The sequence below is a fragment of the Topomyia yanbarensis genome, chromosome 2 (genome assembly GCF_030247195.1).
Source record: "Topomyia yanbarensis strain Yona2022 chromosome 2, ASM3024719v1, whole genome shotgun sequence".
NCBI classification, from domain to species: Eukaryota; Metazoa; Arthropoda; class Insecta; order Diptera; family Culicidae; genus Topomyia; species Topomyia yanbarensis.
In genome coordinates this window covers 461,412,856-461,701,213 of record NC_080671.1, presented here as the reverse complement: position 1 = coordinate 461,701,213, position 288,358 = coordinate 461,412,856, and the positions used below count along the sequence as shown (strand labels likewise).

The following is a 288,358-nucleotide window of genomic DNA, read 5'->3' as shown; positions in this document are numbered from 1 at the left end:
TATTCACAATAAATGGGGTTGTTTTCAAATAATAAGAATAAATAATGAACGTCTTTTATTTCCAAACAGAAAAAATATTGAAAACTGTTGTAAACTTTATTGCTTGTTTTCTCAGTTTCATTGAAATCATAGGATCGTCATTCATAGGATCTGTTATAATCCCATGTCGCAACGTAAGAATTATAGTCTCCTCAATGCCGGAGTGAGTTCATCAGCCACTTTTTGGTGTTTCTGGAAGCACTGGAAACACTTCGTTTGATCACAAATTTCTAAGAACAGAAGCTGTTTGATTCGGGTTTTTGTCACCGCTTTTTTGTGCTCTTATATTTGGCGGAGAAACATTTAAGCATTTATAAGGAATCTCATCTGCCTAGAGGTTTTAGGAGCACCACAGATGTCCTCACAAGACAATCGTCAGAGGTGCATTCTTCCTGACCAAGAAAGCATAATTATTTTTGGTGATGAATAGAATAGGTCCTCCTTAATCTATCTATCTATCTATCTATCGTCTATATATATATATATATATATATATATATATATATATATATATATATATATATATATATATATATATATATATATATATATATATATATATATATATATATATATATATATATATATATATATATATATATATATATATATATATATATATATATATATATATATATATATATATATATATATATATATATATATATATATATATATATATATATATATATATATATATATATATATATAAAAGTCAATGTTTGTATGTATATAATTTATAGACTCCCAAACGGCTAAACCGATTGCCGTAAAAATTTGTACGTAGTAGGCATTTCTTATGGAGCGTGTTTGTGAGCCTTTGGTTGGAGATTATCCGCCCGCCAGATGACGCTTTGGAACAAATTGTGTTTTCCTTCCATTTCATTGAAAGTCGCAGCAACGTGCGATGGGTATTAGCTTTTTTTTTTTTTTTCAAAAAAGAGCTTTTAGAGTGCCTTTTAAGAGAACGCTTTAAATTCTCCGGGCGTTTTTCGGCGTTCCCAATACAAGAGTCAGCCTAATGATCATCTGCGCACTTGCCACACCGGGTCTCATTGCTGCAATGGCCAAATTACTTATATTGAGTATAGTTCATGGCGCACGGCACATATAACCGAGCAGACGTATCTTTTCGAACAACTCGTGTTTAAACAAACATTTCCGCCTGCTAGGAATTTAAGGGAACAAACAATTTTCGCCCATCCCATTCGCAAGACAAACTCGAATCGGTGACCGCAACCTCGATCTCAACTTTGTTGTCGAGCATGTAGACGCGGTAGTCCTTCATGAAATACTTGTCGCCAGCAATATGATTTGCTTTCTTCAGGCAGAATATCACCATTCTAAACTAACCTGGGCGAATTTAAGAGATAACTGTTACAGGTGAACTTCTCTGCGACAGTTCTTTCGAAGAGATTAGAATACTAGAAACTGACAAACAGAAATTACAGGAGATATAAGAAATTGAAAAACAAAATGCACTGTAATCACTAACCCACCAACCAGGTCATAGCTCCTAAAAATTGTCTCCTCAGTATACTGGTCTTGATATACAGTCATCCGAATAGATGCCCCGTTCTATGCCTCCTAGTGTCTACTAATTTCACGAATATACAGCTCATCATTTGCGTCAGGAATTTACATGAAATGAACAACAGTCAAACACGAACGAGGTTCGGTCGAATCTTGTAGAAATCGTGTTTTTCGGTATGTTTCAAGGGTTTCCAACCATTGGAAACACCTAGTGTCAATAGATTTCACAAAGTCTCTCACAAAATGCTCCGTGCGTCGCCGTCAAACACCGCAATGATGATATTGCAGAAAAATCTGCAGTTAATTTATATTTTAAATTTCAAAAAATTGCAATGTTTTGTCGGTGATGGCATTGCTCCAAGTAGGCTGGGAAATTTCGGTTACCGCGTGATTTTCAGATTTTTTGACACTGTTTGAATTTTATGAAAATCATACAAAAATCAATTAAAAAACTAACTTAATACACCTAGCAGTGAGATGAGACATTTCTTACACATGCCACTGTTGGATGATTCATTAGTTTGCAGAACTCGTTCATTAGTTTGCAGTTTCTAGCCCTACACGAATAAAACCTCGAATAAACTGAAAAATATAGAATATCAACAAAACAAACAAAATAAAAAATAAAGCAAAAAATAAAAAAACAAAATGTTTTCAAATTCATTAAATGAGTACAATGAATAATGTAAATCACATTAATAAAATACATATATCAAATTAGATTAGCTCATTAAATGAAAAATTAGGCAAAATTTAAAAATAGTTATAAAATTAATCGAACAAATTAAATTGACTTAAACTAACAAAATCATAGAAATAAATAAGCGGAATGACAGATTACGAAACGAATAAAACTAAAGAAATGAACAAAATGAATCAAATTAATCAATTGAATCAAATGAATCAAATGAATTAAATGAATCAAATGAGCCGAATGAATCAAATGAATCAAATAAACCAATTGAAACAAATGAATCAAACAAATCAAATGGACAGAATGAATTTAATGAATCCTGTGAATACAATGAATCAAATGAATGAAATGATCGAAATGGATAAAATGAATAAAATGACTGAAATGAATGAAAAGGATAAAACTAATAGAAACTGAATTGAATAAAATGAATGAGTAGAACAAACGAATCGAATAAACAAAACGATTAGAATTGATAAAATGAATAAAAAGAAAAAGAAAATGAATTGATTGAAATAAAAAATTAAGCGAAGTTAAAAAGTTATAAATTAATAGAAAAAAAAATATTGTGTCAAATAAATAATTTGGACGAAATGAATAAATCTGAAAAATTATAAAAATGAAGGAACTGAAAACATTAATAAATTGGGAAAAACCGAATAGAATGCATAGAAGTAAAACAATGAATAAAATAAGATAAATAAATGATAAGAATAAAATGTACGAAAAAATAAGCTGATCAGAGTGAACTCGAAGAATAAAACGAATAAAAGAGATTAACTGAACCCAAATGAATAAAAAGAATACTGAATGAAATAATTAATCAAAATTCAAAGATCACAATTCTAAGATTATGAATTGTTTTTGAAAATCCCATCATCTAAAAAATGGCTAATTAGTAGGCAATGAACTTTCTAAAGTTTTCATTCTTTTTTGATTTCACCTTTTCGATTTCGTTGTTCGTGTTTCTACTTTATTGATGGACCTTAATTAGTTATAAGGAACCTAGAACGTTCAATTTGTTTTTGGAATTCAATATTGGTTAGTAAAGTAAGACAATGTCACATGTGCTTTCAAATCCTTTAAGCAGAGAGCGACAGACGGAGAATGCGATTTGTGAATGGGAAAGGTTGACATTTCAGAGTTTTCATTTGCATTGACGTAAATAGTGTGAAGCTATGCTATGTCGATAGCACAAAAGCCATTCAGTTGATTATAATGCAGTCTCTTTCCAGTCATCCTTATAGCTTGTATATTATTTCGTTCGGAATTTTCGTTCAGGAAATATGGTTAAATGAGTTCTAAACAAACCAATACTACGAAAAATAAATGGTTCTAGTTTTCAGGATAAGTATTTAATTTGTTGGAAACGCGAGCGGCCAACGAAAGTGTCACTTGACATAATACTGCTTTTGATGGATAGACATACTTGACATTACAAATCTTAATTTTCTGCGAATAAATATGTTTCTAGTTACATTGGTCATGGAAAGGGTACCTTCGGGTTCATTTGTTGCTACACAGTAAGGGATCATCCATAAATGACGTAGCATTTTTTGAGTGATTTTTAACACCGCCCTCGCCCATCGTAGCATTTCGTCAAAAAAACCCTAAATACAACCCTGGTACCTTGACGGTAAACCTCCCGTAAAAATTTAAAAAAAATAAAAAGAACGATGTTAGTTAGATGAAACGGGTAAAGCTACGTAGCATGGCATGACCCCCTACCCCCCTGTCGTCACACATCATCACAAAATACAAAACTCCCCCATATAATGCTACGTCATTTATGGATGATCCCTAATGTGTATGACAAAAATGTAGTCAGATCAAACGTTTCCGTACACAGTCCATCCCACGCTTTTCTACTACTTGTGACTGCTATTGAAACATCAATTAAATTGTACTTAGTATAGAGCAAACATAGGGGCTATAGCCAGTTTAAAGCCGACTGAGCGGCAGCGAAGTCGGACAGTGCACCAGAAAGCGATGTGGCGTAGCCACATTAGTCAACCGTACACTAACCAATGTGGCTATGCGACATCGCTTTTAGGTGTACTATCCGACGTCACTGAGGTTCTGTTGCCAACGCCACAAATGCTCTTCAGGTGCAAACTTATGCATATTGGACGCAGTTGTCAGCTCGAGCGGTGAAATCTTGTGATAAACCGGACAAAATAATAAGAAATCTTTTGGAAACACCATCGATCGAGGTAAATATATATTAAGATGTTCCGTTAACGAATTGAATCAATTAAATTAGTAATTATATCTTGCATGGCGGAAGTCCATTTGGCACAACACCGTTAGTAAATAGTAGATCATAAATGTTATGGCGAAGCTAGTGTGATGCGGCTTTGCCACAATTACCGAGGTCGAGGAACCGAAGCGGAGGTCCCTACTCGGCAAACCTGTGATCCATTGGTATGCTTGGTTTACTGATATACTGATATATAGGGGTTGATTCCTTCTTTAAATATGAGCAGTTCTTTGAGTTTGTATACCAAGTAGCCCTCGCAATCAAACCGGTGATCCACTCGTTTGCCCGGTTTACTCACACTTAGGGATTGATTCCTTCTTTTAAACATGAGCAGCTCTTTTCCCACAATTAGGGGTTGATTGCTTCTTTCAAACATGACAAATCCTTGGATCTGCATGCAAAATAAGTTTGCAAAGAAACTGTTGATCCACTCGTCTGCCCGGTATACTCAAACATAAGGCTTGATTCCTTCTTTCAAAACAAGAGCAATTTCTTGAATCTATATACCAAATAGCTCTCTACGTAATATTGGATTTCGAGACAGGATGATTCTTCCACCTAATTCACGGATGATTCTTCCATCTAAACCAAAGTTTTTTCAGAAAAATAAAGCAAATTGGTCGTCAGACAAAATATTCGGAAGATCACCGAATACAACTAATTTACAAAAAAGTTGTTGCCTTGGCTTTTTTGCCTTATCAAGGTGTTCCAATGGCACTCGAAGAATTGAGGAAAAGTTGTCCAAAGGCTCTCGACGATTTTTTGGATTACATTAGTAAAAATTGTATTTTTGGTAGGAAGGAAACTAATCAAAAAGTTTCTCTCCGATAACCCTTTTTTGCCCCCCGCTTCGTGGTCAGTTTTCGAAAATGTATCGACAAAGATTCCTAGAACCACCAATAATGTGGAAGACTAGCACAATAAATGGAACGGTTTGTTAAGCCGTGGAAATTCTATGGTGTGTTGAAGCAGTTGCAGCTTGAAGAGAAAAACCCTAGTACGTATGTTTTACGTACACTACAAGCGGTACCAACAGCTAAAAAGTCACGAAAGGACGTAAAACTGGAAACCCTAGTTAAATCATACAAACCAGGTGATTGGATTAAATTTAACTATTTGACTGGTATAGCTTTAGTGTTAATTTATTCATAGCATCAAATGTAATAAAATTTGTATTGCATCTTAATAAATTAAATTTTTTCGATTGACATTTCGATGTTGTTCGGGTATATGGAATTCGGGCGAATGGCATTCGGGTGTTCGTGGCATTCGGGTGAATGACATTCGGGTTCATGTGACATTCGGGCAAATGTCATTCGGGTAAATGGCTTTCGGGCGAATGTCATTCGGGCGAACGTGACAGAATCCATTTTTAGATAGTGAAAATTGGTAAGCGTGGAATAAAAATACAAAATGATTAATATCTTCGTCGCTCGTGAACGGATTTTGACAATCTATACTTTGTTAGAAAGGTATTTTCATAAGCTTTCTACTTCTATCTAGTTTGCGTCATGTGGTTGCCTTACTCAATACTTAGTCACTTAAAACGCGTCTTGTTTTGACAAAATCACCCATATTTCAGAAAGTAAACAACATATCGAAAAACAAAAATAATACTGTCAAATGGTCACGTTAGGCCTTTCATTTGAAATTAGTTTCATTAAGATCGATTCAGCCATTGCTGAGATAATTACATGACATTTTGTACATACATACATACACACATACAGACATTGTCTCAATTTGTCGAGCTGAGTCGATTAGTATATGAAACTCTACCCTCTGGGCCTAGGAAAAAGTTTTCAAAGTTTGAGCGAATCATATACATTTCTTTTGTAAGAAATGTAAAAAAAAAAGAATTGGTTAAACTTCTCAGCGTTATATGCTAATTCTGCTCAATTTTCCATTGATGTATTTTGTCCTCTCTGTGTAAAGAATTAATAGGACTGAAGGCCGAAAGGGGCGCCATTCTCAACGGTTTTAAACCGAAACTGCCTTATCAAGTCAGCACACGTTCTTATGGTATTATCTATAAATAAGAGATCTTTTACCACAGAGAACAGACATATAAGCTAGAAAAAACCTCTGTAAACATTTAAATGAAAATACATTGAAAATCACCATCGCATACAGGTTCGCATGCATGAATCTCCTTTGTATCCAAGTTTGCACACAACGCCCGTATAGCCCGTTTGCTTACCGATCGTAGCGCCGGCTAGTGGCAAGTTGCTACTTGCTAGTGACATTTCAAGACGACAGTTTTATTTCTTACACACATTGAAAACTTGACTTGTATGTCAGTTCTCATTGCTTTGACTGATCATTCAGTTTATATCGGTGAAATGTTACACAACTTCTGTTGTATTCACTTCTGTATATAAAATTGTTGATTTTTCAGTTTAGAAGCCTTTATTTAAGGATATTGTAATATGCATTATTTGCCGGTTGAATTTCTTTACAGGCAGCAACTTCCAACAACTTCATTTTACCTGCGCAGACCCGCATCGTACTGCTGGCCGATTCGACCCCCGCCTACTACACCAGACTTACGAGATCGCTGATTTTTTTTGCTTTATAAGCTAAAAGGATTTTTGATTCATTGATACCGGTGTAGTGGAGTGCATTGGAACTGCACCATTTTTGCACTTTCTAGCAGAAGTGCAGAAAACTGGGTACGTTCCATTGACACTTCTGCTAGAAAGTGCAAAACCAGTGCACTCACTATACATCAATCGAAAATCCCATCAGTGAGGATAAATCCGGTACACACTAAATTATTGGTCGAAGGTCGGACTGAAAAAGGAAGCCAAAGATAACACCAAGGGTGCCAGAAGACAATACTACGGCCCTTATAACCGGTAATATCGGTCTGTTCATCCACCAGTTCTTGAAAAATAGAAACTTTCTTCTGATAATATTGTTGCCATTAAATATCTAAACATGCGTTGCCAAAACATTCTATATGATTCGTCCCTAGAGGAAACTGCTTTAAAATTGCTCCTTCTGCCTTACTGGAGGAACGCAAAGTACCGGAGACAATCAGATTTTTTTTTCGATAGAAAATTCAACCGAACGAGCTCCGTCAACTACACGACATTATGACGAAAGTACGACGAGAAACCGGACAGTTTCCCTGCTCTTCTTTTCTTATCAAATGTTGACTGTTCTAATTATCACACCCTCTGCCTGAACCTAAGACTTCTTCTATTTGCAGCAACCGCTCTGTCGTATATGTGTTAAACGTGTGTACCCATATTCATCGCTTTAGTTATATGTACCTATGATTTAATTACGAAATCGTAAGGTAAACATGATGACATGCTGCTTGTTCAAACGCAGAGATGCAAATTTTTTCGATGCACATGAAGCTGTCTCGGGTAAAGTGCGAACCGAATATCGAGTACTTTGAATAATTAATTGTACGAAGTTGCCCCTCGTGCTAGAACGAGGTGGCGCGACACGTAATTTGCTGTTCAATCCATTAAAGCGTTGCCATGCAGCCAGATTCGTTGATTGGATACAGGCAGTACAGTAGGCCATAAATTCATATGAAACCAAGAAAAAAAAAGGTCAACCTACCTGCGCCAACTGCTGTGCACTTGATTGTGTTGCTACTACGCCTGTGCGAATGCGTGCTACTCGATCCGGTCTTGATTTTCTCAGGACCCTTGCTGACTTTGGCGGTCGTTCGAAGTGCTCTACTTATGGATAAGTCACCTCACTTATATATATTTAGCATCCTGTTAGAGCATGACCAACCACGATTGACCGTCCTAGATTATTTGTACTAAAAATGCGTTAGACTGTGGATATTTATTCAGGATAAAAATCGAACCCGCCACGCCTGGATCTGAAGGCAATTATGCGTCACTTGAAAACCCGAACTGAAACCATTTTGCATAATTAAGGAATGTTGCCGCAACTGGTTCGCTGGTAGGTATCAATTTTCCGAATTGCATTGTAATTATATCGTTACAGAATTCAATCGATTTTTTGTACCTGTAATTGTTTATACATTGATTTTCATCCGATGGTCATTACGTTGATGTAATGGGATTAAGAGGTAATTTTCACTATCTGTCCTTTAAGATATGTTGTTGTCTTTTAACGTTAACTAAAACGCATCAAAGTTGGCGGTTTCGCAACAAATTTTGACGCTGCCGACAGCTGCCATGGAAACAAACATGTTGGAAACTTTTACGGTTATTCATTGATCTCTCCAGTTTCTAGGCGTATTCGTGAAAATACGATCACATCTGAATACATGGGAGCTCATCGATGCTGGTAGTCCATTGTTTGTTATTACAATCGTCACCTCGCAAGTAGGGCTGCTGACACATGAAATAAAGAAGCTTGCCTATATGCGTCCCCTTACTCGCCGGGTCTGGTCAGGCCAGATACCCTGACCAATCTCGCACCCGGCCCGGCGCTCATCTCATATCCGCACGGAATTTTTATTACACATCATAGAGGAACAACTCGTTTTCGCAGAATCTGTTCGTCTCTTTCTCTCTACGTCCGACTGCTTGTTTATTTAATCAAATTCAACGATTCGGTGTCAAACTGATCGTCGTCCGTTGATTCGGCAGATTTCATTCATTTTCTTGTCGGTATATGCGGCCTTTTTTGTACTCTACGTAAGTAGCTAATAATGATCGAATGCCGTGTCCGCAGCTTGCTTCGTCACCGGGGAGATGTTCCCATTGTGATAGCAGTTGACAATTTCCTTGGGATGCTGGTCTAGTGAGGTGTGCTTCCACGAGGTGGTACGGGGTTTGGAACCGAGGGAACCGGTAGCTCAGCATGACACGTCTCGGCTTTACGTATGAAGTTTCTTCTAATTCTACGACGACCGGTGGAGGAGATTTACCGCGTCCGAAAGTTGCATTTCGTTGTCACAGTGGAATTACGTAACCCCATCGGGGACAAACGGTTTAATGTTACATGTTTTTTTGCCAACGGCCCTAATTAGATTCGTCTTATTTACGTGTTCTGACATTGATACAGTCAAGTTTACCAAGTATTGAAAATGAGAGAAAAATAAATAGGTGCTGATATTGCATTCGATATTGCACCGGGTAAGAAAAGGTGAAGAGTGACTCATTGCGAGCGGTTTGTAACAGCATCTGATTAGGAGAGGGCGGCTAAGGAAAATTGTGATGCCTGGAAAGTGACGTACCGAATTATCAAACATTAAACCCAAAAAATGATTTTTCTGCAAAAAACACGAAACAATATTTCATTCCTCGATTGTTGCAAAAGTGTGACAAGGTTATCCATTCCAAAATATAATGCAAAACTTTTTTTAAGTGTGACAAAATATGTGCAGCATTGATTGGGTGCGATTAATTGATCGAAGGTTATTAACTGATTAACTGAAAAGTTCTTTGGAGAATTTATTCTTCAAAGATATAGGTGAAGGAGCGTAGCCGAACCGATGCAGATACTTCCTGAAGCAACCGTGATTTGATGTACTGCGTCAGGTGCAAGTATATCTCTTCATGCCTTCTGTTTGCCCACAAAGATACATTCGGAATCAGCTGGTAGGTCCATGTTCCGTTCTTTGCGTTATCCCAACTTATTGCCACTTGGCTATCGAGTTAACTCTTACCATCCTCCTAACACCATCCGTACTTATGTGGTATCATCTGCCAGAGCTACCTCCCACGATATGGATTAGTATGCGCGCGCGACTCGCATGGTCTTGAAAAAGACCAATCCGTTATGTAAGATTTTTTGGTGGTATCCAACGGGAAAAACTGATTGAAATGGCGAGTGGAACGAAAGCAATTATGTGAAAAAAAATCCCCCAGAAGCAGAATTCGAACCCGCAACCTTCGAGACTCCGGCCCAATGCCATATCAAAGTTTTAGAAATATTGGGCAGTCTGGCCACGTTTCAGGACTATCGTGATGGCAAATAACGAGAAAATGTCTAGATCTGTTAACCCAAATATTATTTTTGCAGAAGACACACTAGGAAAGGATAAATTCGAAATAATCTCGTAAAAATTAATAAGAAAAAAAACCTGACAAAAGCTACTGTTCACGCATTGCACAACACAAACCACGTACTGTTCGATTCCCCAGAGATTGAGCCAGGAACTCGTCTCGCGACTCATTTCCCCGAGTATTCATCACTACTCTAGGTGGCGCATCTTCAACCGGAAGTAAGCAGAGCTTCGGGATGGCGCGTTGAACGATGGCGAAGGTCGACTTCCCGGTGACGACACGGACAAGGCTGCCAGGGTCGGGATGAACGCTGAGCAGTCATCCCAGGGGCCATTTCATCGGCGGTGTTTTCTCATCTTTGAGGGCAACGATGGAACCAACCAACCTGAATTCAAGAACTTCGCGGCAATCTGGATCAGGTACCGTATTCAGCGGACGACCAATCAGGAAATGTCCTGGGGTCAGGGCAAAGTTCATCGAAAGGATTGTCCGGCAACAGCGTGATTGGGCGAGAGTTCAGCATTGACTCGACCTGAACCAATGCGATTTGCAGTTCTGATTCGGTAAGGTGCGCATTTCCGAGGATTTTGCGAAGCGTAGTCTTTCACATTTTCCCAGACATTCCCAGATCCCACCGAATATGGGAGAGTGAGGTGGGATGAAGTGTAACTGTATTCCGTCGTCTGCGCATTTTCCTTGCACCTTGGTGAACTTGGGCTTGGAAAAGCTTCTACAGTACTGCTAGTTCTCGATGTGCACCTACGAAGTTCGCCTAATCTTCGCAAGCTCGCCATGAATTTACCGGTGGTCCGATCTGACACGAGGTTCAAATGCACGGCTTTGATAGCCATGCATAAGTAAACGGTGATGTAAGCCTTGAAGAATGGTGATCGCTTATTTCGGAGTGACGTTCTCACATACATTGGACTAGCCAAATCAATGCCAACATTCTGGAACGGGTACGCCTGGTTGATCCGAACAGATTGCACCTGCTGCAACGGTTTGGGTTTGGCACGTGCGCAAACCATGCAGCCGTGTATAATGTTGCGAACTAAGTTCCGTCCGCCGAGAAGCCAGAATCTTTGGCGCAGCGAGGACAGTAGTAGGCTGGGACCGGTATGGAGCGTCTTGTAGTATTCTCTCGTGGCGATCATCTCGGTGAGACGATATTTGGGGAGAACGATCGGGTGTCTCGTCGACAGATATTCCAGCATTGTGAAGCCGGCCGCCGGCACGAATAATGCCGTGTACGAGTGTCGGGTTTTAGATACCTTAGTTTGGATTTATGGTGGACTTTTCCTACGGGTTTTCCCGGAAAAGTGCTGCTTTTGTATGCGACGGACAAGGTTGAGCAGAGTGCGATCAATGTCAAGAGCCGTCCACGGGCCGACAATAATTGGTTGGTGATTTTGGCGGTGGAGGCAGGTATCGGCGAAACGTTGAAGAAGTGTGCCGATATACAGTAGATGACAAAGATTGGAATACCGATCAACGACGGTTCTTCACTCATGAGCGGGAGGGCAATAGTCTGTCGGACCTCCGGTTGGTCTAATTTTGGATTCGCTACGACGACGTGCTTCGCTAGCTAAGGAGGGAATATTGGTTTCAGCACTGCGGTCTGTTCCACCACAGTGCACTGGCGAGGATTTCCATTCCTCGAGAAATGACGTCGGCTGAATTGTCTTCGGATGAGACATGATTTCAAATATTTCTGCAAATCGGTTGGCTACAAACGTTTTCCATGGCGATGAAGTTGAGGATATCCATTTCAAGACGATGGAAGAATCGGATCTCGATACTGTCCTTAACTCGTCTCAGAAGTCGACACTGGCGTATAGTTCGAAATGTTTCTCGCAGTATCGTCCCGACGAAGACCGTCAGAATCAGTTGACCAATTCATCGATTGTGCAGGGATTACTAAACAGGCAATTACTTGGATCGCTGTGATCGGAGATTTCCAACAAACACTCTCCGGAGACGGAGACCCACCCGAATTCTATATTCTGCAGAAGCGGTAACTCTTTTCCAAGTGATATCCGGCCGTATCGAAGAACTTGAAAGAAATAGGTGGCGCCCAGAATCATGTAGATGTCTCCAGTAAGTTGGATCTGCAAGCTTCACATGCAGGGCCGCAGAGAGAAAATACGGGCCAGGGGGTCGAACGTACGGGCCCCCACAACTCTGTATTGCCTAAGTACAAAAAAAATCAATGTTTTAAATCCATTGGAGTTCACAGATATTATGTGCAGTACACTGAAATTTTATGTTTATGTACCATTTTTTGCTCTAGTTGTGCCAATGAAGGAAAAAAACGTAGAGTTTTTTATACTTTGGGAGTTTTTAATACCTCTTCGACAGTATTGGTGACTTTGAAAAGCGCCATTTTTGTTAATAGTATTTATAAAAGTAATGAAATGGCAAGATTAAAAATGTAGTCTGTACAAAAATTAAAAATATCTAAACGGCGATCAACGGAAAAAGATAAAAAAGCAATAGGAAAACTAAATATTAAAAGAATGTACAAAAGATCTAAAAACAACAAAATCAACCAAATAAATAAATTAGTGGCGATTGTAAAAAAATGTTTAATCGAGAAAAACCAAAACAAAACCTATAAAAAATTGATAAAGGAAAACTGTAAACTAGAAAAACATATTGCGAAGATTAAAAAGTCAAACATTATTGAACAAATAGTGAAAATAATGAAAAATTGATAGGAAGGTAGGAAATTTTTTTAGAATCAATGAAAGTGAAAAAAAACTACTAAAAAGAATACAAACATTAATATAAAAGATGGATAAAACTGAAAAAATCGATAAATCAAGACTAATAAAATTTATTTAACATTAAAACAAGACATATTTAAAGCAATAGTAAAAATAAATAAATTATTAAGAATGCATAAAACTAGAGGAGTATATATAAAAGACAAGAATAAAATAACCATAGAGAAATTTAAAAAAATGGACGAACCAGAAAATTTTGAAAAATTGAAATGATGAAAAGACGAAAAAGTAAAGAAAATTGGAAGTATTGAACAAAAACGAAGCAACCAAACAAAATGGGAATCAAAAAATAGTAGAAAAAAGCCAACATGGTATACTATAGAAACACAAAAATGAAGAAATCAACCCGAAAACAATGAATAAAATGGATATTATTTAAATAATTTAAAAATCACTAGAAAGGAAATTTGAAATAAATTCAAACAATGAACTAAATGTAAAATTAAGAAATAGTGCGCATAGTATCAAGAAAAGATAAATCAAATGTTTTATTAGGAAAATAAAAAAAATCAACGTTAACGTATAGGAAAATGGTCAACAGAAAATGTACTTTCAAAATAGGTTAAATGGAAAACATGAAAAAATAACAATAACAAATTAAATCTTAAGAAAAAGGTATAAAAAATAAATAAAATTATATGAGTCGATCGTGATTTTTCCTCCAAAGAAAATTTTAAAATTGTGCAAAGTGTGGTAAAAATATTATATTGAGTTAGATTGTGTCCTGTTTGGCTCCGGATCGGAGAGATGAAGTTTGTAGTCCCTGTGTGTTTCAAATTTGCCAACGGTTGTGAGTCATGGATCTATATTGGAGGGAATTCCGTTCAGAAGGTTTGACCGAGTCAAGTATCCATCACAGGTTTCGGTGAGAAGGTGGGTAAGATTTAGTTTATCGTTCATGATTTACATCAAGAAGATAATCGGAGACAAAGTAAGTTCAAAAATCCATTCCAAATATATTAAAAAATGTGTAAGAAAGTGTAGACAGTTTGGTTATATCTCGCTGCGTATAGTCATTAGGGTGGGACAAAATGATCGTTTTTTCAGCACAGCACTTTTTTGGTTCCTTTTGGGGTCCCAAACATCTGTGCAAAATTTGTGGTCGATTGGTGTTGACCCGGCGTAGCGCATTGCGTTTGAAATTTGTATGGAGATTAGTATGGGAAAACCTACATTGTTGCATTCTTTATTATACAGACTACAATTCTTCCTTTAGTATGCAAACAAATAGATAGAAGTGTAGTCCAGGATATGCTGAACAACTTTGCCGAAGGATGTATGGTGTTAGAATGTCTCTAAGCCATGTTATAGCTGTTCAAAGTTCGATACATCGAATTAAATGCCAAAAATCATTTTTATTGCCAACACTGCCGGTGTACCAATGGTATTTCATATAGCATTCCGAAATAACATTATATATTTTAGTTTTACCACATTGGTATGTTTGAATGAATTATTCAAAAGCCTTAGATCAATTTCATGAGCGTAGGTTGTTGAGCAATAGGGCGTAGTGAGGGATGAGGGGGGATGGGGGGACTTTAATATGTAGAAATTCGAACTGAAATGTTGTCGAGTTGGAATGTTCAGATGAATTATTTCAAAGCAATTACACAATGTCCTACGCATATTAGTAACGATGAAATAAAACATACTGTATCCCTTTGCCTTGACTTTTATCAATAGAAGTTACGTTACTGACTGAACCAACTGATGTCGAGTTGATATGTCAGAGGATTGCATTGATTATATTTCAGTTTAATAGGCACTATGATTTGATGGGATGCTCATTTCGATGCTGTTCGATCACCTGAAGCAAAAATTGTTGTAGGGATGGTGGATTTCATGTTGATATCCAGAAATTAGCTTCACGCCTCGTGATCGAACAGCATAGAAATGAGCATGCTATCAAATCATAATGCGTATTAAACCGAAATGTAATCCTCTGACATATCAACTCGACATCAGTTGATTCAGTCTGTAACGTAACTTCTATTGATAAAAGTCAAGGGGATACAGTATGTTTTATTTCATCGTTACTATTATGCGTAGGACATTGTGTAATTGTTTTGAAATAATTCATCTGAACATTCCAACATTTCAGTTCGAATTTCTACATATTAAAATCCCTCCCCCATCCCCCCTCACTACGCCCTATTGCTCAACTACCTACGCTCATGAAATTGATCTAAGGCTTTTGAATAATTCATTCAAACATACCAATGTGGTAGAACTAAAATATATAATGTTATTTTGTAATGCTATATGAAATACCATTGGTACACCGGCAGTGTTGGCAATAAAAATGATTTTTGGCATTTAATTCGATGTATCGAACTTTGAACAGCTATAACTTGGCATAGAGACATTCTAACACCATACATCCTTCGGCAAAGTTGTTCAGCATATCCTGGACTATACTTCTATCTATTTGTTGGCACACTACAGGAAAAATTGTAGTCTGTAGAATTAGAAATGCAAAAATGTAGGTTTTCCCATACTAATCTCCATACAAATTTCAAACGCAATGCGCTACGCCGAGTCAACACCAATCGACCCCAAATTTTGCACAGTTGTTTGGGACCCCAAAAGGAACCAAAAAAGTGCTGTGCTCGGTTGATGTGGCTATGATTACGTTTTTCCATATAACAATGCCCCACCCTAATAGTCATCTATACACTTTACACACATGGACAATTGCTTTATAAACTGAACCGTTTTTTGTTTATGTGTTTAGACGAAAATTTCGGAAGAAACCTGATTTTTTAACGGGGGTTTAGTTTCTTTATTCAGAAACCACAGCGGTGTGCGCTTTTACAGTAGGGCTTCTGGAGTAGGGGAATTATGGGTAAAACCGACACCCCGCAACTTTCCCTAGAAATCAAGTTTTTAATCATTTCATGATGACACTTTACTATTTGGACGATTTTGCTGAGTATTTGAAGACAAATTGGATTTACGTTAGTACACTGAATGTCATAAAACTAAACAAAACATATGACAGCAGCGTTCTTACTCGTCTGCATGTTAAATTTTGTTGGTAGATGTTAAGGTTTTAACCGAACAAAAGATTTTCAAATCACCAGTTTTTTCAGTACCTATTATTATCGGCCTTTACTGTTTGACGATTTTGAGAAATTCAATATTTTTTATTGCTTTAAAAAAACGGTGTTTTGAGAAATTCAATATTTTTTATTGCTTTTTAAAAAAAAATTGCTGTTTTGTAAAATTTGTAGGCGAATGTCTACAATTTTCCAGGATCCCTGCATACCGGTCATGATTTCAGCGCTCCTCTGAGGCTGACGCCATTGGCGGGGCCAACCTGGCCAACCGCACGCTACGGCTCTGTATATGACCCAGTGAAATTGAAAGCCGCTTTATTAATAAGAAAATTGTGTGGATAACATCATGCATTTTGATGACGTTTCTCATAGTGTAGAGCATCAGGATGGAGATCTTGGAATGCAAAAGGAATGTTTTTTTCTTGTTTTATTAATGATATAAAAATACTAATTTAATAGCACAATTCTTGACAAATATCTGATTGAGGCTCAAAGGCCGGATGTCGGAATTCACTTTCAGGAAAAGTTCTGAAGGAACCGTTATTACCCAAGCACGATGCATAGCAGTCAACGAAAGAGCAAACTTTTCTCTTTTGTATGATGTCAACGATTGTATTGGACGATTAGCGGTTTGTCCGGAATTGTCCTCCAGGGTGAATTTTGACAGTTGAGCCCTAATCATAAACCTAATCATATGTTTGTCGAGAATTTTAGGATGAAAGTGTAATGAGCGAGCAAAGGCGCTTTATCCTAGGCATATTAGCCAGGGCAAGGTGTAAATACCTCTGTCCCATCCCAAAGGACCAAAGGAGTGACACTAACCTTCTTAGCAAAGTCACTCCCAACGATTTATCATATTCCCTTCAAACGGAAACGGTTGGTACGGTTGTCCTCGTTTCTTCCTCCTTTGAGATTCGAAATGATTCGTTAATCAAATTATTCATTAATTGAATAATTTAATTACCGTGTAATTTTGAAACATCTTTAAACCCAACTCTGCACAGTAGGCCTGGCCGTTTTAATATTTGCGACACATGAAAATATGCTTCAAGTATTAATATTGACAAGAAAAACATTATAGAATAACTGTAGTGTTTTCCAGGATGCTTTTCAATACAGGCTGTGTAAAGGTTAGAATAGAATAGAATAGAATAAAAAATAAATAAAATTATATTAAATGAACAATGGGAAAAAATAAAACTACGATAAATGGAAATCTAAAACCTAGAAAATGAGGAAGAAAATAGGAGAAAGGTAAAAAAATAAACAATAAGACAAATTGGAATGAATTTGAATAAGTAAAATTTGCTTTTGGAAATGCTAAGAAAAATATGAAAAAAAGGAAATAGAAAAAGGCTATGACAAGAATAAATGTAGTAAATAGACAAATTCTAAAAATTAGATGGAATGACAAAAGAAACAAATAAAAAAGCAGGGTATTAAAATATTAAACAATAAGAAAAAAAAAAAAGCCGAATTTTCTCGAAAAATTGCGAAAAAAAGCAAAAAAAATAAAAATAAAAGTATTCAAATAGATAAAAAAGACAGAATCTTACAATTGTAGAAATACAAGCACAATCCACAACTTGAAAAAATAGATCAATAAAATTTTAACAAAATAAAAAAATCCATGTAGGAATAAAAAATGAGAAACATGGATCAAATTTCAAATAAGGGTTTTGGTTGGATTTTACGCTATGCTGGATTCGAAAACATTCATAATCCTATAAAACATGAATTATTCTTTTATTTGTGTTGGTGTGTTAGCATACCTTAAAATATTTTACAAGAATGTTGTAACAGATTTCTAGAAAATAGTTCAAAAATAAAAATAAAATCGTTACGTTCAGGAAGCGACGTTCAAAATCTCACGCTCACTCCTCCAAAACGAAAAAAAAAAATTGTATGCAGATTTAACTTAGTTAGCTAATCTTGCTAACTAGTTGATTTAGTTTGGTAGCAGAGTTAAAGTTTCTCTTCGAAATCAATCAAACACAATTTAGTAATTTAGTTGAACGTATGCTTCTTAGAATCATTGGCAGCTGTAGGATTGTGAACTGAGAGATCTTATTTTCATGCTCCATGACATATAAAATTCAAAACAACACTATTAACACTACACGCGTCACGAAAGGGTCTTGTTGTGTACGCAATTTGCTGTTATAATGAAAATGTTGATAAAAGGCCGTATGTGAAAGAATTGTTAAACGTATTTTTTTCCCACCCCTGGCGTCTTTGCTAGGGGGAATTGGTAGTCGAAAATCGCCGAAAAAAGCTACGTCATTTGAGTGTGACTCCTTTACAAAAATGTTTTTATATATCATCTCGTATCTGAATATGATTTTTTTATAATTTTGTATCAATGAACGGCAAACCAAATATATAAAATTTTAAATTTAAATTTTTGGATTAATTTCGAATTCTTTTGGTATATCAAGAGTTTTTGATGATTCATTTGACCAATTGAGCTCTCAAATAGAGATAGGGCTACCGCCTCTAGTGGTACTTTGACCAGCAGAATTTTACTAAGCAGGGGATAGACTTCAAGAGACACATGGGTATTCGTTGAAATCAATTTAATTTCGAACTAAAGTGATCTCGACTCGACAGCATTTTGGGACGCTTCCATTGCTTTTTATTGCATAAAACGCTTTAAAACAAATAAATATGCACTGTTTTATTTCCTTGGTAGCTCGTAGCACTAGGAGAAAAAATATCTTATTTTCTTCACATTCACCGCAGAGAGTAATGTTTTGGTAAAGCACACCACCTTTCTGTGCCGTTCACATTTAGTTGTATGTTTTTGCATTTGTTATCAGTTTTGTTGGTTTAGTTGGATGTTGTAACTGACGTTCATTTTGTCGGATATTCACAAAGAATCCAAAAGCACCAACCACTCTCGCTGTGAAGGATAACCCGAGCGAGCTTTGCTCTGCTCCTCAGTAAACAAACACGGGGTGTGAAATCACACTTCAGTTTCTTTCGAGAATCTTTGTGAGAAACATTGAAGCGAAGGTTCAATGGGGTAAAGTAAACCCAAATGGCACTTTTAAAATAATATTTGCCAACGCCAAGAGGGGCCCTCCTTAACAATTAGGGCCTGCAACCCGAGGATGAGGTGCTGAGCGATTCCTGGTAAAAAGGGCAACGCAAAATTGCAAAATAATCCAATGGATTCTTCCGGGCGCATTCAGATTTACCTGAACGAAGACACGGAATTCGCCCCCAAAACCGGTGTGGCAACCCCAAGCAGGGTTTTTTTTCTTTCAATAATTACTTTCGATACTAATCCAGCGCTTTCGAAGATTGGAAATTCAATAAATCAAAAAAGTCTATTCAAATTGGCGAAATTTGAAGACAACCTCATGACTTCTACTCAAACCATTTAATTGTTTAACCCTTACAAATCTGATCATATTTTTGTTTCGATAACAGATATTTTAACCTTAAAGTCATTCGCTTCTTCATTCAGGTTAGGAATTTTCCTATAACAAATCTCTATTCCTGTGTGCGGGGTTGGGATTCGAACCCAGGTGAGCTGCGTACATGACATTCAATGTACAAATTCCGCTATGCCCGCTCGAGTCTGATCTTGGTTCGATGCGAGAATTAGGTTGGTATAAACATAGTTGATATCAAATATGCAGTAGTTTAGAATTTTCGCTATTCTAGTTACCTCATACACAAGAATACACAACCATCGATGCCTGCTCGGTGTTGGATAAGCCCTTCGTCAGTAGTATAATTCGCAGAAAAGTATTCATTAATTTCGTTTGAAGAATATTCACAACTTTCTGAGGACGTTTCCCGGCTTGAGACACCAAGTTTTTTGATACTTCTCCAAAGTTGACCGCTTGATACATTTATGTTAATTTTGTTTTTGTTGTAATTGATTTTTGCATTTTTAATAAGAGAATTCAGTTCTTGCAAAGGTTTTTCTGTCTTACCAGATCGAACCGTTGGCTGATTGATTGAGTTTCCTGAAGTCCGGAAAGCTGTCCAGGTAGTGACTCTCACCGCACTTGTCGCACGGCTTCGGCTTGCTGACGCTGGAAGAGGAAATTTTCCATCGTCACGTATCGTCGCTGTTGTGCTATCTTATGACAAGCGCCATTTAGCACATTTCGAGAAAAACGATTTTTAAAGTTTGAGATTGAATATCTTGAAACTAAATGGTATAAACAATCCAAACAAGACAATTGATGCTTCTATCTATTCTGCATTAATCTCTCAAATATTACGAAGATCGGTTGACTATGTTGCGAGTTTTTACTATGAATGTAAACAAAAGTAGGCGTGTATTGATGACAAAATTTGTATGACGTGTCATAATCGTGCATGGAAAATTTTCCATAGAAAAAAATCATCACTTTTTAACTTTTATTCATATCTTTGGGTTCATATGGTCTATAAACATTCGGTGAAATGCATTTTAAAGGAAATGAGTAAGGGAATCTAGAAAAAATTGTTATTCCTGTTTACAGTGTTGCCAAATATCTTTTATTTCCAGTTCAAAACTAAAACTGTGTTTTTCTAACAACTCGTATAATTTTTTTTCGAAAATGTTTATGCCATATAAAACCGTCTAAAACTTCAATATAACTTGAGCCAAACCCTAGATATAGTGATTTGAAGCAAAAAAACTCATCATGTTTCTCATCATGTTTCTAGCTATATCTAAGTAACCAAGTAGAATTTATAAATTCTGAAAACGTCACTTTGTGGAGATTTTTCAAACAAGTAGTGTGGCATATCATCGCTCTACTGGTTCACCCCAGCTCTTCACTACGGAGTTCTGCTACTTGAAGCGATCGATCAACACAAGCAGATCATCAGCTGACTCCTTGCGCATCGCTGGAGTGTCGAAAAATGTCCGAATGTGACACTGGATTAGGTGCCGGTAGTTCTAAAAACAATGCGCGCTGTCTCTCCTTGAACGAGGCCTCACCTTAACTGTACCAAAAACCTTACTTCGTATGGCGGATATGCTAGCAATTTTACACGTGCGTCGATTATTATTATTTTAACTACTGCAAAGAAAAGCAAGCATGATTATTACGGATAAAAGAATAATACGAAAATAATTTACTAATTAAGGGACCACTTCATAGAAAAAAACAGTAAAAATATTCTAGGAACACTGTTGGCTACTGTGGTGGTTTATGACAAGACACGCTGTGCGAAAGATTGAGCTCTGCCTTTGATAAAGCCTTGTTTTCGGGGTGGGCGTAGCGTATTGGTAAATCGATTGCCTTGTACGCAGCGCACCTGGGTTCGAGTCCCGACCCCGCACATAGGGTTAGAAATTTGTCATAAGAGATTTTTCTAACCCGAAGAGGCGAATGACCCTAAGGTTAAAACCTCTATAATCGAAATAAAAAAAAAGCCTTGTTTCGTAAAAAAAATCATTATTTCCAATTTAGTTCGTAAAAAAGTTACGTAAATCTAATATTACCTAAAAGAAGAGTTAGTAAACTGATGTTTCAGTGTCATTTAGAGTAATAGTCGACATATTTATTCGCATTCAAACATAACAAGATGGGTATTTTCGGATGAGGTTGGTGAGTAGATGATGGAAATGACATTTTTAAATCCAAGATAGCGACTTCCAATCGGAAATAATTCTCTATGACGTTGACAATATAGGTATTACCATTAAGACCATCTCGGCAAAACCTGAACTAAAACTAAACCAATCCGTTCTTCATTATAATCAGGCTATACTTGTGAGGGGAAATATCCCTATACTACAGCAGCTTTAACCCTAGAATGTTGCACTGGGGTACAAATGTACCCCAAGCCTTATTTGAAGCCGTGTTAAGCTTAAGACGAGAATTCGTCATTTACCGACCTGGGACCTTAACCATAATTTAATTTAGAGTTCCTAGTAAGAGTAGGAAAAGGTGGCATGGTCAGTTTGCTTATAGCTTTCGTGGAAGCAGGTGTCAAGGTTGGCGTAGGGTACATTTGTACCCCATTGTACGGTTCTGTTAGTGGAAATGTGACTCCAGTCCAGCCTTGGGGTCCACGCGCTGATATCAGTTCCAGGCTTTGCTCATATCCTACATCATTCTTTCAAACTTAGCCCTTCGCCAGAGAGTTCGCTTGACAATATGGCAGTACGAAACGAAGCAGCTTCTTCGTAAGATGCTACTATGAACGAGTTTTCCATGAAGATGTCCCAGCTTGTATGTTTAGGAGTACGATAGGTCACGACAATTAAGGTTACATCAAGCAGATCGAAAATATTTATTTATAATCAAATTGAGATGATTACTTTAGAACTCCCAATTGATTAGCTCAAGCGAAACTCATTCGGAGCAAAGCGTTATGTCTAACACCTCAACTCTACCAGACCCCGCAAAAGTTGGTCGGTTCCCTACTCTCGGAACATGTAGATTTATATGTACTCCACAAGATCGAAATCTGATGGGTATTTGCATCTTTGCTCATTATGAGCGGAAGCCAATTCCGACAACAGTATGATACAACGCACTTGAACCATCAGAGATGTCTCGTTATGCGGCAAATATGCCGGTCGATAAATATACTTCCTATCTACGTTTCCAGGGGCGGATCCAGAAAAAAAATTGTGATGGGGTGCAGAATTTCGATTTTGAAATGTTCATTGTACAATGCAATGATAATTATTACCAACCGTCCTTATTTTAAAGGACTTGCCCTTAATTTTGAAGAGTTTGGGAAGCGTTCTTGATTTTACCTCAAACGCTCTTAATTTTAGTCTCAAACCCAAACCTCAAACTTATTTCATTTTTTTTTCAGATGAAGTTAATTCCGAGAGAATGAAACTTTGTGTTGCATCTGCTACCCACAATAAACGGTTCGCAACATATTCCATTCGAAACACTGAGAGCGCTTGTGTTGCTTTTTCGCTCCATAGCAGCATGATTGCAGTTGTCCGTCAATCGCAGATCTCTCGTTCGTTAGCCAGAGCCATCAATATGGGGGATGTGGCACCTAAGAACTTCAATCAAATACGTGAAGTTATAAATAGAAGTGCCGCCTGTCCGTTTGAATCATTCGTCGCTCACCTGCCAAACGAACAACATCATGGCTATAGCGTCCGGACGGTACAATAAGTGGTTAAACACCGTTAACCATGTTCGAATTCGCACTCGTTTATTTGTTGTATGCAAAGCTTATCACGCGCGCGATTTGAAACAAGCGAGTACGGGTGGGTTTGGATTGAGCTCAGCGACGTGTGTGCTGCTTGTTAGTTAGCGTTGGGAAAAAATAATTTATTTTTATGCTATGAAATTCTCATGTCAAAATGCTTTCGGCGAGTTTGTAGGTACCTAGGGTGAAGAATCTATTGGCACACACGTGTCATATTTTGGATACACGTGATGCGTTTTTATCACTAAGGCATCTGATAACATGCTGTAAGTATTTCTAAAGCACGGGCGGACTCTACTGGGTTTGTGCTTACATAAAAGCGGGGGTTGGTTGCAGATTTTGGTGGGTGAGGAGATTGAGTTATGTTAGAGCAGTGACCAAGAATGGTTTTTGTTTTAATCACAGGTTTGCAAGTATTAGTTTTTATACAGTTCAAATTCCTTAGGGCATATTCATATGGGAGTTTCAAAGTGGAATTGCAACAGAAACGATCACATCCGCAGTAGACCGTTTTGATTTATTATTTCAAGTAGTTTTGTTTCGAACTTTGAAACTGATATGTACTGCCTCGTTTTGTTGCTTTATTTGAAACACGTTTAGATCCGTTTTGAATAAATAGTATTGTGCATGTTTCCTATAAAAGAAAGGTATAAAAACCCTCAAACTTCGAAGAATTTTGCCGAGGGCTGGAGGGCCGAGTCTTGTGTACCAATCAACTTAGCTCAACAAATTGAGTAAATACCTTTTTGGGAAAAGGAATCTTCAACAGACACCGCTACCTGCTGGCTCGTGGTAGGGTCGGATTGGTTTGTAGTAGTTAAGCCTACCGATTAATCCTTAAGCTCTTGTATCTCGCGATCCTCATCCATCCGGGGTAACTGTTAGGTACTACATCAGTAGGGATTGTGCTCATGCTGCTAATGATTCACATCACTTTACAACCACCTTCGTGGGGTTTCTTACCCTTCTTGGCGCTACTCGTACTCGTTTCTGCTTGCTGGTGCTGATAGTTCCTCGGCTGCGGTATTTCTCCCGATACCGTTGACCATTTTCGCGAGCCCTTTAGGTGTCAGCCACTTCAACAGAGAGATTATCGGCGGTGAAATTTTCCCATACTGCGATATCCTCATTTTCTCCGACTTAGTGTTATTCCTGCTTAGCATCCACGGACAGACTTTTTTTTTAACTAGTCTACTCTCAAGTGTTGCTAATATCGAAACTAGTCGAAACGTGAACCGATCCAGAGAAGCAGACCCACTTGACTCACTTCCTTTTCCAGCAATCCGCACAAGGTTTCTTCCTGGGTTTCTTCAACGACTTGTTTTTAATTATAATTTTAATATTACTATGAAAGTAGGTACATTCCTACATTGTCCGGGAGAAAATGTTCATTGTTTCAAATCGTGCGCATCTTCTAGAATACTGAAAGCGATGCTATTTCTTTGAAACAAAAATCATCCCAAACGACTTACTTAGAGTTTCCAATGACAATTTATGAAACAAGTTAAAAGGGAAAAAATTGTATTCTACTGCATTGCGGTTATGTCTCTGACATTACCCACTCATCTTTTTGTTCTCGTTTTTCATCTAGCAAAACAAAATCAATCCCCTGTGAAACTCGTGTATTTTCCAAACAAATCAAATCACTGTCAGAGCTTTCCAAATATTACCACTTGTATAGACCACTGCTAAAGAATTAATAAAGTATCCGAATATTAAGTGCTACATGCTTTAACATTTTTTGTGTCTTTTAGCGGTCGATTCTGGTATGGAATGATTTTGAGTTCAGAACGAATTAAAGTAGAAGTGATTTTGAAATTTCTCAACAAATTAAAAAAAAATTCGGGGGGGGGGGCGGGTCCGGACCCCCAGGACACTCCCCCTGGATCCGCCACTGTACGTTTCCCACAGTCGGAATAACTGTAACAACATGTGGATGATGATGGATTCGATTTTAAATGAAATTTTTGAGAATGCATACAATTCATCTTAACGAATAATAAGTAAATATATAAATGATATTTTCTATTCTACTCTATTCTATTCTAACCCTTACACAGCCAGTATTGAAAAGCATCCTGGAAAACACTGCAGTTATTCTTTCGTGTTTTTCTTGTCAAGATTAATATTTGAAGCATATTATAATATGACACAAATATTAAAACGGCCAGGCCTACTGTGCAGAGTTGGGTTTGAAGATGTTTCAATATTATACGGCAATTGAATTATTCATTTAATGAACAATTCAACCAACGAATGGTTTTGAAACTTGAATGAGGAAGAAACGAGGACAACCGTACCAACCGTTTCAGTTTATAGTGGGTTAGGATGAAACGTTGGGAGTAACTTGGCTAAGAAGGTTAATGTCACTCCTTTGGTCCTTTGGGATGGGACAGAGGTATTTACTCCTTGCCCTGGCTAAGTAAATAAATAAATGATATTTCACAATAAACAAAACCATTGCTTACCTCTTCTTGGAATTACCAATCCCGTTTATTACCACATTTTCAGAGACCAAAACAAACTATGAATAACGCAGCTAGTAAACAGGAATAACAACTATGCAAAAGGGCTGCCCAATCGCGAAGGATTTCCGAGTCGGACGACTTTATTGGATACATTTGCAGCACTTTTTTTGATACACGATAAGATCGACTGACCGGCAATCGCCTGCTGGTGATCTCATTTCGTCAGACGCATAGCACCATGCTTGAGACAACGTAGAGTGTTATTATTAAATATAGGTTTATTCTACCAAAAAGGTCACCGGATCGTAAAAGGGAAACCAAAGTCAATCGCAATAATCACGGAGGTACATCTTGTTTCTTTTGTAACCTGACCAACATCGTTCAGGGCAGGTTTAATTTTTATTTAGTATAGCAACACAACGGCAACGATATTACATCAGCCGCAGGTCCGATATAAAACTGGCACAAAAAAGGCGATCGACGATATCGGAGCTTGATGGAGCTGATACTGACGAAAAATATAAATGAAACTTGATCGTGCGTACATATAATGTTTGTATACAAATATAGGTCAGCAAAACATTAATGAATGGAAGGATGGATGGATGTGGAATAAAGGCACACTTGGATTCGAGTCGCGCAACCGGTTGACCGATGCGAGGAGATTTCTTCATGATCAGTGCTCACTTTGATCCTTGTACGTACAGCGTAAAACCTTGGTCAAAGGGCCACCCGTTGTTGTTTCCAGTCTGCAGCATTGTTTGCCCTGCCTGACATGTCATTTCGTGCATGAATTGACTTTATTATTTTTTTTTCCTTTGCGTCGTATCTTGACTGAGGGATTGCGTGTGGATCCCAGGAGGGGGTGGTACATTAAAATAGCCGGCCAGAAGGGTGGATCCGGTTCAGACCGGTTGGTTATCTTACAAGTAGCTTGTTAATAGTTTAACCAGGGTGAGTTTCATGCTGACATCCCAGCAGTCGTCGTAAATGCGACGACGGTACTGTAGGATACGGACATTCTGGAAGTCAAATTTTTAGACTCAAAACAGAAAAAAATGTCATAAATGTACCGGACTGAATATACTGAACATTAAAAACATTGCAAAAGTTTGGATTGAAGGTCATAGCGAATCATTTGTCAAAACAATGTATTTCAGGATGGCGTCCTGATTAAATACAGCCAACTTGTAACGCTTCACGTTATTCTATTGAGGCTGGAAAATTAAGTTTTCGAGAAGCACGTGCATGTTCAATGATTGCGCTTAGCTATACATCAATGTAGCAGCATTGAATTAACCCTGCCTTCCCTTACTTCTACTCCAAAGTGCTGATTTATAGTGTATTGAAAATGTCCACATTTAAAGTTCATGGTTCAACTCCAACGATTCAGATGATAATAGTGTGAGACAGTTTGTTGTCCAGAGCTATCCTTGCTCAGCTGGAACTTAATTAACAGCAAATCGGTGCTAGTTAAATTCGGCTTGTCATAACATCGGTGCGTTGGCGGAGTGACCTAAATAGCCAGTTTAAAGTGTTATCAAGGATACCATAAACAGCAATAACTTAGCTACGTACCTTACACACTACACTTTAGTGGTTTTATTTACGATAAATTTATGAAGAGATAAAATCGAATTTAATAAGGTTTGCGAAACGCGAGCTCATAACTTAGCTGTCTATGATTTTTTTCTTTAGTTTTTTGTTCATTCGTATTTTTTCACGGTTACACTGCAATAAGCGTTCAATATTTGCATCGCTTTCGCATATTTGATATAAAAATATACGACCCAAACCTCCAACTTTCGTGCAGCCTACTGTGATCGGTTATGATTTTTGTGACAGACAAACCGAAATAAGGTTGTGTGGCTTGTGCGCATGGCTGGTACCTAGTAAACGTTACCGCCTATATAAATCCTTCGATTAATGGCTGCTGCCATTTACATTACGAAATGAGTTGATGCCTTTCAAACATTATCGTTGATTGAACTTGAACAAACATCTGACAATCGGTTGTGACACAAATTGAAGTAGTACGCATGCTTGGAGTTGTGTTTTTTGTTAATGGAAAAATGGTACCATTCCGCAAAAGAAAGCATTAAATTTCGTTACCGGGTGATTTCAATGATGGACAATATTAAAACCTAAATGCTCTAGAAAAGGGTGTTTTGTTTTCAAGGCATGTCATTTTATCACAATTCATATTATACGACATACTATAGTGTGAGCGTTTTCGAAAATCGAAACTACTATTTAAGAAATGCTTTGAATATGGTCTGACGAAAGAAAATGATAAATTTTCAGCTATAATAATACACAAAGTCTAATTTAAGATTAGCATCCTTTTAGTGATAAGATTGGCCAGTAGGGTAGACGTGCCCTTATTCATCTCATTAGTCAGTATGTCACATTATTTAATTGATAACTCGACTTATAGTGACTGGATTGCGCTTAAATAGGTATCATCATCTTTGCCACGTACCTAAGAAGAAGTACAGTTAAAAAATTTGCCTGTAAAATGTAAAATGCTCCCGTTTGAGCGAAGCGAAAAGTCGAGTACAACGTACCCTTATTCATCCTACCATTTAAGCTAATGCGTTGAATAGAGATAGCAGATACTGCTCTAACTAACGTGTTCAAATGGGTGAGATGAATAAAGGAGCTAAGATGAATTAGGGAGCAGTAACCCTAGATGTTTTTTTTGATAAAGAATAAAAGTGAAACCTTGTAGTCAGCATCCTGCCGTAGACTACCGAAATCAACCGCTCGGTTGCCATGAAAGATGACGGCCCTCTTGAGATGATTGATGAATTGATTCCGCTCCGATCTAAACGAAACGACCGGTCATGTAAAGGGTGTCTCGAATTTCACATGAGAAGTACTTTTGAAAGAAACAGGTTTATTTTTTAAAGGGAGTCATTTAAAAGTAGTCATTCGTGAAAACAGCATCCACTTGTTGTTCCATAATCCATGCACGTCATCACACCTGATTTACAGTATACTTTGGGATTCCCCTCTTTATATTAAACTGATCTATTTTCAATGAAACCCCCATTGCGTTAATTTTGAGACACCCTTTACTACGCAAGACACCGTATTTCGTTTAATCTTGTTACCTCTACCTAACGGTCGTATTTTGTGTGTTTCTATTTACAATTCCATCCATCAAAACAAACCGTTGTCATCATATTGGACAAATTAGATTGCATTTTTATTGTACAGCAGCGTAGTCATAGCAGGCGAGGTGCAACAAAATATGCTTGATAGGTGTTTGAATGTGGTTCGCACGTGTGGCGGGATATGATGCAACAGGTGTAGATGAATACAGCTAGTGTGTAATCTGCATTGGCGAGCGCAGCTTTCTCTATTATGGGACAAACAAACTATGTCATTGTAAAGTTTTCTTCTTTATTTCGTTTATTTTACACGATTCGTGGCGTTAGCTTCACTGAGCTGTGGCTCTTTTCTATTTTTGCAATACATAAAAATAAAAATAGGTTTACGCTTGTTGGATCTTATGCAAGCGATTTACAATTTATTATTGCGGGATCGCCTACTGCCGTTTGAGAGTCAGTTAGTTCGCTCCCTATCGAGCTGTCGTACTCGGTTCTAGGTCAATTGACCGAATTCCAATTTAGCAGAATATAAGAATGTTTTCATTACAATGTGTACAAAAATATCTAGCAGTCATTTGACCGCACAGTATTTTGTTCGAATATTTCCCCATATGTACAATTGTACATATTGTTGAAATTGATTCATCTGAGATTGGAATTCATTTCAGATGGCACCAGTTCATTTGCACTATGTAAATTATTTGCATGATATAAAATATTTCTAAATTCTTCACGAATTCATAAGTACCCAACGCATTGTAACATCTTTCTTTTGAGTTGAGAATTCCAGTATACCAAATAACTCTCAAAGCTATGTCTATTTTTGTACCAAACACGGTAAATTTGAAGAAGTTTGCCATCTCGTAATCCAAAAATGATTCACCGATGAAGAATATCTGCTAATGACTATTAGGACTAATACTATGTTAACATTAGAGAATTAAAACACGTTATAGGAAAACCTGGGGCTATTCGGACCTACCTAAACAAATCGCCGTAGTTAGATGTGAAAGAATTTTTCGGTAAAAGGTCCTAATTGTTAGTTGGAAGCCTCAGCCGCATTTTGGTTCCGTAAAAGTTTCGAGCAACGATTTACAAAAATCTACGTTTTTCCATCCTTTTAAAATGTAGGGATAATTCGAACCCCCCATTTGGTTAGTCATAGTTGTCGAATGGCGCATTATATATTTTCTATGCTGTGACGTATACAATCGTGTGTGTAGTCGCAAGCCGCTGAACGGTGGTTGATGGAATAGAGGGTCCGAACAGCCACTTACGCTCATTTTGTAAAAAAGTGGTGAGCGCCTTGAAAATATTTTTGTTTTCACCCAAACAAAAATCATTTCAAAAAGGAGCCTCTTTTTTGTTTTAATCATGGTTTTACCACAGATAACAGACGTTTAGGCTAGAACCAAATTTCTTCAAATTGATAAACGTTGGAAATCCGTGTTTCACTATAGCCGTCTACGCAACTGTTTGCTACACTTGTTTGACAGCTGCACTCTAACTGCATTGTGTTGATCACTGCGCCATCTACAAACGTTTGCCAAACGTGTTTCAGACGTCTGATTTATTCGGAATTTCAGTAGCGAGTATTTACACACGATTCAAATCGAGCCTAAACGTCTGTTATCTGTGGTTTTACCATCATAATGATTTTTAGTTTGAGGATGGCAAAAGAATGAAACACCTTGTAGCTCCTTTATAAAAAACAAAGAGGGTTAAAATACGTTTTAACTCGTAGTGTGAACGTAGTATAACATAAATAAGGGTCATTCCACGCGAAGTGATCAAGGCACGTGTAATAGACCTTCATGGATGTGAACCAAATTTGGAGAAATTGTTCATCTAGCGCCAATATATAAAAATCCAAATTTTTGTGTCAATCGAATCACCCCTCGGACCATGGGAGCACTCCCCGTTTTAACAAATTGCCAATACCATTGATTGAGATTTGATCTTTCGATCATATCTCCGGTTCTATTTACTCTAGAATCAAACCGCAAGATGGTTTTTGAATAAAATTGTTCAATGAGTCTAGAGTTTTTCCCTTTAAAATATTATGAATTGATAGAAAAATCAACTTTTATTATTTAACTGAAAAAATCGCATAGTTGGCAGCCCTGCCACCAAAAATTAATATTTTTCTAGGCTCATCGAACATTTTTTTCCAAAACCATCTAGCGGTTTGATTCTAGAGTAAATAGAACTGGAGATATGATCGAAAGAAAATCAAGGGTTTTGGCAATTTGTCGAAACGGGGGATGCTCGGTGGTTCGATTGACACAAAAATTTGGATTTTCATATATTGGCCGATTTCAAGTTTGCATCTTTTTTGATCACTTCACCATCACCCATAAACATTTCTTTAAAACATTACACCCGAAATATTTACAGTGAAGACCTGATTTTATCAACACCCGATTTTATCAGCTTAATATGAAATTTGATAGTTGGTAGTTTGATGGGCTTTAGCAGGCGAACCAAGTTGAATACTAGTAAATCGTTTCTTGAGCATATTTTTCTTATCTTAGAAATCCGAAATATGCAAAATAATTAATTTATTTTTAAATTTTGCACTGTCAGAGCCCCTTAAGGGAAATTTAAGCTAAATAATCAGGAAATGTGATGAGGCTATATCTAGGAACTAAAGACGAATATTTTAAGAGCTTCGGTTTCTTAAAAAGAAAGAAAAATATATGTCCCGATTTTATCAATGTCCCCGTTTTATCAGCTTAAAATTCACCAAGGGGCTGATAGAAACGGGTCTTCACTGTATTCGTCTGTCAATATGTCTTTCTTTCTTTCTTTTTCTTTTCTTTATTTCTCTCGATCTGTCTCCCTTTCTCTCTCAAAACTGAAATCAGATCATGGAGTGATTTACACAAGATTAGGAAAATATTGCACAACTTTATTGTACGTTAAAGAAATGTATAGAAAGAACAGCTCATGTTAAACGAAAAAAATCACACAGAATGTTTAATCTTTTCACCATAAATATTACAAATACAAGAATAAATGAACTGGTACTAATTTGTTCGTATTTGTGTATATTTCTATTCTGAATATTCAGCCAATTGGAATGGGTATTTGTCTAAGTAGCACTTTCGACCAAATATAATGCGGGTTAGTGACTCATTCGTTTAGATGGCATTCGTCCTAATGGCAAATAGTGTTCTGGCAAATAGCCTTCGGCCAACAAGATGCAAAAATTAAAAAAAAATAAGCTACTGCCTGTCCGTCGGGTTTTGTCGGCGCAGGTTGCTGCTGCGTGTTGACATCCTTTTTCTTGGCGGTGATGTATTAGTTGCGTTATCCTCTGCAACTTGAGGGTCAGTCCGCCTGCCTTCTCTCTTGTGGTCGTTCACGTCCATGTCGTCATCAGTACTGCTTTCATGCTGTTCATTGTCTGGAGTTCTAGTTTGTTTCTTGTTCTCACGGGTCGCTGTTGTAAACTCGTCCTCATCGACATTTGTTTCTTTATTGTAACGGGTTGTGGTGTAACATACGACGACTGTGTATCGGTCTTGTTTGTAACAGATGGAATTTACTGAGCAGCCTCTGCGCAAGGTTTTCTGTGGTGTAGTGGCTGATCATAGAATTGGCACGTAGGAATCTGTTCTGTAAAATAAAGAATAAAAAAACCTGTTTTAATCCACCTAGAGGTGCAATTGTGCCTTTCTCATTTCTCCAAACTATGATTTAATAGCTGGTTCATACAATATAACATTATGGAAATGTCTTTCATTCTTATTACACTTGGTAAGTATATATAAGAGCACCTTTTTGCATTCATCGCGGTATCGGTTTGAATCGGAGTTTTCTATGTGATCGCACTCCACAACCCGTTGCTGGAAGTCGGATGGAGATGGAATTTAATATCAGTTTCCGACAACGCAACACCTTTCATTTGAGACTAAGTTGATCAAATCGTTCTAGACATTTTCGAGAAACCAATATAACAGTTATTCTGAATTTGGATACTTCCGGATCCGTCGATGGTGGCCAGTGTGGCCAAAAAGACTTTGAATGACTGTTGGTGACCTAGATCTACAAATTCAACAGTTGTGTTTACATTTTGGAAAAAAATCACCTTTTTGCATTCATCGCAGAATTCGTTGGAATCGGGATTTGCTGCGTGATCGTACGTATCACCCTGTAATTCAGGAACCAGAACTCGGATCCACACAAAATTCATCAGCAGCTGATGGACCTTTCATTTAAAATCAAGTTTGTCAAAATCGGTTCAGAAAATTCCGAGAAACCGATGTGGACAAATCAACAAATTTTGTTTTGTTACCATACTCTTAAACTCGTAATCCGGAAGAAGATGTCGGTTGAAAATGAAATTCAATAACAACCTATGGGAATATTATACCTTTCTTTTGAATTTTAGTTTGTAAAAATCGGTTCAGCCATCTCCGAGAAACCGATGTGGACATTTTGTTAACAAATCCGCACATACACACACATACATACATACATACATACATACATACATACACACATACATACACACAGATATTTTGCGATCTCGGCGAACTGAGTCGAATGTTATATGAGACTCGGCCCTCCGGGCCTCGGTTAGAAAGTCGGTTTTTGGAGCAATTGCATAACCTTTCAATATGAGAAAGGCAAAAGAATAATATTTAATTAGCTTAATCAGCATGAGTTCAATATTATCTTCATGTGATTATATTTTGAAATGTTGGTGGAATCGGTTTGAAAGTGGAGCGAATGGGGGGTTAGTAGAGTGGGAGTGGAGGATGCGTCAGAAATCCTTCATCTTATTTCGGTATACGGGGTGGATGAAGGAAATGCGGGCGTGAGGGAGATCCAAGGGGAGGGGAGTGATGAAGGAGGGAGGTGTAAGGGCAAGGCGGGGGGGGGGGGTTGGAAGGGCGGTGACGCAATACTGAACTGCATATTTTGCCTTCCATTTGAGACTTGGTTTGAGAAAATCGGTTCAGTCATCACCGAAGAACCGATGTGACTTAATTGTGGAATATGCCCGGAATTCCGGACTTCCGGAATCGTCGATAGTGGACAATATATTCAAAGAATGTTTGATTGGCAATCAGTGATCTAGATCTGCGATTAGAAGTAATTTGGTGACCATTTCAATTGTTTTTAGCCTCTGAGGTATTACGATTGTACCGATTTATATGGGAAATTCCAGTGTATCCTTACTAATACCCCTGTAACTCCGGAAGCAAGAGTCAGAACCGAATGAAATTCAGCAGCAGTCAACGGTATTACTGTATCTTTCATTTGAAATCAAATTTGTAAAAACCGGTAAAGAATTCGTTGGGGAATGGGTGTGATATTAGCTTAGGAACATGGCGGGTTCCCCGGGGGCGTCATGAACCGTCATAGGTGGCCAATGTGGTCAAAGCTGCTTTGATTGATCATTAGTGATCCAGACCCGCAAACTAGAGTAATGTTACATCAATTTTAATATGTTTTACATCATTTTAACATCATGGTGGTATCAGTTTATATGGGAATTTGCTGTGTGACCGCACTCTTCAACCCGTAACTCCGGAACCGGAAGTCGGATCAACTAAAAATTCAATAGCAGCTTATGGGAGCGTTAGACCTTTCAGATGAAACTAAGTTTGTGAAAATCGGTTCAGCCATCTCTGAGAAAATTGTGTGAGTTTAAATGACACACACACATACACACACACATACACACACATACATACACACACAGACATTTGCCGATCTCGACGAACTGAATCGAATGGTGTATGACACTCGGCCCTCCGGGCCTCGGTTAAAAAGTCGATTTTTACAGTGATTGCATAGCCTTTCTTTATATGAGAAAGGCAAAAAGAAAAGTTTTCCTTTTCATTCCACCAGGTATTTATTAAATTGAACATATACGTATTTTGTCGACGTCTTGCCGACTTCTTCAGTGTTTGTACAGTTCAGTTTAACTTAGTCCAGTTAAACTGAACTATACACACACTGAAGAAGTCGGCAAGACGTCGACGAAATACGTATATGTTCAATTTAATAAATACCTGGTGGAATGAAAACGGAAAACTTTTCTCCTTCTCATTTATTTTTTTGGGCTTCGAATGCCAATATCTGAACCACAAATGATTGCCAAATTTGTGACGTTTTTCAGGCCATAATGATAACTGCGAAAGCAACAACTAGTACCCGAGAATCAGCTGTTAGCAACGTTGGCGAGGAAATTAATGACAATGTCGATGAGCCACTCGTAAGTGAAAGAAACGAGAAAGAACATCTGATCGCGCGTACATCAAGGCAGTTTTAACGATGATGATGTAGACGTGAAAGACCCCCAAGATGCAATAGGTGAGTAGACATGTGTTTTCTTGTTGCGAAAGAAGGAATGTTTTGTGCATCCAACGAACAATCAATAAGATTTATTTTTTCTTTTTCTTTTAATTTTCACAGATTGCAAATATGTTGAGTTCGCGTTGAACAGCGATCGGATTCGCCACCCACCCATTTCTATTCGATTTAATGCAATAGAAATGAATTCCTATTTTGGCCTAAGTTGATAGTCTCGCCCAAAACCGGATATAAATAAAAGATATTATCCGGCAGATTTAATCGATTGTTGCCAACAAAAACCTTGTTTTCAGCTCACACATTTTAAAAAAAAAAAAGCGCTTCGAAGTAACATTCGTTCCTAACGCACACACACGAAAACTGAAACTGTGAGACTGAACAGAGCTACATGACAGCCATGAAAATGATATATGCGCTTTTTATAATATTACCATAGCTGAGAAACAGTTGGTGGTCCGAATTTCCCCATTTCCCCCTACTTGGTTTTTCAAAAATTTGTTCGTAATGATTTAGTTAGAACTCTAAACCTGGGACGGGACATGCAAAGACGGTCTTCTTTTTCCCATCCGATATTGATGCTATTTTGCAGGGAAAAATCCGCTTGCAAAATAATTTCAAGCAAATGTCGATGATAGTGCTGTGTCGATGCGTCATAGATTTCTACCGATGAGGTACAGATTTGTGCCGAAAATAATAGAGCTCAAATATGACATGAATTACGTTATCGTTTGTCTGAGCTGTGTAAAACAACATTAACCATAACTGTTGAGCAAAATAATAAAATTGCACGTGTTGTTGTTGCACTTTGCATATTTGTTTCTGTACATGTACATGCATCTAAGCAACATACAGGGTGTTTGGTTCATGGTTAAGAACCTCTCGAGGGATGATTGATTGTCATATTTGGAGAAAAAAATCGTTCTACACATACCATGAAATCTCAACCGTTACTAAGTTATTGATCTTTTTGTGTTAAAAACTTAGTTGTCTTAAAATAGCTCTAACTCAAAAAATATACTTTGTATTTCAAATCTTTTAGATCCATTGGATATTCCATGAGAAACCGGCCGACCGCAAAATATTCGAACGAAACTTTGCACGTGTGTTCGCTATATGAATCTCCATGATATTCTCTGGCAATTGGAATATTTTGATACAAGAGTAATTTTTCAAAAGGGCTTAAACGTTTCTACGTGTATGAATTTCAAAATTTTTTTGTTCGAATACTGTATTTTATACAGAAAAACTATCTGAGAACAAGTTACAGGGAATGAATACTTCTGTCGGAAAAAAATATACACTGAAAAAAATGTTGTGTCATTTTTCAAAAAAAACAAAAATTTTTGATAAAAATTTAAATTGCGAAAAAACCCATTTTTTTAAATTTTTTATATTTTGTTACCAAAAACCTAAAGAGAAAAAAAACATTTTGATTGTGATTGCATGATGGAGAAAAAATCGGTAAAAAAGTTTTTCTAACAATAACTTCGTACATGTTTTTAAATTTCATACTAATTGACATACAAAATTGTAATTTTATTACAGAATATAATTCTAAGCACCATTTAAAATCAAAATGCATTTAACAAAAATCTTCCAAAATTCATACTCGTAGAAACGTTTACGCCCTTTTGAAAAGTTGCTCTTGAGTCAAAATAATCGTATTACCTGTGGAAAATATTTAGTCTTGCATGACGGTGAAACGTGTAAAGTTTCATTGGAATCTAAGATGGTCGGTCACGATTTTAAAGATTTTCGGACGGATCTTCGTGGAATTCCTCACTGTGAGAAAATTTTCCACTAAAAAATGTCCTCAAATGTTTCAGCTAATGAGGTTAAGTAATCTTTTCACAGTAATTTATTTAAAATTTAACAATTTTGATCGATTTTTCGTGCACTTCGCGAAAATCCTAATAATTAACATTACTATTTTAATAATTTAAATTGTTAGTCTTGAAAAGTTGTTCTTATACATGATATACTTATCTTGTCTTGTTTTCATGTGTTTGGGTTATTGAACTTGTATATTTTGATCTCATATTCACTAATACTAGCTCTTATTGAAAAAGTATGGCACTTATTGTACCTTTTCTTATTTTTATTCGAAAGCCAGGGAAATTTTGCAGAGAAAAATGTATTAATACCTTTCAGTTAAGTGAATTTAGTATTCTTTTAGAAGCTAATTAGTTTAAAAATAGTGTTATTATTATCATTTTCGTTATTTCTTAAAATAGTAAATAATAAACTTCGCCATTTTCATCATGGAATTAATGCATCTCAGCAAGTTCTACAATTCTTCCTTTGACTCCATTCAATTATATCTTTTAGTTTCGAAGCAAAATCATGTTTATCTTCTCGTTTCATATGCAAAAACAACGATTTCGAACCCACTGCATTTGTGATAAGGCCATGCTGTGTTAACTATTGAATTGCAGCGAAATGAAAAGCGATAGGGATAAAGTGTCAAATAACAAGTTGTAGATAATATTAAGGGGCACCAAATGAACAAAAGTGACGATAAGTTTAGTTAAATAATAATTAGAATAATTACAAAACTCACCAAAAACGCAAATTTTGAGTTATTTTACTAGTAAAAAGTCATGTAGTACACTTAACTAAACGATATCTGTACATACATCGAAAGGTAATTTCCTCAGCTTTCCAATGAAGCCCTGATAATAGCGATATAAAGCACATTTTTAGATTAGAGTCATTTAAGAACTTGCAAGTGAATTACAAGAAAAGTTTAGAAGTCAAATTACAAGGAAACGAGAAGAGATAGGAATATTATTTTGAAGAACAAATTATGAATCGTCCTAAAACCTAACTTTTGGATAATAGATATTGCTATAATCATAATTCATTATTCTGAGAAAATTAACAAAAACCTCATCAAAATCACTAACTTTTAACTACTTTACAACTAAAAGGTAATTAAAACTAATTATCTGAAAGATATGAGAACATTATTCAATAGAAAATTTTCTCACCTTTCCAATGGCACTGAAAGATTTAAAATACGAGATACACTGTTGGAGTTAGAGGTGTTTTAAGATAAACAAGTTTTTTTACACAAAAAGTTCAATAACTCTGTAACGGTTGAGATTTGATGGTATGTGTAGAACGATTTTTTTTCTCCAAATATGACAGTAAATCACCCCTCGAGAGATTCTTACTCATGAACCAAACACCCTGTATAAAATATATTTTCTTAAAACACCTTGTTTATAGCCAGGATATTACGATACTACCCAGACACTGTCCATTACAAGAAAATGAAAATCGTCAAGAAAGGTCCAATTCGCAATGACAGGCCATTGCCGGTCGCGGTGACAGTTACTATATTTCACTTTGCACGTTCCGTCTCATTAAATTAAACCATTGCCATCATTTGGATTTCTCTGCTCACAAGCACAGTGCGTTGAGAAAATTCGTGAACCAAAAATACTCATTTTCATCTGGAAGATATATTTTTTTTAAATTTAGGCCAAATGGGGCATTCAGCCAAATGGAGCATTCGACCAACTGGGGCATTCGGCCAAATGGGGCATTCGGCCAAATGGGGCATTCGGCCAAATGGGGCATTCGGCCAAATGGGGCATTCGGCCAAATGGGGCATTCGGCCAAATGGGGCATTCGGCCAAATGGGGCATTCGGCCAAATGGGGCATTCGGCCAAATGGGAGATTCGGCCAAATGGAGAATTCGGCCAAATTGAGAATTCGGCCAAATGGAGAAATCAATCTAATGGGACATTCGACCAAATGGAGCATTCGACAAAATGAGGTATTCGACCAAATGACATTCGGTCAGATGGCATTTGGCCAAATGGCCGGACACCGTCTGTTGTGTGGTGACTCTATTTCCGCAAGGCTGTTCGCAAATCTGTTTTTTTCAAAGTTGCTTTCTTTATTGTTATGTGTAACAAAAACAAAATTTCTGTTTAGAAGAGCCTTCCAATCTGTGCTTTGTGAACAGTGTGGTTTGCATCATTTTTTAGTTTTAAATTGTACAACTGAAGGGTGAATATTAAAAGTCGCATAACCGCAAATTTTTCAACATTCCTTTTTTTTTTTTTTCTAAAATTGCATTATGATGAGTGGAAGTCTATTGGAAATTCAAAGCCGTATAATAACCAATGCAAATAAAAAAATAAAACGAATTTAATACATACATTTTATTTACAATCACAACCAATAACAATAATAGATGAAAAGTAAAAATTTATTGAAGCATCTTGGTTATAGAATTTCCAAAAATGAACTGGAACCTTCGCGAAGCTTATCTCTCTGACTTTCACTTCATGGCGCTAATGGTTGTTATACGACTTTGAACTACCAGGCCCCCCGACTTATACGTGTTCAAATTGCAGGTACTTTCCTTAATTTAAGTCGAAACTGTTTCAAACTTTAATAAGTTCATAAGTGTCATATGTTTTTTTTAACATAAGAAATAAAAAAATGTGAGCATTTTTCTGTCCTGTCCTTCGAAATGGCAGTTATTCGACTTTGAATATCTATCTTGCAACTGTTCGTAAACTAGTCAGTCCACCATATCAAGTTGAAATAATTTCATACCCGTAAGCTAAACTACTTGTGAGCGATGAAATTATATAAGCATGAAAACAACTTCAGAACTCACACCAACATTCATTAATTTAAGAACGATCGAAGACAACTGAAATGTTCCCCTTTTACTGAGATAAGGTTCGCCGCCAAACGCCGCGTGATTCCTAGTGAAAGATTAAGCATTTCCACGCGCTAATTTGTAAAGAGCTCGGTTTTCCAATCAATTAGTATCGGTGCAAAGAAGCATATACCGTACGAACGTTCTAAACGAACTCAAAAAAAAGTTGCAACCTATTATTATCACCATCATAAGCATCAGCACGCGAATATCAAATTTTAACTGCAAACAACCAGAAAATTCTCTAAATAATATTAGACCTTGAAAACGCTGTTATTTACATTTTAGCATCATAGTTCACACAGCTCACGTGTTGCTATGACGCTATCGATGACGTCAAAAAGAACTACGTCCTTTGTCGACCAAAATACCCTTTGAATGCATCTTTAGCGACCCACACACAGCCTCCTTGTAATGCACAAATAAAAGCCAATCGCATGTTGCGACCCCGCGATCAGCAGGCAAACTGCAGCCAAGCAGTTTGAAAGAAATACACACCGACTGATGACGGTGACGATGATAATGGGTTTCGGATTGACAAAACAAAAAAAAACACTCACCGGTTCTCGGAAGCATTGGCCTAAATTTTAGCAGGTTGCTGCAAATTTTATAGCCCTGTAAAAAACCAAAACGTTGCATGAATTAGTAAACAACCGAATCGGTCGACTCGAAAAGGGATGAATCGTTGCTCATGTTCGGCACATTTCGGAGCGAGATGGATATCACTTGGCATGCATCGCACGAGAGCATTAAAATCCCGTTTTGCGTTAACAGTCGTGCAAAAAACACTGCGTCTATACACCTTGCAGCACGGTTAGTTCGCATTACCTCCGGCAGTTTGGTAAAGACCGCCGGACAACCCCACAGCCCCCACACACAAACTGACTTTGAAGCGAAAACAAGTTTTGATCGCCCGTTCTTGGGAATTACCCTTGGTGTTGCTTATACACTGAACCACCCCGTCGATCGATCGTCTCGGCTTCATGACGTGACGAACAAGAGTGTACCCCGAAAAGCGAGAGTGAGATCGATCGACGCAGTGATAGAGAACTGCGAGAGAGCTGCTTCAAACCTGTCGCTATTTGGACAAGGCAAAGCCCAGAGAACTTGATGGTGACGCATCCATTGGTCTCCCGACAGGGATTCGATGGAAATGGAAAACTTCTAATTCGGAACCGGCGAAGCATTCCAAATTTGTGTCACCTTGTCTAAAACATGCTTGTCTGCGCGAACACCAACAATTAAATGGTTGAATAATCGCATTAAAATCAGCAGAAAACTCATGATCGTGATCGTTTTTTTTTTTCATTTGCTCCGCACGAACCTTTTCTTCACAGGCGAACGTTCAAACCTGAACCTGACAACATGCGTACCTACTGATGTGGTTCCACACCTCATTTTCCGACAAGTTCGATCAAAAGCAAGCAAAGTCAATCTATTTCATTCAACTAATCCTCTAATGGACGCTAGCTAGGGTACGAAGGGCATAGCCTACTGCGCCTACTATTTCGTGATAAACACATTGAATTATCTTACCCCAATGTACTCTCGCTAAGAGTGAATGGTAGTAAATTGCCCCTCATTGATTGGAGGTGACCTTTTCAAGTTCAAGTTTGGTGGGCTGAGACAGAAACCGCTTGTTGTCATAGAAACAGTACTAGTAGACGGGGTATAAATTCGAATTCACGCCGCAAATATCAATATTTTTTTATTATTGAGCAAATATCGTCCGATGAGCCAAACGGGACGTACAAAACAAGTCTATTGTCACATTCATTTATGGGGTTTTCGATTGATTGACACCGGTGTAGTGGAGTGCACTGGTTTGTATGCATGGCATATCGACAGATCTTGTAGACTATGACCACCATAGAGACCCTTTTCAGTGTTTTTCGTGCAACATTTTATCTCGTGAAACTCTCCGCACTTACCGTCCTGCACTTTAATGCCACAGTAGCCGGCAGTTTGACCGAACTGTTTGCATTTCAGGCAGTTCATGACTTTTGGTACAAAAAGGTGTTGTTAGTGTGAGTTTGCCAATTCCGTCCTTCAGCAAGTCATCTTGAATCAATATCGATTGTGTGACCACACCGTCAATTTTTACATCACGTGAAGGGATGCAAACGGGGTACTCTAGCGTAAACAGCTTATCTCAAGCAAGCGCATTTGTTTGCCTCTTGCTAGGCCAGTAGTGGCTCCGTGTATACTATAATTAGTGCGTCGAAATGGTAATCGTAGCATAAGTACTCCTTGTTCGAGGTGCGACATTTATGTTAATTGGTTCCAAGATGACTGGGCAATCCAGATGACCTCGCAAAGTATCAGCAACGAACAAAGCCCTTGCTGTATTCCTTCGAACAAGCGGGGGTTTCAAATGAATCAGCAGGCACCGGCTTTCGTAACTGGGCAGACGGACGGGATCTCTCCACGGCAACCTACGCAACGCAAAACGTAAAAAGTTTCGTAGCACGGACTCAATTCACTCAACACCGCTGTTATAGTTTGGGCTCCAAACTTTAGAGCAGTACTCCAGGATTGAACGCGATAAAGAGCAGTACAGCGATTTGAGACAATTACAATTCCGTAGAATTTTTGGCTATCCTGAAGATGCATCCCAGCATTCGAGATGCTTTGCTAACTCTATAGGAGACTTGCTTTTTAAACGTAAGTTGCGAATCTGGTATCACTCGTAGATCTTTCGCTTCAAATTGTCATTGAAGTAATCTACAATCTTCAGTAGAGCGGATGGGAAAAAACTTCTAGTGAACGTCTGCGAAGGACAAGCGTGTAGTCTTAAGAACTAGATGGACATCGTTGAAGTAAAGCAGAAACATCAGCGGTCCCAAGTGATTTCCCTGGGGTAGAAGTAAATTTGGGTGCCTGACAATCTCCAATGATAACCACTATTTCTCGATCTATAAGGTAGGATCGAAACTACTGCAACAAACTACCGTTAATTCCAAATCTCTCCATTCTAGCGATTGTTATATCATGCTTCACTTTGTCAACAGATAGGGCAACGGCAGATAGGTCCATGTAAATTACATCAGTTTGAGCGCGACGTTCCATGCTCTCTGTTACGTAAGATGTTAGACATAGCAGGTTAGTCACATTCGAGCGCCCAGGCGTGAAGCCATGTTGATCGTTACTTAAGTACTAGAACACTAAATGAAATAATTCCAAGGTTATTATCCTTATTAAAGTTTTCTAAAGTACTGAATGGAAGACGTAGGGGCCCGAATTGAAAGACGATTTTAGCCTAGAACAAGCTCTGGTAATCATTGCTCAGTGGCTGAAAACAGCGTTTTGAGGTACTTAATTGATTGGAGTCAAAGCGATTTCACATATTTTACAATGTTTGCGTGTGTAAAAAGCGTCATCTTTTGGCAATATTATTTTTGAAAAGAGTTGATCACAGTAGGCTATAGAAAATTCAACTTTTGAACCGAAAGAGATAGCGCTTGGCAGTCTTCGGCAAAGTTGTAGAGGAAAGTATTTTTATAAATTTTGCAGAAAACATATTGTCTCTGTCACTCACAGTAATTGAGTTTGAGATGTTTTCTATGATGAACTCCTTCAATTCTTATTTTTGCTTATAACTTTTTTGTTTATGATTTTTCGCGTTAACAATGTTCGAAGGTATTTTTTATCATTACAAAACACATAACATTCTCGAAGAGACTAAAAGAGCTGTAAATGCTGTGTAAAGACTTATGGACGACTGGAGTGGAAGAGGGGCCCCGAAGAAAATCGAGGAATAGACAAGTGTTAAGGTAAGAGATAGACAGTAAGAAAGTGCGAGAGAACGAAAAAAAAGTATCGACAAGAAGGGAAATAAAAAGTAAAACAGCTCAGGTGTTTTCTTGATCGCGATTAGCCACGAGCGTATGCCGACCCTGAGGCGTCGAGAAAGGGGGTCTCATATTGGCTGGGTAGTAGCGATAAGCAGGTTACATAGTTTACACCTGAGGATCTGAACTTTTGGAACCAACGACGAACCTTCCAGACAAATAATTCTTGATCCAGATACTGGAAACATGAAATCTTTAAAATTCAAATGATATAGAAATGAACCATAGATCTCGCATACGTATTTGATGAGAAGATTTTGAACTTTATCGCTATTTCGATGCAACTGGCGATAGAGCGTGAGCATGACGACCACATCTTAGTTGCTAAACCGTGATTGAACAGAGCAAACCCAATTGTACATAAAATCAGCGAATGAAGCCTGGGAGTAGGTAACCATCGTCAATGTGCACATTTCGAGTGTTCTACACTATGAAATGCCAATAAAAACGCCGGTTGCGTCCTTACAGTCTCTGGGGATGGAAAGAAATGTTAGTGTAACAAACGTTGCTATGGAGACCTCTGCATCCCCACGCTTGTCACGGGATGGATTTTTTGTTAGTGGGATGGGGGGAAGAGTCAACCAAATTTGGATTCACTTTGATGAGTGATGCATTGCAAATAATTCATATTCATATTATACTCGTAGTATCACCAAGAGCACCAGTATTTTTGAAACTCAAAATTCTATTGAAAATTTGACTTCTTTTGCAAGATTTATGTTATACTGGTTAAGGCATTAAAATTGCCGGTTGCATTATTTATAATACGGATGTAAGGAATCAAAATATCGCCCAATATGCAAAAATAATGTTACAGTACTAACCATCATTTACCATTCCTCACACGCCACTCCATCTCTAACTCTTCGTGTTCGTGGTAACTGTCCCGACTCACATCTATCCTGCTATTTTTCTACGCATTTCTAAGTTTTGACATATGAATTATTTGTTAATGTCCCAGCTAATTTGATGTTTGCGATGTAATTGTGTAGGTTTCAGAAGACGAAACTATTTTGGTCTGCTCTTTCGCTTTAAATAATTTTTGTATTTTAGTATAATGCAGAGCCTGTCACGGAAACAAATTTAGTATTACATGCTACTTGGCAAAGAATATATTGGCAGTCCTGAGAAAAATTGCAAAATATTTGTATTGTAAGAAAGCTACAACTATTTAATATTTAAACCCTGCTTTCCGCTGGAGATGGTGGGATAGTCTTGCGAAACGTTGCACTATGGGAAGGCACGTGATCAAAAATCGAAAACTACATCAACTCTAATTTAATTCTATTCTATACTGAGCGTTTATGTACTAGACTGGTTTAATTTTTGACTTTTAGCTCCACCAGGCTCTACTGATTCCTTTTATGGCCCTTAGTAATTGTGCAAATTTTGGTATCGATAGGTTGCGTCTACGGACCCTCCAAAAATTTCAAAGTTTATATGGAAATTAGTATGGAAAATCAGTTAAAACTGAAAATAAATTCATAAAAAATCACATCATCAATCAATTCATGAGAACACTATATATTTCTAAAGGTTCTACTGAATACATTCGTGGAGCATTGTAAGTTTGTGAAAATTCGCTGAGGAAAGTTATTAACTTAAGGAGCAGCATGACTTCAAAACAAGTGGATTTTAATATTAATCATAGCAACCCTGTTTGAATAGCTGTATCTGCAATACGGGAGCGGTGGCTGGTAAGCCTAGTTCACATTTTTTATAACGATGGAGCTATTCAAACAGGGTTGCTATGATTAATAATAAAATCCACTTCTTTGAAAAAATAAGCACCAATGATTGTTTTGGAGTACACTCTGGCCCAAACAGTTACTTTCTGGTCATGCAGTGGTGTTTGATGTATAACGTGTGGGTTCTGTACTCCAAATTCTACAATTTTGTTTATTTATTGTTCTGCCGGAAAGGGTGAAGTGAGCTTATTTCGCCATTAAAATTTTGTCCCAAAACACACGTACAGTTTTCAGTACCGAACGATCGTTTTCAATGTTAAGCGCTACGATTTCAGCGCGTTCTTTTGGTGTAAATCGACTCATAGCTAAAATGGCACTAAATGAAGTTTCAGAATTGTGTTTATCTGTCAAAATCGGCTGGAAAATAACGGAGTTGTTTAATGTTGAAATTGGATACATCCAGATGGCTCACCCTGTATTGTTAACCATTCTAAACCTTTGTTTGTTGTTTTTCTTAGAAAAAAGTAGTATTTCTCCCTTCCCTAGGCTGACGGGTTTGACGGTATTGCAAACATTATCAAGCATATTTGTACATCAGTTTTGAAGACTATCTGACAGAAAACTGATTTAAGACGGTTATTGCATTTCGCTCGATTTTGGTGCATCGAGATGTTCGGAAGAATTACTGCAAAATACCTGTTCTACAACTTTGTCGAAGACACCTAGTTCCTATCTCTCTCCGATGAAAAGTTAGTGTTGGCGCCATCTATGCGATAACATGTGGCACTAAAATTTTCCAACCAAAATATAACTCGTATCATGTACTATAATTCTTCTGAACATACTATTCAGCTAAATCTAACCATTATCTCACAAAAAGGTATAGCTGATGGGAATAGAGAACCGATACACAATCATGCACTGCTAGTCCCCATGCAAAACTGACTCAGACATCACTTCGTTAAAAGTTTAATAACTTCTTTTAACAAAGCCGGATTGACTAGCAGTCTACGACAAAGTTGTAGACAATTAAATTATCTTTCTTATTTTCACTTACAGTGATAATACGATGAATACAGTGCCGCCTAACGGAGAAAATGAGCACTAGTGGGTTTTCTCCATGTAAATTGTCGAAAAATCCCATACAAACTTCAGGCACGTTGGTCCGGTAGCTAGACTGGTCCGATTTGCTTCAAATTTGGTACAAGTACTCCTGGTGGGACCAAGAATCGACTCAGGGGTGGGCCGATAGGCGTCATTTTTTTTCTTGTCACTCTAGTTTAATTGGATTGACTTTTACTGTTGGCTGTGTTTGCAGTAGAGATGGACGAATGAATCACAAATCGATCGAAAGAATCGACTCTTCAATAAGAATGAATGAACAGCGATTCTTCTTTAAAGAACTGCGATTTACTGGCGAAGTAACTAATTACTATGAGCCCTATGAGATCCAATAAGAACCGAATGAGTCGATTTGACAGGTTTGACATGATTATGATCTTTAGAGCGAATGAAACAAAAGGAATGATAAACATCGAACACTGTTTGTCTGCACGAAATAAAATATTAACAAAACAGTTGTTATATCCAAAACATAATGGTAAAATGTGTACTTCAATCAACCGAAGGTGAAGCAAAGTCCTCTCATGGTTTTCAAATTGGCGCAGCCACTGCCGGATGGAGCATTTGAAAAAAAAAATGGCAACATCGCATCTAAATGGGAAGTCTCGCCACGTGCAGTTAAATTTCGATCAAAAGAGTCGATTCATTTTAGTGAGTGAATCAGATACGGTTCACTCTCCAAAATGAATCGGTTTGGCCATCTCTAGCTTGCAGACTATGTTCAACAGCTTAATGACAGTGTTTGTGAGCATTGCTTGCAGTGGGAGTCATTGTGTGTCGATTTATTGGTCAGCTTCTCGTCAACGTGCGCAGGCGCATTAAAAATATATCAGTTCAACTCTATTAGTTGTGTTATGTTGTAACAATTGTAGTTTTTAGTACTATTGTATAATTGTTATGTGCTAGTCGTATGTATATCTGTGTATGTGTTCGTCTGAGTATTGGTGACAGATGAGTCAGGAAATGGATGCAGAACTGGCGTAAATGATAGAATAGTTGGTACCCAATATACAATTAAGCTGGATAATGGCATGTCCAGTTCTTGTTCAGCTTGTTCGATCATAATAAAGGCTGTACTGTATCGATTTTGTTGGCTATTTTCGGCAAATTTGAGACTAAGAGAAACGAAAGCAAAAAAATTGAAAGACGGATAGGTATTCTAGAGCGAATCAGTTATAAACTTAGAACGGAAAACTAGAGCTAGGCAGGCTCATATGGGCATGATCGAAAGGAAATGTGAAGAATTCTTTGCCTTCTGCAGAGTAGGAGTTGGGTGTTTCACCCAAGTCTACCGCATGGTCTATGGTAGAACATAACTCATCATCATGTTTTACCGCCGGCGTCTCTTTAGTCTCTTTATTGTACTTCTAGTGGTTTGCTTTTCCACTACTCATGTGTACCAAAAATAGTATCGATCAATTTCGCTTCTACTTAATTTCCTTTTTTATTTATTCGGCATGTTATTTTTTCATGTATTGCTATGTCTTAAATTAGATCAGTGCTATCACTCACTAACACAATAAATGGCTTATTCTCTCATATACACTCACAATCTCTTTCATCCCAATCGAACAAACGTGGCCTTTGCGATAGCACAATCCTGATCACAAATGCGAACGCCCGTGATCTTGCCAACATTCAAACACCCAAGTAATTAAGTGAATGTTTTAGCACATATAAATTTACAAACACGGTCTCAAGCATCAACCCATCGCTCGCGCAATCATGAATCGGTCACGTCCGTAAGTCTCTAGTCTCGATCCTAGCAGCCCAAACGCATGCTTTCAGTTGAACCAATAGAAAAAAAATCAGACAACACCGGGATTTCTAGTGAAATGGGAAAACTTACTCTCTTCTAGCATCTAAACCAGGCACTAAAAACTAAGTATATTCACGGTCCGCGCGCGATCATTCAAGAACACGCGAATATGCACAGCTACATACACGCTAGCGCACGCGACAAAAGCGTCAACATAAAAACGCTCGAGTCCTTCACGATCATCCACGCACGCCCACGACCTCGCAAACAAAGTAACACCCCGCCCCAGTAACAAGTGAGTTTTTATGGTAGTTTTAAAGCCTCTCATAAAACTAAAATTGTATTTTTGGTGTGCTATAAAACTTCAATTGTTACTTGGGCGGTGACTAAGTGAACGGTTTAGCACTTATAAATTCACAAACACGGTCTCAGGACTGAACCTCCAAATACCGTGTTCGCGCGATCATGAATCGGTTACGTTCGGAAGTCCCTACCCTCGGCCCTAGTAGCATAGGTCCAATGACCAAACACAAAGATGACGCTTACATCCACTAAACAACACATGGCGACATAAATATCGCTACCTACACCCGTCTTCTAGCAGACATGATAACATCCCGTTGATTATTTGAACGTCTCAGCACCAATCAATTTTCAAACCGGGCCTCAAGCGTGAAACTACTGTGCTCACGTGATCATAAATCGGTCACTTCCGGAATTCTGGGTACCAGCACCGATGGTTGGGTGGTTAGCGTGACCGCCACCCACCCCAGTTGGTCTGGGTTCAATCCCAGTCGAGGTCGTTGAGATTTTTCAGAGGTGAGAAAAATCTGAGGTCACGCCTTCCTTCGGAAGGGAAGTAAAGCCGTTGGTCCTCGGTCCATGAGTTGATGGGTCGATATCCAATCCAGATAGTGGGAGTGTCACCTCTCTGGCGTCGGTGTTTGGCCTCGTAGCGGAAATAGGCCGACGGAAAATAAACAGAATTGGAAGAAGAAAACAGTCGAAAGCTAAATGACTCAAAGGACGAGCAATTTCATGTATCAAGTGAGGTTCCGAGATAGCTGCGGAAAACTCATGGGCCAAAGAAATAGATGCGAAGAAAGCACAGCGTTCCCCCTCTCCCCCACGAAATAATACTTTGATATAGTTCCGTGGAGAAGAAGGGCGAACAAAGAGTAAGGAGTATTTTAGTGGTTAGGTTCGAAAGAGAGTCGCGAGTCTCACGCAGTACCAATATACTACAGGCCAGGCTTTTGAAGCTTTTTAAACCTTACTATAAAAAACATAGAGATAGAAAGAAACATTGACCCAAACGATTGGTATATAGCGAAAATGTCTTGAAAGTTTGAGCGAATTCTATGCATTTCCTAAAAGTAAAACTACATAACTATTAACATGGAGAACCAACGTGCCAATCGAGCCAATATATTCTAATAAGCTGTTCTGACAAATTACAAGATTTTCTATGCCGAATATTATCAGTAGTCAGCGTACAGATCTTCTCCGTTACAACTATTATCGCCAAAAAGAAATAGAAATAGATTCACTGCCGAATTTGGCAGAAAAAAACAAATACTTACAAATTTTCACTCATACATACACATACAGCTGGTCGTACGACCAGTTTTTAAGCATGCCAAACTACCATACGATTCGACCCGGTCGTACTACAAGCCGTACGACAGAGGCACACACGTTACGATAATCGTTCAGACGGTCGTTGCGACCTAAATCGTACGACCGGTCGTACGACTAATCGTATCGTGTATGGCCTGTTTTAGAGTGAAATTAGGGTTCGCAGTACCGACCCTGTTTAGCGAGAACCGGTACTGCGGTACTAAAGCCCTCAGTACCGGTAGTACCGGTAAAGTACCGGTACTCGAATATTTTTTTAAAAAATTCGAAAAAAGCTTCAAACTGAAATTGAATGCTCAAAGTGATGATCTTATTCTCAGATGATTGATTTGTGCTGATCAAAAAACATGTTTATTGTTTTTAATTGCTTCGGAATGGCAAGACTTATTTCACATAAGATATTTTTCATATAGGGCACCTTCTTTTATTTCGAAATCTCGAAATGTATGAAACCCTATTAACAACAGTAAATCAAAGCGAGAATGGCAGTAAATCCGAGCATGGAGTTTTGCTGAATTTTCCGATCACCAATAATTACAAATCGCCCCATTTGAAGCAGTTCACCAAGTCTAAGCGCTGTTCGTTCTTTTATAGATAAAGGTTTAAGAGCAAACCAAATACAGACATGACTTAGACCATAGTCTTATTACGCGCCACCCAGTGAATAATGGAAACCAATCGGAATGTCGCTAATAAAACTATAACTTCTAGAATTATTATGATGATCGCCCCACCTCATTCCCACACAAAGGTGTTATCTCAACGATTTATCTAGAAGGAAAATTAATATAATTAAACCTTATCTTGCAGACTAATATTGATACAGATCCCCCTGCACAGTTAACATATTTGTCATAAAAAATTGTATAGTACCGAAAATACCGGTACTGGCTTTTGTTCAGTACCGGTATTACAGTACCAAAAATGTGTCGGTATTCCCGGGATTTTCGGTACCGGTATTACCGGTACCACAACCCTAAGTGAAATGGAGAACCATGCTACTATACATCTATTCGCACCTGTTCAATGATAGGGGCCCCTTAGTTCAATAGTGCTCAGGTGCCCCGAGTGGTCTTCAGATGGTACTGCACTCGTACAAATCATAATAATAATAATTCAAAAACACACACGATTGTCCGCGCTCTTAAAATTCTGCACGGCCATAAACTTCAGTTATCATTGGTTCATTGTCATAGCAATTTGCCGACATAATTGAAGGCCTACAGACAAATAGACGAAATAATTGTTGGTCGCACTCAACTGGATCGATTTTTTAGATATAATAAAATTTATTCTTTTATGCATTGTTGTGGGGTAAATCGGTATGGAACTGCACAAAACAACTTCGCTTAGCGTGATCGCAGTATGCAACATTTTTGACATTTTTCTCTGCCCACCTACTAATGTTTATTTTGGCAGCAGATCTAGCATGCTATGACCGTTTATCTGTGACAAATGTGTGCATAGCTTATAATTAATCAATTATTTTTAGGTGGACAATAATTTTCACATTAACCAACCGTTACGGACTGGTGGTCCGAACGAATAATTCCGCACGTCTCGATCGTAGTGATCCCGTAAAAAGATTATCCGAGTGTGCCGCCCGCCGTGCACGCCACGCCGCCTCCAATCGAACGAACGGAACGATCGATAGAACGGTGAGGGTAGGAGGGTGGAGATAAAAGCGAAGGCCGATCGGCGGAGAGCTTTCCACCTGTCAGCATAGCAGGTTATTAGAACCGATTGTCATCAGAGCAATGCGCGTGGTTAGTGTGGTGCGGTATGAGGGGGGGGGGGGGGGGACAAACCATTCATATTTCATTTGTTGGAAAACTTTTCAAACCGTATTTATTATATCGCGGACGCAAAATAGCTGTCGGGGCCGGACATTGTCAATTTATAGCGACAATTACTTTTCGAAACCCGTGGAGAACACACACGTGCAGCAGAAATAGTAGCAATTCAGCGGTGGCGTTGTTGTTTGTTATTCTGGTAAGAGTTTCGAATATGGTTTGCTATGATTTACTGGTTATCTATAAGCTCTGCATGACTTGCTGCAAAGTTAGTGTCAATGTTGGGTTGTAAATTTCAAAGTTTAGCTGTAAAATGATAAAATAGAAGATTTTGTTTTTATGCCCCAATTATTAAATCTTGCATTTCCTTTCAAGAGCGTGATTATTGACGTACCGTTTCCAGTGCGCTATACAATCAATCTGCTGTTATCTTGTCAGCTATAGCTGCAAGCCGAATTGACCACTGTTCAAGTGAGGCCACTTCTGTGTATACTACCTGTATCACAATAGGTATAGCGACAATTGATGCACGCAATCAGCACGCGATACGTTGGAACCGGGCGTAGGAAAGCATGTGAAAATGTACGTCAGCGAAAAAGCAGCCGCTTATCTTGCCCGAGCGCCCATCGCACTCAGGCACTCTTGTCGTCTGTCATCCATCAGTGCTCGTTTGAATTTATAACCTCCCCCAAATAACCCTCTCGGGCGGTGCGGCGGCGCTACCTTGGCGAATGGGTCATCCCGCCGACGACTAGCGCAGCGTAATTGTAGGCATTGTGGACTATCTTTCACTGACTGGTGCGAGAATTTTATTTTGCTGAGCAATCGCGTAGCAACGCAGGAGACAACATTGATGGCCCTAATAAACAGTAACCATTCGCAGGCTATGACCAGGGCAGGAAATATTCGAACCGAACCTATGTTCGAATACTTTCAAAGCGCGAAGCTTTGCGTTACTGGTTCGTATTCACAAGCTTCGCATCACAATCGCTTACCATCGTAATTGCGGACATTTGGGCGATACTTTTGCATGCTCTTCGGCGAGGACAAATGAAGCTTCTTGTTCATTTCATTGATGTTCGGAAAGATATGTAAAAGCTTTTGCGTAGTTTTCGACGAACACGAGCTAAGCTCTTGGTTCGTGTGATCGATATTTTTGAAACAGTTACACGGAGCTTCGAAGCGATGTTCGCGAACACAGAAAAAAGTTTACCTCGAAGTATTTCAGAATCGCGAATACCGAAGGATTATATCAATTTAGCATCGCGAGGGCCATCGCTAACATGTTCGCCGGACGATATTAGTTTTCTTTATTCAAATACCTACCTACTAGTTATGCAAAAAAGTATATTCTAGACAGAGGCCTTGTATTAGGGGTGGAATAGGTGAAAAATAATTGTGACAATGTGTAGCTTATGGATGCTGGGGTTAACTGAAAAGTGACGTAACAAGTTTATTTAAGATACCCTACTGATATATTACCAGTAGGGATAAAATCAAGATTTCGTGACAGGGCGGGGATAAATTTTCAAATGAAATAAATTAGGGCTAGAAAATGAAGTTAAACACAATGTACGCAACGTATTGAGTGGCTCACTTATCTTAGTCATGTTCCTATGTCAGTTTCTTGAGGATCCAGTTATGTCAGTTTCTTGAGGATAAAGATATCGATATCCATTCAAAGGAAAAAATCGATTATCAGTTAAATAAATAACGTCATGATGTGTATGATGAATCCTAGAAATAAATAGGGAATGTCAATAAACTCGACCATTCCCGATTCATATTTGCCAGTTCTAGTCGTTTTGTAAATCTTGTTTTCGACTAACAGTAAAACCATTTTGATTCAAAAGTATGTTTTAGAAGGGCGCATGTTTTTTCGTGCACTTATTTAAAAAAACGCTTTGAATCCATCTACCAGTGTGATGAGACATTTTTATAACTGTTTTCGAATATTATATCGGTTGAGAACTTTTAGAACATGATATTTCGAGAAATTTTGAAAGTGAAATTAAATCAGTTGTAAAGTTATAGAAAATAGCCTTTTAAAATGAACGGACAATCGAATTATTACTAATACTTTATGAATACATTATCTAAGTTCTTCATTCAATGCAATATGTATGCAAAAAGTTAAAAACTGGATTTCCCTTGAGAACTGGGCCAAAAAATCGAAAAAAATGTGTTGGCGATCCGAGAACTAGAACAGAAATTGTAACCCTTGGACCTCTGAAGTGCATACGTACAAAATGCTATAGTCTAATGTTTGTTTTCATTCATTTCATTTAATTATTTTTCAGTTGAGCAATTCTGTCGCAAACTGCATTGTGGAGCGAGGGTCATAACTTCCTAAATTTAAGTGTTCCTATTAATTTAGTACACTCTCTTTAACATAAACTACTCTAACGAATGAACGAATGGGAGTAGGTTCGATAAATTTTGAAAGAAGCCGTTAAATCAACCACTTAAGGGATTACACCACCGCAAAATTAAAAAAAAATCAAAATTGATCTTGATTGATTTTATTATTCCATATCAACATTTGAATAGGGCTAATAAGATTTGTGATCAAACTTTTGTTTTGCTGATTTCTCTTAATTTGTTATCATTTCAACACAGAAAACATTTGAAATCGATTCTACCAAGGGCAAAGATGTTGATTCATGTGTATTTTTCATAAAATTCAACTCTGTAGCGGAAAAATGAGCGAAATAAGTTTGTTTACAAAAGTCTCATTAGCCCTTTTGAAGAATTACTATTGTATTAATCTTAAATATGAGTCTTCAAAATAATATATCGAAATATGGAATGCGACAAAAAGCGAATAATAATGGAAAGACAGTATTCGAAAAAGTTTGAGTTTAGAACGACTTGCATTCTACTTGGAGTTATTTATTTCGCTTCTCATTTTCCGAGATTTCCCTTACATAAAGCATTTCGGCTATAACTGATTCAAAAAAAAAATACAGAAGGCCCTAAAGATTTCTTTCTTTTATTTTTAATTAGTAAAAGTCAACTAAGAGAAGATTACATCATGGAGAAGATAAACCAAATTTTGTCCTTTTCAGAATTGTTTTTGGATTTCCAACAAAAAACAATCACTAGAACATTGTTTGTAAGTTCTTTGCGTTTCTCCATCAGTAATTAGTTAACAAATACAATACAAACAAGTTGGAATATCCTTCTCATTATTTATCACAAAACACATGTACAGGAGTCAGGAAATAAATTTCATAAAAGTGGAACATGTAATAAGTTTGACACTTCATTTATTAAGTGAACAGATTCTGTCGAAAATGTTTGAAAATAAATATTTTGTCTCTTGTGATTAGGTAATCAACCAATAAACTTATAAAACAATATTATAAAAATCATTTGGGAGCTTTCCTCTTGGTTTGGTACAGATGCCAAGAAATTATAATTCAATTAATGACAATAATAATGGATTCAAGTATGTAGGTATTTTGTTAATAAATTCATTTGGTAAAATTAAAAATAACGTTTAACACACAAATCATCGCATATTATTGAGTGAATATGACTAGCCGATTTAGGAATGTTGCGCAAGAACGTTAGAAACCGCAACAAAGGCCAACGGACTACGCCTAACTACCCCTCAGTGGATGCAAATAACTGAAGTTCGCCGTCTAACTGAACTCGGACGTGAGCAGTGAGATTCCATCCGAAAATTGTTCTTTTTAGGAAGAATTTATTTTAGATAGGGAGATTATTAAGAGAGGGGTAATGGTTTTAGCGTTAAAAACACTATTTGCGATTTTTTTAGAAATTTGGGCGAAGCGAATTGATCAAAACTTTTGTACATTATAATGTATCATTTCATCCAAAAGAGTCATTTCACCAAACAAGTTTTTTTTTGAAACCCTTACCCCCTTAAACATACTTTATACATCTTCACCCTAAACTCCTTGGCAGGGAAAATATACTCCGATTGAAGAAGAAAAGACGAGTTTGCAATCAAAGTAGCTAGTAAACATAATTGTATTCCGAAAAAAAAAAATTGAATTTCACTACCACTAAGTTCATTCAAACTCGTGGCTCATAAGTTGGTAAGGTATGCGACGCACCTAATCCCTAAATCCTAAATTATAATCTTAAAATAATCCATTTTATTTATACTCAAAATAAGATTTACAGTTTATGATTTTAAGACAGATAGTCACGTACCGAACATGTTCGCGGTGGCCTCATGATGCTGATGCTTGAAGCGATATAAAACTTCAATGTTCGCGATTCTCAAATAAACGAGGCATTCGCTTTATATGTGTTCACCGAATATCGCTTCGAAACTCTGTGGAAATGTTCCAAAAACGCAAAAACCACGAGCCAAGAGCTTACCTCGTGTTCGACGATGTGTGCTTCTAAGGTTAATGTGAACTTTTTCGAACATTGTAAAGAGCGAACTAGATGCGAAGCTCGCTTCGTCCGAGCAGAGATAAGTTTTACCCCTAAATGTTCGCAGCGATTGTGTCAAACTCATCGATTGCATGTGGTATGCTTGAGAAGGTGCTTCGTGAAGCTTCGAACAGCAATCAATTCATTTTTCGAAATTTTCCTGCCCTGGCTATGACGCATGCTGGTTGCGCTTTTTTTTTCGAAAATATCAACTACATGCTTGTGATTAATTTCGCGCCGATCACTATGCGCCTCCTTTGATGGGGGTACATGCGATTCGGATATATTTTTAAGGGTAGGTCAAAACTCCGTTTATTTTTCTCTGACCCAGCCGATGGCAATACAGGTATACCTCGATTTAACATACATTTTCCGATTCAATCATGTATGTTAAATCGAATTTTGTGTAAAATCGAAACACAAAAGAAATATTTGTTTTCGAATAGAATTATTTATTTATTCATCACACGAAATATTTAAGAGGATATTACTGATTGTATCCACCTAGCAGTGACATAGAAACCACATATTCACAATTAAACAATTCGATTGCTCTTCTGAACATAAACAACATATTTATCTTAACCTTGCCAAGTATTCGCCAATTCTAGCAGATAGTCATTTCATAAAGTTCGTCGCAAAATTTTCTAAGAATTCAGGATAACTTATAAGAATAGTCAACAAAGTTGGATTAACCATTGTGTGCATGAAGAGCACAATGCCTAATTTTAGTAAATAAGAAAATTTGTGTTTCTATTTTGTCTCATATTTATCTTGGTAGACCAACCTGTCCGTCAGATAATCGCAGAATTCGAAAAGAGAACACTACTTGAGTCCACGAGCGAACGACTAGTCACGAAGTTTTGTAAGCACAGGAGTTCTACTTGCAGAAAAAACAACCAAATTGAGTCATTGTAGCGCTATAGTTCTCTTTAAGAAAAAAGTTGGTTTACATCGTTTTGTGCACGACAGATACAATACCTCAGTTTAAAAGTCAGAATGAATAAGACATTTTAATTACAATACAAAAATATTTAAAAAAAAATTGTTTAATCCTTATGTACAACGAGCAGGTGGAATTTACTAGAATGTTGATGTCACTATTATCGATCTCCAAAATAGCCACGTAGCATGTGATGTCCAATGCCAAGAATTGATCCACTGGTTTCCTGCTCCCACGTTGTAACATGCGACAAAGACGGAAATCTTCTTTTCATTTTTTTTTTGGATTTATCACCTTTTTTACATTTTTTATTAGCTTATTATTTATTGGATCTATCCCCAAGATTTCTATTTCAACGTGAACATTTATTATGGTACTCCTGGGGGCCAACTATCCAGAGTCTACGATCATCTTAAATCGTACGGAAACGTCAGTACAGTTTATTCGGATCCCAATCTCTACTAACGACCATTCTCTACCCGTTGCAGTTGTTGAGAGTAATATATGAAGAATATAATCACAATCAGTGTCGGACTAACATTGCTTTTGTGTGCTTCCTCTGTTTAGATTAAGTAATGACTGGCACCGGTATTGATAAATAAACATCGTGAGCTTACCAGGAGTCGTACATTGAAGGAAGACTTGCATCTTCCATCATTATCGTCTATTGCATTTTTTTGCAAGAGGAATCGATGCATAATGAAGTTTTTTTTTTAAATGTCCACATGCACTGAGAAATTCACCTGTTTAATACAGCCTGAGAAAAGATATTCTTAAACATAATCTAGCGAAAAAGGAAAATAAATTATGTTTCTTTAAGTATTGGAAGTGGATCATAGAATAAAATTGATTTTGATTCTTAACATTTCGTTTCAGTAACATTGACATTAATTTTTTTTGCATGTATGTTAAATCGAGGTAAAAATTACGTTAAATCGAAATATGTTAAATCGAGGGTATGTTAAATCGTGAGTATATTAAATCGAGGTATACCTACACACTTTTTTGTTGCATTTTTTGTAAAGATTGAGAGAAATGAAATAACAATGATAAAATGCGTTCAGAAAAATCTTACTTTATTGTATTTTAAATTGGTCAATATCGACAGTGCAAGCATTTTATTCATCCTGTTTGCATTCGCTCTTTCATGATCATCTATGTGACTTTTTGACAGTTTTTTGAAGGGCATAACTCAAGTGTTTTTTGCATTATTTGACCATAGGAACTACATACGGTTATTCTCGTTTTTCAAAGAAACGGTTGATTTTATGAATTGCATTACTTCACCAAAATTATCCGTGTGATAAAATTACATCGTAAAATCGCCAAAAATAAGTCACTAGTTGGTTTAGTTAGTGTTTAGATAACTGTTTGTCATGAATTTTTATTGAATTCGAACTTCTAAAGCGATAACAACAACGACGCCCGTGAATGCCCGCGATCACACTATGCTCATTCGAAAGTTTTTCATTTTCTCTTTAAAATGAGCCTATGCTAGTTTTGCGAAAACTTGCGATAAGCAGTCAAAATTTGAAAAAACTGTGAATGGAGACGCATGGTTATTACTGATATTTAATTTGAATATTCACTTTATGACTAGACTAATGACACTAATTTATGCACAACTTTCAAATAGCATTTAGAGCATGATCTACAAGGGTTTTACTAGTGATCAAGAGTAAGGAGCCGAATGGAAAGTATGGTTTTTAAGTGGTAAAGGAATTAAGAATGTTTAAAATTCAGTAAATATTTTCAACCATCTGAAATGTGTCATAAAATGTTTCATGAATTATTTTTGCTAACTTACGCAATAACTGTCAAATTGATTGAACACAGTTGAGTTCTAGTCATTTGGTGAGACTATTTTTTCCGAGTTTACATAGCGCTGATATAGCTTAAGGGTATGCGATATTATCCTAATAAAATAAGGCCATTTTTAAATGAACCATATACGCGAAAAAAGGATTTTGGATTTATTTTAATTTAAGGTATGAAATAAGCAATCTAAGCAACTTAAAACACACCTGCGAAAACAAAATCCTTAACCATCTTGTTGATTAGTGAATGTAAATCAATATTCCCCTAAGACGCTCAAAATGTTTGCTTTGAATATGAAAATAAATGTAGTCTTCATACCAAGTAACCCACTAATGAATTAAACTTCCAAAATTAGTCGATCACATCTTATTTGATCCTTAAAAATAATATAGTCATTTCTAAAGCCACATAATGAGAATCAATTCGTTTCAATACGGAAAATAAATTCCAAAATTACAATTGAAAGAAATCTTTATAAAAGACAAAATATTTACTTTTGAGCCACTCTAATAAGTAGTAAAGTTAATTTCTATTTTCTACAACCAACATAGGAATTCAGCGCACAAAAATGTCTTTAAAAAGTTTTTGAACTTTCACAACAAAATAATTATTTTTGAGCCACCCTAATGTATAATGAAATTTTTTTTGCAAATGTTAATATCAAAAACGATTTAGCACACGAAAATTAATATACACACATTTTAAGAACGATTCAGGAAAAAAAAATTTTTTTGGGCACCCTGAGGAATAGTAAATGTTCATTTTTAAAATGTTTTAATATCAAAAACGAATACAGCGTACAAAAATTACATAAAAACGTCCTTTATGAACCGATACGGAAAAGTTTGGACTTTAGTCCACCTTTTGTTCGTGTCACTGTGCATCTGGTTAAAGTCCTCAATAAACAAATTACAATTACATATCAGCATGCAGAACAAATGTATCATTGCCATATTTATTCGTTTGCATTTAGTTTAGTAAATCAAATATTCATTATCTTATTGTATTCTTCATAAGAGGCGACAGTCGGCTGTCCGGAATTGAAGTTTCATTTTTTAGCAAACTGAGCAAATTTTCGGTAGCCGGTTAACCATGAAACCTATTATCTCACTACTAAGTGGTTTACTTGATGATTTGTGTATCCAACATCTACCTTACGGCTGAACACAACGCTTAATCCAACGGGTAAATCTGGAGAAAATTTTTAATAGGACGTAGATAACAATGAGCGATTCTCTTTGGGGTTTTTCTCTTCTGTTCATAATGCAGTCGTTTCAACATAAAATTAAATAAATACTGAAAAAATTTATAGCGACGTCGTATTAATCGAATGAGATAGTAAAACAAGAGAGCTCTCAATGTTACCTAAGTCTTAATCTAAATTTTCTCCAAAAATACATCAACTCAGGAAAAAAAATTCACTTTGAGGTGAACTTACACATTATTTTGTCGTTAAAGTGAACTTACATGTTAATTTTTGAGAAATATTTAATTAATTATTGGGTAAAGTCATAAAGTGTTTTCGGAATGGTGTTTAATAACGTAGATTTGTTTTCATATTCCGATATTCAAAATCGGTTTATTTTTACCCGTAAAGCACCTCCATGCAACGCTCTAACTTTTAATTATTCAAATTTATTTGAAACATTACTGTTTGTTAAAATCGGTTCGGACATTGTTGTGATCATTACATTAGTGTTCATACATACAGACACACACTCATATACAGACATTGTTCTAATTTGTCGAGATGCGGCGATACGATGCGGTACATGAACCGTATGCTATTAGTAGGTGTCCAAGCTACCACACGGGGTGTACTGGAAGCGAGTCGGGCTCGAATGGTGACGCTGCCATTAATACCGACTAAACTCCATTGGGCTCCGCCATTCTTCCCGCCAGGGACTACCTCTCGGTATTACTTCTGGGGGGATGGCTGTATTTAATGTACTCATTCACTCTCACTCACGCGTTCATACGTCCTGTATGAGGCTTACTTGGGTGCTCTCTCTATCGCACCTTGATTCACTCTAAAACACTCCCACATGAGGCTGACTTGTGTGCTCACCTTACTCATTCCTTGCTAGGCTTACTTTTGTGCTCATCCTTAACACACCGTGTGAGACTGACTTGGATGCTCACCCTTTCACTCCTCTGCCACGCCACGAGGCATCGATAGCTAAGTCCCAACATACTACGCTACGACCCTCCCATCTTGGCATGAGGCAGTCCACTTATACGCCTATACACTCGCTCTTCTGCCTTGCTGCGGGTGGCTGGGTTTACCCCTTACGCGGTTGCCAGTCGCTGCGCCAAACCTGCGTCAGCAAGAACAGACCATTCACTCACTTCACTAGTTAGTCGTGCCCGTCGTCTATTGCTTGGTGCGCCAAATTCCCTGTAGCCTACAGGCAATCTGGGTGGTAGCAGCCGAGACTGCGTTCCACTTCTCCACCGATTGACACATCCGCTGAATAAGGGTATCAGGGGTTGTGTCCCAGCCACAGACGTCAAGCATTGCTCTTCTTTCGACGTCGAACCGAAGACATACGAACAGTATGTGTTCGGCAGTTACGTCTACACCAGGGCAGTCCGGGCAGGCTGGGACCTCCGCGTGTCCGAACCTGTGAAGGTACTGTCGGAAGCAGCCATGGCCTGACAGGAATTGTGTCAGATGGAAGTGAACTTCCCCATGGGGTCTGCCCACCCAGCTCTATATGTTAGGTATCAGCCGGTGGGTCCACCTACCCTTCGAGGAGTTATCCCACTCACGCTGCCATCTGGCGACCGAGGTCACCCTGGTGCACTCGCGGGCTCCTCTATTTCCACGTAGCTCGAAGCACTCCTCATCTTCCCGAATGACCAGCCCGACTGGCATCATGCTCGCTATCACGCAGGATGCATCGTGTGATACCGTGCGGTAGGCAGATATCACTCTGAGGCACATCACGCGGTAGGTGCTCTCCAGTTTCTGCAGGTAACTGGTTACCCTCAGTGCTCTTGACGATGACGGGCCGCCGTACCTGAGGATAGATACGGCAACGCCTGCCAGTAACCTACGTCTACTGGCGCACACCTTTGAGCTGTTGGACATCATCCTCGATAGAGCCGCAACAGCAGTCGACGCTCTCTTGCATGTATAGTCGACATGGCTGCCGAAGGTCAGCTTGTCGTCTATAATGACTCCGAGAGACTTCAGACTTCGCTGTGAAGTGATCTTGACCCCAGGAGGGAACTTCAGTCTCAGAACCCCGTCATACATGAGGTTCCATAGCACCGGGCCTAGGATCGAGCCCTGCGGGACTCCGGCGGTAATCGGAACCCTTTTCTGACCGGCATCGGTCTCGTATAGCAGTACGCGGTTCTGGAAGTAACTTTCCAAGATCCGGTACAGACCCACCGGTAGGCTAAGCCGGTGTAACGAGAGCGCGATGGTATCCCAGCTTGCGCTGTTGAATGCGTTCTTAACGTCAAGTGTCACTAACGCACAGTATCGAATACCTCGCCTTTTCCGTTGGATCGCTATCTCGGCAGTATTTATCACTGAGTTGAGAGCGTCCCTTCCGAAAGCCAAACTGGTTGCTTGACAGGCCGTCCGTACCTTCCGCGTACGGGGTTAGCCTGTTGAGGATGATCCTCTCAAGCAGTTTGCCAGTCGTGTCGACCAGACAGATTGGTCTGTACGCCGATGGGTCGCCTGGCGACTTTCCGGGCTTCGGCAACAGCACCAATTTCTGCCTTTTCCATCTATCGGGGAAACGGCACTCGTCAAGGCATCTCTGCATAGCTAGCCTGAACATGTTCGGGTTCGCTATGATCGCTGCCTTGAGAGCGCTGTTTGGAACTCCATCCGGCCCTGGAGCTTTGTTCATTGCTAGGGAATTAGCCACTGCGAGTAGTTCTTCATTCGTCACCGGAGCCACCATTTCGGCCGTGCCCGCACTGTCTCGTAGTGCAGGTGGTCAGGGGCTTGTGGCTCGAAGAGTACTTCGATAAATGTCGCCAACCGGTCTGGAGACCGTTCTGGGGGTGAAGAGCAGCGTCACCCCACGGATTCGCGTTGGCACTCTCACACAGGTTGTCGAAACACGCTCTCTTGCTGCTTTTAGTGGCCTTGTTAAGGGCCAATTTCGCAGCTCGAAACACTTCACGGCGGTTCTCTCTTGCATCCTCGGTGCGGGCTCTTTGCATCCTACGTCTAGCTCTGAGGCAGGCTGATCGTAGAGCTGCAATCTCGGCACTCCACCAGTATACCGGGCCTCTGGCGTTTCTTGGCAGTGTTTTTCTCGACATAGTGGCGTCGCACGCGCGTGATAGAACGGCTACCAGCGCATCCCCGCTTAGACTGTCGGTGTTGGCCTCCAGTCCCAGGGCAGCGGTGAAAGCTTCGCTGTCGAAGTGATTGGACTTCCACCCGCGTACCTGACAGGGATCTCCCGCCCTCGGATGCTGCACACCATAGTTGATCCTAAAGCGGATTGCTAAATGATCGCTATGGGTGTAGCCTTCGTCTGCCCTCCATTCCATGCCTGGAACCAGACTCGGGCTGGCAAATGTTACGTCAATCCACGCCTCCACCCCGTTTCTACGGAATGTACTAACGGAGCCATTATTAGCTAGCACAGTATCGAGTTTCGCAAGCGCCTCCATTAGCGCTTGACCCCTGCTATTTGTACAGCGGCTGCCCCACTCCACTGCCCAAGCGTTAAAGTCTCCCGCTATAACTACCGGTTTCCGGCCCACTAGGTCTGATGAGAGCCTGTCAATCATCTGGTTGAACTGTTCTATGGGCCACCTTGGTGGAGCGTAGCAGCTGCAATAGAACACACCATTGATCTTGGCAATCGCAACACCCTCGGCGGAGGAGTGTATTACCTCCTGAACCGAGAACCATCCCGTTGTACAGATTGCCACCATCCCAGGCCCGTCCGACACCCAATTGCCGTTGCCGCAGGGATGTTGTACGGGTCTGGTAGGAGGGCGACATCTGTCCTCGACTCCGAGACCGACTGCCACAGCAGCTGTTGGGCTGCTGCACAATGGTTAAGATTTAGCTGTGTGACGTTCACGGCTTCGTCTTATTTGCCTCACCGAAGGGACACGAAGGTCCACCCATAGCATGATTACGGGTTTGCTTCTTAGCGGTGCAGATAAGGCATTTATGCGCCTTAGTGCAGCGCTCCTTATGCTCCTCGCCGCAGCGACGACATAGTTTGCTCCTGTCTGTACCCTTACATTCGTACGACTTATGGCCGGACTCAAGGCACCGATAGCACCTATCCCCTGATGGCGGCTGGGGTATGCTAACTGGGCATACTGACCAGCCGATCTTCAGTTTACCTTTCACGGTAACCTTTTTGGCATTTGCTTTCAGTAGCCTGAGGTAGGCTACTTGGGTGCCGGAGGGTCCCCCTCTCAAGCGCACAGAGGCCCGCTCGATTGTTACGTCGCATTGCTCCTTGACGGCTGCGACGACATCGTCTGCGGTCGTGAACTCGTCCAGTTGTTTACACTGGAGTCATTTTCGCCCCTAACGACCTCACATGGACGCCTTCACCCAGGACCTCTTGGGCCAAGGCCTTATACACTGCACTGGATTGTGCGCCTCGCTTCAGCACCAAAAACATTTCGCCTGTATTGGTGCGTCTCTCGCTGCGCATGTCTTTCCCGAGGGCCGAGAGGCTTTCGGCCATCCTCATAGACTTTAGGTCGTCGGTATATTTGTTCTTGTCGGTTTTTAACCACAAGGCCTCGCCTCTGTCCTTGGCCTTCTTCGCGGGCCGCGGTGCATCCGGTGTCGATGTCGGCTTCTTCTTGATGACCAGCGTCCAGGGGTTTACGCCCCCCTGCCCCGGTTGCACCGAGTTGCTGGTACCTCCTGTCTTGCGACACGAACAGCCTTCCGGAGCACCAGCAGGCTCTGTTTCAGCTCCTTGCTGATATTTTGCTTCGCGTTAGTGAACTCGATTATTGCATCGAGCTGCTCCACCACTTTACGCATCGCGGTTAGTGGCCCGTCCAGCGCATTGGTAGGGCTATTTTCTACCACTGCTGGGGGGTCACCGGTGCTGTCGGATGCAGCCCCCCTCGCCTAACAACTCTCCCCATTGGGGGGAAATCTCATCAAACCACCTCTAGCAAAGGGGTTCGGCACCTCCATTTGTTTACTTGTTTTGTTTTTGTTTATCTCCATGTTTGTACCCACGAGTAGCGCGAGGATAAATGTCCGCCACGTCAGAGCTCCGCATTAACGTGGTAAGGGACGCTTACTGTGGGGGTTGCCCAGGTACCCCACAGGCTCCGTTAACGATCGAGCATCTTTTTCACCCCCTCGATCACTCATCCCTAGGCACGGGTCGGTTCACGCCTTGGAATTGCCTATCTTGCTTTACGTGATGACCGCGGCCCAGATCATAGTCTACCATCTCTAGGATCAAGTGAACCTGCCACCATATGAGAATCGCTCCGACTTGTGGAGCTAGATACGCTAGGAAATCGAAGATTTGTTGCACAAGTCGTTTTCGTAGCAGAGTTTACTAAACGAAATTGATTTGCCAGAAATTGTCTCAAAAATTGAATATTTAAATCGTACTTTATGAATTTCACAATAAAAACATCATCAAAACAATCGGAAATGTTTGACACCTTTTTATTAGAATTCACCAAGTTTTATGTGTCCTCCGTAATTCACAGCAAATTTATTTCGAAACATTAATTTCACCTCTGTTTCGGTGACACAGAAATATCGTTAGTCTGCTATTGCACTGCGTTTTTTGTGTGTTTTTGACGAATTTTTGCTTGTTTACATGACGAAACAACGGTACATCTACTAATAATAGACGGGTGTGTACTTTATTCTATCGCGCTCTACGCTCAATGAATGCCCTCATTAAAAGATTGTTTCGTTTTTACCTCTTTGTCCGTAACGTAGTATATCTAGTAAAATAGAGACAAGATGAACTAGTAGTAAAATCTATTGAACTAACAAACAACTGCTTAGCGGCAATATAATTTATCTAAATTTTTAGTTTAGCTAGGTCACAGTTGTGCAAAAGTTTTCAAGGTACTGCTAGCTTGTTTGATACGAAAATATGTCGTAGAGGAATAAAACTGAACGCTGAAATGTGACAAAATCAATGAAGGAACGTGCTTCTCATCATGGAACCGAGTAAAAACGAGTAAATTATCGCGTATAGAAAACCTTATAATACAGCGTCTTCGAACGCCACAGACTGTAACTGTTATCGAATTTGAGTAGATAGGTACCCTCCCCAGGGTAACTGTGCGAACCGGCGTATACTTCTGTCTGACACTCGCGTCGATAGATGGGAACGATGATAGAAATCGGGTTCGAATTGGCCAGTGGACTGCTACTGCTGGTGTTGTTGTATTGTTTGTGCTGCTGTTGACCACCGCATTCTAAATCGTCGGCGCAAACTGCTGTTAGAATTTGAAGAAAGAACAGAAATTGATTATCATCGTAACATCCAACAACAATAGTGAAACTTACCTTCATCATCCTCTAGCGTGTCATCGTCTTCGTCACTTTCACTGACGTGAACCGACACTTCCGTGGTTACCGGTTTGCCCCACTCGAAATAGACACCGAAACCGATGTCGTAGTTATCGGTAGCAAATTCCCAGAACAGGCAAGAGCCACCTTCGTGCGTTGGAACTCGAACCTATGCAATTTAAAAATACTGTCAATTTCAAACCCAACAAATCTTAAACATTCTACAACTCACCGTAATTATATCCCCGTGACCAACACGAATCACCCCATCGCCTTTACCAGAGGTCACCTCCTGCTTGAACAGCTTCACGTCCGGTTTAGTCCACATGTTGGCAGGATTTATTACGGCATATTCTGAAAGCAATCGTGTATTTTTCGATGTCTATACTGTCATCGCCTACCGATAACTTACCACCCGACTCTTCATCACTATCGCATTGCTCTTTGTATTCCAGCTGGCCCACTTCTTTGCTACTAGCATTCTGGTCCAGCAGCTGATTTCCGGAGAAATCCACCTCGTTGTCACCGGTTGCTCTTAACTGAGAATAATTACTAGCGACCTGTGCCTGCAACTGCTGCATATACTGATGATAATGTTCGTTCTGCAGTTGCCTGATCAGCACTGCCTGTTGCTCCGGATTGCCAGGGAACTGCTTCTCGGCATACTCCTTAAACTGATGGTAAGTCTGCTGATTCAAAGCATCCTGCAACTGCCGTCGTTGAATTTCCTCTCGATTTCGTTCGTCTTCGATCCGCTTCAGTTCAACGAGTTTCTCCTTTTCCTTCTCAAGCTGCTCTCGTCGGTGTGCTTCCTCTGCCTGAGCCTGACGTACCTTCTCCTCGCGATCCTTCTTGATAGCCTCGACGGTCGGTTTGAACAGTGGACACAACCGATCCAGCAGATCGATAAAACCTTCCATTGCCTGTAGTTTAGTGATGGTGCCCAAGTGTTGCCATGCAATCCGTCGATCCTTACCAATCACATCAAACATGCCCAGCGGTGGAGCTTTGGCTGGATCCAACGGACCGTGAGCAGCCTGCTGTGTGAATGCAACCAACTAGAACAAATCAAACCAATTATCTCTCAAATCGAATATCTTTGTTTGAGCACTAATACCTTCAGGTTGTCTTCATAACTCAGGTGTATCGCTTTACCAGATTTTTCTACGTGGTAGGAAAATAAAGTGAGAATGTTTTTTTAAAAATTTGACCTGGTTAGCTACACCCACCTTTATAGAAATTACATGCAAGCCGATAGAGATCCTTCAGCGGCAGATTCCATTTGAGGATCTTGCTCTCTTCATTGTCGGATCCGCTGCAGTTGCTGGTATTGTCCAGCGATAGGTTGCGTAGCGAAAGTTCCACATTATCAGGGCTTATCATGGTATACTTTTCCACCGCCCACCAATGCAGACGATTACGGTATAGATTTGTCCGTTTCACTGCCTAGAAAAATACACCACTAATTCGGACTACTGTTTATCCGCACTACTAAGAATTGGATATACAATTTAGGTTTCAATTTCGGCGTAATCCAAGGCAAATGTCCGGAAAAACGTACACGTAGTTAGGAATTTTGCTGATGTTCTGGAAAAATATGAAGAATTTTCGCAAAGATAGCTGTCATATCAGTTTGGCTTTCTTTGTGTGCGTGTGTAAAATTTGTGATTTCAATAGGGCTGCCAGATGTTTTGGTAAATGATATACACGTGACAAAATATTTAATCCGTTTTGTTGGTATACTTTCCCAGTAAACGAAATGGCGGCTAGGCGTGTTAAAATACATGCTGGCGAGCGGTAGGCTATTGAAACATTGTTCTAGGCAACCCGCCGTAACTCGCCAGCAACCCACCCTGATAGTGTGGGTTTGATTGGAAACGCGCATTTAGAACAACACAAATTTGGGTGATGAATTTAATCGAGGCGATCGTGTGTTATTGGGACCTGGGACGGGACCTGCGGAAAGAAAAAAAAACGCGTATCAAATTGATCCAGCACGCAAATGTCAGATTGAACCGGCTGTCCTCAGAGTGATTAATATGGGGAGTATTCTATTTGAAATTAGGTAAATGCTAACTTTTTTTCCAATATTTCAATAAATTAATCATTAGATCAATAATGATAGTGCTTTCATTAATTTCGAGATCGTCAATTCTTCTGAACTTCTCCCACTATTCTCACAAATCGGGATTCACCGGAAAATGATGAAAAGTTATCTCTGGATTTTTCGCTTTACTACGACCGCAATTTTTGACCTTGCACTTCATGATAATGGATTCAAAAAAAAATGAAAGTTCAATTCTTGTTTGTTCTTTAAAAAAGTCATGTCATTTCTTGAACTACGCCAAGTATTAGTGTGTGTGAATCGAAGAAGTAAGATATAACAAACAAAAAGAAAGAATAAGGAAACACGAATCCGCAGGTCCCGTCCCAGATTGGGACATCCACCGAAACGTACACGCCGCACCAACTGCTTACTAAACACCGCTCTAATGGCATTTTCGTTTTCGACAGTGCACTACACCGGTGTAGTCGGTGCTACACTCATTCAAACTTGGGTGTAATTAATCTATCTCTTTCTTTGCACTACACCGGTGTAGCACCAAGAAAAAACGAAAACGCTATAAGGTTGCCAGCAAGGCGTTTGTGTAACTAGTATTTGACATTTGCAGTAGTAGTAAGCATCCCATTTTGGTTTGAACGCAAGGACAATTTTTAAAACAGAATTTAATTGATAAGTATAGCCCATTAAACCAATTTCATCAATGCTATAATCTGTAATGAATTTTTGAATTTTACTGAGCGCGATGAATTTGGCACCACTTGCATCTAATATACTCAAGCTGCACAAAACTTATTGTATAACTCAGGGCTGATTTTTGGAACAGCTTGTTTACTCATTCAGCCCATCGTTATGTAAATTTTCAATATTATGACAGATTGGCAAAACGCGGTGTTTCGTGAAGCGTGGCTGTCGATCAGGAAAATGGAGAAATGCTAAGATAAGACGTGACAATCGGCTTCTTATTTTTTCTTCGGTGTTCTTCTTTTTGCACTTTTAGGGGGGGGGGTACAACAAGTTGTGACATGTTGTGACATAGGGGGAGGGGGAGTTAGCTAGATCGTTACGTAACATGTTTTCACCGAAGAAAAAAAATTTTTTCTGGGAATTTGTTACGTAACAGGGGAGGGGGGGATGCAGAAATTTGTGACAATTTGTTACATGGGGGGAGGGGGGAGTCAATTTTGGGCAATTTTTGCGTTACGTAATTTATGAATGGTCCCTAAAGAGTCGCCATGTGAAGAGATTAAAATTAGAAAAAAATCTACCAATTCTAGTCGGAACATCGTTCCTCCAACGACGTATCGCTTTCGGGTCAGCTCATATGATTGTATCAATTGGTCGGTGTTAAGTCAGACCGGACTAAGTCGCAAAACATCAAAAAATGAGTTAATGATAGCACTGGATAAAGAATTTCTTCATCCACATTCCACTTTTACCGGATTTGAAATATGAAACAATAAACAAGAATTATTGCAAAAATTATTTTACAATTATAATGTAATGGATGCTGCGATTCAAACTTTAAACGCGTTTTTCTTGAAATCAATGCACTGTCACTTAGTCCGGTCTGACCTAACACCGACCAATTCTAGTTACAAACTCTTGGTAAATCTTGGTCTTGCATTGTCTACAGCATGTTTGTGTACACAAAGTCGAACTTTTAGTTTGCGGCGAGTTTCACCGATGTACACTGGGTGGCCGTCTTTACAGGAGATTTGGTAGCTTGCCGATCGCACGGAATTCGGTTCTTTAGGTTACAAAGGACGTCTTTCAGCGTGTTACCGCTTACGTATGCGATTTGGTAACCATAGTGCTTTGGGGTGGTTTGAACGAAGCTGGTGATTTTGTGATAAAACAGCCAGTAAATCGAGGGGCAAGCACTAAATCTTCAATACCACGCAGTGCTAAAAGTCTTACATAATTAGTTGCAGTAGAGATCGTACACATCCAATCCAAATCCACCTCCGATGATTTCACTTCAGTTAATGCACCATTTGTTTCTCACTCTCCCGAGGACCGACAAACTTAGAAGAAGTCGAATTGCGCTGAAGTTTAGCCAACGAAAGACAAAGCTGGACAACCCGAGATTACGTATATTAAGCGTGGATAGGGATTTGCACTTTCCGAATGTGGGTGTCGGTGCAAAGTCGCATCCGAATCAATCAACTGGACAATGTGTGTATCTAAGGATCGAACACAGTAATGCCTTGCAGTCTGGTGCGGCTGTAGTAAATTCAAAAACGGAAATCCATGCCAGTGTGATAGTGAACTCTACCAGCTTGGACTGCTATCAGGACCGTGAAAGGATTAACATCATAATTTCAAAAGGTCGTTCACACACACGGTTGCGTCTGTTCTGTTATTAAATAATTGATGAAGTTTTCAGTATACTTGTTTTTATTGTCTATTATTGATTGCAGATTGTTTTCCAAATCCACACTCGGAACACTTACCGGAATGGATGAGCGCCCCTATTCCGAGCGAAATGCAGTTGTTTTTAACTGTCAAACTATGTTTAGAGCAAATTCATCAGTTTTTTTTATTTCAAAGTATAACTGGAACTAAAACAATCACATCAACAGCAGAGCGGGTTGTTTTATAATTTGAAATAATTTTAAACTTACACCCGCTAAAACTGCTGCTGGAGACAGCAAGTAGATTTAAAATGTTCAGTTTTATATTATGGAATTGTCAAAATTATGAATCTAGAACTGAAATACTCCCGAACCTGCTCTTATCATTTAGAAAAGTTTTAGAGTGATTTAAAATAGGCAATAACTAGAACGGCGACGTATAAGCGCTCTGCTGGGGATGTAAAGGTTTAAGTTCGAGTTCTACTTTGAAACTACTATATAAAATAAAACGCTGCTGAACATGTTCTTAGTTGTTCAAATCATTGCTTTGTGAAAATAATGAAATTGTATATGTTACGTAGAGAGTGTAATTATTTCTAGCATAATAAATCATTTTATTAACTATAATAATGCGCTTTCAGTATTATCTTATCAAAATCGTAGTAGTAAGACATTTCAGAAACAGATTTTGGTATTGGCGATCTATTGGTTGTAATGTCAACTTGAAACGAATGAACTAGCTACAACTTAGGGAAGATTACAATTTTTCGGTCGTAGCTCGAAGGCAGATAATCGTTTTAATTCAGCTATTTGCTAATGATTATAGACTACTCGATGAAGAAAGTATTCACGACGTGCCACATATTTATCGATCCTACGCCTTTAGTGCGAAGTTCCCTTATTTGACGGTTTTGGAGCACGGTGGCATTTCAGTCCGTAACCTTCCAGTGTACGTTCTAGAAGGAACGAGAAAATCGTAAAACACTGTGCGACCATTGCTAAGCTCGAAATACATTAGCTCATGCCCTGGGTTGTTCATATGTCTCAGAGCTGCCTGCATGTCGATGGTTTGTCCGTAAAGTTGACCATCTCATTGCAATTTTGCAGCTTTGATTTTCGTACCGTATTCTCTGGCAATTGTTGCTGCTGTACTAACGGCATCGGATTATCGGCGTTGGAAGATCGAGGGCCTTATTTTCACAGTCACGTCACTTAGTGACTAGAAGGAAATTTTCTTCTACTCACTAGGTAACATTACAATGAGAATAGGGTTCCGGGTTTCACTATATCTGCTTTTCCAAATTAATCCAAAACCTATTGTTTGTCCTTTATTTGAATCTTTTAGGAGTTGGATCTCCCGTTTTTCCGGCATTACTCACCGAAATAACACCCTTTCGAATTTGCTGTGCGGGCACTAAAATTAATGCGATAAAATATTGAAAAGCAAATTAACGCCTTCTATTTATTAGGTACTTACATTTGTTAAGGGAGCTAGTTCAGTTCGGAAAACGTATCACGGGATTTGGGTGTATTTTGAATGGAGCTTGGGATTTCAAATTTCGTGACGGGAAATGAGTCTACACAAAAATGACAGCTTTCATGAAGTGTAAACCCAACCACGGGAAACATCACGGGATTTTAAAACTCTCCACACAGAAATCCGGCCGGGAACAATTTTTTTTATCCCTTTATAGGCAACTAGGGCCGAGGGTGATAGCTGGCGGGTTTCAGACATCCTTTACCTGACGGACGAAGCTATGGTGCCTTGAACACAGGCAACGCAGATCCAAGTCCATCATTGAAATGCTAAGTTCCGCGTTTGAGATGTACTTCCCCCGGTTGCCAGACGAAAACCTGTAATTATTGCGTGTGACATTGTATGTAAAGTCTAATTATGAGTCCTGTGGTGGTGTGTGCGTGGAAGGTGTGAGTTCTGGCGTTCGAGTCCAAAGGTGCATATCAGTCTGTTGGCGTGCATAGTGTGATCGCGAAGGGCTCGAGCGTTTATATGTTAACGTGTTTGCGTGGTCATTCGCACATTCGCATGTATTCTTGAATGTTTGTGCGCGGAACGTGAGTCTGATGCTTAAGTTTTAGTGCTAGATGATAGAAGAGTCAGTTTCCCATATCACTAGAGTTCCCGGTCATGTCGCCATGGAACGTTTTGTCTAGTGAGTATGAGCATCATTGTTTGATTGGTCCAACTGAAGGTATGAGTCTATGCTTCTATAACCGAGGGTAGACTTCCGGACGTGACCGATTCATGATCGTGCGAGCGTTGGGTTTGTTTTAATATGTGTAGACGATTACAATTGCATGTTCGCATTTGTGGCCAGGCTTGTGTTATCGCGAAGGAAACGAGCGTTTGTACGTTTGGAATAGGAGAGATTGTGAGTGTATATGAGAGAATGTACAATTAATTGTGTAAGTGAGTGTTAGTACGAAACTAATTTAGGATATAGTAATAAGAGGGTTCGTAACATGCTGAATGAAGAAATAGGATGCAAAGAGATTAACTAGGAGTGTATAAATTGACCGATATTATTTTTGGTATACATCAGTAGTGGAAAAGCAAACTAATAGAACTACATCAAAAACAGGATTTCGTCATGCTATGCTGACCGGGAATGGATGATTCACGTGCGTCGGTAAACTAATTGTTCCTTAATTTACCAATCCAATCTTCCCGAATGAATAGAATCGAATGTACATTGGATTTACCACCTATTCTATCATATGCGACAGTTGCATTCCCTGATCCAGCTGTCAGACATTTTCTCAGAAGAACACACACATTGTACACTAATACTAAAAACACACTAATAAGTTACTACTTCTACATTTCTTTATTTTATTGACCTGTGTACCATGCCTAATAAATCGATAAGCATTCACCTCCACTGCGAGCTGTACACTACTATTAAGCTGTTGAACAAGGTTTACAAACATATCCTACAAAAAGGCCAATCCACGGCGATCCACAAGCCTGCCTCGCCAATGTGCACAGGCTGTTGGCTGACTGTTTGGGCTGGTGCGGAGTATGAAAAAAAACACAAAACATAAAAAGGCCCATAAGCCACCTCGGTCTCCTCGATGCACCACTATCGAGGCGTAATGCAATAAACATCTTAAAGCAGTTGTCTGTCAGGTGCTGCTTGATGATGTTTGCAATACCGTCAAACCCGTCAACCTAGGGGAGGAAGAAATCCGGCCGGGAACAATTCAACACAAATTGTTTCCGACGGGGAAAATTGTATTTTTACAAGGTTTAAAATGCAGTGCTATTTTGATACTGTTGGTGTTTTTTAGAAGCAGCTGAACTTTTGTTTAGACAGTTTGGAGAAATCTCGACAGAAAATTTTTCCTGACCAAATCCTGACACAAATTACGTGCAAAATCCCGTCACCCATTTCCCGTACTGTAAACTAGCCTTTACGTGCAAAAATGTGTTGCAGTTTTTGATCTATGCTTGGCCACCGAGAGCGGAGAAAACCGACCAGTAAAGCGTTCAGTAGATGAGTGAAGCAAAGCTAAGGATATGTAAATTTTAAAAGGAGAAATATCACAATTGAAAACGTTTAGTGAGAATATATATACACGAACTTTAACAAAAGAGATTATAACTACTAGAGGTCGCATGTCGCTGTTAACACTGAAAAATTATCATCTCGCTCTTACATACGCTAGGCCCATTAGTTTGACACATATTGCCCCAGGTACCTGTCAAAGTAATGGGATACAATATGCTAGAGCGAGACCCCATGTTTCAGTCCGTGAATGCATGAAGACAGTAGCGCTTTGCTCCCTCTAGTAGTTATAATCTCTTTTACTTTAACCCATATAGTGCAACGATTCCATATATTGTTTGGATGATACCCTGAACAGGCCCTTAAATTATACGATGTTCAAAAGGATAGCTAATATTTTTTACCTACCTAAGTCATCAAAACACAGTTTGTTGTCATTTAAATATTCAAAACTATTAGTGTGTCAATGCCTAGGGAGTCCATTACAACAAAAGATTCCAAACGTACGTGCCGCATCGCATCAGAGACATAAAATTCTAGAACTTCTCCATTGCTCCACAAACAACTAATAACCTGACAGAAGAAATAACAACACACACACACACACACACACACCAGAGAAAAGCAAAGCATCCTTGATTATCAACGCGTTTTCTGTTCGACATTTTGAGGGACCGTCTAGTACTACATGGTACAGTACCTCTTGAGCTATACTCTTAAGTCCGTCGTCTGAATTAGTCTTTGATCACACATTCATTGTACATCCAAGATAAATTTCGGTTTTCCGCTAGAAATCCCAAGTGATATTGTCCGTGCTTTTCCAAAGGAGATGCGACGATTATTATTCGGAGCGCGATTCGTGTGTTTGTCTTATGGGATGAACGATACGTTAAAAAATGTGTCATTTTGTGTAAAAAATTGGTTATAAGCACAACAAAAATCTGAAACTTTAAAAACATCATTTTAAGTCAGTTTAATTGACAAATACAGTTAATGTCGAAGTTAATAAAGCCAATAAAATAAATATTAAACTTTTTTATAATACACATTGATTGAAAGGCGCGTTTCCAATGAAACGAGAATCTTTTTTGTGATGCTCTAGTACTAATTTTTCTTGCTGCGACTCTTTTTTGAGAGACGCTCATTATCTGACAGTTTAAAAATTACATGAATGCTGCCAACACTGCCCTTTGATTGTAAACATTTTCGTGCGATTGCGAAAATCCTCATCGGTCTGATTAGTTTTTGGTTTATATTCCTGGACTTCTAAAATAAATAAAGATCATAATGAACACAACAGAAACTTCAAGCAATACGTCTGCCAATACCACGGAAGATCTTCAACTAATCACCGACCCAAAAAAGGTCACCAAAGCGACGGAAATCATTCAACCTCTGCCTTCCACGACCGTAGAGCGGAACCTGGATCACGTCCTGGAAGCGGTGAAAACAGTCGACCAGACGTGCGATTTCAAGCGCTGTAAGCAAAAAACCAACATGATGGGATCGAACTGTGAATTTTGTAAGCAACGGTTCTGTTTCAAGCATGGTCTACCGGAGATTCATGGATGTGGTGAAGCGGTGCGAAAGCAGGAACGAGAAACATTCCTTCATCCACTACCGGCCAAAACGGTTCAGGCACAGGAAGATCTCAAAAAGGCACACGGTCGGTTGGACCAAAAACTGAAGCAAATGAGTTTGTCTCGGAAAGCAAAACCACCGGGTGGGCCTGGAGAAGGATCCTCTGCACGAGGAAGGGGCAAACGCAGGGGAAAGTCTTAAAACTGTGATTTATTCAAATACTTGAAGCTAAATACAATAATTATGAATCGTGTTTGATATCGTATTCAAAACATTTTTTTTTCTTTACCGTTGATGTAGTTGAATTATAAGTCTTACAGATTGTCCACTTCCCTTCTGGCCGAGGGTGCGAATTTTCTTAAGGGACATAATTGGGATTTTTCCTGAGAATGCAGAAACCTTCCATAATGGGTGTGAGCGAGATATACTCCTCGGTTGCCAGTTCAGCTCGTTCGCCCATAGCCAAAAGAACCGGGGTGGTGTGCGTTTGAAAACCGGTGATAGTCTTCGGTTTACCTGCTTGACCAACTACGTCGACGGCCTGAAAGAGTATTGAACAGAATGCCATTTATATGTAGGTACAAATGACCACAAAAAGCTTACCATTCCCACACGAACCGGAACTGGGCAGGGGCTTAAGTCTTCGGTGAAGGTAATCAGCATACGAGGCTGCATTGCGGTGGCCAAAGTATATAGTAGATAGTGCGATTTTCCCAGAATGACTGAAAAAGAAAATAGATGATTATGTAAATCAATCTTCTAACGGACGTTACTCACTATTTTTAACATCCATGAACGACACGAGTGTAGCCATTAATCCAGCCACAGCCACCGGACTCATCAGCTGACGATCGCTGTGGTACGGACTGAGTGTGAGAGTTCCCTTGCCCAGATGAGTCAGTCCTTGGGCAATTCTTACCATGAAAAGATTATTTGGATCCTTGGCATGATATTGAGCTAACTGGCGGAGCATCGCTGCCAATCGGGCGTTGTTTGTTCCAGCACCTACCAGACCCATAGCAAAGATTGCATTGTGAGCTACTTCAGCATCACTGTCATGGGAGAACTTGCTCAACGTGTCCAGAATGTTTAGCTTCGGATTGGACACCGAAATGAGACCTAAGGCTAACGGGACAGCACGGCGAATGCAGGGTTCGCAATAACGCAGTAGATTGCCAAACGATCGGAAAGCCATCTCAGAACCGATTTCTTCGCCCATAGCAATCAGAGCGATTCCCAAAACGGCTACCGACTGGCATGCAGACAGATCCTTTTCCTTGTCCTCTTTTTCTTTCTGAGTGGCAGCGGCTGCAGCAGCCGCATCCTTCTTCGAAGAGGAGCTTTCGCTTTCCGATGTAGCCGGTTCGTAATGTTCCGAGCATAGATGTAACAGCTGTTGAATTTTTAGTACATTTCCGGTTCCAGCGTAAGCGCAAATCTCAACCATAGTTTTTGCCATCGACCGGAAAGGTTCTTGGACGATTTCAAGCGCAGCTATGACAGCTTCTGCTGCTTCCTGTCGCCCGAGATATACAAAGCCAAGACCAACGGGAAGGAATCGAGCGTAAGTGTCCTTCACTTCCAACTCCGTTCGATCCATGATGGTTTGTAGAAGAATCTCCGACACCTCACTGTTGCAGGATCCAACGGCGATCATCCCGAGAGCCAAGGCAGCAATGCCCATCACTTCCATGGTGGATCCGGTTCTACGTTCCGTGTTAAAAACCGATCCAATCAATTCTAACACGACAGGCCGATTCGATCCAGCATATGCCAAACCGAGACCAAGGATTGCTCCAATCCGCATCGTACTGTTCTGATGAAGAACGTAATCCGAAAGCAGAGCCAAAGCCGGATCGACTTCATTTCGAACTCCACAATTTACTATACCACAGGCCAGCAAAGCACCGGATTTAATATAATCTTCATTCGAGTACAGATACTTATCGATTGGAGTTAAACCGCCATCGACATCCCACAACAGGATCAATCCCAGCGAAGCAGTCGCACTAAGCATTCCATGTTCCTTATTTTTGTAAAGCCACTTATTTCCGTCCTCCATCAAAAGCTTGTCCTGGCCAAAACCTGCATTTACAAATCCATTCACGAAACTGGCTGCCAAATTCTGTCTGGCCGAATCGATCTGCGAGGATCCGAACGGAGTACGAGAGTTATCCAGATGGGATTTGTACACATCCTCCGGTGTCTTCGGTTCCATAATGTCCAATTCACGAGCCAAATTTAGGAAGTGATTATTCAAATGCGAATTAGACATAATTTCCACCAGGTCATCATAATCGTTCGAACCCTCCGGCAGTTCCAGAAAGATCTGCTGCCGGCCGAGCATAAATGCCAACTGTTTCTGAATCGCCAAATCACCGCAGGTAGTAAATATATCCTGAATCAACTGCATGTCGTTGATCATCAATGCCAGTCGCATAGCTTGAGTGTACATTTTAAATTTTCTCGACAAATTCAATGCACACTTGAGCAGGCTCAAGTTCTCCGGTTCCGGAACGTAAGGAACACAACTTTGCAGATACAGGCACACCCTCGGATAAGCACTCTCATCCACGTACGCTTCCAGCAAATCCAATCGTTCGATTTCCATCAGCAAATCACAGGCCTCTGCCTCCGCATTGTGAGCCATGTTGTATGGAATAATCTGGTGAATCAAATGAATCAGCCGCTTCTTGAAATCGTCGGTCGTTTCCGGCCAGTTGGAAGCGATCTCACCGCTCAAATGGCGTACATACTCATGACCCCAATCGCCAATGCTTTCATTGCTGTCATCGCACAGCAGCCGATAGACCAAGCACTCCTTCCCCGTTCCCATGGTCATGGCCAGCACGGAAATTATCTCCGCACACAGTTTCGCCGCTGACTTATCTTTTAACGAGGCCGTCATCTTTTTATGGATCTCTTTCATCGTTTCAAAGTGGGACCGCATAAATTTCAGCGGTTTCGGAACCGACGTCATCGAGGTGGTCGATGCCTTGATGAGCTTGGCCATCGTTTCCAGTGCTGGCAGATAAAGCTCCACCGACGGTTCCTGCAACCGTTCTACCAACATATTCAACTCATCCTGCAGCTGTTTGTCCTCATCGCTCTGAAATTATGCGAGGATCAATGTTATCATCGAATCGGGCATAGGGACGACGATGACAAAGCAACTTGCATTGTATCGTACCAACCGGGCGAATATGGCTTCCAAGTTCCAACTACTTACCAGCTCAGTTTTTTCCTCTTCCTTTTCCTTAGTTTTGCCCTTTACCGGCGTCTCTTCAATTTTTTCCGAAGTGGACATGTTCCGCGACTGTTTGCACAAACTTTTTCCGCAAAATATTCCTAGTTGTTAGTTATTTTCTGTGATTTTACAGCGAGTTTTGTAGGCGATGAGTCGTGAAAACACAGCAACTTTTTTCAGGTTATGATACTCGATACTGAATGTCAATCTTGTGACGTATCTGACAGTTGTTGGAAGTTGATCGAATTTTTTATGTCGACTTCTAAATTCAAAACCAATTAACCTATTAATGCCCAACGTGCCCAACCTAATCTAGTTTAGGGCTAGATAGTTTACAATTCAAGCATGATTTTTGAAAACTGCGAAACTCGCATTTGACCCAAACAGAGAAAACGGCGATGACATTTTCGAAGTTTGGTTTTAAATGTTATTTAAAAACCATACCAATTTTTATACCAATTATTCAGCCAAAATGCTCACCAAAGGTGCCTTTTCATTAAATGGAACGAACATTCGCGTTCAAGACGTTCAAAAGAGCGTTATGAAGAAAAATTAAAGTTACGATGTATTAGTATCACGCTTACAGTTTCGTCGTTTTACTTTCGTTAGTTTTGGTATCTTTGTTGCACTTACGTTATTTAAGTTTCGTCAATTGTGGTGACTAATCTTATCATTTTTCGATCAATTCTATGACTGAACTGTTCCGCCGAGGCAGTATGCCGATGAGGACAACCAACATTTGTAGTTTGTCACTTTTGAGCAGTGTGCAAAAGCCAAATAAAGGTTACGTTATTCTGAGCATCACTCTTACACTTTCGACATTTTTCAATTAGTCGATTTTAGCATCTAATTTTTGCTCGCATTGTCACAAGTATTTGGATTTGATCTACTGTAGGATAGATTTAGAGAATCAAACATAAAAATGTGCTGAAAGTGTATCTGTTCGGATAAGTGGTTTTCCAAAAAACTGTTTTGTAGCAACGCCTTTTATGTTGACTGTAGCTCAAACTAGAATATTAAATTTACTTAGTTGTTTCCAAATTTTTAAAGAAAATTTACTTACAGCAATAGTTTCCTTCCCACCTGTTAACCTCTCTTCAATTAATGCCAACAACAGTTTCCTCGACCTATCAATCCTTTCCTTTTTTCCTACTCCTATACAAACAGCATATCAGAACTGTTAATTTAAATATATTTTTAATCACCTCACCTTAGTCTCCAAATTATGGTGTAGTTATAATGTCCGCACTGTATAATGGCCTGCCACACTCTAGCTTAATCATTTGCCTTATATATTATATTACACAGTTTCCTGTCTCCTGTCACTATTTGACCAAACAACAATACCAACGTTAACTTCAATCCCTTTTGGTTGGTTGCTCGTACCCAATCCACGTTTCGCACTTTCCTACAGGTCATCGTGTAGGTTCAGTCGGTCGTGCCCTGCGGCGCTAGCATTTCCCCCGCCCGTAACACTGGTTCAGAATTCTCGGTTCTACCAGATTTACTCTGCAGCTCCAGTGCCGCAAGTTTGGCTACAGGACGACGAAAAACACCTGAGGCCGTCCGAACCATCGCCTGCCGAATCCGTCCATCTTTGCCTCGCATCACCTTATCTACGATTCCTCGAGTCCATGCTCTTCTCTTGCCACCATCAACGATGTACACCAGCTCACCTACTTCGATTGGTTGTCGTTCTTCGTGCCATTTGGGACGCCGGTTGACCCCAGGGATGTACTCCTTCAGCCATCTCTGCCACAGAACATCGGCCAATAGCTGGGACCGCTTGTAGTCGTCTCGCAAAGCTGAAGCAGGATCAGTCGATCGAATGCCCATCGGGTGCTCTCCTGGAGGATAACCTCGCAAAAAATGATTGGGTGTAAGTGCTTCTGAGTCGGCTGATTTCTGAGGAACGTATGTCAACGGTCTTGAGTTGATGATGTCTTCGGCCTCTGCCAACACTGTCAGCAGAATTTCATCAGTAAGCTTCCTGCCGTCGTCTACTACTTTTAACGCTTCCTTTGCTGACCTCACTAGCCGCTCCCAGCATCCACCCATGTGAGGGGCTGATGGTGGATTGAAGCTCCACTGTGTTCTTGCATCTGTGAAGGTTTCTGCACATTGCCTGTGAATTTTCTGAAACTCTCCGGCTATCTCCTTACTGGCAGCTTGGAAGTTGGTACCGTTGTCAGAAAATATTTCCAGCGGTAGTCCTCTGCGACAGATAAACCTCCTGATGGCCATGATGCAAGCTGGGCTGCTAAGGCTGTGTGCAACTTCCATGTGAATCGCTCTCGTCGTCATGCACGTAAATAACGCAACCCATTTTTTTTCTGACCGCCTGCCAACAGAAACACTGATTGGGCCGAAATAATCCACTCCAACATATATAAACGGTCGTAGGTTTGGTGTAAGGCGCTGAATGGGTAGCGGAGCCATTCTTGGGACTGACGGACGACATTTATGAACTTTGCACCACGTACAATCCTTAATCACCTGCCACACCACTGCTCTAAGCTGAGAAACGTAAAATCGTTGACGAAATTCGTTTACCACTGTCTCTCGGTTACAGTGCCCAAACTTTTGGTGATAATAGTTCAGTAGCTTCTTGGTGACATCGTGGCCTTTTGGGAGTACTATGGGAAACCGCAAATCAAAGGGCATGAAATCTGCGTAAGCCGATCTTCCTTCCATCCGTATGACTTGATCCTCGTCCAGCAACGGCGACAACTGATATAATTCACTGTTTTGATCAATCGATAGCAATTTTCCTGGCAGCAGCTCCTTGTTCTTAAGCAAAACTTTAAGTTCATCTTCGTACGCGTCTTGTTGCGCTATTTTAAAAACCTGGATTTCGGCTTTTCTGTACTCCTCGCGAGTTAATGACGCTACGATGGCTGGAATGGTTCGCTTGATCAACCTTGCTTGATTCGCTGATGCTAAAAACGTTTGAATCGGCGATTTGCTTCCCTTTTTCCGGCAGTTAGTAATAAACCGATATACACACGCCACACTTCGAACCAGAATTGGCCACTTGGAAATCCTTTTCGTGTCAACCAACGGTTCTAGAAACTCGATTTCATGGTACAGATGACATGCTCTAAGCTCTTCCCGGACGTTTAGTGCTGGTAATTCGAAATTCGGCCATTGCTCTTCAAATTGTAGAAGAATGTTTGGACCAACTACCCATTGCCCCTGATTGGTTAGAGGAGGGCCACTGCCCCACTTCGTCAAAGTGTCTGCTATATTTAATTTGGTGGGAATCCGACGCCATTCATCAACGCTCGCCAGACTCATCACTTCTCCGATTCTGTGTGCCACGTACTGCCTGTATATTTTATGGTCGGAGCGAATCCATGACAGTACAGTTGTAGAATCCGTCCATAGAATTCGCTTATCAATTTTCAGGGAATGGTTATCCTTAACCATATTGGATAGCCTAGCACCCAAAACTACAGCTTGCAGCTCTAGTCGCGGAATTGACATATACTGCAAAGGAGCTACTTTGGACTTGGCCGCTACGAGAGCACATTTCGGTTGACCGTTGATGACTGCTCGAAAATATGCAACGCACCCATAAGCGTTTTCACTTGCATCGGTGAAGATGTGTAGCTGGAGTGATTCGTAGTTCTCCGTCGACGTATCGGGAAAGTAGCAACGCGGAATTTTCAGAGCTTCGATTTGCGGCATCAGTGACGTCCAACGATTCCATTTAACAGCAGTTTCGTCATCTATTTCGTCGTCCCAGCAACACCCACTCCGCCAAAGATCCTGTATAATCATTTTGCCGAATATAGTGAACGGCGCCAATAAGCCTAGGGGGTCGAACAGGCTCATCACGCAACTTAATACCTTCCGTTTGGTGGGTCTGCGCTTACCCGAGACAAATGGCTCTAGATCATCGCGTAACTTTGTGGAGAATACAAATACGTCATCAGTGGGGTTCCAGGACATACCCAAAACTCTTTCTGTGCTGTTAGTTTTGTCGGTATTGAAATGAATTACTTGTTCCTCTCTCGGCTCACCCATGTGGTTCAAAAACTCTTCCGAGTTGGATACCCAATTGCGTATCTGGAAACCTGCTTTAGAGTGTATGTGTTTCACCTCGGTCGCTCGCTTTACCGCTTCTGCAATCGTGTCTGTGCTGTCGAAATAGTCGTCGACGTAGTGGCCATTAACAATAGCTTCAACAGCATCTGGAAACTGCTCTGAATAATCCTGTGCGTTTCGATTTTTGACGTATTGGGCAGAACACGGTGAGCTGGTTGACCCAAACGTCGCCACGTCCATGACATAGGTGTCTGGTTGGCTGGCGGGATCTTGGCGAAATAAAAACCTCTGCGCCTGCTTATCGCTTTCCTGTATCATCAATTGGTGGTACATCTCCTTAATGTCACCACCAAAGGCAACACGTCGCTCTTGGAAGCGGCTGATCACAGCGGGTAAACTCGCTAGCATATCCGGTCCCTTCAGCAGTATTGAATTGAGTGACGTACCTTGGACGGTCGCAGAAGCATCCCACACCAACCGTATTTTGTTTGGTTTTTTCGGATTTAACACGACATTTAGAGGAAGGTACCATACTTTGCCGTTGTTCTTGCTTGCCAGATCATTTGATGTAGCTTTATGGCAGTACCCTTTTCGCAAGTAATCGTCAATTTGCTTTTCAACGATCTGCTTCAGTTCTGGATTCTTCGAGAGCTTGTTTTCCAGGTTCTTCATCCTTCTCAATGCCATCGGGAAACTGTCAGGCAAATGGGGGTCATCGATTCTCCATAACAGTCCGGTTTTGAATCGATCGCCAACACGAACGGTAGTGTTATCAAGAATATTTCTGGCTCGCCGATCGTCTGCAGACTCGGGTAGAACTGTTACACTGATGCCAGATTCTTCCAGGGTATAGTGACTTCTTATCAGATCGTGCAGATCTTGGTCTGACGTAGGCCCTACTGCGTGATGAGCCGTAAATCCGTCCGTCGCATCATCCTCGCTTTGCGGACCGTAAACCGTCCAGCCGAGTCTCGTTCGAACTGCTATCGGCTCACCTGGATTTCCGATGCGTGATTCTAGAGGTGCGTACACATGAAGGTGTTTTAAACCGATTAGTATTCTTGGCGCACCATGGCGATAGTCAGTCACGGGCAGTCCTCTCAAATGTTGATACCGTGCCGCTATATCAGCAAACTGCAATTTCTGTTCAGGCAACTGCAACTGTTCGACAGTATGGACATTCCGAAGCATAAACCGTTCAGCAGAATTCGTATTGGATATGGAAAGATGTAAACATTTGGATTCCCGTTCAAGCCGAGTCATTCCCGCCGTCCATTTTACCAGAATTGGCTGTGACACTCCGTCTAACTTGAGTTCATTTGCCACCCGCCTTTCAATTAGCGAGTATGACGACCCTTCATCCAAGAAAGCGATTACATTCAACGAGTGATTTCCGTTGTGCAGACTAATTGGAACCATTCGGAAGATAACTGGCTGCTGTGACTGAGCATTGTGAGCATTGCACTCCGCCGTTCGCAATGGGATGGCGCGGTTTGGCGGATGGAGTAAAGGATGATGCTTATCTCTACAATTACCCACATTGCATTGAAGTTTAAATCGGCAGCGTGATTGGCCATGCTCATTAAGGCACAGTTGACAAAGCTTCCACTTCTCGACCGCTTTCATTCTCTCCTGAAACGTTAATTTTCCGAAATCTTCACAGTATCGAACACGATGATCGATTCGATTACAAATCCGACAAGGTTTCCGGTTCGATTCGCGTGATTCAAACTTCTGAATCGTATCTGTATCTGAGCTGCGTTGATTCAAAAGCGGCTCTGAAATTCCAATGTGCGTGTGTACATAGGCTTCCTTTTCCTTCCGTTTTCGATCATTTCCAACTTTTCCGGATCTGTTACCTAGTTCCGAAAACGATTCAGTAAAGAGCGTAACTTCACTAGCCTCGGAAACGATTTGCGATAGAAAATCCGAGAATGTTTTGAGGGTTACTTCTGGCTGTTGCCGCTTATAACGTACCCATTCCAGCTTAGTGCTCGACGGCAGCTTTTCGACTAGCTCTTGGATGAGCATTGGATTTATCAAATGGCTCCGAAGCCCTGCAGCCACCAAGTGGTCACAAAGCTGTTGCAAAATCATACCAAATGATATAAACGATGACAATCGTTCGATACGCGGCGGATCCGCTTTTCTTGCTTTCGACAGTAGTGTATGAAGAAGTTGTTCAGGTCTCCCATATAATAGACGGAGCGTCTCGATCACCTGAGGAACCGATTCCGGAAGTAGAAGCCTACTGCGTACCGCATCTAATGCAGGGCCTTTAATGCTCTCTTGTAGGCGACCAAGGTTCTCCAAGTCTGACCAGTTGCAAGCTTGATTTCCATTTTGGAAGCTGCTTATAAAAAGCGGCCACTCTTCTGGCTTACCAGTGAAGATGGGAAGCTTCTGAAACGGCCCTTTCCGAGCCGCCAACTGTGTCTTGGTGAGATCACCATCCCACTGTGGAATTCTTTCACAATCGCTTCCACAATCGTCGGATTCATAAATTAAGCTTCGGCGTGAATTACTGGCGATTCTGTGGGAAATCTTCGAAGCGGAGCTTTCTTTCGAGGGCGAATCATCACGATTTCGAGGTTTCGTATGCAGATCAGGTTTTCTAAGCAGTTGATTATTTCCAGTAGATTCCCCGCGCTGTTTGCTCGAGTTCGGAGTGGAGATTTTTGGATATGCTCCTCGAAAATCACTAGGGACATTTTCCTCTAGCTTTTGTTTTGTTGGATCTTGTTGCTTATCCTTCCACGCTACTTCTTTTACAACGTTGCATTGGGTCCACCCGGCAACTGTGCTTACAAATTCTCCGTGTTCGTTCGCAATGGGTTCTTGACGATATTCCAACCACATCGAACTTCTTTTTTTCTGAAATTCCTCCTCAGCGGCCCTCTTCATCTCCAACATTTCACGCTCAAGTTCCAACTGCACCATCCGTTTCTCATTTTCTCGTTGTAGCTGTCGCTGGAAATTCCGCCGCTGGATTTCGCGCATCTGTTCCAATTCCCGCTTGTGCTTTAATTCGGCTTTTGCTTGATCCCTTTCATGCGCTTTCCAGGCATCGTCCGGACTATCCAGTCCCAGGTCGATGACAGACTCTGACGGTATATCCTCGATCCCTTGCACAAGAATTTTCCGATCCGTGCACTTTTTGCAGTGCCATGTAGTATTGTGAATATCTTCTTTCACGCCAACGCAACTAAAATGAAACCAGGTAGAGCAATTGTCACACGAAACCATCATTCCGTCGGCATGGTCTGGTCGATTACAAGCACCGCAGTTGTAACCAGTGGTTTCGAGGTTATGGTCCGAATTTTTCCCAGCACTCATATTGCTTTTGAGATTGTTCGGATAAGAGGTTTTCCAAAAAACTGTTTTGTAGCAACGCCTTTTATGTTGACTGTAGCTCAAACTAGAATATTAAATTTATTTAGTTGTTTCCAAATTTTTAAAGAAAATTTACTTACAGCAATAGTTTCCTTCCCACCTGTTAACCTCTCCTCAATTAATGCCAACAACAGTTTCCTCGACCTATCAATCCTTTCCTTTTTTCCTACTCCTATACAAACAGCATATCAGAACTGTTAATTTAAATATATTTTTAATCACCTCACCTTAGTCTCCAAATTATGGTGTAGTTATAATGTCTGCACTGTATAATGGCCTGCCACACTCTAGCTTAATCATTTGCCTTATATATTATATTACACAGTTTCCTGTCTCCTGTCACTATTTGACCAAACAACAATACCAACGTTAACTTCAATCCCTTTTGGTTGGTTGCTCGTACCCAATCCACGTTTCGCACTTTCCTACAGGTCATCGTGTAGGTTCAGTCGGTCGTGCCCTGCGGCGCTAACAGTATCAGTGGTGCTTAGACTAACATAACTTGCATTCTTTTTCTCTAAAATATTGGCCAGAATTAAGGAACTGCGTACTCTTGTTCCCCTTATAGAAACATTACCTATAATGAGCAATTTAGTAGAAAGATTGTAGTATATTTTAATGATTTAGTTACAAACACCGATTAAATTAAAATAACGTAAGTGTTACAGCAGTACCTAACCTAACGTAACTAACATGACGAAACTGTATTTATGCACTGTTGATGTGTCAGTTGTTTGATCGTCATTATTTCGATTGCGCATTTTTCAGCTGCATTACCGAATAATGAAACGAAAGTTTGTCAGCATGTACATTAAGATGCGTAGAATGCGGGGGAGTGATAATCTCAGTTTGTTTACATTTGTTAGTTACGGTGTTTTAAAAAATCATGCTTGAATTGACCTTTCTACCCCCGTTAAAAAAGAAACTGTGCCGAATTATTTCGTGAGGAAAACAAAAAAAATGCACTGCAAAAACCGGTTGAGGTTAGGTATTTAGTGAGGCAAACAAACCAAACTCCTTTGGTTTGACTTTGCATCTGTGGTTGTAAATGAGCTGTCAGAAATCTTAATTCGGGAAATTGACCATTATATGAAATGCCTTAACCTCACAAATTTGACAAGTGCTGGTCCTTTTGTTTACAGTTTGGACTTAACAAATTTGAATTTCATTGAAATAAGCTTAGTGCTAATAATTAATTATCAAGAAATTTAACCGCAAAATTACTTACCGATTCAGAGAACACTAGAAGTAATTGATAAACAAATAATTGGTTCACTTATCAGATCTTTCATATACATTTTCGCGATTTAGCATCAAAAGGCTGAACATCAAAAGGCCGAAAAACATAAGGCGAATTTCCAAACGGCGAAAATTCGAAAGGCCTTATGCTAAAAAGGTTGAAAAATCAAATGGCCGAAAACCCAAAAGGCTGAATCTCATTAGGCAAACGTTTTTTATTATTCGATTATTTCACATTGTGTTGTTCCTGATTGATTAATCGCCTCATGTTTGAGTAAATCGGGCGGACCGCACGTTTACGTACGAAACCTTTCCAATACAAAAGAAGAATTAATGCTCTAAAAATCCACCCTTTGTCAAATTTTGCATTCATGGCGATTTTAATTCAGATTCAAAGAGTACTCGAAAGAAGGAATCATCCCCTATGTTTGAGTAAACCGGGTAGCCGAAGTGATCACAAGTGTGCGTGCAAGAGTTATTTGGCATACAGATTCCAAGAACTGCTCATATTTGAAAGAAGGAATCAATCCCTATGTTCGAGTAAACCGGGAATACGAACAGTTATGCAGTTGTAAGCAGCTTGCATGTAGCTGAAATGTTTGAGCATAACGGCAACTACCTAAACATTAAAATAACTTTAAATGAGTTTGTTTGCTAATAGTACTAATATTGTGCTTGAACCAAAATTAATTAGATTATTCTTCTTTACCAAATTATAAAAAAAACATTCACGCTACGCCACATGGCTTAAAGTCGCGTGCTGTCCGACATCGCTGTCGCTCCGTCCGACCTAAACTAATTTATAGCCCCTATGTTTGAGTAATCCGTGCAAACGAGTGGATCACAGGTTTGCTTGTGAGGGGCCGCCGCTTCCGACGGTGGGTCGGCGGCCACCTCGCCCGGCGGATCCTCAGCGGCTTTGCGCCGCTTCGGATCCTTGGTCTCGGTTATGCGGTAAAACCGCATTACACTGGCTTCGCCCCAAGTTCTAGAGCAGTGTAACATCCGATGGTTGAATATATGTAAGCTCATTCCATAAATCAACGTTTGAAAAACACAAATGATGAAGTATATAATTCGAACGAACAGCTCATGATATAAAGAAAGATAATAAGGATAATTTTAATTATTGAAACGCTGTATGGAAAACCAAAACCCACTGGCGATCATAATAATAATGGTCAAAACAAAACAAACGTCTGGTGGATCGCAGTTTTACATTATACTATACTAAAACGTAAGTCATAGCCAAGTATTCATAATTGCAACAGTGAACAAGCATAAAAATTTCAAAAATGAAACTAAAAAGAACTGCTCATATTTAAAAGAATACAAAATCAATTATAAAATGTATTCACTCGAAATATAATCAATATCAGGTAATGGATAATAGCACATTAGTATCATTGCTTTGTTTATTTTGTTTCGTTCTTTAAAAAGGTTTGCCTTTCAAAATTCTGCCTTCTGTAAAGTTTGCCTTTTGAAATTCCGCCTTCCAGAAAGTTTGCCTTTTGAAAGTCCGCCTTCTGATTTTTCAGCCTTTTGAATTCGGCCTTATGTCATTTCGGCCTTATGATTTTCAGCCTTACGGCCTCGACCCATTTTCGCACAGTAGGGAATAGTAAAGACGCTGAATCCCTCTGGATAAAGACTCGCCATCTCTATCTTATTCTTATTATTTATCAGTTAGTGTCATTCCAATCGAGCACGAGACCTGTCAAAAGCACTGACACTGACAGATAAATGGTAAACAAACGATTGACGTGTCGAATCTTTATCCAGAGGGATTCAGCGTCTTTAGGGAATAGCACAATTTAATTGTAAGGCGCTCTAGAGGACATTTATACTTCTAAAAACATGATTCCCAATATATTTTAAATACTTCATTTTGAGAATACGAATAATCTCTAAGTTCAAAATGTAATCAACAGGACCACCACCTGTCACATTTAATGCATGACGTCACTGTGCAGTGACCAATGGGTCACGGGATTTCACACGGGATTTGATCAGGGAAAATTTCCCGCCGAGATCTCTCCAAAAACTCTGCAGCTTCTTAAAAATTCAATCCGTATCAAACTTGCAGCGAATTGCAAACATTATAAAAATATTATTTTCCTCGTTGGAAACAATTTGTGTTGAATTGTTCCCGGCCGGACTTCTGTGTGGAGAGTTTTAAAATCCCGTGATGTTTCCCGCGGTTGGGTTTACACTTCAGGAAAACTGTCATTTTTGTGTATAGACTCATTTCCCGTCACGGGATTTGAAATCCCGAGCTCCATTTAAAATACAATGGGACCCGAATCCCGTGACACGTTTTCCGAACTGTAAACTACCCGAATAGAAATGTACAATAACAAAACCATGATTTTCACTGTGACAGTACAGTAATTTTACAATAATGTACAGTAACTTTTAGTGGTAACGTTTTTACAGTAAATTTTAATGTAAAATAGACTTTTACAGTAAAAAGGGGGTGTATCTTAACATTAAAAAAATCGATATTTCTCCATATATTTTCTTTCTAGAAAACTTTACAATTTAATGGGAATTTACTGTTTCAGTTTTTTGCTGAACAGTAAAATTTATTGTTAATCTACTGCAAGAACTCTGCGTCGAACAATGTTGAAACAGTAATAACTATAATATTTATTGTTTTATGATTGTTTGTAGTGTAATAGTTATTGTAAAATTCTATTCGGGTAGCCTTTATATAAGTAATTACGGCGAGATGGACCGTGAATGGTCTCAGCCGTCAAGTAAAAGACACAGCAAAGAAAAAGAATAGGTAATTAGAATACAGTGTTCGTTAGTTGAGTATTCGTTAATTGCGCTGCAAAAAAACTATTTTGTGAATACAAATTGCCCATTTTCGAAAATTATTCGAGCTGTCAAAAAAAAATGGATGCTTCTTTGTTTCTAACAATGGGTACTTTTTATCCATTTCATAGCTACTCGATGAGGTAATGATCCTAATAATGAGTGAAAAATCCTTTAAGAATAATTTCAAGCGAATTAACCTACATGTCAGAGATCAATTTTTCGAGTCTGTGACGTACTACTTGTTTCATCGCAATCGGAACGTTCATGTAAATATTCTGATATGGTGGTTTTGACGCATCATAGCTTATCATCACAGCCGGGATGATGAATTTCGGAAATGGTATGCTGGTACTTACGAATGCAATATTGCGCCCGTTCGTAGTGTTACCTTTTTTTGATCTGCCACCAATATGGACTTCTATTTCGAGGAGTAGAATACTGTATCTGATTGCTGTAAATTTGCTTTGCAGTGAACGTAATTCTCTGACCACGTAAAATGTTTCGAGAAATACCAGGCAGTCATCCGAAATTCTTAGAAATGCTTCGAAGATATATATAAGACCTGTATGCTATACGATGTTGCGTAAGCTTTTAATGGGCGATATGTGCTGGGTTGAATATTGTGTAACCCTTTGCTGAACTCCTTATTTTCTACCAATAGCTCAAACATTGATTGATAATGAACTGAGAAAGGAACCTGCACAAGACAAAGGTGTGATAAACATGTCGAAGGAAATTATAACTACTTGATGCAAGAAATTCATTTGTTTTATTAATTGTACAGAATTACAATGTGTAAAAGCAGCTTTTCTTTCTTGTCCACCAGAGATATTTGTTGTTTTTAATAATTTTAAACTTCACTTACAGATTTCTCGACGTCTTCTTCCTCAGGCTTTGCTTTGATAACCGTGATTTCCAACGGATCTTCACGTTGTTTTCGATCATCGATCATCGAATGTCGCATGTTTTTAGGTACTGCAGGTCTGTTGCAAGCTTAGAAGATGCCCTATGCCACCGCAGTTATGACATGATTAGTAGGTCTTTTATATGGTGTTCTACCATAGGCAGGAATCGTTTGACGAGATGCATATCGTGATACAGTCTGTACCACGTTCACTAATGCTGAAGATGACCCCGACACATCTTTATTTTTGGCGACATATTCCTCGTTTAAACGTATCATTTCGATTTCTCGGACCTTGTTGATAAAGTCTCCGAATGTTTTTTTATGGTTCATCCTTTTGAACGCAACAATTCTTACTTCCTCATGTTTAGCTTGTTCGGGTATGGTGCTCAAAATCTCCTCAAATTGTTTTCCATCAGTGTGTTCACATTGTCTAGCAGCTAGCTCAACTCTCCTGATGAACATGCAATCCAATTCATTAGGATGTTGCGTCATTAGAGCAAGCTTTCTACGTTGAAGCATAACGTCTGAGGTGGAAGTGAAGTTCGTTTTAAGACGGCTTATGGCATTAGAAAAAGGACGCATTCCTTCGTTCGCTTTTTAGTTGGACCTCCACTAGTTGTCCAACTAAAAAGCATCTGAATGTCTAAATCTTATGTCAAATTTACTTTGACAATCAATCTGACAATTTTTAGAGTTGTGAATAGATGCAATTACACTACTAACGTGTCCTTCGGAGAGTTTTTGACATCTGTCAGTCGGTCCAACTAACGAATCAAATTCGTTAGTTGGACAGAGGTGTGGCCAACCAGCGAATCACGACTGTATTAGGAAAAGCAGAGAAACTCTACTTTTGTATTTTAATAGGTGTGTGTTCAGAATTATGCCTCTAATTGATTTTAACATTGGCTTTTAGATATAAAAAAATGGGCTTCAAACAAGAAGAGTAACCCATCAATTTTTTGCTCACGCTTTGCGAAAATGTAACTGTTCTGCCAAAAAGAATGGATAAAACGTACTCAGGTTGACGAACAAGCTCTTTACTCATTGAGGGGCCGATTTCTTCACCCTCGCTTAACTTTTAAACCAGGTTCATCAATACGTTTAAACTTGGCTTAAGCATTAAGCGAGGGTGAAGAAATCGTCCCAAAATGGGTTATTCTACTTTTATTGAAAATGGGTAGTTTTCTACGCATTAATGGATACTTTATTTAATCATTGTGAGTCGTGCCTCAACTAAAAAGCAACTGGATGTCAAAATATTATGTCAAATAAACTTGGACAATTAAATAGAAAATAGCTAGAAATGTGGGCATTTGCATTCTACACTCCTGCCATTTTTATCAGTATGAGCAAAACCGAATTCTTTAAAATTAAATATTCTGGAAGTGAGGAAAATTCTCTCGAAAATTTGCAACTTGTGGTTATGCTATTTAGAGAGCAGTAGCTGTTGACCACGTGAAGGCGGCGCTTAGTGTTCGATATGCGTAACGGTTGACTCCTAGGGGCAGATCACTCTAGGAATGTATAACAAATGTGCATCAAATTAGAAAAAAAAAAAAAGCATTTAATTCAAGGGGCGGCTCGCCTCTTGATTTAATTTCCTTTTTTGCATCAACTTTGTATTCTGTCGCACATGCTACGCTGATCCACTTTGTTCGACGTTTTGTTGAATTAGAGCTAGTTTTTTTGTAGGGTTTTGACGTCTTACACGCAACGCAAAACACATTATGGATTTCTATTTTGATGGAAACAAATGCATTTAATTTGGCTGATTTTTGAAAATGCATCACAACTGATTTGTACCTAGGTTGACTTGCTGCATCGACGGTTAAACCACAGATAGCAGACGGGGCTCGATTCGAAACGTGTGTAAATACCCGCTACTCAAATTCCGAATAAATGAGACTCTGAAACAGGTTTGGCAAACGTTTGTATCTGGCGCAGCGATCGACGCAATGCAGTTGAAGTTCAGTTGTCAAACACGTGTAGCAGTCATTGCTTTTGTGAAAGTGAATATGGTAACTTGTGTGAAAGAGTGCGTAAACATTAATCGGTTAAATCGTGTGAAATACTTTACTTTTCGTTGAAAACTTTGTGGGCGCCTATTGCTAATCGAAATATCATTCAGATAAGTATAGTGTGTAGTCATACAGACTATTATTGTTCTGTGATTTTCAGATTTCATTTCGCTGCGGCTGGCTTTATAAGCTTGCCCGCAGTGGAAGACGCAGTGTTATATTGTTCTTTTGTATTGACCCGCTTCTCCAGCTGTAGTTTAATTTGCCTATAATGAGCGGCCTGTGTGCAAAGTGTACGAGCACGGTGAGTCTCGCCGAAGGCCTTGTTGTATGTCTTTTTTGCGGTGATAAATATCATCAAAAATGTTCCGGGTTAACAAAGGCCATGGTAAATTGGGTGGCTGATAATGCAAGTCTTTGCTACAAGTGTGCGAAGTGTTTATCAGATCAGTCTTCTGGTGTGCAGGATGTCAGTTCGATATCCATTGAGTTGAATAAGAAGTTGGAACAATTCGCTTCCATTTCTGAGTCTCTCACTGATACCCGAAAAAACATCGATGCACAGATAAACATCGCAGTAGAAAACGGAATAGAAAAATTGACCAGGTCTTTCAACAACTCTCTCGAGAGTAAATTGGCTAGCTTGGAAAACAGTGTTGCCAAAAAGTTGGAAGATTTGAAAAGTTGTTTAAATGAAAATGTTAAGCGTGAAATTGAATTAGTTGGAATGAACAGAAAGAGGAATTTTAGTAATAGGAAGGTTCATTCTGAATCTGACGGGAATCCCAGTAGAAAACGAAAAAATTTAACGAATAAAGAAGATGAACCGATGTTAATTGAAATAGACGATGATGGAAATAATGACGAGGTTTTTGATAAAAATAGTAGAATTACTTACGCGAATGTTTTGTCGGGAGCTACTGGGACGAATAAAATTAGAACTAGAAGTCAAACGAAACGTAAGGCTCGCCCGGTCATTGTAATTAAACCAGTCGAGCCGTTGCAATCGAGTGACGACACGAGGAATGCATTAAAAAATAAATTAGATCCAAAGGTGCACAAAATTAGCAACTTTAAAAACGGTAAAGATGGCTCGATTATTGTGGAGTGTGCAACTCGGGATAATATTGAATCGGTGAAAGAAAACATTGTAAGCAATCTGGGTGAAAAGTATAATGCTGTTATACTGATACCCGGTAAACCGAAGTTGAAAATAATGGGGATGAGTGATCGATACTCTGAGGAAGTTTTCGTTGACTTATTAAAGAATCAGAATGAGGGCATTCCGGTCGATTTTGTTAAAGTTGTTGCCAATTTTGAAAATCCACGCTTCAAATATAACAAATACAATGTTATAATTGAAGTTGATAAGAACACTTATAGCGGCCTGATGTCAGCCCGCACGGTGAACATCGGTTGGGATAGGTGTTCTGTTTTAGAGGCCTTTAACGTGCTGCGCTGCTTCAACTGTGGAGAATATGGTCATAAGAGTACGGGATGCGTTAATAAAGAAACATGCTCCAGATGTAATGGAGCACATAGAACATCCGAATGCTCGTCAACTGATTTTAAATGTGTAAATTGTATAAAAAAGAATAGTGAACGCAAAATGAATTTGGACGTAAACCATGCGGCATTTAGTAAGCAGTGTTCAGTATATCGGAGACTGCTAGAATCTAAAAAAAGCAACGTTTTGTTGAGTGAATAGCAACTAACAAACGGGAGGCTGTCTGAAATATTATGTTTAAATATAGCTGGGTTGTCTACAAACTTTGTTGCAATGCGACATCTTGTAGAAAACAAACGTCCATTGTTGGTTTTTCTATCAGAAACACATATTGTTGATGCTGATGCATTTGATCAGTATAGCATTCCGGGTTATAAAGTTGCTTTTTGCCTATCTCATTCCAGACATACCGGTGGAGTTGCTATTTACGCCAAAGAATCGATTAAATTCAACGTTCGGTTAAACGAAGCAGTTGATAATTATTGGTTCTTGGGTATATCAGTTGAAAGAGGCATGCAGATGGGAAACTTTGCAGTAGTATACCATTCTCCTAGTTCTAGCGATCGACGATTTTTAGAAATTTTAGAAAACTGGTGGGAGAATTTCGTTGATTTAAGCAAACTTAATGTAATTTCGGGCGATTTCAATATTGATTGGCTCAACGATCAAAATTCTAATCAGTTGAAGCAGTTGGCTGAGTTTTTCAATTTCAAGCAAACGGTTAGTGAGTTTACAAGAATTTCCAGACACAGTAGAACATTGATAGATCACGTGTATTCCAATTTTGATGGGGTTTATTCGTATGTAGAGGCCGATTGTAAAATTTCAGATCATGAGACAATTTCAATTTTACTGGAGAATGAACCAAACCGTGAGGAGGATAAAGTTAAAATTAAGTGCTGGAAAAGATATTCGAAACAAGCCATGTCTCAACTGGTTTCGAGAAGCCTGGATTTTACGGAATTGAATGGAAATTTGGATAACAAGGCAGCTGTTCTAACTAATGTGTTAAAAGAGTGTACAAATAGTTTAGTTTCTCAAAAGTATGTTAATTTAAATAACTCGAACAGCTGGTACTCTTTAGATCTTTTGCGCCTGAAACGTAAAAGGGATAAAAAGTACAAGAAATTTTGCAGAACTAATAGTGAACGTCTTTGGAATGGGTACACACACGCGCGAAATATTTATTCACGAGCTTTGAAAAAGACCAAATGTGAGTACATTCAAAGGAAGATCGATCAACATCAAAACACCAGCAAAGAGTTATGGAAAATCCTAAAGAATTTAATTAAACCTAAACCTAGTTCATCGCAGTCCATAACTTTTAACGGGGTAGAAGAACAATCTGAGCAAATAATAGCTGAAAAATTGAACAGTTATTTCGTTAACAGTGTCCAACTGATCAATCAAAGTATTGAGCTGGTCAGTGAACCTGCGGAAATAACACAGCCGATTAATATTAACTGTAGATTTGATGGATTTCACCCAATCACTTTTGAACAATTGAAAGATATTTGTTTTTCTTTGGGAAAATCGGCTGGTATCGATAATGTAAACGCAAAAGTGATACAGGATTGCTTTCATGTCATCGGACACGATCTGCTGGACCTTGTAAATGAATCGCTACAAACTGGGCACGTGCCGACAGTTTGGAAGGAATCACTTGTGATTCCTATTCCCAAAGTTACTGGGACGGATAAAGCCGAAGAGTACCGCCCCATTAACATGTTGCACACATTAGAGAAAATTTTAGAACTTGTTGTTAAGGGCCAGCTGATGAGTTATTTGAATAATAATAATTTGCTAATTCCGGAGCAATCGGGATACCGAGAGGGACACTCTTGCGAAACCGCTTTGAATCTAGTGTTAGCAAAATGGAAAGAGAAAATCGAGGTTAAAGAGACTATTTTTGCTGTATTTTTGGATCTGAAACGCGCTTTTGAGACAATTTCGAGACCGTTACTTTTGAAAACTTTAGAGCGATTTGGTATCGGAGGGATAGCACATAAGTGGTTTGAAAACTATTTATGTGATAGAACTCAGAAAACTAGTTTCAACGATTTTGTATCTAGTCCTCTCGGCAATCCTCTTGGAGTGCCGCAAGGTAGTGTCTTAGGTCCTATTTTATTTATTATGTATATAAATGACATGAGGCGAGTTTTACGATTTTGTGACTTAAATTTGTTTGCTGACGACACTGTTCTGTTCATTGCAGCTAAGGATATAGATGAAGCCGTGGCGCATTTGAACGAAGATTTGCATTCCCTTGCTCGTTGGTTAAAATTTAAACAATTAAAGTTAAATGTTGCTAAAACTAAATATATGATTATCTCTTCGGCTAATAATAGGCCTGACGTTAACGTTGAAATAAATGGTGAGACTATTGATCGCGTTAGTGAATTAAAATATCTTGGAATAATCATTGATGACAAGTTAACCTTTAAGTCTCACATCGACAATGTCATCAAAAAGATTGCTAAAAAGTATGGTATATTGTGTCGTCTGAAAAATGATTTAACAATTAGTAGTAAAATTTTATTATATAAATCTATTGTTTCACCACATATTGACTTTTGCCCATCCATTTTGTTTCTTGCCAATCAAACACAAATATTGAGGTTACAGCGATTGCAAAATAGAATCATGCGATTAATTTTAAAATGCAACAGATACACTTCCTCTAGTTTCATGCTAAGCGCATTACAATGGCTCTCTGTGAAGCAAAGAATTTATTACTTAACAATGGTGTTCATTTTTAAAATTATTAATGGAATGCTGCCTCGATATTTGTGTGATCGAATTGAAAGAGGAAGTGATGTGCATAGGTACAACACTAGAAACGCGTCGGATCCAAGAACACCAAACTTTTTATTTAGTAGATCACAGAACTCCTTGTTGTACAAAGGAATAAGTTTTTTCAATTCGATGCCTAGGCATATTAAACGTGCAGCAACATTAGCGGAGTTCAAAACACTATGTATTTCACACGTAAAATCTGCTTTGTAGACAGATTTTTTGAATTTTTATATTTTGGAGTTATTTGAATAACTATGTAATACCACGAAGATTGTTTTTTTTCTCTCTTCTATTATTTGCATTTAGTCACACTAAGTTATTATATTCGCTATGATGATGATGGATTTTTGTTACTTGTTTATTAAAGTTATTAAAAAATAATGAGATGTCTACAAAAGTCTGAGCCACGCGCGCGCTAAGCAGATAGAGACTAACTTGAAATCGAACATGGTGACCAGCACTAAAAGCTCATCGGGTTGAATCGAAGCTTTTAGACTTTTGTTGTGTTCAGGGTCTGATTTGATGATGGAGTTGTGTTGACTTTGCTCGACAATAGAGTTAATTTCGGTTATTGCTGCGATAGTGGTAATAACGGAGTTAGCTCGTTGAGTATGGGGCTTGATGACTCCTTCTGATAACTACTAGATATCGGGTTCAATTCCTGATCAATCAAGGATGTTCTCGGATAGGAGTATCCCTTAATTGCCTTGGGTTAAGGGTAGGAAACTTTCAATAAAGGGGTCTGATGTGGATGATATAACTCGACCGGACTCTGCACTGCCACTAGGCTCGTCACTGCTCACCTTAGCAGGTGGTAGTACCGATGTCTTGGTCAGGCGGGAGGAGTCTTACAGAGAATTATCGGAAATGGAAGCTATTGGGTTCAATTCCCGATTCTATCAAGTATCTTCCCGGAATGGAAATTTTCTTGATGGACCCTGGTTGTTGGCGGATTATTCGAAATGTATCTGGTTACGTTCTTTTGAAGGAAAGGCTATGTCTGCAAATTGAACCAGTCCGTTTCTTTTTGTTAACTGGTTTTGTTATGGATCAAAATATTAATTATCTTTTAGATAAATCGTTCAGCTCACACCTTTGTGGGGGTATGAGGTGGGACCATCATCATCATCGTAGATGGCAATAGTGAAACAGGGATTTGTATTTTCGTGATAAGTTCCTTTGCGGCGATCACGACATTCCAGGAACCAATTTGCCGATCATTTTGAAACATTCACCAACTAATTACATCAGCTGCTTTGTGTACAAAAACATTATTATTTGAATGATAGCTAAAAAATTTTCGACCGGAAAGCTCAAATTGCGCTGCGTATGAAAAATAAGCTGGGAAATAATGGGTTAAGCTAACACAGATAACAGACTAGCCTCTAACTAACGAAATTACGCTGTAATATCTAAGTCCATGTAAACAAGCTCTCTCAACTATCAGAAAAGTGAGGTTATACATTTTCATGCAATGTTCTATATTCCATTTTGAGTAGATTTTTACCAAAAATTTGAGTATAAACGTTTTAGAAGTACATACGAAATTCGACCGGGGGACTGGACCTTGTTATGTCGACTACTTGATCGACATTTCACCAACATTACTACAAATGCGCGCATGTGTGGGTGAGAAAAACTTTAGAACTCTTGACAGCTTTTCCTCTAGCAGACAGCCAGCCAACAGCAGCAGACAGTGTTCAGTTACTTTGGTTTCTTTCGGTCGTTTTGGTGTGTTCTTTTCGGTCGCGAGTGCTCAAAGCGTGGAAAAAGAAAAATCGGCTTTTTTCAATCATATTCTTTAATGTGCAAAAGTAGGCTGCATATATACATCGCGAATATAGTGAAAGCAGTGTAGAAAATCATTAAAGTGTCCCGTTGGTGTGTCTTGCCGTCGAAATTTCGCATTGACAGTCCCGTCTACACCAGCCGGAATCGCTTCTGGATGGCGAAAAAATTGTGAGTAATTACCAATTTCCGTGTTTGCGAAATATTGGTTTGTGCTTTGGTAGTTATGCGAAAGGAATTTCGGAAACAACGAAAGGATTCTTGATGGTACAGATCAAGGTCGGCGGAAAATGCTCGAAGCAAGCAAGTCGAATTTTAATCGGGTCGTGATAGAAGACTGCCGTGTCTTGAATATTGAACCAACGCAAGCGTTTCGATTATAATCCCAGATCCGACTGGTGCCACTGTGAGCAGGCGAGGATGATTTTTACAGCCTCAGCAGTCTGTGTCGCCCTTATCTCATCTCGCTGAAACAATTTCTAGAAAGCTTTTTCCGTCATGAAACCGGGTTGAAACGAAAAGGCTGGGGGAACGTCTAATGGGAGGCACGAAAAATCAATAAATATTGATGTTTTATTCTTGCCCGTCAATTCCGGGGGCAGTGTCTCCCTGCATTGAGTCTGCGGATTGATTTTTGGAGTTTTCTGGCAAGGTCGGATCGGTATTTTCGTTGCGGTTTTGTGCGGGATAGCGTAGTAACAAATCGAAGCAGCTGTGTACATTTTGCGTTAATTTGTTTATATGAAAACGCTGCCATGGTGATCGGGCAAACAGTTATCGTGTAGGTGGCTAGAAATTAGATTGAATTATAACACGCAGAATGGGTCGCTAATCAAAGTCCAGATAATGTAAGAATTATGTTATTTGATTGTTCTCAATTAATTGTAATGACAATCTAACGCGGAGCAAGTTTCTAGCCATTTCCACTGCGTGTCCAAGAGCGGTTATTTTCCTCTAGTTTGTCGTGGAAGTGACATCATTTTGTGTTCTGTTACCTTCCACATCTGTTTGATTGATGGTTCGGTTTAGCGAATCACAACCAACTGATAACAGAAAAGTTGTTAGTTGCACATTATCACATGTTCGTCCCATATTCTATAGGATTTCCTAATCATATGGGACTGACTTGCAAATATCGGTCGTGTAAGTATATTTTCCATTATCTAATTCTTACCCAGTTTCTAACCTTCTCAACCTGTTTATGACAACTTTTTTTAGTTACATAGCTGGCCATGACCGGCCTTGTCACCTTTTATTGTGTGTGTGTTGGTTGGCTAGTCGGTAGTTGTCTATCGTAAAATTGATTGCTCGGTTGACATGCGTGCAGAATGGTCAAACAGCCGAACGAGTGGACGTGGATATCGCTTTTGAGACCGATGGTAAATATTACGCGCGATAGCAAACCACTACCTGGTACAAGCTGGTTTAACACTCTGTTATCATTGGACGAGGTGGACTAGTCCACCAGCCGATGTTTGCGTGCATTGTTATTAGTGTACCGTTCGCTGGCGGAAACCTGACTGTCTTTTGAATGGTGGTACAATATGACCACAATAGTATACCGTGATTTTGGAACGCATTTTTAGTTCTCAACTGTGTACGGTTTGATGCATAGAAAACATGAGCGGTAGTGCTCCGGTAAAATAAAACACGAAAAGCAGCAATCAATCAGGCGAGAAAGAATGTGACGCAATTCATTTGTTCAACCCTTTCTACTCGTTGCCATCCCTGCCACCCACGCGTTAAGTTGCCAGTGAGTCTATCACTTCTGTGTTGGTACGACCGGATGGTTCTGTCTCGAATATTATGTTTTTCTTATGTCACAAAAAACTTGTTTGTTTTATGAATAAAAAAATCATTGGAGTGTATACAAACCGTAGTTTTTAACCTTGTTCTTGGAACGCTGTTATACAATTCACTTGTGCAGTTAAAAAAAAGTATGTTGAGATAGTACCAATTCTAAATCTCGACCTAATCTTAATCATTCAACTATGTGCCAAATCTATTAGTAAATGAACCACCAAAAGACCCCTTTTCGGCCATGATCTATTTGTAATTTGTAATAGATCTTTACTGCGGCACTGTAGAATCTATTGGCGATCTGATTGTTCAACACATATACGAGACGTGCTTCGGGAAATAAAAGCGATGACTAATTTTGTCGATTGCATCAACTATTCCTAAACCCCCCCTCCCCGATAAGAGCTAAGTTTGTTTTATTGTCAGGTGTTAATTATTTCCGATGTGCTTGCGCAGGGATCGGTCGGTGGTTGGTTTTTGATATTCAATCATCTATAGCTCGTAATGCTGTGGGCGAGAATTGGATTTCTTAGGAAAAATAACGCTAAACACAATGTTATCAGTAGAGGAATGAGGATGTAACCTGTTGATTCGGTTCGGTGATTATTGAAAGTCGTGTAATTAGCGCACCACGACAAATGCTGGTTGCGTCGTCGATTAGAGTCGCTGCTGATAATATACACAGTTTTGAGGTGTTTCCATCACACTGGTTCCAATTTTTACAGTAGGCACATGAAGAATACAGTCGAATCTAACTATTGTCAGGAGCAATTGATTGAAAATGCTAATGTAAAAATTCACAGGAAGTAAAATTCTCCAAAATTTGCTGTTCTACCACCCAACAAACACCAAACAGGAGAAACAGTTTAACCAAAAAGCATGGCACCAAGGGTTGAAGTAACAATGTCAATGACCTGGTGTGGGGCAAAGTCTTTCGCAACAATACATGCGTTTGGGTACCTGGTCAGGCGTTGGAAAAAGTTGGCAGCGTGGCGTACAACGTATAGCTATCAGAGAAGCAGAATCTCATCAGGTCTTACTGTAATCAATTGCGCAAGCGTTTGATTTGAGAAAATAAATCGTTGAATGTTTGAGGTGTGGAAGGCAAGGCTACTCAAGATGAGAAATAGGAATTCGATATCAGTTCAGTAGATACTTTGCGGTTTTTCTCCGGAAGAGCAGCTCAGTTTCGGAGTTAAACACCCTTAAAATCATATCTAATTTGCCCTCACGTATTTCGTTAACAGGTAAACGCGCACTCCCTTACGCACGGGCTAGTTCACACTCTGCTGACAAAATTTCAGGGGCCTTACGAGCAGAGCGGAGTTAGCAAAACTCCACAGAAGCCGAAGGTAGTGGAAACGAAGAACTTGGTGCAAAAGCGAGAACATAGGGACATTAGGAAGTTTCTTCTCAGAATCCGAAAGGCGCTAGTATCTGCTGTGATGGAGCATGACACGGCAACGCTGAGGGCTGATGTAGCTGAGCGAGCATTGGCGTCGGCTAAGGCTGCCGTGTTCTTGTTTCCCCGAAAGCAGGAGAAGGAGAAGCTTGTTGGAGTGGAATATGCACCATAATCCGTGATTTCAAAAAGGGCAAAAATCTCGCCAGGAGACGGAAGGCCAGGCGGAACAAAAGGGCTGATGCGCGAGGACGCTCTCACTGTCAAAGAGAAGGATGCCATTCAGCGGGGAGAAAGCTGGAGTACCGTTGTGGATCGCAAGGACAGCAAAAGTGAAAGGAGAAAAAAGTGGAGTAGCGGAGGAAAGAAAAAGCTCCGGCTCGCCATAAGGCATCGAAAGGGACTCCGTGCTAGTCCAAGCTATTGACGTGGTGACGTATGCAGCGGTGATTGTGTGCAAGAACCTGGATGAGATCACGACGGTTGATGAGCTAAGAGATGCACTGAAGGCTCAGTGCAACCTGAACGAAGCGCACGGGACGATTCGGTTAAGGCAGGGATATGGAGGAACACATGCAGCGCTGATTCGTCTATCGGTAATCGCTGCTGTCGAGCCGCGGGAGGTAGGCAAAGTTACGGTTGGATGATCGAGATGCCGCCGAGCGCCGAGCGGATAGACAAGCAGAAAAATGCTTCAAATGCTTGAGTTTTGGACATTTGGCAGGGGCTTGCAAACGCCTAAATAGATTCAGGTGGTACTGGAAAGGAGGGGGGAATCAGGCCGTCAGACTTCAAATGTCCTGCCTACAAGAGAGCATTTGCAGGCAACGATAATGAAGATAGCCCAGATAAATCTGAATCATTGTGACACCGCACAGCAACTGTTGTGGCAGTCTACGACAGAAACTATGCGTGACGTCGTTTTGATTGCAGAGCCGTCTTAAGTCCCCCCTGATAACAGCAAGTGAGTGGCGGATAGAGCCGGAACGGCTGTGATATGTTATGTGCTGATGCCCCATTGAAGATACGATTGCTTCGTATGTCACGCACTTCCAAAGTGAACAGTGGAGCAGTTGACCGAGCAGTTGAATGTCCGAAAGCTGGTAGTCATTGGTGGTGACTTCAATGTCTGGGCTGTGGAGTAGGGCAATAGAGTAACCAACAGCGATAAGCACACCACCATCCGAACTCCGCTAGCGAATGACGGATCTCAATGTCTGTAATAACCTACGTACTTGGAACTATTGAGAACCAGAGCTACAGGTCAAAGCCCTGGTAAAGGAGGATGGTTGTGATGATCTGGGCCGCGATCACCACGTAAAGCAAAAAAGGTCATAACCCCAAGTCCAAGGCGTGAAGCGACCCGTGCCGAAGGATGAGTGATCGAGGGGGTGAAAAAGATGCTTGATCGTTAACGGAGCCTGTGGGGTACCTGGGCTACCCCCACAGTAAGCGTCCCTTACCACGTTACTGCGGAGCTCTGGCGTGGCGGACTTTTCTTTCTCGCGCGACTCGTGGGATCAATGAGCGACGTGAAAAATAATAAAATCAAACCGAACCCCTTTGCTAAAGGTGGTTTGATGAGGTCTCCCCTCAGTGGGGAGAGTAGTGGAGCGACGGGGGCTGCATCCGACAGCACCAGTGACCCCTCAAATAGAAAATAGCCCTACCAACGCGCTGGACGGGCACCTAACCGCGATGCGTAAAAGTGGTGGAGCAGCTCGATACTATAATCGAGTTCACTAACGCGAAGCAAAATATCTGCAAGGAGCTGAAACAGAGCCTGCTGGGGTTCCGGAAGGCTGTTCGTGTCGCAAGACAGGAACAGCAGGCTTGCGCCAAGAGAGTGGAATGTCGGGAAAAGTCCGACAGAGAAACCCAGACGGTGGTCTCCAAGAGGGAGGGAAGAGAAAAGGCCGACGTATGTACCCAGACAGGGGCCTTCCCCTTCCCCTTCTATGGAGCTGCCAAGTCGCTCGAAGCAGCGGCTGAGTTCCCCTCGAAGGGCAAGCGCAAGACGACGCCAAACGCGAAGCGCCCTAGGAAGTGCCCAGGCGAGGGTTAAAAAAAACAACGCCATACGACGTGTAACCGTCACGGCTAAACGCCGTTTGGTCGAGGTAAACTGGGGCGCAAATGACCTCGCCGGGGCAGGGGGCGTAAACCCCTGGACGCTGGCCACTAAGAAGAAGCCAACACCGGATGCACCGCGAAGAAGGCCAAGGACAGAGGCGAGGCCTTGTGGTTAAAGATCGACAAGGACAAATATGCCGACGTCCTAAAGTCGATGAGGGCGGCCGGAAGCCTCTCGGCCCTCGAGCAAGACGTGCGCAGCGTGAGACGCACCAATACAGGCGAAATGCTTTTGGTGCTGAAGCGAGGCGCACAATCCAGTGAAGTCTATAAGGCCTTGGCACAAGACGTCCTGGGTGAAGGCGCCCAGGTGAGGTCGTTAGGGGCGGAAATTACTTCAGTATAAGCAACTGGACGAGTTCACGACCGCAGACGATGTCGCGGCAGCCGTCAAGGAACAAAGCGACGTAACAATTGAGCGGGCCTCTGTGCACTTGAGAGGGGACCCTCCGGAGGAGCAAACTATGTCGTCGCTGTGGCGTGGAGGGGCATAAGCAGCGGGGCTGCACTAAGGCGCATAAATGCCTTATCTGCACCGCTAAGAAGCAAGCCCGTAACCATGCTATGGGCGGACCTTCGTGTCCCTTCGGTGAGGCAAATAAGAAGAAGCCGTGAACGTCACACAGCTAAATTTTAACCATCGTGCAGCAGCAGCTGTTGTGGCAGTCGGTTTCGGAGTCGAGGACAGATGTCGCCCTCCTATCCGACCCGTACAACATCCCTGCCGGCAACGGCAATTGGGTGTCGGACGGGTCTGGGATGGTGGCAATCTGTACAACGGGACGGTTCCCGGTTCAAGAGGTAATACACTCCTCCGCCGAGGGTGTTGCGATTGCCAAGATCAATGGTGTGTTCTATTGTAGCTGCTACGCTCCACCAAGGTGGCCCATCGAACAGTTCAACCAGATGATCGACAGGCTCTCGTCAGACCTAGTGGGCCGGAAACAGGTAGTCATAGCGGGAGACTTTAACGCTTGGGCAGTAGAGTGGGGCAGCCGCTGTACAAATAGCAGGGGCCAAGCGCAAATGGAGGCGCTTGCGAAACTCGACACTGTGTTAGCTAATAATGGCTCCGCTAGCACATTCCGTAGAAACGGGGTGGAGGCATGGATTGACGTAACATTTGCCAGCCCGAGTCTGGTTCCAGGCATGGAACGGAGGGTAGACGAAGGCTACACCCATAGCGATCATTTAGCAATCCGTTTTAGGATCAACTATGGTGTGCAGCATCCGAGGGCGGGAGATCCCTGTCAGGTACGCGGTTGGAAGTCCAATCACTTTGACAGCAAAGCTTTCATCGCGGCCCTGGGACTGGACGCCAACACCGACAGTCTAAGCGGAGATGCGCTGGTAGCCGTCCTACCACGCGCGTGCGACGCCACTATGCCGAGAAAAAGCCGGTATACTGGTGGAGTGCCGAGATTGCAGCTCTACGATCAGCCTGCCTCAGAGCTAGACTTGTTCAAGTCACTAAACTATAACATAGCTAATAGCATTTCATAATATTCAAGGTAGCGCACATATCGCAAAAGTTGACTAACCGTGTTCCTGTTTCATATGCGTTGAATCATACTGAGTAATCAATATACATTTAACTATCCATTCACTCCATTCATATATTTTTCTCTGTATCATTTTAGTCTTTTTATCCCTCGAGAAGTGGAAAAATGGTTGGAAAGTAAAGAAATCTACTCAACAGATTAAAATCCGAAAAAATGAACCATGAACTGAACTGAAATGAACTAAAATATTATAATATCTTAAAAATAGTAAATAAATTTAAAAAGAATGAGCTGCCGGAATTCCTGAAAATACCGAAACATACAGAAAAAAGCAACATAGAGTACAAAAGATAAGAAAATCTAGTAAATCATAAAATCGGCGAATCTCGAAGGAGTTTACTAATAGAATGAAAAAGAACCAACAAAGAAAATCTGTGTTATTATTGGAACAACTGGAACTGAGCTGGGAACACGGTCTTAGTCAATACGCCCGTGTTGCTTTCTTACTTAGTTCCTCTGTGACAGCTGGTCTGTCACTGCAACGGATGCCACCTCAGCACTTTTAGCGGCACACGACTTGTATCAGTCATGAGTAGTACTCGTGTTAAAATATTTGGTGACGTCAACACAGTCATTCTCGGAGTGCACGCGTCATCTGGAATATTGTCATTAAAATACAAAAATATAACCTGCTCATTCAGAAGCAAATTATGACCAATTTTGCATCTCGCAAAGTCACATTGCGTGAAACTGGTCTTTGCAGGTTATGTTTATTTGGTGAAAAATAGACAAACTGGATGAATAAACATCATCCAACCTCCTTAAATGTCCTCCAAAGGCTTCAGAAACGGAAGACGCTGAATCACAAACCGGAAACAGGACGAAACTCGCGCATTTTAAGAGGAATCCGAAAATTTCGAAGCGGGATTTGCCCCAAAAAATTGATGTTTCGCAATGTTTCGTCCAGAGGGCCAATAAACTATCCGGATAAAAACATACTACATACAGAATTATCCAAATCGGGAAAGAACGCCAGTAGTGTGTTGTTAACACGCGCCACCAAAAACTCTATGGGATGTTGCTAAAGAAATACGGCTGCTGTGTCATTGACGATGAGACCTAGATCAAAGCGAATTTTAAGCAGTTGTCAGGACAGATACATTTAACAGGTAAGGACAAGTTTTTCTGTGCATGACCGTTTTAAACTGAAGTATCTAATTTCGCAGGCCCTTGTGGCAATCGTGACCAAAGGCTCCAAAAATGGTGATATATACAAAATCGAGTTCTTCCATAAATTACTCGACAAAAAACCGTCGTTTTGAAGCTGGGTCTTCAAACCACTACAAAAAACGTAAACACGTGAACCCACCAAACTGTCCTGGATTCCGTCCAATCGCAACATATTGGGCCATGACAAAGCGCGTATTTCGGAAGACCAAAGGAGAGGCAAATGACGAAAAGGAAACGATGAGGAAGCAGTAATTATTGAGAAAAACGTAGCAGAAACGACTCTGTACACTTTGCGTCAATCACAAATGTTGAGCGTTTTAATCAAACTCATCCTATAATTTAACCAAGCTGTTAGTCGAAATATACTCAACTACTGTAAACCTTTGGTTTCATTTCTATAACTATAGCCCATTTACCAATCAATAATAATCGACTCCCCCTTTACTTTGAAGCCAAAAATTCAATCTTCCCAAAAAAGTCGTCTATGTTGCAACTGTAAAATTTTGAAGAATAAAAATTTTCAAAAAAAAAGTTTTGTTCGTGCAAAGTTTAAAATTGATTGGACCAGTAGATTTTGAGTTATAACGTACACCACAGTTTTTCGAGGTGTTCCACTGTCATTCGTACAATTTTTAATATATTGCAATGAAATTTTAGTTAAAATATTCCAATGTTGTATTATATGGCAATTTACTGAATATATTGTGTAGAAGTTTTCAAATCACCTTTTGCTTAGACGATTAGTCTAAGTATCAAACTATCTACCGCCTTTAGAGAGTTATATAAGCCCTGTTGAGTCACTCCAGTAATGATTTATATATACATATGTATTTCATCGACCATAGTTTTCAAATGAAGTTTTGTATCCCGTTCACCCGTTCGAACGCTTTCGAAAGAGCATGATTCAGAGCATATTTCCCTGCACTCGGCCATCGAAGAGGAGTCAATATTTACAGTATTTTTCTTCTTGTCTTGTTTTTTTTCGCCCTTCAACTTCAACGACAACACTGAATCACATTTAGGCGATAACCTACTGACTTGCATCAGATCGAAATAGACCCGTCGCTGTATCAGAACTGTGCGTCTATGTAGAAGAGGAAAGCGTTGTTGCGGAAGAAGCTAATGGTCTATAGTAAATCCCTGATTGTGGGTACGGAGAATGCTGCTCTGCTTTGTCGCCAATACGGACGCGTGCTTTAGTCTAATGCGAACAGCGACGGAATCAACGAGCGGAATCGAACGAGACGTAAATCGAACGGCACATTATCAACACCTTAGCAGTAGTCATTGTAGTTGGTGCCAGCTGTAGACGAGTACTTTGTAAGGATGTACTAAGTTGGGGTAATCTTCTAACCGTTATCGTGAAGCAATTTTCAGAAGCGCTTGTTGAGTCAGGTGTGAACGACATACACAGACAATTCAGACACAGGCTTTCCTAGCTCTCCACAAACGGCGATTGGACTTTAGTCGCTGATCAGCCGAGCATTATCACTGCGGTATTTCGGTCGACGTCAGCAGCGATGCCCTCTTGTACTGGCTTAATGTAAGAACCAACGGCAACTAATTAGGTCACCGAACTGATAGACACATTCATTTTTGTTTTTTTTTTATTTGGTGCTTAGCAATGTGATCAAATACCCAAGGGCACTGTTCCGAACGGTGTTTGTGTTGGTGAACAATGTCTACTGCGTCCCGACGTATCTGATATGGATGTTACTGTTATTACCGTTAAAAAAGATCCACGAAAATTACTACTTTCGGATCGAAGGAGTCCTTTTCCACTGGTTGCTGGCGAACGTCACCATGTGGTCTAGCTCAGCAGGATATGATTGTGAGTTGATTTGAAAATTGATACAATTTTATAAAAAAAATAATTCTTCATCATTTTATTTCAGTGGTTGAAGTAGGTGATGACATCACTCCGGCGTTGGATGAGCGCACGCTGGTGATAGCGAACCACCAGAGTACATCCGATGTGCCCATGCTGATGGCGGCTTTTAACGCAAAGAAGAACGTGCTGCCAAACATTATGTGGATAATGGATCGATTGTTCAAATACACAAACTTTGGCGCCGTTAGTTTGATCCATCAAGATTTCTTCATCTCTTCAGTAAGAATCAATTATTATCTGTCGAAAATGTGAAATTTTCATCGATTGTATTCCCCTTTTCAAGGGCAAATCAAACAGAGACAAATCACTTTTGGAGCTGAAGAAGCATCTTAAACAATCATACATTCCACGCAAACGAAAATGGATGATGCTCTTCCCAGAGGGAGGATTCCTGCGAAAAAGGAAAGAAGTGAGCCAAAGGTGAGTGCGTCCTCGTATCCAACAAACCATGAGCAAAACTCTTAAATCCTATGACATCAGATTTGCAGAGAAAAATAACCTACCAGTATTAAACCATGTGACCGTTCCTCGGGTCGGTGCTATGAAGGCTATCATCGATGTGCTCGGTTCACCGGATTCGCCTTGTCGGATGAGTAACACAAACTCCACCGGCTCGACGGTTGTAATAGAAGACCAATTTGAAGAGACTGCAGGTTTGACCACGGCGGTAGACCAGCAGAAACCAAAGGAAGATGGTGCAAATAATAACAGCAGTACCATAATCAATAGTGAAGCAATAATTACCGATGACTGTGGTGAGTAGTCGTTGGAAATAGTAAATGATCAAACGGAATTCTCGATTGCCGACACAGCGTCCAGCGTAATTTGAAAAGTTTCAAAAGTCTCACGTGGCAGAAAGAAATCCATGATTTGACACACTTTTCAAACCGGACATTGACGTTCTGTCAGTTACGGAGCATGTTGCATGACCCTTAACACACACGCTATTCTAATTTTGGTCTTGTTTTCTCAACAGATAATTTTAAGGACTCACCATTCACCAAGCTGAACGGAAAACTGAACGACTGTTTAGAATACATTCTGGACATTACCATCGGATATCCCAATGGGAAACCGCTAGATTTACCAAACATTGTGCACGGGCTTAGGAATCCGTGTCAGACTTATTTATTCTATAGGTTATATCATAGCTCGGAGGTAAGTGGCAACCGTTTGTAGTATTTAGGCGGGGAACGAATAATACAGATTGGGGTATGGTCATCGGGACCATTCTAAAAGCACGGCTAAGTTTTGATGCCGCAAAATTTGCCTGGGGAATTCAAAGCATCACTAATAGTGTTGTGAAATGTGTGTGTATCAAGCGATTCGCGAGATATTTCAAGTTCACCATAAGACGAGTATTCACAATCAGCTGGTCGAATTGAAGTCCTTCGATTCCGGATGTAACTTATTTAATCTACTAACCTTCTTGGGACTTGAAGCATTTGTGCAAATCCAACCACTTCGCTCAGATAATCGACGGACGACCATTTCTATAAGCATTGTGAGCCAACTTAATGTCTTCGACTCATCCTGTGACTGTAATTTCAAGCTATTCTACATATCTTCGAGTCTGAAAAGTTCGGCATTTCACCAAGGGGTCCCTCTAGAAGCGCGCATATTTTAACTGTTATGTGTCCAACAAAAAAAACACCTCTAACAGGCCAACGTGGGTACCCGGGTACCCAGAAACTGAAATGCTCATAACTATGGTTTCCTTTATCCGATTTGGACACTTGTAGATTTTTTGGATTCGGAAGTCATTTATTGTTACGGGACCCTATGGCAATTTAAAAAATGGAATTGGAATGAAATGGCCACTCACGACCCCACGGAAACCTGCTCCGGAATGTCCGTTCCGGGGTCAAATCACCAAATGGTACCAAAACTACGAGATATAGCCTACTGATGCAATTCCAAGAATTTTGATATCCATATTGCTATTATTCCATTGAAGTTCACAAATAGTATCCCAGTACTGGAACATGCTTCCGGAAAATATGGATTCCCGGGAACCGAATGAAGTAACCCGATTCATTTTTACCAAGTCCAAAAGCGGATGAGTTCCCGAATCCAAAACACCCAAAAGCATCAAAATCGGTTGGAAATTACATTAGTTATTGGCATTTCAGTTTTGTGGGTACCCGGGTACCCACGTCGGCCTGTTACGTAGTAAAAAATTCAGGAGCCCCTCCTATCTCCCCCCGTTACTATATCAACAATATTATTAACCCAAAAGCTTGGCTTAGTGAAGTTCTAAGATGTCACAAAGTTTTAATTTCCAGCTATGGATGAAACATAGAAATTTCATTAATTGAAACCTAAAAGGGTACCCAGGTACCGCGTCGGACACATAACGGTTAAAGCAGACAAGTCTCTGAGTGTACTGCTACTATGAGTGCGTTTGTTTTATCCACGACACCATCGAAGTCATTTGGAGATTAAATAATTGGAAAATACCCATAAAATCTAGTCACTAATAGCCGTAAGCTCAAACGCGTACTAACTATTTTTAAACCGGACCAACTTTTAAACCGGCATAAACTATTTGGTAAGCTTTAATCCAACGATGCTGCCATTTATATGGCTGCGTTCTGATCTGCGATACACGACAATGTTAAAAAATAACAAATTCATGTTAAAGAAAATGAGTAAATTAGACAACACGGTGAATTATTTTCTATTTCGATATTTTTTTGCAGTAAAATAGCTTTTCTTCGTCATATGTCTCGTTCCATAGCGTGTGAGAACAATTTTGTCAACATGTAACTGATATGTTTCTGAACTTAGAACTTTAACTTGGTGGGTATTTTATAGTTGGCCGATGATCTACAGCATTTTGTAGTGACATAATATTTAATGCATAAAAGAAAATAAGTTTGAAGTGGTTGAACCATCGTTTGTAACTGGTGCCATGATAGTTATTTTAAACTTTGATTAAAAAATTGGTTGAAATATTTTAATTTGAATTCAAAATGAACTGTGAATATCATTCTAATTGAACACGATACCTGTCGACACGGGGGGAGAATATTTATATTCGCTTCAAGCTAATTTTCACAAGTTTGGAATAAATATCAATTATAAATAAAGGTTAGATCACACTCTGCGAATTAGAATTGTACACGTTTTTTTCAGCGAAGCTTAAATAAAAAGTAAACAAAGGTCAAACAAAAAATTAAACTTTGACAGAATGATCACAAGTGTTATATTTCATATTGTTGATTGCATATTTCTGTAATACATCAATGCAGATTGGAACGATTTTATTTGCTAACAAAATTTCTACTATTTTATAAATAAACAGAAATGAAAGTTTTGAGCATCCTAATAATATATTTTTACTAACAAATATATTGATCGCCGTTGCGCCCGCAATCAATTTTAAAATATTTTTATTTGGATGTTTTATGTGAGTTTATGCATATAGGAAAAATGCGTATATTTAAAATCTTTTATTTAATCTTTGCCTAGGGTATTTATGGAGTTACTTTGTAAGCAATTAACATTCTAATTCAATTTGTGAACTGGGAGTAAAAATAATAAAATTTATAAAATAGTGCATTTTGCGATCTATATCCGATTTTCATATATTTGGATCTATCCAATGAAAAAAAACTATTTCTTTTCGTTATTCACTTTCTTTGATGTGAGATACGACAGATATATGGGTATTAATTCGTGATAACATGTTATTGATTTATATTAAGGAATAAAATGATCCCACTTATTCTCACAGCGATATGTAAAAGAAAATAGTAAAAACAATTCTTATTGCAGTTTTGATTCCAATTCGCAAAAACAACTTTGATCTGAATATGCGATAATCGATTCGATTTATCCAAATGCTCTTCTGTAACTCTTCGATGAACAATTAGAATCAAACGTGTAGAGAGAAGGAATGAACAGAGAAATAAAAAATACAGGTTAATATAGTTCGACGGTGCTTGTCTTTCCCACCTGTTAAAACTGGCTTATTTATTGCCATCTTTATTGCGAGCAAAGAGAGCCATATTGATCCAGAAGAAAGCCGAAGAGAGGATTGAAAATAACGAAGTATGCGCAAGAGGAACATGTCATATTTTTGTCTTTTTCGGTAACATGATGCTGCCATTTTCATTACTGCGTTCTGATCGGCAATATACGGCAATGTTAAAAATCGTACAATGAGGTTAATTGAAAATTCACTGTTTATGCCATATACTAGTCTGATGTATTTATATTTTTAAAATAATTTTGGAATCCTCGATTTAGCTTAAACAAAGTAACATTAGAATTATTTAAGATCCAAATGGCTAATACTACGTTCACACAACAAGTAAAAAATGTGTTTTAACGCTATGTCGATGACATTTTTCTTGTTGCTAATTATCAACACATGTTTTAACTCTGTAGTGTGAACATGGTATACAACGTTATTTCGCTATTTTGCTAATAATGGTGCATACTATCGTGAACGTTATAGAGTTGTATTGTTAGTCTCTAGCCACTCCAAGGATTGAAATAGCTTCTCTAACATTATATTTAGTAATCAAACAGTTCAGCCAAATCTGACTATTTCAAATTAAATCAAATGCTTACGGGACAATAATGGAAGCTTACCTTTTTTGGAAACGTTTGTATTAGTTGCTGTTCTGCAGCACATGAAAAAGCCAAAAACAATTATTTATTTGCTTCAGATAATTATGTGGTCATTGGAAAAGAAATTTGACATTTTAGACTGGTGGGGCTTATTATACCATCCTACCCAACTACTCCACTAACCATGAATATAGAATTTGGCAGACCTACTTTGCTGAAAATGAAGTAATTCAAATTATCAGCACGATTACCTAATCAATCCTGAAATATCAAAAGTTCAGTAATTGAGCTGAGTATTTGACAACTTCAAAAGCTGATTTTCAACGATCTAAATCTGTCAAATGGGTTAAATCCAAATTGCTGAGCTTTCAACATCTTGGATTACTAAAACGTTCAATTCAACGAAATTTTGCGACGTCGTGCGAAAATAGAGAATGTTTCAAATCCCGGTTACAAAATAATAAATTACAATCAATTACTTCCTATAGTCTGCAATCTGTCTGATAATCAATTGACAGATATAACTTAACAAATTGAACCTGACACTTGATGCAGACAGTGAATCTTCAGGAGGAACCTCGACAAAATGCGGTGTAAACCGTAACTTGAAATTTCCTGGACCAATCGTACTGAATTTTGCAAAGTTTTTCTTCTTCACATAATTGCCCAGGTAACTACAAAATCTTTTTGCAAAATGCTTAATATTATTATTTTTTTAATAGCCTTTTTCATCGAACTTTGGTTTCAAAGTGCTACAAAAAGTTCAAAAATCGACCAAGAAATAAAAGCTCCATTAGTTAATTGTGGAGTGATGTTAAAACAACTATACAAATGTATCAACGATTGGTCCAGCAGATTTTGAGTTATGGTGTACAACGCAAAACAAGTTTTCGACGTGGCACCTAACTGAATAGACAATCTTTGCATCGAAAAAAAATAATTAAGGAATCCAATTTTTTTGCCGATAATACTTTACACGACCCCCTTTAAGTTCCGACACGATTTAGGCGATTCTTCCGCATTCAACTTTTCGTGTCATTTTTCCAAGTCATCTGTCCAGTCTCAACTTTCACAACTTCTTTCAAACCCTGTTCTATCACTAAGAATTAAATGACAATTTGTTCTACAGTGGAAATGCTAATCGTCCAAGATCTGATGGAAAATTATAAATAGTGAAACAATATAAGCAAGCTTCGATATTATTTAAATAACGATCAAAATGAGAATATCTGTAGCAGATTGTTTGCTGTCATAGCGTTACTTAGGTTGTATGGCATGGCTTTATTTACAATCTTTTATTTAATCTTATTTTGGATTCTTTCGAAAGCAGTAAAAATATAAGAAAACTTTCACTTGCTTATTGTGTTCTTTGTGAGAAGATATAAGTAGAAAAGGATGCACATTGTGATTATATATTCTTTTCTTTTCCTCTAGTTAAACTAACTAAAAAAGTGTGGGTAAATTAAACAGCTTCACTCATTTTGATAGCCATAAGTAAACTAACAAACGAAAACAATTTTTATTTAATGCAGCTCTGCATCCAATTATAAAATTTCGTTCTACGGTTTGTTTCAAAATGATTCGACTTCTGCTAACCTGCAATATAACTCTTTGACATAGCATTTTCAAATGAGCGTGCAGCACCTTATGGATAGGACGATAAAGAATATCAAGAAAATGACATTTCCATATCAACATTTGAATAGGGCTAATAAGATTTGTAAACAAACTTTTGTTTTGCTGATTTCTCTTAATTTGTTATATTGTCAACACAGAAGACAATTGAAATTGATAGTGCCAAGGGTAAAAATGTTGATTCATGTGTATGTTTCATGAAATTCAATTCGACAGCGGAATAATCAGCGAAATAAGTTTGTTTACAAAAATCTCATTAGCCCTTTTGAAGAATTGATATTGATTTAAAACTCGATTATATCTGTTTTTCGTACGGGATAAAACTTGCTTACCTGCCCTCATATGGTTTGTGTGCAACATGGGCCATAATATTGCACATAAAGGTCGAAAAATTGATTCAAATTATTGAGATGTATGCAAGAGGAATATGGCACCCCTTTACACTGTTTTCATTTGGCTTCAGGCAGAAGCCATTTCTGCGATGACAGGTACTAACGTCTTAGACCGGACTAAACTCAGGCCTGCAATCAAAGATAGTACCGTGCGGCGGTACCAACTAGCTTCAAGCTTACCGCTATAAGTGTTCTTCGTCGAGATCCCAGCTCGTAAATTCGGGATTACGATATGTGATGATATCTAGTGAGACTTAATTTTCTTATAATGTTTAAAATCAAACCAAAATTTTAGGGTAATTTTATACATATATTTACTTAAAAAATCAAAAGTTAATTGATGGAGCCTTGAGTGTAAAATTGAACGCATTTTCGCTTGATGCCCTCCATCAAAGTCTTTGCAGTGTCATCTGGTACCAGTTTCTCAGTTTTTTTTCCATTTTCTTAACATGTCCTTCTCGCCTTTGACTGTCTTCTTGCTCTTCCGAAGTTCCCGCTTCATCATTGCCCAGTACTGCTCCACCGCGCGCAGCTCCGGACAGTTTGGCGGATTCATGTCATTTGAAACAAAATGGACAGAATTGGCCTCATACCACTGCAGGACACTTTTAGAATAGTGGCATGATGTCAAATCTGGCCAAAATAGTGGAGCTTCGTCGTGCTGCTGCAAGAACGGCAAAAGGCGCTTCTCGAGGCACTCAGATTTGTAGATCTCGCCATTTACTGTGTCCTTTGTCACGAAAGGCTCACTCCTCAGTCCGCAAGAACAGATGGCCTGCCAAATGAGATATTTGGAGGCGAACTTCGACATTTTCTTCTTCTTAAATTTGTCGTCCACATAGAACTTGCTCTTGCCGGTGAAAAACTCCAACCCCGGAATTTGCTTAAAATCGGCTTTTATATACGTTTCGTCGTCCATCACACAGCAGCCATATATTTTCAACATCTGCTCGTAGAGCTTCCGTGCCCGAGTTTTAGCCGTCGATTGTTGCCGCTCATCACGGTTTGGGAAGTTCTCCACCTTGTATGTATATAGTCCAGCTCTCTTCTTTGCATTGTGGACGTAGCTCTGCGACATGCCGATCTTTTTAGCCAAATCACGGCTTGAGACGTTGGGATTTGCTTTAATCATTCGCTTCACCTTTCCCTCCGTCTTTTTGTAATCCGGTCCCGGTTTTCTTCCAGCTCCTTTGCCGTGGTCTAATGTCAACCGCTCCTGGAACCGCTTCAACACTCTGGAGACAGTTGAATGGTGAATGTTCAACATTTTTCCCAACTGCCGGTGCGACAGGTCAGGAAATTCCAGGTGTTTGGAAAGAATTTGTTCTCTCGACTCGCATTGGTTCACCTCCATTTTCGTTGAATCGAAAAACACGACTTCGAGTTTGACAGCATGTAAACAATACACATCAATGAGAAAGTATGCAAAATTTGGTTGATTTTTACCCAATGGTAAAAAAGTTATGCCCTTTTGAATGTGTCGCAATAATTTCGTGTTCGCCCTTTATGATCAGGCATCGACGGTTTCAACTCGTTTGCTATGAACTAGTTTTCCTACTTATGCGTAAAACTGTCTGAGCAGTAAGTTACATCTAACACCTCTTCCCTGTCGGATCGAGCGAATGGTGGGTGATTTACTACATTAACTATATGATTTGTGCTGCTGAAGTATTCCATCAATTAGGTGCCTCTCAAATTGACATCTGATCTGCCCAAAGTTTAGCATTTGCATCACTGTGAACTTATGAACGCGAAGTCCACTTCTGATTGGATTTTACTCGTAATCGGTATGATACCCACCTATGACGAACTTGGTACCAGCCATCATTTCCAACGCCATAGCACTCCTTGCGTGAGATTACGGTCAATCCATTTTCAACCACTAAACTGTAAACATCAACAGTAAATGAAGAGTGTTGATTAGCTCCGTAGTCTTAATTTTACCGCCAACCAGTCAGGTGCGAGTATCGTGGCATTAAAATTTAATAGACCATTAAATTTTAATGTCGATTACTCACTACCACTATCGAGGATGAATCATTTACCGGTAGATTTGAAAACCCAGCTAAATTTGATGCAATTTGGAACATAAATTTGTCCTGGATCGAAGTAGGCTTTGAGCAAAGTTGGACGCGTTTTCCCCAGTTGTCACGTTTTTGCCGAAAAACCAGTCATTTGTGCTGCAATTTAGTTTTTTCTCGGGCATAATATTGCACATACTAGTGTGTATGAACCTTTTATGTGCAAAATCCCACAATCTAATACACATAGTCGCTTAGTGGAATCGTTAGTTCCAGTCATTGGTATTGGGTTACTACTGATTGTGGAATATTATCTTTGAAGCAGTATTCGGATATGGATATGAAGTGTTAAATATCCTTTTGCAACACATCACTTGTAATGAGGACCAGTGAAACTGCTGCGCCTGGAAAAGCTGCAGAATGTAAGCAGGTGTATTTGCGTAAAGCAGCGACAGCTGGCTTGAGAGGAATTTGCGAAAAAGACGTCCGACTTGGCGTACAGTTGTCAACACCTCCAGCGAAACACTTCAAGTAGGTGGATGAACGGTGGTGCCTGAAGCCATTACCCTTTCCAGCGCTGCCAAGTAAATCTGGTGAGATCAATCCAATTTATTTGTTTATTATCGATTATGTTGCTTATTATATAAATCATCTCAAATCCACATCCCATTTTCCTTTCCTACTAACCAAATCTAACATCCGTAATGCCTATGGAGATTGCGTGGTTTCCCCGCATCTTCTTAAGTAGGGTTTCAACTAACACTTCTTTCCCTTTGGCGATCGTAAGAATGTGGCCAGCGGCCCTATTCTGCGCGGCGTGTGACGTGAAACGACTAATCTCACCTCACTTTACGTGACTGTTCTCACCCGATTCTGAGAGTCGACTCGAGTGAGGTGAGATTCCCCATTGCGGTTAAATGAGCGTCTCAAGTCACGTAGAGTGAGTTGAGATTAGTCGTCTCACGTCACACGCCGCGCAGAATAAGGCCGCAGGTGTGCAGTGGACTATACTATTGTATCAAAAGATTTCACTGTATCAGCCACCCATAATGGGCTTTCATGGCCACAACATCGCTTGCCGTTGAAAGATTTCGACGCAAAAAAGTGATGTGTTTACCGACGAATCCTCCAGGGGTTTTTCGCACACGGCGGCTCTGTTTCGTCATCGAGAGCCATAAACAAAGTTCCAAATGATGTAGGAGAAGACGTTCGTTCCATCGTTTCAAACTTCCTGATTTTTCATTTGTTCCTGCATATGCAACAAGTCACTAACTATTTTCGACTTCCGGTTAAGATATCAAAATGGACCGACAGACCGCTAACATCAGCTCTTTTTATTGCATTTACTAGCGAAGAACTTAAAAATCAGATCTTGAGGCGTTATTTTGAAAAGCACAATGAAACCAAACTGTGTAACCTTCAGTCTGACCTCCCGCTGGAGTATGGTATAACCGCAAACGAGATGTCAATTCAAATTTTTCCTATGCACAACCTCGCCTTACACTTTAAGCAAAATAGCTCTTGTACAGTCGGATTTCGTTCGCAATTACTGCGTGACGATATGCTTAATGAAATAAAATAAGTACTGCTACTGCGCGACGAGCCAAACGTTGAAATGTGCAACGCCTTAAATAAATGTCTAAACAAAAACGAACAACGCGCTATAACCCTCAACCATGCATGGGTATTGAAAACAGAAATAAAAGCGGAACCAGAGCATCAGATGCGTACGGAAAATGTTCGCCTATTAAATAAAGTAACCAACGCAAGAGGTCTATTTGGTTAGGCTAGAAACTATTATATAAGGCCAACAATTGTTAATAAAATTAGTGCTTTTCGGTTAGTCTTGATCGATGCGGTGTCCTGTTAACACCGAAATTCTCCCCTACAGTTTTAAAGCGGGATACTAGTCTATTTCGATTTCAACGTCTATCTCAGCGCTTAAGGAATGTTATATTGAAATAAGACCATTCCACTATAGAAGCGCCGACTCTCAAATCGTAGAACGCTAGCTTGAAGTCTGAAGAACTGCATACCGGTAAATGATGCACTACAGCTACTAATAAACTGGTGTGAATGAGCCCTCCATTTTCTATAACGCAGTAAGCAGCACCGCACCATAATAATCTCCCACTAAACTGAACACCGACGATAACACTCCTCATAATGCCACGAAACAATCCAACGTGCGAATAGGACACTTTAACGTCTCGAACATCATATCGATAGTGTGCAACTCATATTAGACAAATCACAGTACCACATATTCGTTATCACGGAAACAAAACATGGTCCGATCCGTGTTCTTGGTTACAATTTTCTAAAACACTCACTGCCTTCAGAGGTCGGGGAACAAAAGCGTGTGGAGGAGTAGGACTCTATGTCCCAAAAGGCCTGTAGTGGCGCAACCTGAAAACAGTTGCGCGCACCCCTCGGTATGAGCAGTGTCGCCGTCAAGCTTCCGGATTTTTGGAAAAATGATCCGGTGATGTGGTTCGCCCAGGCGGAAGCACAGTTCGCCCTTGCCAACGTCGTTCGCGACCACACGAAGTTTTACCACATCATCGCCAAGATCAACCATTCGGTAATCTGTCACGTAACCGATTTGGTTAGCAATCCGCCACACGAGCACAAATACGACGCAGTAAAAAATCATCTGATTGCAAGATTTCAAGTGTCTGCGCAAGGCAGACTCGAGCGGCTGCTAGGTTCCTGTGACTTAGGTGATATGCGGCCGACTCACTTACTCGCAAAGATGCAAGAGCTGGCTGCAGGATTAAACGTAACAGACGACTTATTGAAGATGCTTTTTCTTCAAAGAATGCCACCTAATGTTAAAGCAATCCTTTCTATCAGCGACGGTACAATCGGGAAACTAGCGGGGATGGCGGATAAAATGTTAGAATCCCCAACCAGTCATACTGAGGCCACGTCAAGTGATCCGGATGTCAACAACGTGAACGAGTACAACGATATGCGGAACCAAATTACGGTTCTCACGGCCGAGATACGGCATATGCGAGCATCACGGAGGGATTCACAATGCACTCGTTCGGCGTCTAGGTCATCAAGAGAAGAGGAAATTTGTTGGTATCATCGCAAGTATGGCGGACGCGCACTAAAATGCCGAGAATCCTGCAAGTATAATGGGTGAACGATTCATTTACGAGTCGCCGCATATTTCTTCACGACCGCACGAGCAATTTTAAATTTCTGATTGACACCGGTACCGGCTACAAATAATGATAGATCGAAAGGAGCTACTTCATTTGATCTTCACGCTGCAAACGGAACTAAAATAAACGGTAAACGTTATCTGTCAACTGATCTGGGACGACGACGAAGATTCAACTGGTGTTTTCTGGTAGCAGATGTTGGTGCGGCCATAATAGGTGCCGATTTTCTAGCAGCGTTCGGTATTCTAGTTGACGTTAAAGACCGGAGGATAGTGGATGATACGACCAAGTTGTCGTCTAAACGTAGTTTAATTGATACTTTCGTACATAGCATCACAGTTGTCGCTTCCGATCATTCTTTTCGAGAGCTTTTAAGTGATTTCCGTAGCGTTACAATTCCAACCACAATTACGACAGAAGCACAGCACGATATCACTCATCACATCCAAACAAAAGGCCCTCCGGTGGCTTTTAAATGTCGCAGAATGCCACCCGACAAGCTGGAAGTAGCAAGGAAGGAGTTTCAACTGATGACTGAACTTGGTATTTGTCGTCCTTCAGGCAGCGCTTGGGCCAGCCCGCTGCATTGCGTACGGAAGAAAAAGGGTTATTGGAGATTATCGTGCTTTGAACCAGGTAACAGTACCAGATCGATACCCAGTCCCACACATCCATGACCTACTGAACGCGTTTCAGGGTAAAACGATCTACCATACCATCAGATCCCGGTCGAGTCGGCTGACATTTACAAGACCGCTGTAATAACGCCCTTCGGTCTCTTCGAAATCACTCGTATGCAGTTCGGTCTGTGCAATGCAAGTCAGACCTTCCAACGGTTCATGCACAAAGTGTTCGCCGACCTAGATTTCGTAGTTGTCTTCGTGGATGATATATGTGTCGCATCGATCTCTGAAGAGGAGCATTACGTTCACGTTCGCGCCGTTCTCGAACGACTCCAATCGTATAGGCTCATCATCAACGTAGCAAAAAGTTGATTTGCAGAGCCTAGCGTCGAGCTTCTGGGCTATTCGGTAAACAAAGATGGTATCTTGCCTCTTCCCGAGCGTGTCCGAGCAGTAACAGAATTCCCGTTGCCTTCAACCGTTAAAGAACTACGACGTTTTTTAGCTCTTGTAAACTGCTACAAACGCTTTATTCCTCGAGCTGTTGATATCCAAGCTGAACTGCGACGACTAGTTCCCGATAACCGAAAGAATGATGTGAGGAAGCTAGTCTAGTCAACTCAATCCACTGCAGCGTTCGAACGGTGTAAGCAATCATTAGCAAAATCAGCACTACTACATTACCCTGATCCAAAGAAGCCGCTGGGATTGCTTATAGATGCATCGAACATTGCGGCCGGAGCTGTACTTCAGCAATTCGAAAACGGACATTGGATGCCGCTGGGTTTTTACACCGAGAAATTTTCGCCAGCCCAGGCGAAATATTCAACATTCGGAAGAGAGCTCACTGCAATGAAGATGTCTGTTGAGTATTTTCGACATATGCTTGAGGGCAGACAGTTCGTTATTTTCACCGATCACAAGCCACTCACACACGCCCTTACGTCGAACCCAAACAGTAGATTACCACATGAGGAACGGCACCTTCAATATATTTCGCAATTTACCAACGACATACGACACATAAGCGGACAGCAAAATATCGTTGCGGACGCATTGTCGAGAGCAGATGCAGTAAGCATTCCTTCGCCGATAGATTTCGACAAAATCGCCTCGGATCAGGTAAGTGACGATGACCTGCAGCGCTTATTGAAATCCCCTACCCCATTTAAGTTGGAGCTCCGCCTAACTCCATTGGCCCACAAGTTAATTTACTGTGATGTTTCGCGTAATAGAATAAGACCATACATCCTTTTACAGTATCGAAATACTATTCTCAAACACATGCACGGATTAGCACATCCCGGTGCACGACGTTTAATAGCAAGTCGCTTTGTGTGGACAAACATGAACAAGGATATTAACAAATATGTACGAAATTGTATCCAGTGGCAACAATCCCAAGTTCACCGGCGTACTAAGGCACCATTTGAAGTTTTCCGTTCCTGGTGCGCGTTTTCAACACATTCATGTGGATTTAGCCTACTAATCTGCCACCGTCTGGTGGGCATCGTTACCTTCTGACAACAGTTGATCGATTCACTCGTTGGTCCGAAGCGGTGCCTCTATCAGATATGACCGCGGAAAATGTCGCCACAGCTCTTTGTGCAAATTGGATTTCACGCTTTGGCGTACCTGAAACCATTACTTCTGATCAAGGCAGGCAATTTGAGTCAGAACTGTTTCGTGAGCTGTCGAAAGCTTTTGGATCCGAACACATTCGAACGACCGCGTATCACCCCTAGTCCAACGGTTTGGTGGAACGTTTCCATCGAACCTTAAAAGCCGCTATCATGTCGGTAGACTCAAAACATTGGAGCGACCGTTTGCCGCTGATAATGCTGGGACTTCGGACAGCTTTCCGCGAAGATTTTCAATGTTCGGTCGCTGAATTAGTGTACGGGCAAACATTACGTCTACCTGGAGAATACCTCGGGCATGCAGCATAAAACAACCTTGATCGTTCTGAGTTCGCTAAGCAACTACGAGATACAATGGGTAAACTAAAGCCAACTGAAACTCATCATCACGATACACCAAAATTTTTCATCAATCAAAACTTGGCAAAGTGCACTCATGTTTTCGTCAGACACGATGATGTAAAAGGATCGTTAGTGCAACCGTATGATGGACCATACCAAATCGTCGAGCGGTACAGTAAGTACTTTGACATTCTGATAAGCGGAAAGAAGCGAAAGATTTCCATCGACCGCATCAAACCTGCCTTCATATGTGAAGAGGATATAGCTGTACACCCTATACCGGATTCAAAAACACGAATTACCCCATCAGGACACAGGGTGAGATTTCTGGTGTAATTGGAGGGGGTTATGTGGTGGCGCTACCTGAAAACAGTCGCGCGCACCCCTCGGTATGAGCAAATGTAAAAACATGTAAGGACACGTAGAAAATATAAAGCGCCATTCGTTTCGCGCTTCGAGTACTGTTCGGTCTTACAACAAGGATGACACCCCGATGACTATGTGAACGTTTGGGCACCGATAAATTTACAAACGCGGTGAACATCCAAACGCCCGTGTTCGCGCGATCATGAATCGTTTACGTCCTTATCCTCGGCCCTAGTGGCATAGGTAAAATCCTTCCCGTTGGATCAAACAAAAAAATGACGCTCATATCTACTAAAAAGAACGTTCCATGGCGACAAAAAAAAATCGAATTTATACACGCGAAGCCACATACACGCGTCAAACACGTTAACATAAAAATGCTTGAGCCCTTCGCGATTATCTACATCATCATCATCATCCTACAACTTACACCCGCGTTCTCGCAAACATGATAACATTCCGGTGATAAGGTAAACGTCTCAGCATAATACTTTTTTTTATAAATTTCCAATCGCGGTTTCACGTGTAAACCTACAAACTCCCGCGCTCGCGCGATTATGAATCGGTCACTCCCGGGAGTCTCTATCCTCGGTACCAGCAGTCTAGGTCCATACCTTCAATGGACCAATTAAAAAAAAAGAAAGCTCTCATATCCACTAGACAACACCTTCCCTGGCGACGTGACCGGGAACTCTGGTGATATGGGAGATTATTGAAGAACACATGCGAATATGCGAATGTTACACGAAGTTACGTACACGTTAGCACACGCGACGTATAAACGCACACGCAATCGAATACGTTAACGCTCGAGCTCTTCGCGATGATACGCGCGATCGCGGCCCGCACATATCTGAAGCGTACAATGAAACATCACATTCAGAATCACGGCCCGCTGCAATTGGCCTTAAGCAGTGTTTTAGTGGGTGATATTTCCCGTCCCGTTTGCAATTGTAGTGAGTAATTCTGACGGGGAGCCCTGCCGAGACCCTAGTTCTAAAGCTACCGCAGGAAAACTCTCGAAAAAATATCGTTTGTCGTTTAAGAGCTTCATCTCAGTTAAATATATTTAGCAAAACATTGGGATAAACTCTCCAAAGCGGGAAACGGGGGGCTAACAGAGCAGTAAAAATTTATAAACCGAATTTTTCTCCACAGGTTCCCCGGGACAGCGAATCTCTCACACAGTGGCTGTACGATCGGTTCTTCGAGAAGGAGAAACTGCTGGAGGAGTTCTACCGGACCGGAATGTTCCCGTGTGGCTCAACGGGAATCGTGGTACATCAGGATCTGCTACGTTTTTTGCTGATTCATTTGTTCTTCATTACCTCCTCCTACGTTCACTACCAGCTAATACTGATGTTGATCAATTACTCGAATGTCATGTACGTGTATCTGCTTAGCAACAGTTAAGTCGATATATTTAAGTAGATGTTTAAAAAAAATGGAATCAAAGACTAACATGTTAGTAACTGAAACTGGTCACAACACAGAGGCAAAGCACAAGTTCTGAATTTTTGAGCTTGCTCAGAAACAGAAACAGTCAGCACAAGGGAAAATATGTAAGACAAAAACAAGTAATCTTATGAAAACAACAGGCACACATAAAGACACGATTCCAGAATCTTGGAAGCAGCTGCAAAGTATTTGATTAATAATATAGGTACCTAATTTTCCAACAATCCTTCAATGTGCAAACCCAAACGAAATTGTTCATTCACACAAAACAAGTTCTTAGAGTTAGCGTGTGAATTCAACAAACGGTTTTTTTACACTCGTGTGGGCAGCATAACTTATTAGATACTATAGGAAAGGTAAAAATGCAAACGTCATTTGCTTGGACGAAGTCGCGCAATTTGGTATGATAAACGGAACACAATGGCATAGTTTCTAAGGTACATTTATAGGATATATGACAAAAGACGATTGATTGTCGCCCAAATAAGCTGTTGCAAACAGTGCTGAAACGCTAATACCTAGTTTTTATTCAAATAATACATTGTAAATATATTTTAAATTTGTTTACCTTCTACAACTCAATCGGATCGATCGATATAAAACATAAAACAGATAATGATACTTATAGCAAACAGGAAGCTTATCTCTTGGCTTGTTTATATATGTGTGAGTGTGTTTGATTTGTATGCGTATGATTCAGGGGAAGGGGGTTGTGGAATTTGACGATGTTAGTCTCGCACATTGCAGGAAAGGAAGTTTGACCAAAGGCAGACACAATTGGAAAGGCAAATGAAGCAATTGTTCGGCAGAGTTTTTTTGTTCAGGTTAGTTTTTCCCTAGCGCCGTTAGTAATTTAAGCCACAGTTATCGAATAAGAAATGTTCCTTTTCGTTTGCTTTAAGAAAGTAAATAAACCTGGACAATGAATCCTTACTTCAGCTTTGGTTGCGTTGGAATGTTTTACAGAGAAAGCCTCTATTCACGTAACTGATCAATCTTTTCTTTTAGGTGATCGAAGCCAAAATCACCAATTTTAAGACCTGCTAGTTGGGAACCATACTCAATCGCTTTTTGTAATGAGTTTCCTTGGTTCAGCTGAAAAATACATCCCGCGCAAAAGGTGTCCCCTGCTCCAAGAGTATCCCGAATTGTCGCAGGTGGGTAAACTCCACAGTTGAAATATTGATTGCTTTGGTCTAGCGCGCTAACGCCGATGTTTCCCCACGGACAAATGACGGTGTAACTGCAATTATAAACAAGGTATGTAACCGGGGTTGTTGGTTCGAACTATTCGGTCATCACCTTCCCGAAAAGCGTTTCTTAAATCCTTGCACCGCTTCAAGTGCGGTGTTAAAACCCATAAAACTAGCAAAATCCTTTCCCAAGAAGATAACATTTACGTTCGGAATCAATAGCAAATTTGATTCTCTTGGTTTCTCCAGTTCGATTGAAATAGTGATTCGTTCGGTCACTTTCCGCGTTTCGTTCCACATTTTGATTCGCTTTATCATTTTGGCTATCTCGCCGGAGCTTCGTCTTCCCTAAGAAAAATATATTTCTTTTTTTTTTAGAAATTCTTTACCCGGTCAGCAGCTTACTTCGAAATGAATCCAACTGTAGTGTTCTAAATTACAGTAACCAAATTGTTCCTCCGTTAACTCTGGCAGATTAGGATTCGAGTGAACAATCGTTCGACTGCCCGAGCTGGCGTTCAACCACACGGTAGACAGCGGAATTTCACTACCTTTGTGAAAAACACAGTTTTCGGTCAAGATTTCTCGCCGGTGAAGATCTCGAATAGCAAACGCAAAGTGTTCGGAATCACTGAACGTCGATAAGAGTTCGCATTTGGCATCGAGCAGCGCCAGGACCGTGCAGTTATTGGACGCATTGCCACCGCGCTGCCAGCGACTGTGCATGGAACTGGAAGGTAAAAATAAAAACAATTATCATCGATTGTTTTCGTTTGTAATGCCGAGGGGAGACGATAAGTTTTGTTTACCGTTGGTCGGAGTCCTCCAGTGGAAAGTTTTCACACACCTGAATTATGTCCAGATTGCAAAGACCCACGCACATAATTCGTTTATCGACCATCGCTATGGTTCTGGAATGTAGCATAGAAGATGTTTAGTTAAAAAGAATAGCAAAGCGTAGTTATTACACTGCCCATGATCGCAAATCAGTCCCATAAGGTGAAGATATGTGGAAGCCACGTTGCTAGGCACCGACTCGCTTGTTTACATTGACAAAAACTGAAATCTGAAGTGAAAATTCAAACGCACAAATGAGAGCTTCCGAACATTATCCGTTGGATATTTGCACATTGGCAGAAAATTTGAAGTTTTGTTAGTAAACGATTAAAGTTTCGCGAGTGTTTTTGCAGTGGTGTGTGAAAAAAGTGCATTTAAAAAATTAAAGGGTTGTGTACAGGACACGACCACGGTGACATTAAAAATGTAGCTTTTTTCAAGAGCGTGCAAATGTATTTTATCTATCACACATATCGACTCAAGTTCTTGCTCACTCGCCTGTTTTTTATGTTACAATTTGCTATATACCCTCCCCATTAAAACATAATTTATTGAAGGTCTTTTAACGGTAATCTATGAATTAATCAAGTATCTCACTAGGTGATTGGCATTATTTGGCTAATCCATCTAGTAAAAATAGGCTGGTCTGTCCAGAAAATATATTTAAAAGAAAAGTTCCATATTTAGAACCGTGACGAGGAAGCCCACGCCCAGCAACGGAAATATACAGATTCTTCATGAAATATGAAATTTCATTTTCCATTTAAATTTTCAATAATGTATTAATGAACTTAAGTAAACAATCTTAAGGTTAAATATTTCTTGATCGATTAGTGGTGAAAAAAATGAAATTATTTGATAAATTACATTGTTATGCAACGTTCGCACTACCAGTTAAAACGGGTTTTATGCTATCTTGGTGACATTTTCTCTTGTTGCTAATTATTAAAACGTGTTATAACTCTGTAGTGTAAACATTGTATTATTAAACCAATTCTGCAGCGTTTTATGTTATATAGGTGTTTTATGTGGTAATAGGACTGACATAATTATATCTTCAGTACAGCGGTTTGTTGCATTATTTCAAACAGATATATTTTAAAATTTAAATTAGTATACCTAACCGTTCTATTTGTTGTATACTTTAAAACGCAATTAGAATTGTGTTTTAACTACATAGGGCAGGACAGATACTCTGACTGGATAAACTGGGAAAACAATTTTAAGTCCAGTAACGATTAAGACATGGCTTGAATTTGAATCGAAAAAGAACACCCGCTTCAACTGCTGCTGGGACGGTAAGTTCTGTTTTAAAATTTTCCGTTGTGTACAGTACGAAACAAAAGTGTTTGAAATTAGAAAACAAAAAGTTCTGCTGGGAATGTGATTGTTTCCGATGCAATTACACTCAGGTTTTTTTACGCAGGGGATACAGGCCGTGCAAATGAAAACCGCCTAAATTTCAAAAAAACGCGTAAATGAAAACCGCGGAAATTTCAAAATTCGCGTAAAAAATACCGCGTAATAAAACCTGAGTGTACTCCCCTATATAAAATACTACGCTGCTGAACAGTGCAATAACTACAGAAGCACGTTGTCAGATGCCTTACTGATAAAAAACATATAACCAAAATATGAAACATATGAAAACCAATAGGCTCTTTACCCTACGCAGCTACAAAGCGCCGTAAACATGGATTAACAAGTTACAACGCACACGCATGCATAAAAATAAATATATTTTATTCAAACGCAACACTCTTAAGCAGCACACACCGTATTTAATTAAATCCAAACCACCCCGCCCACCCACTTTGCAAATCATTCTGTGACACCGTGCTGGTACCCGAAAAATCCGCACACGGCCACCGCTGCCGAAAATGCATAGTGTCTACCGCTTATTGTAGTGCCCACACGCTGCAGCCATGATCTTACCCGTTCGACATAAGAACAAAAACTGATTCAAACGGGTACGCGTCACCTCTATTTATAAACTAACCATATACGGTTAGTTTAGTCACATAGGTGCGAGTGTGTGCAAATGCCAACGTTGCCGAAAATCGATAGCGCTTATTGCATCGACCGGAGACGATGTTGTTCGTATGAGACAAGAGCAACAACTGATTTAAACGGACATGCGTCGCTTCTATTTATGACTTTTCGTCTTTCATTGAGTCACTAAGCTGCCCTCTTTTGACGGCTGTGTCTGAGAAATCTGCCTCACGAATGGTAATTTTCCCGTTTTTCGTGAACTTTTTAATTTTACCAATTTCCAAAAGTCTACTTTTATTGGGGAGATATTAAATTATTACCAATATTTAAGTTAGGTGTTTCTGAATCGGTTGGTGTATGAATGATTAAAATCCATCTAGTAATATCGGAGTTATAAGCGTGCAAACCTTACATAGTTTCGTTACATGGGAGATAGTTTAGATTTTAGAATGACACCTAGCCCCAGATAGTGGAGTAAGACATTTTTAATGTCAAAAGTGGAATGAAAACGAGAAGAAGAAAAATAAGATTGTTTCGAAAGGAAACCCCAAGTGAAAAGGGGTGATATTTTCGCACAAAATAGGAGCTACAGATGACATTTCTTCAAAAACTCGGATTGATTGTATAGGAAAATGTTCTAGTTTCCTTAAGTAGCAGTTTCGTGGCACACCGGCAAGGTTAGTGTGTTGAAAAACGTATTTTTATATTTGCTAATGTCAGATACATGGTTAGGCAGGGGAGAGGGGTGTGTGTGGCGTAGGAGCTATGTTGTGGCTCGCATGTATAATGTCCATAAAGATAGAAAATCCCATAGAAAATGGGACAAATATGCGATCATGGGCAGTACATTCAGTTGCGAGAACTATGAGAACTTAGCGTTACGATCCTACAGACTTTTGTATAGCGTAAGTCCCCGACACTTGCTTACGGATCGTCCCTATATCATAGGAATAAATCGACAATTAAATATATTTCTATATTTCCTGATTATACATCATATTATCATGATTTAATCTGTTCCACAATACTCCGCCACGTCACTCGATCATTTGCTGCTTGTCTCCAACTTCTCAGGTGTCCGATACTCGCCAGGTTCTGCTCCACTTGGTCCAGTCACCGGGAACGCTGCGCCCCTCTCCGTCTTGAACCTGCCGGGTTGGAGGTGAAAACCAACTTGGTGGTCCATCCTTCTCCTCCACACGCCACCGAAGATCGTTCTCAGCACCCTTCTTTCGAAGGCTTCGAGTGCTTGCAGATCTTCCTCGAGCATTGTCCACGTTTCGTGCCCGTAGAGAACCACCGGTCTAATCAGTGTGTTGTACACGGCGTATTTCGTGCGGTAGTGAAGCTTCCTGGATCTCAAAGTTTTGTAGAGCCCATAGTAAGCACGACTTCCAGAGATAATACGCCTTCTGGTCTCCCGGCTGGTGTTATTGTCCGTAGTCACCAATGAGCCTAGATAGATGAACTCGTCAACCACCTCGCCCATGCGTTCCCTTTCGCGATCGGTTCAGCTAGTCAGCATGTACTTCGTCTTAGACACATTTATCTTCAGTCCTACTGTTATGTTCGCACATAATGGTTAAGATAATGTGCATATTGAATTAAATTATAAAATTAAATTATGGTTGATTGAGGTAATTATGATAAGCGTGCATGGCATACCCGACAGAAGAAGGTGTGCAAGTAAAACACTCGCTTGACAAAAACAAATTTGTCTGGGAACAAAACCGGACGAAGGCGAAAACGTCAAAAAGGTAGAAAAAAGGAAAAAGAAACGTGAAGAAAAGTCAGTATAGAGGTTAGCGTTCAATCGAAAAGAGGGCCAGTACGAGCAAACGGAGGCTGATCCTGCGGACGGTTTAAAAGGAGGCCCGTCGAGTTATCAGCAGTCGCTGGGAACACCTACGATATCGTTAACACCGAAGACACCACTCTCGCATCCGTACCATCATAGGCAGGAGATAAATAAGACATCCCCATCGTCACGAGGCGTGAGTATAATATAGTGCTGCAAGGGTCAACGCCGGCAGTGAATATAAGAGCAAACCACGCAGCCGTGCGGATGCTATGTTCCAAGGAGTTCGCCAGTAAAATCAAGATCAAAACGGTAACAACTATTCGGGAGCATCCAATAATCATCCCTCGGCGACGTCGGCTCAGTCCCGAGCGGAAAGTCCGTGCAGTCCGGCTCTTCCCAGGTCGGCAACACTCGTAGTAGCAACAATCACCATGACATTTCGGTTCGATCGCAACAGCCAGAGTCCGGTGCAGTTGGCCAAATCCTGAGGTGAACCGGTTTGGTCCACCGAGTACGTGATCAAGTTTCCGAACAAGGCGATCGAAACCTGTACAGCGGATCCGGATCTGTAAAGAAGGTGACCAGTTTGCAATATTTGCGGAGGAATTTTGTGAAGAGCGAATCGTTTAGACAGCATTACAGACCTCAATTGTTCAGACTGCCCGGGAAAGCAACCACAGCGCGGGTGGAAAACAACCGCCACTACCAATGCAACGGCAAAGCAGCAGATTCATTTGCGGCAACAGAGCGGTTATTGTGAAATTTGTCGGATCGAGTATGTTGTGTCGGCGAACCATCTAGTCGCGGAAGAGCGCTGTGTATATGTGAAGAATGACTAATTTGCTTAGGATAAATAAACCAGTGACGGTGGTCTGGAATAGGCAGCCCTCAAGCAATTCCCGGGGTCACATGATGACGACGGCCAACATCATGAAGGTGAGTGCACCTCTTTTTACCTCCTAAAAACCATATGTGTTTTGGGGCAATTTTTGGACATGATTTGGGTGTAGTCAACTTTCATTTTACACTACTCGTGCTGCTTCGCGCTTCAGTCGGGTATACAGATCTGCTACCGTCTTCTTGTTTCTACCGATTATGTCCACGCCGTCAGCGAAGCACACGAACTGTCCGGACCTAGTGAAAAACGTGCCCCGCATATTGAACCCCGCTCTTCGCATTACACTTTCCAGCGCTGTATCGAACAGCAGACAGGACAACCCATCGCCTTGTCTTAGTCCCCTGCGTGTTTCAAACTGACCCGAGATACCGCCCGAAATTTTGACACAACACCTTACACCATCCATCGTAGCCTTAATTAGTCTTGTCAGCTTCCCAGGGAAGCCGTTCTCGTCCATCATTTTCCATAGCTTCACACGGTCCACCGTGTCATAAACGGCTTTAAAATCGATGAACAGGTGATGTGTCGGGACCTGGTATTCACGGCATTTTTGGAGGCTTTGCCGTATAGTAAAGATTTGGTCGTTTGTTAGCTGTTCCCTGTCCAAGATTCTTTCGATTATTCGGTGCATGCATTCCGTCAGTTTCTCCGGACCCACCTTGAAGAGTTCCGCTCCTAGACCATCCTTACCAGCTGCCTTGTTGTTCTTGAGCTGTTGAATAGCCTCGTTAACCTCATTCATAGTAGGCGCCGGTACATCCTCGTCGGCTGCGACACTGACATAATCGTCCTCCTCGAACGCCCGATTGTCCGCCTGCGCACCATTCAGATGTTCATTGTAGTACTGCCTTCACTTTTCGACCACCTCGCGTTCGTCCGTCAAGATGCCACCTTGCTTGCCTCTACACATTTCGGCCCGCGGCACAAAACCGTTGCGAGAGTCATTCAGCTTCTTGAAGAACGCCCGCGTTTCCTGAGAGCGATACAGTAGCTCCATCTCCTCTCTCTCTCAGACTCTTCCAGGCGGCGCTTTTTGTCCTGAAAAAGACGAGTCTGCTGTTTTTGCTTCCGTCGATATGACTCCACGTTCTGACGAGTGGCTTGAAGCAACATCGCTGCGCGTGCTGCATTCTTCTCGTCCAATATCTCTTGGCACTCGCCATCGAACCTATCGTTCCGTCGACTCCTCTGTACGTATCCCAGGACGCTCTCCGCAGTGCTTAAGTCCAGATCCAGCAGTCCTCAAAGGGACTCGATGAGCTCCTCCTCCGGTGGCAGCGCTGCTTCAAGATACTGCGCGTACGTTGTCGCGACGTTGGTTTCCGCGGCGGGGTGTCTTACACTGTTTTTTTTTGCAAAATATGTTTATTTGTCAAGATTATCACTTATAATTTTATTCTTATAATACTAGGTAGTACTTCAGTGCATCTATACCTATTGCATTGTTATTTTCCAGAATAAAAGTAATATAATTAAACAATAAGTTCAAAACTCTATATTGCTGTACTCTTTTTTTTTTTTTTTTTTTTTTACAATGGAGAAGACCTTTATGTCCTAGCCCAGTACACGTGCTAACGGTAGGGTCCAATCTACCACACGGGGTGCACTGGGGGCGTGTCGGACTCGAATGGTGACCAGCCATTAATACCGACTAAACTCCATTGGGCTCCGCCATCATTCCTCCCAGGAACTACCTCTCGGGATTACTTCTGGGGGGATGGCTGTACTAATTGTACTCATTCACTCTCACTCACGCGATCATACATCCTGTATGAGGCTTACTTGGGTGCTCTCTCAATCACACTTTGATTCACTCTCAAACACTCCCACATGAGGCTGACTTTTGTGCTCACCTTTTACGTTCCATGCGAGGCTGACTTGTGTGCTCACCTTACTCATTCCTTGCTAGGCTTACTTTTGTGCTCGCCCTACCCATCCATGTGAGGCTGACTTGGGTGCTCACCCTATCACCTGATTCACTCTCAATCGTGCCACTCTATTGTACCTTTGTCACTCCCTCTGGCATCCCATGTGGGACATTTTTCTTAGGCCCCACTTCTGACATACCATGCGAGGCTGACTTTTGTGCTCACCTTTTTCATTCCTTGCTAGGCTGACTTTTGTGCTAGCCTCTACCAACCTGTGAGGCTGACTTTTATGCTCACCCTTAACATGCAGTGTGAGACTGACTTGGATGCTCACCCTTTCACTCCTCTGCCACGCCATGAGGCATCGATAGCTTAGTTCCAACATACTACGCTACGACCCTCCCGTCTTGGCATGAGGCAGTCCACTTATACGCCTATACACTCACTCTTCTGTCTTGCTTCGGGGTGGCTGGGTTTACCCCTTACGCGGTTGCCATTCGCTGCGCCAACCTACCTCGGCATGAACAGACCATTCACTCTCTTATTTTGCGCTTGGCCTTTTTCGCTCCAACTAACCAATCACTAGTTAGCCGTGCCCGCCGTCTGTTGCTCGGTTCGCCAGATTACCTGTAGCCTACTGGCAATCTGGATGGTAGCAGCCGATACTGCGTTCCACTTCTCCACCGTTTGACACATCCGCTGAATAAGGGTATCCGGGGTTGTGTCCCAGCCACAGACGTCAAGCATTGCTCTTCTTTCGACGTCGAACCGATGACATACGAACAGTATGTGTTCGGCAGTTTCATCTACACCTGGGCAGTCCGGGCAGACTGGGACCTCCGCGTGCCCGAACCTGTGGAGGTACTGTCGGAAACAGCCATGGCCTGACAGGAATTTTGTCAGGTGGAAGTGAACTTCCCCATGGGGTCTTTCCACCCAGCTCGATATGCTAGGTATCAGCCGGTGGGTCCACCTACCTTTCGAGGAGTTGTCCCACTCACGCTGCCATCTGGCGATCGAGGTCACCCTGGTGCGCTCGCGGGCTCCCCTATTTCCACGTAGCTCAAAGCACTCCTCATCTTCCCGAATGACCAGCCCGACTGGCATCATGCTCGCTATCACGCAGGATGCATCGTGTGATACCGTGCGGTAGGCAGATATCACTCTGAGGCACATCACGCGGTAGGTGCTCTCCAGTTTCTGTAGGTAACTGGTTACCCTCAGTGCTCTTGACCATGACGGGCCGCCGTACCTGAGGATAGATACGGCAACGCCTGCCACTAACTTACGTCTACTGGCGCACACCTTTGAGCTGTTGGACATCATTCTCGATAGTGCCGCAACAGCAGTCGACGCTCTCTTGCACGTATAGTCGACATGGCTGCCGAAGGTCAGCTTGTCGTCTATAATGACTCCGAGAGACTTCAGACTTCGCTGTGAAGTGATCGCGACTTCTCCCACATGGATAACTGCATGTTGTGCCGACTTGCGGTTGTTGACGATAACTACCTCCGTCTTATGATGAGCGAGCTCCAGGCCTCCCGCGCTCATCCATTCCTCCACCGTGCTAATCGCATGTTTTGCGGTTAGTTCTACCTCAGGAATTGACTCCCCGTAGACCTCCAAGGTTACATCGTCAGCAAAGCCGACGATCTTGACCCCAGGAGGGAACTTCAGTCTCAGAACCCCGTCATACATGATGTTCCATAGCACCGGGCCTAGGATCGAGCCCTGCGGGACTCCGGCGGTAATCGGAGCCCTTTTCTGATCGGCATCGGTATCGTATAGCAATTCGCGGTTCTGGAAGTAGCTATGGTACAGACCCCCCGGTAGGCTAAGCCGGTGCACAGTGATCACCTTTCATACAAAACTCGGACAAAACCTAAAAAGTGGCCTGAATTTGATGACAACTTTGCATTAAGGTAATTTTGTGACGCTGAATTCATATTTGATGTTTATTTTTTGTTTTTCTATTGCCTCAAAATTTTGGCACTTAGGGTGGTTCGAAAATTCAATATTTACGAATATAAAGTACACTACAACCGAAAATTCATTTTCAAAAAATTAGGTGCGGTGAATTTTTTAACAGAATACACATTTTTTCAATTGTTAATAATGATAAGACACATCTATAAATTATATTACGAACCCTGGGTAATCAAAGGCTACCATGCGTCTCCTTCAGACATATCATGAAAAATCACCTTTTTTAATACCTCAGGGCAGAAAGGGGCAAAACAAGATATTTATTTTCGGAAAGTACACTACCTTGAGAGCGTTGTTCGGAACTCCATCCGGCCCTGGAGCTTTGTTCATTGCTAGGGATTTAGCCACTGCGAGTAGTTCTTCGTTCGTCACTGGAGCCACCATTTCGACCGTGCCCGCACTGTCTCGTAATGCAGGTGGCCAGGGGCTTGTGGCTCGAGACGGGAAGAGTACTTCGATAATCGTTGCCAACCGGTCCGGAGACCGTTCTGGGGGTGAGGAGCCCCCTTTGGTCTTGGCCATCACAATCCGGTAGGCGTCACCCCACGGATTCGCGTTGGCACTCTCACACAGGTTGTCGAAACACGCTCTCTTGCTGCTTTTAATAGCCTTGTTAAGGGCTAATTTCGCAGCTCGAAACACTTCACGGCGGTTCTCTCTTGCATCCTCGGTGCGAGCTCTTTGCATCCTACGTCTAGCTCTGAGACAGGCTGACCGTAGAGCTGCAATCTCGGCACTCCACCAGTATACCGGGCATCTACCGTTTCTTGGCAGTGTTTTTCTCGGCATAGTGGCGTCGCACGCGCGTGATAGAACAGCTACCAGCGCATCCCTGCTTAGACTGTCGGTGTTGGCCTCCAGTCCCAGGGCCGCGGTGACAGCTTCGCTGTCGAAGTGATTGGACTTCAACCCGCGTACCTGACAGGGATCTCCCGCCCTCGGATGCTGCACACCATAGTTGATCTTAAAGCGGATTGCTAAATGATCGCTATGGGTGTAGCCTTCGTCTACCCTCCATTCCATGCCTGGAGCCAGACTCGGGCTGGCAAAGGTCAAATCAATCCACGCCTCCACTCCGTTTCTACGGAATGTACTAGCGGAGCCATCATTAGCTAGCACAGTATCGAGTTTCGCAAACGCTTCCATTAGCGCTTGACCCCTGCTATTTGTACAGCGGCTGCCCCACTCCACTGCCCAAGCGTTGAAGTCTCCCGCTATTACTACCGGTTTCCGGCCCACGAGGTCCGACGAGAGCCTGTCGATCATCTGGTAGAACTGTTCTATTGGCCACCTTGGTGGGGCGTAGCAGCTGCAATAGAACACACCATTGATCTTGGCAATCGCCACACCCTCGGCGGAGGGGTGTATTACCTCTTGAACCGGGAACCTTCCCGTTGTACAGATTGCCACCATTCCAGACCCGTCCGACACCCAATTGCCGTTGCCGGCAGGGATGCTGTACGGGTCTGATAAGAGGGCGACATCTGTCCTCGACTCCGAGACCGACTGCCACAGCAGCTGTTGGGCTGCTGCACAATGGTTAAGATTTAGCTGTGTGACTCTCACGGCTTCTTCTTATTTAACTCGCCGAGGGACACGAAGGTCCGCCCATAGCATGTTTATGGGCTTGCTTCTTAGCGGTGCAGATAAGGCACTTATATGCCTTAGTGCACCCCCGCTCTTTATGCCCCTCCTCGCCGCATCGACGACATAGCTTGCTCCTGTCTATGCCTTTGCATTCGTAAGCTTTATGGCCGGATTCTAGGCACCGATAGCACCTGTCCACTGAAGGCGGCTGGGGTATACTAATAGGGCATACCGACCAGCCGATCTTCAGCTTCCCTTTCTCGGTTACCTTTTTGGCATCCGCATTCAGTAGCCTGAGGTAGGCTACTTGGGTGCCAGAGGGTCCGTCCCTCAATCGCACAGAGGCCCGCTCGATTGTGACGCCGCATTGCTCCTTGACGGCTGCGACGACGTCTTCTGCGGTCGCGAACTCGTCCAAGTGCTTGCACTGGAGAGTTGTTTCCGCACCTAGCGACCTGATTTGGGCGCCCTCACCAAGGACCTCTTGTGCCAAGGCCTTATATACTGCACTTGATTGTGCACCTCGCTTCAGCATCAGGAGCATCTCTCCCGTATTGGTGCGTCTTACGCTACGCACGTAATATAATTAAACAATAAGTTCAAAACTCTATATTGCTGTACTCTACGTATGCTGGTTAGTGTTGGTCTCAGGAGGAATCTTCGCCAACCGCCTAATACAGATTATATTTTCTGCTGCAGCACAGCCCATGCTGTTTGGACCCTTGAGCACTCGCAGAACTTGTGTTGCATGGTCTCAACAGTTGCGTTACAATAAAGGCAGTTCTCGCCGTCTGATCGCCGGATGGTAAATAGAAGTTGTCTATGCTCCGTCTTTTCATTCACCCAGATATACAGCGTGCTTCGTTGCATTGATGTGAGATTCTTGTTCGTTATGTTTCTCTATATAGTTTTCCATTCTACCATTGGATTATTTCGCTCTACTCGGGGAATTCCAATCTGCTTTACATAAAACTGATGAATTTCATTTGCAGTTGGGTTTTGTTGCATAGGTGCTTTGACAAATACACTTGAGGCATGAAAGAACTGCTGGCGGATGTTGTCGAACATCTCCCTCTTGTAAGATGAACGAGCTGTAGTAGGGTGTCGAATTTATTTCCCTCGTATATCAAAAGTGCCTTGCTCTTAAACACTGGAAGCTGCAATCTCAGACCCCCATCTTCGCGTGTTCGGCATAGTTGCTGGATTGGTATTCTAGCAGAGTATCTATTCCAGAGAAAGTTTCCCATTGACGAGGTGATCTTTGCAATGTGAACACTGTATGGAAGAAGATTGGACGATAGATACCATATTTTCGAGGATACGAAAATGTTCAGAAGAATTATTTTTTGTTGAAGGGTGAGCGATCTCATTGAGTGCATCCAAATAAGCTGAACGAATTTGGTTACAGCAGTGTCCCAATTTAACTTGACCATCTGACGAATTGAGTTGGTAAAAACCACTCCAAGAATCTTCACCTTGTCCTCCGTTTGCAACCATGAAGCATTCAGAGGATTGCCATTTATGAAACCTACATCAATGGATGTAGTTTTCGAGAGATTGAGTTTAGCTCCAGAGACTAGTTGGAATCGAGCGAAAAGCTCTCTCGCCATCTCAATTTTTCGTTCTGATGTCACAATTATACTCACATCATCTGCGTATGCCACTACGAAATCGGATCCACATATTCGCTCGAGTCTGCTAATCATTGGTTGAAGAAAGATCACAAATAGCAACATTGAGAGAGGCTCCCCTTGCCTCACCCCTCTCCTTATTGGAAAGGCTGGTGATAGATGGCCGTTCACAATCCAGCGAGACGTGGACTGGTTAGCAAAGCGAGAGAGAAGACTCACGAGTTCAGTGTTTAGTCAAATCTCTCGCATCGTTTTGTAGAGAAATTCTCTATTTATTCGATCAAATGCGTGTTCCAGATCAAATGAGATCAGTTTTCCTCTCTGTTTGTGAGCAGTCAGTTGTGCAATGCGGTCCTTTATCGCCAGTGTTGCTTGGAAGATATTTCTCCCATGGTTCGAGCATTTTTGTGAGTTACTGAGAATTCTGTGATCGCGTAAAATTGCTTCCAAACGAGCTTTTAGTATTCGAGAGATTAGTTTGTAGTCGAAGTTCAATAGAGATATTGGTCTATACGAGCGTGCAGTATTGCATGTGCCCTTCTTCTTTACTAGCACAATCACGCCATCCATGAATTCATTTGGGAAGTTGCCTGCCAGTGCTTCGTTGAGTATCAAGTTAAGCTCACGGTGTATTGTGTTAAAAGTATAGAGATAAAGTTATCTTGGAATACCATCAGCTCCCGGGGATTTCCTGGTCTTAATTGCCGTCCATATCTCGGATGTGGTTATATCGTTCATGCATGATTCATTTAGCACGTCGTTTTCAGGAATTACCCTCTCACTGTCGAATCTGTCTTCTGCATTTTCATCAGCAGCCACACTTTCATACAGCGTTCGATAGTACGTAAACATATGTTCTTCGATGGCTTAGGCTTCAATAACACGATCATGCTCATCCTGTATATGTGTGATTGTTGTTTTTTTCCGGCGTCTCTCGCCGAGTTGAAACACAGATAGAGGCTCTCCTCCAACGTAGGTTTCATTGATTTGGATGAACATCTGAGAGAATTTCCTTTGTAGGGTCAACATCTGTCCCTTGATCAGATTTATTGTTGCCAGGATTTGGGGATTTTTAAAATACTCCTCATAAGCTACTCTCAACTGGGTATAAAGGCGTTGGTACTCGCGATGAAAGTCATCGAAAGCTGCCTTGGATTTGCATCGAAAAAAGGATTTGATTTTTGGTTTCGCAAAGTGTATCCACCAAAGTATCCATGAGGAAAAATTCCGACGTTGTCGGGTCCAGTGTTGCCATCTGAGCTGAAATTCTTCCAGGGTTCTCTGTTTCATATCCAAAAAGAAAACTCCTTTCGGTCCGTCTCTATACGGAAACTATTAATAATCTCCGCGATATCTGGAACTCACCTAAGAACCACCAAAGACTCCACCGTGTTCGCCTGGGAGAAATAAAGGAGGAGTTCGGATGAACGGAGCACTTTTGTAAAATAAACTTCACTGTTTAACGTATAACAATCGAATGCAGCAGTAGCTGCTTTTATTAATATTTCTTGCCGTACCCAGCTACAGGGATGCCAGCTGAGCGTAACGTGCGTTACGATATTGGAAAGATGTTACGCTAAGGGCGTACACATCAGCACTTTTCCTTTTAAAAATTTCAACTTAAAATTATAATAACAATTTTTGTACATTTATCAATTAATCTTTATACAATGCAAAAGGTATTCGAAATCAGGTTTTCCTGACTGTTTCAAACCTTACAAATTTCAGAGCTTACTATCTAGTAAAAAAAAACGAACAGTTTGTTCTTAATTTTGGCAATTCATCTTAGAGCTTATAGATAAAACTCTTATCCACTTTTGCCTTTCGCAAACGTTTTGACCTCCTCGGTTCAGATTCCGATAATTTCGACGGAACTAAGTCAAATTTTCTTTTCACGCCTCTCCCGGGCAAATCCTGCTCAGGAAAACCCCTGAACTCTTCCTCCTCACTCATCGTGTCCTCAATATCATTCTCCTCCCCCTTCGGCAACCAAGAAACCAGTGGGTTCCTTCTTCCAGGACTGTGGTCCTTAATTCTCACCTGGGAACGGTGTGCCATTACCGGCACGCTTCCAATTGAAATCTGGAATGTATTTTTAGAAAAGCGTTTTAGAAAAATTGCCTTTAGCCATCTCATATGGTTATGAGGGTTGTGGTTCTTGTACCACACCTCGTCACCCTCCATCAGATTATCAAAGGTATCAATGTTTTTTTCAAGGGAACGATTTAATGAACTTTCCCCACTAGGAGGGGAAGCCGTCAACATTTGTTGTTTATAATACTTTTTTGGGTTAAGCAAGTCAATAAGCTTCTTTGGTGTATAGCTAAAAATTCTTTCAGATGGGAATTTTCCCTCATCTGTCAGACAACTATTTCTATAATTAAATAAAAATAAATTTAATTGGTCCTCCCAATTCAATTCTTTAGTTTCTGGTTCCATTAAAAACTTTTTTAATACATCCTTAACTGTTCTTACTAATCTTTCCGCTTGACCGTTACTTGACGGATTATAAGGAGGACTTTTAAGGACTTTAATTCCTTGCTTTTCTAAAAAGCTCACGAAACTATAAGAATTGAACGGTGGCCCTCCGTCAGAAACTAAAACATCCGGTAACCCAAACCTAGCAAAGAAGGTTACCAACTTTTTTAGGACTTTTCCAGAATCTGTGCCATTACGCATGTATTCAATTTCAATCCATTTGGAGAAGCTATCGACCATTAATAAAAATGTACGATGTTCAAAATGAAAGAAATCAATATGTATTCTACTAAACGGTTTTGTTGTCGGTATCCACGCAGACTCTATTTTGGGCTTCGGAACCGCAGTCATGCTGCTGCAGATATCGCATTGTTTTACATAGCTTTCTATATCACCATTTATCCCGAACCAGTACACCGTTCGCCTAGCCAATAACTTCATTTTTACCATACCAGCATGATTTGCATGCAAAAGCTTAAGAACCCCGTTTTGCATTTGCTGTGGTATTACAACCCTGTTCTGATACAACAAACATTCGTCCACAATTTCCAATTCATGTTGATTAGCGAAAACGTTAACAAAGCATTTGCCTACCTTTTTCGGCCAACCATATTTCATATAATTAATTATTTCCATAAGGAATTTGTCAGTTTTAGTAGCATTGGCTATGTTTTTTGAATCAATGGGGAATTCCTTTCCGAAATTTATATGTCTTAATAGTTCTTCGTCCAATTGCTTAGGAACTTCTTCCCCTAGTGGAAATCGCGAGCAAAAATCCGCATTTCCCATTTTAGATGATGGCCTGTATTGGATATCGAAATCATAAATGGATATTTCCAGAATATATCTCTGAAGTCTAGTAACAAAAATAGAGTTTTTACCCTCTTTGCCAAAAATCCCCACTAAAGGTTTATGATCAGTGAAGACCGTAAAATGTTGTCCATACAAATATTTATGAAATTTTTTAATAGTAGATACCAGAGCAAGAGCTTCTAAATGTAAAATGGGGTAATTTTTTTGTGCTGTGTTCAGCGAAAACGATGTGAAACATATTGGCTTCTCAACACCGTCCACTATATGGGCAATTACCCCTCCCAGGCCGTATCCTGACGCATCAGATACCACAACAATGGGCTTTTTTGGATCATAAAATTCTAAAATATTTGCATTTAATAACGAGTCTTTACTCTCCCTGAATGCCTTGTCGCAATTCGCATCCCAAATAAATTTGGCTTCACTCTTTAGAAGATAATACAAATGATAAAGCTTAGCGGACAAATGTGGTATGAATTTGTGATAATAATTTATCAGGCCCAGAAACGATTTTAATTCCGCCACATTTTCTGGCTGCTTTGCCTCTCGGATGGTTGCAATTTTGCTTGAACATGGCAATAAACCCTGCCTGCTGATGATGTGTCCTAAATACGGTAGTTCGCTTACGAAAAATTTGCATTTCTCCCAGTTTACTTTGATGTTTGCTATCCTCAGTCGATCTAGAACTAGCTCTAATTTATTTAAACAATCTTGCAAATCTTTACCCGCGATTAGAACATCATCCAAATAACAAAATACGTTATCGATACCCTGTAATACTTGATCCATGATCTGTTGAAAAATAGATGCACTCGACGAAGCGCCTTGAGGCAATCTGTTGTAAGTATACAATCCCTTTATTGTATTTATAACCATTATTTTTTTGGACTTTTCCGACAAGGATAGTTGGGTATATGCCCCCTCAAGATCAAGCGAACAAAAAACATTACATCCCGCCAAGCCGGCGAATAAATCCTGCGATGTTGGTAAAGGGTAAGTATGAGGAATTAAACATTTGTTTATGGATACTTTACAGTCAATTACAAGCCTTATATCGTCATTCTTTTTCATGACAACTACAACAGGAGAAGCCCACTCGCTTGTTTTTATTGGAGTAATAACTCTTTCTTTTTCCAACTTATCCAAATATAATAAAACCTTGTCCTTTAAGCGGTAAGGAACATTATAAGCCTTTTTAAATATTGGCTTGTCTTCTTTTAAAACCAATTCTGCTTCATATCCCTTAACAGGTGCAGAAAAATCTTTGATAAAGACTTCCTTAAACTTTTGCTTAATTTCTCTAACCAATTCAGTTTCTTGCCCTTCCTGTTTGATTTCGTTAATAGAATTTGTAAAGAATTGTCTCCAATTGGTGAAGAAAACATCTAAACCATCGCGTCCCAATAACGGAATAAAATTGTTGTTACAATTCAAAACAACCAAGGTCAAATTTGCCTGTCTTCCATTGAACTTTACTGAAACATTTGTTTCACCAACTATTTTTAAGCTGTTCCCGTTTACTACCACTAATTTCTTCTCTGATTGTTTCAGAGGCATCGAAAAGGTTAAATCGTATTGTTGTTTACTCATAACGGTTACCGATGAACCACAATCAACCTCCATTTGGAGTGTTTTACCCTCCATAAAAACATTGATCAAACAAGGATTATTAATTTTGTTTACATAAGTTACCAACATACATTGCGTTTCTCCTGCATCTGGTTCATCGTCGCTGTTAGCCTCTGTTGACATTCTGGTGAAAAGCTCGTTCAGCGACTTGTCCTTGCTGCCTCCAGGTTTCCCGTAATTATCAACAAATTTTACTGTATCCCTCTTAAGGTTCTTTAGTCTGAAACACTTCTTTTTTATATGCCCCTTAATTCCGCAAAAATCGCATGTTAATCTAGAATAATCTGCCTTCTGTCGTTCGGACCCACGTGGCCAAACAGCCTGTTTGAATATGGGATTAGAAGTATCCGTTCGGTTGTATGGATTGTATCCTAGTCTAGACTTGACTGGGCCTCTCGAGGGACCCGGCGTATTTTCGCTGTTATTAGCTTGGGCATTTTCAAGGGCGTTCAAAAGTTTTTTCAAAGCTACTCCCGGTTGGTTATTAATAGGATTTATTGATGCAACCGGTTCAGATTTACTCCCAATACCCATGGATTGCGCATTTGATTTGGCCATCTGCCACGTTATAATAATTTTTTCAGTAGCCTCACAACTTAAATCCTCGTCTTCATTCAAAATTTTTTGTTGCAATGCGGTATCCGCTATTCCCGAAATTATCCTATCCCTCACAGCTTGGTCCTTGAATGTCCCGAAGGAACAAAACTCCGCTTGGAGCTTGACCGCGAGAACATAATCCTCCAGGGATTCATCAGGATGCTGAGTTCTATTAGAAAATCTTAGACGTTGAACTAAACCAGATGGCTTTTTGTCAAGTCGAGTTTTTAATTTTTTTATCATGTCGTCATACGACACCTCGTTTAAATTCCCAGTAGGGTACTGAAGCTTTAACTCGGAATATACAATCGGGCCACCCAATGTAATAAAATGGGCCTTCTTTAAATTATCGGCCACTTTATTGGCCACGAAACAATATTCCAATCGATCTATCCAATCACTAAAGGGAGTGCCCCTTCTGTAAGGCTCGATAAGTGAAGCCATACTCATTTGAGACATATTTTCTATTTCAATTCGAAAAAAAATGGAATAGAAAATTAAAACCAATTTTGGGAAAAACAATATTACACAAAGAATGAATTGAAAATAAATTAGAAAACAGATTGACTCACCCTACAAATCCAAATAAACAGTCGAAGCTATTTCGCTGACTTATCACGGTCGACCTTTGCCGGCTTTACCCTAATCCTTGTAAGCGCCTTTGCTTCTTCTTGCGGTGTATCTTTCCACGTCACTTCAGACTGGTATCCTTTCACCGTCCTGTCTACCGGATCCGATTTCGGTCTGTTCACTGGATCCAGTCGGTTTTGTAGATATACCGAATAAAGAAAAAGAACAATTAATTATTCCGGCATAAGACAATGTATTGGTTGAAACTAAATAATGCAATTAATTCAAGCTAACAATGCCTAAATTACTATTGTTAGTGAAACAAAACACCTTTTGTTACATAAACAAAACTACAACGCCGCACCACAAAAGGGCATCTAGTCTAACAAAAAGAGAAAAAAAAATCCTTTGTCTCTAAATGTTCCACCAGTATAACCTTTTTCTTCTTTTTTTTTTTTTAACTTTTGTCGTCTATTTTTCTTATATTGGCCACAATTGGTAACTTTACCCTCTTTTAATACACGCACACGCAGTTAGGAAATGAACTGGAAAAGCAAAATGGCGCCTCCTTACGATGTGTCTAGACCACGCCACTCGCAAACTGCCGGGAATCAATTTTACCGTTCTATATAACACATTCACACGGCAATTAAGGCCGTTGCACTTCCCCCAGAGGAAATAAATTCACCATAAAAAATGCAATGTGAATTCGGGCACACTTACGCTTAATGACCGACAACTAGATGAATATGCGAAAAGAAAAGAAAATGCCGTTTGACGGCGTTATTAATTATATGCACTTCACTTTGTCCTCGTCGCCAGTTTTCATATCCAAAAAGAAAACTCCTTTCGGTCCGTCTCTATACGGAAACTATTAATAATCTCCGCGATATCTGGAACTCACCTAAGAACCACCAAAGACTCCACCGTGTTCGCCTGGGAGAAATAAAGGAGGAGTTCGGATGAACGGAGCACTTTTGTAAAATAAACTTCACTGTTTAACGTATAACAATCGAATGCAGCAGTAGCTGCTTTTATTAATATTTCTTGCCGTACCCAGCTACAGGGATGCCAGCTGAGCGTAACGTGCGTTACGATATTGGAAAGATGTTACGCTAAGGGCGTACACATCACTCTGTTGTGAGTAAATGGGGACGAAGTGACCAAAACCCACGACCGTGATCCCTTGCAAGGCGGGGAAGGCATAGTCTTACGGTGAGTGCCTTATGGTTCGTAAATGAACAAACGTGTGTGTTGGTTTCGCGTAGCTGATTACTGAGGCTGCTGCTAGTATATACTCGATCCAGTCGTGAAGTCGAATTTTGTGTTATGTATGTGTGCCCGGGTTCCCTTGGGTGTAATTTCTGCCATACATCCTGAAGTTGCAGTTGTTCCACGGTAGTTCGCAAAGATGGGCTCTTGTTAGACCCTGTAGCATCACAGTCGCGTAGCACACAGTTAAAGTCTCCAGCTAAAATGATATGTTCAGTCGGTAGTCGCAGATAGTACGCTAACGTAGTGTTGAAAAAACGTTCTCTTTCGGCTCTCAGTGCTGTTCCAGATGGTGCATAGATGTTACATAGTGTGGTGTTCTGTATTCGGAGAGCGATCAATCTACCATCTAGGCTTTTTTCAACATGTGAGTACCGTATATATTCTTTAAGCGCAATCGCCGTACCTCTTCTTGCAATGTCGATGTTAAAGATAATATGGAAACCAGGAAGAGATAGCTGTTCATTTTCCACTTCTTGGAGAAATACAATATCAAGATCAGCCATGCGTATGAAGGAACGAAGTGCGTTAATTTTTGTTGTGTTAGTAATATTGTTAATATTTATAGTTGCAAGGTTGTAGCTGTTATATTCCATCAAATATTTAGTTGCTCATTATCCCTTCTTCGGTATCATGCCGTTGCTTTTTGTCCGGTGGTCGTTCGCGTAGTCGTTTGCTGATCGAGGACGTAGAAGATTCATCTGTCTCATTACCTTCTTTCCTCCCGCTTGCTGTAGATTTTCTAGTCCACTGTGCCTTCAGAACAGCTTGCTGTTGAAGTAGTATCAGATTATCTTCAACCAGTGGAAGAGTATTTTGTTCCATATTACGCGGAGCTGGTGGTGGTAACATTTTGGGAGTTTGTTGTTGTGTATTTCCTTTCGGTTTCAATATCATGAAATTTAAAGCTGGTTGTTTCTTCGACTGCTTAAGTTGAAACTTCGGCTTCGTGTTGGCTGGTTTCGATCCCAGTTGCTTTGAGGTGATGGTGGATTGCTTCGCAACATTTGCATAGGTCTTCTGATCGGCGTCGAGCTTCTGAATCAAAAGTTTTTTATTTTGTACACATGGAATACCTATGTGCACAAACTCTTCACAATGTCTGCATGTTTGACGTTGTCCATAATAGGACAGAGCCGTCGTTTCTCCGTCAACGGTGACGTAAGAGGGTATATTTTTCTTCACTACCATCTTTACGATCCGAACACCAGTTGGGATTTCTCCAAAGGCATATGTGTTGTCCCACATTTGTTCTCCGATGTCACTCAGAAATTCAGCGATAGTTTCGTCTGCTATATCCTCAGATAGGTCAAATAGTTTTACTTCTACTGCGCCATCCTCCATTGTGATACGCAATGTGAAGACCTTACCATCGATTTCTACTTCGTGTTTTTTGTCATATTCATCTACCACTCTCTGGGCAATATCATGCTCGGCGGTCTTTACGAACGCACAGCCAAGAAATCTACTGCATTGTATGCGTCTTACATCGTCTCGCTTGCGGTTCAGGGTAGTACTAACGAAGTGATGAATTTCTTCAAACGATGGTTTTTTGGTACGTTTGCATAGTCAATGCGAAACGGATTTTTGCGGCGATTCATGTCGTAACCACGCTTTGGCCCTACGGTACTAATAAAAAACAGCTATTGACTGTGTAAAATAGTCTGTGAACTACTCCCGGAGCGTAAATAATTGAACTACTCAGCTCGGAAGTTGAGCGCTAACTGACTGTTCACTACGGATAGTTTTGGACGCAGTTTAACCATCACCAGATAGTGGTCCGAGTCGATGTTAGCGCCCCGATAGGTGCCGTCCATCAATCAGAACATGATCAATTTGCGTCTCTCTTTATTGCGGTGATCTCCAGGTGTATCGGTGCAGGAGGCGGTGCTGGAAGAAGGTGCTCTTTATGGCCATGTTCTTGGAGGTGGCTAAATCGAAATCTCTCGTTTGTCTGCTGGTTGGCGCTGAACCTTCCAATTACAGGTCTGTATTCCACCTCCTGGCCAAGGTCGCCGATGACGATCTTGACAGCAATCGTATTCACGCTCCAGCTGCGCGTAGAATTCGTCCTTGTCATCATCGCTACTTCCGAGATGGGGACTATGCACGTTAATTATGATGATGTTGAAGAACAGGCCGTTGATCCTCAACCTGCACATTCTGTCGCTGACCGGCCACCATCCGATCACACGCTTTTGCATGTCCCCCGCCACCATAAAAGCTGTTTGCCGCAGCTCTGGTAGATGGTGTGGTTCTCGCGAAAGACTCGCACCGTAGACCCCTTCCAACACACCTCCTGCAGCGCCACAATGTCGAACTTGCGGTCTTTCGCTATATCGGCAAGTATGCGAGTGCTCCCGATAAAGTTAAGCGACCTGCAGTTCCATGTCCCAAGTTTCCAGTCTCTTGTCCGTTTCCGTTGCGTACGTCCGTGCCAATTTTGTCCATCCGAAATTTCTTGTTGAATTTCCTGAGCATGCTATTTTTATGGGAGGCTAGCTAGGCCTGCGCCAACCTTGCAGTATCGCTGAAGGATCACGGGAAGATAGAGATTTGGGTTAAGCGCTTATTTAAAGGCGGCGCTGGCTCGCCTTGTCAGGGCTGCTTTAGGGCATATGGTATTTAGGCCTAGAACGTGTAGGGCCCACTACCTCGTCCTACCACACCCGCAGTCAGCCCCGCTACTGGTTCGGGTCGTGAATCACAACTAGTTGCTATCGCGACTAAGTATTATCCACCACCTATGACCCGCCCGGTTGCTTGCAGCTCAGCGTCTGCCAAAGTCTGTTCGGCGGTCTTCAGGTTCGTGACTAACGTCTAGGTAGATTTACCACGGATTCGATTTCGATGGCAAATTCGAATACGGTTAATGTTGATGTTGTTGATGTCGATGACGTTGATGGGAATGCCGTGGTGTAGACGACGCAAGCGCCGGCGCTGAACCCAGCAAGGTATGTTCGGGACTGGAGACAGGCGAGAATGTAGGCGATAACGCAGATCCGCTCGCAACAAGGGATGGTGCTGGCGTGCCAGAAGGTTGATTTGGTAGATTCCAGGCACCCAACAGGATGTCGAGAGGTAACAAATGCTGACGAGAAGTGGCTTGATTGGCAGGTTGCTTTGGTATCGAATCATCAGCTAGGCAACTCCGGAGTTGGTTGATCTGGGAACGCAGCATTCGGCGATCATCGACCCACACGCTTTTACATTACGTCTCCAATTTTTTCGATGATTGTACCAGGAGCCCATTTCCAACCGTTACGACAATAAAGCTTAGCGTAAACGGAATCGTTCCGGCTAAAGAACCTCGGTTGTGTGTGGTCTGACGGTGGCGCTAGAGTTCGTTGGGGGACGTAGAAGCTTGAGACAGGTACGTATTACGGCGACTTTTGGTTTGGCAGCGTTAACAGCAATATGTCTAGCGCTTACTGCATCGATCATCTCCCCTCTCGAATTTTTGTAACAGCCCTTTTGAACGTGTCAATAAAACGTTATGCTTGGCCATTTGATTGTGGATGAAACGGAGCAGTTGTGAGGTGTACGATGCCGTTTGCGGCACAGTAATCTGCAAATTCAGCACTCGTGAATTGCGTTCTGTTGTTGCTGACTATAGTGTAACAGCCATACCCAGCCGAGCAAATAACCTGTCGAGAATGTTGATGGTTGCCGCCGAGATTATACGGGACGTTTGGATGATCTCTAATCACTTTGAGAAGGAGTTGACGGCGATCAGGTAATATTCTAGCCTTCAATTGGACCGGCATAATCCACGTTGACGCGCTGCCATGGAGCGGACTGCTTGGGCCATGGCACCGAGGGAGAGTGCGGAGGTGACCTGGCTACGGCCGCATAATTGTGGCATACCTTGACGAAGTTGACGATGTGTACGTTGAAATTGGGCCAATACACGTAGCTTCGAGCGAGAACCTTCATACGCTGCATACCGGGATGGCCACATAGGAGCTGTGCGAGGCATCGCTTGCGGTGCAACGACGGGATGACGAGCCGTTCGGCAAACATGATGCACTCATCTACCACGCAGATTGATTCCTATCTGGCTTGGAATCGCTGGATTTCGGATTCCGAAAGATTTGATTGCGGCCAACCGTGCTGAACATGATGGTAGACTTTTCAGAGCAGTGAGTGCTTGGGTGCTTTGCGCGACGGCTTGGAAATTGCGAGGCAAAACTTTAACTGTATGAGATACTACCGATCTGAGGTTGATGCTGGCGGTCACATAGTCCTCATCTGATTTGACGTGCTAATTGATCAACCTCGAGAGCAAGTCTGCGTCGCCGAATTTGTGGGTGGGCACGTACTCGATGTCAAAATCGTAGAGCAGCAGATTGAGCGCAAACCGTTTGGAGGCGGTTGTCTGTATAGACCGGTATTCCCTTTTTAGAACCGAAGATACGAAGCAAAGGCTGGTGGTCGGTTCTCAAGCGAAAGTGCCGTTCAAAAAGCATTTTGTGAAACTTCGTGACAGCGAAAACGATAGCTAAACCTTCACGACCCGGCTGACTTTAGCCTTTTTCAGCTTTCGTGAGTGCTCTGGAAGCATGTTGGACGACTTTGATTGTGCCGTCGGGGAACCGGTGGCTTATCGTTGCCCCGAGTCCAACGGAAGAAGCGTCGGCAGAGACAATGATCTTCCGCTTCGGATCGTAATGTGTGAGAAGTAGATCCGAGGAAAGCTCTCTGGCACTCCTCAGTCCACTGAAACTTCGCATCGTCCAGATTGTCGAGCGGATATCGTAGCTTGCGCCTATTAGGAACAAACATGCCATAGTAGTTGATGGCCCCCAAAAATGATCAAATGATATAACTTCGATTTTGGCCGGATCTGGACGTAATCCGCGACTGTCGATAATATGACCCACGTACTGCACTTGCTGCTTGCGGAAGGTGCACTTCTCGATTCGAACGGTGAACCCGAAATCTTGTAGAACAGCTCGTAAATTGCGATCGCGGTCTTCTTCAGTTTTTCAGCCGACGATGACGCACCAGGCGCGATCTTCACACCAAGCGGGAGGCTGTTGTAGGAGTAGAAACCACGATGCGTATTGATGGTAAGCAACTTACGGTACTGTTCGTCGACTTCCACCTGCAAGAAAGCGTCAGGCAAATCGACTTGCTGAACTCCTTAAAGTTAGCCAGCTTGGCGAAGATAAATGCCGGTAGGATACTGATTTGGTTGGAGCGCAGCGTTCAGCCCCGTGGAATAGTCTACACAAATTCAGATGGAACCATTGGCTTTGCGGACGACGACGATCGGAGCAGCCCACTCCGAATATTCGACCGGGGTGTTGATGTTCAACTTTTCCAGTCGGTCGAGTTCCTGGTCAATGGCCTCATACATCGCGTACGCAACTGGGCGCTTCGGCCAGAAGACGGGTCGAACACCTTTTGTCAGCTCCAACTTCACTTTAGTTTTGCTGCACAAACCGAGCTGATCGTTGAACACGTTTGGGAAAATCGACTGTAGTGCAGCGGGTGCCGCAGGAGAGCCTGGGATGAGGCAACAGAAGGTGTCCATGGGCATGGACCAAAGGTTGAAACCAAATCTGAACCGAGCAGATGAAGTTGTTTCTCGGTAACACGGATCAGATCACGTTGTGTACTTCCTCCGATTGTTACGTCACACTCGAATTCCCCATCGAGCGAAAAAATGTTACCGGATGCTGTCTTCGCTTTGACTGTTGCTGGCAGGACTACCGAATTTCTGCCAACTCTCCCTGCTGATGGCAGTGATGTAAGATGCAGTGTCAAATTGCAGTCGAATATCCGTTCCAGATAGGCCCACAGATACTAATCTGCGTCTCCGCTGCACGCTGCATACGTCGACCACCACTACTTTGGCACAGACGTCTCGCTTCTTACGTCTGCTTCCAAATTTCCGGGACTTTGCACGTTCGGGAGAACAATTAAATGTGGACTCACACCATTGGTGGTAGGTATAAGAATGTTGCTTCGAAAGAAACTTATATTTTTCACTTTCTGTCACTAATGCATTAGATACTTTACTTTGGTATGTCTATCAATTGACAACCGTGTTCTACTGTGGGTGCTTACAGTAGAGGCTTATACATCACAACCACTTGCTTCAAGGGTGCTAACCAGTGGTGCAAATTTTCATTTTCAAATGTCAACTTTCAGCTCAATCAAACCCAACCATGATTCAAATGCAAAGCCTCCCTTAATCATTCACTTTCAAGTTGGTGGGATTTTCATAACCAAACCGTACGTCTTCATTTCAAATTAATGCTTTTTCATTCACCAACCAAAGTTGTCATCTGCTCTGTAGAGGCCATTTTAGGTTAAATGTTAACATATTTTGCGTTTTCAAGCTTACATGAACAGTAAGAAGTGTGTTCAGAGTAGTTTTGCTTGAAAAACCTGATCAATATTTCAGTACGGAGATATTCATAGGGTCAATGAAATCGAAAATGAATGGAAAATGATTGAGCAGCTCGGCTGTTTGAATGAATGATGCAAACGAAAAACGGCGAATTGAACATAGTAGGGCATGATTTCAGATTTGTTCTTCCTTCAAGTTCAAAACAATCTGGTGAAAATTTGCAACTCTGGTGCTAACAATGAGATGCTGAAACTGTTGGTAATTGTGAGGAGGCAATCACAACTGCAATAACGGCCTGGCGGATGGTCCGTTTCGCGAAGAAGGTAATGAAGGCATTGGATGATGGAAGGAAGCTGCCAGGCGAGATTCTGGTGACGACGTTTGCGGTGGCAAAGGACATGATAAACAGACATCCATAGACGGCCCGTGGCGCCTAAGAAGGAATCTATAGCAGAAAAGAGGAAAGATAGAATCAAGGATCAGGTAAAGGATAAGGAAAAGGATAGCCAAACCTTTTCGTAAATTTCCTTACCCAATCACAAAATATTGACATTGTAAGTAAATTGAGCTTAATGAAAATTTACTATTTATTGAAACTATTAATGAAAACACCAAATGACAGTATAGGCTTTCAAATTGAATAAGCCGGACGGAAGTTTCGATGGCGGAGTGGCAGCAACATTGGGGAAGGATGGTGGGGTGACAGCAAGAAAGGAAGGTAGACTCATTCCACACCGGTGAACTTCCACCTAACACAGCTCCTGTCGAGCCACGGTTGCTTCAAGAAGTTTCTTCGTCGGGTCGGGAACGCAACGTTATCATTGTGCTCAGAAGATGAGAATGTCGAGGAGGTAGCGGGGAAGGTGGTCTTCGAATGTCCGAGGTTCAAGCGACACGCTTGAAATGGGAAGGCCAGATATCAACTCGGACAATGTCGTCTACATAATGACAAGTGAAGTAAACACGTGGAACGCCCTCAACAGAGAGGTGACGCAGATCATGACCGTCTTACAGTGGAAATGGCGTGCTAGCCTCTATCATACCATGTGAGGCTGACTTTTGTGCTCACCCTTAACATACCGTGTGAGACTAACTTGGATGCTCACCCTTTCGCTTGCTTCGGGGTGGCTGGGATTACCCCTTACTCGGTTGCCAGTCGCTGCGCCAAACCTGCCTCAGCATGAACAGACCATTCACTGACTTTTTCGCGCTCGGCCCTTTCCGCTCCAACTAACCAATCACTAGTTAGTCGTGCCCGCCGTCTGTTGCTAGGTTCGCCAATTACCTGTAGGCAATCTGGATGGTAGCAGCCGAGACTGCGTACCACTTCTCCACCGATTGACACATCCCATTAATAAGGCTATCAGGGGTTGTGTCCCAGCCACAGACGTCAAGCATTGCTCTTCTTTCGACGTCGAACCGAAGACATACGAACAGTATGTGTTCGGCAGTTACGTCTACACCGGGCAGTCCGGGCAGGCTGGGACCTCCGCGTGTCCGAACCTATGAAGGTACTGTCGGAAGCAGCCATGGCCTGACAGGAATTGTGTCAGATGGAAGTGAACTTCCCCATGGGGTCTGCCCACCCAGCTCGATATGTTAGGTATCAGCCGGTGGGTCCGCCTACCTTTCGAGGAGTTATCCCACTCACGCTGCCATCTGGCGACCGGGCTCCTCTATTTCCACGTAGCTCCTCATATTCCCGATTGGCATCAAGCTCGCTATCACGCAGGATGCACCGTGTGATACCGTGCGGTAGGCAGATATCACTCTGATGCACATCACGCGGTAGGTGCTCTCCAGTTTCTGTAGGTAACTGGTTACCCTCAGTGCTCTTGACCATGACGGGCCGCCGTACCTGAGGATAGATACGGCAACGCCTGCCAGTAACTTACGTCTACTGGCGCACACCTTTGAGCTGTTGGACATCATTCTCGATAGAGCCGCAACAGCAGTCGACGCTCTATTGCATGTATAGTCGACATGGCTGCCGAAGGTCAGTTTGTCGTCTATAATGACTCGGAGAGACTTCAGACTTCGCTGTGAAGTGATCGCGACTTCTCCCACATGGATAACTGTATGTTGTGCCGACTTGCGGTTGTTGACGATAACTACCTCCGTCTTATGATGAGCGAGCTCCAGGCCTTTCGCGCTCATCCATTCCTCCACTATGCTTATCGCGTGTGCCGCCGTTAGTTCTACCTCAGGGATGGACTCCCCGTAGACCTCCAAGGTTACGTCGTCGGCAAAGCCGACGATCTTGACCCCAGGAGGGAACTTCAGTCTCAGAACCCCGTCATACATGAGGTTCCATAGCACCGGGCCTAGGATCGAGCCTTGCGGGACTCCGGCGGTAATCGGAACCCTTTTCTGACCGGCATCGGTCTCGTACAGCAGTACGCGGTTCTGGAAGTAGCTTTCCAGGATCCGGTACAGATCCACCGGTAGGCTAAGCCGGTGTAACGAGAGCGCGATGGCATCCCAGCTTGCACTGTTGAATGCGTTCTTCACATCAAGTGTTACTAACGCACAGTATCGAATACCTCGCCTTTTTTCGTTGAATCGATATCTCGGCAGTCTTTATCACTGAGTTGATAGCGTCCACTGTGGACTCACCCTTCCGAAAGCCAAACTGGTTGCTTGACAGGCCGTCCGTACTTTCTGCGCACGGGGTTAGCCTGTTGAGGATAATCCTCTCAAGCAATTTGTCAGTCGTGTCGATCAGACAGATTGGTCTGTACGCCGATGGGTCGCCTGGCGGCTTCCCGGGCTTCGGCAACAGCACCAATTTCTGCCTTTTCCATCTATCGGGGAAACGGCACTCGTCAAGGCACCTCTGCATTGCTAGCCTGAACATGTTCGGGTTCGCTATGATCGCTGCCTTGAGAGCGCTGTTTGGAACTCCATCCGGCCCTGGAGCTTTGTTCATTGCTAGGGATTTAGCCACTGCGAGTAGTTCTTCATTCGTCACCGGAGCTACCATTTCGGTCGTGCCTACACTGTCTCGTAGTGCAGGTGGCCAGGGGCTTGTGGCTCGAGACGGGAAGAGTACTTCGATAATCGTCGCCAACCGGTCCGGAGACCGTTCTGGGGATGATGAGCCCCTTCTGGTCTTGGCCATCACGATCCTGTAGGCGTCACCCCACGGATTCGCGTTGGCACTCTCACACAGGTTGTCGAAACACGCTCTCTTGCTGCTTTTAATGGCCTTGTTAAGGGCCAATTTCGCAGCTCGAAACACATCACGGTGGTTCTCTCTTGCATCCTCGGTGCGAGCTCTTTGCATCCTACGTCTAGCTCTGAGGCAGGCTGATCGTAGAGCTGCAATCTCGGCACTCCACCAGTATACCGGACATCTGCCGTTTCTTGGCAGTGTTTTTCTCGGTATAGTCCCACGCGCGTGATAGCACAGCTACCAGCGCATCCCCGTTTAGACTGTCGGTGTTGGCCTCCAATCCCAGGGCCGCGGTGAAAGCTTCGCTGTCGAAGTGATTGGACTTCAACCCGCGTACCTGACAGGGATCTCCCGCCCTCGGATGCTGCACACCATAGTTGATCTTAAAGCGGATTGCTAGATGATCGCTATGGGTGTAGCCTTTGTCTACCCTCCATTCCATGCCTGGAACCAGACTCGGGCTGGCAAATGTTACGCCAATCCATGCCTCCACCCCGTTTCTACGGAATGTGCTAGCGGAGCCATTGTTAGCTAGCACAGAATCGAGTTTCGCAAGCGCCTCCATTAGCGCTTGGCCCCTGCTATTTGTACAGCGGCTGCCCCACTCTACTGCCCAAGCGTTGAAGTCCCCGCTATAACTACCGGTTTCCGGCCCACTAGGTCTGACGAGAGCCTGTCGATCATCAGGTTGAACTGTTCTATGGGCCACCTTGGTGGAGCGTAGCTGGTACAATAGAACACGCCGTTGACCTTGGCAATCGCAAAACCCTCGGCGGAGGAGTGTATTACCTCTTGAACCGGGAACCGTCCCGTTGTACAGATTGCCACCATTCCAGACCCGTCCGACACCCAATTGCCGTTGCCGGCAGGGATGTTGTACGGGTCTGATAGAAGGGCGACATCTGTCCTCGACTCCGAGACCGACTGCCACAGCAGCTGTTGGGCTGCTGCACAATGATTAAGATTTAGCTGTGTGACGTTCACGGCTTCTTCTTATTTGCCTCACCGAAGGGACACGAAGGTCCGCCCATAGCATGTTTATGGGCTTGCTTCTTAGCGGTGCAGATAAGGCACTTGTGCGCCTTAGTGCAACCCCGCTCCTTATGCCCCTCCTCGCCGCAGCGACGACATAGTTTGCTCCTGTCTATGCCCTAGCACTCGTAGGATATGTGTCCGGACTCAAGGCACCGATAGCACCTATCCACTGCTATGCTATTTGGGCATACCGACGGTATGCTAATTGGGCATACCGACCAGCCGATCTTCAGCTTACCTTTCTCGGTTACCTTTTTGGCATCCGCCTTCAGTAGCCTGAGGTAGGCTACTTGGGTGCCAGAGGGTCCCCCTCTAAAATGCGCAGAGGCCCGCTCGATTGTCACGTCGCATTGCTCCTTGACGGCTGCGACAACATCTTCTGCGGTCGTGAACTCGTCCAGATGCTTGCACTGGAGAGTCATTTCCGCCCCTAGCGACCTGACCTGGGCGCCTTCAACAAGGATCTCTTGGGCCAAGGCCTTGTACACCGCACTAGATTGTGTGCCTTGCTTCTGCACCAGAAGCATTTCTCCTGTGTTGGTGCGTCTCACGCTACGCACGTCTTGCCCAAGGGCCGAGAGGCTTTCGGTCGCCCTCATCGACGCCATGCTCCACTTGGAATCGCCGGATCGCCCACGGCAGCCCGCCGGTTGAATCGAGAAAAATATAGCGAAAACAGAGGAAGAATCGGGTTCGGGAGAACTTGTTACGCCAGGAAACTCCGTAGGCGTAAGCTAGATTCACTGCTGGGGAGTAGACTGAGTAGATCGCGACGAGACACTCCAGTTGCGGATTGTCGGGACACCAGCGAACCGGACGTCATGCTCCACCAGTAGGCTAAGTCCATCGTCAAGGGCTAGACCCAGTAGTTCGCGAAAAATGCTGGAGTTGACGGGCTCAACGAGGAAATGGTTCTAAATGGCACTGGACAGGGAACCGAAGGGCTCAATAAGTTATAGTTTGCCGCCCGGCTTGTCCTCGTAGGGGAAGAGAACTAATTCACAGCCCACAACCAGTTTGCGCACTGGCTTACCGAAATGGCCTACGTTGTGTGTATGGTCAGAAACTTGTGGTGTGCCGTGGAGTGGTGCTCTAACCATACTGAAGGGGCTACTACAAAGTAGTTAGGCTAGTGTGGGAGTTATGCACATAAAATGACCACTCCTCGAAGTAATCTCCTTAAGGTAGTGGCGCACAGGAATCCGGTACAGCGTTATTCTATTGAAAAGATGAAGCTGAAACATCCAATCTAACTTTGTTTTCGTTGAAGCTAACGCGCGCCGAACCAACCTTTGAAACAATGACAAAGTGTTAGTATCATTCTCCGCCGAAATTAAAACAGCCTCTGGTTCTTTAATACTATATTTAATCATGATATCAAATTCTCTCGATTTGCAAGCATCTACCCTAAATACAGGTGTGTCGATATTGAACACAGAGAAATCAATCTTAGGCAACGTGAATGTCGAGTTCTATGTAACAAAAAACAAATAGAATCGTATGGCATCAACCGGTTCGTAGTTCGCGCATTGTTTCGAACCCCCTTTAGAACTCAACTCCCGTGTCGAACAGCTCTCGAAGCAGCAGCGTGGCCCGCCTCGGAAGCAATCGAACTACGTGTCCCAACAGCAGCAGATACTTGGGAATACTAATCTCCAGTTTGTTTCTTCGAACACCGTCGATTATCCGGCGGGCGGCTTCTTCCGACGGGATGGTACCGAACGCAGACGGAATGCGCATTCGAATGTCGTTGCGGCAATTCGGTGTTATTACGAACGGGTAAAGGTGAACCAGTGAGGTGTGGATGGTTTTGTGAAACTTTTCGATGCGCAGCTCGTCCAGCACTGATTCAAACAGTCCCTGGACGGCAAACTGAGCCACTGACAGTGGTGTCTGATGTTTGACTCCACTCAGCCCGGCTACCGAGGTAAGGAACACAATGTGGCCATGATTGTGCCGTTTCATTTTTGGCAAAATTGCTTCCAGAAGCTGAAAAATAAATGTCCACAATTTAGAATTTGGTCACACGAAATTTTAACAGTTTCGTACCCAGAAATGTGACACGACACTCAGTTCCAGAGTTGCTTGAATCGTTGGGGCCTCCTTGATCAAGGATCGTGGACTAGGTACACCACAGCAATGGAAAAGCATTGAAATAGGGCCAAACTTTTTCTCGATTGCATTCGTCGTTCGAATGACGTCATTCTTGTTAGTCACATCGCATTCAAAGGCATGGGCAATGTAACCGCTTGAGTTGATGTTCTTGACTAGCACATCATTGTCCGTTGAGTTGATATCTACACAGGCCACCTTGGCGCCATGTTCAGCTAATTGAAGCGCCAGGTCACGTCCGACGCCGCGACTGGTGCCGAAAATCTGCAAACAACAAAACTTGGTTGTGCAATGGAACAAATGACACCATAAACTGCGTTGGTACGTACCGCAACAATTTCCCCGGCGACAGATTTTCGCTTCGGAGGCTTCACTAGCTGATACAGTGATCTCAGTAATTGAAGCGCAAAATAAATCAATATTATGCAAAAGTCCCAAAATAGGATGAAGCTCGAGTACAGTCTTAGAATCATTGAAATCGGTTTCTTGTGATACTCAAGCCAATTTGGAATGTACGATGTGTCCTAAAAGAGAAACAAATTTTAGACAAACTGTGACCCGTTCTAATTAATGTTATCAGACAGAAAGATTTCTTACTTTGCTTGTCTGTTTTTTCTTCGGTGGACTAAGCCTTTCGTTACTTACGTTTCTTGAAATCACTTTTCGGCTAGACATCTTTTCAGTGAGAGTCAAGTCCCCAAAGACAGAACAGGAAAAAAAACAGAAAATCAAACGATTATAAGCATTAGGTTCACGCGTTTAGTACAAAAGTTTAAAATCACTATATACAGCGATAGATGGTCAATCTAATTAATGGGACTGGCTATCCAATGTTCAATATTGGTGAATGGTTGACCTTTGCATTCGCTCTCTCTGCCAGCTGCAGACTAATTCGATCGGCCAACGAACGAAATTTTCAATGCAATGACATACTGATTAAACTCATGCGGGGATGGTAGTCGCATACGTGAGAAGGGGCCTAATGCGCTGATGATATTTTACTTATAGAACTGATAAGAGGTTTTATTTGTTAGCTACACAAAAGCATGCGACGTGACGAAAAGTTCGAATCGGACGAGGATCTGTGGTCAAAAAGTATTGTACTTACCTCGCACCGGATCTGCAGTCTGAACTCTGATCAAAGGTCAAAATATGCAACCGTTTTTTTATCTATTATTTACTTGGGCAGAGGACACTTGCACCGAAAACCGTAACTTGTTATTAGAGGGAACTGGTATAGCTGATTGTCTGATAAAACGAATGCGCATAAAAACACACGCATATGCTGCCGGGACAAATGGAGCAAAACAAACGAACTGTCAAAACTGTAACCGCGAGAGCTGTTTTATGGCGTACTGAAATGAAAGGATGGCTGGATGAAATGAGATTGAACTTTAGTGAAATCATGGAAAAGTTCAGCTTTTATAGACGGCTTTTATTTTAAAATTAAAATGAAATAACATTAATTTATATATTTTCAACATATTGGAGCAAAATAACAAGTTTAAAAGTTTCGTTGGAAGTTTTTTATGGCAACATTGACACAGACAATACAGATACGTAACTCAAGTCGTATCCAGCATTTTAAGTGCCATAATCGAGGGAAATGACACTGTTTTGAAATTTTGAATGGATTGGTTAAAATTAGCTTTGGTTACCCGAATAAACATTGTATGATTTAAGAGCTTAACGACTTGTTCAGGGTATCATCCAACCAATGTAATTTGTAATTTGTAATTTATTTATCAGCAGAACGAAAACTTGTCAGTTACATAAACTTTGTATCAAGTCAAGGAAAAATGGACATTTTAATTATTACTTTTCAGAAAAGTTGGTGGGTCAGGGTGTAGACATATCGTTAAGTAGAAGATTCATTTAGTAGGCTCTATTGAGCGCCGCTTTGAAAGATGTCAGTGAATTTTGCTGCCTCACAGAAAGTGGTAACGAGTTCCAGGTGGACGCTCCATACACTAGGACACTTTTTCGCAGGCTGGTGGTGTGGTGTGGCATATTAAAAGATCTGGCTCGTTCGTTTCGTCCGATTGGGGCGTGATGCTTAATATAGTCCGGATGCAAACCGTGTGTGGCTGAGAGTCCAGGGTAAAAAACAATGTCTCCGTACGAGAAGAATGGCATCAGTACTGCTTGGGTGAGTTTTTTACGAGTTCGTACGGAAAGTACTCCTTGAAATCGTCGGAAAGTTCGAAGAGTGTTGTAGGTCTTTTTTGTGATTTCGTTGACTTGTGCACACCATTTTAAGTTGGAGTCCATGATGAGTCCGAGGTTTTTGACTTCTTTGGATAGTGCAATGGATTCACCACAGAACCAAATATTTTCCTGCGGCACTACCGTACCTTCCTTGCAGAATATTATAGCCTTTGTCTTTTTGGGGTTGGGAAAAAGTTGGTTTTCTATCGCCCAATTTTGGATTGCGTTGAGGTCGGCGTTGATCAGCTGAATAAGTCTGTTAACATCGTTTTTATGACCAGATACGTATATTTGGAGATCGTCTGCATAGAGATGGTATTCGCATTTAACGACACTTGGTAGGCTGTTTATGTATAGCGAGAAAAGAAGCGCGCTTAGACACGAACCTTGCGGTGTTCCGTCTGTTAACATCCTAGCGGTCGAGGTGGTATTACCAAGGTCTACTCGCTGGCTCCGTTGGTCCAGGAACGATGATATCAGCTTACATGCGGAGTTTGAAAAACCGAATTCCCTCTTAAGCTTCGTTTTTAGTAAACCGTGTTTGACGCAATTGAAAGCTAAGGAAAAGTCGACGAGAACCAAAACTGTGCATCTACCATTATCAAAGTTGCTGACGATGTCATGGGTGACTTTTACTAGTGCTGTCGTTGTGCTGTGTGCTTTACGGTAACCAGATTGATGTTTGGCTAAAAGAGCAGGATTGGTTGTTTCGAGGTGTTCGGTTATTTGGGACAGGGCAATCTTCTCAAATACCTTGGACACAGCGGGGAGGACGCTGATGGGTCTGAAGTCGGTGGATGTAGCTGGGTTGGATGTTTTGGGTATAGGTGTTATTAAAGCTTCTTTCCAGAGGGAAGGAAAAGATTGAGCTTCGATGATAGCGTTGAACAGGTGCGTGAGTAATGGCAGGACAAACGGACAGAGCATTTTTATGAACGAGATCGGGATCTCATCGGTTCCAATGGCGTTGGTATCGATTTGGTAGATTTTCTTGCAGATCTCCTCTACGTTTGTGTTCCTAAACCGGAATCCTCCTTCAGTTTCATTCATTGTTGATACGTTGGGCAGCGTTTCCAGGGACATGGAAGATTGGTGTTGAAGTGAAAGATGACCTTCAGCAAAGAACTGGTTTAGTTGTTCGGCGTCTAACTCCTCGGTGACATGGTTTGTTTTAGTGTTGTGTATTCCCGCTCTTTTCAGATTGCTCCACAATTGTTTAGCTGGCAGGTCACTGCTGAACTGTGAATCAGCGTAGCGCTTTTTCGCAGTATTGATCAAGTTGTTGGTTCTACTTTTTTTGGAGATATAGTTCTGCCATTGCGCATCTCCTCTGGCACGGTTCGGATTCCGGGCATAGAGTGAATAGGCGAGGTCTCGAATTGCAATCGCGTTCTGGATTTCGTTCGTTATCCACGGGGTTCGTTTGTCTCGTACATAAACCGTTCTTTCAGGAGCATGTTGATCTAGCAGTGAGCGAAGTTCGTTGTGTAGTAGTTGCGTTTTGATGTCTATGTTCTCTTCTAGGTAGATGTCCTGGAGGTCTTTAGCTTGGTAGTCTGCTTGCAGCCGTAGGGGATCGATTCCACGGAGATTTCTTACTTGTATCCGTCGTGGTGGTGCTTCGGGTATACGTGAGTCGGCAATTAGATACACAGCTTCATGATCCGATATCGAATTTGCACTGAGAGTTTTGGATTTCTTGATAAACTGTGGGTGATCGGTTACCAGAAGATCGATCGTAGTAGAACTATGTTCGGTTATCCTAGTAGCTGACGTTGGCAATACAGTGAGATTGAATGATGTATGTATTCGTTGTAGCGCGAGCAGGTTTGCTGTGGGTTGATTCGCAGCGACGTTGATGTTGTAGTCGCCGACTAGGAAAATCCGGTCGAAATGATATTCCAGCAGATCCAGTAAGAGCTTTTCGTACTGCTGTGCGAAAGATGTGTTGCAGCTGGCTGGATTATATAAAACTACGATGCAGGTATTTAGTTCTCCGATTTTCGCTCGAATGGCTAAAAACTCTAGGCGTTGGTTGATGGGGATTGCAGGATCGAAGCAAGATTTCAGAATAGTTGCTGCTTTAATATTTTTACTAATGTAGATACCTACACCTCCACAGGTCTTAGTACCTCTACCTCGTCCAGACGAAAGCGAATGTTTAATGAAGTTATAGGCGGGGATGCGAACAGGTCCAATTGGGGAGCTCTGATTGAGTTTGGTTTCAGTGACTCCGAAAAAATGGTATTGGTTGCGGTCGAGCATTAATTTGACACCATCGATATGTCGTTCGAGACTACGAACGTTGAGGTGTCCGATTCGAAGGAGTTTTGGGTATGTCGTCATTATGAAATTTAGTGCAGAGAAAGTCGTCGTATAGGTAGTGCTTTTATGAAGATGATGCGTGCGAGGAATCTGCGGATACTGCATCGAAGAACACTGATGACTCGTTGCTGGTCGGGACTGTACCAGCAAGTTCTATTAGTTCGTAGATGTTGTTGATCGGTGTGTAATCTTGTTGACCATGAAGGAGAATGGAGACGGTATCGTTTCTTATGAACACGGACTTGACGACCTTCTTATGTTTAAGCCTGAGAGCAAGATTCCGCATACGAAAAATAGGAATTGATAGAACTTCATTCAGAGTGAATCGATAGTCCAGAGAAAGACCATTGTCAAGCATGGATAGCTTTGCATCTCTGTGCATCTTGTAATACGAACGGAGAACGGAATTTCTAGTTTCAGTGCTGTTCAGCACGATGATGATTGTTGGAGTAAGCGATCGATCGGACCATTTTGAAGCTTTAACAGGCAATCTGAAGCACCTGTCAACACATGATGTGAGCTGGGATATCTGGAGGAGTTCGAAGATTTTCGCTACGATGTCTTTAAGATTCTCATTGGATCGGTAAGGAATCTTGTTGACAGCTATTCTGACGCTGTTGATGGTTCGGGCGGTTATGTTGGCGAGTTTGGCTCCAGATTCGATTGCCTCAAGTTTTTGTTCGACGTTTGCGAGCAGTTTGTTTTGCGCAGATTGTTTTTCATATGCTTTATCCGTTTCTCGAACATAGTTTTGAAGACGTTCGAGCTGTTTCTTGCACCATGAACGAGAAACCTCAGCTTCTTCTCGGAGTTTTAGCAGCTCTGCAGATAGCTCGTTGATTTGCTTTGTCAGAAGTTCGTGGGAAGTGTTGTCAGAGGGAGAGGTTGCATTTGGTTTGGGAATAAGATTGCCTTGTAGGCAACATTTCGGGCAAAAATACCAAAAGTTTTTAAGCTCTGGTACGATAAGTTTGTCTATTGACAGGCATGTTGTGTGGAACCAGTCTAAACAACTATCGCAGCATATCCAGCTGACTGTATCCGGTTTTGCTTGCTGCTTCTTCCCCTTTCTTTTCCTTGTAGGTGGACTTTCGTGACCACAGCTGCTACAGATATCTTCGTTGCTCATGTTGATATTAGCACTACCGTACGACGACCTTGACGATATTCGCTCTAACTAGTGTTGCATCATAAAGCAACAGGACAGGGCCATACCTTTCACGGGTAAGCAATACACCCGAGCAGGAAAAACTAATTCGTGTAAATTACTGGTAGCCCTGCTGACTGCCTCCGTAAGCGACGCCGCCCAAAAACCGACGTCTCTAATTGCAGATACAGGAGCCGCGCACTCTACCGGAAGCGTACTCGGAACTCGCACTAGAGTAGATTACTTTCGCGTAAAACAAAAGCAAACGTATCCGAAAAACACAGGCTTGAAAAAAGTCGGAGGAAAAAAAAATCACTATATTCAGCTACTGGCAGCTCTGTTAATCGCCTCCATAAACGACGCCGACTGAAAATCGACGTTTCCGTCCAATAGCAGACACCGTGGCCGCGCACTCCACCGGACGCGCACTCGGAGCTCGCACTAGAGTAGATTATTTTACTTTCGCGCAGAATAAAAACGAGTTTATTCGAAAAAAACACTTGAATGCCGGAAGGAAAAAAAAAATCACAACTCGTCGTACGCAGTGTTGCCGTAAAAAAATGTAGGGAATTGTTGGTTTAAGTATTTTTATTAGGGTAGTTCGGAATGGATTTGCATTGAAAATGGGTTAGAATGGACGAAGATGGTTTGAAATGCAAGTCATTATCCAGCAATTAAACGTATTGCGAACTGAACAATTTAGACCGCCATTTGCTCGAAGTTCACCTTTTGACAGTTTCGGTGCTCGACCAAATCAAAACAAAAACTTTTGGTTCCGTTTCTTATCTTGCTCAGTTCAGAAGCTATAAATCGCTCCGCTGCTATCCAGCTTTTTACGTGCCATAATGGCGGTCTAAATAGTTCAGTTTGTAATACGTTTAATGGACCTTTTTGACAATAATCGTTTACGTCAACCGCCCAGTGAGATTAAGTCATCCTACGTTAGTCCACTGTGTTGGATGTTTATTCAATGAACGCCCAACATTTTCAATTTGGCGTTGCTGTCAAGCTGGCGTAAACGATTATTGTCAAAAAAGGGCAATTAAACGTATTACGAACTGATCAATTTAGACCGCCATTATGGCACGTAAAAAGCTGGATAGAAGGCCAAATGATCAAATTTGCCCGTGCGCCGCTGCATTGTCTATTTACAAAAGTAAAAATTGATTTCTTCTACCTAGTGTGTGAAACGTGAACAAACAATGAGTGACAATGCAAAGCAAGAGTATGTCCCGTTGCGGATAAACTGTGTTGCTGTTCAGTTCTCAAAACGTCCGGTAAGACCATCGATTCGTAAAGTTAAGCGATTGTTGAAGGTGAACATGAAGCTCAACATAGCAGAAGTTAGTGTTGTGCAGTTCCATCATTTACGTCATGTGGTACTGCTTACGTTCAAAAACTTTAGTCAAGCAGAATCATTCGCTTTGCAGAACAACTTGAAACACGCCGTCAAATGTAATTTTATACAGCATCCCAACGTATATTGATAATGACAGTATTGAAATAAAGCTACATGATCTGGCACCACGTACTAGTTCCGCCGCAATAGAAAAAACTCATGTCAAAATACGGAGAGGTGAATAGTGTTAAAGAAGATACTTGAGGAATTTCTTCGCAGGAATTGGCAGCGGCGTTCGTGTAGTGGGAATGTGGCCGACAAAACCTATTCCCTTTTGGAGTACACAACTATTGTCAAAACATGAGCTTTTTTAATATTACAAAAAAAAAACAAGTTGACCACCATTATAGTTCGGCTAAAGTTGGCAAACAGCTATTCGCGATCTGACGCTGGACCTCCAGACGGCACGAGAGTGCAATGATGTTTCTATTTTCATCTGTCAAAATTGAAAAGCAAATTTTGAATTTATTAAACTCAATCAATATTATAACTAAATGTTCTTTCTTCTAATAAAAAGTAATAGTGATGAAGAAAGTATGTTTACTTCTGAAAAATTACTAGATGGTAAATTTCTTATTACATCACTAAGAATTCGTTCTTCCGGTTTCTGTTTATACCAAAATGAAATTTAGAGATTGAAATCTCGCTAGAAAACACGATTGGCGATTCTACGTTGAAACCGCTCGCAGATAGCGCTGGAAGGAAAGTGTTACTGATTTTATTCTGTTCTGTCATAGTGCATATATTTTCTGTAAACATTGGTAAAAAATGACTTTTAAACACCAAATTACCGATCAATTTGTTGATAATTGTTTATGAAAATGGAGGAAAATCATCATTTTATCAGATGATGAGTAAACATCTTGCGAAAAGAGTGTAAAACATAGTGGTTTCTAATATTATTCGCAGAGCTATATGCGCGCTGTTTCGAAATGTAATTTGTTGAGCACCGTAGCCGCCGCAACAGCATTTCCCGTTCGTCCTAAGTTAAGCCAAACCTTCATGAGATGGTGTAAATTCATGAAACTCTCCAGATCAGGCGAGGAAAGAATATATCCGGCTAATAGGAAAGTGTCAGCTTTGTATCATGCACAGCCGATCCTTCTCTCCGATAGTCTTCACTGAATCTCCTACGTAGTTCAAAATATGAAGGAGTTTGACATTGGTACTGATTGGGTCTCGGTTTCGAGTTGGAACTTTATTTATGGAACGATTTTTCATAACCACAATAATACCCCGATTACATTTCGAAGAAATGTATGAGTGAAATAGTTGCAACTGGCTGTAATTTCAGAATAATTGCAAATAAAACTAAATTTCTTACTCGTTTCATTCATATTTTGGCAGTGGTAAGCTTTTTCCGAGAAGATAATGAAGATTTTGTTGTAAGCTACGACTCACTTACGGGTGAAAAAAGCAAACTGTATCACTTTGCCAGTTCATGAGCTGAATCATAGGTGTCGCATGACTAATTTTGGCTTTGCCGCAAATCGCCAATTGAACTTTAGTGAAATCATGGAAAAGTTCAGCTTTAATAAACGGCTTTTATTTTAAAATTAAAATGAAATTATATTTAAATTAAATTTAAATGAAAACATATTGACAAAATAACAAGATATTTTGACAATTTAAAAGTTTCACTTCATATTCGTTGGAAGTTTTTTATGGCAACGTTGGCACAGACAATACAGATATGTAACTCACCCGGTCAGCGTGGCAAGCAGAAAGCTAGCAAAAGTTGAGCAAAGCGAAATTGATGCTGGCAGAGTTTCTGCGAGCATTTTGCGCGAATCGTGCGAGAATTCTGGCAACGAATTCGCTCAAATGCAACAACCGTTTCAGACAGAAGCGGTTAAACCAACCGATGCTGCTCACTTTTATCCAGAATCCAGCCAGAAATGTACGGCCAAGATCTCTGCACGCTTCCTGCCACATCTTTGTCAGATGTTTTGCTCGATTCGTACTAAATTCTACCAGGTAGGAATTGCCAGGATCTGCACAGTTTATGTCCGAGTTATGCCAGGGTGCTCGGTTCCTGTCAAAATTTGCCAGAAAATGCTAGCGAAACCGAGTTCGCCCTAGCTCAACTAACCCGACAGGATACGCGCAGAAATCTGACAGGGCTGCCAAACCAAGACTTACAGAAATCTAGCAGAGCGGTCTCTGCCAGAAAATTTGCTCACTGGGCAAGTCCTAGCATCTTAAGAGCCATAATTGAATCTGAATGGAACGACACTATTTTATAATTTTGATGGATTGGTTAAAATTGACATTGGTTAGTTTGAAATGGATTTGCAATTCCAACATGCATTGAAAATGCTTTAGAATGGCCGAAGATGGTTTGAAATGTAAATGAAATTCACTTTTTGACAGTTTTGGTGCCCGACCAAATCAAAACAAAACATTGTCAGCAGCATAACAAAAACATAAATGTTGTTGTTAGCATTATTGAATGATTCGACCATAGAATATGCAGTTACATTGCTTAAATGTCCTAAAATTAATGAAAATTGCGACTTCATGAAACATTAAGAGTATCCAGCTTTTTACGTGCCATAATGGTGGTCTAAATTGTTCAGTTCGTAATACGCTTAATTGCCCTTTTTTGACAATAATCGTTTACGCCAGCTTGACAGCAACACCCAATTGAAGATGTCGGGCGTTCATTGAATAAACATCCAACGCATTGGACTAACGTAAAGGGCAAACACGAAATTATTGCGACACCGAAAATGTCATGCCAATTTTCTTATAATGTTTAAAATCAAACCAAAATTTTAGGGTAGTTTCATACATATATTTACTTCAAAAATCAAAAGAAAAGTTAATCGATGAAGCCTTGATTGTAAAATTGAACGCATTTTCGCTTGATGCCCTCCATCAAAGTCTTTACAGTGTCATCCGGTACCAGTTTCTCAGTTTCTTTTTCCATTTTCTTAACATGTCCTTCTCGTCTTTGACTGTCTTCTTGCTCTTCCGAAGTTCCCGCTTCATCATTGCACAGTACTGCTCCACCGGGCGCAGCTCCGGATAGTTTGGCGGATTCATGTCCTTTGGAACAAAATGGACAGAATTGGCCCCATACCACTCCAGAACACTTTTAGAATAGTGGCATGATGCCAAATCTGGCCAAAATAACGGAGCTTCGTCGTGCTGCTGCAAGAACGGCAAAAGGCGCTTCTCGAGGCACTCAGATTTGTAGATCTCCCCATTTACTGTACCCTTTGTCACGAAAGGCTTACTCCTTAGTCCGCAAGAGCAGATGGCCTGCCAAATGAGATATTTGGAGGCGAACTTCGACATTTTCTTCTTCTTAAATTTGTCGTCCACATAGAACTTGCTCTTGCCGGTGAAAAACTCCAACCCCGGAATTTGCTTAAAATCGGCTTTTATATACGTTTCGTCGTCCATCACACAGCAGCCATATTTTGTCAGCATCTTCTCGTAGAGCTTCCGTGCCCGAGTTTTAGCCGTCGATTGTTGCCGCTCATCGCGGTTTGGGAAGTTCTGTACCTTGTATGTATGTAGTCCAGCTCTGTTCTTTGCATTCTGGACGTAGCTCTGCGACATGTCGATCTTTTTAGCCAAATCACGGCTTGAGACGTTGGGATTTGCTTTAATCATCCGCTTCACCTTTCCCTCCGTCTCTTTATTCTCCAGTCCCGGTTTTCTTCCAGCTCCTTTGCCGTGGTCCAACGTCAACCGCTCCTGAAACCGCTTCAACACTCTGGAGACGGTTGAATGGTGAATGTTCAACGTTTTTCCCAACTGCCGGTGCGACAGGTCAGGAAATTCCAGGTGTTTGGAAAGAATTTGTTCTCTCGACTCGCGTTGGTTCACCTCCATTTTCGTTGAATCGAAAAACACGACTTCGAGTTTGACAGCACGTAAACAATACACATCAATGAGAAAGTGTGCAAAATTTGGTTGATTTTTACCCAATGGTAAAAAAGTTATGCCCTGTTGAATGTGTCGCAATAATTTCGTGTTCGCCCTTTAGAATGACTTATGTCGTTTTCGCTTGAGGCAGAAACTAACTCAGTTTCGGAACTATATGCTGTCAAACCGTTTGTTTGAAGCCAGTTTCGAACCTAGGTTATGCTCCACTGAACTGAAAACCGAGTTGGGTTTCAACCTGAAATATATTTCGGGTTCGCTCGCACTACCGCTGTTTTGCGAGAACCCAACTCAGTTCCATTAAAAACGTTTGTTTGAAGCAACTAACCTGGGTTAGTGTATAGGTTCTCAATCGAAAACGACATTAATCTCACTGGGCGGTTGACGTAAACGATTATTGTCAAAAAAGGGCTATTAAACGTATTACGAACTGAACAATTTAGATCGCCATTATGGCACGTAAACGGCTGGATAAAGGGGAACTGTGGGTAAGACGAACACATGGTTATTTTAGGCGCATAACAAAAAATTCAATTGTATTATATCCAAGGGGTGAGTCGCTTAGCACAAATCGAATTGTGCTCATAAAGAAACAGCGTGGTAGCTTGTACCGCAATGTGCCACGATGTGCCATGGTGTTCAGTAAAACAAAAGCAATGGTTACTATGGTTATTTAACTACACTTTGTTGACCGTTTTTGAGTTGTCAGAAGTGTGCCTGATTGTGCCACACATTGTGAAAACGAGTGAAATAATTGTGTATTACTGTGCATCGTAATCTTATATCGTGTTATCTTAGGTGAAACAGTGTGTTTGGCACATTGTTTTAAGTGACTCACCCCTTGATTATATCTGTATTCTCTCATTAAAAATATCCTTAATTATGAAACATTCAGTAGGCCTTGGATTCTGTCAAACGTGTACAATTCAGGCCCGTGCGCAGAAAATGCTCATGGGGAGGGTTTTGATTTTTCTACGTTTCTTATGAAAGAAAGGGTAAACTTTGACGACTTTTTATGAGACCTGGAAGGCCGAGTATTGTGTACCAATCGACTCAGCTCAACAAATTGGATAAATTATCGAGAAGGAATGGAATTGGTTAGCGGTAGTGTCTGATTGGTTTGAAGTAGTTAAGGACATTATACATGCGAGCCACAACATAGCTCCTACGCCACACACACCCCTCTCCTGCCTAACCATGTATCTGACATGAGCAAATATAAAAATACGTTTTTCAACACACTAACCTTGCTGGTATGCCACGAAACTGCTACTTACGGAAGCTAGAATATTTTCCTATACAATCAATCGGAGTTTTTGGCGGAATGCCATCTGTAGCTCCTATTTTGTGCGAAAATATCACCCCTATTCACTTGGGGTTTCTTTTCGAAACACTCTTCTTCTCGTTTACATTGCACTTTTTCAAATGCACTTTTTTCACACACCACTGCAAATACACTCGCGAAACTTTAATCGTTTACTAACAAAACTTCATATTTTCTGCCAATGTGCAGATGACCAAAGGAAAATGTTCGGAAACTCTCATTTGTGCGTTTGAATTTTCACTTCAGATTTCAGTTTTTCCTAATGTAAACAAACGAGTCGGTGCCTAGCAACGTGGCTTCCACATATCTTCACCTTAATCCTACCGACTAAACAACCTCCTGTATCTTGCCATCCTCCTACCGTATACACATTGTTCCTAAAATCGTGAATAAAGTACCATGAATTCTGTAATATTCACGTTTTTACGCTACGAAAACAGGACTATGAACAAAAATCATGTACTTTATAATTATGTTCAATTTCGCTTTAGTGACGCCCTCATAACGCGGAAATTATTGGACGACAAAGAAATAACAACGGTGAAACAATGAATGAAATATTATTTTATTTTACATTGCGTCTACAAAATCATGGCAAACTATTGCTCTTGCTATCTTCAACACTCCTCCTCAAGTTCGACGTTTTTCTTCCGTCGGGCAGTACTTAACTCTGAAGACTCCGGATCTGGTCAAATCACGTACGAAATTGTACCGAGTATCAATATGTTTTGTTCTTCTTGATTCACCTTCAGCGTTCAACATACTGATGCAGCTTTGGTTGTCTTCGTTGATTATCACCGGTTGCTGAATACTTTCGCCAAATTCTCGTGCTGTCCAGCTTATCGTTTCATCGCCAAGCATAAACAAAAATCCAGAATTCGACTTTCTATCTCTGCGGTCACCTGCCCAATCGGCGTCAGCATAGCCTTCAAGATTGTTGTTTTTACTTCCTAACTTCAACCTTAACCCGGCGGTACTTTTCAGATAACGTAATACTCGCTTTGCTTCCGTCCAGTCGCTCTCCGTTGCTTTGCTGACTTTACGGCCAAGAATGGATTCCGTGATGGCAATATCAGGCCGTGTGCATACAGCAACATAGAGCAAAGTTCCCACCAGACTCTGGTATTTCTCCGTATTAGACATAATTTTCTCCTCCTTTTGCTCTGTTTTGACGTACCCAGGATCCATAGGAATTGGCAATGGTTTTGATTGCTCCATACCTTTGATGTAGTGTTCTTGGCTTAACAGGAAACATCCATTTTGTTGCTCAATTCGGTTACTAAGAAAATTTTTCATATCACCCAGGCAGGATATCTTGAATTTCTCTTCAAGGTGCTTCCGTCCTCGCTCGTACTCCTCGACGCCATTGGTAACGATCAGCATATCATCTACATAAAGTTCCCCTTCGTTCTTCACAAAAAGGCAGTTGTCAGCTTCCGTAGCTTTGTATCCCAGCTGCTTCAGAACGTCGGTGATAGTATGGTTCCAGACTCTTCCTGCTTGCTTTAAACCGTACAAGCTCCTCCTCAAAAGACATACTTCCGATTGGTTTCCGGTTTCGTATCCAGGTGGTTGACGCATGTAGATTATTTCCGAGAGCTCTCCATAAAAATATGCCGTTTTGTTGTCCACATGCTTTACTTGCATCTTTCGACGTGCTGCTATTGATAATAGTGCTCGAAACGTAATATGCTTCGCAACCGGTGCGTATACCTCGTCGTAGTCAGTTCCAATTTTTTGGCTGCATCCCTGCGCGACTAGTCGGGCCTTGTATCTTACAACATTCCCAACTTCATCCATTTTCTTCTTGAAAATCCACCGACATCCAACTTGTTTGCGGTTGGGGGGAAGAGTGACAATGGTCCAGGTGGAGTTTTCTTGTAGAGAAACATATTCTTCATCCATCGCCCTTTCCAGTAATTCCGCTCTGGACTTGCTAGCGCTTCTGCTAGTGTAGTTGGCTCGGTTTGTTGACTTACTAGGCTACTGATTTCACGAAATCTTGACGGTGGTATTCCTTTATTCGGACGACTGGATACTCGTATCGGTGTACTCGTTGACGACGGTCCTATCGGTGCGTTGAGGGGACGTTCTTCGGCATCTTGCTGTTCAGTAAGTGTTGTATCATCGTACGATTCGGTGGATGCATTATTTTGATATGTGCCTTCTTCAGAATCCATTTAAAACTCCTCATTGTCGTCAGCTGGCTCATCGAGAACGTCCCCTGCAACGATAGGAAATGAGTTAGTTTGGAAGTGGTCAGTTGAAGGAAAATGATATTCAATGGTATTTTGTCTTTTTCTTCTTCTTCAACACGGCTAGTTGGCACGAAACGAGCATCTCTGCTGTTGATGACATGTATTGTGCTTCTATTCAAAAATCGGTACGCTTTCTGTTGCGTGGAATAACCGACAAAAGTCATCTTCTGCGCTGCTGCATCCAACTTCGTTCGGTTCTGCTGTGATATCCAAACGTACGCTTCTCCACCAAACACTTGTAGGTGGCTTAGGTCAGGCTTTTCTCCAAACCATTCTTCATATGGTGTGACATCAATTGACTTAGTAGGTAGTCGGTTTTGGAGATAGCTTGCCGTGTTCACAGCTTCAGCCCAGTACTTCGTTGGTAATCCGGCGTCTTGTAGCATGCATCTTGCCATTTCATTCAGTGATCGGTTTTTGCGTTCAGCGACTCCATTTTGCTACGGCGTGTACGGTGTAGTAAATTGCTGCCTGATTCCTTCTTGCTTGAAAAACTTGTCCAGTGAAATATTTTTGAATTCACCACCGTTATCGGAGCGCACAATTTTCGGTGGCCTACCGAATGACGTCTTTACTTCCATAACGAAATCCCTCAGCTTTTCTCCAGCATCAGATTTCTCTCGCAAGAAAAACACGGTTGTGTATCGAGAGTAGTCATCGGTGACTATGAGATAGTACCGACATCCTCCTGGCTTTAGCCCTGCCATGGAAAGACGCTCAAAAACAATTTCCATTTCGTGCTTCTCCATGTCCTCGCCTTCGCTGTACCACTTGGCAATCAAGTTTCGCAGATCTGATACCTTCGATGCCAGCGTTGGTTTTTCGAGGTGATCTCTTAAAACTTGTTCCAAGCTTCGCGCGCCGTTTTCGTCTGTTTGATTAAGCCATGTTGATCGCTTTCCATCAAAAGACCGATCGTAGCTCGCGCTCGTTGGTCACCGCAGTCCCATGCTTCGACAACGGCAGCATTTCCTATAGCGTGTTCCGTTGCAGCTTCTTCTTCGGGTCGTTGCTTGATAACGTACTGCCAGAGGTTTTCACGAATCAGCAGCAATTCGATGCTGAACTTCCAGCTGCTATAATTTGATCCATTTATACTTTTTCCATTTTAGGTTTCGCTTCAGGAAAAATTTTCAAATTTTTTTTTTTTATTCATTTCGTTTATTTGATAGGCACAAATGCGTTAGCTTGGCGGTGCCGAATTCTTTTGTTTTTACATTTTGAATATCTTAAAACTAGGAGGTTACAATGTTGAAATTTTTTTTTATCAAAGAGAAAAAATTTACAGCTATCTTAAGACTAGAAAAAAAAATTCTATATATAAGAGAGGGGGCAAAAGATTTTTTTTTTTATGAAAAATTTTAAAACAAGGAATTCAATAGTAATAGTTTTTTAGGAAATATTTACAGTTATCTTAAAACTAACAATATAGTTTGGTACACAAAAGGGGGAACAAATATTTATGAAAAATTTCACAGATGTTTTAAAACTAGGGATACAATTCTATTTACAAGATGGGGGACAATAGTTTTAACAAAGAGTAGAAATTGCAACTATCTTAAAACTAGGAATACGGAATACAAATTTGATTTTTTATCGGATACTTATGCTTGGTCATTTCCAAAATCGGTGTAGAAGTAGTTGTATTAAGAACAGGGGAGAGATGGCGTAGATGGTGACCGGTAGAGAAGAGCAAAACTTGCAACTTTCGGACAAACGGGAGATCAGCGAAACAAATTTGCGCCTCAGTCTAGTAGGTCGGATTGGCGGATGGTATTCTTGTCGAGTCGCTCTCGCTTCAGATTCCGTAGTGATAAGGGCGACGGCGGTTACATAGTGGCAGTCTGAAGCTTATCGGTTCCACACGGCAAGAGGAAACTTCTAAAAACGAGAAATAAAAAGAGAGGGGCTAAATTGGGATATTTATCGTTTTTATGAAAGTATAAATAAGGGACATATAGGGGAAATCACGATTTGCCAGCATATCTCGGACTGGGACATTGGGTGGTCTACCTCGGGCCCGAAGGGAATCCTTTAACTGAGACCTGGCGTCCAAATACCCGGCGCATACCCAGACAACGTGCTCGATGTCATGATGGCCCTCGTCACAAGCGCACAGACTACTCTCCGCAAGCCCAATACGCCGCAAATGTGCATCTAAGGTGTAGTGGTTGGACAATAGTCGGGACATTACACGAATAAAATCCCGACCCACATCCATCCCCCTGAACCAAGGTTTCGTTGATACCTTTGGGATAATCGAATGTAGCCATCGTCCAAGTTCACCATTGCTCCACGAGGTTTGCCAACTGTTGAGTGTCCTCTGACGACAAATACTAAAAAATTCGTTGAAGCAGATTGGTCTTTCGTATATGTCACCATTTAATGCGCCCGCCTTTGCTAATGAGTCGGCCTTTTCATTGCCCGGGATAGAACAATGAGAGGGGACCCAAACAAAGGTAATCTGATAAGATTTTTCAGATAACGTACACAAGGACTCCTGTATCTTCCCCAGAAAATACGGAAGTTGCTTTTTTGGCTTCACCGCACGAAGAGCCTCGATAGAGCTGAGGCTGTCCGAAATGATGAAGTAGTGATCTGTGGGCAGAGTGTCGATGATCCCAAGGGTGTACTGAATTGCAGCTAACTCTGCGACGTAAACTGAAGCGGGATCATTGAGCTTGAATGAAGCGGTGATAGTATTGTTGAAGATGCCGAAGCCAGTGGACCCATCGAGATTTGATCCGTCAGTGTAGAACATTTTGTCACAGTCAACTTCTCGGAATTTATTATAAAATATATTGGGGATCACTTGCGGGCGTATATGGTCCGGGATTCCACGAATCTCTTCCTTCATGGATGTGTCGAAGAATACAGTAGAATCAGAAGTATCTAGGAATCGAACACGGTTGGGAGTATACGTAGAAGGATTAATGCTCTGTGCCATGTAGTCGAAGTACAAGGACATAAATCGGGTTTGTGAATTAAGCTCGACGAGCCTCTCGAAGTTTTCAATTCCCAACGGGTTCAGAATGTCGCATCGGATGAGCAATCGATATGAGAGTTCCCAAAATCGATTTTTTAGCGGAAGAACGCCCGCCAGCACTTCGAGACTCATCGTATGGGTCGAATGCATGCAACCCAAGGCAATGCGCAAGCAACGATACTGGATTCTCTCCAGTTTGATGAAGTGTATGTTCGCTGCGGAGCGGAAACAGAAACACCCGTACTCCATCACCGACAATATCGTTGTTTGGTACAACCTGATCAGGTCTCCTGGGTGAGCACCCCACCATGTTCCAGTTATTGTTCGGAGAAAATTGATCCTTTGTTGGCATTTCTGTTTCAGATACCTAATGTGACATCCCCAGGTACCTTTAGAGTCGAACCAGACCCCGAGATATTTAAATGTGAAAACCTGGTTGATCGTTGCACCCATTAATAAAAGCTGGAGTTGCGCCGGCTCACGCTTCCTAGAAAAAACAACCAACTCAGTTTTCTCCGTGGAGAACTCAATACCCAGCTGAAGAGCCCAAGCAGACAAATTGTCCAAGGTATTTTGTAATGGTCCTTGCAAGTCGGCAGCTTTGAGCCCTGTAACAGAGACCACCCCGTCGTCTGCAAGTTGCCTTAGCGTGCATGAATTGGCAAGACAATCGTCAATGTCATTCACGTAGAAATTGTAGAGCAGGGGACTTAGACATGAGCCCTGGGGAAGACCCATGTAGCTAAATCGCGATGTTGTTAAATCGCCATGCGAAAAGTGCATGTGCTTTTCAGACAACAGGTTTAGCAAAAAGTTATTTAAAATTGGTGAAAGACCATGCTGGTGCAGCTTCTCTGACAGAATGTTGATAGAAACTGAGTCAAAAGCCCCCTTAATATCTAGGAACACTGATGCCATCTGCTCTTTGCTAGCATAGGCCATTTGAATTTCAGTTGCGAGCAACGCAAGACAATCGTTCGTCCCTTTGCCTTTGCGAAAGCCAAATTGTGTATCTGACAGTAAGCCATTTGCTTCGACCCAAAAACAAGATCATTTTCTCGAACAACTTCCGAATACAGGACAGCATTGCAATCGGCCGATACGAGTTGTGGTCGGAGGCTGGTTTTTCTGGTTTTTGAATGGCGATGACCTTCACTTGCCTCCAGTCATGAGGGACAATGTTACCCTCAAGAAACTTGTTAAATAAATTCAGCAAGCGCCTTTTTGCAGTGTCAGGCAGATTCTTCAGCAAGTTGAATTTGATTCTGTCTAACCCTGGGGCGTTATTGTTGCATGATAAGAGAGCAAGTGAAAACTCCACCATCGAAAACGGTGTTTCGTTCGCGGTATCGGGAGGAGACGCGGCGCGGCACGTTTTCTGTACCGGGACAGAGTCCGGACAGATCTTCTTGGTGAAAGCGAATATCCAACGGTTTGAATATTCCACGTTCTCGTTGGTACTATTACGGTTACGCATACGTCGAGCCGTACCCCAAAGAGTGCTCATCGCTGTTTCTCTCGTTAACCCGTCGACGAACCGGCGCCAATAACTGCGTTTTTTGGCTTTTATTAAACTCTTCATTCGCCTTTCTAGCGACGCGTACTGTTGATAGCTAGCGGGAAACCCGTCTTCCCGGAAGGCCTTATATGCAGTGGACTTCTCCGCGTACAGCTCTGAGCACTCTTTATCCCACCACAGTGTGGGAGACCGTCCATGGGTATTCGCGCTGGGTACTGGTTTAGTCTGAGCTTGATTCGCACTGTCGAGAATCAAGCCAGCCAAAAACCTGTACTCTTCCTCCGGAGGAAGTTCTTGAGTGGATTCGATTTTAACGGATATCGCGGTCGCGTAACTCTTCCAATCAATGTTCCGTGTGAGGTCATACGAGGCATTGATTGTTTTCGATGGTCTTGAACCGTTAGCAATTGAAATCACGATAGGCAAATGATCGCTACCGTGGGGATCAGGGATCACCTTCCACATGCAATCTAACTGTAGCGATGTCGAGCAAAGCGATAAATCCAACGCGCTTGCGCGTGCTGGTGGTGTAGGAATCCGCGTCATTTCTCCCGTGTTTAAGATGGTCATGTTGAAATTGTCGCAAAGATCTTGGATTAATGTTGATCTATTATCATCATGAAGACAACCCCATACCATACCGTGCGAGTTAAAGTCTCCCAGAACTAGCCGCGGTGCCGGTAAGGATTCCGTGATATTACAAAGCGTTCGGTGCCCTACCGAGGCTCTAGGAGGAATGTAGATGGAAGCAATGCAAAGGTCTTTACCTTTGATTAAAACTTGACAAGCGACAATTTCAATGCCTGGTGTCGAAGGGAGGTTAATTCGGTTGAAAGAATAGCACTTTTTGATCCCCAAAAGTACTCCTCTATAAGGGTTTTCTCGATCCAGACGGATTATATTAAAGTCGTGGAAGTTGAGATTTATATCAGAAGTTAACCAGGTTTCACATAATGCGAAAGCATCACATTTTAAACTGTTTAGTAAGAATTTGAAGGAATCGATTTTCGGGAGGATACTTCTGCAATTCCACTGTAGAACAGTGATCGAATCGGTGACCTCGTTCGATGACTTAGCCATCGAAGGATACGATCGCTGCAAGGAGGGGCCATTTAGTAGTCAACTGCTTCAAAAATGTTTGCACTATAGGGAGAAAACGTATCAGAAGGCTTTTAAGAGGATCAGTAACATTGAAAGCTGTGAAAATTAAGTCCACTATGTCAGAAAATTTCATTAGTCCGTTACTGGACTGAGTATCTGTTTGAAAAACGGGGACACTTGGGGTTTTTGGTGTCCCTGGAAGTGGTGGGTACTCCTTGTTAGAATTAATATTTCCAAGTCCTGGAGCAAATTGCTTCGGCTTTTGTGCATCACTTCCGTTGGATTTATTGGTTGTAGATGGCGCACTCTGAGTGGACGACACCTTGGCACCCTTACGAGGCAATGTAGGGGAGGCTAGATTTCTCCTCTTCCTGGATTCCCCTGGGTTAACCAATGAAGTTCCCTCTTGTGGGTCGTCAGATTCTTGCTCAACGCCAGCCAAAAGAGCAAAGGAATTTTCGGAAGGGACAGATGGCGAACCATTCTTTAGCATTTCTGCATAAGAGTGCCTCTAGCGATCCTTAAGGGAGCGCTTAATTTTATCCCCGCGCTGCTTGTACACCGGGCATGACTTAAGAGCATGCGGAGGGCCCCCGCAGTAAATACACTTCTCAGTTTCTCCACCGCAAGCGTCATCCTCATGCTCTCCCTCGCATTTGCCGCACCGTTTTTTATTGCCACAATAAGTGGCTGTGTGGCCCAGTTGCTTGCAATTGCTGCAGTTCATTACCCGCGGTACAAACAGGCGAACAGGTAGGCGAACCTTATCCAGGAGGACATAGTTGGGAAGAGCAGATCCGGAGAAAGTCACCCGAATCGAGTCTGACGGAGAATAAGTTGTCTTATCATCTTCAGTTTTTGCGGAATACAATTGCTTGCATTACAGAATCTTCACCTTTTAAAGTGAAGGGTCCTTAAAGCAGCCAACCCCGTACTTCAACAGGTCTTCGCACTTTAGACCCGGTTCGGCGACTATTCCATCGATCTCCACTGCCCTACAAGGCACATACACTCTGAATTGTTTCGTAAAACGCTCGCTGCGAGCAATCTGGTTTGCCTGATCGAGGTCATTTACTATAACGCGTATCTTATTAGCTCGAACACGTGTTATCTGAGCTACGGCCGGGTAGTTAGCAGTCAGCTCCCGTGATATTTCTAGAATATTGGGCGATTTCGTGTTGGGCCGGAAATACACCACCCAGGGTCCATTTGAACTGGCTGGGTATGTTTTAATACGGGGAGGACTGGGGGAATCAGGGGAGGGAGTAATATCGGGTTTATCCGGTAAATCTATGGGAATATCATTCCCATCCAATGTTCCTTCGCCCTCGGCCATTTGGGCACGAGGATAGCACGTGGTGTAAACGAGAGATGAAACTTGTATTCAGGGGAAAGGGAAAAGTAGAGACCGATCGGGGAAAGGGAAATGAAAGAAAGAGAAATAATACTTAGCTTATATAGCGGCGTGTCCGGCTATTCTGGTATTCACTTCACCAGCCTGGGCACCGGCGAACAAAGACTGCCTCAAACAATGGTTGACCTTCACTGACAATATATATTCTTGTTCACTTTATGCACAGCACCAGAAAACGAACTGCTTCGATCGAGAGCTCGGAGAGTTATGCAAATTTTCACTTTGTTGACTGGTTACTAAGCGACTGGGCCCATAACCTATTGGACGACAAAGAAATAACAACTTGCTCAATCAACGGTGTAACAATGAATGAAACATTATTTTATTTTACATAGCGTCTACAAAATCATGGCAAACTATTGCTCTTGCTATCTTCAACAGAAATAGCGTAAATATTTGTTTTTGTTTTGTAAAATTCAGTCACGGTATCCTTGTCATTACCAAATCGATTTTCGATTTCATCACAATTTTAACTAAAAAATTAGTTGAGCTTTTGGTTTCGTCTAGTTAATATTTGGGCGAACTAAATTTTTGTTGAAAACAATAATCCAGCGTTGTTGGTTTGATGCTGTCAGTTTCAGTCTGAACATGAACGTTTCAGCCTTGCACAAAACTTAGAAAGCCTACCTGTGCTGAAGCTTGTCTCAGCTTGTAACGCTTGTTTTGGTTCAGACACAATTGCATATGCCGCTACACTACCTTTTCAGCCAAGACACAAACAACTAGAATTCAACTAATCTCATTGTTGAATTAAACTGCTTCATCGTAAAATACAACATAGAATATTTCAAACGTTTTGTTTCAGCGTCCGACGGATGAAGGTATGGAATTAAATTGTTGAAATACTCCGTATGCCAGTAATTCAGTCCTTAAATAGCCAAAGCTATTTAAGAACTGTTGGTAATTGATTGATGATTTCAATTTTAGATGAAAGGAATTTTTTTTTATTTCTTTTCTATTTAGTCAGCCAGCACTACAAAAAAAACTTCATACTTATTCCAGATCTAGTTTAGAATCTCAAAAGATGAAAAATAATTATCATATTGCATATTACATTCGTTAATAATTGAAATTTTACTATATAATCGATTAAATCCGAAATAGAATGATTTTGACAATTTTCGACAATACTTTCAACTTTCAGTATACAAGTATTGAAAACAATGTCAATCAAAATCATTCCTTTATTGAAATGTTTTTAAAGAAAAACTAGGTAAAACCAAAATGAGGTCCGTTGAATTTCTGATTTTTGTGTACTGGTTCAGGTAGTTGCGTCCGGGCTAAAACAAGCTTACCAAGCTGAGACAACTACCTACCTGTATAACCGTAATGCCCAGCGTGTATGAACATAGTTGCTGTCGCTACCTTGATGTATTTCTGTAAGGTGTGCATCTTGGCTACTTTGCTTACTTTAGTTACGTTTTTCATTTTTCTGTTAAAATCAACTAATTAGGAAAACAAGAATTTGTTTTGTTATTTTCTTCATCGAATGGTTTTCAGTGTGTTGTTTGGCTGTGCGCAGAGCACTATGTTGCCAGGTCCCAACTAATACATTCCCTTCGGGCCCGAGGTAGATCACCCTATGTGCCAGTCCGGGACGTCCTGGCAAGCCGTGACCACCCCTAAATTTTTCTTATCAACATCTTTTTGAAAACTATTGATGTCCAATTTTAATACATTTTCCCCTCTCATTCAGAGTAGAACCACGTCAACCTCTCCCTGTATCTACAATATGGCATTGCTTCACGAGTCTACTGATGCATACCTTTCTTGATAACCGTCCATCTAGAACATCATGACACACGTAACAAGAACATCATGACATCATCGGAGTGCCAATAATGGTCCGAAATATCGACCCTCCCCTCGCCCCAGCGATTACAGGATGGAAACCACTATAATAAAGTGTGCATATCCCCCACAATGATCAACCGACCAATGTCAATTTTACAAAATTTTGCAATATGTATCCCACTTCCTACCTTTTTCCTTTACTAACATAAGAGGGGAGCAAGCCGCCCCTAAATACGGCTTTCTCTTCCCCCACTAACAAATGAATTATCGGCCTCGTTAAGCTACCGTATTTGGGCCTAAATAAACTTAGATATATAACAAAAAAATCATCGATATATCACGTAAACTGACTGAACAACACTCGGTCGTGAACGAAGAGGTATCTTGTCTACGTATCCGCCTGGGAAGTAGAGATTGATGGTGTAGTCTCCAACAGGGCCCGTAATTCAGATATATGGGGTTGGCTCCTTCCAGATCCCTTTGCTTCAGTCAGTGAAAACTCTGGTTTGCAAGCAATACGTTCAGCATAAATCGAGGAGTATAAGAGCTTATTTTCAATCAGTCTCATGACGAGGCTTTCGCGGGATCTACTATTCCAAACTTTGTTTTCTAAACGGGGCTCGTCTACCTGGTTGCCTTTTTTGTCTCAGGGCATGCCGTTATTGCGAACAATTGGGCCATATAGCTACCCAATGTAAAAACCACGACTAATTTCTACGCTCACTTGTCCACTAAAGAGCGAATGTCTGACAGTCCCATTGAGGGAACATGTTCTGATGTACCTATAAATTTCCGAAAAAAACATTTCCTCTCCTAAGCAGCCTCGTAAAGGTCTGCGAGTGTCCTTTGATGGGTGCTATTACAAAACCGAAGTAAGTGGCTCCTCGTCTCGGAAACTAACAGGAATTTGCTCATGGGACATCAAAAACCCCAACTGTCCCTATATTTCATTCCCATGATTTTCCTAGGTTTAACACGAAGTATTAGATTAGCTTCCTACGTAGATCTTCCACAATTTTAGCATTATTAGCCAGGGCCGAATTAATCCTCAGTACCAGATATTGAAATTGTCTGTCAAGTCCGAATCAAAGGCAGACATTGTTCCCCTATACATCGCACCTCAGCTGGTTCAAGAAGACTTCAGCTCCCACGGTATGCCATAGGGTTTTCCTCACGTTGATAACCGATGTATCTTTCTGCATGATATTCGCGACTATTTCAATACGATCATGACTACTCTAGAACCGCGACCAAGCGTGTTTGATTTATCATTGTACTCGACCTCAATTAGTGTGCCTATTGATTGGAACAGCTACGCGTCCACTATATCCGAAACAATCGAATCAAAACAAGAAATTCCTCCGATGGAAGCATACAAGGATTTACCTGGATTCATTGTCGACACTGTGATTAAACGTTATTCGAAACTAGATGAGCATCTCGGGTGTAGTGGCGTCGTGGAGAACGGTCTCTGCGCTTACAGTGAAGGTTATCGCAACATCAAACATGTTGTCCTGTCGGGCGCCTAGTGCCCTAGCGCCAGATCTCCGTTAAACGATTCCCTTCGATCTCGTTTCAGTCGAAGACAAGGTAGCTATCCGCGACCTCCCTATATGTCTCTCATATACAGAGTTTTAAGTACGATAGATACCAAATTTAGTTATCTCTTGTTATTTGGTTGATATGCTAACAGCTACCTGGAAATCTGATCACCAAAGAGTTCCCAGCGGATCCAAGGAGGGAAGGCGGCGATCGGGTTCATGATGTCCTGTAGTATTCTTCCGTTTGCCAAAAAGCTGCAAGTTTAATTTCTTCTTTTCCCTAACATTGTTGTCCGCCCTCTCTTCACTTTCCCAGATACGGTCTCTGCTACTCTGATGTTGAAATCAATTCCTCTTGTGTAAATCTTTTGCTTTCCTTAAAATAAGCCTAATTGTGTGTCTTTTTGTTTCAATTGTTAATTAAATAATAGTTCGTGCTAAAAAAATTACACTGTGTATTTAGTCTTTGAAAATATTTCTAACTGCATCCTTCAGTCTGAATAAAAATACTCTAATATTTTTTCTACATATTGATCTGAATTCCTTGTTTTAAGATGTATGTAGATGTGTTATATTCCCCTTAGTATTACTAAAAAAAGTTTAAATTTTGAACAACTCGAGTTTCGAGTGGGTATTTCCCCTCTCTGTTATTTTCGAGTGGGTAGTACTACCCATACTACCCACGGTATCCGCCGGCCCTGTCACCTTTGTCCCGGGTGGGTAGTAAGATTCGGAGTGTTTTTTCTTCGTAGTTCAGCTATGGCGTGTGTAAGTGAAAATGAAAATTCCTTGATAATATCTGGTGGCTATTTGGAAACACCCTTTGTTAACAGGGCTGTACTGCAGATGATCGCATATTTGTCCCATTTTCTATGGGATTTCCTATCTTTATGGGACTGATTTTCAATCATGGGCAGTGTATGTCTGACGGCACAGCGAAAATGTGTTTGTTGAATACAGATACTACAAATGTTCCACAGCTAAGTACCAATTACTGTATTATTTTAAATTTCGTTGCATTAATTTTCCGTTCCTTGCTATAAAACCTTCCTTTCACGGGTACTGAAGCCCGCATGATAGTGTTGACTAAGGGGAAGGTAGTGGAGGTCGTTTTTGATATATCTCCGATGGCAAAAATAATGCCGATAAATCTCATTTTTGATGCTAATTATATCTAATACAACCGGCCCCAGGACGAAAAACAAGCCATTTAACATCATCGATATATCGCGTGATCTAGCTAAACAACACTCGACCGTGTACGAAAAAGTATTTTGTCTACGTACCCGCCCAGGAAGTATAGATTGCGGGTGTAGTCTCCGAGAAGGGCCTTAATTGCGAAATAGGGAGTGCTCCTTCCAAATCACTGTGCTTCATTCAGTGAAAATTCTGGTATGCATGCAATTGCGTTCAGCAAAAATCGAGGAGTAAAAGAAAACTTATCTTCCATCAGCTTCATTTCAAGCCTATCGCCGGATTTGTTTTTCTAAAATTTGTTCTTTTTAACGGGGCTCGTCTATTTGTTCGCCTTTTTGTACTACGTGGCATGGACTGCCGTCGTTGCAAACAACGAGCCCATTGTAGAAATAAAGGACGGTATGGAATATGCGGTGTGGAAAATGTCGCTTATTAAATCCGAATCATAGATTTATTGATATTGTTTCCATATACATCGCACCTCAGCTGGTTCTAGAAGACTTCAATTCCCACGCCATGTCATGACCGATATACTTACTGCGTGATATTCGCGACAGTTTCATCTTGAATACAGTGGAAATGAAACGGCAAAACACGTTAGATTTATCGTTGTACTCTACCTCATTATTGTGCTCATTGATCGAAAGAGCAACGCGTCCACTATATAGCCGAAACAATAGAATCAAAATAAGAAATTCCTATGGTGTAAGTGTCCAACGTTTTGACTGGCTGCTTTTTCTACACTGCGATTAAAGGTCAGACGAAACGAATATCCTGCGCTAACAACCGTGGATGGTTTACCATTCCGTTATTGTCAGAGAGTGCTCAGAATTGTATGCGGAAAGGTCCTATGAGGACTTTTTGAACGTCGGATCGCCCAATTTTTTTCGAATACTCTCGACGCTAGAAACGCAAATAAAAAACTTGATGAAAACTGAAAAACGTGGTTATTGGCACCGGTTTGTCAACGGATTAACGAGAGAAACAATATTTCGTCTGACAGCAGGGCCTTACGCTGTGTACTTAATTCGATCTTTGATCGGAATACACGGAACTGAGAATCCTTTATCGGCGACAAAAACATCCCACGTAGATTCACATTCAAATGATAGACGTTTCGCGATGAAATTATAATAATGTATATAAACGTAATAATTGTTCTTCAAATACACAAGTTCATCTGACAGCAAAGATACTCACGCTAAGCATTCTTTCCACTAAACTTATGGTTTTATATTTACCTACAACCATGTCCACATCGTTACAGTTCCCAGTAGACACTTCGATCGATGGAGCATGGAAGCCACTCCTTATTTTCCTGAATAAAATATGGGTGTTCCTAGATTCTTTATGCTAAAATCGTTCCTGATTGCCTGATACAAATATTAGTTAGAGTTATTTCGCATTGTTCTTTTACGGGTAACGAGAAAAGTGGTACTTAGATTAGAATAGTAATAAGAAGGCGGACACTTAGGAATTAGAAGGTAATATTTGTGAAAGATCGCACAGCTTTAACGATTTTTTTTAGTATTGCTTGTCAGAGAACGCTCGAAAATTGGCAAATTTGATGGGATAATGGAAGTTTAGGAATCTCAAAGGCATCAACCAACCTTGGTTAAAAAGGAAGGATGGAGGTCGTGACTTCTTTCGGGTGGCATCTCGGGTCATGTCCAATCATTATATGTTGAATTCGCATCTCTGGCGTATTGGGGTCGAGAAGAGCGTCCTCTACACTCGCGGTTACGACTATCGCGACATTAAACATGTTGTCGGGTCGTGCTTCTAGTGTTCTACACGTCAAAAAATCTGAATGTTACCGTTGAGGTAATCCCAAACTTGCCACAATCTAACAAACCGTAATTGACGAAATGACTAAATATAACCATGTACTTTCCATGCGTAGTGCCATAAATTACACTCTTCAACATTCTAAACAAACTCCATATGTGGAGTAAAATTACGGGACTCGTAAAATTCAACAACATGTAAAATTAAAATCAAACGTAGAACTATGTCATTTTTGATACTCGTATATGTCATGATCAGGAGACGTTTATGCGATTTTTTCAAGGTGTGTAGCGCCAGATCTCCGGTTAATGAACACCTTCGGTCTGGTTCTAGTCCGAGATGTACAGGCCATCCTTCAAATTTATTTATATCTTCTCTTTTGGTTGACTTGCTAACAGCTACCTGCAAATGTGGTCCCAAGAGTTCCCAGCAGATCCAAGGAGACCAGTCGGCGATCCGGTTCATGATGCCCTGATAGTGATCTTCCGTTTACCACAAAGCTACGAGTTTAATTTCTTTTTTCCCCTGTCATTTTTGTCCGCCCTCTGCTCGCTTTCTCTGATACGGTCTTTGCTACTGATGTTGGAATCAACAATCTTTTGCCTTCCTTATAAAAAGTCTACTGATTATCTAGTGATTGTTTCTCCTTGTTTCAATTTTTAATCAAATGATTGTTCATGTTAAAAAATTACAAATTGTATATATTGTCCTTGTAAAGATTTCTAACTACATCCCATGGTCTGAATAAAATTGTATTAATATTTTTTGTCTATCGATCTGAACCCCTTATTTTAAGATGTAGATGGGCCAAAATGAATTCCCATAAGTATATATATGAAAAATAATTCCAAATTTCAAACAGATCCTAATTATTATCCTATATTCTCAAGAAATTCAAATTGTAAGGCAAAGAAATTTGTATCTGAATAAAAATATGGAAATGTTTTACATCGAGGATTTCCAATGCAAGAATTTTGTGCGCAAGACACATACGTGGTTAATCTCAGGTTTCAGTATGTTCCAAACTTTCGAGTGGGTAAAACCCCCCTCGGAAATTTTGGAGTGACTAGTACTACCCATACTACCCACGCATTCCGCCGGCCCTGACTACAGTAGTGCCCATTTTATACCGCTCAAAGTCTACTCCAGTTACTATAAAACGAGCGTGCATGGAAGAGTCGGCATCTCACTCAATCGTTCGTGAAGTAACAATACATTACAGAGTCGTCGTTCATAAGGTACTCATAATAATTCCAAAGCTTGTGCACGATAAATATTATTTATACTACGAAATCTTCAAGAACATAGTTATTATCGCTTTTTTTGTACAAATGTCTCAATACAGTTAAAGTTATCACTATACGCTATATTGTATTATTCTTAGAATGTCGTGTTTCGCCGGATGAAAGAAACAAGGAATAATAGACTGGTTCATATAGCGTTTGGTTCAATTAAACATAAGTAACACTCCCGACAGCCAGATGTCCGGAGCTGAAGTTGCACTTTTACGAACCGCATTAATTCTACAAAAGATAAATCTATTTTAAATTTTCGGCAACCGGTTGCCCAGAGTAATAAACACATGATAACACTTGAACTTGTGTAGGTCGCATCACCTATCAAGGTGAATCCAGATTTGTGTAACGCTTTACTCCATCTCACTAACAAAAACTCATTCCCGTGACAAACGTGGAGATGCAGAGGTATACACCGTCTTCATAACAACGTCTGTCACACTAACAATCCTCTTCTTCCTCGATGAAAACAAACGTCGCGTTTTATTTATAACCGCATCAGATAATCTAGCGTTCTACCAAAACAAAAGCATGCTCAATTATTCAGTCGGTAGCATGACGACAAGTATCAAATAGAACTAATAGAACATCCAACAAAACTTTTAAACAATCTCGGTAGCCGGCCCAGAGCAAAAAGAAAACGATAATGCTTATTAATAATCTTCCCCTTCCCGTGATGCATGTGGAGATGCAGAGAATTCCTCGGTCTCTAGCAGAGACATGTATCGGACTAACATCCCTTCCTCTCCCAGTGGGTCTGCATTCAGATTTAGCCGACGTCGGTATTGATCAGCACGCAGGGATTAGGAGAGATTGCACAATGTGGATTAGTATGGTATTCCCAAGCATGCTATTCCAAAGAATCGGTCCTAGTCAATAGCGGAGTAGCAACACACGGGCGGTCTCGTATGCTTATGCTTCATTACGACTTACTAAGCATAACCAGTGGTGATCATAACAATAAATAAATCGTGTGCGGAAGTGATTGCTTGGAATCGGCATTCTAGTATTAACTAAAAATCGGCATTCTGTTATACTAAATCGTCACGCGATTGAATTAAAATATAAGCAGTGCTCCTTATAGCCGGCTATCCGGAGTTCAAGTTGATTATTTTGCTAATCGTATTAATACATCAAATGATAAATTTCCCAAATTCTCGGCAGCCGGCTGCCCAGAGCAATTATTACATGATAACGCTATTGGTACACTTACTAACTACTCTCACCTTCCCGTGATACATGTGGAGATGCAGAGGATTCCTCGGTTTCTAGTAGCAACATGTATCGGACTAACATTCCTTCCTTCCCCAGAAGATCTGCATTTGGACGTGGTCGGCGTCGGTATTGATCAGCATGCAGGGAGCAATATAGATTGCACAATGTGGCTCATCATGTTATTCCCAAACATGTTGTTCCAATGAATAATTTGTAATCTCAATTGGTTCTGGTCAATAACGGAGTAGCAACTACGGGCGATGTCTTATGCTTATGCTTATATCCTGAAACAATATTGAAAAGTTTTATGATGACGCCGTAATAATCGAAAGAGAAAGTAAACAAAGAGAGGCTCTCATTTGCACTTAGGACCATTTGACATGTTTGTCGAGAAATGTCCGAACTATCCGAGAGATGCGGTACGAATGAGTTGAAGCATGTTAACGCAGTTACCTGCTGTTTGTTGAGATGCTTATATTTGGTGGTGAAGCATTAGCTGCGTTTTTCACCGCAGTTTGGTGAATCAGTCATTCTGTCTTCTCTCGCGTTTCTTGGTCTTGTGGGGTCACGGTGGTGTATCCGTCCTCTTTAGCATTTGCATTCTCGTTGGTATCGTTTGCTGTTGGCTTCGAGGAACGGAATGCAGTGGATATTGAATAATCTTCGCAGGGTGCAGGATGGAAGGATACCTTGATCTGTAGTAGGAAAATATATCAGAATTTCATTCCTTCCTTCTTCGCTAGAATTGCATTCGGTAAGACCGGTATCGGTATTAATCAGCCTGCAGAGATCAATATAGATTGTACAATGTGAATCAATGTTATTACCAAGCAAGTTGTCCCATAGATAATTTTACAATCTCAATTTGCTCTGATCGATAACGCAATAGCAGCACATGGGTGATGTGACTAATGCTTATTCAGCTCCTTTAAACAAACAATCGGAGTACTGACATTTGGACAACACTGTATGTGAATCGAACGATCCCAGCCAAGCAAATTATCGACTTATTCGTCTCTTCGAGTGAAACATTATGGTCAAAGTGCTGCAATTATTACCCCATTTCTATCTGATATTTGCCTTAGGTGTGATATAAGATATTCAACATGTTTTCATCCAGTACAGGTCTCATTGAATCGCACATTAAAAACCTCTAGTATCGGTGCAACGGTTTCCATCAAATGCTCACAACTTTACCGCACTATATCAATTCACACTTTCGCCGTTTTCTGTTAAGCTCGGGGTGGCAATTGATCCAACTCAAAGTCATGGCCTGCTGTCGGAGGTTTATTGAAGTTTGCCTTCTTTCCACTCCAAGCTTTCAGCACGCTGTGATTAGATCTAATCAAACAGAAATTCAAACAATCATAAAACTTACAAAACACTGCGGGTTCAGCGAACTCATCTGCCACTTACCGATCGATCGATCGAATCGGATTGAATCATGTCGGTCGGTATCGGGCGATGCTATCGGGCGAGGCCAGCAAAATATGAGATTCGATCAGAAAGTATTAAATTTCCCAAAAATTAACCTAACAAATCAACGGTACGAATCGCAAAAATTGCGCCGCATAATGAGATCTCGTTTTTCGCATTTTTGCCAATCGGTGTGAACTACTGCGTAAACTAATTTATTACTAAAATGTGGGTCTAGATCGATGATTGATACCCCGGGGAAAAACTGCGTTTATGCAAAAGCAATCGGGTGAATGTAAGATGAAACAGCGGTTCATCAGTTGAAGAACTAAACGTACAATTACTGCCCCATTCAGTTCTTTCGGACTGCTAAGTCAACAGCCGAATTAGCCGACCCGGCGCTTAGCGAATTAGGTTGTTAAAATAGTACACGAATATCATTGCTTCGAGCATTCACCCAATTTGTGCGCCTGTTTGATCCCAATCCCAGTGGTGCAGTGATAAAAAAGTATTTCTCACTGGCCCAAAGTAGGCCAAGCGGTTAAACCTAGCCGACTGGCTCCGGCTGCACCCACCATCTCTCACCATTCTGTATAGTAAGCCGATCATCGTGCTGTACTGATCTAGTAGGGGGCATTTAGCGAATGGTGAGAAAGAAACGAGTAAATCGGTGAGGTGGAAAATTAAATTAATTTCATCACCTTTTCGGTTGGCTGATTTCGGGATTTTTTTTCGACTAATGGTGTGATGAGCGGGATTAGGGCAACCCCCGTTTTCCGGTGTTTTAATTAATAGCTGCTAGACAGCATCATCGGAAAAGGAATATGATCGATTACTCTGATGAAGAAATTAACGTTGCACTGGATCCTGTCAGCAGTAGATTGATGAATAACTCTAAAGGTTATTGACATAATGATTTAAGAAACCGTTCCCCGTTCTAAACAAGTTACACCACATAAAACGACTATGGTACTTTAAATACAGCTAAACGATGCAGGCAAGCGGATGATGATAATGACGAGAACTATCCCGCCTAACGATTATCAGTGCTCCAATCTGTTCACACCGATGCATGTGAGGAGAAAAAAACAGATTAAAACTGTTGCATTTTTTTTCTCTCATATACAAGTATATTATGATCATCAGCGCACCATAAAGCGGAAAACAATGACGCTTATCATCCAACTGCATTCAGTTACCATGAATCAGATGAAACCGGTTGGACATAAAACGAGTGGCTGCGTACTTTCAGTACATAACTACCATCAGCTCTCTTGGCCCTTGCATTATCGATCGCAGTATGCAGTGATTATGGTTTCCTATACCAACCTCTGCTAGTGTTGTTAGGCGTTTCTCCTTCGAACGGGCTCCGGTTCTACTGTCTCTCGCGACAAACCCGGACCTAACTGGAACCGATTCTCGCATAAGGTGTTGTAGATCGCAAAGAAAGAGGTGACATAAGCAAAGTGAAAGAAAGCTCTCGCTTGGAAGACTTAAATGCGCGATGACAGGGAACCTGGCCGATCCCGTCGTTCGCTGGATGACACAATGTATGATCAGCTTTAGGAGAGAGGAAGAATTATACTAAGGGAAGAGATATTATGGATAATTATAACATATACATATTTACCTAGCAGTGGTAGGTGGTTTTTGCACGTCGGGTACAGATGAAATACTAGTTCGGCAAAAATTGTAGATAGGGCTTGTGAGACCATTCCGTTCCTCCCTGAACATTGCGGTCGGGTGAAAGACTGTCGTTAGCTATAAGTACGCGAACCTGTCGTCATTTCTCCAGTTCCCGAACAGCCTTTCGCGTTTCGTCTAGCGTGGTTTCGCAGCTTATTCGTAAACTCATTGCATTGTTTTTTTTAATCTAAGAATGTGTCAGGACAATAGATTGTAACAAAAACTTAAGTAACCGCAAAGACCAAATTTTACTTTATTTGAAAAACGTTTGTTACTCGCCTACTTCGATTGCAGTTTTTACCATTGCCACTGTGCGAAAATGTGACCAAAAAGTATGCATAAAGTGATTCAAATTTGAAAATTTCAGAGTATTATGCATACTTTTTTTTAAAAGAAATTTATTCTCTATGCTGAAATTGTGCCTTAAGATGTCGAATAAATATTATGCATTTTCCTCAATATACTATACCACAAACGTTCAAGCATTATGCGCTGCTCAACGCAAAAATATGTAACGTTGCAACATGAAAGGATACAATACGATTCTGATACAATGCATAAAACAAACATTCTGCACTCAATTATACGTCTGGTCTAGTTTAGTCTAGTCTACACATACACAGCCAATACATGTAGGGATCCTGGAAAATTGCAGACGTTCGCCTACAATTTTCCTTGTCAATATTAATGTTTGTGGTACATATGATAGGTGACACAATCATTAAAGCGGTCAGGTCAACTGTGCAGCGTACAAATTGAAGATGATTCAAAATTATACTGCAATTAAATTATTCATTTAATGAAGAATTTAATCAACGAACTATTTCAAACCTTGAATAAGGAAGAAACGTGGACAACCGTACCAACCGTTTCAATTTGATGGGGATTTGATAAATCGTTGGGAGTGACTTGACTAAGAGGGTTAATGTAACTCCTTCAGTCATAGGTTCCTGGGATGGGGTGGGAGAGAAGTATTTAACCCTGTCCTGGCTAATGAGTCTAGGTTATAGCGCCTTCACCCAAAACGTACCCGGTAAGATTCGCTTACATTAATGCAATAAATACGAGCGAAAATTGCAAGCGTTCTGGTAATGTGCGAAAATTGCAAGAAGCTTCCTTGCATGCAATGCAAGAAACAGAAAAACCGAATTTTGCCTATGTATTAGCGATGTATGTGTATTGGTGACCAATATGCGTAAGAAAAAAAGGCTGTTGGCATTGAAAAATGTACCCCCGCACAAACAGATCGCTAAGCAATACTTTATCCACCCAACCATACTACCAGATAGTAATAAGTGGATAAAAGTCATATATAAACAGATGATTTCACGATTAATGAAAAAAGTAAAACACGCAGCCAGATTTGAACTTAGGTCCTTGCGCTTCATAGCGCTAACTATAAGCACTGATCTGTCCTTACACATAAGAACAGGACGTTAAAACTCGTACAGTTGTCACATCCGCAATTTGATGCCGTCTCGTGTGTAATGAATAAACCACAAAACTGCGTTTGATGATGTTGGTGAGGAATGAATAAAAAGTAGACGGAAAATAAAAACTCGCCGTGCGTTGCTATACCAACCAGCATAGGCATGTAAATGTGGTGGTAATCCTTTGACAGTGTGTTGAAGAAACGTATGTACGTATAGCGAGAGATGAAGTGATTTTATATGCTTGCAACAATTGCAAGCGGCTTTAACTGCAAAATTGCAAGCGATGCTAACATTATTTGCAAGTGATTGTCGCTTGCAATCATTGCAAGAGATTTTTGTTTTGGGTGTTTACTCGCTCTATTTCTGCACTCAATTATATGTATCGACAAACTTTAGGAACGCAGTTTGTACAAATGAGAACTGCAGGGTATAGTAGAAAGGTCCAAAAAAGCTTTATTGTTACTGGAATTAGGAAGCTCTATTGTTGTAGAAATACGATGTTCATAATTTGTATTACCTGCATTTAATATGTGCTAATTGGCTAATTATATTAATAAAATAAGGGTATTATCAATATTCATTAAGCAGTTGATCCACAACACCCGAAGTGGTTAGGTCTGTTCCTCATTTGGGGCCTTCGATGCAATTCTGCACCCAAAATCCGACGGGCGAGATTGTGTCACTTTTGGGTAAGGTTCTATTACCTTTAGGATACAGATCAATCACTCGGAGTGATCGGTTGAGTTTACGTTTTTTTGCTCTGGCCCAGATCGCCCGGAAAAAAACGCCAACCGGATCTTTCTTCCAATCTCGGCCTCTACCATCCGGCTCCAATCGCTGGAGTATTTCGCTACCCCAGCGATAGTTTACGCGAGTGCAGTGTTCAATCTTCCGATCAGTAGGATGCGAATTTCAAATCGCTAAACCGCGACCGCACCTCCACCGAACCAAATCTTCAAATTAAGTGAAAAACTTGCATCCCCATTGAATTGCTGACTGTCAGCGATTTGTATGAGTGTGAAGCAGCGAACCCTAACATACCGTGTGAGACTGACTTGGATGCTCACCCTTTCGCTCCTCTGCCACGCCACGAGGCATCGATAGCTAAGTCCCATCATACTACGCTACGACCCTTCCATCTTGGCATGAGGCAGTCCACATATACGCCCATACACTCGCTCTTCTGCCTTGGTTTACCCCTAACGCGGTTGCCAGTCGCTGCGTTGAACCTGCTTCAGCATGAACAGACCATTCACTCACTTTTCTGCGCTCGGCCTTTTTCGCTCCAACTAACCAATCACTAGTTAGTCGTGCCCGTCAGCCGAGACTGCGTTCCACTTCTCCACCGATTGACACATCCGCTGAATAAGGGTATCAGGGGTTGTGTCCCAGCCGCAGACGTCAAGCATTGCTCTTCTTTCGATGTCGAAACGAGGACATACGAACAGTATGTGTTCGGCAGTTTCGTCTACACCTAGGCAGTCAGGGCAGGCGAAGACCTCCGCGTGCCCGAACCTGTGGAGGTACTGTCGGAAGCAGTCATGGCCTGACAGGAATTGTGTCAGATGGAAGTAAACTTCCCCACCCAGCTCGATATGTTTGGTATCAGCCGGTGGGTCCACCTATCTTTCGAGGATTTATCCCACTCGCGCTGCCATCTGGCGACCGAAGCCACCCTGGTGCGCTCGCGGGCTCCCCTATTTCCACGTAGCTCAAAGCACTCCTCATCTTCCCGAATGACCAGCCCGACTGGCATCATGCTCGCTATCACGCAGGATGCATCGTGTGATACCGTGCGGTAGGCAGACATCATTCTGAGGTACATCACGCGGTAGGTGCTCTCCAGTCTCAGTGCTCTTGATCATGACGGGCCGCCGTATCTGAGGATAGATACGGCAACGCCTGCCAGTAGCTTACTGTTGGACATCATCCTCGATAGTGCCGGAACAGCAGTCAAAGCTCTCTTGCACGTATAGTCGACGTGGCTGCCGAAGGTCAGCTTGTCGTCTATAATGACTCCGAGAGACTTCAGACTCCGCTGTGAGGTGATCACGACTTCTCCCACATGGATAACTGCATGTTGTGCCGACTTACGGTTGTTGACGAAACTACCTCCGTCTTATGCTGAGCGAGCTCCAGGCCTCTCGCGCTCATCCATTCCTCCACCGTGTTGATCGCGTGTTCTGCAGTTAGTTCTACCTCAAGGATTGACTCCCCGTAGACCTCCAAGGTTACGTCGTCGGTTACGATCTTGACCCCAGGAGTGAACTTCAGTCTCAGAACCCCGTCATACATGAGGTTCCATAGCACCGGGCCTAGGATCGAGCCCTGCAGGACTCCGGCGGTAATCGGAACCCTTTTCTGACCGGCATCGGTCTCGTATAGCAGTACGCGGTTCTGGAAGTAGCTTTCCAGGATCCAGTACAGACCCACCGGTAGGCTAAGCCTGTGTAACGAGAGCGCGATGGCATTCCAGCTTGCGCTGTTGAATGCGTTCTTCCGTCAAGTGTCACCAATGTACAATATCGAATGCCTCGCCTTTTTCGTTGGATCGCTATCTCGGCAGTCTTTATCACTGAGTTGATAGCGTCCACCGTGGACTTACCCTTCCGAAAGCCAAACTGGTTGCTTGACAGACCGTCCGTACCTTCTGCGTACGGGGTTAGCCTGTTGAGGATGATCCTCTCAAACAATTTGCCAGTCGTGTCGTTCCGGGCTTCGGCAACAACACCAATTTCTACCTTTTCCATCTATCGGGGAAACGGCACTCGTCAAGGCATCTCTGCATAGCTAGCCTGAACATGTTCGGGTTCGCTATGATCGCTGCCTTGAGAGCGCTGTTTGGAACTCCATCCGGCCCTGGAGCTTTGTTCATTGCTAGGGAATTAGCCACTGCGAGTAGTTCTTCATATCATGATTCTGTAGGCGTCAACCCACGGATTCGCGTTGGCACTCTCACACAGGTTGTCGAAACACGCTCTCTTGCTGTTTTTAATGGCCTTGTTAAGGGCCAATTTCGCAGCTCGAAACACTTCACGGCGGTTCTCTTTTGCATCCTACGTCTAGCTCTGAGGCAGGCTGATCGTAGAGCTGCAATCTCGGCACTCCACCAGTATTCCGGGCATCTGCCGTTTCTTGGCAGGGTTTTTCTCGGCATAGTGGCGTCGGCGATAGAACGGCTACCAGCGCATCCCCGCTTAGACTCTCGGTGTTGGCTTCCAGTCCCAGGGCCGCGGTGAAAGCTTCGCTGTCGAAGTGATTGGACTTCCACCCGCGTACCTGATAGGGATCTCCCGCCCTCGGATACTGCACACCATAGTTGATCCTAAAGCGGATTGCTAAATGATCACACAGTTGATCTTGGCAATCGCAACACCCTCGGCGGAGAGTGTATTACCTCTTGAACCGGGAACCGTCTCGTTGTACAGATTGCCACCATCCCAGGCTCGTCCGACACCCAATTGCCGGCAGGGATGTTGTACGGGTCTGATAGGAGGGCGACATCTGTCCTCGACTCCGACACCGACTGCCACAGCTGCTGTTGGGCTGCTGCACAATGGTTAAGATTTAGCTGTGTGACGTTCACGGCTTCTTCTTATTTGCCTCACCGAAGGGACACGAAGGTCCGCCCATAGCATGATTACGGGCTTGCTTCTTAGCGGTGCAGATAAGGCATTTATGCGCCTTAGTGCAGCCCCGCTCCTTATGCCCCTCCTCGCCGCAGCGACGACATAGTTTGCTCCTGTCTGTACCCTTACATTCGTAAGATTTATGGCCGGACTCAAGGCACCGATAGCACCTATCCACTGAAGGCGGCTAGGGTATGCTAATTGGGCATACCGACCAGCCGATCTTCAGCTTACCTTTCTCGGTTACCTTTTTGGCATCCGCCTTGGGTGCCGGAGGGCCCACCACTCAAGCGCACAGAGGCCCGCTCGATTGTCACGTCGCATTGCTGCTTGACGGCTGCGACGACATCTTTTGCGGTCGTGAACTCGTCCAGATGCTTGCACTGGAGAGTCATTTCCGCCCCTGGCGACCTGACCTGGGCGCCTTCACCAAGGACCTCTTGGACCAAGGCCTTATAGACTGCACTGGATTGTGCGCCTCGCTTCAGCACCAAAAGCATTTCGCCTTTGTTGGTGCGTCTCACGCTGCGCACGTCTTGCCCGAGGGCCGAGAGGCTTTCGGCCGCCCTCATCGACTTTAGGACGTCGGCATATTTGTCCTTGTCGGTTTTTAACCACAAGGCCTCGCCTCTTGGCCTTCTTCGCGGGCCGCAGTGCATCCGGTGTCGGCTTCTTCTTGGTGACCAGCGTCCAGGGGTTTACGCCCCCCTGCCCCGGTTGCGCCGAGTTGCTGGTACCATCACTCTGCCCGGAGGGATCATTCTCGCCCCCGCTTACCTCGACCAAACGGCGTTTGGCCTTGACGGTTGCACGCCGTGTGGTGTCGGTTTTTGCACCCTCGCCTGATGACTTCCTAGGGCGCTTCGCGTTCGACGCCGTCCTGCGATTGCCCTTGCCTTTTCCCTTCGAGGGGAACTCGGCCGCCGCTTCGAGCGACGTGGCTGCTCCATAGAAGGTGAAGGCCACTGTCTGAGTGCCCGTATCGACCTTCTCTTTTCCCTCCCTCTTGGAGGTCACTGTCTGGGTTTCTCTGTCGGACTTCTCCCGACATTCCACCCTCTTGGCATAAGCCTGCTGTTTCTGTCTTGCGACACGAACAGTTTTCCGGAGTTCCAGGAGACTCTGTTTTAACTCCTTGCTTATATTTTGCTTTGCGCTAGTGTACTCGATTATTGAATCGAGCTGCTCCACCACTTTGCGCATCGCAGATAGTGGCCCGTCCGGTGCGTTGGTAGGACTATTTCCTACCGCTGCTGGGGGGTCACTGGTGCTTTCAGATGCAGCACTCATCGCTCCACTACTCTCCCCACGGGGGGAGACCTCGCCAAACCGCCTCTAGCAAAGGGGTTTGGCACTTCCGATTGTTTGTTGTTTTTATTTTTGCTCTCCATATCAAATCCCACGAGTAGAGCGAGAATAAATGTCCGCCACGCCAGAGCTCCGCAGTAACGTGGTAAGGGACGCTTACTGTGGGGGTTGCCCAGGTACCCCGCAGGCTCCGTTAACGATTGAGCATCTTTTTCACCCCCTCGATCACTCGGCACGGGTCGCTTCACGCCTTGGAATTGGGGTTATGACCTATCTTGATTTACGTGGTGACCGCGGCCTAGATCATCACAACCATCCTGCTTTACCAGGGCTTTGGACCTGTAGCTCTGGTTCTCAATAGTTCCAGGTTATTACAGACATGCTACTATTGAGATCCGTCATTCGCTAGCAGATGGTTTAGCTTTGACTGGACTGTCACCACCTCTCCCCTCTGCCACCACACAAGGCATCCGTACGACAGTATTGAACGTACAATTATCGTGTGAATCCAATAGATGTATTTAAATTTGAGACCCCAGGTCTTTCCAAAAGTTCGTCTGCACTGCCCGAAGGCCATGCACGCCTTCTTGACTCTGAACTCAATGTGAGCAGACCAATTCAGTTTGGAATCCAATATGACTCCAACGTATTTGACTTGATCTGCACACATTAGCTCAGATTCAAAGAACTGCAAGGGACGAACCCCGGTTGTTATTCGCTTCTTCGTGAAAAGAACCATTAAAGTTTTGCTTGGGTTAACTGAAAGTTTAACTTGTCGACACCACTGTTCGACAGCTCTTAATGCCTGTTGCATTAAGTCAAAGATTGTTCCGATGCAAAATCCAGTAATTAGTATTTGGTAATCGTCAGCAAACCGTAGGTTGGAAATCCAAGCTCATTGAGTTTCTTCACCAAGCCGTCAGCTACCAAGTTCCATAACAAAGGTGACAGAACGCCGCCCTGAGGACAACCGCAAATACTCAACTTCCGTATCTCAGCCTGTCGCAGTGACGAGCAAAGTATGCGGTTACTAAGCATTGCGTTTATCCAACCAGAGATACATGCAGGTATCCCATTACCGCGCGTCGCTTCCGGAATAGGCTGGAAGGACACAATGTCAATAGCACCCTCAATATCTAGGAATACACCCAAGCTAGATTGCTTGAGCGAGAAGGCTTTCTCAATGTTGTTAACAACATCGTGAAGCAGAGTGATCGTGGATTTCCCACACTGATATGCATGTTGTATTTTATGCAGTGGATATTCAACTAAACTAACGTTCCTGATGTGATGATCGATTATCCGTTCCAAAGCTTTCAGAAGAAAAGAACTTAAGCTGATAGGCCTAAAACTCTTGGCTTCTTCATAGCTCGAGCGGCCCCCTTTGGGAATAAATCTAACAGTTATTTCTCGCCATGCTTTCGGGATATACCCGGTAGCAGGACTGGAAAGCAAAATCTTTTTCAAGACATGTTTAAGAATATCAAATCCCTTTTGCAGTAGCACGGGAAGTATTCCATCTTTTGCGGGTGATTTGTATGGAGCAAAGCTGTCACCTGCCCACTTGACCGATTCAGTGGAAACCAATGTGCGTGCTAACGCCCACGAGTCCGAATCACCAGAATGAGATCTGTGAACATTATTCAACTCCGGATCGATACAACCTGGAAAGTGTGTGTCGAAGAGACAATTAAGAACATATTTTTCGTCCGTCACATAAACACCATCTCTGGTTTTCAAGGAGTTCATCTGAAAATCATTCGATTTGGAGAGAATTTTATTTAACCTGCTAGCCTCGTTCAGACTAGAGATATTAGTGCATAGGTTTTGTCAGTCAGCCCGTTCTGAAGATCTAAGACATTTCTTATATGCACTACGAGCTGACCTGAAAGCCCTGGAGTCATCACGCTGACGCCGGTTCCAAGCTCTTCTCATAACTTTCTTCATTCTTTCAAGCTCAGCCCTCCACCAAAGGGTTCCCCTAGTCGATTTAACAGTACGAAGTGGACAAGCTTCATCGTAGGATGCTAATATGAATGAGTTTGTCGTATCCAAGACGTCATCTAAGTCGAAAATATCCATGAAATTTAGTCGCCTAGTTTTCTAAAAAGAGGTCCCAGTTTGTAGATTTAGGATTACGATATGTTACCACACTGAAGGTGACATCAAAATGATCGAAAAATATATATTTATGATCGGATAGAGACGGTTCAGTTTCATTTGGAACCTGCCAATTTCCCAGCTCATGCAAAATTCTATCAGAGCAAACTGTTATGTCTAACACCTCCTCCCTCCCAGACCTCGCAAAAGTTGGTCGGTTTCCCACATTCAGAATATGGAGATTTGTACTACTTATGTACTCCATCAGTTCAGAGCCTCTCAGATTGGAATCTCAGCTGCCCCAAATGATGTGATGAGCATTCGCATCACTGCCGATAATGAGCGGAAGCCCATTTCTGCTACAATATGATACAACGCTTTTGAAATCATCAGAAGGAGATGATTCGTTATGCGGTAGGTATGCTGAACAATATACATATATTTTTGTCTACATTTCCGACAGTCAGTGTAACTGTGACAACACATATATCGCGAGTTGTGAGCTCCGATATGAGACACGCGTCAATAGCCTTATTTGCAATAATGGAAGCACGAGGCATTTCACGTGGGTTAGTCATGCCTGTCTTGTTGTAAGCAATGAAGGCAGTGTTAAGTAACTTTCCAAAATAGAAGTTTCCTTTATGGAAATACGGTTCTTGAACCAATGCTATGGAAACTTTACCTTCCTGCATGAGTCGAGATAAATTCATAGTTGCTGTACGTTTATGCTGGAGATTGATTTGTGCTATTCTAACCATTGTTGATTAGAGAACTGAACATTTCATCTCCAACACAAATTGCACAACAACTAGAGGACACCAAGCGAGTTGGGATGTTAACGCATATAGCGAACCATATCAGGTTTAAATGGGACATGATCATTTGATTCCCACGATTTGCGAAGAAAATAATGGTCCACTGTGTCAGAGATTCGCATAACACAGTAAAGGCAAAACCCAAAATGCTCCGTGTGCGTCTGGCTTATTTTAGACCCTCCAGTCATCAAGTCCTCGGTACGGAACTACACCTTGACTTAGGGTCTCCTACTTTCAGTCGCCTCCTACGACATGGGAGCAGGACCTCAGTGGCTCAATTCTTGGCTGGATACCACACGGCCTCTGGGCAGGTTCATCTGTACACATCCAAATTTGATAATCGAAACTCAACAAAACTTCACCGAACTACCATCAGCCGAGAGTCTCAGCAAACCCCCAGCCAACAAAAATTCGGCAAAATTAAGTGAATCATCGGTGAAAAAACTTCGGTGTGTAGAGTGAACGTTCTGCTGCGTAATGCGGCATACTGGGGAGTTCGCCCAACTCTTCCCAGGCTCCGTTCGCCATTGAGAATGTTTTAAACCACCTCAACAATTTTACCCATAGCACGGGTCGCATGACACTATGGAATCGGGGTCCCTGTTTGGTGGATATTTACCACTGGAACAGGTAGTCCGTAGTGTAATTCTTAGCCGGTTAAAACAACCACTACCGACACTACACGGCTTATCTAGGCTGTTCGGTGAAAGAAGCTGACATTGAAGGACTGCTTCCATATTTAGATGGGCGAACAGCCGCATCTAAATATGGAAGCTGTCTAACTTTTGTGTCACGGGTCGTGAACTGTACTAATTGCAAACAACTGGGACACATAGCCTCCCATTGTAGCAATAAGGTTCGTTGTGGGAAATGCGATGGGAATCATGTGGATGATTCCTGTGGAAGGAATGTAGCAAAGTGTCTTTTCTGTGGGGGAAATTCACATGATAGCCGGATATCTCCCGCGTACAAACAGCGCGAAGATAAACTGAAGTTTTCCCTTCAGGGATACTCTAAGCGATCTTTTGCAGATACGCTAAAGAGAGTTACGCCACTGGTCTCTACGAATATCTATACTAACTTGTCTAGTGGTGAATGCGACTCTGATGACCCTCAGGAGGGACATTTCCTGCTGTGCCTAGAAACAAAAGAAAAAGGAGAAATATTGCCTCACCTAAGCCTCGTTGCAAAGGCCAGAAGGAGTTCCCTGAAGGCCCACCACACAGCTCGAGGAAGTACTTATGCAAAATTCCAATGTTCCAATATCTCACACAGAGAAAGAAACCAGCGCTGAATTGATGAAATTCTGTGATCTATTTGAAGCATCCTAATAAGCAGTTAAAATTTTTTTTGATGCAATAGCGATCTTTAGGGTTGTGCGGGTTACGGCATTTTCTGATGCAGGTTAGTATTGTGAGTTAATATCTCAATCGTTTTTCTATTTCTAACCCCGAAACTATTGAAAGAAACATTTTTTAGTTTGTTTCCTTTTAATACAACAACACATCCAAACCCATGTGACTTGCATGACTCTATAGGTTGCCTTATCAGATTTCAGATCAGTAATTTGCGATTGCAAGCAGCTATCGCAGTTTGTTTGTTGGCTGAATTTAATTTAGTTTTTTTTTTAATTTAAAAGTCAGAAAAGAATAACTAAGGTTTCAAAATAATATGAGTGTACTCGTAAGGACACTCATTATCAATACAAATGGAAAACTGACGCATTTTTTCCAAATTAAAGATCCCTATTAACTCCTTTTAGGCTACATCCATAAATGACGTAGCGTTTTTCAGTGATTTTGAAACCCCCCCCCCTCCCCTCCCTCATCGTAGCTTTTCGTCACAAATCTCTAAATACCCCCTGGTAATTACGTAGCTTGACGGTTACCCTCCATCCCAATTATCCCCGTAAAAAAAATTTAAAAAATAAAAAACGATGTTAGTTAGATGAAACGGGTAAGATTGTCGTGACTTTTATGCCTCTTTAAAAAAGCTACATGACATGACCCCCTACACCCCTGTCGTCACACATCGTCACAAAATACAACACTCCCCTCTCCCCCATATAATGCTACGTCATTTATGGATGGACCCTTTGCGATTGTATCCTTTGATGGCTTTCATCGAACTATGTTGCCGGTTGAAATGTTCCCGGATGAGCTGATGGTAAAGAGCACTAATTCAACTCTGAACCGAACACACCAGCAATATCGACGTCTATACATTCACCAGAACTGATCCGTCAACTTGCGCAGCACGTGAAAATCGCCGAGTAGCTTCTGATAAACTGCACCGAGCTAAGCAGCCAGTAGTACGACCTCTCGTCATCCATTACGAATGTACCGACAAACGACCCGGTAGCCGATGACATCCTGTTCTCTTTCATAACGGACACCGATAAGCATGTGAAAATTCGTTCACTCGCGCGGGAGGTTGCAAAAGGTTCGCAGTGCGTCACTAGATGCGCAGAATCAGAACGAACGACAAAGCTTGAACTTCCAAGAGCAGTGTCGAATGCTCACTCGTGAATGTTTGCTGAAAAGTTTCACGAAGGTTTTTTTTTTGCTGTATGAATAAAACATAGATCATATGTGGCCTTGTGGCCTGGTAAGTACCCAAAATAGTTCATAATAACGAATAAACTGCTACCAGTCTTTCTACCTTTACAGACGACTCACGACAACGGTCGACTATGAAAATGGATGAAGCAGAGACGTCCACAGTTCAGCCCACGACCAGCAACAAACCAAACGACTCCCTCCCCCAAACCTACTAGGATATCCTGAAGGATTCGCACACAACAGCCATCACCAACCACTAGTGTGCCCTCCACCACTCTCTAACCGAGTGCTGCAGCCCAACCACAGGGCCTCTGCAACACCCCAATGAGATGTCGGAAGATAAAAATACGTCGCTATGTTGTTTACGTCAAATGTAAATTACCTGGTATTTACAATGCCATTCCAGAGTTCGATTATCGAAGCACGAGAAGTATTTCGCGACAGATTTTTTTCCACGATGAACTAAAAGGCAGTGATTCTAAAATCACATCTGCACGACGATGTATTTACTTATTTTCACTTTTTGTTTGTACACATTTTACAGTTTTCAAAGCCTACTGAATGTTTCATAATACACATATAATTCATTTGAATTTTAAAATTGGCCCACAGCACCCTACGTTCAACGCCCATCTCTATCTTATTGGGCACTTTGGGAGTGATTTCTGTGTTTATGGCCAAATACACCAGGACATCGAGCGGATAGTCTGGTCATCAATTTAAAACTATAGTTTGATTAAAATTGGTCCAGCCTCACGTCTTGTGGGAATCAGTTCAGGTTTTTTTAAACCGAGAGACTAAGCCCAATCTCCACCCTGCTCGTAAGAACCATAACACCGCCGGCCAACAAGAGAGGAGAATTTCAATAACAGCAGACAACGGTAGAGGAAAATAACAGCAAGTAGCTCGCCGCGCAGCTTTGGGAAATTATGTGTACGTAGTGTAAGTTCCTCGCGAAGTATAGCTTCTTGATCTCTTCCGCTGGCAGCTAGATTGTCGGGTGCAGCTTTTTTCCTCAGTCTGAAAGCGATATTCATAGCGAACGGACGCAATTCCGGGAAGTTCCAAGCGGAGAAGAAGAAGAAGAAAAAGAGGACGAATAACGATCATAAAGCCCCCAAACGATTGCCTCACCAATGTGTTCGACTATCCAAAAACACGGATGACGACGGCGGATTGATCAAACGCTCAGACTGACCCCGAAACGACCCAGTCAGTTCCAGTGGGAGGGAATAGGAACGGCACTCGAAAACGTGATATCAGTCAATCAGTCAGTGATTCTCTATTTTATCGAGAACTAAGCCGTTATTAGAAAAGAAGAATCGAAACGAAAGCAGATAGCGATTAACCGTTTCCAACCGAGAACCCTCGCGAGCTGTTTTTAGTGCAGTGAGAATTGGCCCCGTCGCGCCGAGGCAAGTGTAACAAATCGAAGAAATTGGTGCAAGAAAATACATTTGGAAAGTGAAAATTCCATTCTTTCGCGTTCGAAACAAGATCAATTTTCGCCAACCAATAGCAAAAAAAAGGAGGGAGTTTCGTTTTGTAAGCCAGAAAAAGGCTAATGACTCTTTGCTGAACCTCTCACGAAAGGGGGAAAACTTCTATCCGTGCGCAGTAGTTGATGTTGAGAGGCAAAAAGTGTTGGTAAAGAGCAAACAAGATCCAGCAGCAGATCCCGGACCGCATCATCATCATCAGCAACAACAACAACTTGGCCAGCGCTTCAAGACTGGACTGAGAGCGCGCACATTCCAGGGCGCACAAGAGAGACCAAGTGGAGGTAAAAATAACGGTAAGAATTGAACTAGAATCAAAAGGCACACATTCAAATCAACCTGATTCCACGAGGGGAGCGCGTGAGGGAATGTGTGAAAGTTTGACACCCATATTGGGAGGGCTGTGTGTTTGGAGTGAGGAGTTCAGCAATGACGGTAGGCCACTTGAAACGGGTGCTAATTGTTGCGTTTTGGGATGATGTGATAATTTTTTGTTGTTTTTCTTCATCTGTCGTGAATACTGTTATTTTACGGCCTGTCGATTATCCACGGGGTTGAAAGTGGGTCAAAAGGAATTAGAATCCAGCCCGGAAGGTGATTCGCATGTTCTAGGAGAAACTGAAAACATTTCAGAAAATTAGTCAATTCGGTGATCAATTTCACTTATGGATAGCGACAATCATGTGTAAAGCAATGCAATGAAAATTGTGAATAATCTCTATGAACAACATTTTATTAATTGTAAGTTTAAGCAAGAAGAAGTTATCTGATCGGTTGGGTTAACTAATTGGCAGACAGAACTAGGAGGAATTTCTTGATTGACATATGACCACCCAACTCCATCGTTTATTACCCTTAGCATTGAATCGCATTACGCTCAAACAACATTATGTACCTATGAAGCTGAGATGGGTGCATATTTATTATGTCGCAAACTGTATTTTCTCTTGAGCGAAATTAAAACAATCATAATGAAATTGCAACATTATTAATTCGTAGCAATAAGTAATCACTGATAGCAAGCAGTAGGAAGATAACATGAATTAATTGGTTAATCTTTGCATGTAGTGTTTCGTGTTGCAGAATTTTTGTGACTTCAAATCTCATTGTTGTTGTTGTTTCTAAACAATTAACATTTGAAACAAATATTGTATTATTTTTTTAAATGGTGACCGAACAATATTTTTGATTATTTCATTCTAGTTGAGAAAATTTAGGTAAAATCTATTTTTTCTACACTGAGGAGATTTTTTTTAACCCATCTTTGCGCGTGAAAACCACAAAACCTATAAATAAATTAGTTATGGTAATTGCGTTGCGATTTCGTCTCATCAGAATCAGACAATAACTTAGTGACATGACTAAACTAGCATTGGATTGACGCCAGCTCCAAAAACGAAAACAATGGACGGGACATCACACAGGACTCGGATTCTGATGAGACGAAGTCGAAACGCAATTTCAATAGCTAATTGATTTTTGATTACTAGACTTCTTGATTTTGGACTATCATTTTTCAGTCATTTTGAACGCCCGCCGTACAAGCATCTTCCTCGGTCGGTGACCTTTTTCAGGTTCTCTGCTGAGCATAACATTATCCAGTATCTCCTTCGGCATTCGCACTACAAGTCCAGCTCGCTGTAGACTGTCGTACTTGATCAGCCCGTCGATGTCATCATGTTTGTTGTTAGCATAACTGAGCCGTGGATCTTATATGCTTTTACAAAACGAAAATTGAAAGAAAAAAATTACATCTCAATGCTGTCGTCGGGTCTTGTTGACGCAGGTTCTTACTGCGTGTCGAGATCTTCTTTCTTAGTGGTGCAGCTGCGTTGTTCGGTGCACTGCTCTGGGGATCAACCAGTCTGCCTGCCCTAGCGTCATCGGCACATACATTTCGTCATCGGTGTACTGCTTTATTGCTGTTCACGGTCGATTTTTTTTGTTTTTTTTTGTTCCTATTGGACGCTACTGTGAATCCGTCAACTTTGGTGTTCGCTTTTTTGTTGGCGCGATTGTTGTTGAGTGAATATTTGTTCCTGTCAGATCTGTAGATTCCATCCGTTTGTGGTTTAGCATAAAATGATTGCGTCCTGTTGGCCGTAGTAGGCGGTGTTTCCTTAGCTGCTTCCGCGCAAGGTTTTCTGTGCTATAGTGTTTCATTGCATAATTGTCATGTAGGAATATACCCTGGGTGCAGACCAGTGTTTTCTAATTAAATATATCATTTTCAGTTGATCCGCATAAAATGATTACATATGAAGGGATTGGTTTGATAGGACGCATTCTCACCACACGACTACCCTTAGGTACACCCGGGAAGGAGTCCTTTTAAGTATCAACAATGACGGGAACCATTTCTCCGCACCTTGACATGAATGTTTTATTCACGATATTAGGGGTGCGATGAGATAAATCATGTAAGCGAACTTCTACATAGTCGTTGTCTATATACACGGGAATACTGTATTTTACGGCGGTGTGCTGTTTATTTTTCCGCAAAACTATGCTTCCTATAGTGCATTTGCAGGTTGCGCACTTTTTTCAGATTTAGTTGAATTTGCACAATTGTTCCAGAATAGCTGGTCTTACGAGACATTAAGAAAAGTCAATAGCAATTTAATTCGCCCACAGTAGGGTTTGCTATTGGTTTGTTTCGAAACTATTGTACACAGTAGGTAGATGCAACATTAGAGTGACAAAAAAGGCCCCCATTCCCGAGCAGAAGAAAATAACTGCGGAATACTAAATTTAGGTATCAATACCAACGGCTGTTTACCACAATATGGTATTAATGGGCTCTACATAAGAGGTAAAATACCAAAAAAATAACACAGACATGTTCTACAAATAACTATTTGATAATGAAACGAGTTATTATAATACCTGAATAATAATAAAACATTTTTCAACCTTCCAATAATAAAATTCACTCTATGGAGGTATTCAATAAGGTATTGGTTTGGTATTGGTAAAAATAACTGGAATACATAAATAATACTAAAATAAAGTATTATACCTCATTGAGGTATTAAGCAGGTGTTGAAAAATGTTTCTTCAATACCTGCTTAATACCTCAATGAGGTATAATAATCAATTAATACTACGTTTTGGTATGAATACCAAAAAATAGTATGCTCGGGTTATTGCCCAGTTATTTTCTCCTGGTCGGGTTAGGCCATCTACCAGGCGTCTCTGTTCGAAATTTAAATCTTATCGGACAAGTCTAGCTACGGGATCAACGCGTAGTTTGAATTGGATTTTTCCACAATTTACACGAAGAAAGTCCACTAACTTGTATTTCCACCGCTAAGTGGCATTGTATGCATCAGTTCATCACTGCAAGAAAATAAAAAAAAAACAATTTTATTATCTACAACTTTTTCGAAGATTGCAAATCAATCCAGCTTCCTTGAGAGAAGTTATTAAACTTTTAATGAAGTGATGTCTGAGTTAGTTTTGCACGGGGCCTAACAGCATCATCTTTTGACTACAAAATTTTAGTTTCATGATTCAACGCATAGAGGGCGCCAACACTAACTTTTGAAGTAAGAAAGATAGGCTAAGGACATTTTCACAAGCATTACTGGAGAACAAGCCTTTTCCAGTAATGATTGTGAAAATGTCTTTATCCTATCTCTCTTACTTTAAAAGTTAGTGTTGTTGCCCTCTATAGGTGAATTATGAAACTAAAATTTTGTAGTCAAAATATGCTTATATCATGTACGAAAAGAGTTCCAAACATATAGTCCAGTTAAACATAGTCCGTCGGAATCGACTACTGATTCACCAGCATGTGCCTCAGCTGACTCAAACATTACTTCATTGAAAGTTTGATAATTTCTCGTAAGGAAACTGGATTGATTTGCAGTCTTCGACAAAGTTGTAGACAATAAAATTGTCTTTCTTATTTTCTTACAGTGATGAACTGATGCACACAGTGCACTTAGCGGTGAAAATGCAAATTACTGCGTTTTCCAATGTAAATTGTCGAATAATCTCATACAAACGTCGAACACGTTGGTCCTTAACCCTTTCATGCCCAACTTTTTTCTAGTGCATGTAATGTTTCAAAACTATTTTTCCTTGAAAACGGTTGGGTCAAGAAACACGAAAAGCTTATTTTCATAAAGATAGGTGCTTCCATGGCAGTGCTAGAAGCTGGTCAATTTTTACCTTCTAATACTCAATACAATTCTCCTAGAATAATTACAATAGTCCAATTACGTGGAAAACGTAGCCAACGACAGTCTAAATTGATAAGTTTTATCAGTTTTCAATAATATTGCACCATAACGAAGATATATGAAAAAATCATTTTCCGTCGTCAACGTAAACTGTTCCTGGCAGCACTGCTCCATCGAGGTCCAATCAGACTAATTGCAATAACTTCATTTCTAGAGCTGATCCTTGTAACAGTTAATACTCAATTTAAAGGCAATAACCACATTAATGAGTCTTACTTGTTTTTGTGGGCAAATCTCGCCTCAATCAAAAGTTATAGCTGCTTAAAAACGTTGTTGTCCACAAACAACATGGGCATGAATGGGTTAAGTAAATTTGTCCGATTTGACGTAAATTTGTAGTGAAGATTCCTGGTGGGACTAGGAATTGACTCAAAAGTGTCGTAGTCTCTCTTTTGAAAGGCACAAAATGAGGGGCAAGCAGTAGCACGTTTGAGTGCGTCGTATTGAAAATACCCACGTATTTTGAATATAATTAAAGTAAATACCCAAGCAACAAATTTAGTTTTATGGTACACAAAATTAGCTCCATAAAAACGAACATAAAACCAATTACTCTACAACACTGCTTCAAGACAACCATAAACTCCTCTTAAGGCGAAAAAGGCCCATTCTTAAGATGGTTCTCAAGAGTATTTTTCAAGGTTTTCTTAAAACTTTTAGGTCTTATCAATACATTCTTATCATTCTTATCAATACATTCATATATTATGGTGTTGAAGAGCTGCTTAAAACTAATATAAGACTATCATAAGTCTTGATAGTTTTATGATTTTCTTCAATAACACTTCTAGTGTGCTATGGAACTGCTTTGTTAGATAGAGAGCTTGGTGTATAGACGAATAGAATCAGCATAGGGAAAAGATATATCCATCATATGATATTCCTCTACCAAAATGGAATAAAAATCGATAATAAAAGTGGTCAGCTTTATAATTGAGAAGATTTGCATGCGATTGCCAGTTTTCCGATAATATGCAATATAAAAGTGCGACAAATTCAACGCGCCATGAAACAACCTCTAAAACAATAATTTTTATAGGAAATATTAAATCGTTTCGAAAATTCAATAGTATGTGCAAATGTTCATAATTGTCATATTTTGGATTAAACGCGTGCATAAGCATTTTTCTAGTTCAGAAATGCATTTCAATCAGTGAGAATCAGTTCAGTATATGAAAAAAAGTTATTATTTTAATTCTTATGCTAATTGTTCTTCTTCAAAATATCTGAAAGTATTTCTAAAGTGATCTTAATGAAAAATCAAAACTGCAAAAGTTATACAAAGAAAACCATTTTTTAAGAAACACCCTAAATTTTTTTGGTAAATTTCGTGTAAAATAAAAAGTACACGACACAGAGTTCCAGCGTCTTCGACAACGTATTTTTTTTTAAATTTCATTTTCTTCAGTTTTCTGGAAGACAGCGAAGCTCCATCTCGAACCATTAATAATTAATTTTCTTGTTTAAAAAAAATAGAACCACCCTACCCACTATTTAAAATAATAGAAAAATATTGCAAAGTGCAATATTTTATCATGAAAACGAAACTACATTTTTTTGTATTGTTCACCGTGAACATAATTTAAACATAATACAAAAAGTCAATTCATGAAAAAACAAATTTTTAATATAACTTTTTCAGTTTTCATTTTTTTTCAACCTATTCAGCTATTTTTCAAAGTTTTTAAAGACGAACATTTTCTTCTAATACATCAAAACTCTAGCTTATATTGTTCAGAAGATATAGCATAGCATAGCATGAACACCTGCACAAATGGTAGGGTGGAGTTGCAGAATTGAGCATATCTATTGTCATATCAGTTTTCACCACGATATGCAATGACGTAGACCCGTTTATTTCCACACACCTGGCTACATCCTTACAAGCGTTTTTATTTTGGTAATAGTCCGATCATCTACTTATTGAAAACGCTCCGAACCGAAACAGTTTTCATAGATGACGGAGATAACAAAAGGCGAATCGAATGTATATAAACCTATCTTAGAAGTTATATCAATACCTACTAATAAAATTACCAATATATACGCAGCTCTCCTGAACACAATCTGATCAAAATAACATGGAAAAATCTCACCGGGAACTCCGTGGTGCCTTCAGAACTTCTGGCGGAATGCCGGTACACGTGGGACTCCTAATAGTCGGCGATTGACTTCCGAACTGCCGTCTGGGTTTCAAACCAGCATGCAGAAGCAGTCCCAAAAGTCAGCAGTTAAAGCAAAGCAAGTAAGTCTCTTGTTGGCATCACGTAGGAAACTGTCCTCCCGGGAACGCTGTGCTAATGGTTCACTAATGATTCATTTAAAATTACGGTACCGAGGGTGAAAAACAAACTGTTTTTTTTTAAAATTAAAATGCACAGTAGAAAACTGACAGCGAAAAAAAACGTTCTACTCCAGCCGAGAGCTCGCCTACTTAGCTTTTATTGTTCAGAAGATATAAGCACTTAATATATCAAAAATATTTTTTTTAAATCATTTTGTGAAATTTTAAAAAATACCGCATTCGCCATTTATTGCTCAATTATGACTCTAATCATGACCTTTTTTATTGTCCAAAAAGAACTCTCTTTTGTTTGCCCCAAATGAGTGATATTGTTATTCCAAAAAAACCCCATTTTTGGCGAAAAAGTGCTCATAACTTATCAACGAAAATAGTTAGATATATGGTGCCATGAAACAAATAATTCGCCTTAAAACAATCTTGAAGTTGTCGGAAGACTACTTCAGTTTTAAATGAATACAGCAAAAGTTATTTAAATAAAACTGTTTTTCTAAGAAACATCCTAAGCTCCGACTTTAAATTTGTTGTAAAATAAAAAGTATGACAGATAGAGCTTACATGTCTTCAGAAAACTTTTCCAAAACTTGTCGTTCTACAACTTCTCTGAAGATCGTTTGGCTCTAACTAGAATAATTAAAAAGTTAATTTTTTGGTCTTGGTAAAATTAGAACCACCCTAACTGTTGTTTTAACAAAAAAGGGGGCTCATAAACTCATAACAAACTCATAAAAACTTCTCCAAAGATTTAATAAGGCTTAGTTGTTTAGTTAAAGTAAAATCTCAAAATTCCTGCTAAATTTTTATTCTGGACCACTGTGCAATCTATTTAACAAAATAAAGAGCCTAATCTAAGGATGAAATGATGGAAAATCGGAAACATTTAAACAATGGAATAATTGAAAACAAAACAAAATAAAAAATAATAAAACCAGCAAAACTAATATGACTAATAGAGAAGGAATAATAGAGAAAAACCATAACAAGAAGGAAAAAATTTGAAAAAAAGTTTTATGTAAAACTAATTGCTATAATTTTAGAAACAGACTAATATTGAAAAACTAAAAAATAAAAAACGACGTATGTTGGAAAAATAGACAGAACAAAAAATGGAGGTAATGAAGACAAAATCAGAACAAAGTTTGATTTGAAACGAAAGGATACAAGTAAAATGAAAAAGCTGGATTTTTTTAAGATGTTGAATCTAATTAAAATGAAAAATAGGACAAGAGTGTGATAGCAGAAATTAATAAAATTAGAGAAATTCGTAGCTTTCAACAAAAATGGCATGACAAATCCACGTGAAATGCCTCGTGCATGTATACTTGCGAATAGTGCAATTGACGCTTGTCTTATATCGGACCTCACAACTCGTGATATTTGTACTGTCATGGTAAATATGACTGTTGACAACATAAACAAGAAATACGTCTATTGTTCGGCATATTTGCCGCATAATGAACCATCACCTTCTGATGATTTCAAAAGGGTTGTATCATACTGTGGCAGAAATGGGTTTCCTCTCATAATCGGCAGTGATGCAAATTCCCACCACATAATTTGGGGCAGCTCTGATATCAATTTGAGAGGCACCGAATTGATGGAATACTTAAGTAGTACAAATCTGCACATTCTTAATGTAGGAAACCGCCCAACTTTTGCACGAGCTGGCAGAGAAGAGGTGTTAGATGTAACACTCTGCTCTGACAGTATTACGCATGAGTTGACAAACTGGCTCGTACCAAACGAGCTCGAACAGTCTTTATCTGATCATAAGTACATCGTCTTTGATCATTTAAATGTCTCGCTAGATATCGTCATCTATCGTAATCCCAAATCTACGAACTGGGACCTCTACGAAGCGGGCTTGGCGACTAGGTTTCATGGGTATCTTCCGACGATTGAATCTCCAAGTGATTTGGATGAGGTCGTGAATAAAACAAGCTCACTCATAGTAGCAGCATACCAAGAGGCTTGTCCGCTTCGAGTTATGCGCGCTTCTAGAGGAACACCTTGCTGGAATACCGAACTTGTTCGACTCAAAAAGTTATGTAGGGGAGCTTGGAATCGCAGACGCAGGGACGGGTCGGAGGCATTTAAGTTGGCTCGCAAAGCATACAGAAATGCCCTTCGATCCTCTGAGCGAAGTGGTTGGAAAAGCCTCTGCACAAATGTCTCAAGTCTCAACGAGACTAGTAGATTAAATAAGTTACTTTCGAAATCGAAAGACTTTCATGTCAGTTCCATTAGAACTGCTAATGGTGAATACTCGTCTGACGAAGATGTAGTACTCAACTGTCTTTTTGACACACACTTTCCAGGTTGTACGGAGCCATCACTGACGACTGCCCCTGAGTTCTTTTCATTCAGTTCTGATTCTTGGGCATTTGCTCGTAGAATTGTGAGAACCGAATCGATAAAATGGGCGATTGAAAGTTTTGCTCCGTATAAGTCTCCGGGAAAGGACGGAATTATTCCAGTTCTACTACAAAAAGGATATGAACACTTCAAGCATATTTTGAAAAAGGTTCTTACTTGCAGTCTTGCAACAGGATACATTCCATTGGCGTGGCGGGAAATAACTGTCAAATTCATTCCCAAAGGTGGCCGCGTCACTTATGAGGAGGCAAAGAGCTTTAGACCGATCAGTCTGACCTCCTTCCTTCTCAAATCAGTGGAACGTTTAATCGACCACTACATTCGGGATGGTAGCTTGGGCGAGCACCCGCTGCATGCAATGCAACATGCATATCAGCGGGGGAAGTCTACTACCACCCTGTTACACAATGTTGTCTACAACATTGAAAAAGCTTTTTCACAAAAGCAATCAAGTTTAGGAGTTTTTCTCGATATTGAAGGTGCTTTTGACAACGTGTCTTTCGAATCCATTTTGGAAGCAGCACGAGATCATGGAGTACCTTCATATATCACGAACTGGATACACGCAATGCTTAGCAACCGACATCTGTGCTCATCGTTAAGACAAGTAGAGATGGGGAAACTGAGTGTCTGCGGATGTCCTCAAGGTGGTGTGCTGTCACCACTTCTATGGAACCTTGTCGCCGATAGCTTGTTGAGAAAACTAAATGAGCTTGGGTTTCCGACGTATGGTTTCGCCGATGATTATCATATAATGATCACCGGTATTTGCATTAACACATTTTTTGATTTGATGCAACAAGCCTTATGTGTTGTTGAGCGGTGGTGTCTTCATGTTGGACTATCAGTTAATCCAAATAAAACCTCAATGATGCTTTTCACGCAACGAAGGATTACAACCGGAGCTCGTCCATTGCAGTTTTTTTACTCTGAAACTATTGTCGAAGATCAAGTTAAGTACGTTGGGGGAATTCTCGACTCAAAACTTAATTGGACAGCTCACATCGATTTCAGGATCAAGAAAGCTTGCAAGCCCTTTGGCCAATGTAGACGGGCTTTCGGCAAATCTTGGGGACTCAAACCCAAGTACATTCAGTGGATCTACACAACAATTGTTAGACCAATACTGGCATACGGGTGGCTTTGTTTGGTGGCAGAAGGGAGAAGTCATGACAATTCAATCAAAGTTAAACCATCTTCAGAGGATGGTCTTGATGGCGATGACTGGTGCGTTCTCGACAACATCTACTGCTGCTCTCGAGGCACTTTTGAACATAAAACCACTACATGTGTTTCTGAAACAAGAAGCACTTTCTTGTGCATACCGTCTTAAGGTTACTGGGCTCTGGAACAGTAACCCAATAGATCGTGTAACTAGCCACACAAGACTGTGGCCCCAAATGGTTACTTGGGATGAATATACACTTGCTCCCAGTGACCTTACACTCACATGTAGTTTTCCTTCTAAAACTTTCAATGTGAGAATTCCTCTTTGTGAGGAATGGCTGTCTGGCTGGATGGAGCGACAACTTGAAGAATACGTAGTTTGTTATACGGACGGTTCTTTGTTGGAGGGCCGAGCCGGTGCTGGTGTCTATTGTCATGAGAACCAATCTCATTCGCTTGGTAGATACTGTACCGTATTCCAAGCAGAAATCTTTGCGATTCTGTGTGGCGTACAATCCGCACTTCAACAGGGAATTTGCGGTAAAAGAATCTATTTTTTCTCTGACAGTCAGGCTGCCCTGAAAGCACTTAGTTCGGCAGATTCGAGATCGAAAATAGTAATCGCATTCGAACTCAAATCGAAGAACTTAGCATTTCAAATGCTATCTACCTTCTATGGGTACCCGGTCATTCCGGTATTACTGGAAATGAATGGGCGAATTGGCTAGAGCTGGTGCTGCGACTGATTTCGTTGGTCCAGAACCAGTTCTACCACTGTCAATAAGTTAGATAAAGCTCAAGATTCGCTGTTGGGCTGCATTCGAACATGCCAACCGTTGGCGTAGCTTGCAAACTTGCGTTCAAACAAAGCCTTTTCTGCCGGATGTGAGTCCGGAAATGTCAAGAAATTTGTTGCATTTTTCCAAGCACAACTGCAGTATTCTGGGCAGGGCACTGACTGGACATTGCAAACTCAATTATCACATGGCTACTATTCAGCGCGCTGAGTATTATTCATGTGACCTTTGTGAATCCGATTACGGAACATCATATCATTTGATATGCAATTGCCCTGTATTTATGCAATTGCGCATCCGGATTTTTGGTTCTCCATACATAGATGAACCTATGTACAGAGAGCTGAAATTTAAGGATATGCTTTTGTTCCTAACCCAGTGTGGTAAAGAGCTATAGTTTTTTTTAGCCGTATTTGAATGACAATATCTCTTCGGGGGTGTTGTCGTTCTGTTATCTCAATATCCTTTCGGGGGTGTTGATATATCCGCTCACCGTTTGAGTAGAGGTTCTAAATCCCTCCGGGGGTTGGAAGTTTTGTTCCTGCTGTTGTAGCACCTGCAGATCGTGCAGCATCACTCCGGGGGAGCAGAATGCTCTGTTTTAATTGTTCTGTGTCGTTGTTTTCCTTACCCCTAATCTTACCACTTCCCCAATTCTTCCCATAAGGAAAATGATGAAAAGACGATTCTTGGCAAGGCACAAATCTCCGATCAACATGGAGAACGTGCCATTTGAGCCAGACGCTACTGATTCCTGATTCCTGAAGGTAGCGGAAATAAAGCAAAATTAACATAAAAATATAAACGAACGAAATTTTAACAAAATTGGAATGGAATGCGTAAGAAAAATATACAAATAGGGCGAACGAAAGTAGGTGAATATGGCAAGTTGAAATAAAAGAAGAGCGAAATATGATTTTCTGATGAATTTTGGACCACCAAACACGAAAATTATTGCTATATGTATTTTCGAGTACAGTATTTTGAAATTTTTTCGGTTTTCGGAGCTGTTGAGGCGTTTTTGTGTTCATTTTTAACCCATTTCGCCAGGCAGGTTCGAGATTTTTTACAACATTTTAATAGATACTTTTGAGGTTCACCTTGTATTAACCTCCAAATAATAAAGCTCGCCTTTCTATGAAATCATATCAGGCAGATCGCACGTACTGCCTCTTCGATCCAGTTTTCACAAGTCAGTAAGATCTGTATTGAATGATAAATACTATTACTTGTACTCAATATGTGAAACAAGTAGAAATGGATCGAATGCCTTTGAGCGGAAGGATGACTGGAATTGCCTGCAAAAAGATTATCTCAGAGGTTTCAATACCTGCACTACTCATGCGCAGTAACGGTATACGGAGCTGTACTGCAGCATATTTTATTTGTGGAGTTGTTTAGGATTTGAGAAGCTTTCATCTGTTTTCTAATAGATACTTTTAAGACCTAAATTAGATCATTCAATAGTACCAGGCGTTTGATTCTTATACCAAAAGGCGGTTTCGGTTCACATTCCTCGTAGGCAAACAGAACTTCTGTGCTTATTGTCGAGACATCACTTGATGTCAGCCAGTTGTTTAGCGTTCACGCAAGACGTGATTTTTTAGATTTTAGTGCCTAAGAGCCGATTTCTTCACCCTCGCCAGGTTTAAAAATTGAGCGAGGGTGAAGATATCGGCCCTAACTGGCGCCAATTTGGTGCTGGTTTGGACTTATCTAACTAGCATTAAGTTAGTGTTAATTACTGATGAGGAGAATACGAAACATTAAAAAACCATACTTTAGATCATTCAACTAAAATGTCTATTTCTTACTAGCAAAAATCGAAGAAAAAAATCAACAACGCTCTGCAAATAAATTTTACTCAAAAATGATAACGATTTATCTATCGACAAGTGTACTGATCCTTCCGGAGATACAATTCTTAAAAGCTGTGTTGGATTACTGGACAGATGCCGATAACTGATTGGAGCAACGATTTACATGTATCTCGGGTTGGATAAACGCAATGCTTAGTAACCGCATTCTTTGCTCACTACTAAGATAGGCAGAGCTACGGAAGTTGAGTATTTGCGATTTCCTCAGGGTGGCGTTCTATCACCTGTACTGTGGATCCTGGTTGCCGATGGCTTGTTGAAGAAACTCAATTACTGATTACTGGAATTTGCATCGAAACAATCTTAGACTTAATGTAACAAGCATTAAGACCTGTCGAACATTAGTGTCTACAAGTTAAATTATCAGTTAACCCAAACAAAACTTCAATGGTTCTTTTCACGAAGAAGCGAATAACAACCGGGGCTCGTCGCGTGTTGCAGTTCTTTGAATCTGAGGTACTGTGTGCAGATCAAGTCAAATACGTTGGAGTTATATTGGATTCTAAACTGAATTGGTCTGCTCACATTGAGTTCAGAGTCAAGAAAGCGTGCATGGCCTTCGGGCAGTGCAGACGAATTTTTGGAAAGACCTGGGGTCTCAAACCTTAATACATCTATTGGATTCACACGGCAATTGTACGCCCAATACTGTCCTACGAATGCTTTGTGTGGTGGCAGAGGGGAGATGTGATGACGGTCCAGTCAAATCTAAACCATTTGCAACGAATGGCACTCATAGCGTTGACTGATGCTTTCACTACAACTTCAACTGCTGCTCTTGAGATCCTTATCAATATCAAACCATTAGACATATACCTCAAACAAGAAGTACTACATGTGCATACAGACTTCAGGTTACTGGGCCTTGGAACAGTAACCATGTTGATCTTACTACCAGTCATACACGACTGTGGTCACAAATGGTTACATGGGGTGAAGATATTCTTGCTCCCAGCGATATTACACTCATATGTAGTTTTCCTTACAGGACATTCCCTGTGAAGATTCCCTCTCGAGAGGAGTGGTTATCTGGCTATAATGAAAGACAACAACAAACGCAAGTGGTCTGTTACACTAACGGTTCTCGGATGGAGGGACGTGCTGGTGCTGGTGTCTACTGTCGTGAAATGAGATTGGAACAATCTCACTCGCTAGGTAGATAATGAACTTTATTCCAAGCAGAAATCTTCGCGATTATGCGCGTGGTACAATCGGCCCTTCAACAGAGCTTGTCCGGCAAAGTTATAGTCCGATAGTCAGGCTGCAATCAAGAACTTTAGCTCAGACGAATCACGGCCCAAGTGAGTGATCGCGTGCCGAACCCAAATCGAAGAAATAAACATTGTCAACACTATCTACCTTGTCTGGGTGTACGGACATTCCGGTATTACTGGAAATGAATGGGCTGACGAATTGGCCAGGGCAGGTTCAGCGATTGACTTCGTTGGTCCTGAGCCCGCGCTGCCAATTTCGACAAGTTGGATAAGGGAAAAAATGTGGTCCTGGGCTTCATCCGAGCACCGCAATTATTGGCGAAATCTACAAACGTGTCGCCAAACAAAGGAGTTTCTAGAACAACCGTGCCCAGTGATTTCGAAAAATCTCCTACATTTTTCGAAGCTCCACTGCGGCATGCTGACCAGGGCTTTAATCGGTCACTGCAAACTCAATTAGTACAGGGCAACTATTCCGCGCGCTGAGTCATTTTCGTGTGATCTTTGTGTATCCGACTACGAAACCTAATATCATTTGATATGCAACTGCCCAGTAGTAGCGCAATTGCGATTTCGAATTTTTGGGCAGTCCTTACATAGACGACACCGTGTTTGGACGACTGAAACTCAGAGACTTATTAAAGTTTCTTATCAAATGTGGTAAAGAGCTTTAGGCTTACTCACAGGCGATTTGAACTACTTTTCAGTTAAATTTACCTGCTGTTTGTGCTGTTATTTTTCCCACTCTTTCAATTCTTTCTCCCTCGTTCACGAAAAAACGCGGTAAAGCACAAATCCCCGACTACACATGGGGAACGTGCCATTTGAGCCAATATATTCTGATGCCTGATTCCTGAAATATTCAGGTCATGGATATCTTACTACTGTTTCATTTGCATCTATCTATATATGTATTTGACCACATTCCTCAATTTGTAACTTTGGAATCGGAACTCCGAAATCAATAACTGTGAATTTCAGATTCGCATAACTTGGTAAACCTTTATTTGAAAAATGATGCTCTGATATTTTAAAATCGTATCGAATGGACATGAAACATAAATAAAAAATCGAAACTTGGAGCATTTCCTTTCTATATGAGAAAGTGAAATAAATTTTGATACAGATCTTGAAAAAAATGAAAGTTAATCTCTTTACACTAATTACCCATTAAAGGAAAATACATTCGATAACCATCAATGAACTATTGAAGTTGATATTTTATCGCCATCAATGGAGCTTCGAATGACGAGTGGATAGCCTACTACGATCGTAAGATTTTTAACAACTTCAGACAATCCAAGTGAACAAGGTCAAGTGTTTGCTGGAAGCATCCCCCGATGGTAGTACTTTTTCATAATTGTTAAACGCTCCGTGCCGCGGAATACAAAAACTGGAACAGTCGATGAGGACTTTCCCTCTGCAGCAGCTGCCACCATTAGTGGCATTGTATGTAAAGCATACCCCAGCAGTCAAGAGAGGCAAAACAATGAATGCCCCGATAGCTAGTCACTGAATAATTACTGTCAAGTGAAAATTCCCAACACAAATCTCATGCTATCCCCTCTAGCAGAGCCTCATGGTGCACGTCATGGAATACAACAAAAAAAACGCCGCCACCGAAAACTAGGTGAAAAATCAAAGCACATTTCTACTCGACAGCGACACGTTATGATTATACTTTTTCACGCTCCAAGTATCGACTTAAGTAAACACTAAGCGCGTAAGCAGCAAGGGGCTTCCATTTCAAGTGGGACCGACAATTCACTTCCCAAATTATCCGTTTCGTTACTTCCTTCCGAGGACGTAATTTGTCTGTCTGAGGTGCAACGCTGGCTGCAGGCGCCTTCAAAGCACACGCCCGGAAGAAGTGACGAAATTTCTCCCACTCCATACCGTTGATGTTTGTGGATTTATTCAAGCTTAACCAAACACGGATTGGCAGGCGCATTTAACCCACTTTTCGGTCGAAAACTTGAGCTTTTTTATTTTTGGTTTGTTCTCTTTGCACTTTGCGCACACTCAGTCCGAACCGGAGCGGCTGAGCGAGTTCTTCACCGTACAGACATTGGCAGTGACCTTTGCGGACGTTGTCCCATTATTTTTTTTTGCCGTAAATTATGCCACTCATAGTTGCGCGAAAGCACTGAGATTTTTGCTGAGAAAGTTGGGGATTTTTAACTTTGATATCTCTATACGGTACTTGATGTTTGCTTCTAAAGTGGTTTGTTTTTCTCTGTTCATTTCAGCTCGAGCAAAAGCAAACCATCAATTTTGGTGCTCAAAGTAGGCTCTTTTTCGAATACTTTTGCACTTGTTTATAAAAAAATAATGAATTTATTTTTCGTTAATATTTTGATTGACAATGCTACATTTATTATATCTAGCTTTGATCTGTATTGCTCAATGACAACTCTACTTACAGTATTCCTCCGGTCTATTGTGTTAATCTTGCCAATGAATTTCCAAACAACGCCAAAATTGATTGCAAACATGGAATTTTCGACGCTTTCCACAAGCAATTTTGCACCGAAAAAAACCCAATATGTTGCAAATCAGTATTCGTTTGAGTCGCTCGGATTCGATCACTTATTTACGATTGGTCGTTCCGCATCTTTGTACGCTGGTAATTGAAAACGAAGGTTCATCAACCCCTGATACACTGATCCTGCCGGAATAAACGAAAAACATTACTTTTTTGCGTCAGAGCAACAATTCAGTGAATCACACCGTTGCTGACCCTGCATTCCAGTCACCCGCCTACTACTCGAACGTGTCGCATTCTGTGCCACTTTCCACAGCTGTCAACTTGTTTCCAGAGAGGCATTCGAAATAAAAAGGTGTGAACATTTCTACCAAAATGAGCAGTAGGAAATTCTTTTGGTTTCACTATACCAAAGGAGAGTCCATTCATTGGGGGGTTTCCGGTAAGTGTGGTTCATTACTCCTATACACACTTATTGCTATTAGTTGGGTATAGTAGTCCATGAGTGTGGCTCTGAAAGTACCTTTATGTTGGCATGTTCATCGCACTCTTATTACGTTTACGAGCTTCCGGCAAGGAGTGCTTCGATTCAGCATTGTCAGTCACCACAAGCGCACTTTAAAATTCATTTATTTTATTATTAATAACCGATTGATGGATGGAAGGATGAATGGCGCACGCGGCGTTTAAATGGCTGATTTACAATTATAACACTTGGGAAACGGGGGAGGGGTGTCTCGGTGATAATCGATTTCTCTGTATGTTTTGCAGAGGCGAAACACGATGCTGATGGTGGTGTGCGCGTCAATAGGTTATGATGGGTGCGTATGTGATTGATTCATGTATGCTCCACAAAATAGAAAACAACCGTTGAGCGGTTGTACCGCGTGCCAGAGCAGGTACCAGGTGGAACGGTATCTGTCGGCCCCGACACACAGGTTCCGTTGTACTGCCGGCCATTTCGGGACTACACTATTGCCCGTAGAATGAATCGCCTGGTTTTAGATCGCGGTATTTTCTTCACCTCTTTTCAGTGTCGTTTCTTGTCTGGACGGTGGAGCTTACGACCTATTTACTGGCGGATAATTGCATATAAATAGCAAACAGGGAAGCTTTGCTGCAGTGGGAGAGAAATTTGTAACGCAATTCTTGAATTGAAATGCTGAATTGTTTCACAAAAATTGGGCAATTTGAATGATTGTCTATTGTTCGGCGTACATTACTCCGTACTATTTGTGGGAGTTGAAAATATTGATTTTTTAAATTTATTAAAATTGTTAGCGTAAACAGAATTCGATATATCCAAATAAAAATTGAATACATCAAGATTTTATATAAAACGGTCATCAAGTCATTAACCTAATAATGGATTTATGCTATTCAATTCATTCGCTTCGTCTTGAAAGGTAAATAAAATATAAATAAACAGGAACTAGAAACACTAGCCTATCAAAGCATGCTATGTTTGGGTCATTCCACGTCAGATTTGCAATCAGGTTTGATTTGATTTCTTTGCAAATCTTTTTTCTGCACTCTTTAAAGTGAAATAATCAATGCGCCTTTTTCAATGTGATATTTTTTCAATTCACAATTTTTTTAACTTGAAAACTCTTGTAAAGAACCTGCTATTTTCAGACTAAATAACAATTTCTTAAATCAGAAAGTCTTTCTTATACAATAAAATCGAATCGAACCTATTTGATTTGAAATTTGTTTTAATTTCATTTATTTTATTCAATTTGCCTGTGTTATCCTAGGAAATTTTTATTACAATTTACAATTTTCACCAGTGAATTATTATAACAATTTACCACTAATAATTTGATTGTAATTTTTGTTTTTCCGCATAAATGTAATTCCGTTGATTATCATGACATTAGAATTAACTACCCTAAGTGCAGTTATTACACTCCGGTTATGTCCCAGACTTTACCTACTTTTTGTCAACATATTATCTGTTGCTGTTCCAGTGAGTGGCACCCCTATTTTGTCGGAGAGTGTTTTGTTAGAAGCATTTTTTCTAACACCTTTTTCGTGATTTGTTGGTTGATAAGCTGATCTTTTAAAAGTGAACTGGACCCTTTTTGGCATCGTAGAACACTTCATCAGCAGAACACTATTATTCTTTCGCCCGAAGTAAGTTTACCTGTAACGAGAACTGAGATTTCCTCTTAGAACTATCTGTGATTATGATTATTTTTTCGTTTTCGTAGTCGTATGCGTTTCTGCTGGTAGTGCTGGCTGTTGGCTTGGAGATACTAGGGGCATCACCCGCTCAATGTGCATTGATAAGGCAATAATTGCATACTGAGTAAAAAGGGAAAATTCTATCAAAATTCAATAACTCCAATGCTTGTCAAACAAATTGAATCAAATAAAGTGATTTTTAACTCGGAAATCAATTCAGAGGGGCGACCTGCACTGCAAGTTTGAAATGCAGATGATATTTTTATTGCTTACTTTAATACATGAACTCAGTTCAATGTATTTTCGTAGATATAAAGCGGATAGGATCGCCTGTATATGTGTAAACTAGGATTTTCTGCGGTTTTCTTCACAGTTCGCTTTATAGGATTCTTTCGAATTAGCGTGACAGATAACAAACAATGTTATTGACCGATAGCAACATTTCAAAATGGAAGTTGGTAGTGGTAAAGGATGTAGTTGAAATACGATTTTTCACGTTAAATCACGTTTCCACGTTAAATTATTAGCGTTTTTACATTAAATGTGTTTTAGGCTCGTTCTTTCTGAACGATGAAGTCTCAGAAATAAACATGTTTGAGACGTCTTTTTTCACAATAACGCTTTTTTGATGACCTTTGGGCATTTATGGATTTTGAAGAACGCCAAAATATTGGTATTGAGCAAATTCTCTATATATAGGAATATCTTACCTTGTGTCAAAACGAAAACTGCGTCTGTGCTCGGATGACTGACAATTTCTTCGACGCTTGCTATCACATATTATAGGCTGTCTCTGTTCACTTCTACTAACAATTTAGAAGTATGCTAGGACCTTGTTTAGAGGGACTTTGGGAGGTGCTGTTTACATCCAAAACTGAACTACTCACAATCGAAAATGTTGATATGGGGCGGTTCATTTCATATATTCTTAAATTAAGCTCAAATCTCTCATTGTCACGAGAGATAAGTTTCCACAGGACGGTATCTAACCTCAGGGTTATTCGTATGCATTAGGTCGTTCTATTACTTCTGACTATCATTGACATCAGGGTGCTTTCGAATTTTGTTCAATTTTTGCATTGCAAATGGTGGCTAGGCACCAAAGTGAGCATCGTAAGATAAAGGGCGGGCTATCAAACCAATCACCCGTTACTGGATCGTTCTCAGCCTCGATCTTCCCATTAATACGCTTCCTTGTCCTTCTCTCCTTCCCTTATTGTTTCCAATATTAAAATGATAAGAGGACATGGCAAGGTGCAAATCTCCGAAAAACATGGGGAATGTACCATTTGAGTCATTCATAACCGATCCCTGATTCCTGATTATTGACTGATAGGAATATTTCAAGGTTTGTTCTACACGGAATTCTGTTCTATTTACCCAAACACCTTCATTTTTGCTTCCTAAAGCAGTTTAGTTCCTTAATCTTGTCTGTAATAGAGATTGAGGTTTTCCAGTATTTTGGCTCTAAAATCCGTCAGTATATAATAAATAACTGTTTTAATTTTGAATTTAATAAAAATATTTTCAATTTCCTCTTTTAGCCCGTTTCGCACTGATACCCATTTCTATATTTGCCATCTAGTCATTCCATCTATATATTCATTCGTTGAACATAAAATGGACTCAATCCTTTGTCGGTTTTAAGTAGTTTTACTACATTGATTTCGTCTTTGGCATTAAACGTAGTTGTTCAAACTGGTGTTTCGAAAATAATGAAATCGTCATTGCGATCTAAATTAAATGTTTTAAGTAGTATTGGCTCGCCGAATGAAATCGAAAAAGTCTTATAATGAAATTTTTTTATTCAGCCAAGAAAAAAATTTATTCTCGGTAATGCAATCCTGAGGAGATTATTATCAATCTGCTCAAATTGGTCTTTTTAAAAACTAACCAATCATCTTATATTTTTCGAGGTTACCCCGCACATCTTTAAAAAAAAATCAAAGAATATTATTGATGATATCCTCACGAAGCATATTAGATCCGATTTGTTACGTAATGGAACTAAATATTTTCAAGTCATTACCATGGAACAATATTCAAGACACAATAAGTTAATAGAGATCGTTGATGAATAATCCTAAGATCAGTTGTCCAAAGTGGCTTCCTTTAGTGAAACATATAGGCATTTAAAGTAAGATTAAGTGTATGATACCAGTAGTATAGAGACATTTGTTTGTGTATAATATTATTGATATACTGAATTATATATGTACGTACTGACCATCACTGAAATCCCGAAACTTTTCAGAACCTCACGCCTTTCCAAAAATGTTTCAAATCTCCACGAGGTGAGCATATTGAATAAGTTATTTGCAATATCGATAGTCTTTCATATCAGCTCAATTAGAACTGCTAATGTTCAATACTCGTCTGACGAAAATAAACTATTAAACTGTCTGTTTGACACAAACGAACTTTCCAGGCGGTATGGAACCATCTTTTTGATTTGATGTAGCACGCCTTAACTGTTGTTTATCTATTGTGTCTGCATGTTGGACTATCAATTGATCCAAATAAAACATCAATGGTGCTTTTGACGAAACGAAGAATTATACCCTGAGCTCGTCCTTTGCAGTTCTTTGTCCCTGAAACTATTGTCGCAGATTAAGTTCATGGGTGTAATACTTGACTCAAAATTCAAATAGTCTGCTCACATGCCCTGCCAATGCAAATGAGTTTTCTGTAAATCGTGGGGACTTGAACCAAAGTACGTTCATTAGATCTACACTAGAGTGGTGAAAAAAGATAGTGTACGATAATTCCCCAACAGAATTTTGAAAATATTAGCAAAAACAAGAAACAAACCAACCGGAACCATTGGCACAAGTCACTTGAAAATATTGCGATTTTCATAAGTTCACCGAATTAATAATTTTTTATTTCAGTAAAATATATCGAAAATAGTAAACGTAATTGTTGTTTGTTGCATTGAGTATTATTTATTTAAACTTCTTCATGCTAACTTAGTTTGTAATAATCTGCACAATGGTGAAAAGTTTCCAAAATTGGCCATTTTTAGCAACTTTTGATTATTTATCAAAAAAAATTCTGAGCTTGAAAGACACATTATTTTGCATAATTATTAAATTTCACAACAATATATAGCGATATGATGATGATGATGGATTCTTCATACACCTTAAAAAATAGTCATTCTCAGCAAAACATTTGAAGGGTGTCTCATGTCTTTGTTCATAACCTGGCCTTTTTCACGCAAAGTACGGCGCGATTTGATTAGTTGCTGGGGGTAGCGGTGAACATTGACAGTTTCAGTTTTTTATAATTACGATCACGCAAGGGAAAATAAAAATTGTTAAATGAAATAACTGATGATGTGCAATGATTGACGTAAACAGGTGTAAAGCTCACACAAAAAAGAATGACGTTTCTATGGTAGCTAAATATGCTCAGTGACGCCATCTATGATTTAGGCTTATACACCTGGTACAACTACTGAACATTTGAGCTCATATAAGTCGAGGGGGTCTGGTAGTTCAAAGCCGTGTTGGGGGGGGCTGAAATAAACAGGTAGCCAAATCTAGTAAATATTTGTTAAGGTTAGACAGAGAATGGGCAAAAATCGAAAACGAAAAAAGCAGTTTTTTGTCTCACACCGTGTGTTAGATCTTCATAAAAAACAAACAGCTTATATAGAATGTTGTTACAGTACTGCCACTGATAATTGACATACAAGAAATGTTTTCAACTTGTGTAAGAAATTAAACTGTCGCTTTGAAATGACAACAGCAAATAGCAACTTGCCACTGGTCGGCGCTTCGATCGGCCAGCAATCGCTATACGGGACTTGCGTGCAAACTTGGATACAATGGTGACTCACGTATACAAACCTGAATGCGATGATGATTTTCAACGTATTTTCATTTAAATGTTTACACATGTTTTACGGGAAAGTTTGTTCTAGCTTATATGTCTGTTCTCTGTGGTACTGCTGATTGATTTTTATGAAGATCTAACACACGGTGTGAGCCAAAAAACTGCTTTTTTCGTTTTCGATTTTTGCGCTTTCTCTATTCAACCTTAAATTCAAAACAAACTTCACAGAAACTTGACCTTCGAAGTATTCGAATGATATTGAAACTTTTTCTTTTCATAAAAAAGTGTCGAATATTATATAAATATGATAAAAACCGAAGTCGGCATTCATGTTTATTGCTGATGTTAAATTCGGCATGTAAAATATAAGGTCTTTTGTGGTGAAATTTACACTTTCTTCAACAGATCCTAAAAGTTTTGACAGCCATGGATAACCCCAAATATGTAGATGGGTTCATATACCACTAGTTTGAAAATCTGTCAATGTTACGACAAGAAAATTTAATTTTCACGTAACAAGTTTTTTTTTATCAGCAAAATATCCTGTGTGCATGCAATTCTCATGTCCCGCTGGGACATCAGTAATACTCGAAAAATGCAAATCAACATTGCGCATTACATACATACAGGACATTCTGGACGAAAAAACTATAGGTGTTCATTTTACCTGCAGACACTTTATACACAGACTAGCGAGGTGTCAAAAAGTGCAGCCAAACGAGCATGAGAGTTTTCAGAGAGGAAGTACAAGAGGAAGCCCATGCAAAGTTTATGGGAGCTTCCGTGGTGCCAGTTTACATTCATGGTTACTAGTTTTACTGTTTTTCTCACCATAAGTCTGTTATATAAAGTGTCTGTAATTTTACCCACACTCTACACTGCCGTGATACGCATAACAGTCCCAGCTGCATAGGAAACCCATAGCAAATGGGACTGTTATGCGGATCACGGTAGTATAAACCTGTCTCATTTTTGGACATGTGTTGAAGTGAAGAATAATAGTTGAAAAAATATGTTAACGTCGAAGTATTTTTATCAATTTGTATTTGTACAAAACATGTCTATCAAGAAGAAGCATATAAGGTGGTTGATGTAGATCTCAATCACTAATTATTTAGAAAATAATGACTTTGTTTGACATGTTCATTTCACCACAAATTCTACCTATATCAACCATTAGCGTCACGAAGTGGAAGTCTGAGAGGTATGCGTTGCGAAGGTTTTAAATCATGTTTGGCAATTTTATAATCAAGATGCTTCAATAAATAGTCACATAATAAATAACAGAAAGCATACACAGGTATCTATTTATTTGTTTTCGTGAATTCGTTGGTCGATATTTCGAGATTGTCGATAAAACGGATTTTTCTTAATACTACTTTGCCGATAAGACGAGATTCGAGTTTATATGTGACTATTTGTGTGGACAAACTTTTTTAATTGTGACAGACAGAAATGTGGTTGGTACTGGGTCAAAAAGTTTTAAATTGAAATTTTTGAAAAAATTCCACAATAAAACTATTGCAAATTCTAACTTGCTTTTCTCGTCGAAATGACGGCATCAGTTTAGAGTTTCAAAAAAAAAATTAAACGAATTTTGATGAATTCTGCTCTGCGTTCATACGACTTTGAATGTCCTTCCTTTTTCAAATTTATTTTCTCACTGTTGGTAATTTATGCACAAAATTAACTCGAGGCAAGCCAAAACTGTGACTTCAAGAAGTATTGCTCCTAAGATACAATGGAACCAAAAACCTCTTTTTTGTCGTTTTATCAGTGAGGGAATTGAAAGCCCGAAAACGCTTGATCATTTGTATTTCAATTTACAAGTCCATTGAAACTATAGAACTGTAACTGATAATAATATTTAAATGATAGATTCGTACACACAGTCATTTCCATTGCCTAGCCGGATTTTTAGTTCTCCATACAGGGAGCTGAAACTCAAGAATATGCTATTATTTCTATCCCAGGGTGGTAAAGAGCTATCGGCTTTGTCAGTAGGATTCATTATTGGAGAATCCAGCCAGTTCACTGTTTTGTGTTGTGTTGTGATTGTATTGTGTTGTCATTTTCCATAATCAGGAAACTGGTGGGACGACATGGCAAGGCAAAATCTCTACATAATGTTTCAATCGAGCTAATATATTCTGATTTTTGATAGCAATAACCGAGGAGAAATGTGCGGTAAACCGTTCATTAAGGTCGAGAATGAGAGCTAGGTCTAAGGAGCTTTTAGTCTGAGGTGATACGGTCCTCAAAATAGCCGATCAGCCATGTTGGTTTTAGGCACGAAGCTAACAACATTGTTTACTAGGTATGATAATATACCTATATACATCTTGATTTATGTTTGCTTGGATTTCAGTATGTTAACAAAGTTGTTCACCCTCAATTTTCTTCCCCGCAGTCTGCTGGACGCTTACGTTACTTCTCACCTAGTTACTGACAAAGACGAATCACCTTAGAACTCTAAGTACCTTGGTTAGGTCCTTGGCGGATGCGACTAGTTCTACAGGAGCAGTGCATACATCAAGCATTCGAAAACAATCGGCGAATGAACTCGTGTGAAAATGAGTTTGCTGCATTTATGAATATTCACTCTCATTCCGTTTCTGTCACACAAATCCATTACCCTTTTGGCGTCCATTTAAGCTGCACAACAGTCAACAATAGTTGTTGTAACATAATAAATTTTCAGATTATCGACGTCAACTATTCAGAGGTCATTACAAAGAAAACAATAATAGGTGGTCCGAGATGACTTCCTTGAGGAACGCCCGATGTAATGTGTAATGGATTGGAAAGTGTAGTTCCAAGTGACACAGAAGCACTACGATTAGTGAGGTACGATGAAATTCAATTAGTTAGCTAGTCTGCTGCAGTTTCTCTAAAGCAAGCCGATCAGGAACATGGTCGAAACCTTCTGAGAAATCTACATACACCGCATCGATCTGCTGTCTTTTTTTATTTTTTCAATTGATCAATCAGCATCGACACGAAGCTCATTAGGTTCGTAGTTGCCTAGCGCATTCCCACGAAGCTGTATGATCCGAAGTGATATTCTCCAATCATTTTGGAGACATCATTTCAAAATTGCAATAGGAAAGATAGACATGCGCTAGGATAAGAAAGAGTGCGGCGTATCTCGACCATAACTTTGTGTTTCGAGTTTTCCTCCTTAGAAGCTGATACCTGACTGGGCTGCCACATGGACAAAAAACCTAAAAACGACACCCAACTTAGGTGTACGGTTGAAACAACTGATCAGGACTGATGTCCACAACCGCGGGCGAATTTATCTGCAAAGACACCTTTAGCAGGGTACAATTTTAGACCAGGAATTTATTCAAAGTCCAACGTTGGATAAATGACATCGTCCATCAAAATGCATCCGTTATATCTGGTCAGAAGATGCTCGTTTAGCTTCCTTGTATTGTTTTTGGTACCGTAAAACGGGGTATCTTTGATCACCGGGGTAAGTTTGATCAAATGACACTTTTTCATATACATATAAAGTTGCCCAACCTTTAATTTGGTATATAAAACGACTTGATCCGATGTAAAATGAGCATTTTACAGCCAAAACCATTTACTAGGTCGGATTTGCCCCATCTTACCCTACACATTTTTTTTTCTTTTTTCGGCGGTTGAAATGAATTTCGCTATGTTTCTCATCATCAGTCCGAACTACTGTGCTTGCGTGACTTCACTCATAATCACAGGTAGTATTCCAATTTTTTGGGTTTAGCGACTCTTTGTTAGCCATGTCGGTCTGTCATGATATTGCTGAGACGAAGTAGAATCACTAATTACTCCACTTGTCATAGTTAAGTGTTGCAAAAATAGTTTATTTTACCTTTCTCTTCATAGTAATAATTCCATTGATACAAGTAACAATGAAAAACGAACAGATAAGCCAAACACCATTTTCGGAGGCATTCTCATAACATGGAATCTTGTCCCATGAAGCTAATCTGGCTCTCACATTCTCCAGCATCTCCAACGGTAGTCACGTTTAAACAAAAACGTGACTCACCCATCGCGTTTTCGGCAGCCTGTGCTGCAATTCTTTGAGCCAAAATAGGTCACTGGCATTCATTCAATCTACTAGACCAAAGCTAAAGCGTGGAAAATCGCTTCTTTCGGCGCGCGTCGTTTTGTAAATGGGTGATTTGTTGCCATACCTCGGAGAGGTAGATCCGGTGCACTATAGAAAAATGAACCAGGCTAGCACGGGACTTCGCCCGTGGTTGATCCGGATGTATGGTGAGAAATGGCGAGAATCACTTTTTCCGTTTTTGGTTTGGATACGTTTTACTGAAACCTTTTGAGTGCGTCAGAAACGTCAGCTGTTTCGGAGCAACTTCTATGAAGAGGTGTGAAACAAGCGTTTACACATGAAGTGGACCGTGAAAATGTTGCTATTTTGCGAATTGGTGTAGTATAGTTGGTATATGTACATGTATGTATCAAGAGAACGTTACAACGCATGAGAAATTATAGCTAGTGCATTAAACTTCTGACAATAGCATTGTTCTCTGAACTGATTCAATTTATGCTATCGAAAAAAATGCTTATCAAAGTAGCCACGGAAAACATCACCCAAACATATTTCACTTCTACTCCGCAGCACTCCGATTTCAAACCAACACGGCAAGAAATTACAAGATAGTCGAACCGGTTCTAGACCAAACCCGTCAGTCCCAGTGACCTGCACTAACAAATTAACATTTTTTTACTTGTATTTTTATTTGGTTCTTTTTCTCTAGCTTTGCCTTTTGCGTTCGTATTTCGAGTTGGATTCTTCCAGAAGCGAAACATGCCACCCAATTTAGCCCAAATGGCCACTTGGGTCCACCATCTCAATAATTTTAGATTTAAAATCTCTTTTCACGACTCATTGACGCCTATATTAAAGAAAAAATACCAACCCCGCAGCATGATTATTGATTTATTGATAACAACAAAGCAAACGAAGATTTTATTCGCCCTGTTGTTGACCTGCCCCCCTTTTGCGTTGCTCACAGGATAGGACGGTTTATGAAAAAAAGAAAAGCAAATTCATCTTGGCCTACTTCATATCAACAGAGCAGATGGTAGGTGGACCTTGTGAGATTTAATCGATTTATTCTTCTTTTACTTTTCATCTAATTCATTCCATCCGACGCGTTATGGCCAAAGTAACAGACGTTCAAATTGACGAGTGGATTGAGCGGTGTTGAAACAATTTAAGTTTGTTTAGGGTCTCAGCGGTATGCCGTTCGTTTTTGGACGATTACGGGCTATAGTTTGTAATGATTGGGAGCCGGAATATGGGAAAGTGTGCAAAATGTGTAATCACTTAAGATGGTTGTCTGATGTCAGTAAAGCCCCTTTAGTTACACCTTTCCTATAGATAGCATACTTTATCGATTCATAATCAACAAGCGTGGGATTTCATATGAATTAAGGTGAAAGTTTTCCTGAGTCTCATTTGTGTGAAGAGTATAGTGTACACAGTGTTCAATATATTCGGATACATTTTGACGTGCATTCTAAAGGAACTTAACTTTCATAATTAAGTCTTTCATGTCCAAATTTTTTTCTAACACATGCATGACTCCAAAACAAATTCTTCTCGAGTCCATTTCAGTCAAGAAACACGAAATATCTGTTCTGATCGAGATAGGTGCTTCTCTCACAGTGCTTGAAGCTGCTTGATAACATTCTTCTACAATATTTACAATAGTCGAATTGCACGGGTAAGGTAGTCGAAGACAGCCTAAATAATATTTCAAGACAATGAAGACATATAAAAAATTCCTATTTCACAATTAACTCAAACTGTCTATGGCATTCCTGTTCCAGTGGAATCCAATCACACTACTTACAACAACTAATAATACTTATAACTGTTAGCGCTCAAAAGATAGGTAATGCTCCAAGTCATTAGCCTTACTTGTTTTTGTGCCTTGCCTATACCAAAAGTCATTGTTGTTAAAAAACTTTGTTTTGTCGTGACTAACGCAGGGCCGGCGGAAAGCATGGGTAGTATGGGTAGTACTACCCACTCGAAAATAACCGAGTGGGTAGTTACCCACAAATTTTGAACCATTTCAAAAAAATTATATGTACAACGCATGTATCTCGCACTACACACATTTGAGAAAATCGATGTACCACAATTCCATTTGCATAAACGAACGTGATGTAATGTGTATGTAATGTAAGCGTGTGCATTGCGAAAAGGGAAAAATTCCTTACTAATGGACCCCTACCCACTCGGGCGTAAAGTGTTTCGCCGCACCTGGACTAACGACTTACCTTTCAATACAGGGGCCCCTTTTCAAAATTTCGGAAGAGAAATGATGTAAGATTTTGAACGCTTATATCTTTTATTGTACTGAATGGATTTAATCAATTTCTTCGGCACTTTGTCAAAAATATTTGTACCAATGTTGTACTAAATTTTGGAATATGTAGGACATTCATTATAAGCGTAAAAATAGTATTTTGAAAAATCTTTCTAAAACGACTCGGAAAAGTGAAAATTTTCAGCCCATCCCGCACAGAGCCGTCAATATGGTGCACCAACCGAACAATAAAATAATGAAAAGTTTTAAATATGGGTCCACTACATGTCTGTTCCTATGATTATTCGTATTGGGTTGCTTGACGAGAGCTGTTGATGGGGGAAAATAAATAGAAAAAATTATATTAAATGAACAATGGGAAAAATAAAACTACGATAAACGGAAAGCTAAAAGCTAGAAATCAAGGAAGAAAATAGGAGAAAGGTAAAAAATTAAACAATAAGACAAATTGGAATGAATTTGAATAAGTAAAATTGCTTTCGGAAATGCAAAAATATGAAAAAACCAACCTAATCCACCTGGCAGTGAGATGAGGCATTTCTTACACATGTCACTGTTGGGTAATTCATTAATTTGCAGAACTCTTTTATTAGTTTGCAGTTTCTGGTCCTGCACGAATAAAACCTCAAATAAACTGAATAGCATATATAAAATCAATAAAACGAACCAAATAAAAAACTAAAGCAAAAACCTGTTTTAATCCACCTAGCAGTGCAATTGCGCCTTCCACACGAGAATTTTTTAGTTGCTTATATTTATTAAAAGCTTTCAAATGTACACATTACAATTTATTATACATGACTTGACAACTATATACAAGAAAAGAAATCATTATTCAAGTTCTAAAATTTTGCAAATTGAATTGAAAAAAGTAGCGAAAGAGGTCGGTCCCAAAAAGTCGATTTTTGTGAAAAAAAATTCTTCGAGATAACATAAAATCTCGACGTTTCATGCATTTTAAAGATTGCATCAAAAATACGAATTCGATTTCTGAAATTTTATGAAAAAAAATTTTGAGATCCGGCTTACATGGGAATTTCATATGTGACCGGACGGTTTAGTCTATATTTCCGATACCATATAAGCGATCCGTACAAAATTTTATAGATATCTGTGGGGATAATAAAGCTATTATTTGGGACTAAGTGAAGATCGGCCCAACCATTTCCGGGAAACTGATGTGAGTTCGTCAATTTTGAAAGATGGCCGCTTTTCCCGGGCACTTCCGGAATCGTCTATGGTCAATGTAGTCAACGAAAGTTTGGTTGGCCGTCGGTGACCTAGAACTGCAAATTTGAGTTGTTTGAGAGACATTTTAGCTAAATTTTTACGTTTTTTGCTTTTTTAGAAGGGCGCAAAACCTTTCATTTGAGACTAAGTTTGGTTGAATCGGTCTAGCCATCTCCGAGAAATGTGAATGTTATTCTGAATTTAGATACTTCCGCCGGGGCTTCCGGAACCGAAGATGGTGGCCAATGTTGCCAAAGAGACTTTGAATGGATGTTAGTGACCTAATACTACAAATCGAAGCAGTTGTGGTCATATTTTTGAAAAATTTTCACCTTTATACATTCATTGCAGAATTTATTAAAATCGACATTTTCTGTGTGATCGTGCTCACCACCCTGTAATTCCGGAACCGGAAGTCGGATCAATCAGAAATTCAATATGGGAACATTGTATCTTTCATTTGAGACTAAGTTTGTCAAAATCGGTTCTGCCATATCTGAGAAAAATGAGTGACATTTTTGGTCACATACACATACACACACATACATACAAACACACGCACAGACATTTGCCGAACTCGACGAACTGAATCAAATGGTATATGTCACTCGGCCCTCCGTTCCTCCGTTAAAAAGTCGGTTTTCAGAGCAATTGCAATACCTTTCTATTGAGAAAGTTAAAAATGCAAAACAAAAAGTTTTCAAATTCATAAAATGAGTAAAATGATTTGTATAAATCAAACTAATAAAATGCATAAATCAAATTGGATTGGCTCAATAAATGAAAAATTAGTCAATATTTAAAAATAGTTTAAAATTAATTGAATAAATTAAGTTAACTCAAACTAACAAATTGAATGAAATAAGTAAGTGGAATGACTGATTATGAAATTATTAAAATTAAAGAAATGAAATCAAATGAATCAATTAAATCAAATGAAACAAATTAATCAAAAGGATAGAACGAATTTAATGAATCCAGTGAAAACAATGAATCAAATGAATGAAATGTATAAAATGAATAAAATGATCGGAATGATTGAAAAGAATAAAACTAATAAAAGAGTAAATGAATTGAATGAAATGAATTAATAAAACAAACGAAACGAATAGGATTGATTAAATGAATAAAAAGAAGAACAAAATGAATTGATTGAAATGAAAAATAAGGCGATGTTAAAAAGTTATAAATTTATTGAAAAAAAATAAATTGTGTCAAATAAATAATTTGGATGAAATGAATAAATGTGAAAAATAGTCAAATTATTAAAAAGAAGAAGCTAAAAACTGGAAAAAACAAAGATGAATAGAAGGAAAACAATGAATAAAATAAGTTAAATGAATGATATGAATAAAATGTGCAAAACAAATAAACTGGTCAGAGTGAATCCAAAGAATGAAATGAATAAAATAGACTAAATGAACCCAAGGGAACAAAATGAATAAAAAGAATGCTGAATGAAATAAATAATTGAAATGCAAAAATCATTTACTTAAAATTAGTCAAATATTAAAAATGAATAAAATAAACAAGTCGAATAACATCCATGAAATGATGAAACTGAAAAAAATGACTATTTTAAATTAAATTTAAAACCATTTTTGAATAAAGTAAATGAATAAGCCGAATTTGAGAACTATTGCATCGGAAAGTTATAAATTGTTTTGATAATCCCATCATCTGAAAAATGGCTAATAAATATGCAATCAACTTTCTAAAGTTTTCATTATTTTTTGTTTTAACCTTTTTGTTTTCGTTGTTCTTTTCTTGGCGGCGTCGTTTACGATTATCTGGTATTACTACTTTATTGATGGACCTTAATTAGTTTTCAGGAACCTGGAACGTTCAATTTGTTTTGGAATTCATAGTTGTCATTTTGGTTACAAATTCCCAAAAAAAAAGATTTTTCTGCAGAATACGTAAATATGCGCAATTGGAAATAGTAAAGTAAGACAAGGTCACATATGCTTTCAAACCCCTTAAACAGAGAGCGACAGAGAAAGAATGCGATTCGTGAATGAGACAGGTAGAATTTAAAAAAAATTTATTTGATATAAATAGTGGGAAGTTTCTTGGCTATGTCGATAGCACAAAAGCCGTGTATTCAGTAGATAATAATGTACTCTCTTTCCAGTATTCCTTATGTATATTGTTTCGTTCGGAGTTCTCGTTCAGGAAATGTGGATAAATGAGTTCTATACAAACCAATACTACGAAAAAGAAATGGTTCAAATTTTCTGGATAAGTATTTAATTTGTTGGAAACGCAAGCGCCATTGAAAGCGTCACTTGATATAAATCTGCTTTAGATGGATAGGCATGCTTGACATTACAAGTCTTAATTTTCTGCGAATAAATACGTTTCTTCGTGTTCAATTGTTGTTACACAGTAATGTGTATGACAAAAATGTAGATCAAACGTTTCAGTACACAGTACATCCACTACTAATTGTGACTGCCATTGAAACATCAATTGAATTTTACCTAGTATAGAGCAAAAATGGACAACGATAAGTTAGAAGAAATATTGTACTTGTATCCCCATGGGGTCTTTAGGAGACTTATTTTCCCGGATCTAATTCGTGGATACTGTTCGGCTTTGATCCGTTATTCTTCATAATAGTTCATACCAATGCAATGAATATATATATTTTCAATAATATCATCACAAAAAATATATTCTTACTTTTCACATGACATATTTGAGCATATGATTCATTCAAAAATCAATTCAGTTACGAAAAGTTAAAATAACTCATACGGAATGTGTCTTCTTAAAATTTTCATCTTCGAACATCCATATTACCCAGTTAAATTGAATATTTTTCTTGAGAGCCATGATTTTCCTTAATTATAGTGTATATAAAAGATCTGAATAGAACTGAATTAAATTCGAGTTGATGTAGTTTTCGAATTTTAGTCGACTACCAACCCATAGTTCAACCCCAGCCAACATTTTGATTCACTTTAATAAGTTGCAATTTGATTAACTGTACTCTTCAACGATATGAATTGATTGTATAAAATGCACAAATCTCTTCTATGTGAACAAAAGTGGAGGCCATATACGTACAACATATCGGTATAGTAGAACTATGTGATTTACGACGAATTTTGATCTCATCAGAAGCATTAATAATCTAGCTTATCATTTTGAGTTTATATATGATCAACTTTACAATCACACATGAAAGTTTATGCAGCTTAAGGTCCCCAATGTGGTGACAAGAAGTATTTAAAAAAAAATAATATTATGAAAATAAAAAATCAGGATGAAATTTCCATAATTCTGTTATAAGACACAGTTACGCCCACACTGGTAGATATGTTTTTCATGGGTGAAGGTTGGAGTTACTGGAACATCAATTGTTTAAATTACCTGCTACGATTTACTTCCAGTTTCGAACCTGGGATCTTCGTATTCCCAGCATAGCCGCTAGGTACTCATCTATTTATACACTGTCAGGAAACGATTATATTTGAACATTTTTATCGCTTTGTGATTACGATCTAAAAATACCATAATCCAACCTAAATATGGCACTTCAATGATACCTTCTATACCTGCCAAATCACAACCTACATTCTGTACTCAAGCCATTTTTTATTGCTCAAATATTGAACTAGTCTGGCAGAGAATTTGCGAAGTGCTATAAGGAGGTGGCTATTTTTTGAACGATTTTGCAGTTTAATCCAATTGCAAATTGATTTCTATACAATGTTTCAAAATTGTCTTTATTATTCCGCATGTACAATTTTGTTTTAAGTTGTAGTGGACTAATAAATAACTTCAAGTCAACATTGTATTTCGATCACAGATTTGCATTTTATGTGAACTTTTTACAACAAAACATAATTTTTGCTTGCACTATTTGTAATTTTGATTTAGTCTGTCATTATTTGTAATTTGTTGTGAACTTTTATATACGATTGCTGGTTTGCTGGGACGTTTCGGAGGGATACACCTTCCATCTTGAGGGTGTCAACATTTGAAAATAGTTATAGTTTTCTCATATTACAAACATTTTGCAAATTTTTTCAGGACTATAAAATAATTTACTTACCAAGTAGGATGTAATAAAAAGCTTTTTTCATACACTAAAATTCAAAAATCTATTTACAGAGTAACGGCAGAAAAAATGGTATTGTCTTCTCAAACCTCCACAATTACGTGTGGCGTGTGAGAAATGGAAAATGATGTTTAGTGCCGTGACCTTGTATTTAAAGTTTTGGGATTCAAAAATACAGTTGCTTTCGGTGATGCCGCGAGTATAACTATATGAGAAATCTTTTATCTCACTACTAGGTGAATTACTTGATGATATATGTATTAATATACCATCAACATTTACCTCACGATTGAATGCAACGCCTAATCCAATGGATCAGGAAAAAATTTCACTATGAACACATTATTTTGTATTTGAAATAAACTTACATATTAATTTTTGAGAAATAGTTCATTTATTATAGAGGTAATTCACAATTTTTTTTCAATATCGAATTCCTGGAATCACGTAGATGTGTTTTCATACCCCGATATTTAAAATCGGTTTAGTTTTGCCTCTAAAACACCAGTAAAGCAATACTCTCTATGAAAAGGTCTCCTTTTTAATTAGTGAAAATAGGGATCTTTAATTTGGAAAAAAAATGCCTGAGTTTTTCATATGTATTGATAGCAGGTGTCCTTACGAGTACACTCATATCATTCTCAAACCTTAATTATTCTTTTCTGATTTTTAAATTTAAAAAAACCAAATTAAATTCAACCAACAAACTGACAGTTGTCCTACTAAATGATGTATCTGCAATTACCTCGTTCGCCTCATTGTTAACCGGGACATCACCCCACACAGCATGATCTGGTACTTTTGCAATCCGCTAGCAGTCTGCCATCCCAAGTTTCATCTGCAAACTATGGTAGATCTGATAAGGCAACCTATTGAGTCGTGCAACTCGCATGGGTTTGGATGTGTTATTGTCCTAAAAAATGTTTTTTTCAATAGTTTCGGGCCTAAGAATGGAAAAAGGACTAAGATATTAACTCACGGTACTAATCTGCATCAGAATATGCCTTAACCCGCACACCCCTAAAGATCCCTATTAGTAAGGGAGGAATAAAAATACAAAATGTTTAATATCTCCGCCGCTCGTAAACGGATTTTGACAATCTATAGCTTGTTAGAAAGGTATTTTCATAAGCTTTTTACTTCTTTCTAGTTCGCGCGATGTGATTGCTTTGTTCGAAAGTTATTTGCTTAAAACCAGTCTTGTGTTGACAAGATCACTCATATCTCAGAAAGTAAACAACATATCGAAAAACAAAAATAATAGTGTCAAATGGTAACTTTAGGCCTTTGATTTGAAACTAATTTCATTAAGATCGGTTCAGCCATTGCTGAGATAATTACATGACATTTTGTACATACATACATACACACATACACACATACACACATACACATATACACACACTTACAGACATTGTCTCAATTTGTCGAGCTGAATTGATTGGTATATGAGACTCGGCCCTCCGGGCCTTGGAAAAAGTTTTCAAAGTTTGAGTGAATCCTATACATTTCCTTTGTAAGAAATGTAAAAAGGAAATAGAAAAAGGCTATGACAAGAATAAATGTAGTAGGGTTACTGCGCCCTAATTCATCTTAGCACCCCTATTCATCCCACCCATTTGAACACATCAGTTAGAGCAGTGTCTGCTATCTCTATTCAACGCATTATTTCAAATGGTAGGATGAATTAGGGTGCGTTGTACTCGACTTTTCGCTTCGCTCTAATGCGAGTATTTCACTTTTTTCAAGGCAGATTTTTTATTGATCTGCTTCTTATGACCGAAGCAAAGATGTTGGCTCCTATTTAAGCGCAATCCAAGAATTGTAAGCCGAGTTTTCAGCGAAATAGTGTGACATCGTGACTAATGAGATGAATAAGGGCACGTTAACCCTAATTAGCCAAATTCTAAAAATTAGATGGAATGACAAAAGAAACAAATAAAAAAGCAGGGTATTAAAATATGAAAAAATAAGAAAAAAAAAGAAAGCAGAATTTTCTCGAAAAATTGCGAATAAAATTAAATAACAGAGGAAAAACTATAAATTAAAGTAAGTGATAGTGTTAGCAATAGAAAAACCAACTTAATCCACCTAGCAGTGAGATGAGACATTTCTTACACATGCCACTGTTGGATCATTCATCAGTTTGCAGAACTCGTTCATTAATTTGCAGTTTCTATCCCTGCACGAATAAAACCTCGAATAAACTGAATAAAATATAGAAAATCAATAAAACGAACAAAATGAAAAAATGAAGCAAAAAAATAAAAATGAACAAAATGTTTTTAAATTCATTAAATGAGTACAATGAATAATATAAATCATATTAATAAAATACATAAATCATATTAGATTAGCTCAATAAATGAAAAATTAGGCAATATTTAAAAATAGTTATAGAATTAAATGAACAAATTAAATTGACTCAAACTAACAAATTGAATGAAATAAAGAGGTGGAATGCATGATTATGAAATGAATAAATGACTGATTATGAATAAAATTTTAAGAAATGAACAAAATGAATCAAATGATTCGAATGAATCAAATGAACCAATTGAAACAAATGAATCAAATGAATAGAATGAGTTTAATGAATCCAGCGAATGCAATGAATTAAATGAATGAAATGGATAAAATGAATAAAATGATTGGAATGATTGAAAAGGATAAAACTAACAAAAATGAATTGAATAAAATGAATAAATAGAACAAACGAATCAAATAAACAAAACGAATAGAATTGATAAAATGAATTAAAAGAAAAAGAAAATGAATAGATTGAAATGAAAAAGCTAAGCAGTGATGTTAAAAAGTTATAAAACAATAGAAAACAATAAATTGTGTCAAATAAATAATTTGGACGAAATAAATAAATCTGAAAAATTGATCAAATTATTAAAATGAAGAGACTGAAAATATTTATAAACCGGAAAAACCGAAAAGAATGCATAGAAGAAAAACAATGAATAAAATAAGTTAAATAAATGATATGAATAAAATGTACGAAAAAAATAAACTGATCAGAGTGAATCCAAAGAATGAAACGAATAAAATAGATTAAATGAATCCAAATGAAAAAAATGAATAAAAAGAATGCAGAATGAAATAAATAATTAAAATGCAAAGATCACACACTTAAAATTAGTCAAGTGTTCGAAATAAATAAAATAAACAAGACGAATAAAATCTATGAAATGAAGAAATTGAAAAAATTTACAATTTAGAATGAAATTAAAAATCGTTTTTGAATGAAGTAAATGAATAAGCCGGATTGTGAGAACTATTGTATCAGAAAGTTATGCATTGTTTTTGAAAATTTCAGCATCTGAAAAATGGTTAATTAGTATGCAATGAACTTTCTAAAGTTTTCATTCTTTTTTTCACTTTTTCGTTTTCGTTGTTCTTTTCTTGGCTGCGTCATTTAAGATTATCTGGTGTTTCTACTTTATTAATGGACCTTAATTAGTCATAAGGAACCTGGAACAAACCACAGTTGGATAGTAAAGTAAGACAAGGCCACATGTGCTTTCAAACCCTTTAAACAGAGAGCGACAGACGGAGAATGCGATTTGTGAATGGGAAAGGTAGACATTTCAATGTTTTCATTGACGTAAATAATGTGAAGCTATGCTATGTCGATAGCACAAGCGCCATACAGTTGATTATAATGTAGTCCCTTTCCAGTCATCCTTATAGCTTGTATATTATTTCGTTTGGAATTTTCGTTTAGTAAATATGGATAAATGAGCGCTATACAAACTAATACTTAGAAAAAGAATTGGTTCTAATTTTCAGGATAAGTATTTAATTTGTTGGAAACGCAAGCGGCCAATGAAAGTGTCACTTGACACAATACTACTCTTGATGGATAGACATACTTGACATTACAAGTCTTAATTTTCTGCGAATAAATAAGTTTCTAATTACAATGGTCATGAAAAGAGTACCTTCGGCTTCATTTGTTATTACACAGTAATGTGTATGGCAAAAATGTAGTCAGATCAAACGTTTCCGTACACAGTACATCCAAGGCTTCTCTACTAATTGTTGTCACATTGAAACATCAATTGAATTGTCCTTAGCAGTCCTTATTCCTTAGTAGCAAAATTGGGCAACAATAAATTAGAAGAAACATTGTACTTGGATCCCCCATCGAGAGTGGAGTCTTTGGGAGACCTACTTTCCCGGAGCTAATTCGTGGATATTTTTAGACTTTGATCCGTTATTCTTCATAATAGTTCATACCAATACAGTGAATATATATTGTCAATAATACATCACAAAAAAGATGTTCTTACTTTTCACATGGCATATTTAAGTTAAGTTAAGTTAAATATTTTTCTAGATAGCTATGAATTTCCTTAATTATAGTGTATGTTGAAGCGCTGAATAGAACTGAATTAAATTTTAGTTGATGTAGTTTTCGATTTTTGGTCGCCTGCCTACCCATAGTTCAACATTTCGGAAAGATACACCTTTCATCTTGATGGTGTGAACATTTGAAAACAGTTATACTTTTCTCACAATACAAACATTTTGCAAATTTTCTCAGGACAAATATTTTATTTAACAAGTAGAATGTAATATTAAGCTTGTTTTCTTCTACACAAAAATGCAAAAAAAACTATTTACAGACAAAAAACAGAATTACATCGTACACGTGATTGGACATTAATAAATATTTCAGATTATCAGAAGATCTTATCACACAACTTAGAAATGGATAGAGAAACAGCAGGACAGTTGTGAGTCGTGACAGTTACCACGAACACGAAGGAAGGGAGACAGAGAGAGAGAAGAGAGGGAGAGAGAGGAGAGGGAGAGAGAGGAGAGGGAGAGAGCGAAAGAAAGAGAGAGAGAGAGAATAGAGAGAGAGAGAGAAAGAGAAAGAGAGAGAGAGAGAGAAGAGAGAGAGTAAGTGAGAGTGAGAAAGGGGCGGTGTGTGAGAAATGGCAAATTTTGTTTAGTGCCGTGACCTTATACTTACAGGTAGGGGAGAGTGGGTACGCTTGATCCCACTTTTGTTTTTTTCTCATAACTTTTCAATGAAATGAAAATTTCAATTGCAAAATTCGCCATCTGGTAGTCAATTCGAATTGTAAGAGCTATGAATAATGTGTAAATGTCAGTAATAAAAACAATTTTGAAAATCATGCCAAAACAAGGTTTTTGTAAAAACGTGTGGTAATTTGATCCCCCGCCTACTAGGGCTAAAAAACAAAGCACACTATGACCTATAGATACGAAAGTTCAGCTAACCACCTATCTTGACAAATTAATTAATAAGAGTACCTTTTTAGATGCACGGCAAACTTTAACCACAGTAGGAAGTCGAGACAAGTATTTGCGGTAAATGAATGGCGTTTAACTGGCTTTTTCAACCTTAAATAACTTATGCCATCATTTGTTCATGGAACAAACATTTTAGATCAATTAAAAGTGCCAGGCACATCATGAAAATGATGTTTTTTATTTCTATAAATCTCCAAAGTGTTTGAGAGAACTAATTATCGCCCCCAGAAGAAGCATGTACCTCTCTAATGCAACCCGGCCCATCAATGGTCCTGCAGAGGACTCCGCAACGATTGGCCATGCCACTATACCAAGCCACACCGCCTTGTGAAGGAGTATCGATGCCGATCGCATACTGGGATGCAACGCAGTTGGTACTATGGAAGCCCTCGATCCCTCCGCTACAGTCGAGCCCTTGCCGCCAGCGTTCATCAGTCGTCCCGGTCCTGTATGTGTGGGTGGGGAAAGGGTCTTCCAAGCCGCCTTTCTCGGCAAGTATTATAAAAATTGTAACGATACAACGGTTGAACCGATTCACGCTTCTAGCTCATCGTACGACTCTCGCCGCAAGCTGCTACCACCTTGTTCCTGCTCTCCGCATTCCGCCATCGGGTTCCAACGCACCGCAGTTGGCACTATGGAAGCCCTCGATCCCCCCGCCACAGTCGAGCACTTGCAGCCAGCGATCATCAGTCGTCCCGGTCCTGTGTGTGGGATGGGTGAAAGGGTCTTCCAACCTGCCGCAAATGGCAAGTATACATCTGTTCCGAACACTTCAAGCGCTGATGTATTCTTCGCTTCCAGTTTTTTGCCGTTTGCTCCGACATCTTGTTATCAGATTGCAACCATTTCTCTCGACGACGACGATAGTCGTATTTTGGGGCGCGACGCAGTTGATTCGGGATGCCTCGAATCCCTCACCACAGTCGACCAGGCGACCGTGAACCGTTCCGATACTGTTCGTGGGATTGACGAAAGGATCTTCCTACACGGCAACATGGCTTCGCTCTCTGCTGTACCTGATCCGTCCTCCAACAACATCGAGGTTTACTACCAGAATGTTGGTGGCTTAAATTCATCAACGGACAGCTATTTGCTCGCGACCACGGGTTGCTTGTATCGCCTTGACCGAGACGTGGCTCGACAACCGTACTCTGTCTCGCCAGGTCTTTGGTTCAACATTCGATGTGTACCGCTGTGACCGCAATGCCCTCAACAGCCACAAGCCATCAGGCGGTGGTGTGCTTATCGCCGTTCGCCGTGGTATAAAAGCCCGAGTGATCAACGATGACCGATGGGCGAGCTCCGAGCAAGTGTGGATATCAGTGAAACTTGCCGATCGCAATCTGTTCCTGTGTGCTGTGTATTTTCCACCTGACAGAATTCGTGATTCCAGCCTGATCGATGTACATCTTTCCTCCGTTTCTTTTATCGCCTCGATCGCCGCCCCGTCTGATGATATCGTTATACTGGGCGACTTCAACTTACCTGGCTTGACGTGGTGCCAAGCAAGTAATGGTTTTCTACGATTGGATATCGAAAAATCTGCGCTTATTAACAATGCCAGTTGTATTTTGGACAACTACAGCAGCGCAACTCTTCGGCAAATTAATAATGTCACCAACGAGAATGGACGTACATTGGACCTCTGCTTTGTAAGTGCCCGGGACTGCGCTCCGTACTGCTGCACTGCACCGACTCCTTTAGTCAAGCAGGTACGTCATCATCCCCCACTACATCTTGTATTCGCTGGTAACCTAGGAGTGAATTTTGAAGACGTCTCAAGCTCTATCGTCTACGATTTTAAAAACGCTGACTACGACAGCATCGTTAGCACGCTGTTGGATATAAACTGGGACGAAAATATTAACAATGACGACGCGAACGAAGCAGCGATGACGTTTTCTAGTATTCTTAACTACCTTATCGACCGCCATGTACCAAAACGAACAATTAGTACCGATGAACACCCTCCCTGGCAATCAACCGTCCTTAGACGTTTAAAATCTGCCAAACGAGCTGCATTTAAAAAATTCTCGAAGCATAAGACACTTGCATTACGAAATCACTACTTTCAACTCAACCACGAATACAAACAGCAAAGCAGACGTGCCTTTTTTAGATTTTTTAGACATCAGCGAAACGTCGAGCGTCAACTGAAATCCAAGCCCAAGTCGTTCTGGAAGTATGTTAACGAGCAGCGAAAAGAATCCGGTTTGCCATCTTGTATGTCGTTTAATGGAGTTTTAGGCACCGACACTAAGGAAATTTGCCAACTGTTCTCCGACAAATTTTCAAGCGTTTTTTCCAACGAGCGGCTGCCACCACAACAAGTCGCCGCCGCCGCTAATTTAACTCCTTCTCTAGGAAGAACCATCAACCGAATTTGTGTCGATAATGCTGCCATTCTTGCAGCAAATGCCAAACTGAAAGCATCTTGTTCCCCGGGTCCAGATGTTGTTCCCTCGATTTTTGTCAAAAAGTGCATCAGCGGGCTTCTTGAACCACTTCGGCGAGTCTTCGAGCTATCTCTCACTACTAGTACATTCCCTTCCTGCTGGAAAGCAGCGCACATGTTTCCAGTTCATAAAAAAGGAAACAAATCGAACATTGACAATTATCGGGGAATATCGTGTTTAAGTGCTGTATCAAAACTGTTCGAGCTGGTTGTGTTAGATCCTATTTTCTTCCACTGCAAACACTACATTGCAGATGACCAACACGGTTTCATGCCTAAACGATCGACAACAACAAACCTGCTCTCGTTCACAACATATGTAATGGATGGATTCGCTGACGGATTGCAAACCGATGCTATTTATATGAATCTATCTGCGGCCTTTGACAAAATCAACCATGATATCGCAATAGCGAAGCTGGACAAACTCGGCATTCATGGACAACTTCTGCGCTGGTTTAGTTCCTACCTCGATGGAAGGCAACTCCAAATCAGCATTAAGGACTGTCTATCTGCACCATTCTTCGCTACATCCGGCATACCACAAGGAAGCCATCTCGGTCCAGTAATATTCCTCCTCTACTTTAATGACGTCAATTTCACATTACAAGGACCCCGCCTTTCTTTCGCCGACGACATGAAAATTTTTCAACAAATACGGGATAAAACCGATGCCGAGCTTCTTCAGAGGGAACTGAACAGCTTTAGTACGTGGTGTGATCTAAACAGAATGGTTTTAAACCCGAGCAAATGCTCAATTGTTACCTTCACGCGGAAACGCCAACCGACTAAGTTTAACTACCATTTCTTCGGCTCGAGCATTCCAAGACACTCTCACATCAAAGATCTCGGAGTAATCATGGATTCGGCATTAACATTCAAACCACATACGTCATACATCGTGGATAAGGCATCACGACAGCTTGGGTTCATCTTCCGAATAGCGAAAAACTTCAGGTACGTATATTGTCTTAAATCGCTTTACTGTGCGTTGGTCCGCTCAACGTTAGAATATTCTTCAGCTGTTTGGAATCCGTACTACCAGAACGGGATTGACAGAATCGAGGCTGTCCAACGCAGGTTCATACGCTTCGCCCTTCGGCATCTTCCATGGCGAAACAGATTTCAGCTGCCGAGCTATGAAAACCGTTGCCAGCTAATACACCTCGATACACTCAGCATTCGGAGGGACTGCTCACGAGCCCTGTTCGTCTCGGACTTACTCTCTGCCAGAGTGGATTGCCCTACAATCCTCGGACGTCTGGATATTCAAGCCCGCGTTCGAGCTCTACGTAATAACTCCCTTCTGCGAGTTTCGTTCAGGAGAACCAACTATGGTTGCCAGAGCGCCGTTACCGGACTCCAACGAATTTTTAACAGTGTGGCGACGGCCTTTGACTTCAACAGGACGCGGAATGCGATAAAAGTGAAAATTTTGTCAATTTTAAAATGTAATTAGTTTAAGAAACCACCATTGGGGCCAAGGGGCCTGTTGGTGAAGGTAATAAACATAAACATCAAGAATACCCAGTGTTACAGGGATCAAAGATACCTGTTGTATGAGGTGAACGAAATTACTTTTTTTTGCATGTGTAGTGAAACTTTTTATTCGACAAACGTGTTTTCTAGGCAAAAGCCCTTATAAAGTAATCGTACTTGAAAATATTCATAAATAATTAATTCGACGATCTCATACAACCATTCAAAAAATTAGTGAAAAGATCTTCGAGATGGATTTGAACACATATTTTCTAAAATATTACACAACTTTTTCAAACCAAACATAATACATCAGATTTGTTTTTTCAACATCATAAACGACCAAATGCTTCATTTTCTTTTTATATTGTGATAACTTTATGCGTACAGATTAGAAGATATTGCCAGGGAATCAATTATCCCTAAGGATCAAGTGTCCTCACTCTCCCCTATATTATGCGATATATTTATTTCTTTACACCCGTTTTGTAAATAGCGTAACAAGTATTTTTTGCACCATGACCTGTATAACTTAAATCTTGCGAAAAAAGCCAAATTTTCGCTAGAATTTTGGGATTCAAAAATACAGTTGCTCTCGATGATGCTACGACTATAATTATATGAGAAATCTTTTATCTCACTCCTAGGTTGATTACTTGGTGATCTATGAATTAATATACCCTCCAACATCTACCTTACGGTTGAACGAAACACCTTATTCATGGGATAAATTAAACACATAAACAAGAAAAAATATCACTATGAGGTCAACTTACACATTATTTTGTCTTTGAAGAAAACTTGCATATTAATTTTTGAGAAATAATTTATATATTATTGAGGTAATTCACAAAACGTTTTAAGAAACGAATTCCTTGAATCACGTAGATGCGTTTCCATACTTCGATATTCAAAACCGGTTCAGTTTAGCCCCTAAAACACCATTAAACATCATCACTCTGTATGTAACGGTCTCATTTTTAGATAGTGAAAATTGATAAGCGGGGAATAAAAATACAAAATGTTTAATATCTCCGCCGCTCGTTAACGGATTTTGACAATCTATAGCTTGTTAGAAAGGTATTTTCATAAGCTTTCGACAACGTTCTAGGTTGTGCGACGTGGTGGGCTTGTTTGAAATTTATTTGCTTAAAACGCATTTTGTTTTGACAAAATCACCCATATATCGAAAAGTAAACAACATATCGAAAAACTAAAATAATAGTGTCAAATGGCAACGTTAGGCCTTTCATTTGAAACTAGTTTCATTAAGATCGGTTCAGCCATTGCTGGGATAATTACATGACATTTTGTACATACATACATACACACACAAACACACATACAGACATTGTCTCAATTTGTCGAGCTGAGTCGATTGGTATTTGAAACTTGGCCCTCCGGGCCTCGGAAAAAGTTTTCAAAGTTTGAGCGAATCCTATACACGGTGTTCCTAAAACCGTTATTAACAAAAAATGACCATAAATTTGTCATACGACATTCGAAAGATACAGTATCCAAGCATCTTCTCAGTGAATTTCAAAATGATCCATCGAGAATTACAATTTGAAGTTTTATGACACGTTTCATAAGGCTACCAGCAAACACGCGTTCGGTCCTATCTCTACAAACAAAATATTTTTTGTCTACTTAGTTAGTACATGGCATTCGAAAGATATAGTAATCAAGTATATCTCCTGCAAGTTTGAAAATATTTCATTGACGGAATCGAAATTTATAACGGTTTGGATGTGGTATGCGGTCATAGATGGGTTTTCTACCAGACTTCAAGCGTGAATCCATGTTTGTCCATTGACTATTTAGATCGTTTATACGTGTCGCGGTTTTTAAAGGAAAACCTTACCATTTAATTACATAAATATAATGTACAAAAGGTGGTGTATAAATATGGTGCACTGAAAAAATATGAAAATAGGGTTCTCTACCAATAGACAGCATAATTATCCTCAATTATATGTATTATCACTATTTAGTGAATATCTTTGTATTGAAAGCGATGACCTATACATTAGTTGAATGCAACGAACGCAAACTACAAATGATGGAAAAATAAAACCATAAATTTAAAAAATATGAAGGTATATGCTGATTAAGATCAATTTATGTTATGATAGGTTTTTGTTGGAAATTTTGTACAATCACTGGTTGGGTTGACAGATGTTAAAACTGGTCAAAGGGGATGTTATTAGTACAAGTTCATCCGCTCATATCTCTAACTATTGTCAGTTTTATTGTCGAATTGAACTTATCATGAGAATTTGACATTCAGATGTTTATACAGCAATTGCAATCAACTAGTATATAAAAATGGATAAGCAGCTATTTTCAAACCAAAAATATTTACTAAATAATGATAATACATATAGTTGAGATCAACTATATCGCCTATTTATTGATGTAGATGACTCTGTTTTATATTCTTCTTAATGTAAATTAACAATGAAACGTTTATCTGTTCAATAATGAAAAAAATAATTAGAATCGGTCAACAAACCATTGAGATATGGCTTTTTGAAATAAACATTCCAACTTTTATTCATTTTTTTTTGTTTTCACATTATATTTAACGTTTGGTAGACAACCCTATTTTCATATTTTTTCAGTGCACCATATAAATAACACCTTTTGTACATTATATTTATGTAATTAAATGGTAAGGTTTTCCTTTAAAAACCGCGACACGTATAAACGATCTAAATAGTCAATGGACAAACATGGATTCACGCTTGAAGTCTGGTAGAAAACCCATCTATGACCGCATACCACATCCAAACCGCTATAAATTTCGATTCCGCCAATGAAATATTTTCAAACTTGCAGGGGATATACTTGATTACTATATCTTTCGAATGCCATGCACTAAATAAGTAGACAAAAAAATTTTGTTTGTAGAGATAGGACCAAACCCGTGGGTGTTTGCTGGTAGCCTTATGAAACGTGTCATAAAACTTCAAATTGCAATTTCTCTCGAATCCCTCGATGGATCATTTTGAAATTCACTGAGAAGATGCTTGGATACTGTATCTTTCGAATGCCGTATGACAAATTTATGGTCATTTTTTTGTTAATAATGGTTTTAGGAACACCATGTATACATTTTTTTTGTAAGGAACATAAAAATATGGATAAAATAAAAGCATGCAAAAAGCTAAAAAGGGCAGAATCTTACAATTGTAGAAATACAAATACAATCCACAACTTGAAAAAATAGATCAATGAAATTATAACAAAATAAAAAAAATCCATGTGGAAAAAAATGAGAAACAGAAATTTCAAATTAGTGGTTTGGTTGGATTTTACGCTATGTTGGTTTCGAAAACATTCATAATCCTATAAAAACATGGATTATTCTTTTATTTGTTAGGTGTGTATTTTACAAGAATGTTGTAACTGATTTCTAGAAAATAGTTCAAAAATAAAAATAAAATCGTTACGTTCAGGAAGCAATGTTCAAAATCTCACCCTCACTCCTCCAAAACGAAAAGATTTTGTATGCGGATTTAACTTGCTACATCAGTTAATCTAGCTAACTAGCTGATTTAGTTTGGTGGCAGAGTTAAATTTTCTCTTCGAAATCAATCAAACACAATTTAGCAATGTAGTTGAACGTATGCATCTTAGAATCATTGGCACCGAAAGGGGCTTGTTGTGTACGCAATTTCCTGTTATAATGAAGATGTTGATAAAACGCCGTATTTCAATGAATTGAAAAACGTATTTATTTTTTTCCATCCCTGGCCTCTTTGCTAGGAGGAATTGGCAGTCGAAAATCGCCGAAAAAAGCTACGTCATTGGAGTATGACCCCTTTCGGTATCATCTCGTATCTGACTATGATTTTTTATAGATTTTGTATCAATGAACGGCAAACCAAATATATTAAATTTTAAAATTAAATTTTTGGATTAATTTCGTATTCTTTTGGTATATCAAGAGTTTTTGATGACTCATTTGACCAATTGAGCTCTCAAATAGAGGTAGGGTTACCGCCTCTAGTAGTATTTTGACCAGCAGAATTTTACTGAGCAGGGGATAGACTTCAAGAGACACATGGGTATGCGTTGAAATCAATTAGAATTTCGAATTAAAGTGATCACTCGACAGAATTTTGGAGCGCTTCCATTGCTTTTTATTGTATAAAACGCTTGAAAGCAAATTAATATGCACTGTTTTATTTCTTATGTAGCTCGTAGCACTAGGAGGAAAAATATCTTATTTTCTTCACATTCACCGTAGAGTGTAATGTTTTGGTAAAGCACTCCACCTTTCTTTGCCGTTCACATTTAGTTGTATGTTTTTGTATTTGTTAACAGTTTTGTTGATTTAGTTGGATGTGATTCGTTTTCTCGGATATTCACAAAGAATCCAAAAGCACCAACCACTCTCGCTGTGAAGGATAACCCGAGCGAGCTTTGCTCTGCTCCTCAGTAAACAAACACGAAGTGTGAAATCACACTTCAGTTTCTTTCGAGAATCTTTGTGAGGAACATTAATCCATTGAAGCGAAGGTTCAATGGGGTAAGGTAAACCCAAATGGCACTTTTAAAATAATATTTGTCAACGCCAAGAGGGGCCCACCTTAACAATTAGGGCCTGCAACCCGAGGATGATGTTTATGAGGACTGGGTGCTGGGCGATTCCTGGTAAAGAAAAGGGCAACGCAAAATTGCAAAATAATCCAATGGATTCTCCTCTAAAAATTGGAAACGGCGGTTACACCCGTTGAAAATACACCTTTCAATTATTACCAGGATATAAATTCTATTTTCTTTTTTACACATGCGGAGATCACTGAAGAATAGTTCAAAGGTATATAATCCCTTCCACCAGTTATTGCTAAATCATCGAGTTCAGAAAAGATACCAAAGGCTTGCCCGTCATTAAAAATTGTCCATTTTGTGTAGTTCATCGCTAAAATGACGCACGAAAAAATTGCATAAATTTTTGTCTACAATCAACCAAGAGAAAACCGACGAGCCGGCCACTGATCCAAGAAGAGACAGACGGAAAGCCAAATTGAAGAACTGATGACTGCCTATTAGAGCTTGAATGCCTCATTACCAACCGAAGTTCGTTGTCCACATCTAAATCCATCGCATCAATTATAGTGCCGTATCCGTTGCTTTTTTCCATTGTTTCGCTGATCAAATAATGAACGTTATAGCTCATATACGCATTTGTTTCATTTGTTCTTTCTCTCCCATTAACATTCCAGCGATGAAGCACAAATCCATTTTGCTGTTGTGTCTTTTGGTGGGGCCAGCACTGGCCATGCCAAACATGGAACCAATCTATTCCCGTGCCAACCGAAATCCGCTGGAGGTGACGGAGGAGTTGATCGTCACTACGAATGCTCTGCCGCTGAATGGAGCCAAAGACGATGATCATCAAACGACGACCTCGACAGCAGCGCCATCATCCCAGTCGACTGTGGCACCGGCGACATCCACGACGACACCAGCCCCATCTACGGCACAGGATGGCAATAGCAGGTATACTAAATATTCTAACGATGCTCTGTCTAGTGAAAGCTTGATTCAAAACTTTCTTATTAAAAATTTGGCGAACTTTCAACATGACACCTCTGGTGCTTACAATCAGAGGCTTCCTTCTCTTGCCGAAGAACCGAACACGTTGCGTTCGGTTTCGTTGCCACCCATAAGGCAAACAAGTCCCAATAACTGGGATCCACCGGAAACAGCCAATCACCCACAATATCACTTCATGAACATCCGCAAGAAACCGGTTATTCACAAGATCATCACTAAGTGGTCAGATAAAACACAGGATGTTTTCAATGTGGATTATAATGGACAACACGGGATCGTAACTCCCACTCATCTGTTACCGAATTTTGGTTCCACCAGTGGCCTTTATGCTTTTCCAACTTCCACGGCTGGACCTGTGATCATCGTAGCCAAACCGGCGGTATATCCAGATGCAAGCAACGATCAGATCGAATTGTCCCCTTTAGACATTGGGTATTCTCCTGAGCCTGAACGAGACGTTTACGAAGAAAATAATATCAATCAAAATCAGTACGATCCTATTGATCAAGTGTACACTGAACCACCGAAGCAGGTTGTGAAAAAGAAGCGTAAAAAGAATAAAAATAAAAACAAGATAAAAAAGCCAGAACCGGAAAACCTTGACCCGGACCGACCGGATCCATCTTACTGGAATGAGGTACAGCAAATTGAACCACCCGGTTGGCAGCAGCAGCAACAGCAAGATCAACCGTATGACGATGACGCTCCAAAAGATCCCTACGACGATCAGGGCGCACTGAAAGACGCACCCCTCAATCCAGAATGTACAGGCGTTCGCATAACGGTCAATGGGAAGGAAGCTTGTCCGGAGATTGAGATAACCATCACCAACAAGGTAGCCGATGAAGCAATTAAAAACAGTGTCCCATTTATACCGTTAATACCGCCAGTGGTGCCACCGGCAGCTCCACTGGCCGCGTCTGATCCAGTAGTGGCCGCAGCTAGTCCCGTGGCAAACGATGCGGCTCTATTTGCTGCGCCAGCGGAACCCTTAGCTGGATTGCCGGTGATTCCTCCGATTTTTCCACCTGCTCCAATATCGTCCTTCCTGTCCGGTTCTGCGGGAAATTTAGGAAGCGCAGGGCAGCAATCCGGCGGTTCAGTGCTGGCTGGTGGTGGAAACAAGAAAAACAAACAGAAACCACCGAAGGATGAACATGATAGTGGCGATGCTTTCAGTTCACTTGTACCGGATACTTATCACGCCATGGTCGGAATGATGGCAGCCGTTTCAGCCTGGACGCCGATGAAAATAATTCTGATGGCTCTGACGGCACTGCCTACTATCGCGTTGATCATGGGAAGCGTTGGATGGGGTATGTACATGTACGCAAAACTTACGCCCTCGATAAAAAACTATAGCACCGTTGTCATACGGAAGCCACTGCCTCAGATGTCGGGATGGCACCGGTGGCAAAGGCCTGCATCTTCCAGCTCCGGGTGGTTCGATTTCGGTAATATCTGGTCAAACTTTGGACTGGGTGAGGATAGGCGAAGCCATCGGGAACTGCGGCGGAGGCCGATGCAAACAAAATTGGACCCTTACCGGGCGCATGGACCGAGTGGTGGCACGAGATGAAATAACTAATGCTTGCGTTGGAAAGATCTAAGCCAAACTTGTCAATTGTGACATACTTCGAATGTTCCGAGTATTTGACATCGAACTGAAAACTACAGTTAGAGAGTAACTTTTGGCTTCCATTTCCGCCATGTAATAGCTGTGCAAAATCAATTTTTGAGACTATATTTTTAGCATACCTGGATTAAAGCTTAAAATGAATTTCATTTAGGAGCAGCACTGATTTTCTAAACACTGCAACAACTTTTTACGGCATTTTTGATCTCAGTAAGCTGGTACGTATTTCCAATAGAATGAGATACAATCCGAAATCGCTGACGAGGTGAAATTTTTAATACATTTAACAAGATTGCTTGTTGTTTGTGTATAAACCCTTATGAGTTAATTCTTTAACCCTTTCATGCCCAACTTTTTTCTAGTGCATGTAGGGTTTCAAATTTTTTTTCCTTGAAAACACTGGGATCAAGAAACACGAAAAGCATTTTTTCATAAAGATAGGTGCTTCCCTTGCAGTGAAAGAAGCTGCTCAATTGTTACCTTCTAATGCTCAATACAATTCTACTAGAATATTTACAATAGTCCAATTGCGTGGAAAACGAAGCCAAAGATAGTCTAAATTGATAAGGTTTATCAGTTTTCAATAATATTGCACCATAACGAAGATATATAAAAAATCATTTTCCTTTGTCAACGTAAACTGTCCCTGGCAGCACTGCTCTATCGGAATTCAATCAGACTAATCGCAATAACTTCAGTTCTAGAGCTGATCCTTGTAACTGGTAATGCTCAAATGAAAGGCAATAGTCGTATTTAATAGCCTTACTTGTTTTTGTGAGCAAATCGTGTCTCTATCAAAAGGGGTGTAGCTGTTTAAAAATGTTGTTGTCCACAAAGAACATGGGCATGAAGGGGTTGATATAACTTTTCAAATCTCATCCTGACATCTTCAGTATATTCCGTATTTATTTCCAAAATGGACAGCTGTCAATATTATAACATTGGCTAATCTCGTGTATTTTAGAAGTAATTCGGCAATTTTGGAAACTTACAAGTGATTCAAATAGTGATTTCATGTTAGAACGTCATTGGTATCTTCAGAATACTCAAAAATATCGAGATCCAAATGACATTTGGTGCCATATTTTCAGTGATTAATCTGTAAGTGAGAATTTCCAATTGTTTGTTTGACAATGAAATGATCAGACGTCTTCGACAAAGCCGTGGAAATTACTTTTGTGAATATCTTTGTTGAATACTTTAAATACTTCAGAACTTATAGTGTGGTGTATTGGGATGACCCCTAAAAATATTTATTTTAATATCTTTTCAAATATCATTCGTATGAGTTTGATATGTTCGATAAAGTTGTTCCAACCGTCAAAATACACAACTTTCATTAACCATTTTTTTCGCATCTAGATTATTTTGAAAGATATCACGGTGCTTCAAAATGAAAATAATTGAATGTACTTTCAAAGTGATATAGTAAAGGTTGTAGGTCTGGTCAAATACAATACAATACCACGTTTGATCAATTTAATATACCTTCAAAATCTTGATTTATAGCAATTTTTTTACGCGATCATTTTTCAACCGATGGTAAATTTTTTGAGCGTTTTGGAAAGAAGAAGAAATGACCTTTCTAACGATACGTTATGTTAAAGGGCGAACATGAAATTATTGCGACACCGAAAATGTCATTCCAATTTTCTTATAATGTTTAAAATCAAACCAAAATTTTAGTGTAGTTTTATACATATATTTACTTCAAAAATCAAAAGAAAAGTTAATCGATGGAGCCTTGAGTGTAAAATTGAACGCATTTTCGCTTGATGCCCTCCATCAAAGTCTTTACAGTGTCATCCGGTACCAGTTTCTCAGTTTTTTTTTTTCCATTTTCTTAACATGTCCTTCTCGTCTTTGACTGTCTTCTTGCTCTTCCGAAGTTCCCGCTTCATCATTGCCCAGTACTGCTTTAGAATAGTGGCATGATGCCAAATCTGGCCAAAATAGCGGAGCTTCGTCGTGCTGCTGCAAGAACGGCCAAAGGCGCTTCTCGAGGCACTCAGATTTGTAGATATCGCCATTAACTGTGCCCTTTGTCACGAAAGGCTCACTCCTCAGTCCGTAAGAGCAGATAGGCTGCCAAATGAGATACTTGGAGGCGACATTTTCTTCTTCTTAAATTTGTCGTCCACATAGAACTTGCTCTTGCCGGTGAAAAACTCCAACCCCGGAATTTGCTTAAAATCGGCTTTTATATACGTTTCGTCGTCCATCACACAGCAGCCATATTTTGTCAGCATCTTCTCGTAGAGCTTCCGTGCCCGAGCCGTCGATTGTTGCCGCTCATCGCAGTTTGAGAAGTTCTGTACCTTTTATGTATGTAGTCCAGCTCTCTTCTTTGCATTCTGAACGTAGCTCTGCGACATACCGATCTTTTTAGCCAAATCACGACTTAAGACGTTGGGATTTGCTTTAATCATCCGCTTCACCTTTCCCTCCATCTTTTTGTTCTCCGGTCCCGGTTTTCTTCCAGCTCCTTTGCCGTGGTCCAACGTCAACCGCTCCTTCAACACTCTGGAGACGGTTGAATGATGAATGTTCAACATTTTTCCCAACTGCCGGCGCGACAGGTCAGGAAATTCCAGCTGTTTGGAAAGAATTTGTTCTCTCGACTCGCGTTGGGTCACCTCCATTTTCGTTGAATCGAAAAACACGACTGCGAGTTTGACAGCATGTAAACAATACACATCAATGAGAAAGTGTGCAAAATTTGGTTGATTTTTACCCAATGGCAAAAAAAGTTTTGCCCTGTTAAATGTTTCGCAATAATTTCGTGTTCGCCCTTTATTTAGGTATTTAGGTAGGTAAAAATAATAAAGAATGAGCTTACCGGAAAATAGTTCGCGGTTTATTAAGTCGATTAACTTGATTCGAGTTGTATCTATTGGGAAAACACTGTTCTTGGCAGCCACTCGCCATTCCTAATCTGCTCGATTCATACTGTCTGTTTAACACTGTAACGTCTTCGTGAGTATCAGTTTGTTGAGCAGATCTGCGAATCCCTGAATCAGGCTTGCGAACCGTTAACATTAAATTTGACTAGCACCGAATTGCATACAATCACAACCAGCAGCAGGCACTGCTGCTACATGCTGCTGTAGCATGCCAGTGCTTAATGAGTGTTGTGAGTTATCGCGTGAGGTATGACACACACGAGTGATAATCAGAACTCTTCACTTCGTTGCGGTCGCCAACAGTAGGCGAAGACATTGCTGTTTCTGAGTGGTGCAGTGTATTATTGAACTTACACCACAGACTAACAGACATAACACTTAAAAACAAAGCTTCGCCCGCTTTAACGGTCATTTTAAATATATTTGTAGTTGGGACTGTGGCCACATTTGAAATTATGGCGCCACTAACATATGAACAAGTATATGGGGGATAGACCACTAGTGAAAAATTGCTCCCAAACCTGAGGGGTAACCCACCAGTAAATGAGTGTTTGGGACCGTGAATAAAAGGTGGAGCTAGTGTTCTGGGAAAATGGTCGGATCGATGTTTTTTGAGGGAATTCCCTCATAGTGTTATGTCTGTTAGTCTGTGCTAACACGGTATTGCTCAATTCGTTTTGAACTTGTTCTTCAGGAAAGTGACGATTTCGAGATGTCATGACCGCCTAAGAATGGAGCTGTTTTATTAGCTATAACAGCGATGTCATAACATTTTTCTCCCGACGCCTGGGAGAGAACGTATTGGTTTTGCCATTAGCATGACGTAAAGAGGACGTGCGCTAAAGTAGAGCGGGGGACTGGTCACCTAATATAATTTATTCTCGGTAAATATTTGATTTTTTTTTTGTAGCATTATATATGCTTATGGGGTTGGAAAATATCTAAGCTTATTTTCTGAAAAATCCATTGCTATTAGATAGGAGTCCACGGGAGGCTAGATATCTTTCTTTGGTCAAACCATTCTAGAAACAGCGTTGCATCCGGTAGCTGAAGTCCAAAATGAATCCACTAGGATATAAAACAATATTCATTAAAGAAAGCACGTCAAGTCGTGTGAATTGACTGGAAAGTTTTAATGTTGCATCATTTTTAATGCTCTAATTAAATTAAAATATTTTTTCAATAAAGTGTTTCTCGTATGTTCATAGACTCGCCGCAAATATCAAGCCGCCTTTTTATCAAACTGTTTCTTATGAACGAAGCAAAGAGATTCATTAAACTGATGTAATTTATGAAATATATAAATCTCTTCGGATTCATGACATGGTGCCACAAAATAAAAAAAATTGAATGTACTGTATAAGTGATTTAGTAACGACTGTTGGTTTGGTCAAATACAACACAAAATCACAACATTTGATCAGTTTAATATACCCTCAAAATCTTGATTCAAAGCCAAAAAACTATTTTTGGAACCTCCGGCACTAAAAATTACTTTTTTCAACCGATTCTAAATTTTTTGGTTGTTCTTGAAGGCCGAAAGACCTTTCCAACCGTGTGCTATGTTATGTTATTTTGTTAAAAAAATACTTTGAAGTTTTGGGACAACAATATAAAAATTACCATTATTTTGCGATTTTTTAATGAAAAATGTGAAAATTGCTCAACATTTTTACAAAGAAGCGTCTTTGCTTGAATAAAAGTTAGCCTGATTAAATTCCTCATCTGACGACCAAAATCGGTTGACAAAGTGACAGAGTTATTAATTTTTTCCTAAATAAGAAACTTTCTCGCATGACTTTTTTACTGCAACAACACGACGAAATGCTAGATTATCAGGAGATAGACAATAAGATTTTGAGATCCTGTTCCTGTTTATGAGAGGTAATTTGTGGTAGCTTCCATAAAACGATCAATGACATTTTCATCTATATATTTGAGTTCAGATATTAACATCTAAATCTCATTTGATGACAGTGACACCAACTATGTAGATGACGCTAAATCAGCAAATTTAGCTCGTCAAATTTCGCTTTAAATGTTGGTGCACCTGACAAATTTATGTTCGAAAATTTTTGGACGCGGAATTTCAAATATATATATATATGTTTATTCTATATTTTTTTGTATTAAGGGAGTCTTCTACTCGCGAGGCCTAAAATTGAGCGCTTTTTTTGGGAATAAATTGTAAAGCATGTACTCAATGGGGTTAGGAGCTTTTTTATATTTTGAAAATACATGTTTTGACTTTTCAATTTCACTTTTGAAGACGAATAGAAAAATCTCTCGCGACCGTGAAACTTCATTGATGACATTGATGTTGAAACTGCATCGGTCCCGCTTAAGTAAAGTTGTGGCAAATTGGGTAATCTTTAATCAGAAAACTCACATTTCTTATAATCATAGTCACGTTGGCTATGTTTAGACGAGAGGAATTTCGTTTATTTTATAATTTGTAAAAGTTATGTAACGATTTGTTAAAATTTCCAATATTTACATGGATCTGGGACATTTCACCGAAAGCCATTTCGCCGAAGGTCATTTCACCGAATGGGTCATTTCGCCGAAGGTCATTTCGCCGATTTAAATTTTAATTGACTGATATTTTACCAAAAACAATTTCAATGGTTATAAATAAAAGGTAAATTCAATCTTTTGACCTAAAAAACAATGATTTGATCAAATATTGGTTCAATACGCAATTTTTGAACAATGAACAAGGCATATAGTAAAAATATACATACTTGGCATAACAATTTCAAAGAACTACTACGCTAGTTGGATTCTGCTGTTGTTAAAAGCGCATATCAATCGGCCTTTAAAAATTAAAGCCAATGATCAAACATGTTTTCAATGCCATGCTATACTAATACCATCTTCCTTGGTTAGTTTTTGACAACTGTCGATCGTCCCAAATAAAAAATCGAATTTGTTAGTAGTGGCGTGATGTAGTGGTCCAACCAGTTTGCTGGTAACTGTATACCAAACAACATAAATAGAAATTAAAAAAAATCTCAAAAAAAGAACAAAAAATTAATAGAAGTAATTTGAAATTTGAGAACTCGTAGATTCAATATATTATATTGAGATAATATTTTGCACAATCTTTTTAATGAATATGCAATTTAAATTGTATTTGAGATAGCATTGATGTAATCCATTAATTCATATTCATGGTAGTTGAGTACAATTTTCTTCAATTTTTGGTTCTTCAGTTCAACGTGCTTTTTTATTATACCACCGCCTCCAGCCAGAAAAGTAACAGCGCGACCTGCTGCAGCTTTTTGTTCCAACTGCATCTCCTTTATAATTCGAATACTGCTAACATGTCGTCCTCCTACCAATGCGGTCCAGCGGTTATGCCAAGATTCAACATTATTCGTTGTCCTCGGAAGTCTATTTTTTGTGTTTTCATAAATGGACCACAATTGGGGTGGAAAAAGCGGTGGGTTTCGTTTTCCAGATCTTCCTTGTTTTTTGCGGCCAAGAACGTATGTTTCTTCTACATACTTTATTAGCGGAGCCATATCAGTCGGAGCTGTCTGCTGGATGAGAGAAAAGGATCGAGAAATAGCTTCTGATGGTAAAAAAGACAAAGCACGCAACTTTTTAAACAAATGTGCTGCATTTTTGTTTGTCGAAATCACTAGAACCAGACCAAGCTTTTGGATGTGTTTCCAAATATTCTGGCTATAGTGGAAAAGCATCCAATTTGCGAAGCATCAGAATATTCGTGATGAAATACATTGATCATGCCCTTCTCGAAGTCTGTCAGAATCATTTCTGGAGCTAACTCAATGTCTATCTCAGATGCAACTGCTGTTAGCTTTTCGAGAACTTTTTTGTAAAGTTCCTCCGTCTTGTTGATCATCAACACGTAAACTGCTGGAATGGTATGCGTGTTTACTGGTGCAATACTTGAATGAATTGAGAATAGTTGTCTATAATCCCCGGGGACAGTATCAAACGTTGCATCTGCGATCCAGTATCGAGCTTGATACAGTCTTTTTATGTCTTCGGTTGATGCGAATAATATGGCACGGCCCTCTTCGATACTGACTTTTCCCCTGAAAAATTGATCTCCGTCGACGGTCCGCTGATACTCTTCAGGTATTATCAAATCTCCCGAGTTCTCGTCATCAGCACTTCTAGACACTTTTGACCGCGCTCGTTGCACATACTTCCTCTGAGCGTTCGAAGAAACCTGCAGTTGGACTTCGTTTGATAACCCGATTGCGGAAGTTCTAGCAATTCTCACTGGTGGACCACTATCGCTTGCCGTATGGCGCTTTATTGACATCCGCAGTCTAATCGCCTCCACTTCTATTGGATCCGGTGCATGAAAATGATCTGATCCGGTTGTCATGACAACATGTGCCGTTCCACGTTTCTTCGTTACAACTCTTGCCGCGCAGCTACTGCGTTCTTCATTTCGTCTGTTTCGGTTCCGACAATCCCAATAGAAAGAATCGTCCGTCTAAGTAACGTAACATTTTTAACACTTTTGGACATTTAAAAAGTCGAATTTAACTTACGCGCTTATTTAAACAGTACAAAAAGCCTTTCCAGTAAAGAATATCGCCTCCTCTGGAACTTTTCAAAATTTCCGGTGAGGCTTCCATTGTCCATACGATCTAATTCGTTTTGAACGCGAGACGAAAATAATTTTCTTCTAGTGAACTTTTCATGGCTTGCTATGAATAATATAGAAACGATAGCCGAAATGCAAATGTGGTAACTATGGTATCACTAAGTGTTATGTTGTATGTTGCTTATGTTATTTTATTCACAATTCGATAAAATGTTGTAACGAGGTGGCCGCTGACCCGCAAAGCATTGATTCACTCGTCGCCCGGTTTGCTCAAACAAAGTGGTTTCAATTAGTTCAAGTCCGACGGAGCGGAGTGATGTCGGACAGCACACGAATAAAAGCGATGTGGCGTAGGCGTAATGAATTACCTAGTTTGCAAAAAGTTAAAAATATTCTTGTTTGGAATATTTACGACAGCTTTTTCGTTGCATATTTGCCGCTGTAATGGAATAAATAAATAACAGCGACGCCTAATGCTGCTACGCCACATCGCTTCAAGTCAAGTGCTGTCCGACATCGCTCCGCTCCGTCGGACTTAAATTAAAAAAAACCCCTATGTTTGAGTAATCCGGGCAAACGAGTGGATCACAGGTTTGCTTGCGAGAGGCCGCCGCTTCCGACGGCGGGTCGGCGGCCACCTCGTCCTGCGGATCCTCAGCGGCTTTGCGCCGCTTCGGATCCTTGTCCTCGGTTATGCGGCTGGGCCGCATCACACTGGCTTCGCCGCATGCAACATGCACATGCAAGGGCAGTGTAATAACCGAAAAATGGTTAAGCCAAACTGACTTTTTTATTTTAATTTTCTTTAATTATTTATGCTTTTTATAAATGTGATTAATTTTAAAATATCAATCAAGGGCAATATACTTCGGTGTTGATTTTCTGGTGAAAGGTACATTCTGAAGAATTATTTCCGGATATTGAAATTGTTAGCAGAATAGTTTTGTGTGGTAATTATAATTTCTAGGGAAATTTCTTTGACATTATATTTTCTAGAGAATGTTTTGGCAAAAAGTTTTACAACCACGTTGGACTCCATCTGATTGTAGTAAACATCGTAAATAGAACTTTATATTTAATTTCGGGAATGATTATTCAATTGAATAAATTTGCTACAATAGCAGTAATATAATCCTTAATTGCTTAGGTATTAAAATTGTTAACTTTGCGGAGTCGTTCATTCTTCTGAGCGTGTTCATTCCTCTGTGACATACCCTTAATATTATTTAACCATTGAAATTACTTTTGATACGTCATGGCTAATTCGGCGAAATGACCCATTCATTTAGACGAGAGGAAATTCTTTTATTTTATAATTTGTAAAAGTTATGTAACGATTTGTTAAAATTTCCAATATTTACATTATTTTTGGGCTCTTAGTGGCAAAAAATGGAACAAATCGATATTTTGCAAATCCCTCTCGATCAAATATAGCGGTACGTCTTCTGAACGATTGGAGAACAAATTATTAAAATTTTGTTAGCCGGCCGATTGATTTGTCCGTCAACTTTCCCTTTCCTTTCCCACCGATACCTTTGTTTTCTTTCTTCAGTTTTCGTAATCTCGTTCCCATATGCTTCTCAACATGTCCGACGCATTCTTTCTTCCGTACGATAATCTCGTCTCAAAAAAAAACAAGAAACCATTCACAGACGCTCACATGAGAGGCTGAGAGCAAGAGTGGGTTAAAAATTCACTGCGAGCAAAAGTGGTATACGTTTTATTAAGAGCAAAACCGGTTTAAGTACCAGTCAGATCAGAAATGGGATAAAAAAAAACCTTAGCGCAAAAATGGGTTAAAAAGATATACCACTTTTGCCCTGAGAGGAAAAATATTCCATTTTTATCCTAAAAATGCCTTCAGAAATTATTTATCACAAATCAATGAAACAATCATCAACGTAGAAGTTATTTGAAAGTTGGTGGTCAGTAGGTATCGGAAATTGACGATTACCGCCATTTTGAAATCCAAGATGGCGACTTCCGGTAACCACAAAATAGTAAGAACCACCATCAATATGGGTGCCATTTGAAAGGGGGTAGTCAGTAGACACCGAAAATTGACGATTACCGCCATTTTGAAAACCAAGATGGCGATTTCCGGTTACCATAAAATAGTAAGAACCAGTGGGTGTCATTTGAAAGGGGGTGGTCAGCAGACACCGAAAATTGACGATTACCACCATTTTGAAATTCAAGATGGCGACTTCCGGTTACCATAAAATAGTAAGAATCAGTATCAATATGGGTGTCATTTGAAACGGAGTGGTCAGCAGACACCGAAAATTGACGATTATCGCCATTTTGAAATTCAAGATGGCGACTTCCGATAACCACAAAATAGGGAGAAACACCATCAATATGGGTGTCATTTGAAAGGGTGTGGTCAGTGGACACCGAAAATTGAGGAGGGTCTAAAATTTCGATTTTGGAATAAAAATTGTTTAGTTCGTAATACTTAATAACCTTATTTAATGGACATTAGTTTTAGTAGTCAAATTTGGTTTGGAGACAAATAAAAAAATTGAAACTAATTGATATCGCACCTGCCCCAAATTATATGGCCTGCATTTGCATCAATGCCGCTAGTGAGTGGAAACCCAGGTGATGATTCTTTATATGTCAAACATGCCTAACAAAAGATGTATTTCCTGTTTATGTTATCAACAGTCAACATTTTTGTTCAACGCTTCGAAGACGGGGCTAAGTAGTTTACCAATATAAAGCTTTCTTTATACAAATACGGTTCTTGAACCAAAGCTGTGGAAGCGTAATGCGGGATAGATGTAAAATATGTGCACTCTTTTGCTGGAGATTATTTGTGACTAAATTGGAATTTGTGTTCCAACTTCGTCTCATCAGAATCCGACAATGAACTTAGTGATAGGACTAAGCTAGCGCCGGATTATTCCGGACAAGACAAAGTCAAAACGCTAATTCCTTTACTAATTTAGTTATAGGTTCTGTGCTCTTCGCGCGCAGAGATGGTTTTGAGCAATTTTCTCCCTAATGGAGAAAAAAAAGTACCAATTTTTTTCTCCACTCCAAGAAATATAGCATAGCGATTATTTGTGCTACTCTAACCATTGTCGATCTGAGTACTATAAATTTCAGCTCCACCATTCACTGTACATCAACTAGAAACGAATCATTACCATGACCATTATTTGCATCCCACAATTTGCGGGCCCGCTACACTTCAGTCTTCTACTCGGAGCAACAGCTTGACTTAGGGATTTTTGTTTCTGTCGCCTTCTACGATATGGGAGCAGAAACCCAGAGGATCAATTCTTGGCTGGAATGCTTCAACCTGCCGGATGCCATACGGCACCTAGGCTGATTTAGTCCGGAGGGAGACAATAGACTGTTGTCAACCTCCTAGTGGACCACAACCATCAGCCATACCTCCTTCTCCTAATGAATATGTTGCCAGATGAAAAAAAAATCACAAGTCTTAAAGCAATCGAATATTCCTATACTTCGTTACGTAGAAAATTTACTTTGCAACTTCGATATGAAATCGGTTTGGAAGTAAAAAATGAAGATGAAAACGTTGATTTAAGTCCATTGAAAGAACCTCAGGGTAGAGATCTAAAATCTGCTTACTTCTGTTTTCTAAAACTCTTTTCATTTGAAAAAAAAAAAAATAGATAACCCCTCTTGAGAAAGCAATTAATTTTCACTATTATTATTGTTCATCGGGGCTTTAACCACAGGATAGAAAGAACACTTGAAAACAATGCTTCGCTCGCATTAACGGTCCTTTAAAATATATTTGTAGTTGGGGCTGTGGCCACATTTGCAATTATGGCGCTATTGATAGATAAACAAATATATGGGGGATAGACAACTAGTGAAAAATTGTTCCCAAGCCTGAGGGGTAACCAAGCAGCATCTGAGCGTTTGGGACCGTGAATAAAAGGTGGAGCTAAGGTTCTGGGACAAATTGCCGGATCGATATTATCTCTTATAGTGTTATGTCTGTTAGTCTGTATTTTAACCTCGATGCGACATTCGCCCTATTTTCATTTTCATCTTATTCTAATGACACAATCGATTCTCATCTTCTAATGGCAATTGAAAAAAAAAACGAACAACAGGTTAATAAGATATCAAAAGTTTCGAAGTTATATGACCTTCCGATTCAATTTGGAAACTACTGTTGGCTCACAGAAGACCTGTGGTGCAGCGCGCCGGGATACACTGATCTACTTGAGATTTTGCACAGTTTGTTATAGGACCCAAATGGAAACCAATATGTTACTCTAGCGGACAGTTCCTAGCGCATGCTGATTGGAAAAGAGATCACAGAAGGCGGCATCACTAACGCAATTTCGGTTCGGTAAGGGAAGATAAGCTTTCACCAGTAAAAAAAAACAAAATACACTTGAAGTGCCAATCGACTACAGGAAAAAAACATGACATACTTTGTTGATATGACGTTTACTATTTTGAATACAATTTAAAATAGATGAACATAAAAAGAAAACTCGAGACGATGCGAATCTAGCAAAGAGTAAAATAACAAAATGAATACCCGAAAAATTGTTAAAATCGTAGCTTAGAGATAAGAGAACAATTAACTCGGAACAGTGGCGTATTTAATAACACATTAGTCTGTTCAGTCTTTATTCTTTCTCCTGTATTTCTCTTCGTCTATGCGAAAGTGCTCTAATCTCTATCAAAATGCTCTCCTAATAATTGTATGAATCACCTGCACGTCGTTATCGTTCAACCTTTATATTTTCTCTCATTATTGTTTGGTCTCCAAAGGAAATTTTCATACCCACACACACACACGATCTTTTTTTCAATAGCACATATGTACATCAGTTCCTCAATGCAAATCACTCGTTCATTCGTTTAATAGGATGAACCATATTTTGCTTTCGATTTAACTAATTTCTGTTACCACTCGATTGTAAACAAGAAGCGTCTTGTTGTGGCGCGAACGAAGAAAGTTAAAGAACAATAGAAGAACCGCGTGTTTCCGGACCTGTTTTTTCCCGCGGGCTTAGCACCACAACATAAAAAATCAACAACAGCTAATAAAGTATATTAAGTTAGTTCCGCAGTGAGATAAAAAGCGTGATTCGCGGGGAAGATAATTATTGTGGGTTTACTTCAGCGCCCTAGTACCTACACGTTGCAATTTTTATTAATTTTATCGCCTTACAGAAGCTAGACCATGTAAACTGACTGACTGACTCACTCACTGACTGTAGGTTATTATTATCCTCGTAATTATAGTAAACTAGACATGAAAAGGGCAATTTCTCCTTCGAAATCGGTGACAAGCTTGATGAAAAGAGAGGGAAAATATCGAATGAAAGTAGGTTTTTATTTTAGCCCCTGTTTTTTCCCTCGAATAAACCAACAAACAATGAAAGACTTATGCGAGAGTGACCCATAAGAATCGAGTTCAAAGTGCTCTCTGCGTAGAATAATAATATTAGTAGGCTCATCAAAATCGCAGTAACCAACTCATCAGATTTCATTACCATAGAAACTAAACAGGGTTACTATGATTTCGAATGTTGTCAATGTATGTTATCTCGTTGTAGAGTAGCGATTAGCAGTAGATAGTAGCAGTTTGCAAATACTGAATAGTATTACTAGTATTAATACCATAACATGTAGCGCTAGTAAGTAAGCCATTTTAACAAACGGAATGTCAACTGTTAGCATCTTTTCTGTTAAAACTAACATTTTACCAATAAATATGTTTCCAATATGTTTGGACACTAAAACCAGCGTTTTAATACCCACTTCTTTCAGACCTAATTGTTCGGTTCTAATCGAGCAAATATTAACCCTACCCTGTGACGGCTTATCGTTGTGACAATCTAATTGCATGTTTGCTTCTCTGTCTATCAACTCTGTGCGAATGCTTCAGCTCACAGCCTACTTTCTGGACGATTGGTGCGGTATGGCGATCACGATCGCGTTACTCAAAAAATGATATTTAATTTTGTTTCGTTGAATTCTAGCACTCTTTCTGCTTGTTTCATTGCAGCCTTCTATTCAAACGACCGGATATACCGCTGAAAACCAAGCTCGCAACTTCGGGATATGTCGTGTCCACCAGTACTAAAATTCTTACCAGTGCTGGAATACAACACCTTCCGAAGGCTTCCAGTATGGAAGGGAAAGCCAATGAACGCGTTGTCGCGTATGAAAGCTTCCCAAGCCACAGCGGAGTTGCCGAACCAGTGTCCGACGAAGAGTTCCGCAAAGAAATTGTCAAACCTACGGAACGAGGTCCAATCCGACTACAAACAACTACACCGAGAGAAGGATTATCAACGTGGGTTTTGCTCAGTGGTAGCAATTCGGTAACGTCAACTGAATCGAAGAAGGAAATAGTGAACACAACGAAAAAACCCTACACTAGCACCACTAGACGCCCCGCGACAACGAGTGGCCGAAAGCCGGTGACTACCCCACGTAGACGAACGACCACCAATACACGATCTACGTCGATTATATCGGACGAAAAGAAGGAAAAGATCAACAAGTTTATAAACCGTATCAAGGCAAGCTCTTTTCAGGAAATGATTAAGCCAAAGTTGGATAATAGTACCTTGATCACCAAGAAGCCAAAGAAAACTTTGACGACCACTTCTACGACAACGACTCCGGCAACCACGACTACAACAACTACAACGGAATTGACAATTACAGAAGCATCTCTCGGTAGCACCGCTGCCGACGATCATCCAGAAGATAATGCCCTCGAGACGTCGACCTTCCTAATTCTGGAACCGAAAGATGCTATGTTCGATCTTCCCGAGGATCGTTCTCCGACCAAGGTTGGTAAGAAGAAACCCACCCGAAAAACAGCAACATCCACGAAGAAAAAAACCATCAAGAAGAAACCCGAAGAAAAGGTTGCTGTGGGCAAACCGGGTGATAAGGTTAAACCGACAAAGGGCAAACCGATGACTACTCAGATCATGAATTTCCTATCCCGGGAGGTTATGCCAACGGTTGGAGTCGGTCTCGTTGGGCTGGTCATCACAGCCGGTCTAGCTTCGTACTTCCTCGGCAGTCCGTTAACGGCAGCACTTCGTAGATCTGACGAAACTAACCGGAAGGATGATGTTTACTTCTCAAACTTTGAAGATTACGCCACAACCGACGGTCAGAATGAGGAAGAAGTCTTCGGAAAACTGATCGCTGGTATGCCTGAACGATCCTACTACCGTAATAACATTCGCCGACGAATCAGTCAACCGTCCCGAACCGGTCATCAGTATGGAAACTATCACGTACAAAGTTACTCCGCCAATAAGTACCCCCACATAAACTATCGAAACCGGCCAGCATACGCCGGGACTCCGGAAATGTACGCCATGTACAACCGAAACGTCCAGGCGAAGTCACACAACGAATTCTTTTACAACACACCACCGAGCTTCCAGACGAAGATGAGCACCCCGTTGTTCACACCTTCGGAAAGCCCGGTATACACGTCGACTTCGACAACACAAACACCACTGACAAGTGCCGATCCAGCTCCAGCATCGGTCGAAAACATGGACGATCCAGAGGAATCGAGTCCCGAGATGCTTCCGAATCCAGCGCCTTACACGGCAGAACACAGACCGGAACATCACGCCCAGTACGTAGTAGGAAGCATCTACCATCAGGACAATAGCATGCTGGATATCATCACTTCCGCACCCGTACCGGAACATGGTCCCCGTCGTCGAAAGCGTGATCTTAGCATCGAACGAAACGAAAGCGATCTGGACAATGAAATTGTAGGAAGTGAAGAGGAGAAACCACACCCCTCAAGCACCACCACATCGACGGCATCGGCTGAAGTTGCTGACCTGGAGGGTAGCAACGGAACCACCGAGGACGATAAGAACACCAGCGTTGGTGTACTGCCAGCTAACGAGGGACCGATCACGTGGTCGGAACTGATTCGCAACACGGTCGAAATGAAAATGGTTATGGGTATCAAACTGCTGCAGGAGATGACGTCGCAGTTTCAGAGATATCTGAACGGAGTTCAGAACCGTGTCGGTGGTGTTTTCAATCAGACTACGGTTCGCCAGTGATCTCTGGAATCTCTCATCCAAATTTAGAGTTAAGCGACATTCGGGATACTCCAATGGCGAGCGAATAATAGATAATAGAAACCGGTCGGGTGTTGAACGGGGACACGAGCTTGAGGATTGAATTCTCGTTGCTGTCACAGTTAGGTTTTACATAACCCCACAAACTGAGACGGATGAATTTCCTTCGACAATTCTCGGTGGTTTGTTTACATGGGAGTTACGTGAGTTCGAATGTAACAGATGAGTACCCGTTGCACTCGAATCCACGCAACTGACAAAGTAAACAACCTATCGAGAAGTGTCAAACATGAACTTCATTCATCATGAGTTCATTCGTGTCGTCATGTTGTAGAACTCAGTAGGTTCTGTGATGGCTTAAATCTACGCGCCTAATTCATCTACTTTCATTCGAAACTCATTATTTCATTGTCATCATTTTCGGAAACATACACTGCCATCTATCAATCATCGAGAAGAAACATTTTAACTTACCTTTACCCATCGGAAAATCGCGTCCAATGAGAATTGTCTCCTGATCTCGTATCTCCAACAAAATCACACCCAAACCGTGTAGTAGTACTGCACATGGAAAGCAAGTGTCATGCTGGAAAACTGACCCTGCTTTCCATGTATTGATGATGGTTTTTGAAAACGCACCCTCGGCCTGCTAGGATGAAACTGCTTGGGGTAACTTTCGAGTGTTTTTGATTCATCGCTTTGCGCACGCAGCGCCTGCTTTGTTTTCTTTTTAGTTATTCGAACACCTTGAATTCAGTCAATTTGTACTACGAAATCGGGCAGTAAAAAAAATGCGGATGAACGATGGTGTTGTGAAATCTTATTTCGGCATTGTTGTACATACCTTTAAGACATGTGCTGTTTATTCTTTTTTTTTTTATTAAACGTTCTTAACTAATTTGTGTTTTTCTCTTGAAATTAATTATTTATTATAAAATATATATATTTATTACATGGTATTTTTTAATATAATAAATAAATAAATAAAATGAAATACAGGTTGCGTCGAAAATTACTTTAATCAGTCCGAGTAGGAGTCTTAAGTTAGGGGGAATGTGAGCATATTATTAAGTGGCACTGAATTGGTGGAGGGGGTCAATAGGTGGCTTATCCTGACATCGTTGGCATGTTATGTTTTCTACTTTCATTCCTTCATGATGCTGTTTTTTTAACTAAAGTATTTGCATTTTTGAGACGAAGTTTGTTCAAAGAGTGACTTAAATTATCTGAAAATAAGATTCAAAGCGTACTTATTCAGCGTAATTGGGTATCAAACTGGCAATATGGTTGTAACGTTTCCAAATAAGTGGTGATTTCATTTATTTATTGATGACATCCATAATTTAGTACTGTCAGAACGGCGTACTACTCACTAACAGTATGTTAAATCGCGATAACTAGTATAGCCGTTCTATTGGAATCTACATATGAACCAGTGGGCTATCTGGGCTAAAACAATTGGAACCTGTGTTCCTTAGTCGAAAATATCTTTTAATTCACTTTTGCAGATTTCTGAAAAAGTTTCCGCCTTTGCTTCCAAATATTGGATTGTTCTTGGTTTCTAGCTAAATACTTAACAGGCGAAATCAAAGAATCATCAGATGTCTAAAATATACTACACTGCAAATAAAATTTTAAATATAGTTTGAAGTTTAACCCACTATAAGCCAGTTTATCGTTATTACAGTTTTTGTTGGACGAAATTTGTAAATATTAGCTTTGTTTCATTGAAAATAATTGCAATTTTGCGATAAATTTGGGAATTCTGGTCTAAATAACGGAAAACTATTTTTTTTTCTTCAAATATTTAAAAGTGACGATGAGGACCTACACTATTCGCTGTGCGTCGACATAATTAGTTTGTGGCGCGAGGCATGTCTTTGTTCGCTTGTTTGTTAACACTATCTACAAAAGAACAAACTACGGCTTAGTTTTAATAATCCTCTTTTGATAGGAGTATGAATCGCTTTGCAGTATTATTACGGTTACGCGGATTGCGCAGTTTTCGCGGATTTCGCGAATTTGGCGCGTTTTCTGTTCTCAATTTGACGCATCGCGCGGATTTGCAGCGAATTCAAGTTTAGACAGAGTTTCACTTTTATCAGAACCTCCCCAACATGTTCATTTTTTACGATAAATGTATGCTATTATAATATAATATGAAAATGGTTCCAGTAATGGTTTTTGAAAATTCATTTAAAAATGTTGAAACATGAATGCCAATATATTGATTCTTCAATTCAATTCTTCATCCGACTAATGCCGCTGGAGACTGTGCTCCTAATCTTCAACATCCGCATTATTATCGCTCAATACATCATTATGGGACGGGACTGGTGACTTCTGCTTTGGGATGACCTGGACTCCATCGTCGTATCATTGTAATATATCCTTACTGTAATGTCAGCTGACTAAGTCTGTCCAAAACGTAACAGGATCGTCTTAATGAACAGTAACATCCGTTGGTAGACGCACCTGCTTTATTTTCGAATTCATAGTGTTATATTGCACAAAAACGCTGGTGTTCATGCCACATGAATGGATCCCTTGCTAAATCATATTTTTTTTGCTAAATTATCCTCGAAAAATTTGAGCCACGGAATTTGTTTGAAATCGGCTATCGCTTAGTTTTCATCATCAATTAAAACATCCATCAAGTGTTTAGCATTTTTAGCCCAATCATATCCGAATGACCTTCAACCGCAATTGACGGTATACGGTTTCATTCCGGGGTTTGGTTTGCGCTTTATTGCTACGTACATATTTAAAAAAAATCTCAAAATTTCATCAAGCTCGGAGCACAGAAACTTGAGTCACGCAGCTATTCACAACCTCTAAATCAAGTTAAGTTGGTTAAAGTGGAATATATGTTCCGAATGTATGGATTCCTGTGCAATCTAAGCAGCCGTAGCCGGGTGCGCGACGTTTGGCATAAATACGTTAGGCATAAGTACGTTAGGCATAATGTACGTTAGGCATAATGGATGAGGTATAATTCACAAAAATATAAAAATAATCGTTACAGATTTCGTTTGTTTTTTTAGGTTAGGAAAAAATGACGCATTGCTATACCATACCTTCGCATAACTCTAGCGAGAGACTCCAAAATGAAAAATACCATGCGAGATATTTAACCCTTACAAGTGTAGAGCTTTTTTTTTCTATTTTTCTGTAGACGAGATGAAGAAAACATCCCTTCAGTTTTGATACAAGCAAATTCTTAACTTTTTAGATGTATTACCAATATAGCTGCATCCAAATATTTAAAAAAAGCAAAATAATGAACAGACTGTTGTAACGGCATTTAATTGGCAAGGGACTGCTGGAAGGTGAAGTATATTTTTCAGAATTAAGAGCCATAGTACTCAAGGGAGAGCAAGGAATGGAAGATCGGTTCCGACAGCATGAAATACAAAGTTACTTCACGCTCGTCCGGGCATACCGCAGACTCGTGTGATTCGAATTTCTAATGCCAAAAGATCCTGACTCCTGCGGTAGCAAACAAAGGGTTAAGTCGCCGGGAAACTCTAAGCTTGCTCATATGACCCTTTCCATGCTTTTTTAAACTTTCTTCCTTCAACTCCTTGCTCTATTTTGAGTACTAAGGCTGTTAATATTGAAAAAATATACTTTACCTTCCAGTCCCTTGCTAATTAAATGCCGTTACAACATTTAACAAATTGACTCAATAAGTTGTTCACAAAAAAAGGGAAAAAACAATGAATAGACATTAATTTTGGATCCAATGGAAACTGGCAGTGTTATGTACAGGATCCACATTAGTCTACGGATTCTACGTTTGTGACGATACATTTTTCGTTTTGGTAACTCATCACAGTACAGGAATAAACTCTCTCTCTCTCATATCAAAGAGTCTCCGTAGTTCTATTTGTGATGGCCTCGAGAATACAACCACTGTGCTTAAGAATATGGGAGATAATCAATATAGAACCAGCAATATTCTTGTATTCGTTGAATGAATTAGTAAATTGCATCATTCTTTCTTTCATGAGCTGTTCTTCTACGTTATTTATTTTCTTCTTGGACAATTACACCATGCATGCATGAACAACTAATCTAAGTTAATCCTTACATGCCCAACTTATTTCTAGCGTTCACAGGGTTCAAGAAACACGAAAAAGTCCCTTTTAAAAATGCTTCTTTCGCAGTGCTGGAAGCTGCTCAATATTTACCTTCCGGTGCTAAGCACAATTCTCCTAGAAATTTTTCAATATTCTATATGCTAAGAAAAGATCGTCGAAGATACGCTTTAGCAGTTTTCAATAATAATGGAAAATAATGAAGATATATCAAAATTTCATTTATCAACCCTAACTGTCAATATCTCTGGTGGTACTGCTCCAGCAAAGTTATATCAGACTAATAGCGATAACTTCATTTCTAAGTTCTAATAGTCCCAGTTACTGGTCTTCCTTGTTTTTGTGAGTAAATTCTGCCTAAATCAAAAGTTTTAGAAGCTTAAAAACGTTTTTGTTTACAAGCAACATGGGGGGTTGATGTGTTTCATTCATACAAAATAGACTGATTTTAAACAAGAGTATTTAGACTATTTTAGAGATGTGCAATTTGTTTATTCGTTCAATCGATGTCCATTCGTTCTGCATCTTTTATTTGATAGAAGATTTCTTGAGGTATATACACTAGAATAAAATGTTGATCTAGTTTTGTCAGCTTCCAAAGTAATTCAAAAAATTTTAAACATTTGAGCTCTTACCACCCAAGGCTGTCAACACCAAAAAGTTATTTCCTTAAAGGATACTTCAATGTGATAATTTATGCCTAACGTCTATTATGCCAATCGTCCATTATGCCTAACGTTTAGTATGCCTAACGTATATTATGCCTAACGTCCATTTTGCCAAACGTCTTTATGCCTAACGTCCATTATGCCTAACGTACGTATGCCTAAAGTATTTATGCCTAACATATTTATGCCTAATGGGGTACACCCGCCGTAGCCAACTGAGTTCATAAGAATCATGTATTTATTAAAAAGAATGCAATCATTACTAGTAACTCATGGGGAATCTGATCCAAGTTTTTCATATTCTTTTGTCGAATCTACTTTTTGTTTTCAAGTTAATAACTTTTATTGTTCTATACGAAATTACACTATATTTGCATTAATGAGTTGGACAAATGTTAATCAATTTTGTAATTTCGAAGTATTTATAATTTGAACGCATAACGCAAAAGCTGTCGCAAATGACACAGAAAACCCGCAAATTGGATAGTGTATTTCGGGCAGAGTTGTCGATATAGTGCATCTAAAGAACCTAATTGAATATTGGGAAGTTATGTAAGTTCCGCATGTATATTTGTGATTAATTCATCGTTCGCTAGTCGAATGAGAAGCATATGGATACACGGTCAGACGATGCGGCAAGAAAAAGACAATCAAATAATTATTTTTGCACCTTTATTGCGCACTTCCCACTAACCTGGACTCCGCACTTTCAAAGTGCGAGTGATCAAACTGCTACTGAAAACTGCGAGCTGTCAAACACATGTATTTCAAGTGATAGATATGGTCCTTTCATAGACAGACCAGTCGAACTAACCAGTCTATGAGAAGAATTTAATAGAAAAACAGTAAGTGCGCAGTGCGATTAGAATCCAGTTTTTAGTGCCACAAGCAATATGACGGATGACTTTTTAGAACGAACGTTATCATTTTCAACAACGACAGCACAATCAAACGGCAGATTCGGCAAAAAAAATTGGCAGATTCGATTCAAAATACATTCGTTAATGCAACAATTATAACATTTTGTCGAAAACATTTTGGGGTGTAATATTTTAAAATAAACCTGAAGGCTAGGAATATTTTCAAATAAGACATCGTCGCTGTTGTGCTATCTTATGACACGCGCCATTTAGCACATTTCGAGAAAAACGATTTTTAAAGTTTAGATTGAATATCTTGAAACTTATAAATTGTAAAAACAATTCAAAGAAGACAATTAATGCTTCTATCTGTTCTGTATTAAGCTCTCAAATATCACGAAGTTCGGTTGACTATGTTGCGAGTTTTCACTATAAATGTAAACAAAAGTCGCACTCACACGTGTCATAGGCGTGTATTGATGACAAAATTTGTATGGCATGTCATAATTGTGCATGGAAAATTTTCCATAGAAATAAAGCATCAATTATAAACTTTTATTAATATCTTCGGCTTTATTCGGCCTAGAAACAATCGATGAGATGCATTTTGAAGGAAATTCAGCAAGCAATCTAGAAAAAATAGTAATTTTTAATTACAGTGTTGCCAAACACGAAATATTGCCAATTTAAAAGTAAAACTGCATATTTCTCGCAATACATGTATTTTTATTTTGAAAATTATTGTGCCATTGTGTTCCTCAGACATTTTTACATATAAAAACATCTAAAACTTCTACATTACTTAAGCGAATCCCAAGATACAGTGATTTAAAGCAAAAAACTGACAATTTCTCATCACTTTTTTCGCTATACCTCAGTAACCAAGCAAAATTTCAAAATTCTGAAGACGCCATTTTGTAGAGAATTTTCAGATTAGTAATGTTGCATATCTAACTTAGTTTACCCCAAAATGGCGTTTGTCATAAGATAGCACAACAGCGACGACATGATATTATTAATTAGTGATTCAGGTTGACAATACATGAGAAGTTTCTTAGAATTTTCCAAGAAAAACCTTTGCACGTTTTGGCAATATTTATCATCGTCAGCGAGGGAAGGATACGACCGTCATTAAGGCTAGTTTACAGTTCGTGAAATGGGTCACGGGATTTTGCACGGGATTTGTCCCAGGATTCGATCAGAACCGAGATCTCTCCAAACCGTCAAAACAAAAGTTCTGTTGCTTCTAAATAACACCAACACTATCAAAACAGCACTAAATTTTAAACCTAATTAAAACACAATTTTCTCCGTCGGAAACAATTTGTGTTGAAATGTTCTCGGTCGGATGTTTTCCGAACTGTAAACTAGTCTTTAAACTGCATTGTATCAGGTCTGCGTTGTGTAGATTTCGGCTGTGAACCATTTGCCGAAATTTTTAACTTTTGGTTAAAATCTGACACTTAAAAAGTTATTTGCATAATAACCCTGCTCTGGAGCATGGTTAAAATTGACAGCTCGATAGTTAAAATGTTGCCGATGGTGCAGAATAAAAAGGTGGAAACATTTTCTGTACCTGTACCTGCGGCTCACATCAAACAAAGGAATTTATGAGGTCGTTAATGTTTTTTTTTCTGGTTTTCATAATTAAAACTTAAAAGTTAAAATATGCAGCTTCAAATTAAAAAAAAAACAAAAGTTCAAAATGTATCCAGTAGATACTTGGCAAAACAGATTTCAGCTGCAGAGTTACGAAAACCTTTGTCAGTTAATACAGCTCGATACTCTAAGCATCCGGAGGGACTGCTCTCGAGCCCTGTTCGTTTCGGACTTTCTGTCTGCCAGGGTTCTAGATTCCTCGGATGCCTAGATCTTCAAACTCGCGTTCGAGCTCTACGCAATAACTCTCTTCTGCGAGTCCCGTTCAGGGGAACCAACTATGGGCGTCAGAGCGCTGTTACCGGACTGCAGCGTGTTTTTAACAGTGTGCCGACGGCTTTTGACTTCAACCTGACGAGGAATTCGATAAAAGTCAAAATAATGTCTATTCTAAAATGTAATTAGGTTACGCAACCACCATTGGGGCCAAGGGGTCTGTTGGTGACGGTACAACAAATAAACAAACAAACAAATAAACATTTTGCAATTTGTTCCACAAAATAACAGCTTCATTTCGGGCCTCGGTTGAGAGTAGAGAACGCCCTTAATCTAGGGGCAGATCACTTGTGATGCATTTTAAAAATTCAGCGACATTAAATGCATTTCTTTCCATCAAAATAGAAATTCGTAAAGCATTTTGCGTTGCGTGTAAGACGTCAAAACCCTACAAAAAACAGCCCTACATTCAACGAAACATCGAACAAAGTGGATCAGCGTAGGGCGATTGTTGATTCTGATTTCTGCGAGGGAGTGCAAAGTTGATGCAAAAATGGAAATTAAATGCATTTTTTCTAAGTTGATGCAAATTTGTTATACATTCCTAGGGTGATCTACCCCTAGCCCTTAATGCACACGAACAATATCAATTTTCTCGATTATGTTAAAAAAAAGTCTACAATCAAGTAGCCTGCTGAAATCGATGAACATTTGATAGGTTCATTCCAAAATCATCACAGTGCAGAAATTATACCTTTTAAGGCTTCCCTCTACATTTTGAAGAAGCTCGTCCGATGTGCCAGACACAAATTTAAAATGTGTTGAGACTAGTAATCCTTGATAAATTTGATAGATACAATAACAATGAGGTAATAGTATTGTCTGTGCTTTTCCAAAGGAGACGCGACGATTATTTTTCGTCGCAGCCAAAGAGAATAGTGAAAGAGACGAAGAGTGAAAATCAGTCAAAACGGCAACACTCCCTTTATGATGATTTCAACACTAGAATTTTGGCAACCGCTTCTACAGGCAGCACTTTAAATGACTCCTATTATATTTTGAAAACAAACCGTATGTCGGTCGATGGATTTGTTTATCAAACGATGTGCATTTCGAAACAAAGAGATGAAATAATTCTATAGCTTATTTTTACTCATACATATACTCTAGAATGCACCTTACAATCACGATTGAACTAAATTCTGACGAAAATTCAAATTTCTTTTTTGATAGATGTACAATACTTATCTCCTCCAACTCAGGCATGAGTAATGTTTATTTACATTGCACGATTGGTCTGCTCAATAAGGTATTTTTGGCTTCACACTATTCGTCTCTTTCCCTATTCTCTTTGGTCGCAGCAAGATTTCTTACACGCTCATTCAAAACTACTCAAAATTTGAGTACACAGCACTCAATTTCAAAAATGGGAGCAATATGTCAAAAAATGAGTTTTTATTTGAGTAAAATTCACTCAACTAGTGAGTAACCATACAATTTTCGAAATTTCGAGCGAAAAAAGCACTTATAGACAAGAAAAAAGTTAATGAACTTCGACGTTAATTAAAACTTGGATAAAAGACCAAGTCGCGGACATAGCAGTTGTAGAGTAGATTCGGATCATTCACAAAATTAAAAGGTAAGTTTATCTGAGTTTTGCTTCTATTCAAATCAATTACCCTTTCCTGTTTTTTGTAGTTTCTGCCATTACAACGAGGCGCTGATTTACATGAAATAGGAGGAGAAACATTCTCGGATTATATTTCCAGGCATCGTTAGCGCCTGGAGGTTCAGGTAAATGATATTTGAAGTGCCGGTGAGATTTTTTGTTGCTATATTAAAAATACGAATTGATTATTTTTTGCATTTGCTTTTTGAGTAAAATCTACTCAAAGTTGACATTTTCATCCCAAACTCAAAACTGAGTAGACGAAGCAAACTCATTTTTTGACTACGTGCACTTTTTATGAAATTGAGTGGCTGGCCACTCAAATTTGAGTTTTTATGAATGAGCGTGTATGGGATGACACTTTAATAAAAGGTGGTGCAATTTTGTGTAAAAACCTTATTGTAAACAAAACATGCGAAAACCTGAAGCTTTAGAAACACAGTTTTTAATCAGCTTTATTGAGAAATTCAGTTAAAGTAAAAAATTAGCACACATTAAACTTGGATAACACATATTTTTCAACGTTTTTAACCTTTTTTTTTTTTTTTTTCAAATGCACCAATTCAATTCGTCGCCTCAAAATGATTAAATGGCTCGTTTCCAATGAAACGTACAATATTTCGCTGTGAATATTTTATGTGGTTTTCGTTTGAAGCGAAACTGAGTCAGTTCCTAACCCCAACTGCTGTCAAAATGTATGAACTGACAGCAGTTGGGGTTAGAACCTGACTCAGTTTCAGGTTCAAGCGAAATCGCCATTAGTTTCATTTCCTATTTTACAAACAGTTCCCACCGAAAGGAGGAAATATCCGTGATTACGAGAATTCAGAAAACTGAATGAAGTGTCAGCTACCAGATGAAATGTCAATTTAAGGAGTGTTAAACTGTCATTGCACAGCCGTTTTCTACTCTGAACGCCATTTCGCCAGAAAATATCCAAGAATTGCAAGAGATCAAGTAATTGTCATTAGAACTTTTAGAAAAGTATTTCACTTTTAAAATCTTAGAATTGTCGTTGATTCGCAATGGATTGTATCGAGCAACAGATAGGCATTATTTAAAAATGTGTAGAACTTTGCTGCCTAATGCTGTTAACCGTTGCAGTTTCCGATTAAAAATCTTTCCGGCATTGCGGCATTTTGGGACACAGCTGAACTAAAATTCAGTGGCGTTAAAACCAGGGAGTTGAAAAGGTGAATGTTCTCGATTAAACTGGATCTCGCTACGTGTCATAAGCTATCTGTGAAGGGTATTTTTTTCTTTTTCACGACTATAAGTCAGCCCTTTTCAAATGTTCTAGCGGCATTCAATTAGCAAGCAACAGGAAGCTATACAATATGCCAATATGGATATCAAACTTCCTGATTTTCAAAGACAAACTCAAAAATATTTATTACATGTAATTTCGGGAAAATCTGCCATCCTGGGATCAGTTCCGGAAATATACTACATTTGTAGTTTTTCGGTTCCCCCGGGGATATCCGAAACTGACCCCAGGATAGCAGTTTTTTTTTTCAAAAATTGCTTGCAATGACTATTTTTATTTCAAAAATCATGAAGTTTGATACCCATATTATATTGAAAGAGTTCGGATAATTCAGTAATTATCTAGAATTTGAGTTCCCCGAGGGTGTTAGGAACTGACCTCAGGGTGGCCAGTGCTCCCAAAATCTATTTAAAAGGCCATTGCAGGAGGTTGTGTCTAGAATTAACGTAGTTTAAAATCCACTTTCTAACCGGTCTCCGTTGGAACCTGCTTCGGGAGCTCGCCTGGACACCAAAGCTTATGCATCTCTTGGGGTCAAATTTGAATGGTATATAATGTCATTAATCAGGGCTACACAAATTCTTATTTTGGATTGAATTTTGGATCCGTTTTGAACCATTTGTTTTCGAACGCTCAGTCGAGACACAAGTGTTTTTTCTGAACTATATTCCCATCCATTGTTGTGACACAATAAAGGTTGAGGATTGCATTGTTGCTGATGGAATCATCTGACTTAGATCAACAGATAAGTAGTCTGCATTGAAATTCTTTCCAACTTCTCCTTTCGGGCGTTCTTCTGTATTGCTGCCCCAGTGCAATTATAGTGAGGCCTATTCTGATTTCACAACGTGGTGATCGCATAAAATGGTGGATGGCGGGGTGACTGCCCCCTTCAAATGCTCCACCGACAGACTTAAAGGTGGATGATAATCCATCCTCAGATAATTCTTCGCTTCCTGATATATGTAGTACCCGCCCTAGCTGAATGGGCCTTGGGTTAGGATCAATTTTAGGGCCCAATCTAAATAGGGCAAATTAGTAAACATTCCAGAGATCTCGAGAGATTTGACTAAGCACTATTCGACTGTGACCCAGGCAACAAGGGTGCGGGCCGATAGAGTTAGAGTCGAGAATAACCTCGAACAGTCGAATCAGATTACTTGCTGCAAGAGTTATACGCAACAGTTTAAAGTATATATACCTGCAAATGCAGTAGAAATCGATGCGGTGGTCACCGAGCCAAGTCTGATAGATGAAGATTTTGGACTGCAAGCAATTGCGTTCAACAAAAACGAAAGTAGATAAGACTGCTCTTCAACAGACTCGTTTCGGGTGACCTCCACTGGATCTTTGCTACCCAACTATGGACATCGCGTTGAGCAAGAATCTGATGATCCACAAAAGGGAATATCTTTTGTTAACCTGGGGGAGTCCAGGAAGAGGAGAAATCTTGCCTCCCCTAGACTACCTCGTAAGGGTCCCAAGATAGCGTACTCTGAGAGCGCGACAGACACATTTTAAATCCAATGGATTTGCTTTCCTAAACCCGAAGCAATTTGCCCTTGGAAAGTTGAATTCTATTAGGCGACACCAAAAACTCCAAGTGTTTTTTCAGACAGATTTTCAGTCCAGTAATGAACTAATGAAATTTTCTGACATCGTGGACTAATTTTCACAGCTTTCAATGTTACTGATCATCTTAAACGCTTTCTGATACGTTTTCTTCTTATAGTGCAAACACTTTTGAAGTAGTTGAGTTCTCGACGGCGCGAATCAAGCTAAGACCAAACCAGTACCCGGCGTGAGCACCCACGCATGGTCTTCCACCTTGTGATGAGACAAAAATGCTCAGAACTGTACGCGTAGAAGTCAGTCTTACGGGACATCGGGTTAACAGCTAACTATCAACAGTGCGCGTCGTTAGAAACGCGAATGAAGAGTTAAATGAACGCCAAAAAATGCAGTTATTGGCGCCGGATCGTCGGCGGGTTAACGAAAGAAACAGCGATGAGATCTTTGGGGTACGGCTCGACGTATGCGTAACCAAAACAGTACCAACGAGAACGTGGAATATTCAAATCGCTGGATATTCGCTTTCGCCAAGAAGATCTTTCCGGTACAGATAAACTACCGAGCCGCATCTCCCCACGATACCGTGAACGAAACACCGTTTTCGATGGTGGAGTTCTCACTTGCTCTCTTATTATGCAACAATACCGCTCCGGGATAGACATAATCAAATTCAACTTGTTGAAGAATGTGCTAGACACTGCGTGCCACTATGTGATCGCCGCCACCCTCGCCATTACGCCTGCATAACAGGAATTTGAAACGAGAGCGACCCAATGATCAGACTTTTGAAAAGTAGATTCCCCACGGGTCCGAAGAGTTCCACTCATTAATCCGGTTCTTAACATCTTGATAGCCATAGTCACTGATCTCCCGTTTGCATGAAAGTTGCATCATGTCTGCCATCTCTCCCCTGTCCCTGATATACTGCTTCTAAACCGAGGTTGGAAATAAACCCCTCTCTGAATATCTTGACCAAGCATAAGCATCCATTGCAAAAATTAAATTAGTATTCTATATTCCTATTTTCAGGTTAGCTGCAATAATTTCAATAAAAAGCTATTCTTTCCCATAATGTAAAACAAATTGTATTCATAAGTTTAAGAAAGCTGTATAATCTCTCATAAAAACTTATTCCAACTCTTGTATATTAAACTGAGGCAATCCATTGATATAAAACACTAATGTTTGCAAACCTGTGATAAACATTAAAACCAATCAGCGCTTTCTCTTGGTCAGATAATGCTATCTTTTGGGTTGACCACCAAGAAACGCTATATATTAGCTTAGAAACTTTTCTCGTCCACCGCAATCTTGAGCCAACCTATGCCTTTCAGTAGGCACAAGTTCAGTTCAGTCCACCCGCGCTTAAGAAATGCCTACAGAAGCATGTTGTCAGATGCCATAGCGATAAAAAACTCGAAATACAAAACGTGTGCATCAATAGGCTCATTACCCTACGTACCTAAAAACTGCCGAAAACATTTTGGAATGAGAATTCCAACCCAACATAAAAATAAAAAAAATCCCAACGCAACTCAGAAGCAAATACCTCGCACAGGACTCGAACCTATCGTTCGTGTATGGAAAATTTCAACCCACGCAGCAGGGTGCAGTGTGCACTTTGCAGACATCAAGGAAACAGGTACAAATTGTACACGGTTTGACTGTATGCGGGTTAATCCGAGCAAATACTCATGGGTTCAAACACCACATAGCCCCTTGAAAAGACCTTACACCTGGTCCGTGACAACATTCCCAACCACCAAGACACCATAAAATGGTCTCAATAGCCCATAAATACACCGCCATGTGGTATTTTATATGGGATCTACCGAACCATGGCGATGGTCCGGTAGATGGTTTCATGGTTTGAACCCATTTCAAACACCCATGTCAAACCTCATGACCATGGTGGTATTATGGGCTTTTCGTTTGTTCGGATGCCCTCACTGCTGAAAATCGATAGCATCTACTATTTATTGTACCGTCCGCACTAAATAGTCAAGTTGGATTTTTGTGTTTCGAATTCATCTCGTCAGCACCTGGCACCAAGAGCTAGTGCCCAGTTAGACGATATATCTAAATAAATCATAATGTTGCTCGTTTGGCATGCGAGCATCGAATGATTCAAACGAACACGCGTATTAATAATGTTACGTATATGATTGAGTCACTCTGCCTGCCTAGTGCTCTTTAATGACGGCTCTGCCTGGACTCATGTATGGGAGTTTTCACGTTTTCCGATAACTATTCATTTTTAGTTTTGTAAAATGCATAAACAATATAGCAATACAACATAATTTGCATCAGTTAACAAATTTATGTTCTTTCTCCAACTGAAATCCAACCAAATTGGACAATTTCTACTCGATTTTTGTTGCATATATGATTCTTGTGAAGTACAGCACTCTTGCGTAAACAAAACAAGAATCGTCATAAAAAGATCCAATTTATTAAAACTTCCAAAAAAGCAAGACTAAAATCTTAGCCCGCTATCGAAAAGTCCATCCCACTATCTATCGTGCTTTTTACTCGCCAGGTAGAGATTATGTTTATTTTCAACTTATGATTTCACATGTCGTAACAAAAAGACAAACTGAACAAAAAAACTCATGGTTTCATGGCACTCTACTCAACGCCTACTATCAAATTTAAGAAATGGTCTGGATATGATTTGCAAGTTAAAACGACTGAGAGATGTCAAAAACTATCCAAAGGGGTTGTTACTATTACAAATGCATCTGCTTAAATCTCTAACGATTTTCAATTTGATTGTCAAAGTGAATTTGACATGACATTGTGACGTTCAAATACGTTTTAGTTGAACAATTACCCAACAAGCGCAGATCCAACTAAAAGCGCTTCAGTTAAAAGTTTCCAACCAGCGAATCACAACTCTATTACCTCAAGCTCTCATTCATAACACTAATTTTTCCGCTGCGAATAACGTTTGAAAAAAATCATCATATAGGTTTGTTTGCACTCTTTTATCTAATCAAAATATTTTGCTAAACCTGATTCACCACCCATTGTCCCTCCCTCCACCAAAACACACTGACACTACCAAACGCTCACGTTAGTCTATACAGCGCATAAAGTTATAGAATACACATACATATGTAGTTAACTACCGCTCGACAACGACGACATCGCACAGCCTACTGCTGTTGCAGCTCTACTCTCGAGGGTAGTGGCACTACCCGTTGATGCACAGAAACATACCCTTCAGCAGCAGACCGTCGCCTCCGACCGAGCACCAACGGGGCAAGAACGGCTAGGGTGGCGGGTACCATTCCGGCACTGACCGCCGCTAGCACGGCTGAACTGTCCTGATGGACGCTGTCACGACGCAGTAGTGATAGCTGAGTGGGAACTCGTCGCTTACGGATCACTGGAGCTGGTGTTGAAGT

General features: G+C 40.4%; 9 protein-coding genes across 16 annotated transcripts; 3 read left to right on the top strand and 6 right to left on the bottom strand.

The window, feature by feature from the left end:
• Window positions 1–65,716: 65,716 nt before the first annotated feature.
• Window positions 65,717–68,229, bottom strand: LOC131686014 (Golgi resident protein GCP60). Of its 2 annotated transcripts, none has more exons than XM_058970115.1 (6): window positions 67,826–68,229; window positions 67,714–67,760; window positions 67,009–67,654; window positions 66,829–66,950; window positions 66,594–66,765; window positions 65,717–66,520 (listed from the first exon to the last, which is right to left on the bottom strand). In XM_058970115.1, exons 1-6 carry the CDS (start codon window positions 67,977–67,979, stop codon window positions 66,267–66,269), a joined length of 1,395 nt encoding a protein of 464 aa, XP_058826098.1. In that variant the 5' UTR covers window positions 67,980–68,229; the 3' UTR covers window positions 65,717–66,266. The 2 variants fall into 2 exon arrangements, with proteins under 2 accessions (XP_058826098.1, XP_058826097.1); XM_058970114.1 differs by having other exon boundaries at window positions 65,717–66,523; window positions 67,826–68,227.
• Window positions 68,230–75,725: 7,496 nt separating this feature from the next.
• On the top strand, window positions 75,726–76,376 carry LOC131686020 (DNA-binding protein SMUBP-2). Its single transcript, XM_058970132.1, has one exon. The coding sequence runs from the start codon at window positions 75,830–75,832 to the stop codon at window positions 76,322–76,324; it is 495 nt and encodes a 164-aa protein (XP_058826115.1). The 5' UTR covers window positions 75,726–75,829; the 3' UTR covers window positions 76,325–76,376.
• Window positions 76,316–79,578, bottom strand: LOC131686012 (26S proteasome non-ATPase regulatory subunit 2). The gene is made up of 4 exons (XM_058970112.1): window positions 79,353–79,578; window positions 76,901–79,232; window positions 76,727–76,845; window positions 76,316–76,664 (listed from the first exon to the last, which is right to left on the bottom strand). Exons 1-4 carry the CDS (start codon window positions 79,428–79,430, stop codon window positions 76,482–76,484), a joined length of 2,712 nt encoding a protein of 903 aa, XP_058826095.1. The 5' UTR covers window positions 79,431–79,578; the 3' UTR covers window positions 76,316–76,481.
• Window positions 79,579–80,798: 1,220 nt separating this feature from the next.
• Window positions 80,799–86,756, bottom strand: LOC131681180 (uncharacterized). Its single transcript, XM_058961891.1, has one exon. It carries the CDS (start codon window positions 86,754–86,756, stop codon window positions 80,799–80,801), a length of 5,958 nt encoding a protein of 1,985 aa, XP_058817874.1.
• Window positions 86,757–99,778: 13,022 nt separating this feature from the next.
• LOC131686015 (acyl-CoA:lysophosphatidylglycerol acyltransferase 1-like) lies at window positions 99,779–127,021 on the top strand. Of its 4 annotated transcripts, none has more exons than XM_058970119.1 (9): window positions 99,779–100,062; window positions 108,981–109,278; window positions 109,336–109,501; window positions 109,581–109,789; window positions 109,854–110,068; window positions 110,133–110,269; window positions 110,330–110,604; window positions 110,826–111,007; window positions 125,784–127,021. In XM_058970119.1, exons 3-9 carry the CDS (start codon window positions 109,479–109,481, stop codon window positions 126,036–126,038), a joined length of 1,296 nt encoding a protein of 431 aa, XP_058826102.1. In that variant the 5' UTR covers window positions 99,779–100,062; window positions 108,981–109,278; window positions 109,336–109,478; the 3' UTR covers window positions 126,039–127,021. The 4 variants fall into 4 exon arrangements, with proteins under 4 accessions (XP_058826102.1, XP_058826103.1, XP_058826100.1 ...); XM_058970120.1 differs by having other exon boundaries at window positions 109,326–109,501; XM_058970117.1 differs by having other exon boundaries at window positions 108,981–109,501.
• Window positions 126,998–223,529, bottom strand: LOC131686017 (ketohexokinase-like). 2 transcript variants are annotated; one of them, XM_058970124.1, is made up of 8 exons: window positions 223,484–223,529; window positions 223,177–223,421; window positions 190,780–191,021; window positions 190,338–190,610; window positions 128,086–128,187; window positions 127,682–128,006; window positions 127,386–127,624; window positions 126,998–127,326 (listed from the first exon to the last, which is right to left on the bottom strand). In XM_058970124.1, the coding sequence occupies exons 5-8, from the start codon at window positions 128,175–128,177 to the stop codon at window positions 127,059–127,061; spliced, it is 924 nt and encodes a 307-aa protein (XP_058826107.1). In that variant the 5' UTR covers window positions 128,178–128,187; window positions 190,338–190,610; window positions 190,780–191,021; window positions 223,177–223,421; window positions 223,484–223,529; the 3' UTR covers window positions 126,998–127,058. The 2 variants fall into 2 exon arrangements, with proteins under 2 accessions (XP_058826107.1, XP_058826108.1); XM_058970125.1 differs by lacking the exons at window positions 190,338–190,610; window positions 190,780–191,021.
• On the bottom strand, window positions 159,153–161,235 carry LOC131686016 (17-beta-hydroxysteroid dehydrogenase 13-like). 3 transcript variants are annotated; one of them, XM_058970121.1, is made up of 5 exons: window positions 161,027–161,235; window positions 160,564–160,593; window positions 160,248–160,442; window positions 159,856–160,182; window positions 159,153–159,795 (listed from the first exon to the last, which is right to left on the bottom strand). In XM_058970121.1, the coding sequence occupies exons 2-5, from the start codon at window positions 160,591–160,593 to the stop codon at window positions 159,352–159,354; spliced, it is 996 nt and encodes a 331-aa protein (XP_058826104.1). In that variant the 5' UTR covers window positions 161,027–161,235; the 3' UTR covers window positions 159,153–159,351. The 3 variants fall into 3 exon arrangements, with proteins under 3 accessions (XP_058826104.1, XP_058826106.1, XP_058826105.1); XM_058970123.1 differs by lacking the exon at window positions 160,564–160,593 and having other exon boundaries at window positions 161,027–161,233; XM_058970122.1 differs by lacking the exon at window positions 161,027–161,235 and having other exon boundaries at window positions 160,564–160,960.
• On the bottom strand, window positions 161,643–164,472 carry LOC131681179 (uncharacterized). Its single transcript, XM_058961890.1, has 2 exons — window positions 162,880–164,472; window positions 161,643–162,812 (listed from the first exon to the last, which is right to left on the bottom strand). The coding sequence occupies exons 1-2, from the start codon at window positions 164,470–164,472 to the stop codon at window positions 162,762–162,764; spliced, it is 1,644 nt and encodes a 547-aa protein (XP_058817873.1). The 3' UTR covers window positions 161,643–162,761.
• On the top strand, window positions 206,318–273,791 carry LOC131686013 (mucin-2-like). Its single transcript, XM_058970113.1, has 3 exons — window positions 206,318–207,069; window positions 255,387–255,663; window positions 270,867–273,791. Exons 2-3 carry the CDS (start codon window positions 255,389–255,391, stop codon window positions 272,917–272,919), a joined length of 2,328 nt encoding a protein of 775 aa, XP_058826096.1. The 5' UTR covers window positions 206,318–207,069; window positions 255,387–255,388; the 3' UTR covers window positions 272,920–273,791.
• The last annotated feature ends 14,567 nt before the right edge of the window (window positions 273,792–288,358 follow it).

What these genes read in the sequence shown, in the direction of transcription:
- LOC131686020 (XM_058970132.1), top strand. Translation starts at nt 75,830, where the DNA reads ATGAACACAACAGAAACTTCAAGCAATACGTCTGCCAATACCACGGAA.
- LOC131681179 (XM_058961890.1), bottom strand. Translation starts at nt 164,472, where the DNA reads ATGACGACATACCCAAAACTCCTTCGAATCGGACACCTCAACGTTCGT. An exon ending in TCCTCCCCGCTGTGTCCAAG is followed by an intron (nt 162,813 to 162,879) that starts GTATTTGAGAAG and finishes CTGCTCTTTTAG; the next exon opens with CCAAACATCAATCTGGTTAC.
- LOC131686015 (XM_058970119.1), top strand. Translation starts at nt 109,479, where the DNA reads ATGCCCTCTTGTACTGGCTTAAT. An exon ending in TAGCTCAGCAGGATATGATT is followed by an intron (nt 109,790 to 109,853) that starts GTGAGTTGATTT and finishes ATTTTATTTCAG; the next exon opens with TGGTTGAAGTAGGTGATGAC. An exon ending in AATAATTACCGATGACTGTG is followed by an intron (nt 110,605 to 110,825) that starts GTGAGTAGTCGT and finishes TTTTCTCAACAG; the next exon opens with ATAATTTTAAGGACTCACCA.
- LOC131686013 (XM_058970113.1), top strand. Translation starts at nt 255,389, where the DNA reads ATGAAGCACAAATCCATTTTGCTGTTGTGTCTTTTGGTGGGGCCAGCA. An exon ending in GCACAGGATGGCAATAGCAG is followed by an intron (nt 255,664 to 270,866) that starts GTATACTAAATA and finishes GTTTCATTGCAG; the next exon opens with CCTTCTATTCAAACGACCGG.
- LOC131686017 (XM_058970124.1), bottom strand. Translation starts at nt 128,177, where the DNA reads ATGGTCGATAAACGAATTATGTGCGTGGGTCTTTGCAATCTGGACATA. An exon ending in CTGGAGGACTCCGACCAACG is followed by an intron (nt 128,007 to 128,085) that starts GTAAACAAAACT and finishes TTTACCTTCCAG; the next exon opens with TTCCATGCACAGTCGCTGGC. An exon ending in ACAGTTGGATTCATTTCGAA is followed by an intron (nt 127,625 to 127,681) that starts GTAAGCTGCTGA and finishes TATTTTTCTTAG; the next exon opens with GGAAGACGAAGCTCCGGCGA.
- LOC131681180 (XM_058961891.1), bottom strand. Translation starts at nt 86,756, where the DNA reads ATGAGTGCTGGGAAAAATTCGGACCATAACCTCGAAACCACTGGTTAC.
- LOC131686014 (XM_058970114.1), bottom strand. Translation starts at nt 67,979, where the DNA reads ATGATAAGCCCTGATAATGTGGAACTTTCGCTACGCAACCTATCGCTG. An exon ending in GTCACGGGGATATAATTACG is followed by an intron (nt 66,766 to 66,828) that starts GTGAGTTGTAGA and finishes TAAATTGCATAG; the next exon opens with GTTCGAGTTCCAACGCACGA. An exon ending in CACGCTAGAGGATGATGAAG is followed by an intron (nt 66,524 to 66,593) that starts GTAAGTTTCACT and finishes AAATTCTAACAG; the next exon opens with CAGTTTGCGCCGACGATTTA.
- LOC131686012 (XM_058970112.1), bottom strand. Translation starts at nt 79,430, where the DNA reads ATGTCCACTTCGGAAAAAATTGAAGAGACGCCGGTAAAGGGCAAAACT. An exon ending in AAGAGGAAAAAACTGAGCTG is followed by an intron (nt 79,233 to 79,352) that starts GTAAGTAGTTGG and finishes GCATAATTTCAG; the next exon opens with AGCGATGAGGACAAACAGCT. An exon ending in GTTCATGGATGTTAAAAATA is followed by an intron (nt 76,846 to 76,900) that starts GTGAGTAACGTC and finishes TTTCTTTTTCAG; the next exon opens with TCATTCTGGGAAAATCGCAC.
- LOC131686016 (XM_058970121.1), bottom strand. Translation starts at nt 160,593, where the DNA reads ATGTCTAGCCGAAAAGTGATTTCAAGAAAC. An exon ending in GAAAAGTGATTTCAAGAAAC is followed by an intron (nt 160,443 to 160,563) that starts GTAAGTAACGAA and finishes TTTCTCTTTTAG; the next exon opens with GACACATCGTACATTCCAAA. An exon ending in GTGTCGTGTCACATTTCTGG is followed by an intron (nt 159,796 to 159,855) that starts GTACGAAACTGT and finishes TTTATTTTTCAG; the next exon opens with CTTCTGGAAGCAATTTTGCC.